Source organism: Salvelinus namaycush, chromosome 37, assembly GCF_016432855.1.
Source record: "Salvelinus namaycush isolate Seneca chromosome 37, SaNama_1.0, whole genome shotgun sequence".
Taxonomy (NCBI): Eukaryota; Metazoa; Chordata; class Actinopteri; order Salmoniformes; family Salmonidae; genus Salvelinus; species Salvelinus namaycush.
In genome coordinates, this window is record NC_052343.1 from 20,096,220 (window position 1) to 20,384,577 (window position 288,358).

General features: G+C 44.0%; 6 protein-coding genes, 1 long non-coding RNA gene and 2 pseudogenes across 8 annotated transcripts; 4 read left to right on the forward strand and 5 right to left on the reverse strand.

Annotated features, from left to right (window-relative positions):
- Window positions 1-20,298: 20,298 nt before the first annotated feature.
- Window positions 20,299-46,663, reverse strand: LOC120031387 (sodium- and chloride-dependent transporter XTRP3-like). The gene is made up of 11 exons (XM_038977109.1): window positions 46,537-46,663; window positions 40,346-40,486; window positions 34,763-34,854; window positions 34,240-34,467; window positions 31,166-31,276; window positions 24,551-24,792; window positions 23,767-23,929; window positions 22,834-23,038; window positions 21,646-21,805; window positions 20,725-20,890; window positions 20,299-20,497 (listed from the first exon to the last, which is right to left on the reverse strand). The coding sequence occupies exons 1-11, from the start codon at window positions 46,661-46,663 to the stop codon at window positions 20,330-20,332; spliced, it is 1,803 nt and encodes a 600-aa protein (XP_038833037.1). The 3' UTR covers window positions 20,299-20,329.
- An 8,204-nt stretch (window positions 46,664-54,867) lies between these two features.
- On the forward strand, window positions 54,868-58,384 carry LOC120030898 (annotated as a pseudogene).
- Window positions 58,385-60,836: 2,452 nt separating this feature from the next.
- Window positions 60,837-63,930, reverse strand: LOC120031244 (toll-like receptor 13). The gene is made up of 4 exons (XM_038976908.1): window positions 63,585-63,930; window positions 63,007-63,361; window positions 62,711-62,900; window positions 60,837-60,953 (listed from the first exon to the last, which is right to left on the reverse strand). Exons 2-4 carry the CDS (start codon window positions 63,284-63,286, stop codon window positions 60,947-60,949), a joined length of 477 nt encoding a protein of 158 aa, XP_038832836.1. The 5' UTR covers window positions 63,287-63,361; window positions 63,585-63,930; the 3' UTR covers window positions 60,837-60,946.
- Window positions 63,581-64,510, reverse strand: LOC120030899 (annotated as a pseudogene).
- A 1,505-nt stretch (window positions 64,511-66,015) lies between these two features.
- Window positions 66,016-67,780, forward strand: LOC120031141 (gamma-glutamylcyclotransferase-like). Its single transcript, XM_038976737.1, has 4 exons — window positions 66,016-66,305; window positions 66,514-66,665; window positions 67,040-67,172; window positions 67,389-67,780. Exons 1-4 carry the CDS (start codon window positions 66,090-66,092, stop codon window positions 67,533-67,535), a joined length of 648 nt encoding a protein of 215 aa, XP_038832665.1. The 5' UTR covers window positions 66,016-66,089; the 3' UTR covers window positions 67,536-67,780.
- A 1,757-nt stretch (window positions 67,781-69,537) lies between these two features.
- Window positions 69,538-85,331, reverse strand: LOC120031326. 2 transcript variants are annotated; one of them, XR_005473731.1, is made up of 2 exons: window positions 84,745-85,331; window positions 69,538-69,770 (listed from the first exon to the last, which is right to left on the reverse strand). It is a non-coding gene; the product is annotated as an uncharacterized LOC120031326 (long non-coding RNA). The 2 variants fall into 2 exon arrangements; XR_005473732.1 differs by having other exon boundaries at window positions 69,538-69,888.
- On the forward strand, window positions 71,345-78,889 carry LOC120031325 (nucleotide-binding oligomerization domain-containing protein 1-like). Its single transcript, XM_038977032.1, has 12 exons — window positions 71,345-71,616; window positions 71,746-72,056; window positions 72,461-72,635; window positions 72,832-74,653; window positions 74,778-74,861; window positions 74,975-75,058; window positions 75,146-75,229; window positions 75,305-75,388; window positions 77,898-77,981; window positions 78,095-78,178; window positions 78,326-78,409; window positions 78,608-78,889. The coding sequence occupies exons 2-12, from the start codon at window positions 71,850-71,852 to the stop codon at window positions 78,678-78,680; spliced, it is 2,865 nt and encodes a 954-aa protein (XP_038832960.1). The 5' UTR covers window positions 71,345-71,616; window positions 71,746-71,849; the 3' UTR covers window positions 78,681-78,889.
- A 5,523-nt stretch (window positions 85,332-90,854) lies between the features above and the next one.
- Window positions 90,855-97,071, forward strand: LOC120031125 (nucleotide-binding oligomerization domain-containing protein 1-like). The gene is made up of 12 exons (XM_038976712.1): window positions 90,855-91,147; window positions 91,280-91,507; window positions 91,918-92,092; window positions 92,287-94,108; window positions 94,269-94,352; window positions 94,463-94,546; window positions 94,634-94,717; window positions 94,786-94,869; window positions 95,193-95,276; window positions 95,393-95,476; window positions 95,624-95,707; window positions 95,911-97,071. The coding sequence occupies exons 2-12, from the start codon at window positions 91,301-91,303 to the stop codon at window positions 95,981-95,983; spliced, it is 2,865 nt and encodes a 954-aa protein (XP_038832640.1). The 5' UTR covers window positions 90,855-91,147; window positions 91,280-91,300; the 3' UTR covers window positions 95,984-97,071.
- Window positions 97,072-102,821: 5,750 nt separating this feature from the next.
- LOC120031090 (E3 ubiquitin-protein ligase znrf2-like) lies at window positions 102,822-172,710 on the reverse strand. Its single transcript, XM_038976666.1, has 5 exons — window positions 171,715-172,710; window positions 128,049-128,144; window positions 109,551-109,656; window positions 106,693-106,775; window positions 102,822-106,396 (listed from the first exon to the last, which is right to left on the reverse strand). Exons 1-4 carry the CDS (start codon window positions 172,124-172,126, stop codon window positions 106,718-106,720), a joined length of 672 nt encoding a protein of 223 aa, XP_038832594.1. The 5' UTR covers window positions 172,127-172,710; the 3' UTR covers window positions 102,822-106,396; window positions 106,693-106,717.
- Between the last annotated feature and the right edge of the window lie 115,648 nt (window positions 172,711-288,358).

The window sequence follows — 288,358 nt, forward strand, 5'->3', positions numbered from 1 at the left end:
CTGCTCTTGGTGTTATTCCCTCCATCTATAATGCATTGAGGCAGTATGTTGATTTTACTTGATTTTATTAGGATCCACATTAGCTGACGCCATGACGACAGCTAGTCTACCTGGGGTCTGACACTTAACAAAAAAGACATTAGACATTAAGAAACATTGACAAGTAGACAGAGACATTTAAAATACCTGAAAGGTAACATTTAACAGTCAATTTTCATATTCAGTGATCAATCTCATTAGATCGTTTTCTTGAATATTAACGTACTTATCCCTTGAGAAATGTCAACCAACTATCACAAATAATTTTTTATAAAAATATTTTAAAAAATGGTGTCCGCCAAACAATTTAGTTTTCATTGCATTTCAAAGGCAGTAGGCTATACTTTTTCGTGTGACTGTTACAAATTTTGAATAAGTAATTTGTATATTTCATAATAATCTGTGATACAGAGTCAATTGTGTTTCGGCTTTGCCGTCATTGTAGTATAATTAAACGTAGACAGCGAAAATGACTTTGCCATTAGCAGCACCGCCGATATTGAGAAGAGTGAGATGCAAGACATCGCTCTCACACAGTATCTGCATGTGCACAGGTTCCCTTCGCAGCGTGAAAGTTGAGCTTTGCGTTTCAACACTCTTAGTTGTTGCGGAAATTGACCCACTATGCTGTTTATTTTTCTGCATCTATGTCACATTGCTGAGTCTAACTTTAATGTGTAATGTTTTATCTGCTGAGGAGTTGGATAGCAGATGTAACATATATACCAGCCACCTCACCCCTCTCTTTATCCAAGCTGTGATGAAAGCTGTGATAAACAGACACAGATGCTCTCGCCAGAACGCATGTGTAACGTTACTGGAATACTAGCTAGCTCACAGTGTCATTTGCTCCCGCCTGCCGAGTACCTGCCCTTGCCGTAACGTTAAACTGCTAGATAGCAGAGTGCGGCAGGCGGGGGCGAAGGACACTCCCGTTGTCTTAGCTAGCTAGCTACTGGTGTCGCTCCCGCTGTGTACCTGTGTTAAAACAGCCAACTGGAGCGTCTGAGCAGTTGGCTTCTGAGCCCTCACCCGCTGATTCTACTTTGGTCTGACCCACTACAAGATGTCCGGCAAGAACCAGGCAGATGTGTCCATGTCCAGAGTTTTACACTCTTAGTCAACACACACACACAAAGCGTTTTTTGTGCTTTCTATTGAAGAATAGAACTAAACATGCATATTGGGGCTCCTGAGGGGTGCAGCGGTCTAAGGCACTGCATCTCAGTGCTAGAGGCGTCACTACAGACCCTGGTTCGATTCCAGGCTGTATCACAACCGGCCATGATTGGGAGTTTCATAGGGTGGCGCACAATTGGCCCAGCGTCGTCCGGGTTAGGGTTTGGCCGGGTAGGCTGTCATTGTAAATAAGATTTTGTTCTTAACTGACTTGCCTAGCTAAATAATGGTTAAATAAATAAATAAAAAATTAACAATTTTTAGCAAACTACACAATTTGATATTTACATAGCCCAATAAATAGCATGGCATTACAACATAACATCAGAGATATTCACATATTCAATTATCTGTAAGGTCCCTCAGTCGTGCATTACATTTCAAACACAGATTGCCTCACAAAGAAGTATGAGTAAAAACCGACATTGAATACTCTTTTGAGCATGGTGAAGTCATTTGCACTTTGGATGGTGTCTCAGTACACACAGTCACTGCAAAGATACAGGTGTCCTTCCTTTTTTTTTACCCCTCCACCACCCCATTTGGAGGACAAATATTGTAGTTTTTCTTTTACCGCTTTTTTGCTAAATATACATACATTTTACCTATACATTTTGCATACACATTTTACATACATGGTACTTTTATATATAACAACCATACATTACCAAACAAACTCTTTAATCCCAACTCTCAGCCACTCACAGCCCATCCCACCTATCACCATAGACCGCCCTTGTTTGGTTTCCATGTGCCATATATTTATCAATTGTGATGTTTCACAAAACGCTTGAATTTTTCTAATCTAATATTATCCACAGATTGTGAGCTAAAGATGAAAACCTTTCCTACGAGTATTATTATATTATTTATTGATTGGCTATGGCTTTCCAGATCGCCCAACACGGTTATTTGTAAGGTTAATTTTAAGTGCATGTTGTGATTTTTTAACCATTCCTGAAGCTGTGACCAGAAATAAACTACATAGGGGCAATACCAGAATAAGTGATCTATTGATTCTGTCTTTTCGCAACAAAGTCTACAGAGCTGAGATTGTTGTATGGCCCATATATATAGCATTCTGTTGGTGGCAAGAATTTTATATAATAATTTAAATAGAAAAACTCTAAGTGTTGAGTCAAGTGTAGTTTTTTGTACCAGTTCATAAACCATGTGCCATGGAATTGGTACATCGAAAATCTCCTCCCATTTATTTTGCAATCTGTATGGCGCAGCTGTCAACATTTTTGTCCTCAGATGAAACTGGTATATTTTTCTATTTATGCCAGTTCCTTTCAGGCAATTTGTATCTTTAATATATAGCAAGCAAACAAGTTCCCTACCTTTTCCTTTTTCCACTTGCCTCCTCCATTTTTGTGGAAGTGCTGCAATCAGTTTTAGTTGTAAATTTGGATTGAGCAGTCATTCCCATATAGTTTCAATAATTGCATAACTCCTCCATTTCTATTCATAATATCAATAATAAATATAATACCATTTTTTTTTTTTTTTTTTACAATTTTCCATAAAGAATGTTTTTTTTATTAATCAATATATTTGAGTTTAACCATAACATTTGTTGTAATATTTGTCCTCTTTTCTGGAGGATAAAACTGAAATTGTAACCAGCTTTGTATGGCTTGTTTAAGAAAGAGCGATACTTTAAACAAAATTTTATTTTCAATTAATCGGAAATGAGAAGTTGTAATCCGTATGAAGGCAAAAAAGCAATTTTTGAACAAAGGATGAGCTTTTCTTAATAATCTACTGGAGAACCATTTTGGGTTTAAGTATAATTTATGTATGAGTGAAGCTTTAGTGAGAGGTTTAAAGCATTAATATTGAATCATTTTAGCCCCCCAAACCCATTCATTATATAAATAGGCACGTTTAATTTTGTCTGGCTTAGCATTCCAAATAAAATGAAATATTTTTTGCTCATATGATTTTAAAAATGAATCATCGAGAGTAGGCAATGCCATTAGTAAGTAAGTAAACTGTGATAGGACCAAAGAGTTAATCAATGTAATTTTTGGTATTTACCTCTCCATGGTTGCAAAATCTTATCTATTTGTGCTAACTTTCTATTGAAATTAATTGTGGTAAGTTCATTTATATTTTTTGAGATGTGAATACCAAGTATGTCTACTTCACCATCCGCCCATTTTATTGGTAAACTACAAGGTAGTGTAAACACTGTATTTTTTAACGATGCAATACGTAACATGGCAATCTTGTCATAATTAGGTTTTAATCCAGAGAGGCTAGAAAAGTGATCAAGATCTTCAATGAGACTATGCAGGGATCCAGATTGCGGACTTAAGAAAAAACTAGAGTCATCAGATGCATACAGTGACACTTTTGTTTTTATCCCCTGGATTTCTAACCCCTTGATGTTCTTTTTGGATCTAATTTTAATAGCTATTATTTCAATGACCATAATAAATAGATATGGAGATAACGGACAGCCTTGTTCTACTCCTCTTAAAAGCTCAATCCTTTCTGAGAAGTAACCATTGTTTACTATTTTACATCTGGGGTTGCTGTACATAACTTTAACCCATTGTATAAGAGATTCACCAAAATTAAAGTATTCCAGGCATTTATATATAATTTCTAATCGTACTTTATCAAACGCCATTTCAAAATCTGCTATGAAGACCAGACCTGGTATCTTCAACGTTTCATAATGTTCAATTGTTTCAAGTAATTGTCGTATATTATCTCCAATATATCGTTCATGTAAAAAACCTGTCTGATCAGGATGAACAATATCTGGTATAACCTTTTTTATTCTATATGCTATGCATTTCGCCAGCATTTTCGCATCACAACATTGAAGTGTTAGAGGGCTCCAGTTTTTTAAATGGACTGGATCTTTATACTTACCACCTGGGTCCTGTTTTAGTAGTAATGAAATTAGACCTTGTTGAGTACCTGAAAGTCTACCATTTGTATAAGAGTAATTAAAACATGCTAATAATGGATCTTTGAGTACATCAAAAAAGGTCTGATATACCTCTACTGGTATACCGTCAAGCCCTGGTGTTTTTCCAGATATTTTGCCTCACAAAGTTCCTATTCTGTAAGTTAGCCTTCACAGCGGTCTTTCTGTAAATTTGTTAATAATAATAATAATACATGTAAAATTATTATTATTATAATTATTATGGAAGAAGTCCTTACAGTTAACATCATTCAGTGGAAATGGAGGAGACTGAAAAGATGTTCAAAATATTTTGCTCCCTCTTTCAAAGTATAATTTGGTGAATCATGGATAACTCCATCATTTGTAACGAGTTTCTGTAAATTCTTTTTGGTAGAACTTCTGTGTTGAAGATTCAAGACAAATTGTGAATTTTTCCCAATTTTCCATCCAATTCGCCTTATTTTTGTAATACATTACACTTGATCGTTCTTTAATAAGTGCCTCCCTTTCTTTTTGTTTTTCCTCTAACCTATTTTGTGCCTCTATAGTAGTTTCCGTTACCATCTACCTGCGCTGTTACTTCCTCTATTTCCTTTAATAGTCTAGTCTCTTTTGACCTAAACTACTTTTGTTTTAATGATGAGTATTGTATTGAATGGCCTCTAAGTGTCCCATACAAAAAGTGTCCCATACAATAAGGGGATCTGCTGTACCTATTTTGTACAAAAAAAAGACAATTATTAATTATTTTGTCTTAGTTAAGAACAAATTGTCATCCAATAGGCTTTGATTACATTTCCAATATCCAAGTCCACGTGGAAATTCTGTAAGAGTTATATGGAGGCCAATTAGATGGTGGTCCGATCGCATTCGGTCTCCTATTAACACTTTTTTTTTAAACTTTTGATGCCAGCAAGAACGAGACTAGGATGTAATGAAGACGGCTAGCTTGATTAAGCCTCCTCCATGTATATCTCACTAGGTCAGGGTTTTTCAACCTCCATATATCCACTAGTTCTAATGTATCCATGATCTTTGTAATCTCCGGAAGTGCTTGAGGGTGATCGTTTGTAGAATAATTTCCTTTACAATCCATTGAGGTACTTAAAACCGTATTATAATCTCCCACCATAATAATTGATTATTTCGTTGCTTGTGAGCTCAATAGATTATTATATATATTTTCAAAAAAGTGTGGATCATCATTATTTGGCCCATAAAGATTAATTAGCCAGATCTGTTTTTGGTCCAATAGAACATTTAAAATAATCCATCTTCCTTGTATTAATTAGTATAATCACCCCTTTTGAGTTTCTTTGACCATTACAAAAATATTTTCTCCCTCCCAGTCCTTTTTCCACCCAACCTCATCTATATTTGTAAAATGAGTTTCCTGTAAACAATAGATATTATATTCTTTCTCTGTCATCCATATATATTTTTTTTATGATCTGCTAAGCCATTACAATTATAACTTGCTATACTTATTTCTCCACTTACCATAATGATACTCAAGTTTCAATTATACTTACCACAACCAATGTTTGTAAACTTACCATTAACAAGAATTTAAGCTTTCTGCTGTGACATAGGAGTTTGCTCTCTTCTTCACCACAGAAATCAGCATCACTGGTCATTTTCCGGTCACAACTTGCAGACTTGTTCACGTGTTGCTGTGCGTTTTGTTGCCAACTTTACTTTGCTACCTGACAACTTTACGTTTTTTACTTTTTAATTACCGTTTATATTTTTAGTTTTTCCCTCACTCAACTTTTTTTCATTCAACTTTTTCACTTCGGACACTTTATCTGGACATGGTTCGTCAGGACTTCCAACAGCCGAAGCTAAGTAGTAAGATTAACATGATGCCTTCTAATTGCAGTCGCTGTACTCATAATATTGTAATGACCTGACAAAATCATATAGGAACAATTGTCCAGACAGAGGGTTGAGTTTACGAATTGACGGTTTATTAACCCAACTTTACACAGGCTACTGTTTGGCCGTAGCCCACGCCAAATAAATGAAAGATACCCCACAAGCCAACCGTGACCTTCTCTTGTGAAGACCAGATGTAAGAGAGAGAACAATGGCTAAACCTGGTCTTAACTTCCAATGCTCCATCCCCCTGCCCAACCTCCCTCCACGCCACTCCGCCAAACACCAGGATGCCCGGCATCAGAACATTCCAGGTATCACTGTGATTGGCAGAAAGCAGGTTGATTGGCATGTCGGACCCTGCGAACACTGGTAAGTACAACACAACCCACTAATAGCCTACCACATAACACACCGCTGTCTGTGCGGGTCGCTACACAGCCCCCCCCACCACAAAGTCCCTCGTCCCCGAAGGAACAAACAAAGTCTCTGAAGCGACCCGGAGGTCCCCTTTGCCTGCGTGGCCGTGATGGTCGCGGAGTGTCCAGATGTGAAACAGGGGGCTCCATCCGTGGCAGGGGGCTGCCTCTCTGGGACCCAGGGGATGAAGGAAGGGATATGGGGGACAAGGAAGCGGGAACAGGGAATACAGTCCGTGGCTCCGGGGAGCCACGCAGTGACACAGGGAGGGAGACAGGGGGAGTGGGCTGTCTGGAGTCTTGTCTGCGGCACCTGGGGGTGGGTGCCTGGAGAATGTCATTGCCAGAGAGGGGAATTGTGGGGGTCCCTGGGGTTTGGGAAGCAGAAGCCCCTCTGTATGGTGCTAACCTGTCCCGGTGCAGTGCCACCTTTCTCCCCCTGGGAGGAAGCTGCACCCGGTAAACAACCTCCCCTACCCTCTCCAGGACGCTGCAGGATCCCACCCAGTGACTGTCCAACTTGGGGCATCTGCCTTTTTTCCTTAGGACGCTGTAGACCCAGACCAGCTCCCCAGCCACAAAGTGCCTTCCCCGGGTGTGCACGTCATAGTTCCTTTTCTGCCTCACACCTGCATTCACCAGCTGCTCTCTGGCGAAGGTGTGGGCTGTCTCCAGGCGGGCCTGGAGTCTCCGGGCATACTCCGGCCCCGGGAACATGAGGGCTATCCAGGGGCCGACCAAACGCCATCTCCGCAGGGGTGCGGATCTCTCTCCCCAGCATGAGGAGGGCAGGCGTGCAGGAGGTTTTGTCTTGGACGGCGGAGTGACATGCCATGAGGACCATAGGCAGGTGCTTGTCCTAGTCACGCTGGTGTTTGGAAGAGACGATGGCCAGCTGCTGTCCAAGCGTTTTGTTGAAGCGCTCCACAAGGCCATCACTTTGAGGATGGAGAGGAGCAGTGCGGGTCTTGTGCATACCCAGCTTCTCACACATGGTGGCGAACACACGGTACTCAAAGTTTCTGCCTTGGTCGCTGTGGATGGACTCCGCAGCTCCAAACCTGCTGAACATCCCCGCTGTCAGGGCGTCGACGATGGTCTCCTGGTCAGGCAGAGCATAGGCCTCAGGCCATTTTGTGAAATAGTCCATGGCCGTGAGCACTCAGCGGTTTCCACTGTCTGTGGTGGGGAACGGCCCAACTACATCCACTCCCACCCTCTCCATGGGAGCCCCCACTGGGAACTGTTGGAGCTGAGCATGAGAGCGGCCTGGAGGGCCCTTTCTCGCTGTGCAGTTGTCACAGCGGCGGAAAAAGTCCTCCACATCCCTCTTGTGCTGCCCCCAGTAAAAGCCCTGACGGAGGCGGCGCAGTGTTTCTGTGACCCCAAAGTGTCCAGTCACCACTCCCCCATGAGTACTCTGGAGCACAGCCTCTCGCAATGCTTTTGGGACCACCACCTGCCACCTCTCCTCTCCCGTAGCTGACTCCTTCCATGCCCACTGTAGCACGCCATCAGCCAGCCGCAGTCGCTCAAACTTTGACCACAACCCTTTGGTTGCGAGTGAGAGCACTGTCACCTCTTCCCATGGTGGCCTCACCTGCGCCTCTACCCACTGTAGCACTGGCTGTATGTCTGTGTCCCGTCCCTGCTGCTGCCCCCATTCAACCATGTCGACAGTCTGCAGTTCACAGCAGACAGGCCCGCTCGCCCGACACACTGTGGCACAGACCCCCTCCTCTGCACACAGCTCTCTCTCCCGTCCTTCTCTCCGCTCACAGTGGCGGCAGCCGTCAGCAGTACAGGGCCGACGGGACATGGCGTCGGCGTTGGAGTGGCGTGCCCCTGCCCTGTGCACCACTGTGCAGTCATACGGCTGAAGCTCCTCCAACCAGCGAGCCACCTGCCCCTCTGGCTCTCTGAAAAACATGAGCCACTGGAGAGCAGAGTGGTCAGTCCTTACAGTAAAGGGCAGGCCACCCAGGTAGTACTTGAAGTGTTTGACGGAAGCCACAACAGCCAAGAGCTCCCGCTGGGTGACACAGTAGCGGCGCTCATGTTTGTAAAATGTTTTGCTGAAGTACACCACCACTCTCTCCCACTCTGGCCCCACCTGGGCCAGCACCACACCCATTCTCACATTGCTCGCGTCTGTGTCCAGGATAAAGGGCAAGGTGAGGTCAGGGGGGGCGAGCACGGGGGCCTCGATCAGTGCACGTTTGAGGGTGTTGAAGGCCTCCTCACACTCCACTGTCCAAGTGAAAGCCTTGTCCTTCGGCAGCAGGCGGTTTAGGGGAGCACCGACGCTTGAGAAGCCCCGTACAAACCTCCTGTAGTACGAGGCCAGGCCCAGGAAGCTCTTCAGCTGACGCTGGTCGGTGGGGGTGGGCCAGTCTCGGACAGCCCCCACCTTGTCCTCCATGGTGCTGATCCCCTCCTTCCCCACTCGGTGGCCCAAGAAGGACACCTCTCTCCTCATGAAGTGGCACTTCTCGTGGTGGAGCTTCAGACCTGCGGCAGCCACCCGCTCCAGCACACGCCGTAGCGCCACCAGGGCTGACTGGAAGGAGCTGCCATGGGCCAGGATGTCATCGAGGTATACCAGACACTGCTGTCGGGGGATGCCATCCAGCACCCTGTCCATCAAACGCTCAAAAGTAGCTGGAGCGTTGCACAGGCCGAAGCACAGGACCTTGAACTGCCAGTGTCCTCTGTTAGTGGAGAACGCAGTTTTGGCTCTGGCCTCTGGGGAGAGGGGCACCTGCCAGTAGCCACTGCGGAGGTCTAGTGAGGAGAACCAGGAGGACCCCCTAACCAGGTCCAGCAACTCATCGATACGTGGTATGGGGTATGAGTCCTTCCTGGTTACCTCATTCAGCCGCCTGTAGTCCGCACAGAACCTCAGCTTGCCCCCCTTCTTCGGAACCATGACGACTAGCGCCGCCCAGGGGCTGTCTGAGGGCTCGATGAAGTCTGCCCACTGCATCTCCAACACAGCCTTGTCAGCGGGATACGGCGGGGACGCATCTTGATAGGTCGAGCATCACCTGTGTCGATCTCATGCTGCACCAGATGAGTCTGACCCACCCCTTCCTCACTCAGCGCAAAGCTGTCTCTGAATTCAAACTGCCACAACCGTTCTTGCTGCTCGGGGTCAAGACCAACACAGTTCCTCCCCCATATCTCCCTCACTGCAGACAGTGTCCTCTCCTCTCCCATCTGGGGTAGCTGGGCTGGGGGGGGTGCTGCCCGGGCTCACAGAGGGCTGTGTCGTGGAGGTAGCTGGGGGAATGTAACACACAGCCGTAGGTGACAGGGGGGCTGGGGAGAAGTCACACACAGATGTGGGGGAGGGGGGGGGGGGCAGCCATGAGTCTCTGCTGCTTTAACTGTGACTGTGCGGAGCTGCACAGTTGTGGGCTCAGTTGTGGGCTCAAAAATAACGAGTAGGTGTGTCCAAACTTTTGACTGGTACTGTATATATATATTTTTTTTTTGATACTTCAAGGGGTCTTAAAATTCAAAATCAAATAGCAAAATTATCCTTGGTATGACCTTCCTAAAACAATTCATATAGCTTAGTAGAACCCCCCGGCTTAGCCAGGGCTTAGACTGTTTAGTGGCAAAAATAAAGGGTGTAAAAAAATAAAATACAAATGTTTCCTGATTTTTCTTATATTGTATCTCTCAGATATAGGATAGATAATTCAGAACAAACTTCCTTTTGATTTTTCAGGGGACTATCTGTTGTTCCATGTAGTGAATCTGTTATTCAATGCGTTTGTAAGGGCTAATAGCGGTAAGGCCAAAAAAATCTTTAAAAAATATATATATATTTCAAGGGGTCTTAAAATTCCAATCAAATTGTAAAATGACCTATTGAAAACAATTCCATATACCTTAGTAGAACCACCCGTGTTTCCTTCCCTGTAGGTAGTGTACTTCACAGCTCCGTTCCCTTTCCTGTAGGTAGTTAGGTAGTAGACTTCACAGCTCTATTCCCTTAATTTGAATTTCTCAACAGTTGTCTTAATGAAGAATCGAAGGAATACTTCAGGATTTTGGCAATGATCATCTTCCCCAAAGTCAGATTAACTTGTGGATACCATTTTTATGTCTCCTTGTCCAATATGCAGGAAGTTGGAGGTAGTTTTGTGAGCCAATGCTAACTAGCTTTAGCGCAATGACTGTATGTCTATGGTATCGGCTAATATTAGTAGATACCATAGACTTCCGGTCATTATGCTAACGCTAGTTAGCAATTGCGCTAGCGCTAGTTAGCAACTTCCTTCAAAATGTACGCAAAATTAGATAAAGGGCCTCATTGCCAAAATCCCGAAGTATTCATGTAACACCTATCTCTCTCAAGTTAATGTTTTTAATAAAAAAAATTATATTATGATTGATTGGTGACTCGTTAAGTTTATATTTATACTCTTCCCCATTCCTCATGGACATTTTTGTTGGCTTTGGGTTCATTAAGCAAGTTTTCAGATTGTAAGCGAAAAAACAAACTTAAAATGCCACTCCACATTAGGCTGAGGAAGCAGCTGAACAGAGCGATGGGACTTGGGGTCTAAGAAGGTGACTGGGGGGCTGAGTGCAAGCAGCTGGAGGTTGTCTCATTAAGACTGTTCTATTGGTGTAATTTAATGATTATTAAGGAAGGACTGTGTGGTGGCTAAAGAGCCACAGAGAGATCCATTCAATCGTTTTGTGGAGTATTCAAAATTATTATTTATGATAGATGTGTTTTTTTACTCCAGAAATATGGCTGGAGAGCACATTTTGTAAAAATGGCATGAATTAGATTCCCTCTCAACTTTGTTATTTATCAAACTACTGGTCTACTGTAGTATTTGTCATAGTAGTTGTACTAGGGGTGTTGAATAAATCCAAAAAGAAAACTATTGACAGATGTGATTGGCCAATTTTGTATACAATTATGTTAAGAATCACATTTCTTCAGGTAAAATGTACTTTAATTAAGTTCAGCTCCATAGTGCTATTGAAATTCTTCAGCGCTACTGATTGAATTGAGCCCTAATAAATGTTGGGAACATTATCTTATTGGACCATATTCAGAAAATAAAAACATTTAGCATACTCAGCTATTCCTCTCTTGAATCTGCAGCCAATATGAAACTTGTACGATATATCTGGAGCATGTCCTCACTCACTTCACACTTTCCAGTGATGTGAAGAATCAATATTTGAGGAAGAAGAGAGACATGGAGCTACACAAAGGGAAAGTTAAGTGCATGTCAGTCAGCACTCCAGTACATTTCCATAGCATGTGTCAGTACATTTCCATAGCATGTGTCAGTACATTTCCATAGCATGTGTCAGTACATTTCCATAGCATGTGTCAGTACATTTCCATAGCTTGTGTCAGTACATTTCCATAGCATGTGTCAGTGCATTTCCATAGCATGTGTCAGTACATTTCCATAGCTGGTGTCAGTACAATTCCATAGCTGGTGTCAGTACATTTCCATAGCTTGTGTCAGTACATTTCCATAGCATGTGTCAGTACATTTCCATAGCTTGTGTCAGTACATTTGCATAGCATGTGTCAGTACATTTCCATAGCATGTGTCAGTACATTTCCATAGCTGGTGTCAGTACATTTCCATAGCATGTGTCAGGACATTTACATAGCTTGTGTCAGGACATTTCCATAGCATGTGTCAGTACATTTCCATAGCTGGTGCCAGTACATTTCCATAGCATGTGTCAGTACATTTCCATAGCTGGTGTCAGTACATTTCCATAGCTTGTGTCAGGACATTTCCATAGCTTGTGTCAGTACATTTCCATAGCTTGTGTCAGGACATTTCCATAGCATGTGTCAGTACATTTCCATAGCATGTGTCAGTACATTTCCATAGCGTGTGTCAGTACATTTCCATAGCATGTGTCAGTACATTTCCATAGCATGTGTCAGTACATTTCCATAGCTTGTGTCAGTACATTTCCATAGCTTGTGTCAGGACATTTCCATAGCTGGTGTCAGTACATTTCCATAGCTTGTGTCAGTACATTTCCATAGCTGGTGTCAGTACATTTCCATAGCTTGTGTCAGTACATTTCCATAGCTTGTGTCAGTACATTTCCATAGCATGTGTCAGTACATTTCCATAGCATGTGTCAGTACATTTCCATAGCATGTGTCAGTACATTTCCATAGCATGTGTCAGTACATTTCCATAGCATGTGTCAGTACATTTCCATAGCTTGTGTCAGTACATTTCCATAGCTTGTGTCAGTACATTTCCATAGCTGGTGTCAGTACATTTCCATAGCTGGTGCCAGTACATTTCCATAGCATGTGTCAGTACATTTCCATAGCATGTGTCAGTACATTTCCATAGCATGTGTCAGTACATTTCCATAGCATGTGTCAGTACATTTCCATAGCTTGTGTCAGTACATTTCCATAGCTTGTGTCAGTACATTTCCATAGCATGTGTCAGTACATTTCCATAGCTTGTGTCAGTACATTTCCATAGCATGTGTCAGTACATTTCCATAGCATGTGTCAGTACATTTCCATAGCATGTGTCAGTACATTTCCATAGCTTGTGTCAGTACATTTCCATAGCATGTGTCAGTACATTTCCATAGCATGTGTCAGTACATTTCCATAGCATGTGTCAGTACATTTCCATAGCTTGTGTCAGTACATTTCCATAGCATGTGTCAGTACATTTCCATAGCATGTGTCAGTACATTTCCATAGCGCTCATTAGTACATTTCCATAGCATGTGTCAGTACATTTCCATAGCTTGTGTCAGTACATTTCCATAGCTTGTGTCAGTACATTTCCATAGCATGTGTCAGTACATTTCCATAGCATGTGTCAGTACATTTCCATAGCGCTCATTAGTACATTTCCATAGCATGTGTCAGTACATTTCCATAGCTTGTGTCAGTACATTTCCATAGCTGGTGTCAGTACATTTCCATAGCATGTGTCAGTACATTTCCATAGCATGTGTCAGTACATTTCCATAGCATGTGTCAGTACATTTCCATAGCTGGTGTCAGTACATTTCCATAGCATGTGTCAGTACATTTCCATAGCATGTGTCAGTACATTTCCATAGCATGTGTCAGTACATTTCCATAGCTTGTGTCAGTACATTTCCATAGCATGTGTCAGTACATTTCCATAGCATGTGTCAGTACATTTCCATAGCGCTCATTAGTACATTTCCATAGCATGTGTCAGTACATTTCCATAGCATGTGTCAGTACATTTCCATAGCTGGTGTCAGTACATTTCCATAGCTGGTGTCAGTACATTTCCATAGCTTGTGTCAGTACATTTCCATAGCTTGTGTCAGTACATTTCCATAGCATGTGTCAGTACATTTCCATAGCATGTGTCAGTACATTTCCATAGCTGGTGTCAGTACATTTCCATAGCATGTGTCAGTACATTTCCATAGCATGTGTCAGTACATTTCCATAGCTTGTGTCAGTACATTTCCATAGCATGTGTCAGTACATTTCCATAGCATGTGTCAGTACATTTCCATAGCATGTGTCAGTACATTTCCATAGCTTGTGTCAGTACATTTCCATAGCTTGTGTCAGTACATTTCCATAGTATGTGTCAGTACATTTCCATAGCATGTGTCAGTACATTTCCATAGCATGTGTCAGTACATTTCCATAGCATGTGTCAGTACATTTCCATAGCTTGTGTCAGTACATTTCCATAGCTTGTGTCAGTACATTTCCATAGCATGTGTCAGTACATTCATAGCTTGTGTCAGTACATTTCCATAGTATGTGTCAGTACATTTCCATAGCTGGTGCCAGTACATTTCCATAGCTGGTGCCAGTACATTTCCATAGCATGTGTCAGTACATTTCCATAGCATGTGTCAGTACATTTCCATAGCATGTGTCAGTACATTTCCATAGCTTGTGTCAGTACATTTCCATAGCTTGTGTCAGTACATTTCCATAGCATGTGTCAGTACATTTCCATAGCTTGTGTCAGTACATTTCCATAGCATGTGTCAGTACATTTCCATAGCTGGTGTCAGTACATTTCCATAGCATGTGTCAGTACATTTCCATAGCATGTGTCAGTACATTTCCATAGTATGTGTCAGTACATTTCCATAGCTGGTGTCAGTACATTTCCATAGCTTGTGTCAGTACATTTCCATAGCTTGTGTCAGTACATTTCCATAGCTTGTGTCAGTACATTTCCATAGCATGTGTCAGTACATTTCCATAGCATGTGTCAGTACATTTCCATAGCATGTGTCAGTACATTTCCATAGCTTGTGTCAGTACATTTCCATAGCATGTGTCAGTACATTTCCATAGCATGTGTCAGTACATTTCCATAGCATGTGTCAGTACATTTCCATAGCTTGTGTCAGTACATTTCCATAGCATGTGTCAGTACATTTCCATAGCATGTGTCAGTACATTTCCATAGCATGTGTCAGTACATTTCCATAGCTTGTGTCAGTACATTTCCATAGCTTGTGTCAGTACATTTCCATAGTATGTGTCAGTACATTTCCATAGCATGTGTCAGTACATTTCCATAGCATGTGTCAGTACATTTCCATAGCATGTGTCAGTACATTTCCATAGCATGTGTCAGTACATTTCCATAGCGCTCATTAGTACATTTCCATAGCATGTGTCAGTACATTTCCATAGCTTGTGTCAGTACATTTCCATAGCTGGTGTCAGTACATTTCCATAGCATGTGTCAGTACATTTCCATAGCATGTGTCAGTACATTTCCATAGCATGTGTCAGTACATTTCCATAGCATGTGTCAGTACATTTCCATAGCATGTGTCAGTACATTTCCATAGCATGTGTCAGTACATTTCCATAGCTGGTGTCAGTACATTTCCATAGCATGTGTCAGTACATTTCCATAGCATGTGTCAGTACATTTCCATAGCTTGTGTCAGTACATTTCCATAGCATGTGTCAGTACATTTCCATAGCATGTGTCAGTACATTTCCATAGCATGTGTCAGTACATTTCCATAGCATGTGTCAGTACATTTCCATAGCATGTGTCAGTACATTTCCATAGCGCTCATTAGTACATTTCCATAGCATGTGTCAGTACATTTCCATAGCATGTGTCAGTACATTTCCATAGCATGTGTCAGTACATTTCCATAGCATGTGTCAGTACATTTCCATAGCATGTGTCAGTACATTTCCATAGCTTGTGTCAGTACATTTCCATAGCATGTGTCAGTACATTTCCATAGCATGTGTCAGTACATTTCCATAGCATGTGTCAGTACATTTCCATAGCATGTGTCAGTACATTTCCATAGCATGTGTCAGTACATTTCCATAGCGCTCATTAGTACATTTCCATAGCATGTGTCAGTACATTTCCATAGCATGTGTCAGTACATTTCCATAGCATGTGTCAGTACATTTCCATAGCATGTGTCAGTACATTTCCATAGCATGTGTCAGTACATTTCCATAGCATGTGTCAGTACATTTCCATAGCTTGTGTCAGTACATTTCCATAGCATGTGTCAGTACATTTCCATAGCTTGTGTCAGTACATTTCCATAGTATGTGTCAGTACATTTCCATAGCATGTGTCAGTACATTTCTGTTATTGCATAGTCACATTGTTGACACGTCATCACAAAATAGTACTAAATGCTTTTATTTCCAAACAGACTACAGATATTACAAATTTAACTACTCAATCTCATATACACAAAATTAATTTCTACTGAAAAGGTGGACCTTGGTGGTCATTCTATTGGAAGTATGGAACTATTACTGGCTATTGAGATTTGGGAGAGAACACTTTCCTGTTTATATTACCCTTTGGATTGTTCCACAAAAAGAGTGACTTTTGGGTAGTGTTATTTTGTCAAAAAAACATATTTCACCTAATATTATCATTCTGTCATAAGGAGCACACATTCCAATTCCCTATTCAAGAGGTCAAATTATGGCAATTAAAAATGGCAATTAAAGTAACAGGGTTGACAATTTTATCTTAAATCAGCCATAACCAAGCTTAACAAAAAAAAACTTGAAACATTTCTAGCCCATCTATGGGTAACATGCTCGAAGTGTTATGCTCAACGCCAACAGTTTTCTACCACAAAACAACAGAAAATGACCAAAAACCATAGAACCAGCTTATAATTATTTTTTATTTAACTAGACAAGTCAGTTAAGAACAAATTATTATTTACAATGACGGCCTACACCGGCCAAACCCGGAGGACACTGGTCCAACTGTGCACCGTCCTATGGGACTCCCAATCACAGCCAGTTGTGATACAGCCTGGATTCAAACCAGTGTGTCTGTAGTGACACCTCTAGCACTGAGATGCAGTGCCTTAGACCGCTGTGCCACTCGGGACCACTGTGCTACTAGAAATAGTTTCAGCATATTAACATTTGTCTAGTTTACATAACAGGGTTGACCTTAAAATGTGGGACAAACGTAAATTTATCACTAATGCAAGAAAAAATATATATAAGTCAGCAAAACATGACGTGGGCCATGTCAAAATGTAGAGTTTTGGCACCTTAGCGAGTCTTTATTCATATAAAAAATAGGATATATTACATTTTCCATGTGGTTTGTATTAAAGGGCACTTCATTTAATATAGCAGGCTTTAAAATGTCTACTTAAAATATCAAAGAGACGCAAAAGGCACTCTATTTGAAGAACGACACCGTTATATTCAGCCCTAAACCTCAGCTCACTAGGCTGAAGACAAGACTACATTCCAGTCTTTGACGGAGAAAAATAAGTGCTTAACTTCAGACAAACACGCCATTTAATGCAGGTGGTTCTCGGATGGCCCATGTCTATCCCATAGAAATATAATCTCATGCTATACTGGACAAAAATATAAATGCAACATGTAAAGTGTTGGTCCCATGTTTCATGAGCTGAAATAAACGATCCCAGATATTTTCCATACGCACAAAAAGCGTATTTCTCTCAAATGTTGTGCTCAAATTTGTTTACATCACTGTTAGTGAGAATTTCTCCTTTGCCAAGATAATCCACCCACCTGACAGGTGTGGCATATCAATAAGCTGATTAAACAGCATGATCATTACACAGGTGGACCTTGTGCTGGGGACAATAAAAGGCCACTCTAAATTGTGCAGTTTTGTCTTACAACACAATGTCACAGATGTCTCAAGTTTTGAGGGAGCATGCAATTGGTATGCTGCCTGCAGGAATGTCCACCAAAGCTGTTGCCAGATAATTTAATGTCCATTTCTCTACCATAAGCCGCATCCAATGTAATTTTATAGAATTTGGCACGTAGGTTCAATGGGCCTCACACCCACAGACCACGTGTAACCACGCCAGCCCAGGACCTCCACATCCGGCTTCTTCACTTGCGGGATCGTCTGAGGCGGTGCTGAGGAGTATTTCTGTCTGTAATAAAGCCCTATTGTGGGGAAAAACTCCTTCTGATTGTCTGGGCCTGGTTCTCCAGTGAGCTGTGTCCTTGCCCAGTCATATGAAATCCATAGATTAGGGCCTAATTTATTTATTTCAATTGACTGATTTCCCTATATGAACTGTAACTCAGTAAAATCTTTGAAATTGTTGCATGTTGCGTTTATATTTTTGTGGTCTAAACATTTAATGGTATTATAAAGTACATAGCTTGTCAAACCAAGCACTTAAAAAAATCCAGATTTCATAACATTGAAATGTGTCATCCTTGCAAGTAGGACTGAATGAAATGCCTGGTTTGCAACAGGCTGGCTGCTGTATGTGTATCTTGTTCACTAATGCCAATGGTTCAAATGTCTTCATGTTTTTAATAATTTCACCATAGAAAATACTACTTATAAAACATGAACACATCATTGTGGTACAGCAGTACCAAATAATTGTTCACACCAATACTTGGTTCACACTAACACCAACCTGTATTAAACATAGTACAAATATATTTACACACTGTTTCCATCACTGTACAGGGGCACAACTTTGATTTTAGAAGTGGGGGGACATGTTTTTGTTTTTTTAATCCAGTCGGATAAACAGTCCAAACAGCCTACCTGACCGCTCGGAGACCTCTGCATGGTCCTAAAGCACACCGTTGCCTCATTTTTTAAAATCACATTCCAATGATAAAACCAGCGGGGGACAAAAATGCAATTTCAGAATGTAGGGGGGACCTGTCCTCCCGTCCCCAGTGAAAGTTGCACCCCTGTTATTATAAATGGATGGTTTCAAATTGTTCACATGAAAAATGCTCACAGTATTACAACATGTTTGGCAATTGTTTCTGTGCAAACCCATACATTTGACTGTAAAAAGAGTAGGTCTACATTGTATTTTTTGTTTGTGAATATGCACAGCACATTGGTGCATAGCCATTGGGCTGTATCCTAAGTCCAGTTGATTTGGATTCTATGACAGCAGTGCAACACTACAATACTTTCTAATTAGAAGAGCACAAAATCTTTCACACGTTCAGGAGGTGAAACGCTCTGGAATGTTGCAGAAAGAAATGCTTCCTATAGAGCTGACATGATTTCCTATTCTATATGACAGAGAATAGTGTCTGTTCTACAGAATATATATCTATCTGAACATTATGTTACATTGCACCCCACTGAGTATGATCCTGGTTAGAAGTCACTGATGGTGGATTGACAGCAAAGCCCATAGGTATAGATATGGTCTTGGTCCTGTTCATAGAGATTTGTTCGTTATATGTGAAATTATCAGTATGTTTGCAAACACTATCACATACAGCTATTGCTACAAGTTGTTCTTGGTCATTTGACACCAGTCAGACTGTATTCAGTCATAACCGAGTCAGACGAAGGTCTGCCTTGTACATCCAGGCACTCAACATATCTCACAACTCATTAAGTAATCTCCAGAATATCTAAAGTAAAACAATGTGATACAAAATACTTCACCATACTGAAATTTAAGGGAAAAAATATCTTAAAGATTTTGTGGAGCTTTAAATAAAGAGGGTTGACACACTGTCTCAAAAATCTGCTACTGAAAGCTAAACATTAAAGGTCCAATGCAGCCATTTTTATCTCAATATCATATAATTTATGGGTTACAATTAAGTATCTTACTGTGATTGTTTTCATTTAAAATGGTCAAAAAGAAACCAAAATAGCTTCTTAGCAAAGAGCAATTTCTCAAGCAAGAATTTTGCTAGGACTGTCTTGTAGAGGTTTGAGTGGGGAAGGGAAAATGGAAAACTAGCTGTTATATGCAGAGGTTTGGATCTCTCTTTCTTATTGGTCTATTAACTAATTTACCACGGTCCATCCCACCAAACAGCTCTTACACTAAAAGGGGATTATAATAATGTTCCCAATTTTACAGTATTATTCCAACCTCATAGCCTGGAAATATGTACAAAACACAGGAAATCATGTTTTTTTTTACTGCACTGGGCCTTTAAACAATGCAATAAACCATTGACAAGATTATTTGATCGTTTTTCACTTCTGAAATATTTTGGATGTAGTTCTAAGCCCTGCTCAGAACCACAACTACAAAATACAAAAGTTCACTATTATCACCCAGTAAGTGTTAGATGCCAAAGAACGACTAGGGCTAATGCTAGGTACAGATCTGCCAGTCTGTCCACCAGCAGCACAGCGGCAGAGCCAGTCTGCCCCAGGGGGAGAAAGAGGGCCTTTGGTTTGTGGTGTGGCATGAACCACCGCACCAGGAGGGTGAGGTACCGTCCTGTTAAGACAACCATGATACGGACGGTAGGCTGTCGATCAGTCGATCCTATAACTAGCGGGTCCAGTCAGTCTCAGAGCCGTAATGTAGCAGCTCTGCCTTGTGTCACTCCGTCTGTCAACCAATACGTCGGTCTTTACGCTGACACAGTGCTGACCGTGCGCTCTCTCTTCCCACTGGCCAGGTTCCTCTTCTTACAGTAGGTGTAGAGGGCCGTCAAAGGGATACAGCAGACAGAGGAGGCTAGGAGGAGGCCGATGAAGGCTTGGGCGTAGGGAGGATACTCCGTCACCACAGACTTCCCCTGGAGGAGAGGGAAGACAACAGGACAGGCAGAGATCAACATTGTATCTGGGTGCAGCATATTCTGTTCCAGTGCTTTTCTTTCATTCATGTATGACTGGTACAATTAAATCTCCCTTTGGGGATTAATAAAGTACAATCTTATCTTACCCGTTTTTTGGGCCGAGTGCTTGTTAGTGTAATGACAGGGTTATTGATAAGATATTGGAGAAAACAGAGAGGGCTTACCAGTTCTTTGTTCCAGGCCTGGTATGTGGGTGTTCCTCCCTGGATGTAGTTGACGATGTAGAAGATGAATAGTGTAATGAGGAGGATGGGACTGACTCCTGCCAACATGATCTTCCAGTACCAGTTAAGACGATGACCTAACATGTCTTCTACATCCTTCTCAAACCTGGAGAGGGAAAGGTTGCAGGAGTATTGACATGATGACCTAACATGTCTTCTACATCCTTCTCAAACCTGGAGAGGGAAAGGTTGCAGGAGTATTGACATGATGACTATGTCGATTAAGGCAGCCTCCCGCACCTCTCTGATTCAGAGGGGTTGGGTTGAATGCGGAAGACACATTTTGGTTGAATAGATTCAGCTGTGCAACAGACTAGGTATCCCCTTTCCCTTCCTAAAATACTTTCATATATTTTGTATGGGCAAAAGATAACCACGGTATATTTGTTTAAACATTCATTCAACATTCAAAGGAAATTGCTTATATGCTTCATAAGCCATTTTGCTTTTAATAAACAGTACAAGCTCAACTTAAAAAACTACAGTACAGCCAAGTCAAAAGCCTGAGAAGAGTGAAAGGAATGTGAGGTATTTGTGGATGATTATGCTAAGTGTTGTTTGGCATTACTGGACACAATACAGCTTTTATGAGGTACTTTAAAGATTTAACTCTACTGGCTGCTAACACAACTGCAGTAGGGCTACACATTCTCAAGTAGAAACTGTTTCAAATAATGTCAGCTCAACTATTGTTTCTTGGAGAAAAGGTACTGTATGACAAGATGTGTTAGTTTTTCTGATTTCGAACAGCAAAGGTGATGATGCTTAGAAAGCTTCTGAAATGAGTCATTCTTCAATGTCAATATTGTACACACACACGCACGCACACACGAGCGCGCACACACACACACACACACACACCTTTTGATGCCATATATGTAGCAGACGGTGATAACTTCAATGAGGACGATGAAGAGCAGAGAGAAGGTGGCTCCATAGTCATTGAACATGGTGAACCAGTAGTTCCCAGAACGGGTGGTGAAGCCCAGGCCAAGCAGCAGGCAGAATAGACACACCAGACCTACAAGATATGACAACACACCTGTTAGTCACACACACACCAGACCTACAGGATATGACAACACATCTGTTAGTCACACACACATATAACAGAGGATTGGCCCACTCAGCCTAGTCCAAGCTTATCTGTCCTGGCAACCCAATGGTTGAACCAGCTTCCCCCGATGTTAGGACAGCAGAGTCCCTATCCATCTTCTGAAAACCTATCTCATCAAATAGTATCTTAAATAAGATAATAAATAAGACATTAAAAAAACGTACTTACTACGACGGTGTTATGTAGTTATCTCACCTAGCTATTTTAAGATGAATGCACTAACTGTAAGTCACTCTGGATAAGAGCATCTGCTAAATGACTAAAATTTAGGATGGGACAACACACCAGTCAGTCAGTCAGTCAGTCAGACACATCAACACACACACACACACACACACACACACACACACACACACACACACACACACACACACACACACACGCACACACACACACACACACACACACACACACACACACACACACACACACACACACACACACACACACACACCTAACTCAAGCAGCAGGCAGAACAGACACACACACACACACACACACACACACACACACACACACACACACACACACACACACACACACACACACACACACACACACACACACACACACACACACACACACACACACACCTAACTCAAGCAGCAGGCAGAACAGACACACCAACACACACACACACACACACACACACACACACACACACACACACACACACACACACACACACACACACACACACACACACACACACACACACACACACACACACACCTAACTCAAGCATCAGGCAGAACAGACACACCAACCTAAGGACAAGACACGCCTGGGTCCACCCTAATCCTAGCTTCATGTTCACACCTTAGCTCAATTCTTACCCTCAACCACAACCATAAATCTAGCTTCACGACCACACCTTAGCTCAACCCTAACCCCCTCTTCCACCCTTTCCCTCATCACCCCTTCTCTCTCACCATTAAGTGTTTTGGTGCTCATGTAGCGGCTGATGAACTTCAAGTCACTGAGGGGGGTGATGACGGCGATGACGTTACCCAGCATACTGCCCATACCCAGCAGCAGCAGCATGATGAAGTAGAGCACAGACCACAGCTGAGACACGGGCATGTTCTTAATGGCCTCACTGTACACTATGAAGGCCAGGCCTGTACCCTCAACAGCCTGAGAGAGGAGAGAGAGGAGAGAGAGGAGAGAGAGGAGAGAGAGGAGAGAGAGGAGAGAGGAGAGAGGAGAGAGAGAGAGAGAGAGAGAGAGAGAGAGAGAGAGAGAGAGAGAGAGAGAGAGAGAGAGCATAGTGCAAAAGTGTCTGAAGTCAGTATTACATTTTTTGCTTACCTCCATTGGAAACTTAAGTGGGCTGGTTTATTAAAGACAAAATGGAAAATTTTATATTAGCATTAATTGTAACTGCAACAGCCAATGATATTTGCCACATCTCACTACCACCACCACAGAGTCAAATAAAGTTGTATAGGTGACATTGAACTATGACTAAAATATTAAAGATTTATGGAATGGTGAGTGAAGTTTTTATTGCCTCACAGTAAAATCCATTTATTTTGTTGCTACATGATAACATATTGTCAGGAAACCAGAGGTATGTTGTTAGATTAAGGGCTCGATTCAATCCATATTGCGGAAGTTCTGAGCTATAGTGCAAAAATGTTAAGGTAAGATCAGATTGAGCCGATTTATGCAGCATTTACCCTGAATGCAGTCTCCGCAAATGCGGGAACATTGAAATTTAAAGGCAATCTCCCTATATCGCAGAACTTCCGCGATTCAGATTGAATCGAGCCCTAAGAGAAGTAGCAAATGAAATAGTCTTATCAGTATTTTGCACAAGTTTTCCTATTAGTTCATTTGAGTTGTGTGTCATCATGACCTACCGTGTCTAGTTCAGCCTCTAGGTCACAGGTCTCCAGCCTACCTCCCAGACTGGCAAACTGTTCTGGGTGTGTCCTGTTCAGCTCAGCGATCCAGTGGTTGACATTCTCCAGACTGATGGTGTCCTCTGCTAGATCAAAGGTGTTCAGGAGCAGCAGTCGCACCCTGTGAGAAGAAGATACATGTCAGTGTCATGAAAAGGACAAGTGGTATAGCGCAGTTTCTCTGAACTGTTTTTAGGTTGGGCGGGGGGGCCAGGTAACTTCCTACAATTCTACACATTTTGCCATGGGGCAGAGAGAAAAATGTGCAGTTTTAAAGCACATTTCCTGCTATTCTATGCATTTTGCCATGAAGTTGACTGAAAATGTAGCAGTTTTATAGCTAATTTCCTGTAATTCTAAACATTTTGCCATGGCTTATGACATTTATACATTTTGGGTTGGGACCCCCCAGCCCTATCCAAGTGGCTGCATGCTATGCCACTGGAAAGGGCATTTCTGATCTGAATCATACAATATATCTAGCCCCTTATACAATTCCTCTCATTGCTGATCTAGATTTCAATGCCTTCCCCAGTCTAAGCACCTGCCATTTCTTCCATTTGTATGTCTGCAGAAACTGCTACAGTCTACAGACGTTAAATTAACTGTATATGTTTGACCTAGAATTGTTTACGTTTGTACTGGTGAGTCTGACTGGTGTCACCTACTTCTTTGAGTTGAAAGTTCAATGCCAAAGTCATTGAGACAACCAACCAGACCGCGACCCCACCCAGGGCCTCACCTCTCCAGGCAGCTCTCGTAGTTGAAGGTGGCCTTAAAGCCATAGATGGAGAAGGTGACGATACTGGCGAAGATGGAGGTGCTGCTGTTGACCATGGACACGACGATGGCCTGCTTCTCAAAGTTGTTGTTGTACTGGTTGTAGCTGGCAAAGGCGATGAGGGATCCAAAGCCCAGGCCCAGAGAGAAGAAGATCTGAGTGGCCGCATTGATCCACGTAGTGGGGTTAGCCAGCTGTTCCATCTAAGACAGCAAACACACACATACACACACACATTAGTAATGGCACACACATTAGTAAAGCATATTAGTAGCACACACACATACAGTGGCAAGAAAAAGTATGTTAACCCTTTGGAATTACCTGGACTTCTGCATAAATTTGTCATAAAATTTGTCACAACAATAGACAAACACAGTCTGCTTAAACTAATAACACACAAACAATTATGCATTTTCATGTCTTTATTGAACACACTGTTTAAACATTCACAGTGCAGGGTGGAAAAAGTATGTGAACCCTTGGATTTAATAACTGGTTGACCCTCCTTTGGCAGCAATAATCTCAACCAAACGTGTTCTGTAGTTGCGGATCAGACCTGCACAACGGTCAGGAGGAATTTTGGACCATTCAAAAAGTGACGGACTCCATCCTAGCTGGAGTGGTGCTCTCATCTTATCTACCAACATAGACAGGGCACTAACTCCTCTAGCTCCACAATGAAATAGGGTGCAGGCCAGGCAGCAGGCTGTTAGCCAGCCTGCCAGCTTAGTGGAGTCTGCCACTAGCACAGTCAGTGTAGTCAGCTCAGCTATCCCCATTGAGACCGTGTCTGTGCCTCGACCTAGGTTGGGCAAAACTAAACATGGCGGTGTTCGCCTTAGCAATCTCACTAGGATAAAGACCAACTCCATTCCTGCCATTATTGAAAGAGATCGTGATACCTCACATCTCAAAATAGGGCTACTTAATGTTAGATCCCTCACTTCAAAGGCAGTTATAGTCAATGAACTAATCACTGATCATAATCTTGATGTGATTGGCCTGACTGAAACATGGCTTAAGCCTGAGGAATTTACTGTGTTAAATGAGGCTTCACCTCCTGGTTACACTAGTGACCATATCCCCCGTGCATCCCGCAAAGGCGGAGGTGTTGCTAACATTTACGATAGCAAATTTCAATTTACCCCCAAAAAATGAAGTTTTCGTCTTTTGAGCTTCTAGTCATGAAATCTATGCAGCCTACTCAATCACTTTTTATAGCTACTGTTTACAGGACTCCTGGGCCATATACAGCATTCCTCACTGAGTTCCCTGAATTCCTATCGAACCTTGTAGTCATAGCAGATAATATTCACATTTTTGGTGATTTTAATATTCACATGGAAAAGTCCACAGACCCACTCCAAAAGGCTTTCGGAGCCATCATCGACTCAGTGGGTTTTGTCCAACATGTCTCTGGACCTACTCACTGTCACAGTCATACTCTGGACCTAGTTTTGTCCCATGGAATAAATGTTGTAGATCTTAATGTTTTTCCTCATAATCCTGGACTATCAGACCACCATTTTATTACGTTTGCAATCGCAACAAATAATCTGCTCAGACCCCAACCAAGGAGCATCAAAAGTTGTGCTATAAATTCTCAGACAACACAAAGATTCCTTGATGCCCTTCCAGACTCCCTCTGCCTACCCAAGGACGTCAGAGGACAAAAATCAGTTAACCACCTAACTGAGGAACTCAATTTAACCTTGCGCAATACCCTAGATGCAGTTGCACCCCTAAAAACGAAAAACATTTGTCATAAGAAACTAGCTCCCTGGTATACAGAAAATACCCGAGCTCTGAAGCAAGCTTCCAGAAAATTGGAATGGAAATGGCGCCACACCAAACTGGAAATCTTCCGACTAGCTTGGAAAGACAGTACCGTGCAGTATCGAAGAGCCCTCACTGCTGCTCGATCATCCTATTTTTCCAACTTAATTGAGGGAAATAAGAACAATCCAAAATTTATTTTTGATACTGTCGCAAAGCTAACTAAAAAGCAGCATTCCCCAAGTGAGGATGGCTTTCACTTCAGCAGTAATACATTCATGAACTTCTTTGAGGAAAAGATCATGATCATTAGAAAGCAAATTACGGACTCCTCTTTAAATCTGCGTATTCCTCCAAAGCTCAGCTGTCCTGAGTCTGCACAACTCTGCCAGGACCTAGGATCAAGAGAGACACTTAAGTGTTTTAGTACTATATCTCTTGACACAATGATGAAAATAATCATGGCCTCTAAACCTTCAAGCTACATACTGGACCCTATTCCAACTAAACTACTGAAAGAGCTGCTTCCTGTGCTTGGCCCTCCTATGTTGAACATAATAAACGGCTCTCTATCCACCGGATGTGTACCAAACTCACTAAAAGTGTCAGTAGTAAAGCCTCTCTTGAAAAAGCCAAACCTTGACCCAGAAAATATAAAAAACTATCGGCCTATATCGAATCTTCCATTCCTCTCAATTTTTTTTGAAAAAGCTGTTGCGCAGCAACTCACTGCCTTCCTGAAGACAAACAATGTATACGAAATGCTTCAGTCTGGTTTTAGACCCCATCATAGCACTGAGACTGCACTTGTGAAGGTGGTAAATGACCTTTTAATGGTGTCAAACCGTGGCTCTGCATCTGTCCTCGTGCTCCTTGACCTTAGTGCTGCCTTTGATACCATCGATCACCACATTCTTCTGGAGAGATTGGAGATACCTCTTGGAGATATCATTCGAAAACATAATGTTAACTTTCACTGCTATGCGAATGACACACAGCTGTACATTTCAATGAAATATGGTGAAGCCCCAAAATTGCCCTCGCTAGAAGCCTGTGTTTCAGACATAAGGAAGTGGATGGCTGCAAACGTTCTACTTTTAAACTCGGACAAAACAGAGATGCTTGTTCTGGGTCCCAAAGAGATCTTCTGTTGAATCTGACAATTAATCTTGATGGTTGTAAAGTCATCTCAAATAAAACTGTGAAGGACCTCGGCATTACTCTGGACCCTGATCTCTCTTTTGACGAACATATCAAGACTGTTTCAAGGACAGCTTTATTCCATCTACGTAACATTGCAAAAATCAGAAACTTTCTGTCCAAAAATGATGCAGAAAAATGTACCCATGCTTTTGTCACTTCTAGGTTAGACTACTGCAATGCTCTACTTTCCGGCTACCCGGATAAAGCAGTAAATAAACTTCAGTTAGTGCTAAATACGGCTGCTAGAATGCTGACTAGAACCCAAAAATTTGATCATATTACTCCAGTGCTAGCCTCCCTACACTGGCTTCCTGTTAAGGCAAGGGCTGATTTCAAGGTTTTACTGCTAACCTACAAAGCATTACATGGGCTTGCTCCTACCTATCTTTCCGATTTGGTCCTGCCGTACATACCTACACGTACGCTACGGTCACAAGACGCAGGCCTCCTAATTGTCCCTAGAATTTCTAAGCAAACAGCTGGAAGCAGGGTTTCTCCTATAGAGCTCCATTTTTATGGAATGGTCTGCCTACCCATGTGAGAGACGCAGACTCGGTCTCAACTTTTAAGTCTTTACTGAAGACTCATCTCTTCAGTGGGTCATATGATTGAGTGTAGTCTGGCCCAGGAGTGTGAAGGTGAACGGAAAGGCTCTGGAGCAATGAACCGCCCTTGCTGTCTCTGCCTGGCCGGTTCCCCTCTCTCCACTGGGATTCTCTGCCTCTAACCCTATTACAGGGGCTGAGTCACTGGCTTACTGGTGCTCTTTCATGCCGTCCCTAGGAGGGGTGCGTCACTTGAGTGGGTTGAGTCACTGACGTGATCTTCCTGTCTGGGTTGGCGCCCCCCCTTGGGTTGTGCCGTGGCGGAGATCTTTGTGGGCTATACTCGGCCTTGTCTCAGGATGGTAAGTTGGTGGTTGAAGATATCCCTCTAGTGGTGTGGGGGCTGTGCTTTGGCAAAGTGGGTGGGGTTATATCCTTCCTGTTTGGCCCTGTCCGGGGGTATCATCGGATGGGGCCACAGTGTCTCCTGACCCCTCCTGTCTCAGCCTCCAGTATTTATGCTGCAGTAGTTTGTGTCGGGGGGCTAGGGTCAGTCTGTTATATCTGGAGTACTTCTCTTGTCTTATCCGGTGTCCTGTGTGAATTTATGTATGCTCTCTCTAATTCTCTCTTTCTCTCTTTCTTTCTCTCTCTCGTAGGACCTGAGCCCTTGGACCATGCCTCAAGACTACCTGGCATGATGACTCATTGCTGTCCCCAGTCCACCTGGCCGTGCTGCTGCTCCAGTTTCAACTGTTCTGCCTGCGGCTATGGAACCCTGACCTGTTCACCGGACGTGCTACCTGTCCCAGACCTGCTGTTTTCAACTCTCTAGACACAGCAGGAGCGGTAGAGATACTCTTAATGATCGGCTATCAAAAGCCAACTGACATTTACTCCTGAGGCGCTGACTTGCTGCACCCTCGACAACTACTTTGATTATTATTATTTGACCATGGTGGTAATTTATGAACATTTGAACATCTTGGCCATGTTCTGTTATAATCTCCACCCGGCACAGCCAGAAGAGGACTGGCCACCCCTCATAGCCTGGTTCCTTTCTAGGTTTCTTCCTAGGTTTTGGCCTTTCTAGGGAGTTTTTCCTAGCCACTGTGCTTCTACACCTGCATTGCTTGCTGTTTGGGGTTTTAGGCTGGGTTTCTGTACAGCACTTTGAGATGTCAGCTGATGTAAGAAGGGCTATATAAATCAATTTGATTTGATTTGAACCGCTTTCTTGAGGTCATGCCACGGCATCTCAATTGGGTTGAGGTCAGGTCTCTGACTGGGCCACTCCAGAAGGCGCATTTTCTTCTGTTGAAGCCATTCTGTTGTTGATTTACTTCTGTGTTTTTGGTCGTTGTCCTGTTGCATCACCCAACTTATGTTGAGCTTCAATTGGCGGACAGATAGCCTTACATTCTCCTGCAAAATGTGTTGATAAACTTGGGAATTCTTTTTTCCGTCGATGATAGCAAGCTCTCCAGGGCCTGAGGCAGCAAAGCAGCTCCAAACCATGATGCTCCCTTCACCATAATTTACATTTGGGATGAGGTTTTGATGTTGGTGTACTCTGCATTTTTGTTCTCCACACATATTGTTGTGTGTTCCTTCCAAACAACTCAACTGTAGTTTAATCTGTCCACAGAATATTTTGCCAGTAGCGCTGTGAAACATCCAGATGCTCTTTTGCGAACTTCAGAGTGGCTTCTTCCGTGGTTTCCTCCCATGAACACCATTCTTGTTTAGTGTGTTACGTATCGTAGACTCGTTAACAGAGATGCTACCATGTTCCATAGATTTCTGTAAGTCTTTAGCTGACACTCTAGGATTCTTCTTAACCTCACTTAGCATTCTGCGCTGTGCTCTTGCAGTCATCTTTGCAGGACGGCCACTCCTAGGGAGAGTAGCAAAAGTGCTGAACTTTCTCCATTTAAAGACAATTTGTCTTACCGTGGACTGATGAACATCAAGGCTTTTAGAGATAGTTTTGTAACCCTTTCCAGCTTTATGCAAGTCAACAATTCTTAATCTTGGGTCTTCTGAGATCTCTTTTGTTCGAGGCATGGTTCATTCAGGCAAATATGTTTGATGTCCTCTGTGCCCATATGAATAACCCCTATGATGTAACTGGAATGATGAGATGTTCTTCTTTTATGTTTTTGTTTTATTATTTCACTGCCATACTGTGTTCGATCTTGTATAGCCATCTTGTCTCAAGAGGACCACAATGGAAATAAGTCCCAGACTTTATTGTGTTATCCTCGATGATTTTATTCATGTGCATGTATGGCTTTTAAGTTTTATGTGTGCTTGTTTTTTTTAAATGGTCAAATTAATAAACTAAACTAAACTAAATGCTTCTTGTGAATAGCAAACTCAAATGTTGTGAGTGTTTTTTATAGGGCAGGGCAGGTCTAACTAACTCATCTCAATTATTGTACTCAAGGTTAACTGACTCCTGACTCCAATTAGCTTTTAGAGAAGTCGTAGGGGTTCACATACTTTTCCCAACCTACACTGTGAATGTCTAAATTATGTGTTCAATATAGACAAGAAAAATACAATACTTTGTGTGTTGTTAGTTTAAGCACACTGTGTTTGTCTGTTGTTGTGACTTAGATGAAGATCAGATCTAATTCTATGACCAATGTATGCAGAAATTCAGATAATTCCAAAGGGTTTACATACTTTTTCTTGCCACTGTATGTAAAGCAGGATTAAACATAACAGAACAATGTACATGAGCTACCATACCTTGGCTGTGAAAACATAGATCTATTGCATCTCATCTATGCCGCTCTGTCTTTGCTTATCCATATATTTATATGTACATATTCTTATTCCATCCTTTTACTTAGATTTGTGTGTATTAGGTAGTTGTTGTAGAATTGTTAAATTACTTGTTAGATATTGCTGCACTGTCAGAACTAGAAGCACAAGCATTTCACTACACTTGCAATAACATCTGCTAACCATGTGTATGTGAACAATCAAATTGTATTGTATTTGATCAGTAATGTTCTTTCATTCATCTAATCATTCATACCTTGGGCGTGAACATGTACTTCACACCGTTGATGGCTCCGTGAAGGGTGACCCCACGGATGAGGTAGATGATGAGGACCAGGTAGGGGAATGTGGCTGTGAAGTACACCACCTAGAGAGGGGCGAAACAGCAGGGGGATTCAGGGTCAAAGTTCAACTATGCTGCACTGATTGCCTGTTTTCTAACACAGATTTGGCCCACGGTTTTATAACATTGCTCGCTGAATTTACTGTTTAAAGGGACCTCCTGTGTGCACGCGCTTGCACATTATAATAAACAACATAGGCAGCTCGTGAGTTTCAAGTTTGGGGAAGCTTACAATTTATCCGACCATTTCTACCTATCTGCGTGCCAGTTATTCTTCGTGGAACAGTTTCATTTAAATCTCCTTCCAGACTCACATTAAGCATCTCCAATCCAAAATGAAATCTAGAATCGGCTTCCTATTTCGCAACAAAGCATTCTTCACTCATGCTGCCAAACATACCCTCGTAAAACTGACTATCCTACCGATCCTTGACTTTGGCGATGTCATTTACAAAATAGCCTCCAACACTCTACTCAGCAAATTGGATGCATTCTATCACAGTGCCATCCATTTTGTCACCAAAGTCCCATATACTACCCATCACTGCGACCTGTATGCTCTCGTTGGCTGGCCCTCGCTTTATATTTGTCGCCAAATTCACTGGCTCCAGGTCATCTATAAGTCTATGCTAGGTAAAGCCCCACCTTATCTCAGCTCACTGGTCACCATAGCAGCACCCACCCGTAGCACGCGCTCCAGCAGGTATATTTCACTGGTCACCCCCAAAGCCAATTCCTACTTTGGCCGCCTTTCCTTCCAGTTCTCTGCTGCCAATGACTGGAACGAATTGCAAAAATCACTGAAGCTGGAGACTCATATCTCCCTCACTAACTTTAAGCATCAGCTGTCAGATCAGCTCACAGATCATTGCACCTGTACATAGCCCATCTGTAAATAGCCCATCCAACTACCTCATCCTCATCCCCATATTGTTATTATTATTTTTTTCTCCTTTGCACCCCAGTAACTCTACTTGCACATTCATCTTCTGCACATCTATCACTCCAGTGTTTATTATTAAATTGTAATTACTTGGCCACTACGGCCTATTTATTGCCTTACCTCCCTAATCTTACCTCATTTGCACACACTGTATATAGATTTTTTTCTATTGTGTTATTGACTGTACGTTTGTTTATTCCATGTGTAACTCTGTGTTGTTGTTTGTGTCGCACTGCTTACTCATCAGATGTATCTGATGCTGTCTGGCCAGAAAAAGTGAGGCATGCCATACTTCTTTTGTCCAGAGAGCATCAGATACATCTGCTACATTTTTACATTTACATTTTAACATTTTTGTCATTTAGCAGACACTCTTATCCAGAGGGTTCACTCTCGCCAAAATCTGTACGGAGATAGAGGGGTGCTGTTTCGCTCGCTCGGATGCTTTATCTGAGATTGATGCGTCTTTGTGTCTGTGCGCATCTCGGTCAAATAAATTATTAATATTTCAATATTTTATTTGGACAGGCAAGGAGGTACGGCAGGGCCCCCTAGGGCCCGCCCATAACACCAGTTCTGCCATGAATCCACTGTGAACAGCAGACCAGAAAACAGTTCTCTGTCTGTGTTGACACAGCATCCTTTACTTTCACCCTGGCTTGTCTCCTCAGAGACTCCCACTCTAGATAGTTTTGTAATGAAGTAGGCCAAGGTTTTCAAAATGTTCCTATGATGCCCCCTCACTCTCTCAGCTGATGTTTTCCTCAGTTTAGTAAAGATCCATTGTAATCTGCTTCCCTTCCCCTGCACCATCATTCAGAGTTGGCAAACTCTGCAGCCACAAACTTTGATTGTTTTATTCGCAATGCCTTGATGGACAACTATCTGACTGTCACGCCCTGACCTGAGATATCTCTGTTTTCTATAGATTTTGGTTAGGTCAGGGTGTGACTAGGGTGGGTACGTTAGTTTTGTATTGTCTAGGGTTTTGTATGTCAATGGTTGTTGTAGGTCTAGGTGATTTATATGTCTATGGTGGCCTGATATGGTTCCCAATCAGAGGCAGCTGTTTATCGTTGTCTCTGATTGGGGATCATATTTAGGTAGCCATTTTCCCTTTGGTGTTTGTGGGTTCTTGTTCTATGTTTAGTTGCCTGTCTGCACTATCCATATAGCTTCACGGTTCGTTTTGTTATTTTGTTAGTTTGTTCAGTGTTCATTCGTTATAATAAATAAGAATGTACGCATACAACGCTGCGCCTTGGTCTCCTCCTTACAACGGCCGTGACACGGACCATATAGAATATTGAACTGTTTGTACCTTGTCTCGCCATTACGAATAACTTTCTTGACCTTTTCCTTTGTTATCGAGGTCACCTCTCAGCTGACTGTTTTCCTCTGCTCAGTAAAAATACAGGTAACTGCCAAAGTAAAGGAAACACTTGACTAAATGAGGGACACAAAGTATACTGAAAGCAGGTGAGTGAATTTAGCAATTTAACAACCCATCATGCTTAGGGTCATGTATAAAAATGCTGGGCAGGCCATTATTTTGGCCAACATGGCTATGCCCCCATAGGATGAAAATGCCCCCATCCACAGGGCATGAGGTGGCACCTAATAGTTTGATGAGCATGAAAATGATGTAAACCATATACCATGGCCATCTCATTCACCAGATCTCAACCCAATTGAACACTTATGGGAGATTCTGGAGCGAGGCCTGCAACAGCGTTTTCACCACCAGCAACAAAACACCAAATTATGGAATTTCTCGTGGAAGAATGGTGTTGCATCACTCCGATAGAGTTCCAGACACTTATAGAATCTATGCCAAGGTGCATTGACGCTGTTCTGGCTCGCGGTGGCCCAATAACCTATTAAGACACTTTATGTTGGTGTTTCATTTATTTTGGCAGTTGCCTGTGTGACATAGGAGACGATAGTGACCTATGTCCACTAGATCTTCAGCTAGCATGACATAAGGGTACCATAACTGTCTTGACCCTGTCCATCATTACCGAGCTGATCTCTGACCTCTCACCTTCCCGGTGGACTTGACCCCCTTGACGATGAACAGGTAGACAATCATCCAGGCCAGCAGGAGGCAGAGCGCCTGTCCCATGTGAATCCCTCCGTTCTCCTCAATGGACCCGGAGATGTCGAGGGTCTCTCTGTAGAAGAAGTACTGTGTGGGCGTGGCCCGCTCACACTCCTCCACATGGCCAGTCAGGTTGCTGTTAACCGGGCACTCTGCCCATGGCAGGACCGACTGGAGCAGAGTGGGAGGAAACAGCACAGGTCAGGTCAGGCACAGGACATTACAGATAGCACTAGAGCAATGAACTGCATCTTCTAAGATTCCAAACAAAACAGTCTGCACAGGACCAATAGTGTGACCTCTAAGCTGAGTGAGCCTGTTGATACATCTTGTAATAAGATTGTAACAAGATATTGAAGATTGTCTACATTTTATGATCGCATCATACATCTGAATGGAGGTCAAATACTTTGAATTGCTCTATTGAAAATAAAGATAAGTTTGCCATTGTGAGACTGGAACTAACCTGGAATGAATGAAAGAGGTACCAGAAACTCCATGCATTGATGACATTGTAATAGAGGCATAGGTACATGGAGGTCACAACACTGGCCAGACCTGGAACCAGCAGAGAGAGGAACAGATACATTTAAACTATAAGCAGATATTTTCTCATTTGCATCTTTGATAAGGATACTTATATTAGGTTGTTGAAATACATTTGCAGTGTTGGAAAGAAGTAAACTACATGTAGTTCAACTAGTAATTTAATTACATTTTACAGTAGCTTACATTTAGGGTTCTTTGGATGTCCCCATAGCAGAACTCTTTTTGGTTGCAGGTTGAACCCTTTTTAGTTCCAGGTAGAACCCATTTGGGTTCCATGTAGAACCCTCTAGTTAATTACTTTTGCCATGTAGCGGTGTAGTTAACCTGTTATGGCTGCAAGGGGCAGTATTGAGTAGCCAGTTAAATCGTGCCCATTTCAAACGGCCTCGTACTCAATTCTTGCTCGTACCATATGCATATTATTATTACTATTGGATAGAAAACACTCTCTAGTTTCTAAAACCGTTTGAATTATTTCTCTGAATGAAACAGAACTCATTCTGCAGCACATTTCCTGACCAGGAAGTGGAATGTCAGAAATCGATGCTCTGTTCAACTTCCTGCCTATACATGGGCATGATACGTAAGAGTCTACGTACACTTCATACACCTTCCCCTGGTTGTCAAGAGGCGGTGAGAGAAGAAATTTCATGTTTATCTTGGTCTGAGGTGGAATTAAAGGTCTTTGTATGACGTGACCGTCCATTTCCTGTTTCTGGAGCGCGCGAAAGGGGACATGGATTTGCCTTCTGTTTAGCTGTCGTTATGGACGACTAACATCTCCGGTTTAGATTTTATTTGATACATGTGACCATATCATCGTAAAGTATGTTTTTTCAATATAGTTTAATCAGATTATTGAAATTTTTTCGGGAGTTTTGCCGTGTTCCGTTCTCTGACTTTGTTGACGTTGGAGAGATCCGTGCCACTTGGCAAGTGCCCATGCTAAATCAAGAGGGAAATTTGCCGTTCCAGATCCAAACAACGACTGTTCTGGACAAAGGACACCTTGTCCAACATTCTGACGGAAGATCACCAAAAGTAAGAAACAATTTATGATGCTATTTCTAATATCTGTCGTGCATGTGAACTGGTCGTGGGCGCCCAAGTGTTTCTGGCTATTGTGGCTACGCTAATATAACGCTATATTGTGTTTTCGCTGTAAAACACTTGATAAATCGGAAATATTGTCTGGAATCACAAGATGCCTGTCTTTCAATTGCTGTACACTATGTATTTTTCAGAAATGTTTTATGATGAGTAATTAGTTATTTGACGTTGGTGTCTGTAAATATTATGGCTGCTTTCGGTGCAATTTCTGATTGTAGCTGAAATGTAAACTATGATTTATACCTGAAATATGCAAATTTTTCGAACAAAACATATGCTATACAATAAATATGTTATCAGACTGTCATCTGATGAAGTTGTTTCTTGGTTAGTGGCTATTTATATCTTTATTTGGTCGAATTTGTGATAGCTACTGATGGAGTAAAAAACTGATGGAGTAAGAAAAGTGGTGTCTTTTGCTAACGTGGTTAGCTAATAGATTTACATATTGTGTCTTCCCTGTAAAACATTTTAAAAATCGGACATGTTGGCTTGATTCACAAGATGTGTACCTTTCATATGCTGTATTGGACTTGTTAATGTGTGAAAGTTAAATATTTAAAAAAAAATATCTTTTGAATTTCGCGCCCTGCACTTGAGCTGGATGTTGTCATAAGTGTACCGGTGTCGGGCTGCACCCCAAACAGGTTAACTACACAAACTACATACTACATTTTTTACAAAAAGAATAGACAATATGTAGGCAATACTTTCCTTCCTTTTTCGGAGTCAGACCTGCCTAATTCTCACTTGAAGCATAGTTTTTGTGTTTAATAAGCTAAATTACACATTTTGTTAACATATGACCCCAAAGTGATCTGTTCTTGCAATTTGAAGTCGATGACATTTTAGATTTACGTATGATAATTTGTATGTAGTGAACTACTTTTTCAAAGTAACTTTAGTTAAGTAAACTATATTTTTATTCCAGTGTGAAGAAATTGGTAGCTTAAACTATAAACTATATTTTTAAAGTAGCTTCCCCAATACTGTACATTTGACACAAAAGTACTGGCCTAAATGTAACAAAACCATTTTTAAAATGTGTGTAATGTGATAAATTAAAGGCAAATTGATGTACTTTATTCAATGGCAGTGTGCACCCATACATGTGTAGCACTCCACGTGCAGTGTCCACTGTCCCAAAAAATATTATTAAAAGTAATAAAGAAAGAATGATATATACAGTACCAGTCAAAAGTTTAGACACACCTTGTCACGTTCTGACCATAGTTCTTTTGTGTTTTCTTTGTTTTAGTGTTGGTCAGGACGTGAGCTGAGTGGGCATTCTATGTTGTGTGTCTAGTTTTCACGTTTCTATGTTTGGCCTGATATGGTTCTCAATCAGAGGCAGGTGTTAGTCATTGTCTCTGATTGGGAACCATATTTAGGTAGCCTGTTTTGTGTTGGGTTTTGTGGGTGGTTGTCTTCTGTCTTTGTGTCTATGCACCAGATAGGACTGTTTCGGTTTTTCACATTTATTGTTTTGTAGTTTGTAGTGTTCACGTTTTTGTCATTATTAAAACATGATAAACACTAACCACGCTGCGCTTTGGTCCGATCCCTGCTACACCTCCTCTTCAGACGAAGAGGAGGAAATCTGCCGTTACACACCTACTCATTCAAGGGTTATTGTTTACTATTTTCTACATTGTAGAATAATAGTGCAGACATCAAAACTATGAAATAACACACATGGAATCATGTAGTAACCAAAAAAGTGATAAACAAATCAAAATATATTTATTTTTGAGATTCTGTGGCCACCCTTTGCCTTGATGACAGCTTTGTAGACTCTTGGCATTCTCTCAACCAGATTCATGAGGTAGTCACCTGGAATGCATTTCAATTTAACAGGTGTGTCTTGTTAAAAGTTCATTTATGGAATTTTTTGTGGAACGGATGATCTCCGCATGTGTGGTTCCCACCGTGAAGCAAGGAGGAGGAGGTGTGGTGGTGCTTTGCTTGTGACACTGTCTGTGATTTATTTAGAATTCATGGCACACTTAACCAGCATCGCCTTCCCATCTGGTTTGCGCTTAGTGGGACTATCATTTGTTTTCAACAGGACAGTGACCCAAAACACACCTCCAGGCTGTGTAAGGGTTATTTGACCAAGAAGGAGAGTGATGGAGTGCTGCATCAGATGACCTGGCCTCCACAATCACCTGACCTCAACCCAATTGAGATGGTTTGGGATGAGTTGGACTGCAGGGTGATGGAAAAGCAACCAACAAGTGCTCAGCATATGTGGGAACTCCTTCAAGACTGTTGGAAAAGCATTCCAGGTGAAGATGTGGTGTGCAAAGTTGTCATCAAGACAAAGGTTGGCTACTTTGAATAATTTATTTAACACTTTTTTGGTTACTACATGATTCCATATGTGTTATTTCATAGTTTTGATGTCTTCACTATTATAGTGTTCACTAGTGTGTTCCCTCTCCGGCCTCTAGGTCACCAGGCTGCTCGTTATGGCGCACACCTGTCACCATCGTTAGACTCACCTGGACTCCATCACCTCCCTTATTACCTTCCATACAGTGGGGCAAAAAGTATTTAGTCAGCCACCAATTGTGCAAGTTCTCCCACTTAAAAAGATGAGAGAGGCCTGTAATTTTCATCATAGGTACACTTCAACTATGACAGACAAAATTATATTTTTTTTCTCCAGAAAATCACATTGTAGGATTTTTTATGAATTTATTTGCAAATTATGGTGGAAAATAAGTATTTGGTCAATAACAAAAGTTTATCTCAATACTTTGTTATATACCCTTTGTTGGCAATGACAGAGGTCAAACGTTTTCTGTAAGTCTTCACAAGGTTTTCACACACTGTTGCTGGTATTTTGGCCCATTCCTCCATGCAGATCTCCTCTAGAGCAGTGATGTTTTGGGGCTGTTGCTGGGCAACACGGACTTTCAACTCCCTCCAAAGATTTTCTATGGGGTTGAGATCTGGAGACTGGCTAGGCCACTCCAGGACCTTGAAATGCTTCTTACGAAGCCACTCCTTCGTTGCCCGGGCGGTGTGTTTGGGATCATTGTCATGCTGAAAGACCCAGCCACGTTTCATCTTCAATGCCCTTGCTGATGGAAGGAGGTTTTCACTCAAAATCTCACGATACATGGCCCCATTCATTCTTTCCTTTACACGGATCAGTCGTCCTGGTCCCTTTGCAGAAAAACAGCCCCAAAGCATGATGTTTCCACCCCCATGCTTCACAGTAGGTATGGTGTTCTTTGGATGCAACTCAGCATTCGTTGTCCTCCAAACACGACGAGTTGAGTTTTTACCAAAAAGTTCTATTTTGGTTTCATCTGACCATATGACATTCTCCCAATCTTCTTCTGGATCATCCAAATGCTCTCTAGCAAACTTCAGACGGGCCTGGACATGTACTGGCTTAAGCAGGGGGACACGTCTTGCACTGCAGGATTTGAGTCCCTGGCGGCGTAGTATGTTACTGATGGTAGGCTTTGTTACTTTGGTCCCAGCTCTCTGCAGGTCTATCAATAGGTCCCCCCGTGTGGTTCTGGGATTTTTGCTCACCATTCTTGTGATCATCTTGACCCAACGGGGTGAGATCTTGCGTGGAGCCCCAGATCGAGGGAGATTATCAGTGGTCTTGTATGTCTTCCATTTCCTAATAATTGCTCCCACAGTTGATTTCTTCAAACCAAGCTGCTTACCTATTGCAGATTCAGTCTTCCCAGCCTGGTGCAGGTCTACAATTTTGTTTCTGGTGTCCTTTGACAGCTCTTTGGTCTTGGCCATAGTGGAGTTTGGAGTGTGACTGTTTGAGGTTGTGGACAGGTGTCTTTTATACTGATAACAAGTTCAAACAGGTGCCATTAATACAGGTAGCGTGTGGAGGACTGAGGAGCCTCTTAAAGAAGAAGTTACAGGTCTGTGAGAGCCAGAAATCGCTTGTTTGTAGGTGACCAAATACTTATTTTCCACCATAATTTGCAAATAAATTCATTAAAAATCCTACAATGTGATTTTCTGGATTTTTTTCCCTCATTTTGTCTGTCATAGTTGAAGTGTACCTATGATGAAAATTAAAGGCCTCTCTCATCTTCTTAAGTGGGAGAACTTGCACAATTGGTGGCTGACTAAATACTTTTTTGCCCCACTGTATATATGTCACCCCCTTTGGTTCCTTCCCCAGGAGTTATTGTTTCTGTTTCTGTTCCAGTGTCATGTCTGTGTGTTGTTCGTGTTACTTGTTTTACGTTGCGTTTATTTATTAAAACACTCACTCCCTGAACTTGCTTCCCAACTCTCAGCGCACATCGTTACAGCAGAAAATAGTAAAAATAAAGAAAAACCCTTGAATGAGTAGGTGTGTCCAAACTTTGACTGGTACTGTATATTCAGTACTCACCCACTCCCCCCAGATAGGGGCTAATAGCTCTCCATGCTCCAATGCTGCCCAGACGCATCTTCTGGCCAATGGCTAACTCCATGTAGAACAGGGGTACCCCTAACAGGACCAGCATAAGCAGGTATGGGATCAGGAACCCACCTGAGGACAGAAAAAGGACACACATACAGTATATTTGACCATTCAAAAGAACTGCAGTAGCAGAAACAAAAACACACACTGAGCTTCAGATTCATATGACACCCAGAAAATGTGTTCTCATTCTTAACAGTTCTATTTCATTTACATAATGAATGTGGCCTTGGTCCTTGTACTCTGTTGCATATTTCTTCTCCCTATATATTAATGGAAAGAAAGGGTGCAGTGCAGTGCTTCCTTCATTATTCTTTGATCAAGTCTAACATCTAAACAAAGCTTTATTCATGTTTCTACTGGGTTCTGTTCTCTCTGACTTTCTCAGTATTCATGGCAATCACAAAAAAACAGTCTGGCCTGGGTTACCCCGTGAACTGAAAGCAAAGTGACCTGTCTACTGTGATTTCCAGTCTGCTAGTCTGAGTCGTCGACAGTAATTACAGTAAGCAGGCAGTGGGGCAGAGAGTGCAGGGGGTGAGGAGGGATAGGGGAGCAGGATACATGCTCAGTGACACAAACACAAAGTCAAAGCGAGTTTAGAGAAGGGTCAGGCACTGGAACCGTTTTGGGATTCATTAATTCACTCGTTCATTAATTTACTCATCCATCCGTCCATTCATTTTTTAATTAATTAATTAATTAATTCAGTGGGTGAACATAATGGTGTTAAAAAGCATGTGATTGTCCCTAATTTAGCAGTTAGATGGAAGATTCCATGCTTCTAGCTCTCAGATTCTTCATGCTACCTTCCTTGGACTGTAATGAACCCTTGCGAATGAGTGTTCACACAGAAACAGCTTGTATAATGGGATAAGGATTAGACGGAAGTTGAAATAGCTGGATATATTGGGATAAATAGCTTTTCCTGTACTGTAATCTCACATTCCTCAAGTTGTTGCACAAGAAAAACACGATTGTAAAATCACGTTATTGTGATGTGTATCAGGTGATTATTTACACTATGACAAATAATTTTTTGAACACTGTAAAATAAATAATGCACAACGCAATGATGACATAATATAGAACTTAAGGGGGGCCTCAATATGTATTATGTAAGACCCCTAACCTCTAATGTCCCATTTTTCTGTTTTACGTTGTGATCTGTTAACAATGAGAGGGACATGACATTTTACAGGCTTTTTGGGACCTCCTGTCATTTGTCCACGCTCATGATGTACTGTTTGTCCTACATGTCATTTTGATTACTGTATGCTTGAAGTCCTGTCATTAGGTGTAAGCCTGCTGTAGATTATTAGTATTGAATAGGTTCTCCTAAACCAGAGCCGCATAGGGGTATGCAAGGGTAGAGCAATTTACAAGGTAGAATAACAAAGGTATACCATTTCATGAGGTAATTCAAGTGTATTTTTCTTCCGTCATCTTATCTCTGTCAGTGTCAAGTTGGTGGGGCATTGCCTTAACGTTACTGTCCAGTGTTTCCAGAATTCAATTAAATATGACCCATAATTGAACTTTAGTTCCAAAACGCTATATCCCCACATTTTTCATATTTGTGGTTTTCACCAAATAATTATTGCTTATGGGTAACTTCATCCGTGTGTAAAATATTACTGTTGTCAGATTTTCTATTCATATATTTTTGATGTATATTCAAATGTTTTTATTTTTTTCCAAAACACTGTATATCCATTGTTTAGCTGGAATGGAATGTTCGTATCCTGTATATATGACAGTGATATATGGCTGTCTCACTTATCTTAATGCACTAACTGCCACTCTGGATAAGATAAGAGCATCTGCTAAATGACTAAAATGTCAAATGTAAATATTTTACATACAGATGTCACATTACTATAGCGATTCATTTTTTATAAAAAAATATATAATATTGATTTTACGAATGTATAATTTGTACAGTTCTTTAATAAACATTTCGTTATTTGTCACATTTAACTGTGTAAAACCCAGCAGTAGTACTTATTTCTCAAGTTTTGCAAAAAAACATGATTATTTGTTTCTCTGAAATGGAAACCATTAAGTGATTTTAAACAAATACATGTCTGTCAATGAACAAGCCCATGCCCTGATTAGATGGTGAAATAGCACACTAATCTCTTTCATAAGTTCTTTAAACAATAAGACCTAATTTACCAACATTTCTGAAAATATATACAGTATATAGCATTTTGGAAGGAAACTCTCCAATTACTTACAATATGAGTGAAACAGTTTTCCTTCCAGAAACTGTAATTAGGTATGTTAAAAAGCAGCTTTTCTGTGTTGGAATGGTGTGGGCCAGTGGAGGCTGCTGAGGGGAGGACGGCTCATAATAATGGCTGGAACGGCGCAAATGGAATGGCATTTGATACCAGTCCACTTATTCCACTCCAGCCATTACCACGAGCCTGTCCTCCCCAATTAACGTGCCACCAACCTCCTTTGGTGTGGGCATACCCCAACAACAGAATGTTGTGGGTGTATACCGGTCATTAAAAATATTAATGCGAGTAGACCACTGATTGGCCAGCTCATGCTCCTCTAGACCGCTGATTGGCCAGCTCATCCTCCTCCGTAGTATGAAATCATACACCACAAACTGATGCTGGCACTAAGATCGCACTCAAACGCACTCAACAGGCTGTATAGGGCCATAAGCAAACAAGAAAATCCACATCCAGAAAGGGCGCTTCTCGTGGCCGGGGATTTGAATGCAGGGAATCCTAGAGTTTTGACTCATTCTTACCATCATGTCACCTGTGCAACTACAGTCAACAAAACTCTAGAACACCTTTACTCCACACACAGAAACGCATTCAAGACTCTCCCTTGCCCTCCCTATGGAATCTGACCACATCTCTATCCTCCGGATTCCTGTTTACAAGCGAAAACTCAAACAGGAAGTACCAGTGATTCACTCAATACAGAAGTGGTCCGATGAAGCGGATGCTAAGCTACAGGGTCTGCTTCGCAAGCACAGACTGGAATATGTTCCTGGATTCATCCGATAACATTGAGGAGTTTACCACATCCGTCACCGGCTTCATTAATAAGTTCATCAACAACGTCGTCCCCACAGTGACCGCAGGTACATATCCCAACAAAAAGCCATGGCTAACAGGCAACATCCGCACTGAGCTAAAGGCTAGAGCTGTCGCTTTCAAGAAGCGGGACACTAATCCAGACGCTTATAAGAAATCCCGCTACAACATCTGATGAGCCATCAAATAGGCCAAGTGTCAATACAGGACTAAGATCAAATCCTACTACGTTGGCTCTGACGCTCGTCAGATGTGGCAGGGTTTGCAAACTATCAAGGATTACAAAGGGAAACCCAGCCGTGGGCTGCCCAGTGACGCGAGCCTACCAGCAAGCTAAATGCCTTCTATGCTCACTTCGAAGCAAGCAACACTGAACCAGTCATGACAGCATCACTGTGTTCTCGCTCTCCATAGGCGATGTGAGTAGGACCTTTAAACAGACTAACATTCAAAAAGCCACAGGGCCAGAAAGGATTACCAGGACGTGTACTCAGAGCATGCACTGACCAGCTGGCGGGTAACTTCACGGACATTTTCAACCTCTCTCTGACCCAGTCTGTAATACCTACATGTTTCAAGCAGAGCACCATAGTCCCTATGCCCAAGAACACCAAGGTAACGTGTCTAAATGACTATTGCCCTGTAGCACTCACATCTGTAGCCATGAAATGCTTTGAAAGGCTGGTTATGGCTCACATCAACACCATCATCCCAGACACCCTAGACCCACTCTAATTCGCATACCGCCCCTACTGATCCACAGATGACACAATCGCACTCCACACTGCCCTCTCCCACCTGGACAAGAGGAACACCTATGTGAGAAAGTTGTTCATTGACCACAGCTCAGCGTTCAACATCATAGAGCCTTAACAAGCTCATCAATAAGCTCAGGACCCTGGGACTGAACACCTCCCTCTGAAACTGGACTCTGAAATTCCTGACGGGCCAGCCCCAGGTGGTGAGGGTAGGCAACAACACATCTGCCACACTGACCCTCAACACGGGGGCCCCTCATGAGTGAGTGCTTAGTCCCCTCCTGTACTCCCACGACTGCGTGGCCGCGCATGACTCCAACACCTTCATTAAGTTTGCTGACGACACGACGGTGATAGGCCTAATCACCAAAAATGATGAGACTGCCTACAGGTCAGTGACCTGGCAGTATGGTGCCAAGACAACAACCTCGAAAATGAGCTGATCGTGGACTACAGGAAACGTAGGGCTGAGCATGCTCCCATCCACATCGAAGTGGCTGTAGTGGAGCGGGTCAAAAGTTTCAAGTTCCTCTGTGTCCACATCACTAAGGAATTAACATGGTTCAACACAGCAGACAATGCCTCTTCCCCCTCAGGAGTCTGAAAAGATCTGGCATGGGCCCTCAGATCCTCAAAAGGTTCTATAGCTGCACAATTGAGAGCATCTTGACTGGCTGCATCACTGTTTGGTATGGCAACTGCTTAGCATCTGACCGCAAGGCCCTGCAGAGGGTAGTGCTTACGGCCCAGTATATCACTGGGGACGAGCTTCCTGCCATCTATACCAGGTGGTGTCAGAAGAACGCCCTCAAAATTGTCAAAGACACCAGCCACCCAAGTCTCTCTGCTGTTCTCTCTGCTACCGCACGGCAAGCAGTACCGATGCATCAAGTCTGGAACCAACAGGATCCTGCTTCTACCCCCAAGCCATAGGACTACTAAATAGTTAACCAAATAGCTACCCAGACTATCGGCACTGACCCTCTTTTAACTAACTATTTTGACTCATCACATACACTGCTGCTACTGTTTATTATCTATCCTGTTGCTTAGTCACTTTATCCCTACCTATATGTACATATCTATCTCAATTACCTCGTAACCTTGCACATCGACTCGGTACTGGTACCTAGTGTATATAGCCAAGTTATCTTTATTCATTGTGTATTTATTCCTTGTTTATTACTCTGCATTGTTGGGAACGGCCCGTAAGCATTTCACTTTTAGACTACACCTGTTGTTAACGAAGCATGTGACATTTTCTGTTGTTGATTTGATTGATTTGAAATAGCAAACATTTTTTAAACTGTCTGTTTGAGATACACGTTTGGGTTTTTGAAATGTATTTTATTCAATTTATGCTTTGGACACAAATATGAGTATAGGATGAGACAACAATATTATTTGGGTATGAGTTAACAGAATATTATTATTATTATTTTTTGTTACTGGACAGTTACATTAAGGGAATAACTCTACAATAATAAATACAGAACAACTATACTGGCATACCACACCTGTATTTATGGATTGGACATATTGGTCTTAAAGCAACCGAGGCATCAAAGAGTCTTGTATGTGAACATTTTCTAGGAATCTATGAATGGAACAACACAACATAAACACCTGTTGACTGTTAGGCTACTAATTGTAAAACTTTGCAATCAGTTGAGACCATGAAAAGCGAAATGCAAAAGCAAATGTTGATCCATTGTTATTCTGTGACAAACAACTGGGCGAGTTAGGGGTTAAAATGGGCTCTTGAGTGGACTAACGGTTCTCGGTGACTTATGGGGAGGAATATGAAAAATATGAATTGAACTAACAACTAAGTGAGATCATTTAAAAAACCATTGCACATTTCCTGCACCATTAACTTTTAGAGGAAGAAAACAAAAGTCTGCACAGTAACACCTTCACTCACTAGAAATGTTTAACAATGTGACTGACTCTAACCAATATAGTAATCGTTCCGATTCCCTGTAAATTAATAATAAACTGATAACGTTTCACCCAGGGTAAAATAATAACTAACCAATTCTACAACCGCACAACATCAGTGCGCCATTGCGCATAGATAAAGGTGAATAAATTGGACACTGACTGGATATTCATATAGCCTACATTACCACTTTTAATCAGTAAACACTAATTGTATTCATTCATTTTACACAGTGTAAAATATTGCAGTTCGATATTTAATCAAAAATAACTGTAGGCCTAAATGTACAATATATTATGGATGAAACCCTAAATTAGGCTAAGCGCTGCACCTAAACAAATAAATATTGCTTACCCCCGCCATGCATTTGACACAAGTATGGAAAACGCCACACATTTCCCAGTCCAACCGCGTATGATACACACGCCAGGACAAATTGCATGGGATTGTCCCACTCTGCTCTTGCGGCGTCCTTCCCCATCGTTGAGTCCTGAGCACACAATCAAGCCAATGTTCAGGTCCGGTCGAGTTGGTGGCAGTGCGGTGCCGGTGGACAACCTTGACAGTCAGCAAGCCTAAGTCTGAAGTACCGGGAGTAGGGATGGCACTCCTGTCTTGATAATAGAACAAATCCAATGACAGCGTCCTATGGGAAACAGGGAAAGTGTGTCAACAGGAGGCTGTTCGAGTCAGACACATTTGCAATGGTTGAAGAAATAGCATGGAGTTTATAGAACGCTTGCCCATTCTACTGAGGTCCCCTTACTTGAGAGGGAGGGCCTAACGTTTTAATAGGTAGGCATAGGCTAGAGAGTTTACATAACCCAGGTGAATGTTTGATTTTCCCAGCTCTTCTTAAAAACCTGAGTTTATAAGCCTGTCATAGAGACAGTGGACCATCGCCAATACCTTTTATATTCCTTAGGGTAAGCTTCAGATATCATGTGTTTGCTTTTGTACAATGGACTTCACAGTACAAGATTCAGTGCTGGAAATAATGTATTTATTTTCCTTGTTACTGTTCATACAACTTGAAATATAGTACTGGAGTCAGATGTGTGTCAATGAGGTGTCAATGATTCAAATAGTTGTTTTCTGTAACAAGTCAACCAGTAAGGCACATTCTTCTACCTAAAAAGGGACATTTCCATTACAGTTTTATTGCATTTGGGTGGGTTCAGAGTCCAGACAGGCAAGGGTCACAACCAGGAGGACTAGCAAAAACAGAGCGAAGGAAAAAGCTGGCGAACAGAATAACACGCAGGTTGACTTGACAAACAAGACAAACTGGCAACAGACAAGCAGGGAACACAGGAATAAGTACCCAGGGACTAATGAGGAAAACAGCTGACACCCGGAGGTGGGTGGAGACAATCACAAAGACAGGTGAAACAGATCAGGGTGTGACAATAGGCCCCTAAAACACTTCTATCCCCAAGCCATAAGACTGGTAAATAGCTAACAAAATGGCTACTAAGACTATCTGAGTTGACCCTTGTATTTATACATTTTTTTGTACTGTGTCTATGCACACTCACAGGACTCTACACACTCACGCACATTGACACTCCAATACACACAACATGTACACACATTTATACTGACTCTACACACACGGACACACACCCACATATAATCTTTATTTAAGCTGCTGCTACTCTGTTTATCGTACATCCTGATGCCTAGTCACTTTAACCCTATACATATGGTGCCTTCGGAAAATATTCAGACCCCTTGACTTTTTCCACATTTTGTTAAATTACAGCCTTATTCTAAAATGGATATACAATTTTTTAAAATCCCTCAGCAATCTACACACAATACCCCATAATGACAAACATTTTTTGACATTTTTACAAATGTATACAAAATAAAAAACAGAAATACCTTATTTACATAAGTATTCAGACTCTTTGTTATGAGACTTGAAATTAAACTCAGGTGCATCCTGTTCCCATTGATCATCCTTGAGATGTTTCTACAACTTGATTGTAGTCCACCTGTGGTAAATTCAGTTGATTGGACACCTGTCTATATAAGGTCCCACAGTTGACAATGCATGTCAGAGCAAAAAGCAAGCCATGGGGTTGAAGGAATTGTCCGTAGAGCTCCGAGACAGAATTATGTCGAGGCACAGATCTGTTATCAATTTTTGAAGCATTGAAGGTCCCCAAGAACACAGTGGTCTCCATCATTCTTAAATGGAAGAAGTTTGGAAACACCAAGTACTTCCTAGAACTGGCCGCCCGGCCAAACTGCGCAGTTCTCTCAATGGGGGAGAAGGGCCTTGGTCAGGTAGGTGACCAAGAACTTGATGGTTGCTCTAGAGCTCCTCTGTGGAGATGGGAGAACCTTCCAGAATGACAACTATCTGTGTTTTTGTTCTACGTTATGTTATTCTTTAGTACTAGATTGATAATGATGGGTTTATATTAAATACTAAAAATTAAATATTAAATACATTTCACTGTACTTCTGCATGTGACAAACTTGAAATTAAAACAAACAGCTTATGAACAAGTCTAACACAATTATCACCATATGTTTCACAATTCCTACTGTGACAATCCTTCCACTCATCCACTTCAAACCAGGGTCTCAGATGGGGGTTAGACTGGTTGTGCAATGGTCGCCTGAAGGGTGCACGTGCGGTTTGCTGCTTGCTGCACATCCCACAAACTGTTGTTGAATCCGTCCCAGATCAGGCTGAGGCTGGTGGAACGGTTTGTCAGGGAAGATAGGGAGGCAGTGGCCGTCATTTTGGTGGGAGACGGTGCTCAAACAGCCCTAAATGGGATACAACAGGAGTTAATGGTCGACGCTGTCCAGTTGGGACTAGAGCCTCGTGGAGGGAGGCCATGGGACCATGTTGGAGGAGCTGTATGAGGCAACAGCAGGATTGGTTACGGGAGGGTTGGGGGTCAGGGGAGGGCGGGGGTCAGAGTGGGGTTCACAGTGAGGGGTGCAGCTGTACAATTGAGCTGAATTCTGTTTTCCATTGCTCCCCACTGACATAACACAAATGCATTGCTATTTGTCCCAGATGACATCCCCCTCTCTGATGCATTAGCTGTGTTTATTTGGGATTTCATAATGGTCCTAGTTGGACAGTTAAGGAACCACACCACACCACACCACGGGACTGGTGTGGTGTGATCATTGGGGTGGAGGGAGGAGGGAGAATGTCTGAAGGACAGAGAACGCAGTAGAGGAAAGCAACCCAGCCTGCATATTTACAATCGGAGAGGGGTTAGGGGAGAGGGGACATGTTTTGTCGACAGATGTGGAATTTAGCAAGAGCTGCTCGCGGGAGGTCAACATCATATCCTCTTGTCTGTAACCCAGAACTGGTCTGTATGCACCATGGTGAGCTTTCAACTGGTCACATCCTTCCAAATAAAAAGCAGAAAGGCCAGAGGCTGGAGGCTGCCTGGGATTGGGTCAGATCTGACCGGAAAGATCTGGACAAAACGTCCACCACAGTGAGGCACAGTCCGTCTGGGTTAGGGTTCTGATGGTAAATGCTTTAACAGGTCCTGACATCACGTCAATGTGGCTGCTGTGAGGAACAGAGACCCCATGCCTGCTCAGTACAGGAACACTACAGGAACGAGAGCCAACTCCTCCCTGGCCCATAGCCCTGGCAACAATGGACAATTAGTGACTGTTGCGGTACAGACTGTCTGAAAAGTTAAGACCCCGTTACATAACAGTTCTCTCAATGGGTCTTTGTCTCTCAATGGGTCTTTGACACACGGCCGTTCTGTCTCCTCAAGCAATGTGCCCAGTCTGCTCTTAAATCTTGTACACTGGTCACAAGATGGGTTGATCAGGTGAGACCATTTGCATACACTTAATGAGTGTATTGTTTGTTTTCCCTCATCCACAATTTGACACTTGTTTATTTACAATGAAATAGAATTGCTTACATTTTTCTTTTGCGAGAGTCACACCACAACACACCACTGCATCAACCTTTTAGCTAAGATCAAGTATAGTACCTGAGTTGCTGCCTGCTAATGATATTGGTCTGGAACACCATCAGGGCAGCATGACTCTTGGCTCGCCCTTCGTGGGAAAGTCTGGCCAGAGGGTGTACTACTGCTCGGTGACAAAACACCCGGAACTGATGTTTGCCATGGTAACCATGTCAGCTCCCCTCTTTGTAGAGATATTATTGTTCAGTTGTTTGTGTTCGTTATTTGTTTGGGATGGGTTTCTGACACATTCACCAATGTTTCACGGCAAAGACTGGACTACGGAAATACCAGAGCCATATATCTGAACATTGCGACAGCGCCACTTTCTCCTCCATAGCTGTTAAGTGATAATTTGACACTTCCGCATTGTCCTGTTTATTTCTGATAGTTTTCAAAACCTATGAAGATTTCCAGTGACAGCAGATATGCAATTTGTTGACAGCACAACACAGTACAGACTTCTATACACATTGAAAGCTAATCAATAAAAACATCTGTCAAATTCGCTGCTCTGTTTTTCATTTCATAGAGAATTGTCAGAGGCGCTCTCGCATTGTTACATCATAAAAATTTCAAGAACTAAGTTCTATATGGGCTCTAACATGGCAGCCGTTCTAAAACCTGGCCTCTCTCTCTCTCTCTCTCTCTCTCTCTCTCTCTCTCTCTCTCTCTCTCTCTCTCTCTCTCTCTCTCTCTCTCTCTCTCTCTCTCTCTCTCTCTCCTCTCTCTCTCTCTCTCTCTCTCTCTCTCTCTCTCTCTCTCTCTCTCTCTCTCTCTCTCTATATATATATATATATATATATATATATATATATATATATATATATATAAATGCAAAGTTTATGACTAAACCAGAAAACACAGTGCTTTTCAATGAGGAGGCTGCCACCACTAAGGCTTAGCATGTCCAAAGCTCTATACCAGGGATTTAAGTTAGTAAGAGTTTCGGTCAGCTAGTTTGACTGATTGTGGTGAAGGTTTTATCTCCATAATAATAATACAATTCTATAGTCATAACAGCATCTTTTTTCAAGGAGTTATTTTTCCCTTGTTCATTTGATTGGGGATTTGATATAATCCAACGGGAGATGTGATACTGTATCCACTGTATGTGACCATTTCAAACGCAGCACGGCCACCTACAGGAAGAAACAGATTGTCTGCCCTACTCAAGAGTAAGACTAAGCGTGACTTTCTGTAGAAGTCTGAAACATTTGACAACAACTGATAGAAAAAGAACAGGCTTGATCAATTATAAACCTACACTTGTTTATTGATGGACTTGACATTTGGAAACAAAACCTGCTGTAATGTTTCCAAGGATCATGTAAGATCTTTGGATATCCTACCAGCTACAACTTTAGCAGGATCCTTCCCTAAGAATCTAGCTATTCCATCCAGACCCTAGTCAAATCTTACAAACATGTCTAGCAGAACGATTGAGTCACTTTGCAGACCCACACTATCCCACAGTTCCATTGGTGAAAAGTTGTACCCCACTGTGAGCTGGAGGACGTGAATGGAGGAAGGGGCTCCAGCCCCCGACCCTGGACCACTCCCTGGCTCCATCCTGGGGCTCTCTCTCACCCCTCTTCACACCGACTCAGGACAAACATGATAGGGCCTGAGTATGAGACCGAGAATGTTCTCCAGTAAAACCGGCAACATCATCCATGGCTGTCCATGCTTATGGCTCTAGCTTTATCCATGCAGGATATAATATATATATATCAATAGGTTGTTGGAAGGAACAAGGGTGAGATGAATTAATTAATGCAGACCGACAGTGACAGACAGTAAAATAAAAATGATCCTGTGTACAAACCGTGATGAATAAAACAAGGAGAGAAATGTAGAAATAAGTGAATACCCTACATGCATTCAAATGGCCAAATCAAGCAGCTATATCTGATAGTTGCCACTTTAAAACACCCACCATCAGAATGTAACCAAAATTACGTTCTTTTACTGTACCCCCTCACTTGTCAATATGTCCCTCACATGCACTTGCACATGCTACAATAAATCAAACAACACCAGCGACACACAAGTGGAAGATATTCTAGCCTCGAGATATTCTAGCCTCGGGGCTCAGTTCTGTAAACTATCATTTTTATTGATCAACAATGCTCTTGATCAATATGTGAATATTACAGAAGCATTCTTCAAGTTTAATAAGGATAAATCACAATAAAAACCTGATTGATATTACCTTTGTATACGCAGCCAGGAGTGTTCTCTTCCTATCTGCTTGAATGATAAACAAGCAAAGTATAGGTTTTATTAATAATTCTACCTTTTTCTTATCGCACAAAGAAATCAGGCGTTCTGCGCACACAACATTATTTGAATTAAACAAAAAAATCTACTTTAATCAACTGCAGTATGTAATCAAATGATATCCTTCAACACATTTAGTTTATGTATGAAATATGCTCCGTTTCTGACTTCGCAGACGGACAATTGCAGGTTGTGGTCCTCCTCCTGTTTGGGATGGATTTTTCCACTCCACGGATGAATGCGAGAGTACGATGTGGGCTGGACGCTTGCTTCCTATTGGTTAGTTCTTTCTCCCGCTCCATCAGTGAGCGAAACGCTGCGAAACGCTGTTTTGAGTGGGCGCGGTAAACATATTCCAGTAGGCTAGCTCAGAGAAATTCCTCCATAATCTCTGGCTAGTCTATGCAATCCTTATGGGCTCAAGCAATGAGTACAACGGGGTCATTACCATCATCCATTTAGACCAATTTTCTGTCCACGTCATTCAACGTTGCGCATGCAGTTCATCAGAAACGTCTTTGTTTATGATCACATGCATCTTCAAATGCAGTTTGTGCAAATTAAAGTGATGCTCCAAAAGTTTTTTATCCTTTCAACCAGTAGTTTGTAAAGTAGTGCTCACCAGCCATAAACAGTCACAGAATTTTTTTTGCTTGATTGTGTACTACATCATTAGTTAAATAAAGGTTAAATAAATAAAAAATACAATAAAATCATCCATTTCATATATGTAACCAATTGCAAAAATGTGTTTTATGATATTATAAATTCCAATTATTCAGACAATATGTTACAAATTTGTAAGTGCTTATAACCCCAGACTGCATCTTTAACACATAACAGATGTCATGTAACGGTCCAGTGTGTAGCTGGTGTAGAGTAAGGCGTAGGACAGCAGATATGAGTAATCAACGTACTTTACTCAAAATTACAAAGCAACATAGCGAGCCCACAAACACGGACCGATGTACAAAGAACAATCACTCACAAACGAAACATGGGGAACAGAGGGTTAAATAATAAACAAGTAATTGGTTGAGTGAAGCCAGGTGTGAAAGACAAAGACAGAACAAATGGAAAATGAAAAGTGGATCGGCGGTGGCTAGAAGGCCGGTGACGTCGACCGCCGAACGCCGCCCGAACAAGGAGAGGGACCGACTTCGGCGGAAGTCGTGACATGTCATCTGAGATGGATTACCTATCAAGCTAGCAAGGCAAGGTAAAATATCACAAATAGAGCTAGATAAAGCAGGAAGAATAATATACTTGTTGAACATAGCTATCAGTCTTGTGTGTTTTCATGGTCATCACTGTTAAAGGACGAATATATATTTTTACAACCAAATCTCTATTTTTGATGTAAATGGAATGTAATAGAATGGTCCAGCCACCTTTTTTGTGATTTCATGTTTTTGAGAAACTTACCCCAAATAGCAAATCACTTCATCATCCTCATTGAGTAGTATGGGGGCCTAGAAAAACACATGAACAAAGGCACCAAAAATGTCCACTTATGTCCTTTTAGAAACGGCAAACATCTCAGTATAGTGTTTTTTTAAATTTAACTAGGCAAGTTAAGAACACATTTGTATTTACAATGACAGCCTGCCCTGGGCCAATTATTCACCACCCTCTGGGACTCCCAATCACTGCAGGATACAATACAGCCTGGATTCGAACCACGGACTGTAGTGATGCCTCTTACACTGAGATGCAGTGCCTTAGACCACTGTACCACTCGTGAGCCCAAATGCAGGTCTTTAGATGTTTGACACAATTTCATGTGTACATCTGCAATGTTGTATTCCCGTTTGCGCAACTCAAGCCGTTTCCCCTATCCAGCTGTTCCATTGTCATTATAACATATTGCTACAGGTAACTGTCAAAATAAAGGAAATGCCAACATAAAGTGTCTTCATACAGTGTTGGGCCACCAGGAGCTGTCAGAACAGCTTCAATGCACCTTGATTCTGTAAGCGTCTGAAACTTCCTGTGTGGAAGCACTCCATGCTTTTAATATACTTTGTATCCCTCATTTACTCAAGTGTTTGGCAGTTACCTGTAGAATGGATGGAGAGGTATTGCTAGAGTGGCAATAAAATGGAATAGAACGTTGCAGATACATTTCGGAATGACACATGTGTACAACATCTAGACCTGCATCACTATACGAACTTTGCTGTTTCTAAAAGGACTTAATTTTTTGTGTTTTTGGTGCCTTTGTTAAAAAAAAAAATTGGGGGCCCCATTTTACACAAGGATGAGGAAGTGGTTTGCTGTTTGGGATAAGTTTCTTAAAAACATGTGAAATCCCAAAAAAGGTGTCTGGACCCTTCCATAACAAAAATAGAGATTTGGTTGTGATGTGGTTAGCTGATATGTAAAATACCTATCCAGGCATTGTAAGATCTGGCATGCATTAGCAATGTCGGAGCAAGGGAACATGACCAATAACACAAGGTACAATAGATAGAAATCGCTCAGCCATTTCCTGGTTGCTAAAATGTTGTTATGTTCGCCTAATTTAAGTTTATGTGACAAAACAAGAAATGTATAGTGTAGAGAATCATTGTAAAATATAAACTGCTGTGAAATATATTTTAAATAACCCAAAATAGTGTATGTTAAGCTGTTTGAAGCTGGTGTACAAAACCGAAAGTAAAAAGACGCAAAAGCTAAACTTAAAGATGGGAAGCATAGAAATAGCACACACAGAACAGATATGCCGCGCATCAGACTTGCTTTCAATAGGAATTACCAATCTATAACTCACTTTTCTATGTGAATTTGATCAGATCGCACACAAAGTTACCTACTGGACCTTGATGAACCAGCCATGTTTATGTTTAGCCTTCCATTCCCGTGACCAGTAATGCTTCCTATACTTTCAATGCATTTTTCTGCAAAATATTGGTAAAGCTTGGCACAAAATAAAAAAGGTGTGTAAACTGCATTTACCCTCCACTGCACCAGTCAGTGCCAATGACATAATTTCAAAGCAAAGTTCAAATGATATTTCATTGTACATAATTGAGGTTTGCCTGATTACCATCGGCGGTGTAAACATAAATCCATGTGCACGCAAGCAAACATGAGTGATGGATTGGCCTATTTGTCAAAGCATCAGCTGCAACACATCACTAACTTCTCTGTCCACAAGACAGTGCTATGCAGGCTTGTTGCAGCACACTGTGAATGACATGCTGGTGTGACTGTGAGCTCAGCCAGCTCAGGCCATAAGGCTCAGCAACCAGCAGGCTGTGTGTGTATTGTGTGGCAGTGGTGGGCACAGCACAGTACAGCACAGGGCAGGCCCGATGGATTAGCATGAGAATGGGGAGTCAGTGAGTGGAGAGAGGGCTGGTATAAAAGAGGGGGGAGCAGAGTTTAATCTCTGTCACAGTAGCGCTCATGACCTCTCCTTGCGTCTCTGCTCCGCCTCCAAGCACTCTTGCTGACTGTGGTTTCTCTCTATTCTCTCCTCCTCCTTGTCTTCCCTTGACTTCTCCTCCACCTCACCCTGCCCTTCCCCCTCCTGCTCCTACTCCTTCTCCTCCTCTCTGTCAGCATGGATGACAACATAGAAACCCACACCTTCTTGTACTTTGCCTACGGCAGCAACCTACTGAAGGAAAGGCTCCAGCTCAAGAACCCCTCCGCTTCCATCCACTGTGTGGCCAGGCTCAAGGTACGACCCGACCCGACCTGGCTATAAGGAGGACCTGGGAAGACACCTGACCTTAACCTGACCCTCTCTATCTCTCCTTCTCTCCAGGACTACAAGCTGATATTTGGGAACTACAAGGGTCTGGCCAGTGACCGCTGACATGGGGGTGTGGCGACCATCGAGAACAGCCCAGCGGACGAGGTGTGGGGAGTGGTATGGAGGATGAACGTGGCCGAACTCGAGTCTCTAGACAGGTAAGATACCTTTATCTAGTTCACCTAATCCTAGTTGGCACATACTGTGTCTACTGTATCCAGGCTGTATCACAACCGGCCGTGATTGGGAGTCCCATAGGGCGGCACGCAATTGGCCCAGCGTCGTCCAGGGTTTGGTCGGTGTAGGCCATCATAGTAAATAAGAATTTGTTCTTAAATGTGGTCCCGTGTGGCTCAGTTGGTAGAGCATGGCGCTTGCAACGCCAGGGTTGTGGGTTCATTCCCCACGGGGGGACCAGGATGAATATGTGTGAACTTTCCAATTTGTAAGTCGCTCTGGATAAGAGCGTCTGCTAAATGACTTAAATGTAAATGTAACTGACTTGTCTAGTTAAAAAATAAATACTTGGTCTGTTGTGTCATTCTGAGTGCTTCTTCATTGTGGTTGATGTGGTCTAGTTCTAACCAGTTCTAAAGTTGTGTGGTTGGGTATATTCATATTTGTGTGTGTGTGTGCAGCCAGGAGAATGTGAGACTATGGGCCTACAGCCCTGTAGAGGTTAACGTGAAGACTCGGGACCAAGAGCTCAACTGTCGCACCTACATCATGAACAGCTGTATTTACGCTCCACCATCGCCACAGTACCTCAAGGAGACACAACTCCTTTTACACGCCCCCCCCCCTCTCTCTCATTCTCTCTCTCACACACTGTCTTACTTTCTCAATCTAGTTATTTCTCTTTTATTCCAAATACATTTAAGAACATGGACTTGACACTGAATCCTGTAAGAAGTTAGGGACCTTACAAAGTGTAGAGAGGAACGTTGTTATTGAAACTGGTGCTCTCCATTGATATACAGTGGGACAATGAAGAGAAATGCAGAAAGTTGTCTCTTAAAAGGTATTTACCAACAAATGTTTTTTCAAATGAATTGTAATAAAACAATATACTCTATATGGTCAAATTCATAACCAAAACAACAGCAAATCAAACACCCACATGTAACGCATTGGAAAAAGGAATTCACACATCACTCATCACTTGTGGATGACAGTGTGGGTGACATCATCCTCTTGAATGAGTCTCTGTCACTCACTCACTGTGGTGGCAAAAATAGCAGTGTTTTGGTGTTTTTTCTGGCGTTTGCCACTGACAGCTCCCAGATGGCTTTGTGTTGAAAAGACAATAGGGAAAGAGCAGCAACCTAGGTCAATAAATTTTTTTGACAATTCACTCACAGCCCCTCTCCAAAATAAAACCTCCCTCTCTGAAGCATCTGGAACGCTACATTTAGGTTCATATTCTGGCTGTCGCAAGAACACAGGATTTGTTTTATTTTTTATTTAGTATATATCCATCAATTCATTCAGGATGTACCCAATCTCATGCACTGTATTGGACAATGTGAACAGTTACTAAACTGTGTTTCCAGATGGTTCATTGCACATCTAAAAGCTCTAGCTAAATAATCAAAGTGGTCTGAGAAAAACAGCCAGCGAATGTAACAGGTGTGGAGCGTGGCTTTGTGACCACGGAAGCTTTGTGCAGTGCTCTGTCGTGTGTGTACCAGACTCATACCTTTGAGCTGAGTGCATTGTTCCTCTGTTATGTTGCGTGTTCTATGTGTGGTCCGATGGGTACAGTATTTGAGATACACACATTCTTGGGGCAGTTACTATAGGATAAGGGTAGTTGCTATTCATGTTCTGGATTGTAATGGTCATTTATTTGTCGTTAGATAACAGAAAATAGTGATTGTCTGATTAATATGGTTTAACTTCTGTTTAAATTATAAATGTTTTATGTTGATTGTTCTCTGGTTGCGCCAGGTGATTTTAATGGGGGCGGAGCAGAATGGCTTGCCGAAGAACTACCAGGAGAAGCTGAGGTCCATCGAGACCAACAAGTATGAGGGCCCACTGCCTGTCATGGCTGAGCTGGAGCGGATTATGAAAAGAGCCAAGGAGAGAGCCAACCACTGATCTGACGCTTAACAACACCTTGCACAAACTGCCATGTTTAGGAACTCAACTCCTGGTAGGACAATAGAAGTTTGCTTCAACATCTTCCATTGTCCTACCAAGAGTTGCGGAATATCTTCTCATCTCCAGTTTGCTCCACTGTTTATGCACCTTGGTTCGAAAGCAAGGTAGCGACAGCATTTATTTTTCTCTAGGAACTCAAACCTGCCTAGAGAGAACTGTGTTCACTAACCCACTGGTTAGAGAAACCCTCAACATTACATCTATAAGTGCTCTTCAGGAATAGTTGTTTACTGACAAATAACAATGATGATGATGACAATGAGCATCCCTCAGACTGTATAGGGATTGAATGTAGAATAAGATCATGTGTATTTGTACTACTTCGGCGGACAATAAAACCTCCCCGGATGTTCTGTGTTGATCTGTATAGAGGGTACAATGGCATTAAATCAGCCTCATTCAAGATAGTCTTTCCAAATCCTATGGGTCAGTGACATGACCACGTTGTCAAGACAGCACAGAAAGATATAAGATCAGGCTACATTCAAGATCACTTCAGCTGTTAATCCTTAAGAGTCTACTGATGCACCCGTGCGTCAATCTAAGTAACATAATAAATAAATCCCCATAAAAATCCACCAATTAAAGCTAGCGATATCTGCTTATGCTGGCCTTCCGCATCTGCAGTAGAAGGTGGCCGAGCTACAGCGGTGTTTGTCAGACCATGAGACATACCAAAAATCGGTCTACTCGCAAAAATGTCTGTAGCATCCAAACGGTTTGGCCAACTAATATGACCACTCTATGGAAAGATGAGACTCTCACGAACACGATGGTGTTCTCCATTTTGTTCTGTTATACACCTCAAAATCAAATAGCTAAATGATCCATGGTATCAACATCTTAAGACAATTCCATATGTTAGCATAGTAGAACCCCCCAAGTGAGTTTCCAGTATGTGGCTCTGCTGAGATGGTGACCAGAGAAAATCAGCTGTATCATATATCTGTGTCATACAGTAAATGCAACGCTAGAAGAAGGCAGGAGAGACAGAACATTTTATTGAATCAAATAATAAAAATGTATGCAAAGCCATAAACCTCATTGTTAGATGAGAATGTTTCCTTGAAAACATATTTTGAACAATGGAAGTCTGTGTACTGTATATGATTGAAGGTCTTTGTCTCCCTCTGCTGTTGATAACGGTTGGTCATTGTATCCACACAGTCCATACAAAGTTCATTGGAAGCAGAATACCACTGTCTAGACATGTACACAAACAAGGTGCTCTCTTAAACCTTAAAGAGTTATTTGGCTCATCTCTGTAGGAGAACCCTTTATGGTTCCAGGTAGAACATTTTCACCCAACAAAGACCCCTTTTAGAACCGTTTTTAAAAGAGTGTAGTACTGTATCTGGTCACTGGCCAGGGTGTAGTTCAGGATGCTGCCACCACCATGCTTCACCGTAGGAATGGTGCCAGTTTTCCTCTAGAAATTACATTTGCCATTCAGGCCAAAGAGTTCAATATTGGTTTCATCAGACCAGAGAATCTTGTTTGTCATGGTCTGAAAGTCCTTTAGGTAACCCTTTGGCAAAGTCCAAGTGGGCTATCGTGCCTTTTATAGAGGAGTGGCTTCCGTCTGGCCACTCTACCATAAAGGCTTGATTGGTGGAGTGCTGCAGAGATGGTTGTCCTTCTGGAAGGTTCTCCCATCTCCACAGAGGAACTCTGGAGCTCTGTCAGAGGGACCATTGGGTTCTTGGTCTCCTCCCTGACCAAGGCCCTTCTCACTCGATTGCTCAGTTTGGCTGGGCGGCCAGCTCTAGGAAGAGTCTTGGTGGTTCCAAACTTCTTCCATTTTAGAATGATGGAGGCCACTGTGTTATTGGGGACCTTCAATGCTGCAGAATTTGTTGGTACCCTTCCGCAGATCTGTGCTCAATTTCGAGTCTCATAGCAAAGGGTCTGAATACTTATGTAAATAAGGTATTTCTGTTTTTTATGTTTAATACATTTGCAAAAATGTCTAAAAACTTGTTTTCGCGTCGTCATTATGGGTTATTGTGTGTAGATTGACATTTTTTTTTAAATTGTATTTTCCTTCTTACATTAGCTGATATCTCAAAGTGCTGTACAGAAACCCAGCCTAAAACCCCAAACAGCAAGCAATGCAGGTGTAGAAGCACAGTGGCTAGGAAAAACTCCCTAGAAAGGCCAGAACCTATGAAGAAACCTAGAGAGGAACCAGGCTATGAGGGGTGGCCAGTCCTCTTCTGGCTGTGCTGGGTAGAGATTCTAACAGAACATGGCCAAGATGCTCAAATGTTCATAGATGACCAGCAGGGTCAAATAATAATAATCACAGTGGTTGTCAAGGGTGCAACAGGTCAGCACCTCAGGAGTAAATGTCAGTTGGCTTTTCATAGCCGATCATTCAGAGTATCTCTACCGCTCCTGTTGTCTCTAGAGAGTTGAAAACAGCAGGTCTGGGACAGGTAGCACGTCCGGTGAACAGGTCAGGGTTCCATAGCCGCAGGCAGAACAGTTGAAACTGGAGCAGCAGCATGGCCAGGTGGACTGGGGTCAGCAAGGAGTCATCAGGCTAGGTAGTCCTGAGTCATGGTCCTAGAGCTCAGGTCCTCCGAGAGAGAGAGAGAAAGAAAGAGAGAAAGAGAGAGAGAATTAGAGAGAGCATACTTAAATTCACACAGGACACCGGATAAGAAGGGAGAAATACTCCAGATATAACAGAATGACCCTAGCCCCCCGACACATAAACTACTGCAGCATAAATACTGGAGGCTGAGACAGGAGGGGTCGGGAGAGGTCGGGAGACACTGTGGCCCCATCCGACGATACCCCCGGACAGGGCCAAACAGGCAGGATATAACCCCACTCACTTTGCCAAAGCACAGCCCCCACACCACTAGAGGGATATCTTCAACCACCAACTTACCATCCTGAGACAAGGATGCTCACAAAGATCTCCGCCACGGCACAACCCAAGGGGGGGGGCGCCAACCCAGACAGGAAGATCACGTTAGTGGCTCAACCCACTCATGTGACGCACCCCTCCTAGGGACGGCATGGAAGAGCACCAGTAAGCCAGTGACTCAGCCCCTGTAATAGGGTTAGAGGCAGAGAATCCCAGTGGAGAGAGGGGAACCGGCCAGGCAGAGACAGAAAGGGCGGCTCGTTGCACCAGTGCCTTTCTGTTCACCTTCAGACTCCTGGGCCAGACTGGACTCAATCATATGACCTACTGAAGAGATGACTCTTCAATAAAGACTTAAAAGGTTGAGACCGAGTCTGCATCTCTCACATGGGTAGGCAGACCATTCCATAAAAATGGAGCTCTATAGGAGAAAGCCCTGCCTCCAGCTGTTTGCATAGAAATTCTAGGGACAGTTATGAGGCCTGCGTCTTGTGACCGTAGAGTATGTGTAGGTATGTACGGCAGGACCAAATCAGAAAGATAGGTAGGAGCAAGCCCATGTAATGCTTTGTAGGTTAGCAGTAAAACCTTGAAATCAGCCCTTGCCTTAACAGGAAGCCAGTGTAGAGAGGCTAGCACTAGAGTAATATGATCACATTTTTGGGTTCTAGCCAAGATTCTAGCAGCCGTGTTTAGCACTAACAGAAGTTTATTTAGTGCTTTATCCGGGAAGCCGGAAAGTAGAGCATTGCAGTAGTCTAACCTAGAAGTGACAAAAGCATGGATACATTTTTCTGCATCATTTTTGGACAGAAAGTTTCTGATTTTTGCAATGTTACGTAGATGGAAAAAAGCTGTCCTTGAAACAGTCTTGATATGTTCGTCAAAAGAGAGATCAGGGTCCAGAGTAACACTGAGGTCCTTCACAGTTTTATTTGAGACGACTGTACAACCATTAAGATTAATTGTCAGATTCAACAGAAAATCTCTTTGTTTCTTGGGACCTAGAACAAGCATCTCTGTTTTGTCCGAGTTTAAATGTAGAACATTTGCAGCCATCCACTTCCTTATGTCTGAAACACAGGCTTCCAGCGAGGGCAATTTTGGGGCTTCACCATGTTTCATTGAAATGTACAGCTGTGTGTCATCCGCATAGCAGTGAATGTTAACATTATGTTTCCGAATAACATCACCAAGAGGTAAAATATATAGTGAAAACAATAGTGGTCCTAAAACGGAACCTTGAGGAACACCGAAATTTACAGTTAATTTGTCAGAGGACAAACCATCCACAGAGACAAACGTTGAATCCATTTTAGAATAAGGCTGTAACAAAATGTGGGAAAATTCAAATGGTCTGACTGCTTTCCGAACGCACTGTATGTTTCGCAAGGATGTTTCCTAGTTAAATAAATGATTGAGTGTAGTTCACAGAACCCCCTCTCCACATACTGTACGTACCTGGTCTTGACCAGCCTAGACAGGCGGTGGTGGGCAGACAGCTGGCGAGGGGGGATTTCCTCCAGGAAGACCAAGATAATGATGACCCTTTGCTCCACCAGCAAACAGAGTGTGGCCAGCCGCAGCTCCAGGGAGCACCAGTTACTGCGCAGGTAGTTACGACTCACCACACACACGGTGTAGTGGCTGCCTGGAACCAGACCAGTAAGAAGGATCATTAGATGGTGATGCCATAGGCTTGGCATTTTTAATCAGTGTGTCTGTATATAGTATTTCTAGTGGTCCAGGATACATACCGTAGAGGCTGTCTGTGATGTTGTCCACAATGTCCTTCCCCAATTGGAAATCCCTGCTGTGCAGACATAGACGCAGGAAAGGAGGCTCCTTCTGCTCTAGGCCCGGAAGCAGCTGCTCCACCACCCAGCGCTCGTCTCTCCCACTGTACAATACAAAGGCATCATAGCAATAGCGCCCCCTGGGGTTGGGCCTCCGTACAGCCTCCAGCCAGGCGAGGATGATGTGGCAGAAGGCCAGCAGGTATTCCCGAGCCAGCTGACGGAGCAGCACCACCAGCATGAAGAGGAGCAGGCCCCCGAGGTGCTGAGGAACAGGACAAAGCCCACATCCAGGGAACAGTTGGCTGCTGAGTACCTGAGATGGATGGCGCAATGATGGAAACAAAGACATGCCTTGATACTCATATTATGGACACCATCAATAGAGAAAGCTTTCAAAACAGGTCGTGGCTGCACATCCAGGCCTAGATGGCAAGTCCAAATGCTAAACGGCCATGCTGGTGTTCTATGCGTGTGTTGCCTATATGGTTGTACAATAAATGGTATGCTCCTCATTATCAGTACATCTTTCTTCTTACCTGGCAAAGTTCTGGATTCCATTCTCGTTTTTACATGTCACGCCTGCTGAAACTATACAGCTGTTTGTCCTCAGCTCCACAAGTGTGTTCAGGTCAGTCATGTCCACAAATTCAGCTGACAGCACAGAATTGAAGCCAAGGTACTGTAGGGTGGTGAAGTATCTTGCGGCAAAATGAGACCCACACAGGAGGTGTTCTGTTATGGCTATGAGGCTGACGACAGACTGGAAAAACGGTCTCCAGCAGTCCTGGAAGAATACAGTTGTGGCACTGAGCTGAAGAGAAATCCCTGGTTTTGGGGTGCTGTTGCTGCCGATGATGATGTTGAGGGTGTACCACATGGAAGAAATGTTAATGTGCATTAACCCTTGAGGGAAGACACCAAATATGTGTCAGATTCACATTCACGCTACTCTCCAACTCACTAGGCAAGGGTGAAAGTCCCCTAAACATACATGCTTCAGCAAAGTGAGGTGGATGAAGGCAAATGCTTCAATCGTTTCAAATGTGTTTAGTTACAGAATTAGGCTCTCCAAGCCATGCAGGCCAAAGAAACTGTTCTTTGTTATTTGAGAGATCTTGTTATTCCGTAGGTCTAGGAACCTCAATTTACCTAGTTCCTTAAATGTAAAATCTACAACAGTGGTAATCTGATTTCCTAACAAAATCCACTGTTCCAGATTCTTCAAGCAACCAAACTGCTCTGAGGTGATGTTTGTGATGTGAAAGCTAAACAGGCACAGTTTTTTCAGCCACAGAACGGGACCCTTTTGAGTGTCACTGAGATTCTTCAAATAATGGATCAAACTCAAGTTAATTGCATCATGTTCATGTTCATAATAATAGAAATTAATCCACTTTATCCCCTGGCAGTTTCTCACAGCAGATGTGGTGATGTTCCAGAATTGATCATTTCTTACATTCATTTCTGTGTTTGAGAGTTTGAATACTGTTTCACAAACTGACTCAAAGGAAATGCATTTGTTGTAAAAATCAAACGCCTGTAGTCTTTTGATGCCAGACTGCAGAAGCTGTGTCTGTGGCTCATCAACTATAGGCACAAAGAGATCTGTGATGTTTTCAAAGCATTTGAATGCACATTTTTCTAAGTGATGCGCATTAGGGAATGAAAATCTCACCTCTTGATATGATAGAAATGAGGAAGCTCAAGAACAGCTCCTTTGGTGTCAGAGCAGTTTGGTGGTCTCAAAGTGACTATCTCCTCTGACTTAAATGTCAGGCTTGTTATTGACTGTGACATATTAACTATCCTGCATAGCAAATCAGATAGCTCCTGTGTACAACATCTGTTGACTGTGAGTTTCTTCAAAAGGGGGATCCCTCCAAATACGTTCAGTGCCATCACAGAAAGCATGCGATCTCCTAATCTCCTAATCTTACTTCTTAACTTTAATCTTAAAGCTACAATTCACTCAATGCTTCTATTGAGAAAGGATTTAAAGGGGGATGTTGCTACGGATGTGAATATTAGCCCAACAACACTGCAAAAAAGTCTGGTTTCAGCATTGGTAGAAAAGTACCCAATTGTCATACTTGAGTAAAAGTAAAGATACCTTAATAGAAAATTACTAAAATAAAAGTGAAAGTCACCTAGTAAAATACTACTTGAGTAAAAGTCTAAAAGTATTCAGTTTTAAATACACTTAAGTATCGAAAGTAAATGTACAGTTGAAGTCGGAAGATTACATACACTTAGGTTGGAGACATTAAAACTAGTTTTTCAACCACTAAAAAATGTCTTGTTAATAAACTATAGTTTTGGCAAGTCGGTTAGGACATCTACTTTGTGAATGACACAAGTAATTTTTCCAACAATTGTAATACTCAGTTGGGCACACTCCAACATAATTTACAAACAAAGCATTTGTGTTTAGTGAGTCCGCCACATAAGATGCAGTAGGGATGACCAGGGATTTTCTCTTTAAGTTTGTTGGACCATTTTCCTGTCCTGCTAAATATTCCAAATGTAACAAATCATTTTGGGTGTCAGGGAATGGAGTCGAAAGTACATTATTTTCATTAGGGATGTAGTGGAGTAAAACTAAAAGTTGTCAAAAATATAATTAGTAAAGGAAAGTACAGATACCCCCAAAAACGACTTAAGTAGTTCTTTAAAGTATTTTTTACTTAAGTACTTTCCACCACTGGGCTTCAAGTGGCACTATTAACACACTAGTTTAAATTGCATTCATTTATTATAAAAACCCCTCTCTCATTTCACCCAGAATGGATACTATGTTTTGTTGTAACTGAATCATGTTAGAAATGTAATGAAAAAGAAGGATAATCTTATCAACTAAAGGGGACAGGGTGTTCTGTCTGTTTTGTCTGTTCATGCATGCCCCTCCTCGTTTAGCGCTCAGCCAATCAGCGCGCCGTCACGCTGAGATACAGTAGGCGAGCCCATTCTCTAGAGACAGCAAGTAATAAAATGACAACATTACCAACTGGTTAACATACTCACCGTCACAAAACGGATAGACCATGTCATACCTTACTTACACGATTTTACTTGCACTGTTCCATCAACAAATTGCGTCAAAAGCGGTTCCTGCCACCGCTGAAAATAATAGAACAAGTGTTTCAAACACATTCGTGTCCGACTACTTTATGTATTTCGCTTATGGCAGTAATCTGTTGAAGGAAAGACTGCAGCTGAAGAATCCATCCGCGGTTTTTGTTACAACGGGCAGTTTGAAGGTAGGCTTCAGTGCGTATGTTTTGTTGTGAAGATGCTGAGAAGTTGGCACCAAGCATTGTAGGTTGGCATCGGAGTTTTCGTTTGCCATGATACGTGTGCAAGCTGTTAATTAAGCGGTTAGTAATGCTTTAACAAATAATTGTGATTAGGCTACGCACATGTGATTATGAAGTTACTGTGTATGCTTTTGAATATTCTGCTTGACAGGATCATGTGATTCAATTTGGATACTGGAAGAAAGAGTTCAACAACACCAACTCTTGGCATGGTGGTGTTGCTACTATAGAAGAGTCTAAGGGAGATGTGGTCTGGGGAGTGGTCTGGAAGATGGACAAGGACAACCTCATCAGTTTAGACAAGTGGGTGGCTCATTTACAGTGTTATAGGCCTATCACTATGGGGTGCGGTTTGTGAAGTTGAACAGCCCTGAATAGGAATTGTTGCTGAGATGTCCTAGGACCTATAGTGGGATATTCCAAATGTACATATTTGCCCAGAAGGCTGAATCAATGGAAATAAGCCCCTGGTTATCCTAGTTCTCTTCCCTCAAGCAGGTCCTAATAAAATTCTGGTTCCAGTGGAAAAAGTGGTACAACTGATGTCTATGGCATTTATATATAACATTCTGGATTGTTTTACAGACTGTAGAGAATGGCATGAATTTGTAACTTCAATCAACAGTATCTCCAAATGATTAACAACTTCTAACTACCCTTAACTGTGTGTCCTCCAGGCAGGAAGGAGTGGGAATAGGATTCTACAGTCCACTAGATGTTACCATTAACACAGACGAGGGAGAGGTCCTCTGTCGAACCTACCAGATGAACAACTTCACACTTCACCAGACCTCGCCTCCATACAAACAGGTACGCTATATGTCTGTCTTTTGCTATAAAGCAGCCTGATCATACACAAATAATGATCGTTTTGATAGCCAGTTTGAAGGATGCCTCCATTGGCCATATCATGCATTTGTGTTATATTTAATAGCAAAATGTCGAAACCCAATACAGAAGTAGAATGATTTATGCAAATACCCATGGGTCGTGTTATTAACAAAAGCAACTAACTTTGTCCTACAGGTTGTTTGTCTTGGAGCAAAACAAAACGGCTTACCTCTGGATTACATTAAGAAGCTGGAGGCAGTGGAAACCAACGGCTACAGCGGTCCGTCCATTTTAGATGACATCACCGCATTGAAACCTGCTGATAAAGGAAAAAGCTTGTAGATGGTACCAGAGGAACGAAGATGAAAGAGAAATCACTTAATGTAACAACCTTAGAGGGAAATTGACATAAGACTCAGTTGTCTAAGTTCAAATGTCCCTGTTGTACTCTTGTGCAACAATCAGCTTAAGTAAAAATGCATTAGAGTAAATAAAAAAAACAACTAAAAGTGGCACACTGGTATATATTCCCAAATGTTCTGTGTAAAATGTGAGCCAGTCATTTTAGATGTGATACCAAATAAATTGAAAAATGAATGACAATGTCTGGCGTAGCATTTTGTTTCACCAAAGTTTCTCTATTTTGCTTGGGAAGTGTGACACAGACTCTCTCTCACACACACACACACACACACACATACATACATACTTGATTGGGTTCAATGTCAGGGCTGGTTCCGGACATACGGTGCATTCAGAAAGTATTCAGACCCCTTGACATTTTCCTAATTTTGTTGCCTTACAGCCTTATTCTAAAATTGATGATATAGTTCCCCCCCCCCCCCCCCCCTCAGCAATCTACACACAATACCCCATAATGACAAAGCAAAAAAAAGGTTTAGAATTTTTGCCAAATGTAAAAAATGAAATATCACATTTACATAAGTATTCAGACCCTTCACTCAGTACTTAAGTTTTTATTTTTTTATACATTTGAAAAGACATAAAAAATCTGTTTTTGCTTTGTCCTTATGGGGTATTGTGTGTAGATTGATTAGGAATTGTATTTATTTAATCAATTTTAGAATAAGGCTGTAATGTAACAAAATGTGGAAAAAGTCAAGCCCTTTGTTATGGCAAGCCTAAATAAGTTCAGGAGTAAAAATTTGCTCAACAAGTCACATAAATTGCATGGACTGACTGACTCTGTACCACACATACAGATAATTGTAAGGTCCCTCAGTCGAGCAGAGATTTTCAAACCGATTCAACCACAAAGACCAGGTAGGTTTTCTAATGCCTGGCAAACAAGGGCACCTAGACATTGAGTATCTCTTTGAGCATGGTTACATTATTAATTACAATTTCAATGGTGTATCAATACACCCAGTCTCTACAAAGAAACAGTCGTCCTTCCTAACTCAGTTGCCGGAGAGGAAGGAAACTGCTCAGTGACTTCACCATGAGGCCAATGGTGACTTTAAAACAGTTACAGAGTTTAATGGCTATGATAGGAGAAAACTTAGGATGGATCAACAACATTGCAGTTCCTCCACAATACTAACCTAAATGATAGCAAAAAGAAGTTAGCCTGTACAGAATAAAAAAATATTCCAAAACTTCATGTTTTGCAACAAGGCACTAAAGTAATACTGCAAAAAATGTGGCAAAGCATTAAACTTTTTTTTCCTGAATACAAGGTATTTGGTTTGGGGCAAATACAATACAACACATTACTGAGTACCACTTTCCATATTTTCAAGAATAGTGGTGGCTGCATCATGTTTTGGGTATGCTTGTAATCGTTAAGGACTGGGGATTTGTTCAGGACACAAAAAGTAATGGAATGGAGCTAAGCACAGGCAAAATTCTAGAGGAAAACTGGGTTCAGTCAGCTTTCCACCAGACACTGTGTGATGAATTCACCTATCAGCAGGACAATAACCTAAAACACAAGGCCAAATATACACTGGAGTTACTTACCAAGAAGACAGTGAATGTTCCTGAGTGTCCGAGTTACCGTTTTGACTTAAATCTACTTTAAAATGTAGCTTGAAGAATTTTGAAAAGAGTAAATGGGTAAATGTTGGACAATTCAGGTGTGGAAAGTTCTTAGAGACTTACCCAGAAAGACAGCAGCTTAATCGCTGCCAAAGGTTCTTCTACAAAAATTGACTAGGGAGTGTGAATACTTATGTAAATTAAATATTTCTGTATTTCATTCTCAAAAATTTGCTAACATTTCTCAAAACATGTCTTCACTTTGTCATTATGGGGTATTGTGTGTAGATGGGTGTATCACGACTCAGGATATGACCCAGATGCAGACACTGGAGGCGGATAGTACAGTTCTCAGATTATTTATTAGAAACACGGGGCAGGCAAAGGGCAGGTCGAGGGCAGGCAGAAGTTCGTGATCAGGTCAAGGTCAGGCAGGTACAGGATGGCAGGCAGGCTCGGGGTCAGGGCAGGCAGTGGTTCGTAATCAGGTCAGAGTCAGGCAGGCACAGGACAGCAGGCAGGCTCGGGGTCGGGGCAGGCAGACTGGTCAGAACCGGGAATAACTAGGAAACAGAACTAGAGCAACAGGAAGGTGGGAAAGAATGCTGGTAAGAAATGACAAGACGAACTGGCAACAGACAAAAAAAGAACACAGGTATAAATACACAGGGGATAATGGGAAGATGGGCGACACCTGGAGGGGGGGTGGAAACAAGCACAAAGACGGGTGAAACAGATCAGGGTGAGAAAAGAAAATATTTAATCCATTTTGAATTCAGGCTGTAACACAACAAAATGTGAAATAAGTCAAGGGGTATGAAGGCACCATACATCACACATTAATGCCACAGGTCGGAAGTCTACAACAGCTCAATACAATGGAGGTGCCGAAGAGGATTTCCTTTTCGGTTGCTTGTAAATGTTTATTTAGATATTTTTAGGAAATACATACCGGCCGTAATGGGAGAAAATGGATATAGTTGCTCAGGAAAACTCAAAATTTAGTGAGTAACAAAAGTATGGCGAATGTGAGTTTGAATCAGAGCTTTCTGTGAGTTAGGGAGGTCTCTAATGCACAGATACTGGGGCAGGCCGAATACCGACCGGAACACAGGGCATGTGCCAAGAGGCCCTGACCTCCAGGGGGCCCACATTGATTTTGTTAGTCATTCTCACTCAGATATCATTAACATGGCATAAGTCATTATAACATGTGTAGAATTGCAGGAAATTAGCTTTAAAACTGCAAACATTTCTTTCCACCCCATGGGAAAATGGGTAGAATTTGAGGAAATTAGCTTTAAAAATGAACTTTAAAGGGGTCCACACAGAATATGCAAACTGAGCCGACAGAGTAGCGCAGTGTAGCAATGTCGTTTTTCGTCACAAGTGCACTCCGACATTCGACATACTCCCGTGCCACATAAAAAAATTGTAATCATCCCTTCCGTAGCCATGGAGGTAGTGTTGTGTAGGCAATGAAGCTTGCCTGGTTCGTTGATCTTTATATATAGACTATTAATAGGCTATGCATCAAAGTAGCCTATTTTGCATTGATAAGCAAATATATTCTCAGTGACTGTTCAAACAATAAACCAAACATTGCAGCCTTATTTGAATTTCCCCCAATATATATTTTGTTTAGAAGTAATAACTACTGATTCCAGGATACTGGTAAACAGCTGCGAGATACAGTATTTGCTTTTTTCTCCCTAACCAAAACATGTGGTTCTATTTTTAGCTGATATGGGAAAGAATACACAAGCAGCATTTCAAACTGGGATAATGTTTTAGGTTACACTGGCAAATATAAGAACATTTCCCTGGTATATTTTGTTATTATAAATCTGATTATTTCACATAGTGATATGGGAAGCTAGTATTAACCTTAAAACGTACATTTCTCTCCATAGTGAAGAGCGGTCCCCTAAAAATGTTTACCGCCAGCTCGGGTTCCCCCAACCAATCTCGCTTAGGGCCCCCAAAAGGCTAGAGCCGGTCTTGTATAATGTGTTTGCTATTATGCTTTGCTCCTGTTGTGGAGAGAGGCAGATAACACATCATGCCAAAAGCGTGGTTACACAATCTGAGGCGAAATTACAAGCATCCAAGGCTGTTTTGGGTTTCACTTCCTCATGGAAAGACCCGATAACGAGCCAGTACAGTGTTCAGCGTTCAGTGTTTTTCCTCTCTTCAGAAAATGGTTTGAGACAAGACTAGATCACTCTTCTAACAGTCCGAGAAACGTTTGGTTAATATCCTGGTCTTAGAGAAAAGTTTAATTAATATCCTGTTGTACGCTATTTTCAACAGTTTCATAAGCAATATGAGTTTGTTTTAATGGAGAGCTGTGGTTCCCAAGTTTTCAACAGCGGTTTAGGAGAGCGCCCAAAAGAACAATGTAATCAACGCGTTTTTCAAGGTAGGCTAAATGTCCCAGCCCATATTATACTGTATGTGATACGGTACATTACACATTCACATGGCTTTTATCCATTTTCTTGGATCCATATTTCTCTCCTAATTGATGATTCTCTGTTATTTGCTACAGGAGATAAATATGCACACAGGAGACATTTGTGAAATCTCTGTTTTATCCTCTTGAAATGAAACTACTCCGCTACACTCTTCCAGTAAAAGCTGAATTCCAGCTGCATGCATATTATGGGCTCCAGTGCCGAAGAAGTCCGTGCTGGACTAACGGGCCATGTGTCCACTGTCCAACTGTTCACCTTGCACCGTGAGCTACTGTTCTCCCAGGTGAAGAGCACGCAGTGCATTCTGGATAACCTCCTACAAAGTGGCTTTCTGTGTATTGAGGATGCAGAAATCATCCAGCGCTCAGCCACCAAGACAGACCAGGTAATTTACCATAGGAGGGTTTCTGAGAGGAGACATGTCCACACGTCATATTAAATTACAAAGTACATATCACAAAGACATGCTCTTGCATTCACAAATAGCCTACTAGGCCCTAACTAAAATGGACTAATTGATTTTAAGATGAGAAAATATAAAGACAAGACTTAATTTTGCAATACAATGGCATTTGGTATATTGCCAGTATCTTACCTGTGAAAAATCCTGTTTGGCCACATTAATCAAAATGTGGGAAGTAATATTAATTAAATATGAATCACTGGTAAGTAAATATGATTGCCATCGTCCAGGTGTGTAAAAGGGGGAAACTGTTAGCTGTCAAATTATTGTTAAATATTGAATCACTGTAAAGTAAATATGATTTACTTATGATTGACATTGCGCAGGTGCGTAAAATCCTGGAATTGGTCCAAAGCAAAGGGGAGCAGGCATGTGAATACTTCCTATATATTCTCTACAAAGTTTATGACGCATACATAGACCTCCAACCATGGCTTAAAGAGATCAACTACCAGCCACCAGACTTCATACGGGACATACCAGTGAAGAACACGGACCCTAGTAAGTATGTCACTAGACTGTATGGTGCAGAACTTCATGTGTGTTATTGGAATTTTACTTAACAATGAAAAAAAATACAGTGCATTGAAAATGTAAGCTATTAGAGAATCATGAGGGAAACGACTGTATATTTTGGCTGAATATCAGTGGTTGAGAATGAGACTGCGGTGTATTCTCACTACCCCCCTCCTCTCAGTTAGTAGGTACTGTGAGAAGCTGAGGCACGAGCTGGGCCGAGACACACGCTTCATTGCATCCTACACCAAGCGAGAGGAAACCCTGCTGGAGGAGCTCTATACAGACACCCTAATGGAGCTCCTGAATGACCGCAATGAGAGCCTGGGCCACCTGGAGGGTCTGGAGCAGCTCCTGGGAGAGCAGGGTGTCTTTAACCCACAGGCAGAGACTGTGCTCATCACAGGGGACGCTGGGGTGGGCAAGTCCATCCTCCTCCAGAAGCTCCAGAGGCTGTGGTCCAAGAGGGAGCTGGAACAGACAGACGCCATGTTCTTCTTCAAGTTCCGCTGTAGGATGTTCAGCACATTCAAGGAGACAGACGAGATCTCACTCAGGGACCTGCTTTTCAAATACAACTGCTACCCCGACCAAGATGCGGACAATGAGGTGTTCAGCTACATCCTCCGCTTCCCCGAAAAGGTTCTCTTTACGTTTGACGGCTATGATGAGATCCAGGCTGATCTGGACCTGTGGAACTTGCCTGAGGTGGTTTCTCCAGAGGAGAAGATTCACCCTCTTCTTGTGCTCATTAACCTGCTCTGTGGGAAGCTGCTCAATGGTTCCCGGAAAGTCCTTACTGCTCGGACAGGCACCGAAGTCCAGAGCAGGGTGATCCGGAAGAGGGTGGCACTGCGTGGGTTCTCTCCGGCCAACCTTCAAACCTACACCAACCTACACTTCAAAGAGCAGGAGCACAGGGACCTGGTCTCAGTCCAGCTGGATGCCAGCCCCCACCTCTGCGGCCTCTGCTCCATCCCCCTCTTCTGCTGGATCGTCTTCAAGAGCTTTAAACACCTGCATTCAGTCTACGACGACTTTGAGCTGCCAGAGGCTTGCATGACCCTCACTAACATATTCCTTCTGCTGTCTGAAATCTTCTTCAGCCGGGGGGCCGCTCCCCCACCGGGCCTCCTGAAGAGAAACACCAGGTGCCCCGCTGATACCTTCAGGGCAGGGCTGAGGCCACTGACAGCCTTCTCCAAGCTGGCTCTGCTGGGCACGGAGAGAGGAGGCTTTGTGTTCGACCAGGAGGAGGTGGCCTCCTGTGGCCTGACTGAGGAGGACCTTCTGGTGGGTTTCCTCCGACCAGTCAGCCGCTACGATGCCTGTGGAAACCCTTCTACCTTTGAGTTCTTTCACCTCACCCTGCAGTCCTTCTTGGCTGCATTCTCCCTGGTTCTGGACGAACATGCCAGCGTAGGCAACATCCTCAAGTTCTTCACCGAGTGCAGCAGGAGGGACAACACATCTTGTTTATCATTTGTCTTTCCCTGCATCGGTGGCTCCTCCAAACCCAGGGGAAAGGATCCGTTCAAGACCAACGAGCATCTCCAGTACGCCAACCTCTTCCTGTGTGGACTGCTGTCTAAGACCAACGCCGGCCTGCTGGAGCACATGGTTCCTCCAGCGCTACTGAAGAGGAAGCGGGCGGTCCTCAAGTCCTACCTGTCCACCAGCGTGAGGTCCCACCTCCGCGGCCTGCCACTCCACAGCACAGAGCAGGAGGGCAGCAAGGTGCATGTCCTTCCCAACTTCCTGTGGATGCTGCGCTGCATCTTCGAGACAGGAAGTAAAGAGGTGGCCCAGCTGACTGCGAAGGGCATCACAGCTGACTACATCAAGCTGGGCTACTGTAATGTGTTCTCTGGCGACTGCAGTGCCCTCAACTTTGTGCTGCAGCACCGGCGGAAGAGGCTAGGGGTGGACATGGACAACAACAACATCAGTGACTATGGGGTCAAGCAGCTCAGGCCTTCATTCAGTAAGATGACCGTGGTGAGGTGAGGAATTAGGAATATATGCAGATGGAAACACTATGTACTTTATTTCACTGTTTAAAAAACAGGCTACCAGCACTCACAAATAAAGTATAGCTTTTCAGCTAAATTCGTTTTTCCATTTCAGATTGTGTGTCAATCAGATCTCAGACAGCAGCATTGAAGTACTGGCTGAGGAGCTTATCAAACACAGAGTGGTGGAGGTTCTGGGGTGAGTCAGTGTCTATCAGGGTCAACTTGCCTGTCAAACTTTAGTACTCTATTATGCTGTATGACAAATTCATATGTGACTGTGACTGTATTTCTGTTTTCTTGATTTGACAGACTTTACAATAATCACATCACGGACATTGGAGCCAAGCTAATTGCTCATATCATTGAGGAATGTCCTAAGTTAAGAGTCGTCAAGTATGTAAATTAATATGTTCAATCAATTATATAATTACTTGTGTATGAATTAAAATGTTTATTTTTGGCACTTTGATTTGTTCAAAGGGTTGGCAGCAACAAGTTCACCAGTGTGGGTGGCAGGTACCTGGCCAGTGCCATTCAGAAGAGCACATCTATCTTTGACGTGGGGTAAATGCACAAATACAATATTTTTTATTCAATTTTGGATCAGAGTGCTTGGGATGGATTGTTCCTGTTTTTCAGAATGTGGGAGAACAGCATTGGTGATGAAGGAGCAAGAGCATTCGCACAGGCCCTGAGGAATCACCCAAGTCTTACCAACCTCTGGTGAGATAGATGGCAAGATATGTCATTATTGTTTTTGTTTAACTGAGGAAGTATTTGGCACAGTAACCACATTTCCATCCACAGTTTTTATGCGAGTAAAGTCATACTGAATAAAAACAATCATGACAGCTGTGATGGAAACAGGACGTTTTGGTACAACTTTAGAAATGCAGAGACACCATTTGTTTGTTGGACATGGTGGGATCTTTTTGTGTCGGTAAAATGAATGCAAAAAAATGGCGGTGGAAACGCCACAAATATTGATATAATAACCATCAAATCGAAGTAACTTGGAGTCGTGTTTTGATATGTGGTCCTCCCACTACAACTTGGGAGACCATGCAGTGTATTAGGCTACAGATGAAATACTGTAAGTATGATGAACTTCACAGGGTGCTGAAAGTGAACAGTGAGGAGCTAGATGCTCCTTTCCAATAAATATTGAATGTCTTATTCTGGTAACATGTTGATCGATGGTTGACTGCCGTTTGACAAATAACAATATCCCTAATAATGTCATCATGTAGACTAGTCTACCCTCACTGTATCTGAGAACTGATGCTAGAGTGCACTTGCCAAGACTAGAGTGGGCACGTTTGCTATTTAACGCAACAGCTTTTGTGATCGGTAGATTTAAATTTTATTTGGTACATGAAAACTTAAGCGAAAAATAACATTTTGTGTGCGCTATGTCAACATGCACTGATTTTTATCCACAACAAGTCCATTTGGTGGAAACCTACCACTTTTGGGAAAATGTGCATATTTTCTTTTTAGGATATTCACATGAAAATTTGGTGCCAATTGAATGGAAACCTAGCTAGTGGCACTATTTGTGCCATGCCATTCTCAGTTATCCCACAGCTGTGGTTCATGACAGTTGATGTCAGTAATGAGGTTGTATAACCCATTGGTGTATCATTTTACTAAGTGATGACGCCCGAGAAGCCGGTGTTTGGAGGATATATTGGCACTGGTGTTAGGCCGGAGACGAATTCAAGGGCAGGCAAACCGTGCGAATATATCCTCCAAACACCGGCTTCAAGGGCATTATCACTTTTATACAACTGGTTACCAACATATTCAAATAATGGTTGACATTTTCATTAAACACGTTATTTTGATGAATTTATTCATACTATTTCATCCTTCCACAAGATATAGTCCCGACACAAATCTAGGGTTGCTACTCAAGCCGGCTGGTCATTTGTTCTATCGGTTTAGGTGCCAGACACGCGACCCAGTCATTCAGTCTTTGTTCTGTATCTATGAACGCGACCCAGTCGTTCGTCCTAAATGTTCAATTTATGTTCCAATGTTCCGTTCTTATCCCTTGCTTGCTAGCTAGCCAACTACGACTAACTTGCAGTCAAGTCAAACAGTGTAGCCAGAATAACAACAAAGTAGCTGCATTTGCTTAAGCTGTTTTCTAATGACATTTATTTGGATACATCCATAATAATGAGTGTGAGCGGACCAAGTAATTTAGTGTGACTCTAAAGCGGAAAGGTGGAATAAACGAGTCAGGAGTAGGTTTTCTTGATTGAACACAGTTCTCTATTGAGGGATTTCTGTCAATACAAACACTCCAACACAATCAATGAGAATCTCCCAAAGAAAAACACATCTTCTCCAGATGAAACAGGAACACAAGACGATTGTCTTTAAACTATAACAAAAACCACAGGTTTGTCACCGTCTTAATGGTTCTTCATGGATAGCTCCCCTCTCTTGGTGGCCATCCCCCAGAGATAGTTTATCTTCTTCCTCTCCCCTGGTTCCCTCCTCCCTCTTGTAGGGAAAAGAGAATAAGTCATTAGTACCGTCAGCTGTGCTTAATTGCCTCTGGTCACATTGACTCACATGCCTGGTTGGGCTACTATCCGTGAGCCCAGCCTGCCCTCTGGTGGTCCTTCCACATGAGCTAATGAGGCACGATTTCACCTGGCATAGAAAATGTGCTCACTTGTCAGGACACTGTGGTTCAGAGGAGCTAGCCAACAACACAGCTAACACAATCACATCAAACTGAAGCTGGAAAGACTGCAAACTAGCTGCACTTTGTTTTGTTTGAACTTTTTTCTAGTGATAGTTCTTTGTATATATCAATAACAATTATGCTGATTCATGATTTCGACTCCCGACACATTCATTACTATGGGACATGAAAGACTAACATTTAGTTAACAGAAATGTGAGATAATGTCTAGATGCTTTTTATGGTGGAGATCAAGTTTATATATTGTCTGGCTGGGCTGATGAGACAGTGGATTGCGCAGTCAGATGTAACAGAGTAAATAGGCATTTTAACGTGATAGATTTAGCCTGTGGTAACTTGTGGAATAGACACTGGCTGGAATGCGGGTTTTAACCAATCAGCATTCAGGATTAGACTCACCTGTTGTATAATCAGCTATACAGTATGGGTTATTGAACTCTTACTTCTAGATACAAAGAGAAACTACAGTATCTGTTTTACACTATGTCACTCTGCTCTTCTCTCCCTCAGTCTCTCAGCCAATGGCATCACTTCAGAAGGTGGGCGGAGCTTGGCCAAAGCACTGAAAGACAATAGAAGGCTCCGAATTTTCTGGTAGGACTTGAATTAACCTTCATTGTATGCCTGTCTCATGTTCACAAGACTTGAAAATGTGTATCTGTGTCTTGGAGTACAGTACAGTTTAAATGTGTGTTGTGGTGTTCTAGGTTGGTGCAAAACGAGTTGTCAGATGATGTAGCACCAGACATGGCAGAACTGATCAGATCCAACACGGGTCTATCTCACCTCTGGTAAGGCAGGCCCCAGTCTCAACACACTCCCAACAACCAATAATGAAGTTTAACCACAGAATTAACCAGAAAGTGAACAAGTTATTTCTGAATGTGAAGAAAAGTTAGCCAGTTAACCTAGTGATCCCTCTGTTCCACTCTGCACAGGTTAATCAATAATCAGCTGACAGTGGATGGAATCAGACAGCTGTCAGAGGCTCTCTCCCACAACACATCACTCAAAGAGATCTGGTGAGTGTACGCAATGTCACACGCATGCTCGCTTAAAGGCACATTACTCTATTTTTAACCAGGTTAATAATAGTATTTGATATATTCCTTAGATAAATTGTTATTTCAAAACATCTTTCATCATGTCCACTTTGTAATGGTTGTGGGTCTTTTATTGTATTGCTGATTATCATGTGCTCTGTCATCACTCACCCACAGTTTGAAAGGAAACTGTCTTTCTGAAGAGGAAGAGAAGCTGTTTGAGGCTGAGGGAAGGCTACGCTTCCACTGAGGAGACAGAACTGAGCTGGAGCGTGTGCGTGTGTGCGCGCATGTACATTGGTCACATCTGTTACCGAAACTTAGAGGGTCTTTATTTGTTTTGTACATACTACATTGGAAATATTTTTACATACTGTTAATGTACAGTGCATTCGGAAAGTATTCAGACCCCTTGACTTTTTCCACATTTTGTTACTTTACAGCCTTATTCTAAAACTGATTAAAGAGCCCCCCCCCCCCCCCTCCCCTACAAACAATACAATACTATAATGATAAAGCAAAAACAGGTTTTTACAAAATATACGCAGTACTTTGTTGAAACACCTTTGGCAGCGATTACAGCCTCAAGTCTTCTTGGGTAGGACGTTACAAGCTTGGCACACCTGTATTTGGAGAGATGCTCCCATTCTTCTCTGCAGATTCTTTCAAGCTCTGTCAGGTTGGATGGGGAGCGTCGCTGCACAGCTATTTTCAGGTCTCTCCAGAGACGTTCGATCGGTTTCAAGTCCAGGCTCAGGCTCAGCCACTCAAGAACAGTCAGAGACTTGCCCCGAAGCCCCTCCTGCGTTGTCTTGGCTGTGTGCTTAGGGTCGTTGTCCTGTTGAAAGGTGAACATTTGCCCCAGTCTGAGGTTCTGAGCGCTCTGGAGCAGGTTTTCATCAAGAATCTCTCTGTACTTTGCTCCATTTGTCTTTCCCTCGATCCTGAATAGTCTCAGATTCCCTGCTGCTGAAAAACATCCCCACAGCATGATACTGCCACCACCATGCTTCACTGTAGGGATGGTGCCAGCCTTCCTCCAGACATGACGCTTGGCATTCAGACCAAAGAGTTCAATCTTGCTTTCATCAGACCAGAGAATCTGGTTTCTCATGGTCTGAGAGTCCTTAAGGTGCCTTTTGGCAAACTCCAAGCGGGCTGTCATGTGCCTTTTTTCTGGGGAGTGGCTTCTGTCTGGCCACTCTAACATAAAGGCCTGATTGGTGGAGTGCTGCAGAAATGGTTGTCCTTCTGGAAGGTTCTCCCATCTCGACAGAGGAACTCTGGAGCTCTGTCAGAGTGACCATCGGGTTCTTGGTCACATCCCTGACCAAGGCCCTTCTCACCCGATTGCTCAGTTTGCCCAGGCAGCCAGCTCTAAGAAGAGTCTTGATGGTTCCAAACTTCTTCCATTTTAGAATGATGGAGGCCACTGTGTTCTTGGGGACCTTCAATGCTGCATAAATGTTTTGGTACCCTTCCCCAGATCTTTGCCTTGACACAATCCTGTCTCGGAGCTCTATGGACAATTCCTTCAACATCATGGCTTGGTTTTTGCTCTGATATACACTGTCAACTGTGGGACCTTATATAGACAGGTGTGTGTCTTTCCAAATAATGCCCATTCGATTGAATTTACCCCAGGTGGACTCCAATCAAGTTATAGAAACATCAAGGATTATCAATGGAAACAGGATGCACTTGAGCTCAATTTCGAGTCTAATAGCAAAGGGTCTGGGTCTGAATAGCAAAGGGTCTGAATACAAATGTAAATCACTTTGTTATTAGCTTGACGAGGTGTAAAAATATTTGCCACACTTTCCTAACTGTAGGCATGCCTTGTGATTTGGATGCACACAATCCACAGCTAGGATATTTTTTTATAATCTATTGATCCTCTGTGGCTAAATTATAGGCCTACTCCTGGTGTAGTCTTCTGAATTATTTCATTTCTCTCTAAACAGAGAGCAGTCATTCTATAACTTTGGCAAATGTATTTAAATTCATCAGGGGTTCATATTCATCCAGCACCCTTCCCATGGCTATGATTCTGTAAGGAAATGAATGACTGTCACGACTCTCACCGAAGTCGGCTCCTCTCCTTGTTCGGGCGGCGTTCCGCGATCGACGTCACCGGCTTTCTAGCCATCGCCGCTCCATTTTTCATATATCCATTTGTCTTGTCTTGTTTTCATACACACCTGGTTTTCATTTCCCCAATCAATCTATTTGTATTTAACCCATCATGTTTTGTGTGTAATTGTCTTCATGTCAAGTGATGTTTGTTAAGCACTTTACTTTATTGTTCCGTTTTTTGAGCGCGTTTGTTTTGTTGTGCTCCCGGTTTGGAACTATAATAAAGTGCGCTTTATTTAATATTACTCTGCTCTCCTGCACCTGACTTCGCCTTCATACACATCTTGACAATGACGTGCAATGCTGGAGAGATGAGAGTTGCAAGCTCATGTCTATCAGAGCAGAGAGAGCGAGAGAAAGTGAATGTCATTCTAGTTATGTGAGAGATACAGGCACGCTTCTCTCTCTCACCACAGCAATTGCCACACGTTGGTCTACAGGTATTTCAATTTATTATGGATCCCCATTAGTTCCTGCCAAGGCAGCAGCTACTCTTCCTGAGGTCAAGCTAAAAGGCAGTTTATACAATTTTAAAAACATTACAATACATTCACAGATTTCACAACACACTGTGTGCCCTCAGGCCCCTACTCCACCACTTCCACATATCTACAGTACAATCCATGTGTGTGTATAGTGCGTATGTTATCGTGTGTGTGTGTATGCATGTGTCTGTGCCTATGTTTGTGTTGCTTCACAGTCCGCGCGGTTCCATGAGGTGTATTTTTATCTGTTTTTTAAATCTAATTTTACTGCTTGCGTCAGTTACTTGATGTGGAATAGAGTTCCATGTAGTCATGGCTCTATGTAGTACTGTGTGCCTTCCATAGTCTGTTCTGGACTTGGGGACTGTGAAGAGGCCTCTTGTGGCATGTCTTGTGGGGTATGCATGGGTGTCCGAGCTGTGTGCCAGTAGTTCAAACAGACAGCTCGGTGCATTCAACAAGTCAATACCTCTCATAAATACAAGTAGTGATGAGTTCAATCTCTCCTCCACTTTGAGCCAGGAGAGATTGACATGCATATTATTAATATTAGCTCTCTGTGTACATCCAAGGGTCAGCCGTTGGATGACCACACGACTGAACATTCGTCCAGGTGCGACAAAACTAGGGCCTGTAGGACCTGCCTTGTTAAGAAGGTAGAGCAGAGCTTTATTATGGACATACTACTCCCCATCTTAGCTATTGTTGTATCAATATGTTTTGACCATGACACTTTACAATCCAGCGTTACTCCAAGCAGTTTAGTCACCTCAACTTGCTCAATTTCCACATTATTTATTACAAGATTTAGTTGAGGTTTAGGGTATAGTGAATGATTTGTCCTAACTACAATGCATTTAATTTTAGAATTAGGTAGGACTAACTTATTCCTTGCCACCCACTCTGATAATAACTGCAACTCTTTGTTAAGTGTTGCAGTCATTTCAGTCACTATAGTAGCTGACATGTATAATGTGGAGTCATCTGGATACATAGACACACTGGCTTTACTCAAAGCCAGTGGAATGTCATTAGTAAAGATTTAAGAAAGTAATGGGCCTAGACAGCTGCCCTGGGGAATTCCTGATTCTACCTGGATTATGTTGGAGAGGCTTCCATTAAAGAACACCCTTTGTGTTCTGTTAGACAGGTAACTCTTTATCCACAATATAGCAGGGGGTGTAAAGCCATAACACATACGTTTTTCCAGCAGCAGACTATGATCGATAATGTCAAAAGTCACACTGAAGTCTAACAAAACAGCCCTCGCAATGACTTTTGAATGACTTTTGCTTCCCTTCAAGCCTGGGGTTACACACTTTCTAGTAGGCTTAAATTGAAAATATGGCAAATAGGCATGGCAATATCGTCCGCTATTATCCTCAGTAATTTTCCATCCAAGTTGTCAGACCCCGGTGGCTTGTCATTGTTGATAGACAACAATAATGTTTTCTCCACTTCCACACCCTTTACAGAATTCAAAATTACAATGCTTGTCCTTCATAATATGGTCAGATATACTTGGAGGTGTAGTGTCAGCGTTTGTTGCTGGCATGTAATGCCTAAATATGCTAATCTTGACATTCTTGCTATTGAAAAAATCATTAAAGTAGTTGGCAATATCATTTGGCTTTGTGATGAATGAGCCATCTGATTCAATGAATGATGGAGCTTTCATTTAAGGTGCTCCAAAGCTTTTTACTGTCATTCTTTATGTCATTTATATTTGTTTCACAGTGTAGTTTCTTCTTCTTTTTATTCAGTTTAGTCACATGATTTCTCAATTTGCAATATGTTTGCCAATCGGTTGTGCAGCCAGACTTATTTGCCATTCCTTTTGCCTCATCCCTCTCAACCATACCATTTTTCAATTCCTCATCAATCCACAGGGATTTAACAGTTTTTACAGTCATTTTCTTAAGAGTTGTATGCTTATTAGTAACTGGAATAAGCAATTTCATAAATGTGTAAAGTGCAGTCAACAACATAGGAATCACTACAAAACTTATTGTATGACCTCTTATACACTATATTAGGCCCAGCCTTTGGAACTTTGGTTTTCCTAGATATGGCTACTATATTGTGATCACAACATCCGATGGATTTGGATACAGCTTTCAAGCACATTTCTACAGCATTAGTAAAGATGTGATCAAAACATGTTGATGATTTGATTCCTGTGCTGTTTGTAACTACCCTGGTAGGTTGACTGATAACCTGAACCAGGTTACAGGCACTGGTTACAGTTTGAAGCTTTTTCTTGAGTGGGCAGCTTGATGAAAGCCAGTCAATATTTAAATCCCCCAGAAAATATACCTCTGTTGATATCACATACATTATCAAGCATTTCACAAATGTTATCCAGATACTGACTGTTAGCAGCTTCCCACCAGAATGGGCTTTAGGTGAGGCAGATGAACCTGTAGCCATATTACTTCAACAGTATTTAACATGAGAACCTCTCTAATCTTTACAGGAATGTGGTTCTGAATATAAACAGCAACACCTTCACCATTGGCATTTATATATTTTCTGTAAATGTTATAACCTTGTATTGCTCCCATTGTATCATGAAAGGTATTATCTAATTGAGTTGCAGAGATAGTCAGAGTATGAATGCCATCTGTTACTAGCAAATTATTGATTTCATGGACCTTGTTTCTTAAGCTATTAACGTGGGATATTTTGAGCAATTGTCTTCTGGGGTGCTTACTTATCTTTATTGCTTTACTGGGAAGCTCAGCAGAAGTAGATATGCTCATATTATTTATGTTAGTGCAGGGTAAGCTGCACACAGTGAACTTCCTCCTAGGGCACACTGGCTCAGTGCTAAGAGTATAAATCTGGTTTATAGGCACATGATTACTGCATACAATAGCTGTAGGATCAGCAGAGGCATTCAGGGCAGTTAGAAGAACATACATTAGGTTATTTACATTGTGTCTACCAACGCCCCTGGTGTAATGTACATTTGTTGAAGCATTATGACAACTCTGCATCACAATGGTAGGGATTTTAACTGAGCTGGTCATGTCACGCCCTGGACATAGTAAGCTGTTTTTTCTCTGTGTTGGTTGGAGCGTGATGGTGACTTGGGTGGGTTATCTAGGTGAATTTGTATGTCTATGGTGGCCTGATATGGTTCCCAATCAGAGGCAGCTGTTTATTGTTGTCTCTGATTGGGGATCATATTTAGGCAGCCATTTCCCTTTTGTGTTTGTGGGATCTTGTCTACAGTAAGTTGCCAGTAAGTTGCCTCACATTTCGTTTGTGCTTTTGTTGTTTTGTTTAGTGAGTTTCTCTTTATTAAAATTATCTGGAACTCTGCGCCTTGGTCTCATCATTACAACGAACGTGACAGATCATTGATAAGTCATTGTCTCAACGCAGCCTTATGCTGTAAAAGGATCCAGGAACCCAAATGAATCCTCTTTATAATCACGTAGCTAGTTAAAGAGAAAGAATCCTAAGGAGAAAGAATCAATGCCATGATTCAGAGAGAGTACAGGGCCAGATATTATGGGTATTTTGTTAGTGTCTAGCAGTGAGTCAATCAGCTCTTTAAAATCCAGTTTCAACTGTTCAGAGCTGTCCTTCCTAATGTCATTAAATCCCACATGGACTACGGTAGAATCGATGTCCATGTCCTGATGTAATACATTCGGGAGCAGCTTAGTAATGTCATTTACTCACGCTCTGGGGTAGGACATTGTTTCTGCACCAGGAATGGTTACCATGAAGCTGCCCAAAATCACGGCTGGCGAGAATGACCTGGAAATCCGCCCACTCCCACGCGTCACAGGATTCGGAGAACTCTTTATGAACAGGTGAGCGGCAGGATAACTTGAGCCCGTTGCTCCCGGCACCTGGTGCAGGCATTCCGACAGATGGAGAAGCCCCGAGTGATTGTGAGAAGCCCCGGAACTCCGAGTGATCCGGTTTGTCAAGAAAAAAAGCGCAGTAGATACAGCTCCTACAGTGTTGGAACCGTTAATTTATTTCTCCAGACAAAGAGGGCTCCATTGCAAAACTCCTCTGGTACCAACTTCGTTAGCTCGATGGCTAGCAGCACAGCGTCTCTGTCAAGCAGGCTTCAACCTGTCTGCTAAGCGGGATTCCGAGACAAGAAATAGCGGTCCTAGCTGTTAAAAGCTAACCGCGTCATGGAATCCATGCAAAAACAAGTTTGGTATTCGTATTTGAATGAATAACGGTTTTGTTTTCATCAAAAATAGCAAACCAAGTGTTTTCCAGCATAAAATATTCAGCTGCACACTCTGATGACGTATGAATGACTGCCATAAAGAGATCCACCGGAGATCACTTTACGTTGCGCAAACCATAAACCCGGGCTGGCCCAACTCTAATCAATTCTTAGAATATCAGGCACATTTTCACATTACGTTTTTTAGGGGGCTGGAGAACTACAGAGGCAACTTGAATTAACTCTGATTGCTTTTATTATAATTTTTACATTGCAAACTGAAAATAATTTTTCATGCCACGAAGGGTATTGGATCCTGGTAAATGGGTACTGGAATGAAACGGGTTGCAGGATCCAGCTTAGATTAAGCACTGTAGCTATCAAACGTTAGCTGACTACCTTTGCTTGTACGGGAGTGCTAAGTCTAGGACCAAAAGGCTCCTTAACAGCTTCTACCCCCAAGCCGTAAGACTGCTGAACAATTAATCAAATGGCCCCAGGACTATTACATTGACCCCTCCCCTCCATTTGTTTTGTACACTGCTGCTACTCGCTGTTTATTATCTATGCATAGTCACGTCACCCCCACCTACATGTACCTCAACTAACCTGTACCCCCGCACAACTGACTCAGTACTGGTACCCCCTGTAGTATATAGCCTTACTTTAGTTTACTTGGTAAAGATTTTCTTAACTCTTCTTGAACTGCACTGTTGGTTAAGGGCTTGTAAGTAAGCATTTCATGGTAAGGTCTACACTTGTTGTATTCGGCGCATGTGACAAATAAAGTTAGATTCGATTTGATTTTAATTTGCTAAATTGTCCAGCAGAATTAATGTATCCAAAAAAGAAAAAGAAATTGCATGGAAAAACTACTTTCCCTCTCCCATGTTGACTTTTTTGACCTACAACACTTTGTTTCTTTCGCAGCAATCTTTCATGTCTGTATTTTGCACACTGACCTTCCTCTCAACCCTGTTCTTTGCACACTGATGTCGTCTTCTTCTTTGGTATTTTGGTGGTCTGAAAACACATATTATAGGTGCATGCCGCCACCTACTGTATTGGTTGTGTAGCTGCCTAATATTCTGTAGTATGAATTCATTACACTTTGTGAAAAATTGCCCTACTAACCCTGCATCCATTAAAACCTCACCTACTACTGCACTACTTTAGCCCTATCTGATCCTACTCCAGGCCAGCAGCGTGGGAGTGCGGGACACTATTGTTCAAAACATCTTTTGAATCATCTGCAAGGTGACTGCGATTGTAGTCGAAAACAAACAGTGTAGTTATTCCCTCCGTAAGGCAATCAAACAGGCAAAACGTCAGTACAGAGACAAAGTGGCTCAGATAAGAGACGTATGTGGCAGGGTCTACAGACATACGGATTACAAGGAGAAAACCAGCCATGTCGCGGACTCCGGCGTCTTGCTCCCGGACAAGCTAAACACCTTCTTCGCCCGCTTTGAGGATAACACAGTGCCACCGACGGGGTACGCTCCCAAAGACTGTGGGCTCACGTTCTCCGTGACCGACGTGAGTAAGACATTTAAGTGTGTTAACCCTCTCAAGGCTGCCGGGCCCAGACAGCATCCCTAGCCACGTCCTCAGAGCATGTGCAGACCAGCTCGCTGGAGTGTATTCAGATATATATATATCAATCTCTCCATATCCCAGTCTGCTCTCTCCACATGCTTCAAGATGTCCACCATTGTTCCTGTACCCAAGAAAACAAAGGTAACTGAACTAAATTACTATCGCAGAGTAGCACTCACTTCTGTCATCATGAAGTGCTTTGAGAAGCTAGTTAAGGATCATATCATCTCCACCTTACCTGACACCCAAGACCCACTCCAATTTGCATACCACCCCAATAGATCCACAGATGTTGCAATCGCACTGCACACTGACCTATACCATCTGGACAAGAGGAATACCTATGTAAGAATGTTGTTTACGCCTATAGCTCAGCCTTCAACATCATAAACAACACATCATTAAGCTAGGGGCCCTGGGTCAGAACCCCGCCCTCTTCAACTGGGTCCTGGACTGCCTGACGGGCCGCCCAAGGTGGTGAAGGTAGGAAACAAAACCTCCACTACGCTGATCCTCAACACAGGGGCCCCACAAGGGTGAGTGCTCAGCCCCCTCCTGTATTCCCTGTTCACCCATAACTGCGTGGCAACGGACGCCTCCAACTCAATCATCAAGTTTGCAGACGACACAACAGTAGTAGGCCTGATTACCAACAATGACGAGACAGCCTACAGGGAGGAGGTGAGAGCCCTGACGGAGTGGTGCCAGGAAAATAAACTTTCCCCCAATGTCAACAAAACAAAGGAGCTAATCGTGGATTTCAGGAGACAGCAGAGGGAGCATGCCCGCATCCACATCGACTGTACCGCAGGGAGAAGGTGAAAAGCTTCAAGTTCCTCGGCTTACACATCACTGACAATCTGAAATGGTTCACCCACACAGACAGTGTGGTGAAGAAGGTGCAACAGCGCCTCTTCAACCTCAGAAGGCTGAAGAAATTTGGCTTGGCCCCTAAGGCCCTCAGAAACTTTTACAGATGCACAATTGAGAGCATCCTGTCGGGCTGTATCACCACCTGGTATGGCAATTGCACTGCACGCAACCGCAGGGCTCTCCAGAGGGTGGTGCGGTCTGTCCGACGCATCAACGGGGGCACACTGCCTGCCCTCCAGGACACCTACAGCACCTGATGTCACAGGATGGCCAAAAAGATAATCATGGACATCAACCACCTGAGCCACGGCCTGTTCACCCCACTATCATCTAGAAGGTGAGGTCAGTACAGGTGCATCAAAGCTGGGACCGAGAGACTGAAAAACAGCTTCAATCTTAAGGCCATCAGGGTATCGGTATTTAAGGGTATCGCCGTCCTAAGGAGGAGTTAGAGGCAGCGAAAGCGGAACGGCGATACTACGAGGAAAAATACCGGAGAATAGAGGAACGGCAACGATATGAAGGTACACGGCTAGAACGGAAGCCCGAGAGGCAGCCCCAAGATTTTTTGGGGGGGGTTCAGGTAGGAGACCTGAGCCAACTCCTCGTGCTTACCGTGGGGAGCGTGTAACTGGTCAGGCACCGTGTTATGCAGAGATGCGCACGGTGTCTCCAGTTCGCATTCTTAGCCCGGTGCGCTCTATTCCAGCTCCTCGCATTTCCCGGGCTAGAATGGGCATCCAGCCAGGACATATTGAGCCAGCTCTATGTTCTGGATCTCCAATGCGTCTCCACGGTCCAGTACGTCCTGTTCCTCCTCCCCGCACTCACCCTGAGGTGCGTGTCCCCAGCCCGGTACCACCAGTTCCGGCACAACGCACCAGGCCTCCAGTGCGCCTCCAGGGTCCAGTACGCCCTGTTCCTGTTCCTCGCACTCGCCCTGAGGCCTACTGACAACATTTCTCCCAAATTCCAAATAAAAATATTGTCATTTAGAGCATTTATTTGCAGAAAACTGGTCAAAATAACAAGAAAGATGCAGTGTTGTCAGACCTCAAATAATGCAAAGAAAATAAGTTCATATTCATTTTTAAACAACCCAATACTAACGTTATAACTTAGGAAGAGTTCAGAAATCAATATTTGGTGGAATAACCCTGATTTTCAATCACAGCTTTCATGTGTCTTGAAATGCCCTCCACCAGTCTTTCACATTGATGTTGGGTGACTTTATGCCACTCCTGGCACAAAAATTCAAGCAGCTCGGCTTTGTTTGATAGCTTGTGACCATCCATCTTCCTCTTGATCACATTCCAGAGGTTTTCAATGGGGTTCAGGTCTGGAGATTGGGCTGGCCATGACAGAGTCTTGATCTGGTGGTCCTCCATCCACACCTTGATTGACCTGGCTGTGTGGCATGGAGCATTGTCCTGCTGGGGGAAAAAAACAATCCTCAGAGTTGGGGAACATTGTCAGAGCAGAAAGAAGCACGTTTTCTTCCAGGACAACCTTGTACATGGCTTGATTCATGTGTACTTCACAAAGACAAATCTGCCCGATTCCAGCCTTGCTGAAGCACCCCCAGATCATCACCGATTCTCCACCAAATTTCACAGTGGGTGCGAGACCTGGAGAGGCCTACAAGCCACAGTGTCTCGCACCCACTGTGAAATTTGGTGGGGGATCGGTGATGATCTGGGGTTGCTTCATCAAGGCTGAAATCGGGCAGATTTGTCTTTGTGAAGGACTGGTGGAGGGCATGCCAAGACGCATGAAAGCTGTGATTGAAAATCTGGGTTATTCCACCAAATATTGATTTCTGATGTTAAAACTAATGTTAAAACATTAGTATTGTGTTGTTTAAAAATGAATATGAACTTATTTTCTTTGCATTATTCGAGGTCTGACAACACTGCATATTTTTTTGTTATTTTGACCAGTTGTCATTTTCTGCAAATAAATGCTCCAAATGACCATATCTATTTAAATATTTTTATTTGGAATTTGGGAGGAAATGTTGTCAGTAGTTTATAGAATCATTTTTTAAATTGTAATTTTACTCAAATAAATACATATAAACAGTGAAACCAGAGAAACTGATAATTTTGTAGTTGTGTGTCTTCGAGTGAAACAGAATGGCTTACCTCTGGATTACATTAACGAACTGGAGGCAGTGGAAACCAATGGCTACAGTAGTCCGTCCATTTTAAATGACATCACCGCGTTGAAACCTGCTGGGAAAGGAAAGGCCTGTAGATGCTACCAGAGGAAGCATTTAGTGTAAATTAAATTCACGAGGTTATTTAGGGGTGATAAAGGGAATTTGACATAAGACTCAATTATCCTGTTGTACCCCTTTGCAACATAATCAGCTGCACAAAAATGCACTCGAGTTTTAAAAAATCTGCACACTGGTAAACACTCCCATGTGTTCAGTGTATTAGTAAAAAATGTGAGCCATTTATTTTAGATGCGATACCAAATAAAGGACAAATGGACTCTTCTTAATTCTTATTTTACAATGACGGATCTAAATTAGAGTAAAGTTTAAACTGAGAATTTCTGAAGCTATACTTATTTCTACCAAGTACATTGAACTATAAAATGAATACACCAACACTGACAAACATTTGTATTGGTTCTATTTCATTAAATCAGTGGACAAGACAATCATCTGTAGGCTATGGGCTATTCATGTTAAATTGGCAACAGTAATGCAACACGATAGAGTTCGGATGCTTGAGGAAAAAACGGATTATAAATAAAACACATTTAGTCTCAGTAGCAAGTTGACATACATTTGCTACGATGGGTTTGTGTAACATCACACTGGTAGCTAAATCGTATTTTTTCTTTGGTTACGAGTGAGTGAGTTTACATGCACAGTAATATTTTGATATGAAACTGATTGTAACAATATTATGCAATAGTCATGGAAACACCTTACTCTGCTTATTTTAATCGGCGAAAGGTGACATCGAAGTAAGCATATGCTGATTAAAACACCTGGTTTTCTAATCAATATTTCGAATTATTACGACATGTTTGGGAAATCCTGATTTACCGTGGAGCAATTACAAGTGGCGAAAACCCTGTATAAAAAGAAACAAACAGCATGCCAAAAGCGCGGTCGCAATTCGAGGCCAAATTACGCGCATCCGAGGCTGTTTTTGGTTTCACTTCCTCAAAGAACCAGTACTGTGTTCAGTGTTTTTACCCCTCCTGACATTGTTTGAGACAAGACTAGATTCCAATTCTAACGGTCATAGAGAAACGTTTTGTTATTATCCTGTCGTACGCTATTTAATGGTTTAATAACCAAGACTGGAGTTGGTTTTTGAAGAGAGCCGTAGTTCCCGAGTTTTTCCGCCGCGGACTAAGACAGCGCGGATAAGAACAATGTTATCAAAGGTTCTGACGGTATGTATAGGCAGCCCATATACGTATATCGTACGTGATAGCCATAGATTACTATAATGTCTTTTATCCGTACTGTTGGATCATTTTCTCCTAACTGATTATCTGACTAGAATTCCTAATTACATTTTCCAGTAAATACAGGCAGCTGAAGCCATGCATATTATGGGCTCCAGTGCCGAGGAAGTCCGTGCTGGACTAACGGGCCATGTGTCCACTGTCCAAATTCTCACCTTGCACCGTGAGCTACTGGTTTCCCAAGTGAAGAGCACGCAGTGCATTCTGGATAACCTCCTAGAAAGTGGTTTTCTGTGTATCGAGGATGCAGAAATCATCCAGCGCGCAGCCACCAAGACAGACCAGGTAATTTACCATGGGAGGGTTTCAGAGAGGATACATGTCCATTTGGACCACACACATTAAATGTCAAAGTACCCATCACAAAGACATGCTCTTGCATTCACAAATAGCCTACTAGGCCCTAACTAAAATGGACTAATTGATTTTAAGATGCGAAAATATAAAGACAAGACTTCATTTTGCAATACAATGCTATTTGGTATGTTGCCAGTATCTTACCTGTGAAAAATCCTGTTTGGCCACATTAATCAAAATGTGGGAAGTAATATTAATTAAATATGAATCACTGGTAAGTAAATATGATTGCCATTGTGCAGGTGTGTAAAAGGGGGAAACTGTTAGCTGTCAAATTATTGTTAAATATTGAATCACTGTAAAGTAAATATGATTTACTTATGATTGACATTGCGCAGGTGCGTAAAATCCTGGAATTGGTCCAAAGCAAAGGGGAGCAGGCATGTGAATACTTCCTATATATTCTCTACAAAGTTTATGACGCATACATAGACCTCCAACCATGGCTTAAAGAGATCAACTACCAGCCACCAGACTTCATACGGGACATACCAGTGAAGAACACGGACCCTAGTAAGTATGTCACTAGACTGTATGGTGCAGCACTTCATGTGTGTTATTGGAATTTTACTTAACAATAAAAAAATACAGTGCATTGAAAATGTAAGCTATTAGAGAATCATGAGGGCAACTACTGTATATTTTGGCTGAATATCAGTGGTTGAGAATGAGACTCCAGTATATTCTCCCTACCCCCCTCCTCTCAGTTAGTAGGTACTGTGAGAAGCTGAGGCACGAGCTGGGCCGAGACACACGCTTCATTGCATCCTACACCAAGCGAGAGGAAACCCTGCTGGAGGAGCTCTATACAGACACCCTGATGGAGCTCCTGAATGACCGCAATGAGAGCCTGGGCCACCTGGAGGGTCTGGAGCAGCTCCTGGGAGAGCAGGGTGTCTTTAACCCACAGGCAGAGACGGTGCTCATCACGGGGGACGCTGGGGTGGGCAAGTCCACCCTCCTCCAGAAGCTCCAGAGGCTGTGGTCCAATAGGGAGCTGGAACAGACAGACGCCATGTTCTTCTTCAAGTTCCGCTGTAGGATGTTCAGCACATTCAAGGAGACAGACGAGATCTCACTCAGGGACCTGCTTTTCAAATACAACTGCTACCCCGACCAAGATGCGGACAATGAGGTGTTCAGCTACATCCTCCGCTTCCCCGAAAAGGTTCTCTTTACGTTTGACGGCTATGATGAGATCCAGGCTGATCTGGACCTGGAGAACATGCCTGAGGTGGTTTCTCCAGAGGAGAGGACTCACCCCCTTCTGGTGCTCATTAACCTGCTCTGTGGGAAGCTGCTTAATGGTTCCCAGAAGGTCCTGACGGCTCGGACAGGCACCGAGGTCCAGAGCAGGGTGATCCGGAAGAGGGTGGCGCTGCGTGGGTTCTCTCCGGCCCACCTTCAAACCTACACCAACCTGCACTTCCAAGACCAAGAGCACCGGGACTTGGTCTCAGTCCAGCTGGATGCCAGCCCCCACCTCTGTGGCCTCTGCTCCATCCCACTCTTCTGCTGGATCGTCTTCAAGAGCTTTAAACACCTGCGCTCAGTCTACGACGACTTTGAGCTGCCAGAGGATTGCATGACCCTCACTAACATATTCCTTCTGCTGTCTGAAATCTTCTTCAGCCGGGGGGCCGCTCCCCCACCGGGCCTCCTGAAGAGAAACACCAGGTGCCCCGCTGATACCTTCAGGGCAGGGCTGAGGCCGCTGACAGCCTTCTCCAAGCTGGCTCTGCTGGGCATGGAGAGAGGAGGCTTTGTGTTCGACCAGGAGGAGGTGGCCTCCTGTGGCCTGACTGAGGCCGACCTTCAGGTGGGTTTCCTCCGACCGGTCAGCCGCTACGATGCCTGTGGAAACCCTTCTACGTTTGAGTTCTTTCACCTCACCCTGCAGTCCTTCTTGGCTGCATTCTCCCTGGTTCTGGACGAACATGCCAGCGTAGGCAACATCCTCAAGTTCTTCACCGAGTGCAGCAGGAGGGACAACACATCTTGTTTATCATTTGTCTTTCCCTGCATCGGTGGCTCCTCCAAACCCAGGGGAAAGGACCCGTTCAAGACCAACGAGCATCTCCAGTACGCCAACCTCTTCCTGTGTGGACTGCTGTCTAAGACCAACGCCGGCCTGCTGGAGCACATGGTTCCTCCAGCGCTACTGAAGAGGAAGCGGGCAGTCCTCAAGTCCTACCTGTCCACCAGCGTGAGGTCCCACCTCCGTGGCCTGCCACTCCACAGCACAGAGCAGGAGGGCAGCAAGGTGCATGTCCTTCCCAACTTCCTGTGGATGCTGCGTTGCATCTTCGAGACAGGAAGTAAAGAGGTGGCCCAGCTGACTGCGAAGGGCATCACAGCTGACTACATCAAGCTGGGCTACTGTAATGTGTTCTCTGGCGACTGCAGTGCCCTCAACTTTGTGCTGCAGCACCGGCGGAAGAGGCTAGGGGTGGACATGGACAACAACAACATCAGTGACTATGGGGTCAAGCAGCTCAGGCCTTCATTCAGTAAGATGACCGTGGTGAGGTGAGGAATTCGGAATACATGCAGATGGAAACAGTATGTATTTTATGCAACTGTTTACATGAAAGGTACACTTGTTTACAAATAACATAGACAAATAATTTCTTAGTGCTATAAAAAATACTAGTATAACTTTTCATCTAAATTTGATTTTCCATTTCAGATTGTGTGTCAATCAGATCTCAGACAGCAGCGTCGAGGTACTGGCTGAGGAGCTTATCAAACACAGAGTGGTGGAGGTTCTGGGGTGAGTCAGTGTCTATCAGGGTCAACTTGCCTGTCAAACTTTAGTACTGTATTATGCTGTATGACAAATTCATATGACTTGACTGTATTTCTGTTGCCTTGATTTTGCAGACTTTACAATAATCTCATCACGGACATCGGAGCCAAGCTAATCGCTCAAATCATTGAGGAATGTCCTAAGTTAAGAGTTGTCAAGTATGTAAATTAATGTGTCCAATCAATTATATAATTACTTGTTTATAAATGTAAATGTTTATTTTTGGCACTTTGATTTGTTCAAAGGGTTGGCAGCAACAAGTTCACCAGTGTGGGTGGCAGGTACCTGGCCAGTGCCATTCAGAAGAGCACATCTATCTTTGACGTGGGGTAAGTGCACTATTACAATATTTTTTTATTTATCAGAGTGCATGGGATGGATTGTTCCTGTTTTTCAGAATGTGGGGGAACAGCATTGGTGATGAAGGAGCAAGAGCATTCGCAGAGGCCCTGAGGAATCACCCAAGTCTTACCAACCTCAGGTGAGATGGATGGCAAGATATGTCATCGTTATCACTTCTCTTAATAAGTATTTGGCACTGATTGTGCCATGTCTTTTTCAGTTCACCCACAACTGCGGTTGAGGTCAGAAATAAGGAAGTATAAGCCATTGGTGTATCATTTTACAAACGCACATTCAGCTACAGTATGGGTTATTGAACTCCCTTACTCACAAACACTGAAACTACAGTATCTATTTTACAGTATATCACTCTACCTCATAGTAATATCATTACCTAAAGTAATACAGTATACTTATGTACTACTAAAAGTAATTCTATTTCTATGCTCTTCTCTCCCTTAGCCTCTCAGCCAATGGCATCACTTCAGAAGGTGGGAGGAGCTTGGCTGAAGCACTGAAATGTAACACAATGCTCAGAATATTCTGGTAGGACAATCTTATTCATACATCAAATTTCTGTGACAGTATTTGTCTCTGTATATTTAATGTGTATCTGTGTCTTGGAGTACAGTACAGTTTAAATGTGTGTTGTGGTGTTCTAGGTTGGTGCAAAATGAGTTGTCAGATGATGTAGCACCAGACATGGCAGAACTGATCAGATCCAACACGGGTCTATCTCACCTCTGGTAAGGCAGGCCCCAGTCTCAACACACTCCCAACAACCAATAATGAAGTTTAACCACAGAATTAACCAGAAAGTGAACAAGTTTTTTCTGAATGTGAAGAAAAGTTAGCCGGTTAACCTAGTGATCCCTCTGTTTCACTCTGCGCAGGTTAATCAATAATCAGCTGACAGTGGATGGAATCAGACAGCTGTCAGAGGCTCTCTCCCACAACACATCACTCAAAGAGATCTGGTGAGTGTACACAATGTGACGCAATGTCGCTCACTTAAAGGCACATTACTCATTTTTTTTGTATCAGGTTAATAATAGTATTTGATATATTCCTTAGACACATTTTTATTTCAAAACATCTTTCACCATGTCCACTTTGTAATGATTGTGGGTCTTTTATTGTATTGCTGATTATCATGTGCTCTGTCATCACTCACCCACAGTTTGAAAGGAAACTGTCTTTCTGAAGAGGAAGAGAAGCTGTTTGAGGCTGAGGGAAGGCTACGCTTCCACTGAGGAGACAGAACTGCGCTGGAGCGTGTGTAGATTGGTCACCTCTGTTACCGAAACTTAGAAGTTCTTTGTGTATTTTCTTGCATACAACATTTTGTAAATATTTGAACATACTGTATTAGCTAGGTGATTCTGGCATATGGGTAAAAGCCTTGACTACTGGCTGTAAGCGAAGGAGTGATGCGCGTTTGGAGCAATACTGGCTGTATCCAAGGGTCAGCCAATCGTTCACATACCAACAGAATGTAGCACGTGACTGAAGAAAAAAAAGTCGGACAGCTAACGTTAACGTTAGTAACGTTAACCTAACCAATTCGCTATAATACTAACTCGTTTACGAATCCTTGCCGTTCAAGTTATAACGCGTTAGTTGCTTACTGGACTCTGGCAATCTGTGTGAAATGTTGACTAGCTATGAACTAATGTTTTCCCTCTACAGTATGTGGTTCATTTTCAGAATGAGAGAATTAGGTGAAAATTAGGTGTTGCTTGTTAAACAAGTGCAATCAGCGATCAAGTGTAGCTGGGCCTGTCTTAAGCAGGATGCCACTATAGAGGTGAAAGGAACACCACACACTTTCCCTATTTCTCACTTTTTCAGTCAGTGGATAAAAAGGGTTAATCCGGGTGTACTCTCTGCCTGAAAGAGATCAATTATGCCAACAAAGGGTATCATGCTCTGCTGGCACATTGTAGAACAGATGTCCACAGGCAGAACGTGTACAATTGTAATAGTGTGCAGTGTAGCCTAAAGATTTTGCTTATGTTGTGTTGAATTTGACAGTAACACTTGTGTGAGTGAGGGGGGATTATTAACATTTTTACTCAGTGAACATTATTTTTGCAAGTGTGTAACAATGTGCATTTGATCAATGTCTACTATAGTGGCCACTATAATAGTGACAATAGAATGCCTGTTTGTTTCATTCTATTTCTACTTGAAGATGTTTTTTTTTTTAAGTGCAATATTTAGCTGTGTGTGTGTGATGTCACAAGTGTTCTATTATAAAGGCTGTCATGGCTAACTGCAATATTGTATTGTTTTGTCCCAAGACTTGTTGTTTGCAGTAAAGTCTAGGCAACAAATAACATTGAATTGCTTTCTTTACATTTTTTTGCTGTGAGTTAGGTTCACATTAACCACTTTATATTTTACACACAGAGACTGATCATGTAAATCATATTCTTTGTTGTTTAATTAGTTAAAACCTGCATTTCCCCCTAGCAGGGATTTTTTTTGCATGTTTCAATGCAAAAAATAGTGTCACCTTTTTGGGCCCTCACCAGTTTGCATCCCTGATCTATGCATAGTTACTTCACCCCTACCTACATGTACAAATGACCTCTAACCTGTACCCCCGCACACTGACTTGGTACAGGTACCCCTTGTATATAGCCTCGTTATTGTGTTACTTTTTATTATTTTTAACTTAAGTTTATTTGGCAAATATTTTCTTAACTCGTCTTGAACTGCACTGTTGGTTAAGGGCTTGTAAGTAAGCATTTCACGGTAAGGTCTACACTTGTTGTAGTCGGGTCATGTGACAAATACAGTTTGATTTGATTTGAAACTGCTTTTGTTGACCAAAGGAAATACTTTACTGGTGCTGAATTGCAGTATTGAATTTCTCCTGCACTACAACAGAGCCCAGTGTAAATAAACTGAATTTTATGTGGTGCCTGCAATTAACTGGAGACTATGCCACTGCTCTCAAACCTAGCTTGTCATTTGCCCTAACTCTCTGCCTCATTCCCTTATTCTTGTATACTGGCTAGAACTGTATCTGTATGACACATAAGAGACAGTCATGTTATGGTCAGTTTGTGGTTATGGTGACTAATGAATGTAGGTTAGCAGGCGATGAGAGGAACAAACAAATAGAGGAAGACAGGAAATTACACAACTTTCATATACACTACCGGTCAAAAGTTTTAGAACACTTACTCATTCAAAGGTTTTGTCAATTGTACCGCAGAACTGGGACCTAAATCACAGAGGATAGATGTTGTGGTAGCAGCTGCAGAGAAGTAACTGGGTGTATGAGATTTTACTGCAACCCCCCACCCCAAAGATATATATATATATATATATACACACACAGTACCAGTCAAAAGTTTGGACACCTACTCATTCAAGTTTTTTTTTTTATATCATTCCCCCCCCCCCCCCCCCCCACATTGTATAATAATAGTGAAGACATCAAAACTATGGAATAACACATCTGGAATCATGTAGTAACCAAAAAAGTGTTAAACAAATCAAAATATATTTTTTATTTGAGATTCTTCAAAGTAGCCACCCTTTTCCTTCGATGACAGCTTTGCACACGCTTGACATTCTCTCAACCAGCTTCATAAGGTAGTCACCTAGAATACATTTCAATTAACACAATCACTTTTTATAGCTACTGTTTACTGGCCTCCTGGGCCATATACAGCGTTCCTCTCTGAGTTCCCTGAATTCCTATCGGACCTTGTAGTCATAGCAGATCATATTCTAATTTGTGGTGATTTTAATATTCATATGGAGAAGTCCACAGACCCACTCCAAAAGTCTTTCGGAGCCATCATCGACTCAGTGGGTTTTGTCCAACATGTCTCTGGACCTACTCACTGCCACAGTCATACTCTGGACCTAGTTTTGTCCCATGGAATAAATGTTGTAGATCTTAATGTTTTTCCTCATAATCCTGGACTATCGGACCACCATTTTATTACGTTTGCAATCGCAACAAATAATCTGCTCAGACCCCAACCAAGGAGCATCAAAAGTCGTGCTATAAATTCTCAGACAACACAAAAATTCCTTGATGCCCTTCCAGACTCCTTCTGCCTACCCAAGGATGTCAGAGGACAAAAATCAGTTAACCACCTAACTGAGGAACTCAATTTAACCTTGCGCAATACCCTAGATGCAGTTGCACCCCTAAAAACGAAAAACATTTGTCATAAGAACCTATCTCCCTGGTATACAGAAAATACCCGAGGTCTGAAGCAAGCTTCCAGAAAATTGGAACGGAAATGGCGCCACACCAAACTGGAAGTCTTCCGACTAGCTTGGAAAGACAGTACCGTGCAGTATCGAAGAGCCCTCACTGCTGCTCGATCATCCTACTTTTCCAACTTAATTGAGAAAAATAAGAACAATCCAAAATTTATTTTTGATACTGTTGCAAAGCTAACTAAAAAGCAGCATTCCCCAAGAGAGGATGGCTTTCACTTCAGCAGTAATAAATTCATGAACTTCTTTGAGGAAAAGATCATGATCATTAGAAAGCAAATTACGGACTCCTCTTTAAATCTGCGTATTCCTCCAGGGCTTAGCTGTCCTGGATCTGCACAGCTCTGCCAGGGCCTGGGATCGGGAGAGACACTTAAGTGTTTTAGTACTATATCTCTTGACACAATGATGAAAATAATCATGGCCTCTAAACCTTCAAGCTGCATACTGGATCCTATTCCAACTAAACTACTGAAAGAGCTGCTTCATATGCTTGGCCCTCCTATGTTGAACATAATAAACGGCTCTCTATCCACCAAACTCACTAAAAGTGGCAGTAATAAAGCCTCTCTTGAAAAAGCCAAACCTTGACCCGGAAAATATAAAAAACTATCGGCCTATATCGAATCTTCCATTCCTCTCAAAAATTTTAGAAAAAGCTGTTGCGCAGCAACTCACTGCCTTCCTGAAGACAAACAATGTATACGAAATGCTTCAGTCTGGTTTTAGACCCCATCATAGCACTGAGACTGCACTTGTGAAGGTGGTAAATGACCTTTTAATGGCGTCAGACCGAGGCTCTGCATCTGTCCTCGTGCTACTAGACCTTAGTGCTGCCTTTGACACCATCGATCACCACATTCTTTTGGAGAGACTGGAAACCCAAATTGGTCTACACGGACAAGTTCTGGCCTGGTTTAGATCTTATCTGTCGGAAAGATATCAGTTTGTCTCTGTGAATGGTTTGTCCTCTGACAAATCAACTGTACATTTCGGTGTTCCTCAAGGTTCCGTTTTAGGACCACTATCGTTTTCACTATATATTTTACCTCTTGGGGATGTTATTCGAAAACATAATGTTAACTTTCACTGCTATGCGGATGACACACAGCTGTACATTTCAATGAAACATGGTGAAGCCCCAAAATTGCCCTCGCTAGAAGCCTGTGTTTCAGACATAAGGAAGTGGATGGCTGAAAACTTTCTACTTTTAAACTCGGACAAAACAGAGATGCTTGTTCTAGGTCCCAAGAAACAAAGAGATCTTCTGTTAAATCTGACAATTAATCTTGATGGTTGTAAAGTCGTCTCAAATAAAACTGTGAAGGACCTCGGCGTTACTCTTGACCCTGATCTCTCTTTTGACGAACATATCAAGACTGTTTCAAGGACAGCTTTTTTCCATCTACGTAACTGTCCAAAAATGTCCAAAAATGATGCAGAAAAATTAATCCATGCATTTGTTACTTCTAGGTTAGACTACTGCAATGCTCTACTTTCCGGCTACCCGGATAAAGCACTAAATAAACTTCAGTTAGTGCTAAATACGGCTGCTAGAATCCTGACTAGAACCAAGAAATTTGATCATATTACTCCAGTGCTAGCTTCCCTACACTGGCTTCCTGTTAAGGCAAGGGCTGATTTCAAGGTTTTACTGTTAACCTATAAAGCGTTACATGGGCTTGCTCCTACCTATCTTTCCGAGTTGGTCCTGCCGTACATACCTACACGTACGCTACGGTCACAAGACGCAGGCCTCCTAATTGTCCCTAGAATTTCTAAGCAAACAGCTGGAGGCAGGGCTTTCTCCTATAGATCTCCATTTTTATGGAACGGTCTGCCTACCCATGTGAGAGACGCAGACTCGGTTTCAACCTTTAAGTCTTTACTGAAGACTTATCTCTTCAGTAGGTCATATGATTGAGTGTAGTCTGGCCCAGGAGTGTGAAGGTGAACGGAAAGGCTCTGGAGCAACGAACCGCCCTTGCTGTCTCTGCCTGGCCGGTTCCCCTCTCTCCACTGGGATTCTCTGCCTCTAACCCTATTACAGGGGCTGAATCACTGGCTTACTGGTGCTCTTTCATGCTGTCCCTAGGAGGGGTGCGTCACTTGAGTGGGTTGAGTTACTGACGTGATCTTCCTGTCTGGGTTGGCGCCCCCCCCTTGGTTTGTGCTGTGGTGGAGATCTTTGTGGGCTATACTCGGCCTTGTCTCAGGATTGTAAGTTGGTGGTTGAAGATATCCCTCTAGTGGTGCGGTGGCTGTGCTTTGGCAAAGTGGGTGGGGTTATATCCTTCCTGTTTGGCCCTGTCCGGGGGTATCATCGGATGTGGCCACAGTGTCTCCTGACCCCTCCTGTCTCAGCCTCCAGTATTTATGCTGCAGTAGTTTATGTGTCGGGGGGCCTAGGGTCAGTTGGTTATATCTGGAGTACTTCTCCTGTCTTATCCAGTGTCCTGTGTGAATTTAAGTATGCTCTCTCTAATTCTCTCCTTCTCTCTTTCTTTCTCTCTCTCGGAGAACCTGAGCCCTAGGACCATACGTCAGGACTACCGGGCATGATGACTCCTTGCTGTCCCCAGTCCACCTTGCCTTGCTGCTGTTCCAGTTTCAACTGTTCTGCCTGCGGTTATGGAACCCCTACCTGTCCCAGACCTGCTGCTTTCAACTCTTAATGATCGGCTATGAAAAGCCAACTGACATTTATTCCTGATTTATTATTTGACCATGCTTGTCACTTATGAACATTTTGAACATCTTGGCCATGTTCTGTTATAATCTCCACCCGGCACAGCCAGAAGAGGACTGGCCACCCCTCATAGCCTGGTTCCTCTCTAGGTTTCTTCCTAGGTTTTGGCCTTTCTAGGGAGTTTCTCCTAGCCACCGTGCTTCTACACCTGCATTGCTTGCTGTTTGGGGTTTTAGGCTGGGTTTCTGTACAGCACTTCGAGATATTAGCTGATGTACGAAGGGCTATATAAAATAAACTTGATTTGAACAGGTGTGCCTTCTTAAAAGTTAATTTGTGGAATTTCTATCCTTCTTAATGCGTTTGAGCCAATCAGTTGTGTTGTGACAAGTTAGGGGGCTATACAGAACATAGCCCTATTTGGTAAAAGACCAAGTCTATATTATGGCAAGAACAGCTCAAATAAGCAAAGAGAAACGACAGTCCATCATTACTTTAAGACATGAAGGTCAGTCAATACGTAAAATTTTATGAACTTTAAAGTTTCATCAAGTGCAGTCGCAAAAACCATCAAGTGCTATGATGAAACTGGCTCTCATGAGGACCGCCACAGGATTGTCCTTTCATCAGGACAATGACCCAACAGGCTGTGTAAGGGCTATTTTACCAAGGAGGAGAGTGATGGGGTGCTGCATCAGATGACCTGGCCTCCACAATCCCCCGACCTCAACCCAAATTGAGATGGTTTGGGATGAGTCGGACCGCAGAGGGAAGGAAAAGCAGCCAACAAGTGCTCAGCATATGTGGGATCTCCTTCAAGACTGTTGGAAAAGCATTCCAGGTGAAGCTGGTTGAGAGAATGCCAAGAGTGTGCAAAGCTGTCATCAAGGCAAAAGGTGGCTATTTGAATCTCAAATATAAAATGTATTTTGATTTGTTTAACACTTTTTTGGTTACTACATGATATGTGTTATTTCATATTTTTGATGTCTTCACTATTATTCTACAATGTAGAAAATAGTACAAATAAAGAAAAAGCCTTGAATGAGTAGGTGTTCTAAAACTTTGGACCGGTAATGTAACTTTTCAATGACTGTTGAGAAAGCTTCTGCCATAATGCATTGAAAGTGAAACACTCATCCACCAAGTGCTCCAAAAATGTTGCTCTTTTAATTTCAAATTCTGTACATATTTTTACATAAATGGAATGTTATAACATACTGTATGTCTAAAAAGTTTCTAAATTAACATTTCTAGGCATGTACTGTCAGCCTGTCTCTGAAGTACCTTGGAAAGTATAACCCAAATAAAAATAGTTTCCTTCACCTCTCAACTATTACATGAATGCCCTAATACACCTTCATTCAAGCAAGCTCATCCCCAACTAATAATCATCTACAGTATGTTCGCTGTCATGGTATATTATAGTATCATGAATGGAACATCAAGTATAGCTACCTGATGACATATGTGTGTTCTCTAACACATCTCACATTCATATATGTTGACTGTTTTAAACACTGCATCCTCACAGGTCCATCCATATGGCGCTTTTCAACACGGTAGATTTGGATAGACATCGATCCGATTGGATTGATATGGGCTCAAATTGGCAACTGTAGCATAAGCAGCAAAACCAAAACATTTCCACAAAATGACCATATAACCCCCCTCCTTTACCACTGGCCTGACATCCAAACGGAATTCTCTACAGTGAAACATAACGAAATCAGTTTAGGTGCTAGGCTGCCTCCCCACTCGCCCCCCAAAGAAACCCAAACATCCAAAATAAAAGACTAACAAAACTGAAATGGGGGGAAAATGTGATTTAAAACTGATTCTAGCTACAGTAGATCATATAAGGCTGTTCTGGTAGGCTAGCTAGGGAGGATCCTCGTGCTACACACATACCCATGACAATAAGGGCATATTGTACACATACATATGCTTCACAATCGTGAGCCATTCGACAACATTTCAATACATTTACAGTACAGTAGCCATGGGACAAACCATGCGGTTAGACTAGACATTCTAGTTTCAGACCAGATATTCTAGTTTCTCCCTCACTGATGTGCAATGAGGAGAAACTCTGATCTGGATTTAGATGGAACTTTATTAGCTATAGTACATGATGACAAATGGGGAAACAGTCCATTTGGGTGGGGGATTTTTATTGTCCCAATTCCAAAGTGCTTTATGCCTCGCTGTACTTCTTGAAAAATAAATTGTTAGCATCATGTTTTAGAGGCATGATGATGGCACTTTTGGAGAAACCACAGTTAATATGGTGTAACTGACCCAGTAGCCATGGTAACACTATCTTTAGTATATCCATACCATAATACCCAGATCCCCTATTAATGCTCTTTGTTAACTTGTCTGACTGGTCGTTACAAGTTTGAATTGGGCAACCAATATAAATACGATTGATCTTATTCCTAGATCTGTCATAATAAGATACTATAATCTAAAATCTCTAAACTGTGGAGATTGAAAAACCTCCACAATGATTGTGAAAAGCATAGCCAATAAAGCCTTTTGTCTTATTCATTGAACTTGTCTATCAGTTTCTTACTCTGCCCTTATTCGCAACCCAATGGTGAAGATGGAGGTCTAGTATACTAGTTAGCAGCGCATCCTGGGAAAGCTCTCAAAACATTAAAGAGAACAACATCAAGGCCTTGTTTAAATATTACAACACAGGGTTGCTGGAAGCTGAAATGTATTAGATAAGAAATGTGTAAAACCTTCAAATACGCTGACAAAGTTTCTGGGGATCCAACATTCTAATGCTAACTTTTTTGAAGACACCAGTCTTCCCCTTATTCTGATTGGCTTTGGCCACCAATCGCCTACTTCCTGCCCCGCCCTCTCACCTCTACTGTGATAGATTGATTAGTAGATGATTATGATTGGGTAAAAAGTGTGCCAGCTCAGGCAGCTATTTGAAACTGCACTGAAATGGACAAACATGAATAGAATACATAGTTATTCATGTTATTCTTTTTGCATTAAGGCCCCACTTAGTTTCACTATAACTCACACATACATACACAGATATGCAATTACACCATTATGTCAAAACCTGCACACTTAAAATAAAATAATTTGCATAATAATAACTGCTAAGTCTCATGATGATAAATAAAGATTAAAAGTCAAAGTGAGTGAGTGAGAGAAGAGGATGGGTGTGTGAACCCTGTAGAAGGCTAGAGTATATACACCACATAATGTCACCGGGGCCCTGGGGGAGGGGGATATCTGATCTGGGGTCAGCACATTGTAGCCTGGATCCTAACTGAATTGCTCCTCTTTACAATTGCCAAACTGAAGATGTACAGTAAAATAATTGTGAAACACAGTAATTCAGTTGGGATCCAGGCTAAGCACAGAGGGCCTCATGTCCCAGTCAGACAGCTATTGGTGCTACAAAAACTAAGATTAACGTTCTCACTCCAGAGAAGTGCCTGCTGGGAGTTGTAGTTGCCACTAGCCGAGCCACACGCTTCTGGTAGCACAGTCCAGTTCACGTCTTGTTGCTACCACAGAGGCATTGAAGGGTTGTGAGTTAGATAGCTAGTCAGGGCAAAGGAGAGCGTGAGAAACAGAGAGCGGGACAGCATATAGCAGGGCACTTCTAATTTCAGTGTGGCTAGCAGCCAGGGCCAGTTCCAGTTCCAGTCATGTCCCAGTGGAGTAAAGGTTAGAGTTAAGCAGAGTTTCACATTCAGCCTAGTCTGGCTCTCTGCTGGGTCTCTCTCCGTCTGCCGTCATCCAGTCAACAACACACAGGGGGAAGTGCTAGGGAGGGAGGATTTAGTATAGACTGATACCTGACCTCCCGCCCTCTGTCCCCCACCCACCAATCACACTGTTCTGTTGTCCTGACTCTGCCCTGGTAGGCCATTAGGATCCAAAGGTGAAGGCACTGGTAGACACAGTTGGTGAGGATGGGGAAAGAGTGGGAGAGGGGGATGAGGACTGACTTCCCCTTGCCCCTTCTCCCCTCAGCTTGCTCCCTGAAATGTCCAGGTGTACAATCACTCAGACCAAACAAATGGGAGGAGACCTGAATCTGCTGTCCAATAACACAGGAGGAGGGAATTCCAAGTCACAGTAGCCCTGGAGCTCAGCCAATCACAGCAGCTCAATCACTGAGGCACGGCCAATGGGATGGAATGCAAAACGTCTGTGAGTGGCATATACAGCCGTTCCATTGATGCAGCAGAGAGTGAGAGGGCGTGGTGAGAGCAACAGCTTTTCCTGATTGGATAGTTGTGCAAAAGAGGTGTTGGCGGATAAGCATGTCTGTCTGTCTGTCTGTCTGTCTGTCTTTGAGGACAAAGCAGAGGTTGGTTGTGTTTGTGAGTGTGTATTTGTGAGTTTGTGTGTCTGTGTCTGTCTGGTCTTGTCTTGGAGCAGATTGTTCTTGTGTGTGAAGATAAATAGATAGATCAGCATTAAATGTAGTTTCCCTGAAAATTGCTTTTAATGAGTTTTGGCACACTGCGGTACTTGACTGGTTTGAGTTGAGGTGTGTTGAGGGCTGTTGAGACGTACTGGAGGTGGTGGGGGTAGGGTCAGGGGTCAGTTCTGTACTGGCCACAGAGTCACAGTGTGCCTGTCCAGCAGTCTCCTTGGTCGACGGGGAAGGGGAGGGGATTCACATTGAGGACTGTTGTTATTGGAGCAGATCACTCTTCTTATTGAGGGAGTAAGAAACCTGCAGCGAGGAAAAACAACAGAAATCTGACTATACTGAGGGCTAACATGTGATGCTGAAACAGAACAATAGAAAGAAAGAACTCGACTGAAATAAAAGGTATAATACTGTATCATATTTTTCCTGTTTTGTGTCAATACAGTACTGCATTTCCGTTTGGGGAATTCTACGGCGGAAACTTTTAAGTTTCCCATATAATATTAAAGTGACTTATCACAGTAATGCATCAACATCAACAACACTCAGGAAATGTGGAATTTACCTGTGGAGAAAATACATATGAATATAGAATTTACCTGTGGAGAAAAGTAGCGAGGCCCTTTAGTCTGAGGGATGTTCTGGACACGATCTGTTCACCTCAAACCACTCATCAATACAGCTGACAGAGAGAGAACAGGAGACACATTCAGGCAGAACATAGCACATACTACATACAGTGCATTCGAAAAGTATTCAGACCCCTTTTCCCCCCCAAAATGATTCCACGCTACAGCCTTATTCTAAAATGGATGAAATTATTTTTTTCTTCATCAATCTACACACAATAACCCATAATGACAAAGTGGAAACAGGTTTTTAGGGATAGGCGTCCCGCTAGCGGGACACCAGTCGACAACATCCGGTGAAATTGGAGGGCGCGCAATTCAAATAAATAATGGTAATATTAAACATTCATGAACATACAAGTATCTTATATAATTTAAAAGCTTAAATTCTTGTTAATCTAACTGCGTTGTCCGATTTACAATAGGCTTTACAGTGAAAGCATACCATGCAATTGTCTGAGGACGGCGCCCCACTCGAACATATTTTTCAACCAGCACAGGCTTCATAAAATCACAAATAGCGATTAAATAAATCACTTACTTTTGAAGATCTTCCTCTGTTTGCAATCCCAAGGGTCCCAGCTACAACATGAATGGTCATTGTGTTAGATAAAATCCTTGTTTATATCCCAAAAAGTCTGTTTAGTTGGCGCCATCGATTTCAGTAATCCACTCGTTCAACATGCAGACAAAGGAGTCCAAAAAGTTACCTCTAAACGTTGTCCAAACAAGTTAAACAATGTTTCTATTTAAATCCTCAGGTACCCTAAAATGTAAATAAACTATAATTTTTCATACAGAAAGTAGTATGTTCAATAGGAAAGTAAAATTAGTAAGCGTGCGCCTTCTTCCGCGCGCGCCGAAAGACTGATATTGTTCTGGTGCCCTCTTCACCAAAACTCCAAATTCCTGCTCGTTTTTCAAGAAACAAGCCTGAAACCTTGAATAAAGACTGTTGACATCTAGTGGAAGCCATAGGAATTGCAATCTGGGAGCCGGAATTACATAGGACCCATAGCTTTCCATTGTAAGAGCCTGGGACCTAAAAAAAAATATTTAAAAAATCTGGGTTTTTCTTCTGATTTTTTCCTGCTATATCAATTCTGTTATAGTCTCAGACATTATTTTAATAGTTTTAGAAACTTCAACGTTTTTTCTATCCAATGCAACAAATTATATGCATATCCTGGCTTCAGGGCCTGAGTAACAGGCAGTGCTTTGGGCACGTCAGATTCAGGAAACTAGACCCTATCACAGAGAGGTTAACAGAAATACCATTTACATAAGTATACAGACCCTTTGCTATGAGACTCAAAATTGTGCTCAGGTGCATCCTGTTTCCATTGATCATCCTTGAGATGTTTCTACAACTTGATTGGAGTCCACCTGTGGTAAATTCAATTGATTGGACATGATTTGGATAGGCACACACCTGTCTAAATAAGGGCCCACAGTTGACAGTTCATGTCAGAGCAAAAACCAAGCCATGAGGTCGAAAGAATTGTCCGTAGAACTCCGAGACAGGATTGTGTCGAGGCACAGATCTGGGGAAGGGTACCAAAACATTTCTTCAGCATTGAAGGTCCCCAAGAACACAGTGGCCTCTATCATTCTTAAATGGAAGAAGTTTGGAAACACCAAGACTCTTCCTTCCTAGAGCTGACCGCCCGGCCAAACTGAGCAAAAGGCCTTGGTCAGGGAGGTGACCAAGATCCCGATGGTCACTCTGACAGAGCTCCAGAGTTCCTCTGTGGAGATGGAAGAAACATCCAGAAGGACAAGCATCTGTGCTGCACTCCACCAATCAGGTCATTATGGTAGAATGTCCAGACGGAAGCCACTCCTCAGTAAAAGGCACATGACAGCCTATGAGAAACAAGACTCTCTGGTCTGATGAAACCAAGATTGAACTCTTTGGCCTGAATGCCAAGCGTTACATCTAGAGGAAACCTGGCACCATCCCTACGGTGAAGGATGGTGGTGGCAGCATCATGCTGTGGGGATGTTTTTCAGCTGCAGGGACTGGGAGACTAGTCAGGACCGAGGGAAAGATGAGCGAAGCAAAGTACAGAGAAGTCCTGGATGAAAACCTGCTCCAGAGCGCTCAGGACCTCAGACTGGGGCGAAGGTTCACCTTCTAACAGGACAACAAGCCTAAGAACACAGCTAAAACAACGCAGGAGTGGCTTCGGGACAAGTCTTTGAATGTCCTTGAGTGGCCCAGCCAGAGCCAGGACTTGAACCCGATCAAACATTTCTGGAGAGACCTGAAAATAGCTGTGCAGCTACGCTCCCCATCCAACCTGACAGCGCTTGAGAGGATCTGTAGAGAGGAATAGGAGAAACTCCCCAGGTGTGCCAAGCTTCTAGCATCATACCCAAGAAGTCTCAAGGCTGTAATCGCTGCCAAAGGTGCTTCAACAAAGAACTGAGTAAAGGGTCTGAATACTTATGTAAATGTGATATTTAAGCAACAATTTCCTAAAACCTGTTTATGCTTTGTCATTAACGAGTATTGTTTGTAGATTGATGAGGGTGAAAAAAACAATTTAATCCATTTTAGAATAAGGCTGTAACGTAACAAAATGTGGAAAAGTCAAGGGTCTGAATACTTTGTAAATTCACTGTATACAGAACAAAAGAAGGGAGGGGGAGGGAGACACAGAGAGAGAGAGCAGGAAAGATGATGCATACACGTACCGGTTGAGGAAAACAGGAGAGATCCCTCTTGTCGTAGATTGTACAGAAACATTTTGTGATAGAGAGAGGGGGAGAGAATGAGAGAGGTATATAGAAAGAAGGGGAGAGAGAGGGATAGAGAGACTTACCCTTTGTGGTATATGCAGAGACAGGGCAGGCGAGCAATGGTGTCCCCCTGTACCAGCTCCTCTAGGCAGATTGCACATTCCCCTGCATCCTTACTCAGGACATCCTCTGGAGGGAGAGAGAGCAAGAGAGAGAGTGTGTGAGTGAGTGAGTGATAGAAAATAGAGCTAGACTGCCCATTTAATCAACCAGGCCAAAGCCAGCTGCACTCTCCACCACCACAGCCTTGTCAAAGCCTGCAAACAGCCCTAGTCACAGCCTGCAAAGAACCACAGGGCTTAAGCGTGGAGGCTGGAGAGAGAGAGAAAGATAGAGAGAACACCTATGAGGATCAAAACACACACCAACATGACACCGCCACAATTGGCTAAGAATGATTGCATTTACACTACATTTCCTGAAGGGGGAGCTCTATATCCATGGTTAAACCCTAGTAGTCTATATGGACCAAACTAGTATTGGGAGCAGGCTCTAATGCAGTGGGACATGTGATCTGATGCTGAGAGGAGATGGAGAGGTGCATTTGGTCTTTCTTTCTTACAAACAACAACACACATAGTTTAAAGCAAGTGCTGTTCTGCATCAAGCTCTGTATAGTGTGGAATTGACAGGAGGAATCCCAATACTACAGTGTCTATTATGGCTCCAGACTGACAACACAGCACTTCTCTGTCATAGGATCCCTTCTGAGGTCACAGAACGGCATTACAACCATCTATTCTCTATATTAATCTATTTAATCTACTCAGGGAATAATTCACCCAGTCAGACTACACTGTCTAGCACAACCAAATCAATGGATTGTCAGTCAAGGTTAATGTTTAGTGGTTGATGACTGTTTCAGAAAGAGCAAAGGGGATATTGCCATTAACTCCCAATAACTGTCGCCTAAAATAATTCATTTACTTCTGCCTTCACACAACACAAGGGTGAGTCCAAAATGGCACCATATTCCCTATTAGACAGGAGACCTGGTCAAAAGTAGTGTACTATATAGGGAATAGGGTGCCATGTCAGACTCACACAAGTGCTTGCATACTTGTACCATTGTGTCTGCCTGGGTTAATAATTTGCATAATTCAACAAATCTCCCCATAAACAGAGCCACTATCTTTATTTCAACAGTTGGTTCTGTATGTCATGTTATCTACCGCCCTCAGACCAAATCCTGCTTCAATAATTGATTATTTACTCATGCTGGAAGCAAGTGAGAAGGAAAACTGCTCACATGCAGAGTTAATTGTGTGCAGTGTGTGTACACGCACGCACCTACTTAAATACACACAAACGCATACACAACAACACACGCAAACTTGCTTCCACTGTGAAGGTTAACCCAGGACTGGGCAGGACAGGGTGTGGGTCCAGTCTAAGGAGAACTCTCTCTCTCAATTGTTGGTTATTTTTATCTGATGTGTTATAGAAACACATGTTACTGGCTCAGCTGACAGCTACAGAAAACACAGATGGGGGGCAAGGGACTCAGAAAAAGGACACGCACACATGTACATACACACCGGAGGGTTATGGCCTCATTAAATCACCAGGCTACTACTGTTCCTGTAAAAACTGACCTAAACACTGTGTGTGTGTTAAACAGAGAGCAGGAATAGAGAGAGGAATAGAGAGAGAGAGAGAGAGAGAGAGAGAGAGAGAGAGAGAGAGAGAGAGAGAGAGAGAGAGAGAGAGAGAGAGAGAGAGAGAGAGAGAGAGAGAGAGAGAGAGAGAGAGAGAGAGAGAGAGAGAGAGAGAGAGAGAGAGAGAGAGAGAGAGAGAGAGAGAGAGAGAGAGAGAGAGAGAGAGAGAGAGAGAGAGAGAGAGAGAGAGGTAGCTATGTATATTGTTGTAACACTGTACATAGCCATAATATGACATTTGAATTGTCTCTATTCCTCTTTTGTGAGTGTAATGTTTACTGTACATTTTGATTGTTTATGTTACCTGTTTATTATCTATTTAACTTGTTTGGCAATGTAAACATATGTTTCCTATGCCAATAAAGCCATTTGAATTGAAATGAGAGAGAAAGAGAGTGAGAGAGAGAGGGAGCGAGCGAGATGGAGAGAGAGCGGGAGAGAGAGAGAGAGCATTCCTCTCTAAATAATCTACCACGTGGGTTTTGATGTTGGTGACCTTGCACATACACGCACACACGTACACAACTACACACGTACACACACGTACACACACCCAAACCCACACACTGCAGGAGGTGTCTTGGGCTGGAATATGATGCATTTGAGAAAATTGTTAATTTAGTATTTAATTAGAGTCCAATCCAAAATCTTTAAGAATGATGTATTGGAGATATCTAACCCCTTCTATCCCACAGTGTTAGTTTCCTTGTTAAATTGTCAATTCTTCCTTAACTCCAGACAATTAGAGAAGAAGAAGAGAGTCTTCACACACAGAGACGAGTATAAAGCTCTCCCTCGCCCTCCATTTGGCAAATCTGACCATAATTCTATCCTCCTGATTCCTGTTTACAAGCAAAAATTAAAGCAGGAAGCACCAGTGTCTCGGGATATAAAGAAGTGGTCAGATGAAGCAGATGCTAAGCTACAGGACTGTTTTGCTAGCACAGATGTGTTCCGAGACTCTTCCGATGGCATTGAGGAGTACACCACATCAGTCACTGGCTTCATCAATATGTGCATCGATGACGTTGTCCCCACAGTGACTGTACGTACCCCAAACAGAGGCCATGGATTACAGGGTAAAGGGTAGAGCTGCCGCTTTCAAGGAGCAGGACTCTAACCTGGAAGCTTATAAAAAATCCCGCTATGCTTTCCGACGAACCATCAAACAGGCAAACCATCAATACAGGACTAAGATCGAATCGTACTACACCGGCTTCAACGTTCGTCGGATGTGGCAGGGCTTGAGTAAGACCTTTAAGCAGGTCAACATTCACAAGGCCGCAGGGCCAGACGGATTACCAGGACGTGTACTCCGAGCATGCGCTGACCAACTGGCAAGTGTCTTCACTGACATGTTCAACCTCTCCCTGTCTGAGTCTGTAATACCAACATGTTTCAAGCAGACCACCATAGTCTCTGTGCCCAAGAACACGAAGGTAACCTGCCTAAATGACTACTGACCTGTGCACTCACGTCTGTAGCCATGAAGTGCTTTGAAAGGCTGGTCATGGCTCACAACACCATTATCCCAGAAACCCTAGACCCACTCCAATGTGCATACCGCCCAAAGAGATCCACCGATGATGCAATCTCTATTGCACTCTACACTGCCCTTTCACACCTGGACAAAAGGAACACCAATGTGAGAATGCTATTCATTGTCTACAGCTCAGCGTTCAAAGCCCATCTCTAAGCTAAGGACCCTGGGACTAAACACCTCCCTCTGCAACTGGATCCTTGACTTCCTGACGGGCTGCTCCCAAGTGGTAAGGGTAGGTAACAACACATCCGCCACTCTTATCCTTAACACGGGGGCCCCTCAGGGGTGTGTGCTCTGTCCCCTCCTGTACTCCCTGTTCACTAATGACTGCACGGCCAGGCACGACTCCAACACCATCATTAAGTTTGTCGATGACACCACAGTGGTAGGCCTGATCACCGACAACGATGAGACAGCCTATAGGGAGGAGGTCCCAGACCTGAACGTGTGGTGCCAGGACAACAACCTCTCCCTCAATGTGATCAAGACAAAGGAGATGATTGTGGACTACAGGAAAAGGAGGACCGAGCACGCCCCCATTCTCATCGAGGGAGCTGTAGTGGAGCAGGCTGAGAAATTCAAGTACCTTGGTGTCCACATCACCAACAAACTAACATGGTCCAAGCACACTAAGACAGTCGTGAATAGGGCACGACAAAACCTATTCCCCCCCAGGAGACTGAAAATATTTGGCATGGGTCCTCAGATCTTAAAAAGGATCTACAGCTGCACTATCGAGAGCATCCTGACGGGTTGCATCACTGCCTGGTATGGAAATTGCTCGGCCTCAGACCGCAAGGCACTACAGAGTGTAGTGCGTACGGCCCAGTACATCACCGGGCCAAGCTTCCTGCCATCCAGGACCTCTATACCAGGCCCTAAAAACTGTCATAGACTGTTCTCTCTGCCACCGAACGGCAAGCAGTACCGGAGCGCCAAGTCTAGGTCCAAGAGACTTCTAAACAGCTTCTACCCCCAGGCCATAAGACTCCTGAACATCTAATCAAATGGCCACCCAGACTATTTGCATTGCCCCCTCCCTCTTTTATGCTGCTGCCACTCTCTGTTATTAACCATGCATAGTCACTTTAATAATTCTACCTACATGTACATATTACCTCAATTACCTTGACTAACCGGTATACATATTACCTCTACCAACATGTACATTTTACCTCAACTACCTCGTCTTCCTCGACTAACACATTGACTCTGTACCGGCACACCTTGTATATAGCCTCACTATTGCTATTTTCCTGCTGCTCTTGAATTATTTGTTACTTTTATTTCTTTTTGGGGGGTATTTTTCTTAAAACTCCATTGTTGCTTAAGGGTTTATAAGTAAGCATTTCACTGTAAGGTCTACATCTGTTGTATTCGGTGCATGTGACAAATACAATTTGATTTGATTTGAGTGGAGTACCATCAAAACTGAGATAATATGAGGAAGAGAAAGGGAGAGGGAGAAGGGGAGAGAGAGAGAGGGGGGGGGGAGAAGGGAAGTGAGAGAGAGCGAAAGAGAGAGGGAGGGAGAAGGGGAGTGAGTGAGAGAAGAGCAGGAGATTTAGAAAGACAGAGAGTACAGGACATAGGAGACACGACAAACATCACATATATTAGGAGGGTAGAAAAATGATGATGACAAACAGCATGGCGGAGCGAGGGAGCAAGAGAGAGTGATAGAACGAGGCATGATGACATCAGCATTTTATATTTATTATCTCCTGGAGACAATTAATGTATAAGCATTACCAGGGGAACGGCAGGTACCTGATAGACAGTGTGTGGTTGTGTGTGTGTATGAGAGAAACACACAGAGAGAGAGAGAAAGAAAGAGAGCGAAAGAGAGAGTAAGTGAGCGAAAGAGAGTATATGTGCAAGCAAGAGTATGTGCAGTGCAGTGCAGTATGTACAGTATATTCCCTATATAGTGCTCACTCTACAGTATATGGGCCCTCGTCAAAAGTAGTGCACTATAGAGGAAATAGGGTGTGATGTAACCAGAAGCTACAATTCTTCATGATCTGAATAGCGTGTGATGTAACCAGAAGCTACAGTACTTTATGATCTGAATAGCGTGTGATGCAACCAGAAGCTACAGTACCTTATGATCTGAATAGCGTGTGATGCAACCAGAAGCTACAGTAATTCATGATCTGAATAGCGTGAGATGTAACCAGAAGCTACAGTAATTCATGATCTGAATAGCGTGTGATGTAACCAGAAGCTACAGTAATTCATGATCTGAATAGCGTGAGATGTAACCAGAAGCTACAGTTCTTTATGATCTGAATAGGGTGTAATGCAACCAGAAGCTACAGTTCTTCATGATCTGAATAGGGTGTGATGTAACCAAAAGCTACAGTTCTTCATGATCTGAATAGGGTGTGATGTAACCAAAAGCTACAGTTCTTCATGATCTGAATAGGGTGCGATGCAACCAGAAGCTACAGTACTTTATGATCTGAATAGGGTGTGATGCAACCAGAAGCTACAGTACTTTATGATCTGAATAGGGTGCGATGCAACCAGAAGCTACAGTACTTTATGATCTGAATAGGGTGTGATGCAACCAGAAGCTACAGTTCTTTATGATCTGAATAGGGTGCGATGCAACCAGAAGCTACAGTACTTTATGATCTGAATAGGGTGTGATGCAACCAGAAGCTACAGTTCTTTATGATCTGAATAGGGTGTGATGCAACCAGAAGCTACAGTACTTTATGATCTGAATAGGGTGCGATGCAACCAGAAGCTACAGTACTTTATGATCTGAATAGGGTGTGATGCAACCAGAAGCTACAGTTCTTTATGATCTGAATAGGGTGCGATGCAACCAGAAGCTACAGTTCTTTATGATCTGAATAGGGTGTGATGCAACCAGAAGCTACAGTTCTTTATGATCTGAATAGGGTGCGATGCAACCAGAAGCTACAGTTCTTTATGATCTGAATAGGGTGTGATGCAACCAGAAGCTACAGTTCTTTATGATCTGAATAGGGTGCGATGCAACCAGAAGCTACAGTACCTTATGATCTGAATAGGGTGCGATGCAACCAGAAGCTACAGTACCTTATGATCTGAATAGCGTGTGATGCAACCAGAAGCTAGTTCTTCATTATCTTAGTCTATGCCGCTCTGACATTGCTCGTCCATATATTTACAGATTCTTAATTCCATTCCTTTACTTAGATTTGTATGTATTGGGTATATGTTGTGAAACTGTTAGATATTACTTGCTAGATATTACTGCACTGTCGGAGCTAGAAACACAAGCATTTCACTACACCCGCAATAACATCTGGTAAACACGTGTACGTGACCAATAAAATTAAAATTATTTTACAATACGATGTTCTCTCTGATCAAATTGTTTTCATTTCACTTTAGTTAGAGTTACAGGGACATTGATATGAGAGCATGAGGTAGCATTGGTTCTTAAATGGAGTTGATTTCCATGGCTGACCATTAGTGACTGTCAGTGTGTGTGTGTGCTTTATCGGTGCCATCATGCATGACAAGAGCTGAGTGTGATATAACCTTTAAGCCTGCCGAACCTGCTAACAGTTGGGTTCTAGACTCCATCCAATAGGAGATCAGTGACAGTGCAGCTGCTGTGGTGTGTATGTGTTCAGCTTAGCCTGGACTCTGTTTCCACTGCTACAGGAATAGACCGGGGCTACATAGCTCCGGAGACCAGCTGTGTGTGTGTCTCTACCTTGTGTTGAACATGTCTGACATAGTTTAGGACGTTGGGTGTATTGACTGTGTGTGTGCATGTGAGAGAGGCGTGTGTGTGTGTGTGTGTGAGAAAGATTTGGCACTGTGTGTTTATATTTGTGTGTGTGTGTGTGTGTGTGTGTGTGTGTGTGTGTGTGTGTGTACGTGCATGGTAAACAGAGCTAAACAGCAGTGTTTCTGGTGTACATGACATTGGAGCGGTGGGTATGTGTTGGACTGCAGGCAGCTCAGAGCTGAGACTGGGATGGTCAGTGCTTTAGACTGGATTTATGACATCCTCTCAGTGACCTTGACAGATAGAGGGAGGGACAACACACACTATGCACAGCACCACACACACACACACATAACTGCACATACACATTGTGTGTACAGTTAACTGCCAAAATAATGGAAACATGTGAGTAAATGAGGGACACAAAGTATATTGAAAGCAGGTGTTTCCACACAGGTGTGGTTCCTGATTTAATTAACATCCCATCATGCTTAGGGTCATGTATGAAATGCTGGGCAGGCCATTATTTTGGCAGTTACTTGAATATCATATATGCAGCAACAGCATACAGCATTGTTGTGTCCCAATCCAAAGGCAGCTGCCTGCATCCTATTGGCTTAAAAAGGCACCTACCTTTGTTGGTAGCATTTTTGTCAGAAGGTAACTGAAAAGGAATCTAATTTGAGAGGGGATTCGAAGGCAGCAGCACGTGATAACGCATAACGTTTGTTTATACTGTATCCACTGTAGTAGCGTGAACAGTACAAAGCCCTATGAGATACTCAAAAAGTTCTACAGCTGCTACATTGAGAGCATCTTGACTGGCTGCATCACCACTTGGTATGGTAACTGCTTGGCATCTGACCGCAAGGCAGAGTTCCCTGCGAGTTCCCTCCCAGAGCTCCCTGCCTTCCAGGACCACTATACCAGGCGGTGTAAGAGAAAGGCCCTAAAAACGATCAAAGACTCCAGCCACCCAAGTCATAGACTGTTCTCTCTGCTACCGCACGGCAAGCAGTACCGATGCACCAAGTCTGGAACCAGCAGGACCCTGAACAGCTTATATCCCCAAGCCATAAGACTGCTAAATAGTTAACCAATAGCTACCCGGACTATCTGATTGACCCTTTTTGCAATAAGTCTTTTGACTCATCACATACGCGGTGCTGCTACTGTTTATTATCTATCCTGTTGCCTAGTCACTTTATCCCTACCTATATGTACACATCTACCTCATTTACCTCTTACCCCTGCACATCCACTCTGTACTGGTCAGGCAGGTCACCCGTGATTCAAGTCAGTATTTGACGTACATCCATGTCTGAGGACGTTGAGAGATGACATGGAAACCAGCTACTAGGGGCAACAATGATCGCTGTTACCTTCAAGTAGGTTTCAGTTTTGCTAGGGCATTGTGGACGGGTATGTCGGATAGGTGTAAGCATCTGCTTATGGTTCCAAAAGTTAACCATTCAGAGTTAATGCCTAACCTTAAGAATTCAGAGTTAATGCCTAAACTTAACCTTGGAACGATACAGAGAAGTAACCAAACACTTAGAAATTTGACATTTGAGAAACATGGATGAATGTCTAACTCTGACGTGAGACTGTGAGAGCCTGTTGGTACTGGTACCCTGTGTATACAGCCAAGTTATCGTTACTCACTGTGTATTTATTCCTTGTGTTATTATTTTTCTATCATTTTCTTTTCTCTCTGCATTGAAGGGAAGGGCCCGTAACTAAGCATTTCACTGTTAGTCTACACCTGTTGTTTACGAAGCATGTGACAAATAACATTTGATTTGAAACGGACTAGCCAATGCAGGACCTTGGAGTGATCAGACCAAAGCACCAGCAGGGTATCAGACAATATCTCAACATGACCTCTGACACTTTCCGACCCAACCCAGGTCAAGACTTCCTCTGCTCCCTTCCAGCTCTGGTTCCCTCAGTAGGGGACCTCAGCAGCAGAGTGGGAGGGGGGAGTGTGCAGGGTAAGCCTTCTTTCCTCCACCTGTTTCCTCCTCCATCTGTCCTCCTCCCTTTTATGATAACATAGAGTGCTTTTCTCTCTCTCTCCTTTGCCCAGACTACAGCCCACAGCCCAGCCCCCCATTTATACTGAACAAAAATATAAACGCAACATGCAACAATTTCAATGATTTTACTAGAGTTCAAATGAGGAAATCAGTCAATTTAAATTAATTCATTATGCCCTAATATAAAGATTTCACACTGGGCAGGGGCGCAGCCAAGGGGGAGCCAGCCCCAGCCAATCAGAATGAGTTTTTCCCCACAAAAGGGCTTTATTACAGACAGAAATACTCCTCAGTTTCATCAGCTGTCCGGGTGGCTGGTCTCAGACGATCCCGCAGGTGAAGAAGCCGAATGTGAATGTCCTGGGCTGGCGTGGTCATACGTGGTCTGTGGTTGTGAGGTCGTTGGACGTACTGCCAAATTCTCTAACATTCAATGCTCTGGCAACAGCTCTGGTGGACATTCCTGCAGTCAGCATGCCAATTGCACATTCCGTCAAAACTTGAGACATCTGTGGCATTGTGTTGTGTGACAAAACTGTACATTTTAGAGTGGCCTTTTATTATCCCCAGCACAAGGTACGCCTGTGTAATGATCATGCTGTTTAATCAGCTTCTTGTTATGTCACAACTGTCAGGAGGGTGGATTATCTTGGCAAATGAGAAATGCTCACTAACAGGGATGTAAACAAATTTGTGCACCAACATTTTTTGAGAAATAAGCTTTTTGTGCATATGGAACATTTCTGTGATACTTTTTTTCAGCTCATGAAACATGGGACCCACACTTTACATGTTGCGTTTATATTTTTGTTCAGTATACAAACGACACACACCATGCAAATGAACGGAGATTGATTTTAGGTGCCAATAATATAAACCAGAAATATATTCCTAACAACTTCTATCCCTGGTTCTGAAGATGGAAGGTCTGTATGGGGAGGGAGGGGTCTGTATGGGGAGGGTGGGGTCTGTATGGGGAAGGTGGGGTCTGTATGGGGAGGGAGGGGTCTGTATGGGGAGGGTGGGGTCTGTATGGGGAGGGTGGGGTCTGTATGGGGAGGGTGGGGTCTGTATGGGGAGGGTGGGGTCTGTATGGGGAAGGTGGGGTCTGTATGGGGAGGGTGAAAGCTTTTCATGTAGAGCTAATCATTGAGACACATTGAGACACTCCTCTCATATTCCCTTTAAATGACACACCAGGGTTTCTTCACAGGATGATGTATCTGTATGAGATGGCTGTCTGTGCCCTAGAAAAGCCTTGTGTGGGGCATGCTTGTTTTACTTAACACTCCATCTGTATTATGCCTGTTGATGGCAGTAGGATACCTGGACAAGACAAGACAAGACAAGACAAGCAGGCAGTCTATACTTGTTTTCTTAAACAAAGAGGAGACATTGTGGCAATGTCATGTGTTTCAATTCCAATAGTACTGATGGCTATGGGGATGGTATGGGAGGATGGGGAGGAGGAGGGATGAGGTAGAGGTTGGAGGAGGGAGGGGGGGATGATGGGGGAAGGAGGAGGAGGATGATGGGGGAAGGAGGAGGTGGGGAGGAGGATGATGGGGGAGGGAGGAGGAGGATGATGGGGAAGGAGGAGGTGGGGAGGAGGATGATGGGGGAGGGAGGAGGGGCGAGGAGGCGCGGGGGCTAGTAGAGACTGTCCTTGAGGTGCACAAAGCAAACAGCTCAGAAGCACATGAAGCTGATTAAACACCTTCAGGATGTAGTGTGTGTGTATTTGTGAGTTAGTGTGTTTGGTGTAAGGGGTGTGCGTGTGTGTGTGTATTTGTGAGTGTGTGTGTGTGTGTGTGTGTGTGTGTGTGTGTGTGTGTGTGTGTGTGTGTGTGTGTGTGAGAGAGAGATAGAAAGCGTGTGTACACACGTCTGTGTTTGCATGTGTGAGTGTGTGCTAGAAGTCAAAGATTACAGCTTCTAACTCTGTTAGTGTGTGTTGTCTGGACTGAGCTCAGCTGGTCATAGTCTCAGGACACACAGACAGGGACAGTTAGGGACCCAGGGAAAAGTCTCGATCAACATTAGACTACACAGGCCTCATAAAGACATTGTTAGCATCTCCCTCTACACAGACCACTGGCCACTCATTTCAATCACTTCACGACACATGCAAGCAGTTGCACGCACACACACACACACACACACACACACACACACACACACACACACACACACACACACACACACACACACACACACACACACACACACACACACACACACACACACACACACACACACACACACTAACCCTCGTTAACATGCGCAGCTGATTCACCATCTTTGAGTCTAACGACAGGTCAGAGGCCTGTGTCGTGATGGAGGACCATATTACTGTGGTAATGGGGTCGGTGACGTTAGCGCGTGTCATGGGTCATCTGTATACCAGACAGACACAGAACGGATGATTAGCAAAACAATCACTGGAAAAACTGTCTCTCTAGCTAGAAACTGGAGGAAGGAAACGTGACACTAAGTGTCCACCCCAAATGGCAGCCTATTCCCTTACTTTTGACCAGGGCCCATTTGGGACTAGGCCTAATTTAAATCATGAGCGCTGACCAAGAGAAGGAATATTAAAACAGTGTATTATTAACCTGAATGCACTCTAATGCAGTCGACAGATGAACACCACCAAGATAAATACCATCATCAATAGTGTCCAGAATGTATTCTACTTCTCTCAAAAACACATGATTTACACCAACGTGACTGTATTAGGATAGATAACGAATCCTATCTAGTATTAGTATATTAGGGAATAGTGTGTAAGTGTACTGTAGTAGTGTACTGTAGATGGAGACAGTGCTAGGACAGGGAAACTAGTGAGCACAGAACTGTTAGACGCCTTCTCAGCAGGTGATTTCTATAGTCATGGAAATGCACACACACAAGTAAAGGTGCGTTTTCCATCAGCAAAGAAGATCAAAACACAGGTTCTCACGTCCTTTTGTAACTTTGTATTTCCACCATGTCCCAGCCAAGAATAACAGAGAGAAACAGGAGTGGTGGGAGGTGTCAATCATGGTACAATATTACCATAAATCAAACAGTGAAACCCTATTCTAACATGGAACAAACCGTAGAAAATGTGGCCTATCTATCTCTATCTGTCAGACCAACAGACTCTCTGATCACCGCCAAGAGAGGGCTGTCTCCAGCCTCCACACTCCAGCCCTGTGGTTCTTTGCAGGCATTGACAAGGCTGTGGAGGGGGAGAGTGCAGCTGGCTTTGGCCTGGTTGATTAAATGGGCAGTCTGGCTCTCTCTCTGCCCCCCCCCCCCCCCCTCTCTTTCTCTCTCTCCGCTCTCTCCTCTCTTTTCCCTCTCCGGGTATGCCTGCCTGCCTGCTGCCCTGCATGTTAAAGCTGGTCCTCTTGGCTCAGTGTCAGAGCAGGGTTCTCTGCTGGGACTCTCTCCACATTCCAACTTACTGCCAACTTCCTTTTCAGCAAAAACACCACAGAAGAGCCTGAAAAGCAGGGACTAATCGATACCTGTCCACACTGACTCATCATCATGGCTTTATCTCCCTGCCCTTACTTTAATTAGCCTATAGGGGCTTCCTGCCCAGCCCGTGCCACACAGAGAGGACTTCGGTGTGTGTGTATGCATGGTCTAGGTCTAAAAGGTCTAAAAGGAGTCCTTGTGGCTTTAGAGTTGCCCAGGATCTGTGCTGTTGGATCAGACTCAGGACTCAGTGGTGTGTTGTGTTCACTGTTTAGAATGAGAGGAGGCTCAACATTGATCCTGTGGTATTGTCTAAATTCATCTTTAGCCATGGTTTAGTGCTCTCTGTGTATGAGCTGGAGAGAGAAAGGATGCAGGGGATGTATTATACTAGCTAGGCTACCCCTGCCTTTCCCTCTTAGGTAGACACACACGTGTCCCCCTGCCCCCTCATAAAAGCCCAGACATTTTCCCCAGACAGACAGACAGTCACAACACTAGTCTCCAGCACTAACAGCAGTACTGCAGTGTTCTCAGAGTTCAACACCAACAGCCCTCTGTAGCAGTACATCTGACAGGCTACTGTACTGTGTGTCTATATGTGAGTGTGTTTTGTGCTGTCTTCTCCCTGAGTCGTTGGTACAGTGTCACACAACACAGGACTATGATACAGTAACACAGACAGTGAGGGGGCTGGACAGTAAATGCAGTATCTGGAGTGTCCAGTTTGAGTGCCTGGACTGTGGAGGGAGAGTCCCCTCTCTCACTATCATTGGTTGCTCAGGCCTACTGCTACTTCCTGTTTCCTGGTCCAATCAGAGTGTCTCAGGAACAAGACAGTGTAGCATCATGACGTGTCCCTCTTTGGGTATAGCGAGTGCCTTCCCCCTCTCTCTCCTCTCCTACACCCAGGTTCTGTTATCTCAGGTCGTACATTCCTGGAGGAGACTCTCTCCTCCTGGCCATGCAGAAAGAGACACATAGAGAGAACAAAGGAACTTCTTCTACATCACAGAACTTGAGAACTGAACAATATCCATGTTTTGAAGAATGTGTAAACGGTCGGTGGAGTAGCCAGCTACGACCCGGTCCGTTTTGTTTCATGTTTGTGACCTCGTGAAAGACAATACAGCCACATTACCATAACTCTGTTTATACAGGAGCCTCCGTTATGAGGTTTGCGTCTAATTATTGTATAAAATGAATGAGTAAAGATGAAACTATTTGTGAAATGATGTAATGATGTTAATGTGAGAGAATTGCATTCCTTTTAAAGTTGCGAATCCCACTAAGTCTTTGGCCCACCCCCATGAACACAGACATGATCTGGCTCATGGGACAGCCCTTTTCTACTGTTCTGAATTAAACTCCCACCTTGAAAAATCCTCTTCAGACCATGCATACCTCGATCAGCTGAGGGGGCGAAGGTTGAGTTTAGACCACAAAAACCTCTGTTTAAGCTATGGTTGTAATGGTTGTTGAATTCCTAACCATACCACGTGGAGCATTGGCTACATGGTGGGAAATGGTTAGGGAACCTCCCCTATCATTTCCTTGTAACCATATCTACTGTTTTTTTGTTTATGCATTTCTTTGATAATTTAGTTAGTTAGTAAATAAATTATTAAGACAATTGGTGAATGTATGATTCATAGTAAAGGCTGGGTTCATGCAGATAACCAACAATTTATGACATTTGGAATGAGACTAACGTGAGGTAAATAATAATTCATTAATTAGAAGACTAATTGATCAGATATTAAAATATCTGAAGAGTTAATTACATTTACATGATTAGTTTAAACACGTAATAATAATAACAGAGTCTTCACTTTAATGATGCCAAAGACACGACAGTAGGTAGATATTTCCTAGGACGTGGTGTCACGTCATGTGATAGGGCTGTAGAGTGTTCCATAGGATGTCCTGCTGCAGCCCTGCAGCTCTGAGCATACCCTTCCCCTAGCATGTCTCTCCCACTAAGTGTGTGTGTGTGTGTGTGTGTGTGTGTGTGTGTGTGTGTGTGTGTGTGTGTGTGTGTGTGTGTGTGTGTGTGTGTGTGTGTGTGTGTGTGTGTGTGCAAACAGAATGCAGCTAGGTCCTCTGTCTGCAGTACAGTGGGGGGCATACAGTATGGACAGCATCACATTGTGTATGTATGGACGGGAGGGCAAGAGAGAGAGAGAGAGAGAGAGAGAGTACAGAGAGGGAGAGAGAGAAAGAGAGAGAGAGAAGGAGAGAGAGAAAGAGGGAGAGAGAAAGAGGGAGAGAGCGAGAGAGAGAGGGAGAGAGAGAGACAGAGAGAGAGAGCGCGCGAGAGGGTAAGTGAGAGAGAGAGCGCGCGAGAGGGTAAGTGAGAGAGGTAATGGGATTCGCTTGGGGAGTAGAGCCAGTTGTGTGAAAAAGAAGCTTCCTCTCTTTCTCTCTCCTGTCCCGTACTGCAGAGGAATAGAACAGGTAGAAACACAGAGCTGGCTGTCAGAGTGGTGCTGAGAGAGGAGAGAAGAGAGGAGGAGAGGTAGAAACACAGAGCTAGCTGTCAGAGTGGTGCTGAGAGAGGAGAGAAGAGAGGAGGAGAGGAGAGAGGGGAGGGCTCAGTGATAATCTCTCCTGTCCACCTCCATTACACTCCTACCCACATGACTGATGAGCCACACCAGACCTGCACAAAGGGAACACTAACAATCATCTCTCTCTCCATATTCAGACACATAAACATACACACTCTTTACTAAAACTGTAGAGTAAAGTGTATCTCTCTCTCACCCTCCTTCTGTCTCTCCCTCTCTATTTTCCTTTTCTCCCCCCCCCACTATCCCTGTCTCTCTCATACTCTCCCTCCGGACACAGAGATTAGCTAGAGAGGAGTGGAGAGTGCAGAAAGCCTGGAGGACAGCATAGGACACAGTGCTCAGGAAGAGAATGACTGGCTGAAAAGAGGCTGTCTACAGGGGTACCAGGGCAGGCCAGGACAGGGGGAGCAACCTATTCAGAGAAGGATGGGAGGGGGGAGTAAAGAGAGTGAAAGTCATGACTCACCATTCATACCCCAGCCAGTCTTCTCTAAGGTCTATTAACCCAGTAAAATGGCTTCCATTACTGGAGAATGTGACACATCTCTGATGACCAGCAGGTTTTTTTTTAAAGCTGTTGGGCTGTTTAAAACCTGGGGATTATCTTTAAACAGCAGCACTTGTCCTCTCTGTCAACTGGGTGCGTTTAAAAAGCCCTTCTTCAGGCTGAGGGAGACAAAACAAGCGGTTTAAAGTCCACATGACTGATACATCCGTCTGGGGCTTGACCATATACTTGGTCTCATGTGATGCAGGCAGGCAGGGGAGAGGATTGTGTCACAGAGAGGCAGGGGAGAGGATTGTGTCACAGATAGCACATAAACACAGGCAACCACAATATCAGGAGTGAAGCACACACACACACACACACACACACACACACACACACACACACACACACACACACACACACACACACACACACACACACACACACACACACACACACACACACACACACACACACACACACACAAAACGGGCTACCACCCCTTAATTCATCTCCCCACTGTGTTTGATGATGGATGACTTTCTCTCAGTCTTGTTGATGTATAAGAAACCAGGTCTACTGACCTTCAGCCATCATCAGCCCAATGCTGTTACATCACAGTCACACTAAAAACAAGCAGACACAGAGAAACTGCTGCTGCCACCCTTACCCACTCCTGAGCCAAGATGAATGCCTGTTTGACTAGGCTTTAACAGCAAGTCACTGTGGACTGAAGCTCCATGATCCAATAATATAACAGTTATAGAAGTTTCCAGAATTTGAATTTGCTGAAAAAACTAATATTGGCTACATGAGCTGCCAGAGGCATGTGAGAGGACTGCTCAGAGAAGAGAAACAGACACATATTATTGCATCAGAAGTCGCTATGTCTCAGTGTCGAATGCACACTGGGCTATGTTGTTGATGTTGAGGAAGTCATGGAATATACAAGAGCTAACAATACATTTGTGTGATTATTATTAATCTTATCAGTAAAACTTCACCCAAATGGCCCTCTATTCCCTACATAGTGCATTACTTTTGCCCAGGTCACATAGGGCTCTAGTCAAAAGTAGTGAATGAGGTGCCATTTGGGATGCAGACAACATGCAGTCATTTGTTTTCTGACTAACTGAATCCTACATGCTGACTTAGTGCTTAGAAGGGGCCACTACAAACTCCTCATTAGGGCGTTAGGCAATGACTTCCAGAGCCTGGGACCATCGTAGGAAGTATTTCCACGTAGAGTTGGAGTGGAAAAGAGAGGCAGGGAGATACAAGTGTGTGAGGCAGAAATGACTGAGTGTGTGTGAGTGTGTGTGTGTATGTTTGTGTGTGTGTGTGTGTGTGGTATGTGCTACTCTGTGCTCCAGAAACACACAGTGAGCTTGAGGTCATATCCCCTTGAGGAAGCAAGAGGAAATTAGTCAGCCCTTTAAGACTGTTAAGATAGCTCTTAATAAAACAAATGCCACTGGGCCTTTCTTAATATAAGTTGTTGAACTCTGCTTCTTCTCAACCAGGAATGTAAACAGGGCTAAAAGTAAGCTAGGGCGCTCCAACTTTCCCCTCTCACTGCTGTATCCTAGTTTATATCTCCCCTGCAGAGATTACAGTATCAAATACATTACATGTTTTCACTGTCATTCACATAAACACTGTCCACTTAAGACTTGCGACCTGCTCAGTTTGTTTATGAAGATATGGCCCATAAATCAATTGGACCAGTCGTCAAAAAGAGAATAAGAAACCAGGGGGAGATGCAATTGATTATGAACCTTAGATTACAATTATTTATGGAGTAGATCACTCATAACCATAGTAATATGACTTGTTCTTCCACTGAGCCTCTACCCAGCCTGTTATGATGTAATTGGCTGTGTGTTGGCACCATAGTAATATGACTTGTTCTTCCACTGAGCCTCTTCCCAGCCTGTTATGATGTACTTGGCTGTGTGTTGGCACCATAGTAATATGACTTGTTCTTCCACTGAGCCTCTACCCAGCCTGTTATGATGTAATTGGCTGTGTGTTGGCACCATAGTAATATGACTTGTTCTTCCACTGAGCCTCTACCCAGCCTGTTATGATGTAATTGGCTGTGTGTTGGCACCATAGTAATATGACTTGTTCTTCCACTGAGCCTCTACCCAGCCTGTTATGATGTACTTGGCTGTGTGTTGGCACCATAGTAATATGACTTGTTCTTCCACTGAGCCTCTACCCAGCCTGTTATGATGTAATTGGCTGTGTGTTGGCACCATAGTAATATGACTTGTTCTTCCACTGAGCCTCTACCCAGCCTGTTATGATGTACTTGGCTGTGTGTTGGCACCATAGTAATATGACTTGTTCTTCCATTGAGCCTCTACCCAGCCTGTTATGATGTAATTGGCTGTGTGTTGGCACCATAGTAATATGACTTGTTCTTCCATTGAGCCTCTACCCAGCCTGTTATGATGTAATTGGCTGTGTGTTGGCACCATAGTAATTCCACTGTGTGTTTATATAGACTGACAATGACTGAAAACGTGCAAAGACTGATTAAGGCATTAAAGCGGCAACACAATGGGAGACAAATGAAAGATATATAGAGAGAGTTTGTGTTTGAATTGAACTGCAGAGAGAGGAGAGAGTTATTTTGATCAATTTAGGCAGACAGTATTGGACAGATCAGGGAGTCCAGTAGTGACAGTGACCGTCCCGCTGTAACAGATCTGCCATAAAACACTTTGTCTTGCCATTATGATTACACAGACACAGAGCTAACACCTGCCGTGACGCCAGTCACATTAGTCATTGAAGGGGAGGAGGAGTGGTATTTTAACTGCCAAACTCAAGCAGCTCATTCAGACACTGTCTGACAGCAACCATGTTGCAATAAATTAGCTTGTCAATTAACTCACAGACAGCCACGGCAACATCTTGTCTGGCCACACACACTAAGCCCTTCCCCTTCACAAGCACCAGTTCAGCAAAGGAGAACAGTCTGGGGGTAGGGTAAGCAGTCTTACCGTTATACGTCACTCTGGGTTTGGTCAAGCACATGACGATGTGTAGATCGATCTCATCCGTGGAGACAAACTTGGAGCAGACAGGGCACATGAAGCCTGCATGGAGGGAGAAGGGAGGAGGAAAGGAAGACAAAGTGGTGAATATCAGAAATCTACTTCTGTAAAGGGAAATCATTAAGTACCTATACTGTTACCATAACACAGCATCACACACCCAAACCCCTCCGCCCAGCCACCACAACATTCTCTCTCTGACATTACAAACTGAATTCTCCCGATTACATTCTCCTGCAATTACATTCTATGAGTCACACTCAATAATCTCCCTATGATATTAACAGCAAAGATGAATTAAAATGAGGTGATATTTAACACTGATTACAAAGCTTGTCTTAACATTATCACTATGATGCAGCAGACTGCAGAGACGCTCTTTAAACTGAGATGATTAATGATGGTGTTTGGTAGCTCTGCACTAAACAGTTAACACAACTAGACAGCCAAACAGACTGACAGACAGGGTTAATGTTGGTATCGATGATGTGCTATGATAACGTGAGGACTGATAGGGATAGTATAGGAAGTATCTATCATTGACTGGAATAGCAGCTGGGCTTATGGCAACCACCTCGGGTGGGAGGGAGGGAGGGAGGGAATGAGTGAGTGAGTGAGTGAGTGAGTGAGTGAGTGAGTGAGTGAGTGAGTGAGTGAGTGAGTGAGTGAGTGAGTGAGTGCGTATGTGAGTGAGTGAGTGAGTGTGTGTGTGAGTGTGTGTGTGTGAGTGTGTGAGTGTGTGTGTGTGTATGTATGTATGTATGTATGTATGTATGTATGTATGTATGTATGTATGTGTGAATGTATGTATGTATGTGAGTGTGTGTATGTGTGAATGTATGTATGTGAGTGAGTGTGTGTGTGAGTGTGTATGTATGTGAGTGAGTGTGTGTGTGAGTGTGTATGTATGTGAGTGAGTGTGTGTGTGAGTGTGTATGTATGTGAGTGAGTGAGTGTGTGTATGTGTGAGTGTGTGTGTATGTATGTATGTATGTGAGTGAGTGTGTGTATGTGTGAGTGTGTATGTATGTATGTATGTGAGTGTGTGTGTGACATTATTGCATCAATATTAACACCTGCTCACCATCCATCCCTTGAGTGCAGCCAGTCCAAACTGATAACAGCTCTTTCCTGCTGTCAATAACCAAAAGCTCGTTTGCCTCATGGGTGGACAGTTTTCATCATTTCATCATTAATAAAGATCATTTCTAAACACCAGACGGAAATCCGCTGTTTCTATGTCAAAGATGTTCTATTTCAGTCTTCTGTGATGTATATAAAGTGTAATATTGGGATGCAAACTCACAAGTACATGGTACAGGTGTCTTATTTTTTAAGCCCATAACCATGTGTGTGAGGTGTTACTTTTGTTTCAAAGTAGAATTGTTTAAGACTACCAAGAAACACTCTGTGTGTCCCTGATTTAGCACCCTGAAGTAAACAAACAAACAAACACAAACATTGTGTGTTTGTACAGTATGTGTGTGTTTGTGTGTGTGTGTGTGTGTGTGTAGTATGTGTGTGTGTAGTATGTGTGTGTGTAGTATGTGTGTGTGTGTAGTATGCGTGTGTGTGTAGTATGTGTGTCTGTGTGTGTGTGTGTAGTATGTGTGTGTGTGTGTGTGTGTGTAGTATGTGTGTGTGTGTGTGTGTGTTTGTGTGTGTGTGTAGTATGTGTGTGTGTTTGTGTGTGTGTGTGTGTGTGTAGTATGTGTGTGTGTGTGTGTGTGTACAGTATGTGTGTCCGGACTGATCGAGTCTGTCACCCTGGTCTACAAGGCTCCTGGGATAAAGAGATTATTCAGCCAGTGGCCAACAGGTTCTCACCTCAAGGCCCTGTCCCCCCTCTGCTTATCATACCCATTATATCCTGCAGCTCACTATAGTATACACAGTGTGTGTGTGTGTGTGTGTGTGTGTGTGTGTGTGTGTGTGTGTGTGTGTGTGTGTGTGTGTGTGTGTGTGTGTGTGTGTGTGTGTGTGTGTGTATTTCCAGATTATTTCCTGTAAAATACATCCTGATGTGTGCATGCAAATAGACCCACATGCACATTAACCAGGTTTCCATCTAACCATTTCATGGAGAAGAATTACCTGACGCATAAAAATGACAGTCATGTCGGTACAATTTGATACATTCGGACAGACCATTTGTTTGTTCCACAAGGTGGGATCTTGTGTCGGTAAAATTAATTATGCGAGAAATGGTGTTTATGCCTTTATGTGCAAACATTGATATAATAATCAACATATCAAAATAAACTCGGAATCGCGGCATGATATGCGCCCACCGTCACAACGTTAAAAAGCATTTCAAGTTCATAAGCAGATGAAATCAGTTATGATGAACTTCACATGGTGGTTAAGTGCATGGTGGTCATGCACATTTCCAATAGGCTAAATATGGAGGGTAGGCTATTATTTGAATGCTGTTGACATAATGATCAGTGCTTGGCTGACAATTATTAAATAAAATGATCTCGCTCTTATCCATATCTAACCCCCTGTCCACTTTATCAGTCAAGTCTTGTCTAGAGAGAGAGCCTGAAGCAAAACTAGATTGTGCATGTTTGTGTGACAAAACCATCTGTAGTTGAAATTGTGATTGAAACCTATGTAACTTATGTCTTTTAATTGGTACATGGGAACTTAACTGCAGAAGTCATTTTTGAGTGCACTTCGTCATCACGCAGCCTTTTGTCCACAAAAAGTGGTGGGAACCTACACATTGTTTTTATGCAGATTTTAGAATAGTCTCCAATTGGATGGAACCCCAGCTATGGACACACACCAGACTGATGTATTATGAGGATGCACTTTCCAGGAAATGAATCTGGAAATACTCAGTCACAACACACACCCCTGTAGACCCTGCACTCCTACAGGCAACAATCAATCTCTAGCCCAACTCAACTCTGCAGATCTGATGACAATACTGTAGAACATTTCGGGGGGTAGCCCTGTCTGGGACACGGACCCGGGTTTAGCGAATGTAAAGCCAACACCTTAACCATTAGACCAAGAGGTCGGAACCCCTTGACGAGGTTGCTAGGTGTTGGGTTAAACTTGCTACATTACCCCCTTTCCTTCGGGAAAGCGTGTCCCCACACTTCTCTTTATCAAGTCTCTCACATCACATGTACACGCCTCTTCAATGGCTTCACATCCCACTTCCGATACCAATGCGTGTGTGTGTCTGTGTGTGTGTGTGTGTGTGTCCAGGTATTTTCAGAATAATTTCCTGGAAAATGCCTCCTCAGAATATATGACTCATCCTGGTGTGTGTGCGTATAAACAGACACCAGTGTGTGTGTGTGTGTGTGTGTGTATGTGTGTGTGTGTGTGTGTGTGCGTGTGTAGATATTGGCTGTACTAAATGCTAATCCCTTTCTGTGGGGAGGGTATTGGAGAGGAGGAGTGTCCCACTTCCAGCAGGGACTAGAAGAGATAAGAGGAGATAAGAGGTGAGAAATTCAAAGCTGAACTACTACACAACTCCCTCAGCATAAGCTTCAACAGACCCATTCAAATTGGGAATGCAATCCTCCTCTGACTAACTGGGGGGGTTAACCATCTCTCCTTCGCTCACCTCCTCTTCCCTCCCTCCATTTAGACACCAAGCTGACACCCTGCTGCTCTGGCTCTGGCACAGCAGACGAGGCAGACTATGATGGGGAGAAGGGCAGCTGTGACCGTCTCTGTGTCTGCCCAGTGCTCACTATAGGGCACACAGAGTAGGGAGGTGTTGCTAGCATGGTATGTCTGCCAACTAGGCCTATTGGGCAGAATGTGGCACAGTGGGACTGTAGCACGGCCTGTCTGGCCAGCTGTAGGGACTAGGGGTCAGGTCCAGCCTGTCTAGCCAGCTGTAGGGATTAGGGTTCCAGCCAGTCTGGACTCTGGATGTACTGAGTCCATACAGATCATCTAAAGGGGACGCAGACCATCTCCTACTACGTGTTTAGTCTGTCTGTATGACTGTTCACCTGACATCTCCAGCCTTCACGTGAGAAGCTATCTATCTGTCTGACCACATGCAGCGTAATACCAACCCAACACAGCTGCTTGCTTGGTGTTAAAGGTAACACACTCCTATCTAATGACTGTCCTTTGTGTGTGTGTGTGTGTGTGTGTGTGTGTGTGTGTGTGTGTGTGTGTGCGTGCCTGCGTGGGTGTGCCTGTGTGGGTGTCTGTGTGTATTTGTGACTGTGACTGTGACTGTGACTGTGTGTGTGTGTGTGTGTGTGTGTGTGTGTGTGTGTGCCAGGATGAGTGTCTGTGTTGTGTGTGTGTGTGTAAGTGTGTGTGTGTGCCAGCGTGGGTGTCTGTGTTGTGTGTGTGTGTGTGTGTGTGTGTGTGCCAGCGTGGGTGTCTGTGTGTGTGTCCTCTCTGTGTTTCTGGGTTATTTACTGTAAACCATGGCCACAGGAGGGGAGCAGCTGCATATTAACCAATGACCACATCAACACAGAGCAGGCCAGGGCTAGATGCAGGACCAAGATGCCAGAGAACAGCAACTCAAACGTCTTACACCAACACACACAGACCCCAGTACTCCTACAGGCAACAACCTACGTCAAGCCTAACTCAACTCTGCAGGGGGTACAGCTAGATGTACAGATCTGAAGATAATCCACTGGCATGAACTGTATAGGCCTACAAGCCAGCTACCACGCAGTAGACTGTAACTGTCAGAAAGCCTGCTGTCTGTGAAGGGGAATAATGAGCTCAATTGTACTGGTAATCATGTTCATCTTGTCTCAACATCTGTGTCTATGTGTGAGTGTGAGAGAGAGAGAAGTGAGAGAGAGAGAGAGTGTGAGTGAGAGAGAGAGAAGTGAGAGAGAGAGCGAGAGAGCGAGAGAGAGAGAGAGTGTGAGTGAGAGAGAGAGAAGTGAGAGAGAGAGAAGTGAGAGAGAGAGAGAGAGAGAGAGAGAGAGTGTGAGTGAGAGAGAGAGAAAGAGAGAGAGAGAGTGAGAGAGAGAGAAGTGAGAGAGAGAGAGAGTGTGAGTGAGAGAGAGAGAAGTGAGAGAGAGAGCGAGAGAGAGAGCGAGAGAGAGAGAAGTGAGAGAGAGAGAGAGAAAGAGAGAGAGAAAGAGAGAGAGAGAAGTGAGAGCAGACTGTTGGAAGAATTCTCTCCTCTCCTGCAGAGAAAGGTTGCACAACATAACATAGCTTTGGCAGCTAGTCTACATCTTTTCTCTGGGTATTTCGATTTGCGTCATGCTGCATATAAAAAACCATTCATTCTCTGATCACGGTGTTGTTTAATTGACTGGAATTAAATGAAATTATAAGTGAATGTTGAGAGAGAGGGACATTTAATTGAAGGAATGACTATGGAGGAATGGTGGAGAGCTGAAGTGGAAACTTTATCTTGATAAACACACTAGAGTTAGTGACATCATCAGAGCAATAACATGAGGTGACAGTTTGACAATCAGTGGGTTTTCAAGACACCCAAAGTCACTTTACATAGTCAAGATAATCAGCATGATCATAAAGTAATAAAATAAAAGACAGAGTTGTTATGCATGGCCTTAAGGCCGATGACGTTCACACGTCAGCCTGATCGAGCCCATACAGACTGGTAATAAGGAAGACCCCCCTGTCCCTTCTTTTATACACATTCTTAGTCGAGGTTACTAAAACATTGATCTCAATATCATATTTGGTAAAATACAAGTAAAGGAACAGAACAGAAAACAAAAAGTGGAAAGTAAAAAACATCCCCAAGCCAATGTTCTCCCAGTCAGTCAGTCCCATGGGAAGAGGAGAGAGGCCAGCACCATTAGCAACAGCCAGATAAGGAGAGGAGATGATGAGGAGATGGGAAGTAGAGGAGGAGATGAGAGGAGGAGATGGGGAGTAGAGGAGGAGATGAGAGGAGGAGATGGGGAGTAGAGGAGGAGATGAGAGGAGGAGATGGGAAGTAGAGGAGGAGATGAGAGGAGGAGATGGGGAGTAGAGGAGGAGATGGGGAGTAGAGGAGTAGATGAGAGGAGGAGATGGGAGGGAGATGGGAAGTAGAGGAGGAGATGAGAGGAGGAGATGGGGAGTAGAGGAGGAGATGAAAGGAGGAGATGAGGAGTAGAGGAGGAGATGAAAGGAGGAGATGAGGAGATGGGGAGTAGAGGAGTAGAGGAGATGGGGAGTAGAGGAGATGGGAAGTAGAGGAGGAGAGGAGATGGGAAGTAGAGGAGGAGATGAGAGGAGGAGATGGGAAGTAGAGGAGGAGATGAGAGGAGGAGATGGGAAGTAGAGGAGGAGATGAGGAGGAGATGGGGAGCAGAGGAGGAGATGAGAGGAGGAGATGGGGAGTAGAGGAGGAGATGAGAGGAGGAGATGGGGAGTAGAGGAGGAGATGGGGAGTAGATGGGGAGTAGAGGAGGAGATGGGGAGTAGATGAGAGGAGGAGATAGGGAGTAGAGGAGATGGGAAGTAGAGGAGGAGATGAGAAGTAGAGGAGGAGATGAGAGGAGGAGATGGGGAGTAGAGGAGTAGATGAGAGGAGGAGATGGGAAGTAGAGGAGTAGATGAAAGGAGGAGATGAGGAGTAGAGGAGGAGATGAGGAGATGGGGAGTAGAGGAGTAGAGGAGATGGGGAGTAGAGGAGATGGGAAGTAGAGGAGTAGAGGAGATGGGAAGTAGAGGAGATGGGAAGTAGAGGAGTAGAGGAGATGGGAAGTAGAGGAGGAGATGAGAGGAGGAGATGGGAAGTAGAGGAGGAGATGAGAGGAGGAGATGGGAAGTAGAGGAGGAGATGAGAGGAGGAGATGGGGAGCAGAGGAGGAGATTAGAGGAGGAGATGGGGAGTAGAGGAGGAGATGAAAGGAGGAGATGAGGAGTAGAGGAGGAGATGGGGAGTAGAGGAGGAGATGAGAGGAGGAGATGAGGAGTAGAGGAGGAGATGAGAGGAGGAGATGGGGAGTAGAGGAGTAGATGAGAGGAGGAGATGGGGAGTAGAGGAGTAGATGAGAGGAGGAGATGGGAAGTAGAGGAGGAGATGAGGAGGAGATGGGGAGTAGAGGAGGAGATGAAAGGAGGAGATGAGGAGTAGAGGAGGAAATGGGGAGTAGAGGAGTAGAGGAGATGGGGAGTAGAGGAGTAGAGGAGGAGATGGGGAGTAGAGGAGGAGATGAAAGGAGGAGATGAGGAGTAGAGGAGGAGATGAGAGGAGGAGATGGGGAGTAGAGGAGTAGATGAGAGGAGGAGATGGGAAGTAGAGGAGTAGATGAGAGGAGGAGATGGGAAGTAGAGGAGGAGATGGGGAGTAGAGGAGGAGATGAGGAGATGGGGAGTAGAGGAGATGGGGAGTAGAGGAGGAGAGGAGATGGGAAGTAGAGGAGGAGATGAGAGGAGGAGATGGGAAGTAGAGGAGGAGATGAGAGGAGGAGATGGGGAGCAGAGGAGGAGATGAGAGGAGGAGATGGGGAGTAGAGGAGGAGATGAGAGGAGGAGATGGGGAGTAGAGGAGGAGATGGGGAGTAGATGAGAGGAGATGGGGAGTAGATGAGAGGAGGAGATGGGAAGTAGAGGAGGATATGAGAGGAGGAGATGGGGAGTAGAGGAGTAGATGAAAGGAGGAGATGGGGAGTAGAGGAGGAGATGAGAGGAGGAGATGGGGAGTAGAGGAGGAGATGAGAGGAGGAGATGGGGAGTAGAGGAGTAGATGAGAGGAGGAGATGGGGAGTAGAGGAGGAGATGGGGAGTAGAGGAGTAGAGGAGATGGGGAGTAGAGGAGTAGAGGAGATAGGGAGTAGAGGAGATGGGAAGTAGAGGAGGAGATGAGAAGTAGAGGAGGAGATGAGAGGAGGAGATGGGGAGTAGAGGAGTAGATGGGAGGAGGAGATGGGAAGTAGAGGAGTAGATGAAAGGAGGAGATGAGGAGTAGAGGAGGAGATGAGGAGATGGGGAGTAGAGGAGTAGAGGAGATGGGGAGTAGAGGAGATGGGAAGTAGAGGAGATGGGAAGTAGAGGAGTAGAGGAGATGGGAAGTAGAGGAGGAGATGAGAGGAGGAGATGGGAAGTAGAGGAGGAGATGAGAGGAGGAGATGGGAAGTAGAGGAGGAGATGAGAGGAGGAGATGGGGAGCAGAGGAGGAGATTAGAGGAGGAGATGGGGAGTAGAGGAGGAGATGATGAGGAGGAGATGAGGAGTAGAGGAGGAGATGATGAGGAGGAGATGGGGAGTAGAGGAGGATATGAAAGGAGGAGATGAGGAGTAGAGGAGGAGATGGGGAGTAGAGGAGGAGATGAGGAGATGAGGAGTAGAGGAGGAGATGAGAGGAGGAGATGGGGAGTAGAGGAGTAGATGAGAGGAGGAGATGGGGAGTAGAGGAGTAGATGAGAGGAGGAGATGGGAAGTAGAGGAGGAGATGAGGAGGAGATGGGGAGTAGAGGAGGAGATGAAAGGAGGAGATGAGGAGTAGAGGAGGAAATGGGGAGTAGAGGAGTAGAGGAGATGGGGAGTAGAGGAGTAGAGGAGGAGATGGGGAGTAGAGGAGGAGATGAAAGGAGGAGATGAGGAGTAGAGGAGGAGATGAGAGGAGGAGATGGGGAGTAGAGGAGTAGATGAGAGGAGGAGATGGGAAGTAGAGGAGTAGATGAGAGGAGGAGATGGGAAGTAGAGGAGGAGATGGGGAGTAGAGGAGGAGATGAGGAGATGGGGAGTAGAGGAGATGGGGAGTAGAGGAGGAGAGGAGATGGGAAGTAGAGGAGGAGATGAGAGGAGGAGATGGGAAGTAGAGGAGGAGATGAGAGGAGGAGATGGGGAGCAGAGGAGGAGATGAGAGGAGGAGATGGGGAGTAGAGGAGGAGATGAGAGGAGGAGATGGGGAGTAGAGGAGGAGATGGGGAGTAGATGAGAGGAGATGGGGAGTAGATGAGAGGAGGAGATGGGAAGTAGAGGAGGATATGAGAGGAGGAGATGGGGAGTAGAGGAGTAGATGAAAGGAGGAGATGGGGAGTAGAGGAGGAGATGAGAGGAGGAGATGGGGAGTAGAGGAGGAGATGAGAGGAGGAGATGGGGAGTAGAGGAGTAGATGAGAGGAGGAGATGGGGAGTAGAGGAGGAGATGAAAGGAGGAGATGAGGAGTAGAGGAGGAGATGGGGAGTAGAGGAGTAGAGGAGATGGGGAGTAGAGGAGTAGAGGAGATAGGGAGTAGAGGAGATGGGAAGTAGAGGAGGAGATGAGAAGTAGAGGAGGAGATGAGAGGAGGAGATGGGGAGTAGAGGAGTAGATGAGAGGAGGAGATGGGGAGTAGAGGAGTAGATGAGAGGAGGAGATGGGAAGTAGAGGAGTAGATGAGAGGAGGAGATGGGAGGAGGAGATGGGGAGTAGAGGAGGAGATGAAAGGAGGAGATGAGGAGTAGAGGAGGAGATGGGGAGTAGAGGAGTAGAGGAGATGGGGAGTAGAGGAGTAGAGGAGATGGGGAGTAGAGGAGTAGAGGAGATGGGGAGTAGAGGAGATGGGAAGTAGAGGAGTAGAGGAGATGGGAAGTAGAGGAGGAGATGAGAGGAGGAGATGGGAAGTAGAGGAGGAGATGAGAGGAGGAGATGGGAAGTAGAGGAGGAGATGAGAGGAGGAGATGGGGAGCAGAGGAGGAGATTAGAGGAGGAGATGGGGAGTAGAGGAGGAGATGAAAGGAGGAGATGAGGAGTAGAGGAGGAGATGATGAGGAGGAGGAGATGGGGAGTAGAGGAGGATATGAAAGGAGGAGATGAGGAGTAGAGGAGGAGATGGGGAGTAGAGGAGGAGATGAAAGGAGGAGATGAGGAGTAGAGGAGGAGATGAGAGGAGGAGATGGGGAGTAGAGGAGTAGATGAGAGGAGGAGATGAGGAGTAGAGGAGGAGATGATGAGGAGGAGATGGGGAGTAGAGGAGGATATGAAAGGAGGAGATGAGGAGTAGAGGAGGAGATGGGGAGTAGAGGAGGAGATGAAAGGAGGAGATGAGGAGTAGAGGAGGAGATGAGAGGAGGAGATGGGGAGTAGAGGAGTAGATGAGAGGAGGAGATGAGAGGAGGAGATGGGGAGTAGAGGAGGAGATGAGAGGAGGAGATGGGAAGTAGAGGAGGAGTAGAGGAGGAGATGAGAGGAGGAGATGGGGAGTAGAGGAGGAGATGAGAGGAGGAGATGGGGAGTAGAGGAGTAGATGAGAGGAGGAGATGGGAAGTAGAGGAGGAGATGAGGAGGAGATGGGGAGTAGAGGAGGAGATGAAAGGAGGAGATGAGGAGTAGAGGAGGAAATGGGGAGTAGAGGAGGAGATGAGAGGAGGAGATGGGGAGTAGAGGAGTAGATGAGAGGAGGAGATGGGGAGTAGAGGAGGAGATGAAAGGAGGAGATGAGGAGTAGAGGAGGAGATGGGGAGTAGAGGAGTAGAGGAGATGGGGAGTAGAGGAGTAGAGGAGATAGGGAGTAGAGGAGATGGGAAGTAGAGGAGGAGATGAGAGGAGGAGATGGGGAGTAGAGGAGTAGATGAGAGGAGGAGATGGGGAGTAGAGGAGTAGATGAGAGGAGGAGATGGGAAGTAGAGGAGTAGATGAGAGGAGGAGATGGGAGGAGGAGATGGGGAGTAGAGGAGGAGATGAAAGGAGGAGATGAGGAGTAGAGGAGGAGATGAAAGGAGGAGATGAGGAGTAGAGGAGGAGATGGGGAGTAGAGGAGTAGAGGAGATGGGGAGTAGAGGAGTAGAGGAGATGGGGAGTAGAGGAGTAGAGGAGATGGGGAGTAGAGGAGATGGGAAGTAGAGGAGTAGAGGAGATGGGAAGTAGAGGAGGAGATGAGAGGAGGAGATGGGAAGTAGAGGAGGAGATGAGAGGAGGAGATGGGAAGTAGAGGAGGAGATGAGAGGAGGAGATGGGGAGCAGAGGAGGAGATTAGAGGAGGAGATGGGGAGTAGAGGAGGAGATGAAAGGAGGAGATGAGGAGTAGAGGAGGAGATGATGAGGAGGAGGAGATGGGGAGTAGAGGAGGATATGAAAGGAGGAGATGAGGAGTAGAGGAGGAGATGGGGAGTAGAGGAGGAGATGAAAGGAGGAGATGAGGAGTAGAGGAGGAGATGAGAGGAGGAGATGGGGAGTAGAGGAGTAGATGAGAGGAGGAGATGAGGAGTAGAGGAGGAGATGATGAGGAGGAGATGAGGAGTAGAGGAGGAGATGATGAGGAGGAGATGGGGAGTAGAGGAGGATATGAAAGGAGGAGATGAGGAGTAGAGGAGGAGATGGGGAGTAGAGGAGGAGATGAAAGGAGGAGATGAGGAGTAGAGGAGGAGATGAGAGGAGGAGATGGGGAGTAGAGGAGTAGATGAGAGGAGGAGATGAGAGGAGGAGATGGGGAGTAGAGGAGGAGATGAGAGGAGGAGATGGGAAGTAGAGGAGGAGTAGAGGAGGAGATGGGGAGTAGAGGAGTAGATGAGAGGAGGAGATGGGGAGTAGAGGAGTAGATGAGAGGAGGAGATGGGAAGTAGAGGAGGAGATGAGGAGGAGATGGGGAGTAGAGGAGGAGATGAAAGGAGGAGATGAGGAGTAGAGGAGGAAATGGGGAGTAGAGGAGTAGAGGAGATGGGGAGTAGAGGAGTAGAGGAGGAGATGGGGAGTAGAGGAGGAGATGAAAGGAGGAGATGAGGAGTAGAGGAGGAGATGAGAGGAGGAGATGGGGAGTAGAGGAGTAGATGAGAGGAGGAGATGGGAAGTAGAGGAGTAGATGAGAGGAGGAGATGGGAAGTAGAGGAGGAGATGGGGAGTAGAGGAGGAGATGAGGAGATGGGGAGTAGAGGAGTAGAGGAGATGGGGAGTAGAGGAGGAGAGGAGATGGGAAGTAGAGGAGGAGATGAGAGGAGGAGATGGGAAGTAGAGGAGGAGATGGGGAGTAGAGGAGGAGATGAAAGGAGGAGATGAGGAGTAGAGGAGTAGATGAGGAGGAGATGGGGAGTAGAGGAGTAGATGAGAGGAGGAGATGGGAAGTAGAGGAGTAGATGAGAAGTAGAGGAGGAGATGAGAGGAGGAGATGGGGAGTAGAGGAGGAGATGAAAGGAGGAGATGAGGAGTAGAGGAGGAAATGGGGAGAAGAGGAGTAGAGGAGATGGGGAGTAGAGGAGTAGAGGAGGAGATGGGGAGTAGAGGAGGAGATGAAAGGAGGAGATGAGGAGTAGAGGAGGAGATGAGGAGTAGAGGAGGAGATGAGAGGAGGAGATGGGAAGTAGAGGAGTAGATGAGAGGAGGAGATGGGGAGTAGAGGAGTAGATGAGAGGAGGAGATGGGAAGTAGAGGAGTAGATGAGAGGAGGAGATGGGAAGTAGAGGAGGAGATGAGAGGAGGAGATGGGGAGTAGAGGAGGAGATGAAAGGAGGAGATGAGGAGTAGAGGAGGAGATGGGGAGTAGAGGAGTAGAGGAGATGGGGAGTAGAGGAGTAGAGGAGATGGGGAGTAGAGGAGATGGGAAGTAGAGATGGGAAGTAGAAGAGTAGAGGAGATGGGAAGTAGAGGAGTAGATGAGAGGAGGAGATGGGAAGTAGAGGAGGAGATGAAAGGAGGAGATGAGGAGTAGAGGAGGAGATGAAAGGAGGAGATGAGGAGTAGAGGAGGAGATGATGAGGAGGAGGAGATGGGGAGTAGAGGAGGAGATGAAAGGAGGAGATGAGGAGTAGAGGAGGAGATGGGGAGTAGAGGAGGAGATGAAAGGAGGAGATGAGGAGTAGAGGAGGAAATGGGGAGTAGAGGAGTAGAGGAGATGGGGAGTAGAGGAGTAGAGGAGGAGATGGGGAGTAGAGGAGGAGATGAGGAGTAGAGGAGGAGATGAGAGGAGGAGATGGGGAGTAGATGAGTAGATGAGAGGAGGAGATGGGAAGTAGAGGAGGAGATGAGAGGAGGAGATGGGGAGTAGAGGAGGAGATGAAAGGAGGAGATGAGGAGTAGAGGAGGAAATGGGGAGTAGAGGAGTAGAGGAGATGGGGAGTAGAGGAGTAGAGGAGATAGGGAGTAGAGGAGTAGAGGAGATGGGAAGTAGAGGAGGAGATGAGGGAGTAGAGGAGTAGAGGAGATGGGAAGTAGAGGAGATGGGAAGTAGAGGAGGAGATGAGGGAGTAGAGGAGTAGAGGAGATGGGAAGTAGAGGAGGAGATGAGAGGAGGAGATGGGAAGTAGAGGAGGAGATGAGTGGAGGAGATGGGAAGTAGAGGAGGAGATGAGAGGAGGAGATGGGAAGTAGAGGAGGAGATGAGAGGAGGAGATGGGAAGTAGAGGAGGAGATGAGAGGAGGAGATGGGAAGCAGAGGAGGAGATGAGAGGAGGAGATGGGAAGCAGAGGAGGAGATGAGAGGAGGAGATGGGGAGTAGAGGAGGAGATGGGGAGTAGAGGAGTAGATGAGGAGATGGGAAGTAGAGGAGGAGATGAGAGGAGGAGATGGGGAGTAGAGGAGGAGGAGAGGAGTAGAGGAGATGGGGAGGAGATGGGAAGTAGAGGAGGAGATGAGGAGTAGAGGAGGAGATGAAAGGAGGAGATGAGGAGTAGAGGAGGAGATGAGAGGAGGAGATGGGGAGTAGAGGAGGAGATGAGAGGAGGAGATGGGGAGTAGAGGAGGAGATGAGAGGAGATGGGGAGTAGAGGAGGAGATGAGAGGAGATGGGGAGTAGAGGAGGAGATGAGAGGAGATGGGGAGTAGAGGAGGAGATGGGGAGTAGAGGAGGAGATGAGAGGAGGAGATGGGGAGTAGAGGAGGAGATGGGGAGTAGAGGAGGAGATGGGGAGTAGAGGAGGAGATGGGAAGTAGAGGAGGAGATGAGAGGAGGAGATGGGGAGTAGAGGAGGAGGAGAGGAGTAGAGGAGATGGGGAGGAGATGGGAAGTAGAGGAGGAGATGAGGAGTAGAGGAGGAGATGAAAGGAGGAGATGAGGAGTAGAGGAGGAGATGAGAGGAGGAGATGGGGAGTAGAGGAGGAGATGAAAGGAGGAGATGAGGAGTAGAGGAGGAGATGAGAGGAGGAGATGGGGAGTAGAGGAGGAGATGAGAGGAGGAGATGGGGAGTAGAGGAGGAGATGAGAGGAGATGGGGAGTAGAGGAGGAGATGAGAGGAGATGGGGAGTAGAGGAGGAGATGGGGAGTAGAGGAGGAGATGAGAGGAGGAGATGGGGAGTAGAGGAGATGGGGAGTAGAGGGGGAGTAGAGGAGGAAAGAAGGGGAGTAGAGGAGGAAAGAAGGGGAGTAGAGGAGGAAAGAAGGGGAGTAGAGGAGGAAAGAAGGGGAGTAGAGGAGGAAAGAAGGGGAGTAGAGGAGGAGATGGTCTATGCTTGTAGGCTATGCAGCAATGTCACATAGATCATTGTATTTAATTTTCGACAAAGCCGTTAAGTGAATACTCTCCCAAGTAAACAAATACTAATGTCCATTCCGATATTCAAATATTCAAATATTTGGTACAGCAGCAACAAATAGCATTAGGTACATCATGCTCTGTTCAAATTAGGAACCCCTTCCTTATCTCAGGATCTCCTGTAAGCCAAACCAAAGGCCTGCGTCAGCATCTATCCCATCTAGCCCCCAGCCTCAATCTTATTAAATCCCATGTATGTATTACATTATTATTACAACCTACCTTATCATTTTATGGATCGGCAGGCTAGCTCTAAATGGGATGGTGCGTGGGGCCTGGCCTGAGAACTTCCTTCCCCTCTCACAGCCGTACAGAGCTATTGTCACTATTTCAATTATTTATTTGATCTTTTTTTCTCTTTAACTCTGCATTGTTGGAAAAGGAACCATAAGTAAGCATTTCATTGTTAGTCTACACCTGTTGTTTACGAAGTGTGACAAATAAACTTTGATTCGATTTGACTTGTATGTCACCAGGACCCTAACACGCTGGACAGGACAGCCAAGCAGAGACAACCAACCTGACTATGACAACAAAGATGACGCAACATACAGTCAGCCATTTAACCATCAGATTATAGCAAATACATAGTGACAGCAGCCTAAAATGTGGACTTTTCCATATTTATCATCGGCAGCCTAAAAAGCCTTCTACAAACCAGTGCTGCCATGCAGCCTGGAGTCTGCCATCAAGCAAGGGTCTGGGCAAGGAGCTGTTCTCCACTCCCCAGTCCCCTGTCCTGCACTCTCTCTGCCACATCAATGATTGATTCTGAGGGCTGGAGCCCCAGGAGAGAGCAGGGGGCAGAAGCATCTCTGCCTGGCGATGGAGCGGGGGATCTGGGCTGAGCAGAGCTAGCGTCCCTGGTCCCTCCATGGTGCTGCTGGTGATGATAACGTCACCGTAGCTTTAGCCTGATAAGCTCTGTGGTACATAAAGTTCCTCTGGCTGGGTAGACCGGCTGACTGGTTGGGACATTATTACACAGACAGACATGAATGTTGTATGATTACTGCTAAAAGTATGAGTATAGACTGAGACAGAGAGAGAGAGAGAGAGAGAGTGAAATAGAAAGAGAATGAGTAGAGAGAGAGAGAGACAAAAAGAGATTATACACTGAGTATACTAAACATTAGGAACACCTTCCTAATGTTGAGTTGATGAAAATGCTGAAAATGATTATCAGTTGAAGTTGAATTGAACAGTGTTAAACAATCAGAATGGAGAAAGACTCATTAAATTCACTTAGAATGAATGTGTTGCTACTCTAGGGCCACACTACTCATACAGCAAGTTTAGAGATTTTATTATTCAAAAACATCAAATACCATCAAATTACTGTACTTTTTTTTATACCCGTGATTTGATATTTTGGCCATATCGTCCAGCGTTTGTTGACTCCATTGCATCCCACAGTTGTTTCAAATTGGCTGGATGTCCTTTGCATGGTGGATCATTCTTGATACACACGGGAAACTGTTGAGTGTGAAAAACCCATCAGCGTTGCAGTTCTTCACACAAACCAGTGTGCCTGGCACCTACTATCATATCCCTTTCAAAGGCACTTCAATCTTTTTTCTTACCCATCCACCCTCTGAATGGCACACATACACAATCCATGTCACAATTGTCTCATGGCTTTAAAATCCTTCTTAGCCTGTCTCCTCCCCTTCATCTACACTGACTGAAGTGGATTTAAGTGACATCAATAAGGGGATCATAACTTTCACCTGGATTCACCTGGTCAGTCTGTGACACGGAAAGAGCAGGTGTTGTTAATGTTTTGTATAGTCAGTGTAGAGCGTAAATAGAGGGGCCAGGTTAACCCTGCCAGCGGGCCTGACTGCTACATCACAGTCAGGAAGTTAGGCATGGCACTGGGCTGTCACCGCACACAAAGTTTTAACTACTCTAGTTACAGAGAAAGACGTGATATCGATAAAGAGTCCAGCGAACCATTGTCTAATTAAGCAATAAGGCCCGAGGGGGTGTGGTATATGGCCAATATACCATAGCTAAGGGCTGTTCTTACGCACTACACAACGCAGAGTGCCTGGATACAGCCCTTAGCCGTGGTATATTGGCCATATACCACAAACCCCTGAGGTGCCTTATTGCTATTATAAACTGGTTATCAACGTAATTAGAGCAGTAAAAATAAATGTTTTGTCATACCCATGGTATACGGTCTGATATACCACGGCTGTCAGCCAATCAGCATTCAGGGCTCGAACCACCCAGTTTATAATCTTCTGTTTGTGACACAACCCTATTTTAGGGCATTTTTATTAGAAAGGTGAAGTGATGACACTCTTTGGGCGAGCTCTTTGAGGAGGAGAGAGGAGAGAGGAGGGGTGAGGAGACGAGGAGAGAGGAGGAGACGAGGAGAGAGGAGGAGAGCAGAGCAGAGAGATGATAAGAGAGGAGAGATGAGGAAAGAGGGGAGGGTAATATTAGAGAGACACTATCACCAGCCACCCATCTGCCAGACAGCCTCACTCTCCCCATGTGTCACAGTCTGAAGTGTCAGGGACTATAATTAAAATCAGAGAACAAGGACAACACTGACGGCACATGAGACGGGCTCTCTATTTACAGAAATATAGTATGGGAGGGAGAGATGGTATTAGGGAAGGAGGGAAGGAGGGAGGGAGGGAGGAGAAAGAGAAAAAAAGCCTGTAATTTCCTCTGTTTTTGCTAAAAGGAGGGAGGAAATTGATTGTGTCTGGGGGGCCTGGCTGCGTTTGGATCTGGAAAGACAGAAACAATCAGCTCTAGGGAGCAGACATACAGAACAGACAGAGTATCATGACAAGAAGAGAAAATAGAAAGAGAGATGATAGAAGCTAAACTGCCCACTGTTCTCTCTCATCAGCTCACATGCCCTGTTGACTGTCATTGACAGTAGAGCAGTGTAGGCCACAGAGGGCCTGCATGAGGGAGTGAGGGACTGGGAGGATACAAACATGACCATATTATCCCTATTACCCTTATTAATACATGGGGGGTGGGGTTAAGGATCTGAAACTACAGCCTCAAACATTCTCATTTTGTACAGCACTTAGGATAAAGTTTCTATGACTCTGGACCTGACCTGGTCTTGACCCCCAGCATTCTGTTGTTGGACCGGGCTAAGCTTATGTCTGGGTCTCCACTGTGGCTGTCACACACAGACCCACACAGGGAGGAGGGGGGAGACGGGGAGGGAGATCAATGGGACGATTAAGGGTCATCCTATTGAGTGAAACCCTGAGCCAGAGAGAAAGAGAGGCAGATTGAGGGAGAGAGAGGAAGAAAGAGGGGTCCTGGCACCATCACACAAGGGGAACAGGAGGAGGGTCAAAAAAGAGAAGGAGAAAGAAGAAAAGAAAGGGAGGGGAGAGTGGGGAAGAGTTGAGTATAAATAAACCAGCTTTCAGTCACTGGAGGAAAGTAGAAGTAGGCTACTCCTGACGAGTTGACAAGTGAAGGTGATGATGATACTGGAAGGTTGAGGAGATGGGGAGTCCTTCCTCTCTGTCTGTTCACATCTCAATAACTCACGGACGGACAGACAGAGACAGACAGAGACAGACAGACACAGACGAGCAAGCCCCTCGGAGCAGATAGCAGAGGGCTATGAAGAGGAATGTTGTGTTCAGGACAGGCAGGCTCAGGCCTAGGCCCTGGAGTGTTTGTATAGGCACCTAGCCTATCTATCATCAGCAGGCTTTTTTCTCTCTGTTAATCATCATCTGTCTGTCTGCCATCCCACCTCAACCAGCAGATGGTCAACACAGAAAAAACAAAGGAGATGAAAAATTGTAGAAGCAACGAAAGAAAGCGAAGGTAGAAAACAAAGCCACATGTCCTGGCAGGCCGGCACCGCAACTAAAGAACTGTGTTTGGAGTGCCCACTCCGACAAGCAGAGGGCTGCGTGGTGAATGGCACGTGGGCAAACTGTGCGGTCTCTGTGTGTTGTCACAATAAGGAGTGTGTTTTTAGCGCTCTGCTCCCGGCTGCTAATGACCCACATTCACAGTAAACCGTCCCGGTGAGTTCCACCCTGCACGGCAACCGTATCCATGGTGTCCATACCGCTGCTCATTAGTCCTGCAAGCCTGAGCTTATCAGTAACACTCAGTAACACAGGGCTCACAGAGACACTGCTAGGCTATACTGCACTGTACTGCACAGGGCTCACAGAGACACTGCTAGGCTATACTGCACTGTACTGCACAGGGCTCACAGAGACACTGCTAGGCTATACTGCACTGTACTGCACAGGGCTCACAGAGACACTGCTAGGCTATACTGCACTGTACTGCACAGGGCTCACAGAGACACTGCTAGGTTATACTGCACTGTACTGCACAGGGCTCACAGAGACACTGCTAGGCTATACTGCACTGTACTGCACAGGGCTCACAGAGACACTGCTAGGCTATACTGCACTGTACTGCACAGGGCTCACAGAGACACTGCTAGGCTATACTGCACTGTACTGTACAGGGCTCACAGAGACACTGCTAGTAGTATACACACCCTGTTAACTCAAAAAGGCAAGGTGACAGTGGATTTCATTACACATTAGATTCAGAGGTCTGCATGAGGCCAAGTTGCCAACTTTACAACTATTAATATGAACTGTTTAGTGAAACCCACGACACACATCCACTGTACTATCTATATCTGTGCTGCTATGAGGTTATCTGAAGGCTGTCTACTCTGCTGGACAGACCAGGGCAGACATTACATTGATTTTGTGATCTGCTATGCTGTGTATTGAACAGGGGTTTCCCCCAGTAGACATTAGTCTTGTTTTCTCCCAGTCAGCTTACATATAACTGGCGTCAACTACTGACCTAGTGGGGCAGTCTTACACAATGACCCTGACACTATGAGACAGCAAGGTGACCTCTCTCTCCCTCTGTCTGTCTCTCCCTCCCTTTCTCTCCCCCTCTCACGCTCCCTCTCCATCTCAAGCCAAAAAACGTGAAGATATGCTGAGGATTTGTGTGTCACTGAACCAATAAAGCCTCTGGCCTCCAAGACCCTTGCTCTGTGTGGAGGGGTCAGTGGAGAGAGATACAGAGAGAGAGAAGAGAAGAGAGAGAGGAGAGACTTGTGCCACACAAACACACACCACACCTGCTCCATCCAGATGGGAGGACTGAGCAGGCAGCAGAGAGAGAGAGATTAGGCAGGCAGGAAAGCAGGTCAGCCGGCAGGAGCACACAGGAGAACCAAGATGCACGTATCTATCCATCCCTCGCTCCCTAACCCATCCCTCCATCCACACAGGATCCCTCCACACAGGATTAACTTATCAAGGCGGCTTTCTACTAAACTGGAGGGAAGGGACTGAGACATAGCAACAGCCACAGTTCTACAGCCACAGCCCAGTTAGCCTAGCTCCCCATATCTACAGCCACAGCCCAGTTAGCCTAGCTCCCCATATCTACAGCCACAGCCCAGTTAGCCTAGCTCCCCATATCTACAGCCACAGCCCAGTTAGCCTAGCTCCCCATATCTACAGCCACAGCCCAGTTAGCCTCGCTCCCCATATCTACAGCCACAGCCCAGTTAGCCTAGCTCCACATACTGTAGGTGTTGTGTAGTCTTAACCTCTCAGTGACTAGGCTAAACGTCTTATTTTGAGCAGGATTTTTTGCTCAGCTCATTTCCGCCACTATGCTTATCTTTGTCTCCGGAGGACACACTGTGTGGTTTGAGTGTGTGCAGTACAGTCCTTCCTCATGCAGCTTAATGACAGTCACAGTGGAAACATGTGTGACTGTGTTGTTCCACACAATAGAAAAATGTGTGACCGTGTTGGCCCACATTGGAGCTCTCCTGGTTGATCTCTTTGACTCCCACACGAAAGCTGGCTTTAGGTAGTCTGAACAAACCCACAGCAACCCCCCTCTAAGACAACACCAAGGCTCCGTCTCATATGGCAACCTTTTCCCTTTACAGTGCACTACTATTGACCAGGGCCTATAGGGCTCGAATCAAAAGTAGTGCACTATGAAGAGAATAGGGTGCCATTTGGAATCCCCAAGCCTTAATACAGAGGACACAGCAGCAGCAGTAAAACGACACAACATTATTACCAGCCTGACCGGAGTCAACTCACGTTTTTTTCTATAGGCCAAACTAATCTCTCTACGCAAGATTTTGGCTCTAGGTTAACCGAGATGAAGTCCAAACAGACTTGGGTCAAACACCTCAAACACTTTTGCAAAATCTGAGGTATATAATTGAAAGTATTTGTGACTTGTATTTGACCCGGTACTGTATGCCACAACCACCGCAAACAGACTCCTATGTTTCAGATGTTTTAGTACAATGACTCACAGGGTCACTGCTACTACATAAACAGTTAAATGCTGCTAGGATCCTGTAATACAATGCAAGGTCTGTCTTTACCTTTAACTCTCTCAACGTCATAGCAACGTTAATCACAGTGTGTGTATGACATGTGTCTATTGAATGCTGTGTGATGGTAACTGGGAACACACACATAATCACTTGCATGTTACTATGGTCACCCTACAGGGCCCTCCACCAGCACAAAGGGTTAGTGGTAACTAACAACCATGTACAAAGCAGCAGTAAGGAATGTAACACAGGAGAGCATGCACAGACATTTTAATCTTCCAGCTAAAAGTGATGTTGAACAGCCATTTCACACCATTTAAAGCCGCAGCTAGATTTGAGTCAGAGTTGATACCATCAGACCTGTTCTGTGAACAGTGAGGCTGATTAAAACCTAGATTTTTCTGCAGCACAGCCTCGTCAAAGTCCAATTTAATTACCCAGAAAGCTATTGTGTGAAACTCAATGGAGTGTTAACTCTGAAAGGTGGGATTTCAGACACTATCACATGTGAGAATATCCTACATGAGAGCGAGGACTGAGCTCATTGTATGGGAGTGACACAGCAATATCATTACAGTAACAGACAGAATAAATCTGCATATGAGAGTGTGAGACGCCAGTGCAAGCCTACACTGCCCTACTTCTGACCAAAGCCATATGTACCCTGGTCAAAAGGAGTCCACTATAAAGGGTGGCATTTGGACGCAGACAAAGACTAAAGAACTCAAGGTACAACTGGAGTTCATGAATCAGTATCAATTGACCCCTAGAGCCATGAGGGAAGAGATTCAAATGGCCATCTGTAACATGGAATGGTAATAATGACATTGGTACGACCTGACTACAGTACCTAAATAGAAGCTTTGGCTTAAGTCTTCACTGATAAGGAATCTTCTTAAGGGGAAAGAGGATACCTAGTCACCTGCACAACTGAATGCGTTCAACTGAAATGTGTCTTCCGCATTTAACCCAACCCCTCTGAATCAGAGAGGTGCAGAGGGCTGTCCTAATCCACATCTTCAGCACCCGGGGAGCAGTTGTTGTTTGGGGGTTAACTACCTTGCTCAAGGGAAGAACGGCAGATTTTGCCACCTTGCCGGCTTGGGGATTCGAACCAGCAACCTTCCGGTTACTGGCCCAATGCTCTTAATAATGTTCAGTCTGCTTTTTTAAAAATCTCCTCTGTACTATCATTAGCATGTGATCGATTCTGATCAGTGAAGTAATTAAAAGTATCCAGCACATTTAATAAAGCATGAGACATGTGGCGGTGTGTGTGAGAGAGAGAAAGAGAGAGTGTGTTTTGTGCATGCTAGCGTGCAAGCAAATGAAGGGAGCTGAAACAGTGTGATCTGTGTGTGCCCTGACATGTCTTCTGTAAACGTAGAGACAAACTGTCATCAGCATCATGCAGGGCTGAGCATAAAGTCTGTCTGGTCTGTCTCTGCCTCAACTATCTTTCACTGCTACCACACACAGTAAGTCAAAGACAACTAATTTAAGCGATCAAATGACTGTTTTATAAGTAGTTCCTAAGTAACTATAGGAACAAGTATGTAGACATTATTTCAGATGACTTATTATTATGATATTATTATTCAAAGCATCTGAGAGTATTTTAAACAGGCTGGTTAAACAGATCCAAACCTATTACGTTAGGCTGATGTTGGCCTATGGCCTTGGTCGAATTGCTAGACACAGTTCAGGGCTATAGCCTACACGCCAATGGTTTTCAAACCTCTCTCCAGGGACCCCCAGACGTTTCAGAATTTTGTTGTAGCCCTGAACTAACTCACCTGATTCACAAATCAAGGGCTTGATGATTAGTTGACAAACTGAATCAGGCGCGCTGCGCACTAGTTTAGGATAGGGCTGAACGATATGGCCAAAAGATCACATCGCGGTATTTAAAAAAAATTGGAAGGTATTTGGCTGTATTGTGTTTTTTTATAATAAAAGTTCTATGTTTGCTTTATGAGTAGTGCGTGACCCTAGAATGGCAACACGCACAGTACATTATAAGTGATTTCAATGGGTCTTTCTCCATTCTGATTGTTTAATACTGTTCAATTAATCTTCAACCCCCCAACCAAATTCAGCATTTTCATCCATTTCTACATTTCCTGCACTCATTTGCGATCATTTCCACACTGCTACTTGGGGCTGCATGATATGGGCATACAATCTAGGCTTTATTTTTAACCAAATGTTGCAATTGCGATTTGACTTGCAATTTAAAGCAACACATGGGTGAACTGTTGGAATCATGGAAATATAATGATTATTCTAAGTATATAGTTAGAATTTAATAGGGGGCACTTTGAATACAGTGTTGTTTGACATGACAATGAATGGAAATTCCAGGGAGGAGTTGTGACAGGGTAGGAACCAGAGTGTTGCTCAGTGTTTCCTAGGGGACCCTCTAAACTTTAGCTACATTGAAAGTTCAACATATTCATGCTTCTAGTATTCCTCTTTGATTTATAAGATACTGTTGCACAAACAACATGCTGATTTAGGTCTACACCATCACTGGTATTATCAGACTGTATAGCTAATTATGTTTGCTCTGACTCAGTACATGTATTAGCTAGCTAGCCAGCTAACTAGCGATTAGCATTCGCGGCTAATACGATTTAGGCACAACTTGCAAAGAAAATACAAACTAGCTGTTTGCCGATGTAAGAAACACAACATTTTTTTGAAATTATAGAACGCTGGTGGATTTAAAATGAAGAAGCAAAGTGAAAACAGCATCGTTGTCAATGTCATCAACATTGTTGCTTATGCTGCATTGACCATGCAGACTGAACGTATGCTGCATTGACCATGCAGACTGAACGTATGCTGCATTGACCATGCAGACTGAACGTATGCTGCATTGACCATGCAGACTGAACGCATGCTGCATTGACCATGCAGACTGAACGCATGCTGCATTGACCATGCAGACTGAACGCATGCTGCATTGACCATGCAGACTGAACGCATGCTGCATTGACCATGCAGACTGAACGTATGCTGCATTGACCATGCAGACTGAACGTATGCTGCATTGACCATGCAGACTGAACGTATGCTGCATTGACCATGCAGACTGAACGTATGCTGCATTGACCATGCAGACTGAACGTATGCTGCATTGACCATGCAGACTGAACGTATGCTGCATTGACCATGCAGACTGAACGTATGCTGCATTGACCATGCAGACTGAACGTATGCTGCATTGACCATGCAGACTGAACGTATGCTGCATTGACCATTCAGACTGAACGTATGCTGCATTGACCATGCAGACTGAACGCATGCTGCATTGACCATGCAGACTGAACGTATGCTGCATTGACCATGCAGACTGAACGTATGCTGCATTGACCATGCAGACTGAACGTATGCTGCATTGACCATGCAGACTGAACGTATGCTGCATTGACCATGCAGACTGAACGTATGCTGCATTGACCATGCAGACTGAACGTATGCTGCATTGACCATTCAGACTGAACGTATGCTGCATTGACCATTCAGACTGAACGTATGCTGCATTGACCATGCAGACTGAACGTATGCTGCATTGACCATGCAGACTGAACGTATGCTGCATTGACCATGCAGACTGAACGTATGCTGCATTGACCATGCAGACTGAACGTATGCTGCATTGACCATGCAGACTGAACGTATGCTGCATTGACCATGCAGACTGAACGCAAGTGTCTCGTAGTCGAGGAAGAACAAATGCACTCCTTGAGTGACAGGGGGCGTGGATGTGTCTGTGTGGTAAGCGGCATGGAGAGAGACAGATGACTCAAGTAGCGAACTAAACTATAAAATGGACGTTACACACAGCGTACCACATTTAACAAACCAAACATTCAAATACCGTTATAGAAGGTCAAGTAAAAAACAAAACCGGTCCATGCATCAACACCAGTATATTGTAAAATATTCCCTAGCTCAGGAATAGTTAAAATACATGGAACGGCTGGGGGTCCCTGAGGAAAGATTTGACAACTCTTGGTCTACACCACCTACCTCTTGACAGATTCATCATCACCCTCCTGTAGGCGTTTAAAAAAAATATTTACTTCGAAATTCTGTTAAACATAATGACACAGAGAATGAATAGTGTCTGATTAAAAGAGATATAGACTAATTAGCAGCCAATGATTTTGTATACTTAATTCAGTGTAGAGAGAGATGGGGGTAGAGAGAGCGAGAGAAAGAGAATCCCTGAAAACACAAGACCTGACTACCCTGGGAGTGCGTCACAATCTATGGATTGTTTCAAACAGGGAATCTAGACTCAGGCTTATAGACAAAAGGAGAAAACTGTCAAACCACACCTAGTGTAATAACCCAGTGTAATAAGAGCCTCATTCCTAACATAACACAGATAATCATGTCTTTGTAACTTTTTAATAGGATCATAAATTGCCAGCCCAGGCAGCAGTTAAGGACATGTTCTGCTACAGTGGCTTGTAAAAAATTACCACAGTTTTCCCAGGCATTCCAGTGGTACTATGCTGCAGACCACCATTCACCTTCAGTACAAGGGCAAAGCATTTTTTACATGAAGTTCGGTACCCTGGTTCGGTTTCCTGGAGCGTTTGTGAGAATTCTACAAATACGTTTTGCTTTCACAAGACCTGAAAATAACCGTTTCATGGTAGGATTAGCAGACACACATTTTACATGACGTTAGCGAGCTTACAATGAGCCAACAAGTTCCATGCGACTTCTGCTGCCTTGTCACAATACCTGGTACCGATATTCACACAGGTCCAGGATTCATTTCAGCCAGGGTTTGTTTGCGTTTCACACATGCTTTATAGCGTGGATCAGGGTACCAGACGCTCCAGGATCCGGATCATAAGGGGATATATGACAGCGTACTCAGTGTAGAGTAGCACACGTAAAGCAGGTGTGTTTTAACTACTAGGACATAACGTACTCAGCATACAGTAGAGAACACATGTAGCCTAAACCAGGACATGGCATCTTAGCATTACTAGGATAAAGGGAACAGCTGGAACACATGTAAACCAAACCATATTGTAGCATCATGTGTGTCATTCAGCAACTGTTTCTTTGACCCAGATGGAAAACTTACTGGATGTATCGTCTAACTCAGATCCAGTCAACTCAAACAGTGCAGTACATGAGTAAGGAACAAAAGAAAACCCAGCACACTTGTAGTATTTTCTGTTAAGGCCTAGAGTAGCTTAGGTGTTAGGCAGCAGTACAGCATTACGCAATGGTAATATGGCAGAACAGTCATTTCTAGTCAAATTCAGTGTCCTTGGTTAACATGCAGCCCTACAGGAGATATGAAAACAGAACAGTCAAAAGAGGCAAAACAACTTAACTGAGAACAGCTACGGTGTTAGTATTGTACAAGCAACACATGACGTGAATGACAAAAACAGCAATACTGTACATGTCGTGGAGAAATGTACAGATTTACAGCCCTGCGTCTTGTGCTGGAGATGGGCTTCTCAAACCACTGACCCTGTGGGGAATTACTTTTTCCAGGAGGGATGAAGGGAAGAAGGAGCGAGGTAAAGAGGAAGTACACTAGAGGGAGAGAGATTGAAAGAGAGAGAGAGAGAGAGAGAGAGAGAGAGAGAGAGAGAGAGAAAGTACGCTTTGGCAATGTGTACATTGTTACATCATGCCAATATAGCAGGGGGGCAGAGAGAGAGAGACAGAAAAACAGGGAGGGACAGAGAGAGAATGATAGAGAAACAGAGAAACAGGGAGGGACAGAGAGAGAATGATAGAGAAACAGAGAAACAGGGAGGGACAGAGAGAGAATGATAGAGACACAGAGAAACAGGGAGGGACAGAGAGAGAGAGAACGAGAGAGAGACAAGGGCCAAGGTCTAGCACTTCTGTCTGGGTAAATGATTTCCCCTGCCACACACAATATTTTGATATTGTTTCAAAGCTCGTGCAGCATGTTGGCTTTCAAATGGTTAGAGAAGCAGAGTTAGTGGAGTGCAGCATGTTGGCTTTCAAATGGTTAGAGAAGCAGAGTTAGTGGAGTGCAGTATGTTGAGGCACTGGAAGTGGGATGTGGTGGTGCTATGGCAGGGTGGTCTGCTCGTGATTGCCCACCATTTCTTCTCCAACTCTTCATCCCAAATGGCACTCTATTCCCTATATACTGTAGTTCACTACTTTTAACAAAAGTAAAGACCAATTAACACCAGCGAGCGCCGACGAAGACCAGTGAGGAAAATGGGATTTACAGTCGTGGCAGAGCAGAGCTGTGCCCATCCTGCTGCCGTAAATAGGCTAAGTGGCAGGAAGTGTCATTTTGTGTAATTCTCTCTCTCTCTCGCTCTCTCTCTCTCCCTCCCTCTAACTTCTCATACGAACTGTATGTATGAAAATGTGGCTTATTAAGGACCACCGCTACTGCATTTGACAGTATCTGGTGTTTGGGACCTTGTAAGAGCCCAGATTGAGTACTGTCTCTAACCATAAACAGGAAGAGAACTGGTATAGTTTCCACAGACAGTCAGCAGCAGTATATCTCTACAGTTGTCCCCGGTAGGAGAGAGAGAGAGGATTACACAAAATGACACTTCCTGCCACTTAGCCTATTTACGGCAGCAGGATGGACAAAGCTCTGCTCTGTCACGACTGTAAATCCCATTTCCCTCACTGGGCTTCGTCTGCGCTCGCTGGTGTGGGAACATTGTCTGGGCTTTAGGCCCAGCAAGACAGTAAAGTTACTTTCAACATGCTGCAGAATGTTATTACTACATAGAGCCACATAAGCAACTTCCTCAGAAGCATACAAACACACATGTTGTGCCTTTCTCTAATATGAGTTTTGAGTGTACATTGAGTTGACCCCAGTCTCTCTCATGGGGCATATGTAGTCCGGAGTTAGCCGTATTCCCGCCAGTCTACTACTACTAGACTACTTTGAGTTGACATTTGTGAAGGCAACATGCATAAACATGTGAGTGACATCAGCCATCCTATGGTGCTAGACTGGAGGATCTTCCCTATCATGTGACTTCAGCTTCATAACTAACTCCATTTGTTGTGGAATCATGAATACCTTACACTCTGTCGTGCTCTGACTGGGCTCGGTATCACAGCCTACCTTACCTGCCTGCACATCCAGACATGCCTGTTTATGTGTGTGCGTGTGTATCTCTGTGTGTGTGTGTGTGTGTGTGTGTGTGTGTGTGTGTGTGTGTGTGTGTGTGTGTGTGTGTGTGTGTGTGTGTGTGTGTGTGTCAAGCGGACGAGGCAGTGGTGTAGTTCATCACACGATGAGGAGGAAGACTGACTATTGATTCCTGGATGGATGGTCTGGTGTGTCTAGGTGGACTTCATACAGCAGCAGGCACACAGACAGTGCCAGAACGTGAGAGGGACATACTAAACGACTGCATGGACATATTATAGGCCTTCATCTGGGCAAGTTGAAATGGTCGCTCCAATGGCTCAGTGTTACAACATGGTGATAAATGGACAGATTTATCAACAACACAGCAGCCATCTAAACAGCCCCAGTCCCTGTACTTTTCCAGAGTGGAAAAACACTGACCCCAACAAACAGACACATCATCATTACACAAGACAAGTATCCAGCCCTGAATATAACACACTACACACAAACACCAGAACACACTATACACAAACACTAGAACACACTACCCTTTCCCACCTGGACAAAAGGAACACCTACGTGAGAATGCTATTCATTGACTACAGCTCAGCGTTCAACACCATAGTACCCTCAAAGCTCATCACTAAGCTAAGGTTCCTGGGACTAAACACCTCCCTCTGCAACTGGATCCTGGACCTCCTGACGGGCCGCCCCCAGGTGGTGAGTGCAGGTAGCAACACATCCGCCACGCTGATCCTCAACACTGGAGCCCCTCAGGGGTGCGTTCTCAGACCCCTCCTGTACTCCCTGTTCACCCACGACTGCGTGGCCAGGCACAACTCCAACACCATCATTTAGTTTGCAGACGACACAACAGTGGTAGGCCTGATCACTGACAACGATGAGACAGCCTATAGGGAGGAGGTCAGAGACCTGGCCGGGTGGTGCCAGAATAACAACCTATCCCTCAACATAATCAAGACAAAGGAGATGATTGTGGATTACAGGAAAAGGAGGACTGAGCACACCCCCATTGTCATTGACGGGGCTGTATTGGAGCAGTTTGAGAGCTTCAAGTTCCTTGGTGTCCACATCACCAACAAACTAGAATGGTCCAAACACACCAAGACAGTCGTGAAGAGGGCACGGCAAATCCTATTCTTCCAAAATATTTGGCATGGGTCCTCAGATGCTCAAAAGGTTCTACAGCTGCAACATCGAGAGCATCCTGACTGGTTGCATCACTGCCTGGTACGGCAACTGCTCGGCCTCCGACCGCAAGGCACTACAGAGGGTAGTGCGTACGGCCCAGTACATCACTGGGGCTAAGCTGCCTGCCATCCAGGACCTCTACACCAGGCGGTGTCAGAGGAAGGCCCTAAAAATTGTCCTAGACCCCAGCCACCCCAGTCATAGACTGTTCTCTCTACTACCGCATGGCAAGCGATACCAGAGCGCTAAGTCTAGGACCAAAAGGCTTCTCAACAGCTTTTACCCCCAAGCCATAAGACTCCTGAACAAGTAATCAAATGGCTACCCGGACTATTTGCATTGTCCCGCCCCCCCAACCTCTCTTTTATGCTGCTGCTACTCTCTGTTTATCATATATGCATAGTCACTTTAACCATACCTACATGTACATATAAGTGTTCACTGTTCATTCAGTATTGTTGTAATTGTCATTATTACAAATATATACATAAAAATTGGCAGATGAATCGGTATCGGCTTTTTTTGGTTCTCCAATAATCGGTATCGGCGTTGAAAAATCATAATCGGTCGACCTCTACTTATTTTTCACTTTCTTTTTACTGTTGTTTTATTTCTTTACTTATCTATTGTTCACCTAATACCAATTTTTTACTTAAAAATTGCACTGTTGGTTAGGGCCTGTAAGTAAGCATTTCACTGTAAGGTCTACACCTGTTGTATTCGGCGCACGTGACAAAAGACTTTGATTTGATGAACTGTCTTACTCTCACAGGGGAAGAGGAGGAGGAACTGTCTTACTCTCACAGGGGAAGAGGAGGAGGAACTGTCTTACTCTCACAGGGGAAGAGGAGGAGGAACTGTCTTACTCTCACAGGGGAAGAAGAACAAGAGAGAAGAGAAACAACAGGGAAAATACAGATGTAATTCTCCTGTAACAGCGGAGCGGAGGAGAACTATGTTTTCTGCTTTTTGGTCAACCACCACTATTTCCCAAAATAAATGTCAAAGGTCCCACTTCCTCTTCAGTGTAACTGTGTCTGTTATTGGGCAGGAGGACAGATCATATCCTAAATGTTACAAACAAACCCAGTCTACCCCATGACAGACAAAAGTCAGGAAACAGATGGGTCTGAACAGCATACTGTAGGTACTAGGCCTTTAACACTAGTACCCTCAGGAGAGTGCAGTGCAGTCTAGTAATCAGGTCAAGAACTGGAGACCCAGATTACGATCCACCCCCTTTCATAGTGAAAGACAAAGGGATCATCAGCTAAATGCTGGGTCTTATATATCAGGGAATTTTGTGTGATGAAGAAATAAAATCCTGCTTGGGCTATTAGATAGTCACTCAGTAAATATTGACTAACCGAATAGAGCACAGACAGGCCATTTGAATGCAAATGTGTGGAACCATTAGAATATGGTTCACTTTGCTGCAAGTTGTGGCTGTTTCGCCACGGTGACTTGTCGAAAGCACTTAATTTAATCCTTGATGCTAATTTTTGACAAAATTAAGACTGTTTGTGAACAGTTTGTGCGGCTTAAGAATGGGAGGAAACTGCTTAGCCGTCGATATAAGAAGCGGAACTGCTTAGTATGAGAATAATACTCCTACAATAGATATCTAACCGAGAGAGCGTGTGGCTTTCTCTACTGGAATGTGGCTAAGATGGGTATAAGACACTTCAGCATGGTTCGTCATAATCATCTTCAGGTCAAATCCTTTTTTACTGCTGCCGATTACTGGAAAGGAGCAGGAAGTTAAGTGAGGTGATAACTAAGTGCAGCGAGAGCAGTGAACACATGACACACACATTCACACGCCTACACACACAAACACACACACAAACATTTCCTCACTATCAGAGAGTACCATCAGACCATTTTACGTCTCGTCTCATCCACTGTTGTTTGATTCTGTCCATGTTTGCAGTGGGTGTCTGCGACTCTATGTGTGTGTATGTAGACTATGTACACATGCATGAATGTGTGCATCGGAAAGTATCGGAGCAGAAGCAATGGAAGCTGGTCAGCTCTGACTATGCTGTATAACAGTGTAGTGTAGAGTGTCTGTCCATTAAAGATGCGTTATAAAGGTTTTTTGATAATTTCAGCGAGTAGTTTTGAAAGTAGAGCTCACAAGCCAAAACGGGTCCCCGAAAATTGAGCACAATTGTTTACAACGTCATCCATTTCGTATGATATGTAACATCCTGCAAAAAGGGACGTACATTTTTGTCTGCAATTTGCATGATACATTACAAATGTGTAACTGCTTCAGACATAAGCCTTACAATCAGACTGCCAAACAGCCATCCATCCAAGCCACTAACCCGTCCCTGCCCCCATCCTAATCTGTTCTCATGTGTTCCCTGTCTGCCTCATAACCTAAGCTTGACAGTGGCACCTCCCTTCCCTCCTGCCCTGATCTCTCCTCCCTGATCCCTTGCTCTGGCCTCACTGTCCTCTATCCTCCATCCTTTACCCTGGCCCCCTGGCCACCTGACCCCTTAAAGTGGAACTGAAAGCGTTTTACAATATGACATCTTATTCAAATCTGTTCATATACACTCCCAGCAAGCACTTTTCACATTTTCATAAATTCATAGAATGTTTGGGAATTACGTATAGTAAGGCATTTGTGAAAATTCTATAGCAATATAGAGTGGGACAATTAATAGACATGGAGTAAATAAAACCTAATAAAAAAGTGTCAGTCTTGTCCAGGACCGGACACTACACAGACCCATGCACCATAGCCAATCAGAGCTACAGTAGGCCTATATGCAAATAATGATGCTGCCAACACCATGCTTCACAGAAGTCAGATTAGCACCAGCATACAAACCACAGACACCACAGTACCTCCCTCTCCCCACCCTTTATCCTTTCCTCTCCTTTCTTCAAATACACCACAGTACCCTTTGTCTGCTCCCCTCCCTCCCACTTCAGACTGCTCCTCCTGCAAAACAAATCCACTAGCTGGTGGACTACCCTAATACTGTATGTTTAGTGGTGAGTGTACACACAATCGTTCACCCGGCGGAGGGTGGGAGTGTTCTGGTTGGTGCACCAGCACAATACCTGCTGACAGCAAACTGCAGACAACACACACACACTTCCTCCTGCCTGACACTCTTGTCCTGCTCCCTCTGTTCACAAGTGTGTGTGTGTTTGTGTGTGTGTGGGCATGTGTGAGTGCATTTCCATGTGTGTTGACTCACAGCCAGTTGAGTGAGCAGCAGGTGCTGCAGTTGACAGTTAACTGACTCTCTGTGTGCACTACTCTGCTCCACTCTACAAAGACACACTGACACACTGGATCCCTACCTCCTCTGGTCCTCTGCCATTGGAGCAAGATGAGCCTCCACATCTAGTTCTCCAGAGACCACCAGACGCTCCTGTCATTAAGTGTGTCACTCGTAAAGACAAAACGGCATCTTTAAAGGTGTAATGCCAGATCTTAAAAGGTGGAATGCCAGATCTTAAAAGGTGGAATGACAGTTTTACATGTGCAGCCAGGACCATGTGAGTTAATGACGGGACAAATGAGACATATTGCCACATTAACACACAGCCCTATCAATAGATGACACGGCTCAGATGGATGACTGTCAGGCCTGGGACGGAGAGGGGAGACCAGCTGTTGGCTAACAGACAAACAGACAGACAGATGCATGGATGGACAGGCAGACAGGCACAGACAAGACAAATGCAGGCAGACACAAACAACCAGAGTCTAAACAGAACAACAGCCTGCGTTCATCACAGAGAGGAAACATAGAGGCAGGTTAATAATTAGGCAGAGCCTTATGCATAGTCACATCCACACACCAACAACCTGTTGTTGGGACACACTAACCAGCGATATGGCATAATGGAGTGTCAGTGTGTGTGTGTGTGTGTGTGTGTGGTGGGGAATTTCCATTTTAATGACAGAGTGGGTTGTCTACAGGTGACTAAGGTGAGGCAGGGCTCGGTATAGATTAGCTGTCACTGTGGTCAATGGTTGAGCGAGACCCACCTTGCTCTAACTGAGAAAAGAAGGGCAAGGTAGCTCGCTATGTCCCATCATCATGTCATCTTTCACTCCCCCAAATCACCCATTCTGTACTCCATACTCAACAGCCCATAGTGAATTCTGGGACATCCTGTTAGTCTTTTACTCTATCCTCTCCTGACCACTTCTTTCATCATTCTATCTATCAAGTTGGAATCGCCTTTTTACCATCTCCCCCCCTCTCCCTCTTTCCCCCCCCCCTCTCTCTCCCTCTTTCCCTCCCTCTCTCTCCCTCTTTCTCTCCCTCTTTCCCTCCCTCTCCCCTCTCTCTCTCCCCCTCTTTCTCTCCCCCTCCCTCTCTCTCCCCCTCTCCCCGACTTTCACTTTGAGCTCTTGCCTCTACAAGTTGAGAGCAGAAGAATGTGCCAGTCTGAAGAGAATGAAGGAGAGCCATCACAAATGAATTCATGTATGCAGCCAAATGCACTGGGCGTCAGTCAGGCAGGCACAGAGACAGGCATGAAATATCAAGTGCACACTGTGGTGGAGAGGAGAGACGAGGGGTGAGAGGAGGAGTTAACCGAGAGAGAGAGAGAGAGAGAAAGAGGCCTCTCAAGCATTTGTTTTATGCTAGTATTGCTAGATTATGAGGACGGTAGTCCAACATGGGAATAACACAGGACAGTCATCAGGCAAAACAAGACAGTGACACTATCTCTGTCAGTGAGTGTGTGTGTGTGTGTATGTGTGTGTGTATGTGTATGTGTATGTGTGTGTGTATGTGTGTGTTTCACATGACTGCAGTAAGTGAGTGGTGAGAAAGGCATTACCCATGCTGCTGTACTTTGATCACTGTCACATGAGAAATTACATGACAAAAATAATTCCAGAAGACGTGATTTGTTGTTCAGGGTCAGCTTGAGTCAATCTGTGAAGCAGTATTTTCACTGCTGATTTGACATAAAAGCCATTATTATACCACTGTAGTTTCACACACACACATACATAAGCACACATACTCTCTCTTGACCAAGCCTTCCTCTGTAATCCAACCATGTCGGTTATAGGAGACAAATGCTGATATATTCAGTCCATAATTAATATGTTCACTCCCATCGGCAGCTCAACCGCAATTGATTTTTCAATCTGTTTACTGTTAGCTCTGCACTGCTGCCATATCGTCAGATGTACTCCTCTCCTCTCTCTCTTGCACACACACACACACACACACACACACACACACACACACACACACACACACACACACACACACACACACACACACACACACACACACACACACACACACACACACACACACACATCTTTCTTTCACCTTTGATCATCCTTATTCTTCTCATTTTGACCGCCGTTTTTTAAGTCATGCCCCCCTCCGTCCTTGACTTTTCCTAAATAGGCCTATATAAAACACACTGCCTCCTGACAGTAGGGCCTGCTCCACTCCGTCCTTGACTTTTCCTAAATAAGCCTATATAACACACTGCCTCCTGACAGTAGGGCCTGCTCCACTCCGTCCTTGACTTTTCCTAAATAAGCCTATATAACACACTGCCTCCTGACAGTAGGGCCTGCTCCACTCCGTCCTTGACTTTTCCTAAATAAGCCTATATAACACACTGCCTCCTGACAGTAGGGCCTGCTCCACTCCGTCCTTGACTTTTCCTAAATAAGCCTATATAACACACTGCCTCCTGACAGTAAGGCCTGCTCCGCTCCGTCCTTGACTTTTCCTAAATAAGCCTATATAACACACTGCCTCCTGACAGTAGGGCCTGCTCCGCTCCGTCCTTGACTTTTCCTAAATAAGCCTATATAACACACTGCCTCCTGACAGTAGGGCCTGCTCCACTCCGTCCTTGACTTTTCCTAAATAAGCCTATATAACACACTGCCTCCTGACAGTAGGGCCTGCTCCGCTCCGTCCTTGACTTTTTCTAAATAAGCCTATATAACACACTGCCTCCTGACAGTAAGGCCTGCTCCGCTCCGTCCTTGACTTTTCCTAAATAAGCCTATATAACACACTGCCTCCTGACAGTAAGGCCTGCTCCGCTCCGTCCTTGACTTTTCCTAAATAAGCCTATATAACACACTGCCTCCTGACAGTAGGGCCTGCTCCACTCCGTCCTTGACTTTTCCTAAATAAGCCTATATAACACACTGCCTCCTGACAGTAGGGCCTGCTCCGCTCCGTCCTTGACTTTTCCTAAATAAGCCTATATAACACACTGCCTCCTGACAGTAGGGCCTGCTCCACTCCGTCCTTGACTTTTCCTAAATAAGCCTATATAACACACTGCCTCCTGATAGTAGGGCCTGCTCCACTCCGTCCTTGACTTTTCCTAAATAAGCCTATATAAAACACACTGCCTCCTGACAGTAGGGCCTGCTCCACTCCGTCCTTGACTTTTCCTAAATAAGCCTATATAACACACTGCCTCCTGACAGTAGGGCCTGCTCCGCTCCGTCCTTGACTTTTCCTAAATAAGCCTATATAACACACTGCCTCCTGACAGTAGGGCCTGCTCCGCTCCGTCCTTGACTTTTCCTAAATAAGCCTATATAACACACTGCCTCCTGACCGACAGTTTGAAAGCACATTGTCCAGCTGATAATCACGCGGATAATTGCCTTGAACCTAAACTATACCGAAACGAATTTCACACATATAACAACAGATTAAATGATTTAATTAAAGAATGATAGGGAGAAAGAGGGAGAATGGGTGAGTTGATGAGCGAGGGGAAGCGAACGATCCTAATTATGTAATCACCAATTGTGAACGAAGAACAGGGCAGGTCATTCTACCGTATTGATCCATTCTAAATATAATCTTCAGATGGTATGTACCTTCTATCAGTCCACCGAATCAAATAAGTCTTATCAGTCTACTCTGACCTACTTGGAGCAGGCTACACAGTGAGTGTGCGTAATTGTACGTTCTGAACGGCTTTCAATATCTGGGAAAATATCGACAGCAGGAGAGCCAGTGTCGAAGAATGTGGTGATGAGGCTTGTGGAACCTTGCGTTGGCAAGGAGGGAAATGTCACCATGGACATTTTCTTCACTTCACTGTCATTGGCGAACAAATTGCTTGCAAAGAAAAAAAATTGTCCGGCACCATGAACAAAGTGAGACGGGAGCTCCCTCCCTCTGTGCAAAATAAGGCACCTGCACAGCCATTGTACTCCACAACGACAAGACACAACAAGAGGAAACCGGAGACTATTACGCACTACAACCAAACAAAGCATGTCAAAGTGTGTCAAGCAAGTGAAAGGTATGAATATTGAGTCAAATGTTAGGACAAGTGGATAACAGCTAAATGAAATCCAACTGATGCCATGGCGTGAAGACGCACACAAGCCCGAGCTGACTATGTTTGACTGCTGTCATACCGACACGATTCATTATAATGGCATTATTGCGTTTGTGCTGCGTTTCACTATTTAGGCTACTGATGTTTTCATCATTTGACCGCTCGTCTTGGTGTTTGGGGTATTGGTATTTATTTTGTAGTATTACAAATAAACTGTTACCGTGATCCAACACAGATGCATTCTGTTTCATACTTGTAACAATCTCAATCCACAAAAAAAATGTATTGAACACTTGAAATGTTTTATTTATTTATGTAGCCTGTAGTAACATAAACTAATGAACATGCCATTGTGTTATTTGAAATCAAATACAAATAGTATTCTAAAGTTACCCAAGGCCTTCATAAACACAACTAAATTATTATTTTTGCGATAGCATATATGAAATGTATTAATTGCACTGCTAGAATGTTGCAGTCAGAATGAATGAATAAAAAACAGAAATACCTTATTTACATATGTATTCAGACCTTTTGATATGAGACTTGAAATTGAGCTCAGGTGCATCCTGTTTCCATTGATCATCCTTGAGATGTTGCTACAACTTGATTGGAGTTCACCTGAGGTAAATTCAATTGATTTGACGTGATTTGGAAAGGCAACCACCTGTCTATATAAGGTCTCACAGTTGACTGTGCATGTCAGAGCAAAAACCAAGCCAAGAGGTCAAAGGAATTACCTGTAAAGCTCCGACACATGATTGTGTCGAGGCACAGATCTGGGGAAGGGTACCAACAAATTACTGCAGCATTGAAGGTCCCCAAGAACACAGTGGCCTCCATCAGTCTTAAATAGAAGAAGTTTGGAACCACCAAGACTCTTCCTAGAGCTGGCCGCCAGGCCAAACTGAGCAATCGGGGGAGAAGGGGCCTTGGTCAGCCAAGAACCCGATGGTCACGCTGACTGAGCACCAGAGTTCCTCTGTGGAGAGGACAACCATCTCTGCAGCACTTTACCAATCAGGCCTCTATGGTAGAGTGGCCAGACGGAAGCCACTGCTCAGTAAAAGGCACATGACAGCCCGCTTGGAGTTTTCCAAAAGGCACCTAAATGACTCTCAGACCATGAGAAACAAGATTCTCTGGTCTGATAAAACCAAGATTGAAGTCTTTGGCCTGAATGCCAAGTGTCACGTCTTGAGGAAACCTGGCTCCATCCCTACGGTGAAGGATGGTGGTGGCAGCATCATGCTGTGGGGATGTTTTTCAGCGGCAGGGACTGGGACACTAGTCAGGATCGAGGGAAAGATGAACGGAGCAAAGTACAGAGAGATCCTTGATGAAAAGCTGCTCCAGAGCGCTCAGGACCTCAGACTAGCGCGAAGGTTTACCTTCTAACAGGACAACGACACTAAGCACACAGCCAAGACAATGCTGGAGTGGCTTAAGGACAAGTCTCTGAATGTCCTTGAGTGGCCCAGACAAAGCCCGGACTTGAACCGATCGAACATCTCTAGAGAGACTTGAAAATAGCTGCGCAGCGACGCTCCACATCCATCCAGACAGTGCTTGAGAGGATCTGCAGAGAAGAATGGGAGAAACTCCCCAAATACAGGTGTGCCAAGTTTGTAGCGTCATACCCAAGAAGACTCGAGGCTGTTCTCGCTGCCAAATGTGCTTCAACAAAGCACTGAGTAAATGGTCTGAATACATATGTAAATGTGATATTTCTAAAAACCTGTTCATGCTTTGTCATTATGGGGTATTGTGTGTAGATTGATGAGGGAATTACTTTTTAAATCAAATTTAGAATAAGGCTGTAACATAAGAAAATTTGGAAAAAGTCAAGGGGTCTGAATAATTTTCGAATGCACTGTATGTCACGCCACCAGGGCCAGAGTAGAGGACAGCAGCTGAACTTTAGTAGGCCTTTAACTACTGATTATTACCGGGAGCTCCAAACTGAGAGGAGAGGGATCATGGATTGAGATGCTCCAGTTGTTCACTGAGTCAACAAATATGTAGCCTATCTTCTAATATAAGCTAACTTCTACAGCCTGTAGTTGTGTGCTCCATCAAATGAGCTAAACTTCAAAATGAGAAGCTGTCAAAACTAGTTTTCTGGACCACCACTACAGACCAAAGCACAGGCTAAGACACCGTCTAAATCACAGACCAAAACACAGACCCAGAAACATGCAACCAAAAGCACATGCTCAATACAGACCACAAAAGCTACTAGCACTTTAGACCAAGACAGCCCTAAACCCTTGCTGACCTCCCCTCAATGCTCATCTCCCCACCTTTCCTCTGGTTCATTATCCCGTCCAGCGTTCAAGGCAGTTCAGGGATTTACATAACACAACCAGCCTAGACTTTACACCGGCAGAAAGCAGTTATGAGACCAAATGACAAATCAACGTCCCAAATGGCTCCCTGTTACCACAGGGCTCTCGTCAAAAGTAGTGCACTACATAGTGAAAAGGGTGCCATTTTGGACGCATCCAAATAAATCTTATTGTAGATGGAAAATATTTTATAATTCTTTCTACTTCTATCACCAATAAAATATGGATTTCCAGACTCTTTTGTCTTGCCTTGTTGACACCTTAGGGATCTTCCATCACTGAGGAAGGAACAGGAACCTACAGTTTAATATTTCACCCAGGAGACAACTCTCTCTAATGCTCTCCTGTCCTTCCATCTGACTGGGCTTATAGCTGGGGGCCATTGGCAGCAGCCAGCCAATAGCGCTGCAGGACGGTAGTATAGCACTATTCCTTCAGTAGTGCAATCTTAGTGAATACTCACAGGGAGACAATCGTCCTTCGTTTCAGCCTGTAAATCAAGCCAGCTCAGCTCCAGCTTTCAAACAAAACTTCTCCATGAAACTGCTACTCCATGAAACATCTATTTCAAGTTATTTACTATTAGCTGTCTATAACCACTGTCTGTCTCCCAGCAGTCTGTCATTCACCACACAAAGAAAGACTGTAGGTAGCGCCATGAGGATTCCCCTGAGACGAGTTTCATTGGCAGGACACTAAAATTACAGCCTACTGAGTCTTCTGAAGCTTGTGTTCCCTCCCACCATTAATGTTATTTACTCAGACATCACTGTGTTTTAAGGGGTAGAGAACAAATATATACATTGGGAATTCAATCTGATGAAATGGGAAGGAGATATTTCAAAGCAGACGTTTTCTTTCTGGGTGTCTGGGCTAGACGTTGGATCAGGTCGGACGGTTGACCCCTTTATTACAGCAGGTGTGTGGACCTGTTCATCTGTTCCAGGCCCCTCAACGTCTTAGTGGGGGCAGGAAAGGTGTGACTCTGATAAAATTATGTGATACATGACACCACCTGACACACTTTGTACTACAGGTTGTCCCTGACGACATAAACACAATACTACAACTAGCTAGTATTTTTTTTAAAGAAACAAAAAAGACAAAATTGTATATTTCCTGTATGTTCTTTCTCTGTTCTAGAATTAGGACCCTCCTGCTTTCAGACAAACACATTTATAGTAATTGAGCAATTGTTTCAGACACAAACAGGTGACTGAAAGGGAGAGTGTCGTGCACACACTTGTGTACTGGTACTGGTCTTATTTCCGCCAAATGTGCCTTTTTAAGCTTCCCTCTTACTCAGTGGTCAAAACTGCCTCCTCGCATAGTCTCACAAGGCAAGTTGTGCTTTCACCTCTTTTCAGAAATCAAATAAACACATCTATTATTGCTCTAGGCAGCCATGTCATAGGTAACCCGTGTGGCCCCGTGTGGCTCAGTTGGTAGAGCATGGCGCTTGCAACGCCAGGGTTGTGGGTTCGTTTCCCACGGGGGGCCAGTACAAAAAAAGTATGAATGTATGTACTTGTAAGTTGCTCTGGATAAGAGCGTCTGCTAAATGACTTAAATGTAAATGTAATGTAAATGTAACGTAGGTGTATCTGTGGTGTAGAAGAGCACATTCAAAGAAACGACCAGCAGCACTGCTCCCCTGGGTAAGTTCAAATGTGTGGTAAGGTTAAACAGAAGAGTCGCCAAGCCGCTTTCAGTGGGAAAACCTCCTACTAACTGTATAAATAACAAAACAAGTTACAGAACACCTGTACCCAAGAAACACCTGGCTGCAAGGTGCTTGCGGGGAATGAACAGGGTCAAATTTTTCTTTCATGATAATACTGTATTAACATGACCCTGACTCAGCCACTAAACTATTATTTCATTATCATTAGAGAGAGAGAGATGAAGGGAGAGAGGGGGGGTGAGAGAGATGAAGGGAGAGAGAGGGGGGTGAGAGAGAGCAAGCAAGAGAGAGAAAGCAAGAGAATGAGTGAGTGAGAGAGAGAGAGATGAAGGGAGAGAGAGGGGGGGTGAGAGAGAGATGAAGGGAGAGAGAGGGGGGGTGAGAGAGATGAAGGGGGAGAGGGGGGGTGAGAGAGAGATGAAGGGAGAGAGAGGGGGGGGTAAGTGACAGATGAAGGGAGAGAGAGGGGGGGTGAGAGAGAGATGAAGGGAGAGAGAGGGGGGGTGAGAGAGAGATGAAGGGAGAGAGAGGGGGGTGAGAGAGAGATGAAGGGAGAGAGAGGGGGGAGAGAGCGAGCGAGAGAGAGACGTGCTCAAACAGCCATAGAGAAAGAGTCCAATACAGTAAACAGAAAGATTGGTACACTGTGCCTATTTATCCCTCTCCTTCTAAGGACAACAACATTCTCTCACTCACTACCACCAGTGAAAAGAGCAATAGAACCAAATATAAACACTCATAGCATTCATGGAACTATGCCTAAAATAAACATTGTTTACGAAACTGTGTCTTCAACTCATAAAACATGAAATTCACATTGACACGAATAAAGAAAAGAAAATGCACTGTTGTTGAATCTCAAAAAGCAGAAGTAGATCCCAGCCAGTCAAAATAATGTGTATGTATGTATGTATGTATGTATGTATGTATGTATGTGTGTGTGTGTGTGTGTGTGTGTGTGTGTGTGTGTGTGTGTGTGTGTGTGTGTGTGTGTGTGTATGTGTATGTGTATATGTGTATGTATGTATATGTGTGTGTAAAACAATATCCCCCCTCTGCTCTCAGACACACAGGAGTCTAAATTCTAACTGTGTTTACATCTGAGTGGAGTTGATGTGGTTGAGGCTCACCCTGACAGAACACGCCACGACCCGGGTGCAGGAAGAAGGTCGAGAGCAGAGAACAGGCTGGCCTCTCAACACAGAACCCAAGAGCTGCCGGGAAATTCCATCTGAGCAACCAACGACTCAACCACTCAACAACATGGCTGCTCTGTTTTCACCACAGGTGCTCCAGCTGTGTGAAGTATTAACTTACACCAGACATAATACCCAAGGCATATACTGTCTGTAGGCTATATTGTGTGAGAGTGAATAGCTGGCCTGTGGTGCATTAAGATTATTAAGTGACATCAGGGATTCTGGAGGCTGGGTAGTCTATTCTATTGTGAGAGTGAACAGTGCAGCTGAGGTGGATACATCTGTGAAGTCTAAACCTGGTTGTTTCCTATGAAACGATAGCAGGGCTTCTGCAGGCTGGGTAAATTATGTGACAGTGAACAGTGCAGCTGAGGTGAGTGGAGGACAAATCCAATTAGAGTTTTAATTTAATTGCAGCTTGAGATCAGGGTGAATGTATCAAAGAAGGCACAAGGGAGAGAGAAGCAACGTCTGAATGAGCAGGGCTGCAGAATGTGGAGAGAAATTCAATGGGTTGAGTTGATGATTGAATGGTTCAATCAGTTGGTGCTCGATTGTTTAGGTCTACATTCTAATGGGAGAATACATGCCTCCTTGACCTGCATGGTCCATCACTGGTCAATCACACGTTCCAAAGACGGGCATGTAACCTTACAAACATCATGGTACGTCCCAACTGGCAACCTATTCCTATAGTAAAAAGTAGTGCACTATATAGGGAATAGGGTGCCTATTGAGATACATCCCGTGTTGGACTTGATTAATTACTTGAGGCATGTTAGATGAGGCATGTCGAAGCTTCCCTTTCTGAAAGTTAAAGGAGAATCCAGCTAATGGATTTAGAGTGTCAGTGGCATGTGAACATTCAGAGCCATGAGAATTGCTGAGCAAATATTCCCCAGACCCAGATAATCCATGTCATTTCTCCCTCCCTTTCTCTCTGTTTTATGATAATTCCCCTCAGAGATATGGAGAAAGCAGAGTGAAATGACTTTCTCTAAAGTAATCTCTCTTTCTCTCTCTATTCAGCATGTCTGCATATTTAGCAGCTCACTGCAAAGTAACTCCCATCTTTTGGGTGGTTTTCTGGACCTAATCTGTTAAATTCCTGGACCAAACTAATCCTCAAACAGCATGTCGGAAGAGAAAGGCAAACAAGCCCTGCTGATACTGAGTTGACAGTCTGATCTGGACTAGGCAATCTCTCCTTAGACTGGACACAGACAGTAGCCTCATTTAGGCGGAGTGATTCTCATATCACTGATTAGCTTGCTCAATAACTACAGTAGTAGGCTATAACCAACTTTTAACCAACTATTATACCTTTGCTTCTTCAAGCAGATATCAATGTCACTCTGTTAGTTACATCAGGGTCTGCTGAAACTGCTGGTGAGAGTTAGTCTAGTCTGTCTCCCCGACAACTATATGTCATGTGGGATGATCATTGACGGAGATGTATCATACTGAAGTGGACATGATGTGGGTTGTGGTTGCAGAGATCAGATGAATGACCCCTTTGCCCCATTGCTCCAAAAAAGGCTGTTTGGTATCACATTCACTGCTGATAATGAACACTCCTTACTATGGTGTGCACTGTAAAAGTAAATTATGGTGATGAGGAGGAGGAGGATGAAGATGGGGAAGATAAGGAGGAGGAAGAGGATGAGGCGGGAGTTATTGAATCATAGCCTATGCATTATGACTGTAAACTATGATCATCTAACATGTTGTTACAACACTATTATTTCACAGTCATTCCTACAAACATGTCATCAAGTTGCAAGTAGCTGTAAAACTGAGGTTAGGACACATTTGATCCACACTGGTGAGTAACAGGTGTAAAACACATTTAGACAGAGAAGGTGACATTTCCGTGAATAAAACTGAGAATCAACACTACACAGACACAAATTGCTAGCTGCATGTTGCTACCTTATTGTCAGCCAGTCTCTTACCTCCAAAAAGGTGAGGTGAAAGGTGTGCTGGTAATGATCCAATCAACAACCGGGGACCCCCTTGCCCCCCGCTGGACCTGTCCCTCTCTGCCTCCTCCGGGGTGCTGCTGCCAGACTCCTGTGAGCTGTAGGCTCCACTGCTGTTGGGGATGTTGATGCCTGACTGGGGTCTTGGCCCTGACCCTCCAGAACTGCCTCCCACGGACCTCGTCCTGGGGCCAATGTGTTGACTGGAGGTCGCTGTGGTTCCCGAGGCCCCGTGAGCCGACTGGCCGTACGAGTGATAGCTCATTGCCATGGCTGCAGTCCTACCGTTCCCATTGCTGGTAGTAGAGGTGCTAGAAGGTAGATCCGAGCCCGAGTAAGCCCTGGTCCGTCCGTTCGCCGCTGGGCTGCTCTGCTTAGCCCCCATGTCGGTCGCTGGTGCCAACACACGTCCACAGATTTACCCTGAATTATTAAAGGGCTCGTGCAGCACGGCGGCGGTCAGTGAGTGTGCCACATTTAAAACGCAAAGGGACAAGTACACGACCACCCAGTCCAGGACAGTGATTCAAATTTAAATTCATAAAAGTAACTGACAGCGATACAAAACAGCGGTTTGGAAAGCTGTCCTTATGGTGCGCTAAAAGCAAAGTAAATACGCATGACATTAAAACTTTGCGAAGAGTTCATAACATGTCACGACCATAATCCAGAATAAGTAGTTGTTGCCATTTTGCAGTTAGAATCTTTCCTCGTCCCGGTTGCTTGTTTTGGATTAGTATGCTTTGGCTGTTGTTTTCTGAATAATGACTGTCCGCCATACGCCCTCTCTACGAAAGTGAAGAGCCACGCTCCCCACGCTTCCTTCTTAGCCGACCTCAGGCAGTCACAGTGAAACTATTATAATGTAGAAGGAAGTGATGGAGGGAAGGGCATGACAGAGAAACAGCAGAGCAGAAACGATAATAATAGCCGGGACGGAGCTCCGTGCGCACAGCACTGAGCACTGACTTGGTTGCGGAGTGAGTCGAGTTTGGAGGCGGATCCTCTGTCTTTGTGCGTCAGGTTACGTCAGCACCAGCAGTGCACACGCCATCAATAACAAGAGCAAGCCACATTCAGGAGTGGCAAGTCTGGGCAATAGGATCAAGGACAGTGGGAAAGGACTGAGGCCACTTTTAGTACATGTTAAATTATATGCATTTGTTGCTGGAAACGAGCGACAAATACATCGAGGCAAACCTGCAAACCTCAGTTATGGTTCATGCCCCTCTTACAGAGCATAATAAACCATAGCCTCTAGGAATACAATGATAAAATACAGTTTCAAGAATCCATTCACATGCAGGACATTCAATTATTTTTGGTGACATTTATTGCATAGGCCTACAGCCATACTCACCTAGAATAGTAGGTCAGATGTAACCCAGTTAAGACATGACTATCGTTTAACCTACAAAGGGTTAATCCAGGATCAAAATAACCTATTCCACAACATTTTGCATATCATTCATTGTCTGGAACATGTAAAACATTATACAATGTTTCAATTTGTTGATGATGTCACAATGACGATGATGATGTCACATATTTCTTGTTCAATTAAGTACACACACAGTCATTTAAAAAAAATACATTACACATAATCAACATTATTGCATGCACATATTTTGAAAACTAAAATCCCAGTGTCTACATGCATAGAGAATGGTGCAATATGCCAATTGTCTCTGCTTTATTCAAACGTATCACTGACTGTATTGCTATCTGAACGCTGCTATTGCTGATAATATGGAGAGAATACTGACAGAGAGAGAGAGAGAAAGAGCACACTGATACGTTTTGCTGGTTCGAATCCCCAAGCCGACTATGTGAAAAATGTGTCGATGTGCTTAACCCTATTTGCTGGATAAGAGCATCTGCTAAAACGTAAATAATTGTTTTGGCCCATGTACAGTACCAATCAAGGGTTTTTCTTTAATTTGACAATTTTATACATTGTAGAATAATAGTGAAGATATCAAAACTATGAAATTACCTTTTGACTTTATAAAATAAACATTATGAGACATAATTTGAGACATTCTCGACATAGAAACATTGTACTTTTCTTTCTCAAATTGTTTGAAGTTGGACTACATGATCTTATGCTAGAGACAGGATATTGAACATACTCTTGTGTTCAACATTCAATCAATCACATTTGAATGGAGAGCTTAACCTATGGAACATGCCATGAATGCTGCAACTAGCTCTCACAGGCAGAATTAGACGTTCATCTATGTTTCTCAAACGTCAAATTTCGAAGTTGTTGCAAATGTCAAATTTCAAAGTGTTTAAGGTTAAGTTCAGACATTGACTCCGAAATCTTAATTTTAGGCATTAACATCAAAGGGTTAAGGTTAAGGATAGGCTTAAAACAAATCTCAAAAACAACTTTCTATGGCTTTCTTACGCCCATTGACCATCCCTGTCCACAACGCCCTAGCAAAACCGAATCTACCTGAAGGTAACATCGCTCACTGTTGCCTCTAGTGGCCAGTTTCCACATCATCTCCCGACGTCTTCAGACATCGATGGCTGGGGATTAAGACAGCCTCAGCCAATCTCTCGCTCACAGACTGAGCATGTATATGTTTGTGAGTGTCACATCTGCACCCACTACGCCCTCTGGTGTTCATCCGGTGTCGTCCTAACCTGCAGTTCTCCCCCTGTATACACTCTCTCTCTCTTGGTGTGATTTTGTGGTTGGAGACAGGTGTGCTGGAGTCAGAGCAGATCCCTACCAGCTGCAAATCGTCCCATAAATAAAGACCTCTACATATACTCATTCCTGCCACTTCCACTCTGCCAGATCGTAATCTCTGCTCAGTCAGTTATCATTCTAGCCTTTTGTCTATTCTCAAGATCCTGTTGCTCTGCTTTGCTCGTTTTCCTGCCTTACACCATTTTTGTCCTCTCCTTGCAGTTACCGCTCTCTCTGTCTCCTGTTCCACATCTCACCACCATCACCTTGCTCTGGATATCACTCACCACCATCACCTTGCTCTGGATATCACTCACCACCATCACCTTGCTCTGGATATCACTCACCACCATCACCTTGCTCTGGATATCACTCACCACCATCACCTTGCTCTGGATATCACTCACCACCATTACCTTGCTCTGGATATCACTCACCATCATCACCTTGCTCTGGATATCACTCACCACCATCACCTTGCTCTGGATATCACTCACCACCACTACCTTGGATTCCCCTCAGGACCTGTTCTACTCAGCCAACTCCAACCTCACTCAACACTCCTGGTTTTTGCAACTCATCTGAGCTACCCCGGTTCTGCACTCCCCATTTCTCTGTGATCAATAAACCTTTTTGTGCTGCTTCCTCTTCTGAGTCCGCTCTTGGGTCCCCCCCTTCGCTCATCGTAACAGTGAGTCCGCTCTTGGGTTCCCCCCCTTCGCTCATCGTAACAGTGAGTCCGCTCTTGGGTTCCCCCTCCTTCGCTCATCGTAACAGTGAGTCCGCTCTTGGGTTCCCCCCCTTCGCTCATCGTAACAGTGAGTCCGCTCTTGGGTTCCCCCCCTTCGCTCATCGTAACAGTGAGTCCGCTCTTGGGTTCCCCCCCTTCGCTCATCGTAACAGTGAGTCCGCTCTTGGGTTCCCCCCCTTCGCTCATCGTAACAGTGAGTCCGCTCTTGGGTTCCCCCCCTTCGCTCATCGTAACAGTGAGTCCGCTCTTGGGTTCCCCCCCTTCGCTCATCGTAACAGTGAGTCCGCTCTTGGGTTCCCCCCCTTCGCTCATCGTAACAGTGAGTCCGCTCTTGGGTTCCCCCCCTTCGCTCATCGTAACAGTGAGTCCGCTCTTGGGTTCCCCCCCTTCGCTCATCGTAACAGTGAGTCCGCTCTTGGGTTCCCCCCCTTCGCTCATCGTAACAGTGAGTCCGCTCTTGGGTTCCCCCCCTTCGCTCATCGTAACAGTGAGTCCGCTCTTGGGTTCCCCCCCTTCGCTCATCGTAACAGTGAGTCCGCTCTTGGGTTCACCCCCTTCGCTCATCGTAACAGTGAGTCCGCTCTTGGGTTCCCCCCCTTCGCTCATCGTAACAGTGAGTCCGCTCTTGGGTTCCCCCCCTTCGCTCATCGTAACAGTGAGTCCGCTCTTGGGTTCCCCCCCTTCGCTCATCGTAACAGTGAGTGTGCTTTTGTTTGTGCCTGTGCTTGAATGCATGTGTGCCTTTTTTGTTTGTGTGTGCAAGCATGTTTGTGCATTGAAGTGCGTAACAGTGTGGTTAGTCTTCGACCACATTTTCTCCCTCTGCTTAACACAGCTGAGTGCTGTATGACCTGCTGGCTTGCTGGTCTGTTGGCCTCTGACTCTGGGCCTGGTTGGGTTGGAAGCCTGCTTAACCCTGATCCCCAGTCTGATGCCATTATGGTGACCAACAACACTGATGTATGATGGTAATAAGACATTTACATTTTAGTTATTTAGCAGACACTTTTATCAAGAGCGACTTACAGTCATAGTAAGAACATTTTTCCTCAAAGTAGCTATCAGCAAAGTTGGAGCTAGTAAGGGTATTGTGCATGTAGGTTACAGTGGCTGTATGCCTTGGTTGAGCCGACTGACTACATGTACAGCTAGACACGTACAGTGCATTTGGAAATTATTCAGACCCCTTGACTTTTTGCACATTTTGTTATGTTAGTTTTATTATAAAATTGATTAAATAAATACAAATCTTCATCAATCTACACACAATACACCATAATGACAAAGTGAAAACAGATTTGAGACATTTTTGCAAATATATTAAAGAGAAACAGAAATAATTTATTTACATAAGTATTCAGACCCTTTGCTATGAGACTCAAAATTAAGCTCAGGTGCATTCTGACATTTTCCATTACATTTTTCTTCAACTTGATTGGAGTCCACCTGTGGTAAACTCAATTGATTGGACATGATTTGGAAAGGCACACACCTGTCTATATAAGGTCCCACAGTTGACAGTGGATGTCAGAGAAAAACAAAGCCATTAGGTCGAAATAATTGTCCGTAGAGCTCCGAGACAGGATTGTGTCGAGGTACAAATCTGAGGAAAGGTACAAAAAGAATTCTGCAGCATTGAAGGTCCCCAAGAACACAGTGGCCTCCATCATTCTTAAATGGAAGAAGTTTGGAACCACCAAGACTCTTCCTAAAGCTGGCCGTCCAGCCAAATTGGGCAATCGGGGGAGAAGGGCCTTGGTCAGGGAGGTAACCAAGAACCCGATGGTCACTCTGACTGAGCACCAGAGTTCCTCTGTGGAGATCGGAGAACTTTCCAGAAGGACAACCGCCTCTGCAGCACTCCACCAATCAGGCCTTTATGGTAGAGTGGCCAGACGGAAGCCACTCCTCAGTAAAAGGCACATGACAGCCCGCTTGGAGTTTGCCAAAAGGCACCTAAAGGACTCTCAGACCATGAGAAGCAAGATTCTCATTGAACTCTTTGGCCTGAATGCCAAGCGTCACATCTTGAGGAAGCCTGGCACCATCCCTACGATGAAGCCTGGTATTGGCAGCATCATGCTGTGGGGATGTTTTTCAGCAGCAGGGACTGGGAGACTAGTCAGGATCGAGGGACAGATGAACAGAGCAAAGTACAGAGAGATCCTTGATGAAAACCTGCTCCAGAGCGCTCAGGAACTCAGACCTGGGCGAAAGTTCACCTTCCAACAGGACAATGAGCCTAAGCACACAGCCAAGTGGCTTCGGGACAGGTTTCTGAATGTCCATGAGTGGCCCAGCCAGAGTCCGGACTTGAACCCGATCTAACATCTCTGGAGATGTCACGCCCTGACCATAGTTTGCTTTGTATGTTTCTTTGTTTTGTTTGGTCAGGGTGTGATCTGAGTGGGCATTCTATGTTGTATGTCTAGTTTGTCTGTTTCTGTGTTTGGCCTGATATGGTTCTCAATCAGAGGCAGGTGTTAGTCGTTGTCTCTGATTGGGAACCATATTTAGGTAGCCTGTTTTGTCATTGTGGGTTGTGGGTGATTTTCTGTGTTGATGTTGCATGTCTGCACTCGTTTTCATTAGCGTCACGTTCGTTTGTTATTTTGTATAGTTGGTAATAGTTTGTTTAAGTGTTCTTCGTTTATTAAAAGGAAGATGTATTCACATCACGCTGCGCTTTGGTCTCCTCACTTAGATGATCGTGACAGGAGAGACCTGAAAATAGCTGTGCAGCGATGCTCTCCATCCAACCTGACAGAGCTTGAGAGAATCTGCGGAGAAGAATGGGAGAAACTCCCCAAATACAGGTGTGCCAAGCTTTTGTAGCATCATACCCAAGAAGACTCAATGCTGTAATCGCTACCAAAGGTGCTTCAACAAAGTACTGAGTAAAGGGTCTGAATTCTTCTGTAAATGTAATATTTCAGCTTTTTTTTAATGTTTCATAAATTTGCAAAAATGTCACAAAACCTGTTTTAGCTTTGTCATTATATGGTATTGTGTGTAGATTTATGATAGAAAATAACAATTTAATCAATTTTACAATAAGGCTGTAACGTAACAAAATGTGGAAAAAGTCAAGGGGTCTGAATACTTTCCCAATGCACTGTACCTCTGCAGTCATGGTAACATTACTGATGAGTTTGCTGTATAGTTAGATATTGACTGACACAGATTTAATGTAGATTATAAGTGGACATTTTTGCAAAGGAATATCTGCATCCCGAATGGCACCCTATACTCTATAGTACACGACTTTTGACCAGGGCCCTAGTGCACTATGTAGGGAATAGAATGCCATTTGGGACAAATCCATTAAATACAGTGAAAGAGAATCTCTCCTCAGCATTGACACTCAACCATGAACTAACTGTACAGTAAGTCCTCACATTTCCTTATCTAAGACAGGCTGATTGTCTCCTTCTCCCTCTCTCCGAGCTGAAGGCGCATTCCTCTTAGCTATTGTGGAGGAAATTCCTTGAATTGCAGCAGTTGCATTCCACCATTCAGCAATCAAACGTCTTCCCAGGAGAATATTCTGCCTGCCTCAGAGAGAGAGAGAGAGACATAGAGAGAGAGAGACAGAGAGAGACAGAGACCAGTGAAGAACAAACACCATTGTAAATACAACCCATATTTATGCTTATTTATTTTTCCCTTATGTACTTTAACCATTTGTACATCATTACAACACTGTATATATACATAATATGACATTTGTAATGTCTTTATTCTTTTGGAACTTCTGTGGGTGTAATGTTTACTGTTCATCTTTATTGTTTATTTCACTTTTGCATATCTACTTCACTTGCTTTGGCAATGTTAACATATGTTTCCCATGCCAATGAAGCCCCTTGAATTGCATTGAATTAGAGAGAGAGAGAGAGAAGGAGCAAAGCTCTCATTCCGCAGAGTCTGACTTTATAAAGACCAATAGAAATTATGTTCTGACCTAAGTACAGCATGGTGAGATAGAAGTTAACACACAGAGGGGAAGGTGAGCAGTTAGCTAGCTAATGGAAATGCTCATTCTTATCCCGCCTCTTCCCCTCTCAGAATAGCCCTGTTTACCTGTCAATCAATCGATGGTCATGCTGCAGGATTTCCACGGCAACCCTCTGTAATTATGTTCAATGTGATGTCGTGATCAGAGCGAGAGGGAGGGAGGTCACTCAGAGCTCAGTTACCCAGACAATCAGCTCATTGATATTCAGAATCTCAAAGTAGCAAAGTCAACAACTCTTACTGGGTTTTGAATAGTGAGATCCAAATCAGTATCACTTTAAACATTGTTACTTTATAAATATAGTGTGTACTCATGTACGTCTATGCATGGATTGTCACACAGCCAGGAGTGGTGGGTTCGGAGTCAAGCGCAGAGAGCAGAGGATAATGGGGGAAAGCGAACTTTATTGCGGTATCCACAATTAACGCCAAAAACAACAGGCGAAAACAAAACTCAAACAAGAAACAGGTGCAACCAATAAGACATAACAAACAGAAAAGGAAAGGGGATCGGTGGCAGCTAGTAGACCGGTAACAACGACCGCCGAGCGCCTCCCGAACAGGCAGGGGAGCCACCTTCGGTGGAAGTCGTGACAGTACCCCACCCCCTGATGCGCGGCTCCTGCAGCGTGCCGCCGCCGGCCTCGAGGGCAACCCGGAGGGCGAGGCGCAGGGCGATCCGGATGGAGGCGGTACCCTAGGCCCCTCACCCGGCGTCTAGAGTCCAGAATGGAACGTACAGTGTACGCCGGGGACCCCTCGATGTCCAGAGGGGGCGGAGGGACCTCCGGCACCTCACCTTCCTGCAGTGGACCAGCCACCACCGGCCTGAGGAGAGACACATGAAATGAGGGGTTAATACGATAGTAAGAAGGAAGCTGTAACCTATAACACACCTCGTTTATCCTCCTCAGGACTTTAAATGGCCCCACACACTGCGGCCCCAGCTTCCGGCAGGGCAGGCGGAGGGGCAGGTTTCGGATCGAGAGCCAGACCCGGTCCCCTGGTGCGAACACGGGGGCCTCACTGCGGTGAGCGCTCCTCTTCTGCCGTCCACCAGCTTGTTTAAGTGATTCCTGGACGGCTCTCCAGGTCTCCTTCGAGTGCTGCACCCACTCCTCCACCGCAGGAGCTTCGGTCTGGCTCTGATGCCATGGGGCCAGGACCGGCTGGTAGCCCAATACGCACTGGTAAGGTGACATGTTAGTGGAGGAGTGGCGGAGTGAATTCTGAGCCACCTCCGCCCATGGGACGTACCTCGCCCATTCACCTGGCCGGTCCTGGCAATACGATTGCAGAAACCTACCCACATCCTGGTTCACTCTCTCCACCTGCCCATTACTCTCGGGGTGAAAACCCGAGGTCAGGCTGATCGAGACCCCTAAACGCTCCATAAATGCCCTTCAAACTCTGGACGTGAACTGAGGACACCGATCAGAAACGATGTCCTCAGGCACCTCGCAGTGCCGGAAGACGTGGGTAAACAGGGCCTCCGCAGTCTGTAGGGCAGTAGGGAGACCGGGCAACGGGATGAGACGGCAGAACTTAGAAAACCAATCCACAACGACCAGGATCGTGGTGTTCCCCTGAGACGGGGGAAGGTCGGTGAGAAAATCCACCAACAAATGCGACTGCGGCCGTTGTGGAACGGGGAGGGGCTGTGACTTCCCTCTAGGCAGGTGTCTAGGAGCCTTGATCTGTGCGCACACTGAGCAGGAGGAGTCATAAAACCTCACGTCTTTGGCCAAAGTGGGCCACCAGTACCTCCCCCTAAGACCCCGCGCTGTCCTCTCAATACCAGGATGACCCGAAGAGGGTAGCGTATGGGCCCATCGAATCAAACGATCACGAACACCAAGCGGCACGTACTGAACACCTGCTGGACACTGGGGGGGTGCAGGTTCCAACCGTAACGCCCGCTCGATCTCCGCGTCCACCTCCCATACCACCGGTGCTACCAGACATGAAGCTGGAAGGATGGGAGTAGGATCAATGGGCCGCTCCTCGGTGTCATAGAGACGGGACAGCGCGTCGGCCTTAGTATTAACCTCTACCGCTTCTCTCTCCCGGATCCGGGATCCTCCTCATCAAAAAAGCTGACTAGCATAGCCTAGCCTAACGGGACAGGGATATCATATAATATAATTTCATGAAATCACAAGTCCAATACAGCAAATGAAAGATAAACATCTTGTGAATCCAGCCATCATTTCCGATTTTTTAAATGTTTTACAGCGAAAACACTATGTATTTATATTAGCTAACCACAATAGCCAAACACACAACGGCATGTTTTCACCATGTTTCCACCGCATAGGTAGCTTTCACAAAACCCAGAAATAGAGATAAAATGAATCACTAACCTTGAACAACTTCATCAGATGACAGTCTTATAACATCATGTTATACAATACATTTGTGTTTTGTTCGGAAATGTGCATATTTGAGGTATAAATCATAGTTTTACATTGCAGCCACCATCACAAATAGCACCAAAGCAGCCAGAATAATTACAGAGAGCAACGTGAAATACATAAATACTCATCATAAAACATTTATGAAAAATACAAGGTGTACAGCAAATGAAAGATAAACATCTTGTGAATCGAGCCAATATTTCCGATTTTTTAAGTGTTTTACAGCGAAAACACAATATATATTTCTATTAGCTCACTACAATAGCCAAACACACAACGCCATTTACTCCCCGCCAAAATAGCTTTCACAAAACCGACAAAATAGAGATACAATTAATCACTAACCTTGAACAACTTCATCAGATGACAGTCTTATAACATCATGTTATACAATACATTTATGTTTTGTTCGAAAATGTGCATATTTAGAGCTGCAAATCGTGGTTATACATTGTGAATACGTAGCAACAATTCACCAGAATGTCCGGAGATATTTTGGACACTCACCTAATCTGACCAAAGAACTCATCATAAACTTTACATAAAAATACTTGTTGTATGGCAAATGAAAGATACACTGGTTCTTAATGCAACCGCTGTGTTAGATTTTTAAAAATAACTTTAGTAGAACATACAGCATGCAGTATTGTGAGACAGCGCTCACATATTCTCCGCCTTGTTGGAGCCAACATTTACCACAAAAATACGAAATAACATCATAAATATTCTCTTGCCTTTCTTGATCTTCCATCAGAATGTAGTGCAAGAAGTCCTATTTCCAGAATAAATCGTTGTTTGGTTTTAGAATGTCCATTTCTTCTGTCGAATTAGCAACTTTGGCTAGCATTGTGGAGCTCACGTGTCCAAGAAATGTTTGCGCATGGAACGAAAAATTCCAAAATTCTCAATAAACGTTAAATTGAATAAATAAACGTTAAAATAAATTGATCAAACTCGGTTGAAAAATCCTACTTTATGATGTTTTTCTCATATGTATCAAATAAAATCAGAGCCGGAGCAATTCGCCGTGTATACCGAACGCTTTTCAGAAGACAATGTGGAGCTCCCTCGCGCGTCGAAAACTGACAAAAGAGCTGACCTGCCACTCCAAAAGCTCTTATTCGGCCTCGCATCAAGCAAGACATCCCATTCAACCTTCTACTGCCTGTTGACATCTAGTGGAAGGCGTATGAAGTGCATACAGATCGATAAATAAAAGCCAGTTGAATAGGCAGGCCCTGACACAGAGCCTCGTTTTCAGATTTTTCACTTCCTGTATGGAAGTTTGCTGCCAAATGAGTTCTGTTTTATTCACAGATATAATTCAAACAGTTTTAGAAACTTCAGAGTGTTTTCTATCCAATAGTAATAATAATATGCATATTGTATGATCTAGAACAGAGTACGAGGCCATTTAATTTAGGCACGATTTTTTCCAAAGTGAAAACAGTGCCCCCCTATTCACAATAAGTTTTAAGGGAGCCTGGCCTATAGGAGATCGTGAACCGAAATCTGGTAAAAAACATGGCCCACCTTGCCTGACGCGGATTCAGTCTCCTCGCTGCCCGGATATACTCCAGATTACGATGGTCAGTCCAGATGAGGAAAGGGTGCTTGGCCCCCTCAAGCCAATGTCTCCACACCTTCAGAGCTTTTACCACAGCTAACAACTCCCAGTCCCCCACGTCATAGTTCTGCTCCGCCGGACCGAGCTTCCTCGAAAAGAAAGCGCAGGGGCGGAGCTTCGGTGGCGTGCCCGAGCGCTGTGACAGCACGGCTCCAACCCCAGCCTCGGACGTGTCCACCTCCACTATGAACGCCAAAGAGGGGTCCGGATGAGCCAGCACGGGAGCGTCGGTGAACAGCTCCTTCAGACAACTGAAGGCTCTGTCCGCCTCCGCTGACCACCGCAAACGCCCCCCCCCCCCCCCCCTTCAGCAGTGAGGTAATGGGAGCAGCCACCTGACCAAAACCCCGGATAAACCTCCGGTAGTAATTGGCAAACTCTAAAAACCGCTGCACCTCCTTTACCGTGGTCGGAGTCGGCCAATTACGCACGGCTGTAAACGCGGTCACACTCCATCACCACCCCAGAGGTGGAAATGCGATAACCCAGGAAGGAAACGGCTTGTTTGGAGAACACACATTTCTCAGCCTTGACGTACAGGTCATGCTCCAGCAGTCGCCCAAGTACCTTACGCACCAGAGACACATGCGCGGCGTGTGTGGCAGAATAGATCAGTATATCATCGTGCAGGTCTCTGAGAATCTCGTCTACGAAAGATTGAAAGACGCCTGGAGCATTTTTCAACCCATACGGCATGACGAGGTACTCATAATGGCCAGATGTGGTACGAAACCCGGTCTTCCACTCATCTCCCTCCCAGATACGCACCAAATTATATGCACTCCTAAGGTCCAGTTTTGTGAAAAAACGCGCTCTGTGAAATGATTCTACCGCCGTGGCGATGAGAGGTAGTGTGTAACTAAACCCCACTGTGATGGAATTCAGACCTCTATAATCAATGCACGGACGCAGACCTCCCTCCCTTTTCTTCACAAAAAAGAAACTCGAGGAGACGGGTGACGTGGAGGGCCGAATGTACCCCTGTCCCAGAGATTCAGTGACCTATGTCTCCATAGCCACTGTCTCCTCCTGGGACAACGGGTACACGTGACTCCTGGGAAGTGCAGCGTTTACCAGGAGGTTTATTGCGCAATCCCCTCCTCGATGAGGTGGTAATTGTGTCGCCTTCTTTTTACAGAAAGCGATAGCCAAATCGGCATATTCAGAGGGAATGCGCACAGTGGAAACCTGGTCTGGACTCTCCACCGTCGTCGCACCGATGGAAACTCCTCTGAACCTACCTGAACACTCCTCTGACCACCCTTGGAGAGCCCCCTGTTTCCATGAAATCTCAGGATTGTGATTAGCCAGCCAGGGAATCCCCAGCACCACTGGAAACGCAGGTGAATCAATAAGGAAGAGACTAATCCGCTCCTTATGATCCCCCTGCGTTACCATGTCCAGTGGAACCGTGGCCTCCCTGACCAGCCCTGACCCTAATGGTCGGCTATCTAAGGAGTGCACGGGAAAGGGTTGGTCTAGCGGCACCAGCGGAATCCCTAGCCTTAACGCGAATCCACGATCCATAAAGTCCCCAGCTTCTCCACCATTTGATCCATTGCTGACCCTATTCGGTGGAGAATGGCCGTATGATGGAGGACACGTTCCTCCATGGATGGGAGAGGGAGTGTAGCTGCTCCTGCTGACTCCATGGATAATGGTGTGGGCTTCTGTCACACAGCCAGGAGTGGTGGGTGCGGAGTCAAGCGTAGAGAGCAGAGGATAATGGGGGAAACCAAACTTTATTGCGGTATCCACAAAAACAACAGGCGAAAACAAAAGTGTCCAACCCAAAACTGGGCACAAATAGACAGGGAACACAACACGCAACCAACCTAGACTAACAGAAAACAAGCCCACACAAAATCAAGCGTGCCTAACCGGCTTAAATAGTCCTGAACCAAGAAACAGGTGCAACCAATAAGACATAACAAACAGAAAAGGAAAGGGGATCGGTGGCAGCTAGTAGACCGGCGACGATGACCACCGAACGCCGCCCGAACAGGCAGGGGAGCCACCTTCGGTGGAAGTCGTGACATGGATAAAGTTCATGGGCATACAGAATGCATGACAGACAATATAGTTTCACCAGAAAACCTCTATAGGTTTTGTCTGAGAGACATGCAGCAGAAGTTGCATCAGAGCCATATAGATCCATTCTGAGACATACATCAGAGCCATATAGATCCATTCTGAGACATACATCAGAGCCATATAGATCCATTCTGAGACATACATCAGAGCCATATAGATCCATTCTGAGACATAAATCACAGCCATATAGATCCAGTCTGAGACATACATCAGAGCATATAGATCCATTCTGAGACACAAAATAACCCTAAAGATTCATTCTGAGACACATCAGAACCCTAAAGATCCATTCTGAGACATACCGTATACGGAAGTTTGATCAGAACTATATATTTTAATTTTATTTAACCTTTATTTAACTAAGAAAGTCAGTTAAGAACAAATTCCTATTTACAATGACAGCCTACACCATAGATCCATTCGGAGACACATCAGAAGCCTATTCAGAGACATACCAGAACCCTATAGATCTATTCTGAGACACATCAGAACCCTATAGATCCATTTAGAGACACATCAGAACCCTATAGATCCATTTAGAGAAACATCAGAAGCCTATAGATCTATTCAGAGACACATCAGAACCCTATATATCCATTCTGAGACACATCAGAACCCTATAGATCTATTCAGAGACATACCGTATACGGAAGTTTGATCAGAACAGTATAGATCCACCCCCACCCTCCCTCTGTCAGAACGGCCCTGGCTGTTCTTCCCTCCTCGGCCTTCCCTCGCACTCCTCGCTCCTGCCTTCGTTAGAACAGTCCTGGCTGTTCTGCCCTCCTCACCCCACCCTCCACCCTCTATCCGAATGGCCCTGGCTGTCTTCAAAGATAAAGACGTAAATCAGAAATAGACCTGAATCTGTTCATCAACTGTTTATTATGGTTTTAATGAGAGGTAATCTCTGTTAACCCATAGGTCAAATCTTGCATAATTGAGAGGGTATTGTGGACTGAGGGCTGGATCTGTTTGGCATGTCAAGCATGGGTCAAATTTCTCCTGGCTGCTGCGTTTATTTCTGAAATTGTTTAAAGCTCATATATGACTTCATGAAAAAGCCTCTGTTGTACTGTAGTTGTATCTAGCAGATCCAGTTATGCACCAGATTGTCTAAGTCAGTCTTGACATATTTCCACTGTGCTGTGAGTCTATTACAATAAAGTAATTGGTGGGAGTAATGAGGACAATCAGGGGAATATATGGAGATCATGTGCTGCATGGGAAGCAGAGCAATCCAATGACAACTTGTAACAGTTCTTAGATAAATCTAGCACGCTACCTTTCCCTGCTGGCCAGTGTAAGAACTACAACTAGACAACACCATGACCTGATCTATCTGAATGTAATTAGTGAGTACATGGAGCCAGTGGCGATTTTAGCATGTAAATCTTGGTGAGGCAAAAAATAAACAAGTGGGATGCATGCCAGCAAAGCAACTACACAACACAACACTAAACAATACAGTAATTGCACTATAAAGGTGACTAACGGTGCCCACAAACTGTTAGGGCCTACATAAAGCTGTCCCAACAGCAGTCCCAACATCTTACCACTGTTACACCTGGCTATCAGCGGAGCCTTGTCTGGCAGCGAAACAGTTCATTCAGCCTCATTTACTGCCTTTAATAAAACATAGCTAATATGGCTGACTTGCTTAAACAAATGTGGTTTCTAATGACAATTGAGATGTACAAACTATAGCACAAGGGGACGACATGCAGATAAGAGGCAATCCGTAATTTAAATTAAGACATTAATGAGTGAGCTAGGACAGATTTAAAAAAAAAAACTTTATTTAACTAGGGAAGTCAGTTAGTCAATATAACTATTTGTTATGCACTTTGAAATGTACAGTACCAGTCAATAGTTTGGACACACCTACTCATTCAAAGGTTTTTCTTTATTTTTACTATTTTCAATATTGTATAATAATAGTGAATATAACCAAAAAAGTGTAAAACAAATCTAAATATATTTTATATTTCATATTCTTCAAAGTAGCCACCCTTTGCCTTGATGACAGCTTTGCACACTCTTGGCATTCTCTCAACAAGCTTCATGAGGTAGTCACCTGGAATGCATTTCAATTAACAGGTGTGCTTTCTTAAAAGTTAATTTGTGGAATTTCTTTCCTTCTTAATGCGTTTGAGCCAATCAGTTGTGTTGTGACAAGGTAGGGGTGGTATACAAAGGATAGCCCTATTTGGTTAAAGATCAAGCCCATATTATGGCATGAACAGCTCAAATAAGCAAAGAGAAACGACAGTCCAAGTTCAGTTCAAGTTCAGTCGCAAAAACCATCAAGCGCTATGAAGAAACTGGCTCTCATGAGAACCGCCACAGGAATGGAAGACCCAGAGTTACCCAGAGTTGCTGCAGAGGATAAGTTCATTAGAGGTAACTGCATCTCAGCTTGCAGCCCAAATAAATGCTTCACTGAGTTCAAGTAACAGACACATCTCAACATCAACTGTTCAAGGGAGACTGCGTGAATCAGGCCTTCATGGTCGTATTGCTGATAAGAAACCACTACTAAAGGACACCAATAATAAGAAGAGACCTGCTTGGGCCAAGAAACACGAGCAATGGACATTAGACCGGTGAAAATCTGTCCTTTGGTCTGATGAGTCCAACCGCCATGTCTTTGTGAGATGCAGAGTAGGTGAACGGATGGTCTCTGCATGTGTGGTCCCACCGTGAAGCATGGAGGAGGAGGTGTAATGGTTTAGGGGTGCTTTGCTGGTGACACTGTCTGTGATTTATTTAGAATACAAGGCACACTTAACCAGTGTGGCCACCAAAGCATTCTGCAGCGATACGCCATCCCATCTGGTTTGCGCTTAGTGGGACTATCATTTGTTTTTCAACAGGACAAAGACCCAACACACCTCCAGGCTGTGTAAGGGCTATTTGACCAAGAAGGAGAGTGATGGCATTCCTCCACAATCACCTGACCTCAACCAAATTGAGATGGTTTGGGATGAATTGGACCGCACAGTGAAGGAAAAGCAGCCAACGAGTGCTCAGCATATGTGGGAACTCCTTCAAGAGTTTTGGAAAGCATTCCTCATTAAGCTGGTTAAGAGAATGCCAAAAGTGTGCAAAGCTGTCATCAAGGCAAAGGGTGTTTTTGAAGAATCTACAATCTAAATTGTATTTAACACTTTTTTGGTTACTACATGATTCCATATGTGTTATTCCATAGTTTTGATGTCTTTGCTAATTTTCTACAATGTAGAAAATAGTACAAATAAAGAAAAACCCTTGAATAAGTAGGTGTGTCCAAACTTTTGACAGGTACTGTACAGTTATAGAATTCAGAACATGTGCCATTCTTACAGTGTTCTCCCTGTACACAATGATCAGTCCAATCAAAGCTTCTCTACATATAATGTTATTTGACGTCATTTTATCTGTGACCAATGACCTTGAGCCTTCTTGGATGGCCACTTCTAATGTAACTCTACGGCAGCACCCAAAAGGCTTGAATTTCCGAGGTCTCCTCTTAGACTTTGCGGTGACGTAGTATCCCCATGAGTGACAGAACACTGAGCCAATCACGGCGCAACGTTCTGTATTTTCTGCTGGCTTGCCCCACCACCACAGAAATCACTGAACAAGGCTGAAACACCTGCATTTTGGAGCTGCCTTACTCAAGAAAACAAAAAGAGACCATGCTTGTATGTGGCTTTATTAACTCAATGATATATTATTTTTTACATTGTTTGCCAACTGATATGTGACACGTATTAATGCCAAAATAACATGCAAAACAGGCAAGCCCCCCCCAAAAAGCCCTGAATGACGGGTCGCCACTGCATGGGGCATCTGCAATAACGCAGCACACAGAGTATAATCATATCTAACCAGACAGAGGAAACAGTATTGATTTGATAGAGGTCAAAGTAGAGGATGTGATATCATTGTCCCTTTAGTACTGAGAAAGAAGTGTCTGGTACTCTTAAGGATGTGGGGAAAGTTTTTTTGGATGCCGTCACCCAAATCCGTCCCTCCTGCACAGCCAGAGGGCAATGTGTAAACATTTAAAAAGGAGAGTATGTCAGAAGAGGAGGGGGAGGAGGGGGACATTGGGGAGGTGGGAGGAGGAGATGGGGGATGAATCTAGGGAAAGGAAAATGTTCACTTCTTCAAAACATGTATGTAAAACAGATCATAGGCTGAATGTGTGTGGGAAAAAATGAAAACATCTAATAAATAGCTATCATCACCTTGTTTATATTGAGCCTTCATGTTTACAAAGGGAGCAGGAATATATTGTACATTTTCAGCAGAACTATCAGCCACTATCACCATCAGTGTGTGCGTGTGTGTGTCTGTGTGAGTGTATGTGCATGTGTGCATGGATGCATATGTGTGTGTGTGAATCTAACAGTCAGATCAAACAGTGTGTAGAGGTTGGAGGCCCAGACTCTCTGAGGTGAGCCTACCTGGAGACACAGAAGCACTGTAACAAAATTCAGTTGTTTCAACTAATAATTGGAAGTGGTTCCACAGCCTTTTTTAGTTTACTGAACTTTTCGATCAGTGTTACCTAAACTTAACATATTTAGTTGGCCCAAACTTGAGAAAACGTAGGCAAAAATTCAGTCAACTTAAAATTATATGTTTGATCAACTTGTCTCATATGTTCATTCAACTAAAAATGTGTATTTGGGCATCTTCACAAAAATAAACTGTTGTGGAACTAGTTACATAATGCTTTTGACATACAATGTTTTCAACTTAAATTTTTGACACACGTTGACATACGTGATCACATGTGCATGTTCATTTATACAGTAATTATTATTGAACATGTCCTCACCTGGGATTTGAACTAACCTCACCTGGGATTTAAACTCACAATCTCTTGGTTCACAGCATAATGATTTTCCTGCTATGCCCCCATGTCTGTGTCAACTGAGTCCTGTAAGGTTCAGTTGGTAGAGCATGGCACATGCAATGCCAGGGTTATGGGTTTCAATCCCACAGGGGACCAGTACAGAAATGTATGTACTCACTACTGTAAATCGCTCTAGATAAGAGTGCCCACTAAAATGTAATGATTGATTTCACCTACAGTATATTGCTACACTTTGCACTTCAAAGTAAATACCAGCTCTGTTGAAAGTACACTCAAGTAAATATATCATATTTATCATAGTGATTAAGGAGTTACATTAAAACAGATTAATATTCCCCTCCAACATCAGACAACTACACAGAAAACCCTAAAATTACAAAACAAATAAGTCAATCAAATCAATGATGAGAGAACAGTCAGATGAACTGATACTTGACACAGTAATGGGGGTGTAGCAGGAAGATCGGAATGCCATGAACCAAGAGGTTGTGAGTTCAAATCCCAGGTGAGGACATGTTGAATAACAATTTCTGTATAAATTAACATGCACAATGTAATCATGTATGTCAACCTGTGTAAAAAGTTCAGGTTAAAAGCATTATGTATGTAACCAGTTGCACAGCCTTTTTTAGTTAAGATGCCCAAATAATAGTTGAATGAACATATGAAACAAGTTGAGCAAATGCATGATTTTATGTTGACAGAAGTTTGGGCCAACTTGAACCAAAAAGTTGAGTAAACTAAAAAGGCTGTGGAACAAGTTACTTAATAATATGTAGTTGAAACAACTAGAATGTTATTACAGTGAGCAGCAGGATTGGGGTGGGGACCGGGGAGATCTGTTTCAGGGTGTCAGTTACCTTCCCATTCTACTAGACTCAGCCGATGCCTGAGGGGTTAAATAAAGACACAAAGCAAGAAGTGTTCAGATCAGACAAACATCCTTCCAGCAAAGGCAGTTAAGCAATAAACAAATCCCCCTCAGGAGCAGAGTATAACACATTAATAACTCATAAAGGCCCATATGAGGTTAAGGTATAGCTTACACCCAGGAGCATTGTTCCTATGACCTATTAAGACATACAGTATACAGCAGGGTTGGGATCAATTCCATTTTCATTCCAGTCAATTCAGAAAGTAAGCCAAATTCCAAATCTAATTCCAGATATTCCTCATTGAAAAGCATAGAAGATAATTAGAATTGGTATGTCAGTTACACTTTCTAAATTGACTGGAATTGACCTCAACCCTGGTATACCGTGCCTAGGGGTCTTTCCAAAATCAACCTCTGTTAGTGTCATTTCTTTACTGTGTTTCCACACACAAAGAGGTTTGGAATCAAAAGTGTCCAATGGCTGGTAAAGCGATTGCATGCCATGCTCAAGTTAGTCCACTAGATGGCTGTGCTGGATAAATGAAAGTAACCCAGTCACATCCATACAACACAGTGGATCATCATTCTCCACGGGTACCCATAGCAACAGATGGAGAAAACTTCCTCTACACGCTAGTCACGTAAGTCCAAGATATACTGGCACCCTATAGTGCACTAATTTTGACCAGAGCCCCATGTGGGCCCTATGGTGATAGAGAATAGGGTGCCAGTCTTTAACATTATGCACTAAATGATACACTAAGCCTAAAGCCATTGTTTTGTTATCTACTGCTGAAGGAAGATAAAGAGATATGACTGGAGCAATTACCACAAATGAGATTAACATTAGACCGTCAGAGAAGGTTATGAGTACACAGTAGTGTGATTCAGGCAGTGGCGGTACGTGTCGTTTAAAAACCAGGCTTCCACCTGGAATTGTTTATTTATGTCTGAGAAAAAAACACTTTTCAACCCATTGATCTAGTACACATTGATCTAGTGTCACGCCCTGACCTTAGAGATCCTTTTTATGTCTCTATTTTGGTTGGTCAGGGCGTGAGTTGGGGTGGGAATTCTATGTTTTTGTTCTATGTTTTCTATTTCTATGTGTTTGGCCGGGTGTGGTTCTCAATCAGATGCAGCTGTCTATCGTTGTCTCTGATTGAGAACCATACTTAGGTAGCCTTTTCCCACCTGTGTTTTGTGGGTAGATGTTTTCTGTCTTTGTGTCTGTACCAGACAGGACTGTTTCGTTTCATTGTATTTGTTATTTTGTTTAGTGTTCTATTTTAACGCTGTGCTTTGGTCCGATGATTCCTCATCTTCAGATGACGATCGTTACATACACAATAACAATTTAATAAAACATATGCAAATATGATGATATGATAAATTAAATGTGACTGAATAAGCCTTTTCATACTTTATAATATGTACATATATACAGTTGAAGTCGGAAGTTTACAAACACTTAGGTTGGAGTCATTAACTCGTTTTTCAAGCACTCCACAAAATTGTTGTTAACAAACTATAGTTCGGCAAGTCGGTTAGGACATCTACTTTGTGCATGACACAAGCAATTTTTCCAACAATTGTTTACAGACAGATTATTTCACTTATAATTCAGTGTATCACAATTCCAGTGGGTCAGAAGTTGACTGTGCCTTTAAACAGCTTGGAAAATTCCAGAAAATTATGTCATGGCTTTAGAAGCTTCTGATAGGCTAATTGACATCATTTGAGTCAATTGGAGGTGTACCTGTGGATGTATTTCAAGGCCTACCTTCAAACTCAGTGCCTCTTTGCTTGACATCATGGGCAAATCAAAATAAATCAGCCAAGACTTCAGAAAAACAGAGAGTAGCAGTAGTGTAAAAGAGGGGTTGGCGGGTGGTGGGTGGCAGGTGGCGGGACACAATGCAGATAGCTCGGTTAGCCAATGTGCGGGAGCACTGGTTGGTCGGCCCAATTGAGGTAGTATGTACATGAATGTATAGTTAAAATGACTATGCATATATCATAAACAGAGAGTAGCAGCAGCGTAAAAGGAGGGGTTGGGGGGGGGGGGGGGGGGGGGGGGGGGGGGGGGGAACACACTGCAAATAGTCCAGGTAGCCATTTGATTACCTGTTCAGGAGTCTTTTGGCTTGGTGGTAAAAACTCTTGAGAAGCCTTTTGGTCCTAGACTTAGCGCTCTGGTATCGCTTGCCATGCGGTAGTAGAGAGAACAGTCTATGACTGGGGTAGCTGGGGTCTTTGACAATTTTTAGGGCCTTCCTCTGACACCACCTGGTGTAGAGGTCCTGGATGGCAGGCAGCTTAGCCCCAGTGATGTACTGGGCCGTACGCACTACCCTCTGTAGTGCCTTGCGGTCAGAGGCCGAGCAATTGCCGTACCAGGCAGTGATGCAACCAGTCAGGACCCATGCAAAATATTTTGGGGTTTCCTGGGGGGGGAATAGGCTTTGTCGTGCCCTCTTCACGACTGTCTTGGTGTGTTTGGACCATTCTAGTTTGTTGTTGATGTGGACACCAAGGAACTTGAAGCTCTCAACCTGCTCCACTACAGCCCCGTCGATGAGAATGGGGGCTTGCTCGGTCCTCCTTTTCCTGTAGTCCACAATCATCTCCTTAGTCTTGGCTACGTTGAGGGATAGGTTGTTATTCTGGCACCACCCAGCCAGGTCTCTGACCTCCTCCCTATAGGCTGTCTAGTCGTTGTCTGTGATCAGGCCTACCACTGTTGTGTCATCTGCAAACTTAATGATGGTGTTGGTGTCGTGCCTGGCCATGCAGTTGTGGGTGAACAGGGAGTACAGGAGGGGACTGAGCACGCACCCCTGTGGAGCTCCAGTGTTGATTATCAGCGTGGCACATGTGTTGCTACCTACCCTCACCACCAGGGGGTGGCCTGTCAGGAAGTCCAGGATCCAGTTGCAGAGGGAGGTGTTTAGTCCCAGGATCCTTAGCTTAGTGATGAGCTTTGAGGGTACTATGGTGTTGAACGCTGAGCTGTAGTCAATGAATAGCATTGGAGTGCAATAGAGATTGTATCATCTGTGGATCTGTTTGGGCGGTATGCAAATTGGAGTGGGTCTAGGGTTTCTGGGATAATAGTGTTGAAGTGAGCCATTACAAACCTTTCAAGGCACTTCATGGCTACGGACGTGAGTGCTGCAGGTCTGTAGTCATTTAGGCAGGTTGCCTTTGTGTTCTTGGGCACAGGGACTATGGTGGTCTGCTTCAAACATGTTGGTATTACAGACTCCATCAGGGACATGTTGAAAATGTCAGTGAAAACACCTGCTAGCCTGGTTCATCCTTGGGAGCAATTTCCAAACACCTGAAGGTACCACGTTCATCTGTACAAACAATAGTACGCAAGTATAAACACCATGGGACCACGCAGTTTACCGCTCAGGAAGGAGACGCTTTCTGTCTCCTAGAGATGAACGTACTTTGGTGTGAAAAGTGCAAATCAATCCCAGAACAACAGCAAAGGACCTTGTGAAGATGCTGGAGGAAACAGGCACAAAAGTACTCTGGTCTGATGAAACAAAAATAGAACTGTTTGGCCATAATGACCATCGTTATGTTTGGGGGAAAAAGGGGGAGGCCTGCAAGCCAAAGAAAACCATCCCAACCGTGAAGCACGGGGTGGCAGCATCATGTTGTGGGGTGCTTTGCTGCAGAAGGGACTGGTGCACTTCACAAAATAGATGGCATCATGAGGCAGGAAAATGATGTGGATATATTGAAGCAACATCTCAAGACATCAGTCAGGAAGTTAAAGCTTGGTCGCAAATGGGTCTTCCAAATGGACAATGACCGCAAGCATACTTCCAAAGTTGTGGCAAAATGGCTTAAGGACAACAACGTCAAGGTATTGGAGTGGCCATCACAAAGCCCTGACCTCAATCCTATAGAAAATTTGTGGGCAGAACTGAAAAAGCGTGCGCGAGCAAGCAGGCCTACAAACCTGACTCAGTTACACCAGCTCTGCCAGGAGGAATGGGCCAAAATTCACCCTTATTGTGAGAAGCTTGTGGAAGGCTACCTGAAAGGTTTGACCCAAGTTAAACATTAAACAATTTAAAGGCAATGCTACCAAATACTAATTTAGTGTATGTAAACTTCTGACCCACTGGGAATGTGATGACAGAAATAAAAGCTGAAATTCTCTCTACTATTATTCTGACATATCACATTCTTAAAATAAAGTGGTGATCCTAACTGACCTAAGACAAGGAATTTTTACTAGGATTAAATGTCATGAATTGTGAAAAACTGAGTTTAAATGTATTTGGCTAAGGTGTATGTAAACTTCCGACTTCAACTGTAGTTATAATCTGTTTTAGGAACATCTATACAAAATATTTCACCTTCTTTATTACTCTACCAAACATATCATGACATTAGTGATAGTCAAAATCTGTTACATTTGTGAATGTCTAAATTAACATTTGGGCTATTTAAACAGCGTACGTCCCACCTATAGACAGGGGACAAGGGCGATGTAAAGGGATCGATTTTGTCATTCTGAGAATATGCAATGTGTCTGCCTCCGACGTAAAAAATGCATTCTTTATCGTAGAGCTATGGAAGTTATGTATTTAGATCCGCCTGCTCGAGACAAATTTAGCGATTGCTTTGTCATGTCTGTGCCGTGAAGCAGTTGAGCTGGATAAATGTTTTCTAAGGACCGCCCTTTTGAGGTAACTTTGCAGTGAAGTGATATAAATGTATGTAATGATGCAGCCTACCACTAGAGGGAAGCAAATGCAAGTTTATTTGACAGAGGACATTAACATGGTCCTATTGCTTGTTGTATATTTAGTTCCTTTCTGCATCTACACTCTCTCCTCCTCTCACCTTTCCCCTTCACTTGTGGACTTCAGAGCACAATACAACAGCTGCCTCTGGCCAGGTGAATAAACCTTTCCAAGCCAAACCGTCATATCATAACAGCTAACCACTACACACAGCCTACATCGTTTTCACCATATTAACGTCATAGTCATCATAGCTACTAGAATTATCGCGTTTGTAAACACACTACAATCATACAGTACAGTGTACAGCAAGCAGTTTAGAAGTTACACCGGCGGGCCCTGGTGGCAATAAATTAATAAAACCAAAAGCTTACCTTGACTTGGAAGAGTTCATTTTTGGGATAGCCATAGCCAGCTAATTGTTTGAGCCGGGTGTTTGAGTAAGCTAAACTAGCTAGCTTCATTCATTAGCTGAGTAAGTGAAAGTGAAAGTTTAAAAAAATAGATATACACTACGAAATATAGCTCTCTCTCTCTCTCTCTCTCTCTCTCTCTCGCTCTTGCTTCTCCTTAATTTTGGAAGAAATGAATTTGTTCAAAACTGTTCAACTATTGTCTTTCTATCTATTTGAGTCAACTACTCACCAAATGTTATGCTCTGCAGTGCTAGCTAGCTGTAGCCTATGCTTTCAGTACTAGATTAATTCTCTGATCCTTTGATTGGGTGGACAACATGTCAGTTCATGCTGCAAGAACTCTGATAGGTTGGAGGACGTCCTCCAAAAGTTGTCATAATTACTGTTTAAGTCTATGGAAGGGGGTGAAAACCATGATCCTCCTAGTGCTTGTATTGAAGTCAATGTACCCAGAGGAGGACGGAAGCTAGCTGTCCTCCGGCTACACATGGTGCTACCCTACAGAGTGCTGCTGAGGCTACTGTAGACCTTCATAGCGAAACAGTTTTATTCAATTATTTAGTGATGTGAATATATTTTGTATAGTTTTATCTAAAAAGGATTTTAATGTTTCACTATTTTTATTTTTATGAAATTCACTGAGGAGGATGGTCCTCCCCTTCCTCCTCTGAGGAGCCTCCACTGGATTCAGGCGAGTGTTCACAGAATCTCTGTCTTTGTTTACATTGTCTCCACTGTGTCTATTCTCTCTTTGTTGGTTCTTCCTACATATCCATTCTATACTCTCATTCGATGCTTCTGGTTAGTTTGGTCTGTGCCAAAAGCCAACGTACAGTATAAACGATGTAGAGCTGTTGACGTTCTAAATACATCTGCAAGACGTCTTGCCAATTAGCAAACACTGTCTAAACTGCATCTTCCCGGGATCCATCGTGCCTATGTTTGGCAGAGGTTTGTGTGCTATGTGGGGTAGAGCTGAAAAGTAAGATAGGAGAGAAGAGAAGATGAACAGAGAGCAGTCAAACTCTGGAAGCCCTACTACACTCTCAGTGTGCTGCAGCCTGCAGGCTCTGAAGACAACTCTCTATCTGTCTCTGACCTGCGTCTGCTGTCTGCACCAAACGCTCCAAAACACCTGCAGCAACTCATCCAAAACTTCATAAACAAAACCCAACAACATAACTTTCTATTTACTGAGCTGCCAGCTGAACACTCCAGAAGTTGTTCTCATCATCATCATAAATGATGTTTGGAGTGCTTTATTTGAATCCTCTCTCCTATTTCCCACACACACCTGCCCCTGTTACTGTGACCTTTACATTAGGGTGTAGATGGATGCGTCTTTAGGGGTCAGCTGATAACTAAGCCCTTTCCCCTTTAAGGAACCAGCTGTGATGATGGACTGACAGCATTACACTCTGCTCAGGTATGTGAGGTTGGATGTGTGTGTGTGCGCGTGTGCGTGTGCGTGTGTGTGTGTGTGAAACGTAAGAGGGGACTAAAGTTCAAATAAAACACTGATGACCCCTGACAACCTTATTAATGCGGAAACATGAGCCTGGTTCAAGTCTAATGACATCCTGTCTCATGAGCAAGCTAGCATAATGACTCTCTGTGTGTGTGTGTGCAGTGTCCTATGTTTCCCTGCTACATGCTGAGGCAGAAAGTGATGCCTGTAGTGCTCTATATACAGTACTGTATCAGAAGTATCATAATGATCCAGAACTGATACGTACAGTGTGTATACTGTAGTTAAGCTATAGCCTACAGAGGTAAGCTGTGAGTACAGATCACAGGTGACCATTCTGCGACCTCACTAATACACTAACAATGCCTCAGTCAGTCAATCTCTCACCTTTATAACTACATCACCAAAGAACATTCCAGACAGGCTTTCAAAAGAAAGAGAAGAATGCACTTATTAATTGCCTGAAATATTTTGAAGTCTTTTCCCAGCCAATTTAGTTTGGAGATGTCAATCAGAGGGATTAGGCTTGTTTTTTGTCAACGTTCTGCTGACAGTGGAGACTTATTAAATGGGGAGATTATGTGACGGGAAATTTGTGCTGATATCATTAAACTTTCATCATGGCCCGGGTTTAAAGCTTTAAATTGCTTATTAACTTGGCTTTTTATGGCTGTTCGCCTATCAACACTTCAAATAAACCAGATATCAGAGCCACTTTGCGCCCTCGTTTCTGTTTTGTTATTTTGTTGGTGAAACATGGTTGGCATACCTTAGCTATATGTACACATACTATTCACAGTTTTCATGGGTAACATTTAAGTAAATACTAATAATAGTACTATTAAGTGCCTTACTAGTAACAGATTTCCATTCAAATGGGCAGAAAAAGCTTTTTAGCAAAAAACTATTTCTCAAGCAAGAATTTTGCTAGGATTGTCTGGGAGTGTTATGAGGGGGGATAGGAAAACTAAAAACGAACTGCTATTGGCAGAGGGGTTTCGAACTCTCTTTCTTATTGGTCTATTAACCAATTTACAGCATGGTGATGTCACTATGGAAAGCCGAAACTCTTTCCCATGCAAACCTGCTGATTAGAAGGTCCTGTGTAGATTGTACTCTGAGTGTACAAAACATTAGGAACAACTTCCTAAAATCGCGTTGCACCCCCTTTTGTCTTCAGAAAAGCCTCAATTTGTCGGGGCATGCACTCTACAAGGTGTTGAAAGCATTCCAAAGGGCTGCTGGCCCATGTTGACTTCAATGCTTTCCACAGTTGTGTCAAGTTGGCTGGATGTCCTTTGGGTAGTGGACCATTCTTGATACACACGGGGAACTGTTGATCGTGAAAAACCCAGCAGCGTTGGAGTTCTACTAAACTAACATATGGAATTGCTTTAAGATGGTCATACCAAGGATCATTTAGCTCTTTGATTATGAATTTTAGGACCCCTTTTGATGAAACACTGAATTTGGCCTTACTGCTATTAGCCCATAGAAACACGTGAATAACAGATTCATACATGGAAAACAGATAGTCAAAACATGTTTTAAAAGGAAGATTGTTTTAAAGTGTCTGTCCTCTATCGGAGAGATAGAAGAAATATCAGGATTTTTGTAACAAAAACAAAATGACCCATATTTAACCTCTTTTTATTTATTGCTCTAAACTACTTCCATATATACTTCCGTTAGTTTGTTTTTACCGGTACCGGACTACCTTCAGACGAGTCTTGTGAGGCTTGTGGGCGTTCTAGAGCAAAACAACTGACATGTATGTGTTCGTAGGCTAAACCGTTCGGACGCTACGACAGATGTTAGCAGATCAGCGGTAGCGAATTCAGAAGAAACCTGTGATGCGGAAGGTCTCCAATGGCAGATGTGGCGGATTGAGACGCAGCCCATGCAAAAATCAGATATCTATAGCTTAAACCGATGGATTTTGATGGGTATTTTTATATCATGCTAATTAGATTTCCACGGGGGCGCAGACATTGACTCTAGGGGGTTAACCTCATTCCCCATTACTCTTCACTGTCTCCTGTGTTGATGGACAGCTCACCCACACACGCACACACAAACACACACCACCATCGCTGCAGGTCACAACATAAATAATCATAAATAATCTTGCAGCAGTTAGAAGCACATTGCTAGTAATAGCCAGAAGTGCAGGGGGAAAATCAACAAACTAGGGGAGAGCAGATGGATGGAAGTGGGGATATGGAGGGAATATGTCTGTCTATGAAGACCAGAGGAGGCACTGAGGAAAAGCAAACAAACCCTGAGCAACAAACATGCACATTTTACATCCCGATATGCTGCACAAACATGGAGTGAATGGGGGTGCATGTTTCATGTCTTAGTATGGGTTCCGAGACGTCTACCAACATCACATCAACTCCATCTGCAAAGAACAGAAAACCCCTGGATCTCATTAGTAATGATACAGTTTACCAGCTAGACTACACCATGCTCCATGATGTTCAAAGACTGAATTGAGAGCCTCTATGGTTGTCGTTACACTTTATTGAGCAGGCTGTTGGGTCAGGACCCCATCGTAATACCCACATCCATGTTGGCATAGTGCAAGAGTGTTGGGTTGGGGCCATTGTCATACGTGTGATTCCCCATCTCTCTGTCTATGTATCTCTCCTCTCTCTCTTCTCTCTCTTCTCTCTCCTCTCTCTTCTCTCTTTTCTCTCCTCTCTCTCCTCTCTCTCCCCTCTCTCCTCTCTTTTCTCTCTTCTCTCTCCTCTCTCTCTTCTCTCTCTTCTCTCTCCTCTCTCTCCTCTCTCTCCTCTCTCTTCTTTCTTTTCTCTCCTCTCTCTCTTCTCTCTCCCCTCTCCTATCTTTTCTCTCTTCTCTCTCCTCTCTCTTCTCTCTCCTTTCTCTCCTCTCTCTCCTCTCTCTTCTTTCTTTTCTCTCTTTTCTCTCTTCTCTCTCCTCTCTCTTCTCTCTCTTCTCTCTCTCCCCTCTCTCCTCTCTTTTCTCTCTTTTCTCTCTTTTCTCTCATCTCTCTCCTCTCTCTCCTCTCTTTTCTCTCCTCTCCTCTCCTTCCCCTCTCTCTCTCCCCCCAAGCAAAGAGAAGGTGTAATAAAAACAAGCCATTTATTATTATTACATTTCAATTTGCCAGACATGCTGTCTGTCCGTCAATGCCAAGCAAGGCTAATGTTTATTTTCTGTCTGTGGAAAAAGATCACACCTCCACTTGGGAGAGTGAATGGAGCCAGTGTATATAGGAGGGATGGGAGATTCACTGGACACTGTGCTAGAAAGTGCCAAGAGAGAGATGCTATTTTACTGTGATAAATATTCCTCACCAAGCGATTCATTATTCACAGAAATTACTACATTTATTCCAAATTTTTACTTATTAAACCCAGAGGAAAACAAAAAATACACATGGGCGAAGGAGCAATGGCTCCTCTTGCAGCCAAATACTGTATGTATTTGCCTGACATAGCCTGAGGGACACTGAACAATGTTAGTTATTATTATCATTATTGTTATTACTATTATTATTATTATTATTACTGATGGTAGTTGTAGTTCTGTTAAGAGAATTATGTTCTCAATGTTCATAAACTGAACTTCAATTAACTACTCAGTCTGCAACCCAGAATTTGTAAGATACTGGTTGAAATGAAAACAGACAGAGGCCCAGCTTACAATAGTCAAATGTTTATTCACGAGAGCACTCTGAAGTCCACAATACAAAGACATTCATTTTATATGGACATACTTCCACACAAACAGTAGATATCATACGCACAAACATTTGCACACAAACAGTAGGTATCCTACGCACATACTGTATCAATACCCAGCCGACAAAGATTAGGGACCGTGAGAAGCACTCCCTGTCCTCTCCCAAATCTCTGTGGCCCCTAGCCAAGGTCGGCACCGAATCTTGCTCAGACAGTCTGTGTTTAAGATACTATAGAGACATATTGTACAGATATATTGTTTTACCTTAATTCTGACTAAAACTACACACATCATTTATTATTATTTTACCGACTAAGACTAAACACATCATTAATAATAGTTTGATGATTCTAATGTATTTCATTGATGATTCTAATCAATTACATACAATTATATAGTTTCAGGGTGGAATATTCTAATCATTCATTTAAACATATACATTCCATTCACAAGTACTGATGTAATGGTGAGGATCACAGTTAGTTAGTTATAGTTAGTTATAAGTTAGATATAGTTTCATTGTCCATGTTTAGCCTTTTATATTTATTTTATTTCTACTACTGACTGTTACCATTTTATTGTTGCTATTTATTTATTATTTACCACCATTTTATATTATTTTTTGTTACTCTTTATTATTTTATTTCAATGTATATTGTATACATTATTGCTTTGGCAATATTGACGCAATGTTTTTCATGCCAATAAAGCAGCTTGAATTTGAATTTGAATTTGAGAGAGAGTGTCTTCTAGTAGCCTTTAGAAGACGTACGTCCTGTCTGTCTGTCTGTCTGTCTGTCTGTCTGTCTGTCTGTCTGTCTGTCTGTCTGTCTGTCTGTCTGTCTGTCTGTCTGTCTGTCTGTCTGTCTGTCTGTCTGTCTGTCTGTCTGTCTGTCTGTCTGTCTGTCTGTCTGTCTGTCTGTCTGTCTGTGTTTGTCTGTCTGTCTTCCCCCTTTCTTCATCTCCCCTCTCCCCCTCTCTTTCCCTCGTTGGTAACTTTCCTCCTGTAAACTGGTAACCTACAGTGAAATGTCCTGTACTACAGTATGTAAACCTGACAGGAAGCAGTAAAGATGTCCACATATACAGGTGGTGTTACTGTACTTGAAATAGGTCAATGTGATATACATCACGATCAGTCACACAACCACATGTCTAGTAAATCTGGTCTTATTGAACGTGTCAGTAGCAGACAGCGGTGGTTGCTCAGAGAGTGTGTGAGCCGTTCCTCCTCTCACAAACTTTCCTCATGGTAACACACACACACACACACACACACACACACACACACACACACACACACACACACACACACACACACACACACACACACACACACACACACACACACACACACACACACACACACACACACACCTAGTGAGGGAAGCACAGGAACACGATCCAAGCTGTTTTCATTGGCCCAGAAAATCATCTACCCCTACCTACAGTGTAATGGACGCCACAGCCCTCTCTTAAAACAGCATCCTGCCTGTGTGTCGCCCCATTAAATGATAACATCACAGAACAACATACTGAATTCCACTGTTCTACTGACAGATGTGACCCCTGCTACTCACCTTTATAAGGGGGCAGAAAGCACAGCAGAGGTGTGATCTCATTCCTTCAGCTCTACTAAATGGGAAAGAAGGGATACATCCCTAATCCTCTATAGAGTGCACTACTTTTGACCAGGTCAAAAGTAATAGGATGTAGGGTGCCATTTGGGATGCAGGCTAGTGGCATGCTGGCCTCAGTAGACTTCCTATCCTGCTATGTGTGCACATGTAGAAACACAGGGAGGAGGGGGGGGGGGGGGGGGGGGGGCACTGGCTATAATAACAACAATGAGAGAGAAATGTGTTCTGTGTGATCTTAACATTTCCTTTCATGACCCAGGGTTTAACCACCGTGAAAAGCAGCAATGTTGAGTGACAGACAGAGAGGCCAGAGGCACACTTTCTGCAGTTCATTTAAAGTCAGTAGGACACAGACATTATGGAAAGTCAGTGACTCACCATTCCCGTGTCAGTGTCCTCAGTGTCCTCAGTGTCCTCAGGCATCAGACAGAGTGGAGCATGTGGAACCCAGTCAGGGAAAAGGATATCATTAAACTCAATGTGGTTCATTCTAACATCTGGAACTTCCCATCACTACATACAACAACACAAACATCATTTGGCGCTGAACTCTCTGTGTGTGTATGTGTGTGTGTGTTTCACTTCTCAGTGTGGATAAGATTCAGCATTGCTTGTTTATAATTCATAATTGCCTTGGCCTGGGGAGATGCCAGCTGGTAGGATACTAATTTAGTCTGGTTTAATCACGCATTGTAGGTGGAGATATGCACAGGCAGACTGGGAAGACACAGTAACAAACACTCTCTCTCTCTCTCTCTCTCTCTCTCTCTCTCTCTCTCTCTCTCTCTCTCTCTCTCTCTCTCTCTCTCTCTCTCTCTCTCTCTCTCTCTCTCTCTCTCTCTCTCTCTCTCTCTCTCTCTCTCACTCTCTCACTCTCTCACTCTCTCACTCACTCACTCACTCACTCACTCACTCACTCACTCACTCACTCACTCACTCACTCACTCACTCACTCACTCACTCACTCACTCACTCACTCTCACACACGCACACAGCACGCAAACAAAATGTTCCCTAACCCTTACTGTAACCTTAAACCTAACCTTAAGCCCTAAACCTAACCACTAACCCTAACCTAAACTCTAAGCCTAAAATAGCCTTTTTACAAGTGAAGACTGGCAAAATGTCCTCACTTCTCTGAAGTTGAGTTGGTTTACTATTCTTGTGAGGACTTCTGGTACTCACAAGTATAGTAAAACGCGTACACACACACGCACATGCACACACACACACACCTGGAGGGCATGTGGAGAAGTTCACGTCTTCTGCTACATAGACAGACTCAGTGAGGAGCATCAAAGACTACTCTCTGTGGAATAAAGTATTAAATCCATGCAAAGTGATGAGCTGTATGGCTGCATGGGCCAAGTACATCAATCATCCATGTGCTGTTGGCCAACCAACCAGGGGCAATTCTAGGATTTCTTTGATGGGGTGGCCAATGGGGGATCAAGAACCAGTCATGGGTGGCCATGCGAAATCATAAAATTGTATGACAAATAGCATTGAAAATTAGCTACGATTTGTTGTATTGAACAACTGATCCATATTGATCCATATTTATCCATAGTGATCCATAGTGATCCATATTGATCCATATTGATCCATAGTGATCCATAGTGATCCATATCGATCCATATTGATCCACAGTGATCCATAGTGATCCATATTGATCCATAGTGATCCATAGTGATCCATAGTGATCCATATTGATCCATAGTGATCCATATTGATCCATATTGATCTACAGTGATCCCTAGTGATCCATATTGATCCATATTGATCCACAGTGATCCATAGTGATCCATATTGATCCATAGTGATCCATATTGATCCATAGTGATCCATATTTAAGTTGAAGACAATTTACTGCATTTCTAATATGCTATTTTGAGAACAGCAAAAACAAGCAAAAATGACTCCAGCCATTATCACCGTAGCTGCTACAGCTTCATTCACCACAGTCGATAAGGGACATATGGGCACTAAAAGGACCCATAAGCACCAACATGTGAAGTCCATAGGAGCATTTCAAATTGTGTGTCAAATGAAAGCTAAGAATCTATATTTAAAATTAGGAATAAGCAAAGGCTTTGATTACTGGTCAAACAGGTGTCTAAGACAACATAATTATACCAGAAAAAGCATTATAATTTATTAGAAATACATTTAAACCCAATAATGTGGAAGTAAAGACCCCTGCCAACTAATATCAACACTTGTATTTCGTTTTGGAGACATTTTTCTGCCTTCTGTAAGGTTAAGAAACATTGCCTTGTGTCTTGAAATTCTGTTACCAACAACCCCCCTTATCTTTAAGATATTTTCTCATTTCTCTTCCTCATGAGGAGGGACGATAATGAGAGTTCACAGAAGTAACAAGGTTGACCTACCAGAAGTAAAGGTTGACCTACCAATTAGTTTAAGTGTTTATACTGATATCAAGTATATTAATTAATTAATATGTAATTAAAACGGGTAATTCTCTTACCAAATCTATAAATTGCTGCAGTTGAATTGACTATAATGGGAAATCATAGTAGTCACCAACCACAGTCGGGTCACCTGCTACTATCCTCCCTTCCACTGGCATACTTTCATGTCTAAATCATAACTGTTTTTTATCTTTCTGACGTTTTGTGGTCAAAGCAAGACTATGAAAACAGTCTGAACAACCTCCCTCCCTCCCTCCCTCCCTCCCTCCCTCCCTCCCTCCCTCCCTCCCTCCCTCCCTCCCTCCCTCCCTCCAGTTAATGTCACCTCTCTTGGCTCTTACTGACAGCTACCATAACACCTACCACCAACCCTCTTTCCATTTACTGTAGCAAGTATCCTCACCCACTGAGCACCGACTGACACTGGACATCCATTTGGTCAGTTCGCCCTGGTCGGACCACATCTGAACCTGTCATAGGTGTCTATGTTTCACAAGTTTGGACATCACAGTCCAATACAGTTCAATACCCTAGAACATAGTAAAGAACAGTACAGTAAAGAAAAGTAGAGTACAGTACTGTACTCTAGAGTTCAGTACAGTAGAGCCCATATGTAACATTTTAGAATAAACATATGCCATAGCCTACAGCAATTAGCAATTAGATATCTCAGCAACGAGATACCAATTAGTTTAGTTTCCTGTCAAGTCAAACAGCAGTTACCTAGCCATCTTCCCCTTCCGCACTGTTTTTGTCAACTGAGACGGAAGTCACACTGTTCGATCACTGCAGCTGCACTCTCCAAAGTCCTAAAGCCAGCCAATCAAACAGCCTTCTGGCCTGCTCTGAGCCATCCACATGGTCCTAAAGCCAGCCAATCAAACAGCCTTCTGGCCTGCTCTGAGCCATCCACATGGTCCTAAAGCCAGCCAATCAAACAGCCTTCTGGCCTGCTCTGAGCCATCCACATGGTCCTAAAGCCAGCCATTAATACTGCTAAACTGCAGAACAAACGCACATTTTTTTTCTCTCCAGTCTGAGCCAGATTGATAGCGCTCTGGCCCAATGAGAACAGGGGGGTACTAATGGTGGCCAATCATATTTCAGGGGTCGGGGGCGGTGCGTTGCCACCCCTTCAACCACTCTAACACCGCCCCTGCAACCAACCAATGTCCATTTCTGTGTTATGCTTTTGTAAATTCACAGAATCACAGCACAACATTCAACATTATCTAAAACTAAAACAGCATACAGCGTCAGCGCAATATAACCTTTCCACATTTACCAATTTTGACCAGGAGTCAAAATTCAACCTTTCATCTTTTATCTAGTAACCCAAAACGTCCTACAAGCAATGAAAGAGCAGCAGTTGATACATGAGAAGTCAAGGGTCTGGTATGAATATCGACAGTACCTTGCGGCTCTATCAAAGTTTTGACTTTTGAGCATACAGCTATTGTCGCCATCTACTGTGGGGATGACCACATATTACAACCAGGATAAGAAAGCTATAAATATGTTTCCAATAACCAAATAATTGAAAACATGTAGAAGTTGTTATCTTATGTCTCAAATGGTCTATTGAAGCTGGTAATTTTTCAGCAAACAATTTACCAATTTTACGACGGAAAGTGTACAATGTGGCATATATTTCACAGAATCACCGACCCAATAGCTTACCGACCCAATAGGTCCACAGACGACGCAATCGCAACCACACTGCACACTGCCCTAACCCATCTGGACAAGAGGAATACCTATGTGAGAATGCTGTTCATCGACTACAGCTCAGCATTTAACACCATAGTGCCCTCCAAACTCGTCATCAAGCTCGAGACCCTGGGTCTCGACCCCGCCCTGTGCAACTGGGTCCTGGACTTCCTGACGGGCCGCCCCCAGGTGGTGAGGGTAGGTAACAACATCTCCACCCCGCTGATCCTCAACACTGGGGCCCCACAAGGGTGCGTTCTGAGCCCTCTCCTGTACTCCCTGTTCACCCACGACTGCGTGGCCATGCACGCCTCCAACTCAATCATCAAGTTTGCGGATGACACTACAGTGGTAGGCTTGATTACCAACAACGACGAGACAGCCTACAGGGAGGAGGTGAGGGCCCTCGGAGTGTGGTGTCAGGAAAATAACCTCACACTCAACGTCAACAAAACAAAGGAGATGATTGTGGACTTCAGGAAACAGCAGAGGGAGCACCCCCCTATCCACATCGACGGGTCAGTAGTGGAGAAGGTGGAAAGTTTTAAGTTCCTCGGTGTACACATCACGGACAAACTGAATTGGTCCACCCACACAGACAGCGTTGTGAAGAAGGCGCACAGCGCCTCTTCAACCTCAGGAGGCTGAAGAAATTCGGCTTGTCACCAAAAGCACTCACAAACTTCTACAGATGCACAATCGAGAGCATCCTGTCGGGCTGTATTACCGCCTGGTACGGCAACTGCTCCGCCCACAACCGTAAGGCTCTCCAGAGGGTAGTGAGGTCTGCACAACGCCTCACCGGGGGCAAACTACCTGCCCTCCAGGACACCTACACCACCCGATGTCACAGGAAGGCCATAAAGATCATCAAGGACAACAACCACCCAAGCCACTGCCTGTTCACCCCGCTATCATCCAGAAGGCGAGGTCAGTACAGGTGCATCAAAGCAGGGACCGAGAGACTGAAAAACAGCTTCTATCTCAAGGCCATCAGACTGTTAAACAGCCACCACTAACATTTAGCGGCCGCTGCCAACATACTGACTCAACTCCAGCCACTTTAATAATGGGAATTGATGGAAATTATGTAAAAATGTACCACTAGCCACTTTAAACAATGCCACTTAATATAATGTTTACATACCCTACATTACTCATCTCATATGTATATGTATATACTGTACTCTATATCATCTACTGCATCTTGCCATCTCTATGTAATACATGTATCACTAGCCACTTTAAACTATGCCACTTTATGTTTACATACCCTACATTACTCATCTCATATGTATATACTGTACTCTATACCATCTACTGCATCTTGCCTATGCCGTTCTGTACCATCACTCATTCATATATCTTTATGTACATATTCTTTATCCCTTTACACTTGCGTGTATAAGGTAGTAGTTGTGGAATTGTTAGGTTAGATTACTTGTTGGTTATTACTGCATTGTCGGAACTAGAAGCACAAGCATTTCGCTACACTCGCATTAACATCTGCTAACCATGTGTATGTGACAAATAAAATTTGATTTGATTTTGATTTGATTTGATATTTCTTAAAGTGTCATTTAACAAGATGTATGGTGAAGAAATGTGATATGTTATGTTGCTCCTTTATCTAGCAATGGAGGCCTTTTTGCAAAGTCGTGTAAAATATGGTTCATATTAAAGCTGATTTTACAATTTTCAGAGAGGAAAGTTCCAGGCAAACGATTCAGGAAATGATATAATTATGGAAGAATAAAATTGCCTGCAACAAAAAGAGCAGAGGGGGGAGAAATTCCTAAAAAAAGTATTTCTTAATGCAGCAACAGTTACACATCAGAGGAACAAGTTGGGCTGTACAGTACATTGGGCTGTACAGTACATTGGGCTGTACAGTACCGTACATCTGACTAAACTGACTGATTTGTTTGTCCCTGCTGTGTTGCCCTTTGATGTTGACGATAGTATGTGAAATTGCACATGAGCTCAATTTATTTGAAAAGTTTGGTTATAATGTACTGACTGGAGATACTCATCATCATCCATCATAATCACCATCCATTGGATCATTATCATGTCCACATATCACCATGACGTTTGTTTCACACAGCTTGTCTTGTTGATCCTTCACATTAAACCAGGTCAGCCATGAGAATCAGTTGGACAGTGGCTGCAGTGAGAGGAGAATGGAGTCCGTTCCCAGCACTCACCAGGTAGGCTAAATGGACTGGGCCAGAGCCAGGGTGTTATCTCACCATCTCAGGCCATGAGACCAGCTAAGGACAGGAGAGGCCCACTCCTTGTCTCAACACCCTTGTTGCTACAGAGTTACATCCCCCAGTCAGCGTCCGCCCAACACCAGACACTCTGTGAGCATAACCTCTTCTCACCTAACCTCCATGACTGTGCTGGTTCAAAAACAATATCATCCATGCCCCATCAGGAGAGAAGAGATGGTAGATAAGAAGAGAGGAGGAGAGGAATGAATGAGAGGGAGAGAAGAGAAGAAAAGGCAGAGAAGACTTGGCGGAGACAAGGAAGAGGTGAGAAGAGGAGGAGAGGGGTGTAAGGTAGAGAGGAGGTGAGAACAGGACAGGAAAGGAGGAGAAGGTGCCCGGCTTGCAGTCCAACACCTCCTCATTAGCCCTACTCCCTCCGTCAATCAGTCAGTCCACTGCTTGCCTATGGAGCCCTGGTCCTCCACATGTAACACTAGAGTATTTTCCTACCCTGGCCTGGCTGAGTGGGAGCCCTCCACATGTAATAGTAGTGTTTTCCTACCCTGGGATGGCTGAGTGGGAGCCCTCCACATGTAATAGTAGAGTGTTTTCCTACCCTGGGATGGCTGAGTGGGAGCCCTCCACATGTAATAGTAGTGTTTTCCTACCCTGGGATGGCTGAGTGGGAGCCCTCCACATGTAATATTAGTGTTTTCCTACCCTGGGCTGGCTGAGTGGGAGCCCTCCACATGTAATAGTAGAGTGTTTTCCTACCCTGGGATGGCTGAGTGGGAGCCCTCCACATGTAATAGTAGAGTGTTTTCCTACCCTGGGCTGGCTGAGTGGGAGCCCTCCACATGTAATAGTAGAGTGTTTTCCTACCCTGGGATGGCTGAGTGGGAGCCCTCCACATGTAATAGTAGAGTGTTTTCCTACCCTGGGCTGGCTGAGTGGGAGCCCTCCACATGTAACACTAGAGTGTTTTCCTACCCTGGGCTGGCTGAGTGGGAGCCCTCCACATGTAATAGTAGAGTGTTTTCCTACCCTGGGCTGGCTGAGTGGGAGCCCTCCACATGTAACACTAGAGTGTTTTCCTACCCTGGGTGGCTGAGTGGGAGCCCTCCACATGTAATAGTAGAGTGTTTTCCTACCCTGGGCTGGCTGAGTGGGAGCCCTCCACATGTAATAGTAGAGTGTTTTCCTACCCTGGGATGGCTGGCTGGGTGGGTGGGTGGGAGCCCTCCACATGTAACACTAGAGTGTTTTCCTACCCTGGGCTGGCTGGCTGGGTGAGGGCCCTGGTCCTCCACATGTAACACTAGAGTGTTGTCCTACCCTGGGCTGGCTGAGTGGGAGCCCTCCACATGTAACATTAGAGTGTTTTCCTACCCTGGGTTGGCTGAGTGGGAGCCCTGGCCCTCCACATGTAACACTAGAGTGTTTTCCTACCCTGGGTTGGCTGAGTGGGAGCCCTGGCCCTCCACATGTAACACTAGAGTGTTTTCCTACCCTGGGCTGGCTGAGTGGGAGCCCTCCACATGTAATAGTAGTGTTTTCCTACCCTGGGCTGGCTGGCTGGGTGGGTGGGAGCCCTCCACATGTAATAGTAGAGTGTTTTCCTACCCTGGGCTGGCTGAGTGGGAGCCCTCCAAATGTAATAGTATAGTGTTTTCCTACCCTGGGCTGGCTGGCTGGGTGGGTGGGAGCCCTCCACATGTAATACTAGAGTGTTTTCCTACCCTGGGCTGGCTGGCTGGGTGGTATCCCTGGCCCTCCACATGTAGTACTAGAGTGTTGTCCTACCCTGGGCTGGCTGGCTGGGCGGGAGCCCTGGCCCTCCACATGTAACACTATAGTGTTGTTCTACCCTGGGCTGGCTGGGTGGGAGCCCTGGCTCTCCACATGTAACACTATAGTGTTGTTCTACCCTGGGCTGGCTGGCTGGGTGGGAGCCCTGGCTCTCCACATCGCCCCATCACCCTGGTGTTAACCCTCGCAAGGCTGCCGGCCCAGACGGCATCCCTAGCTGTGTCCTCAGAGCATGTGCAGACCAGCTGGCTGGTGTGTTTACGGACATATTCAATCAATCCCTATCCCAGTCTGCTGTTCCCACGTGCTTCAAGAGGGCCACCATTTTCCTGTTCCCAAGAAAGCTAAGGTAACTGAGCTAAACGACTACCGCCCCGTAGCACACTTCCGTCATCATGAAGTGCTTTGAAAGACTAGTCAAGGATCATATCACCTCCACCCTACCTGACACCCTAGACCAACTCCAATTTGCTTACCGCCCCAATAGGTCCACAGACGACGCAATCGCAATCACACTGCACACTGCCCTAACCCATCTGGACAAGAGGAATACCTATGTAAGAATGCTGTTCATCGATTACAGCTCAGCATTTAACACCATAGTACCCTCCAAGCTCGTCATTAAGCTCCAGACCCTGGGTCTCGACCCCGCCCTGTGCAACTGGGTCCTGGACTTTCTGACAGGCCACCCCCAGGTGGTGAGGGTAGGAAACAACATCTCCACCCCGCTGATCCTCAACACTGGGGCCCCACAAGGGTGTGTTCTCAGCCCTCTCCTGTACTCCCTGTTCACTCATGACTGCGTGGCCATGCACGCCTCCAACTCAATCATCAAGTTTGCAGACGATAGTACAGTAGTAGGCTTGATTACCAACAACGATGAGACGGCCTACAGGAAGGAGGTGAGGGTCCTCGGAGTGTGGTGTCAGGAAAATAACCTCACACTCAACGTCAACAAAACAAAGGAGATGATCGTGGACTTCAGGAAACAGCAGAGGGAGCACCCCCTTATCCACATCGACGGGACAGTAGTGGAGAAGGTGGAAAGTTTTAAGTTCCTCGGCTTACACACCACGGACAAACTGAAATGGTCCACCCACACAGACAGCATGGTGAAGAAGGTGCAACCGCGACCTCTTCAACCTCAGGAGGCTGAAGAAATTTGGCTTGTCACCAAAAACACTCACGAACTTTTACAGATGCACAATCGAGAGCATCCTGTCGGGCTGTATCACCACCTGGTACGGCAACTGCTCCATCCACAACCGTAAGGCTCTCCAGAGGGTAGTGAGGTCTGCTCAACGCATCACCGGGGGCAAACTACCTGCCCTCCAGGACACCTACACCACCCGATGTCACAGGAAGGCCAACAAGATCATCAAGGACAACAACCACCCGAGCCACTGCCTGTTCACCCCGCTATCATCCAGAAGGCGAGGTATTTACAGGTGCATAAAAGTGGGGACCGAGAGACTGAAAAACAGCTTCTATCTCAAGGCCATCAGACTGTTAACCTCCCTGGTACCAGTGGGACGGTAGCGTCCCACCTCGACAACAGCCAGTGAAATTGCAGGGAACCAAATTCAAAACAACAGAAATCCCATAATTAAAATTCCTTAAACATACAAGTATTATACACCATTTTAAAGATAAACTTCTTGTAAATCCAACCACAGTGTCCGATTTCAAAAAGGCTTTACGGCGAAAGCACACCATGCGATTATGTTAGGTCAGCGCCTAGTCACAGAAAATTTTCCAGCCAAGGAGAGGGCTCACAAAAGTCAGAAATAGCAAATAAATTAATCACTAACCTTTGATGATCTTCATCAGATGGCACTCACAGGACTTCATGTTACACAATAAATGTGTGTTTTGTTCGATAAAGTTAATCTTTATGTCCAAAAACCTCAGTTAAAATTGGCGCGAAATGTACAGTAATTATTGTCTCAAACAACCATCCGGGGAAATTTCAGAGAGTCATATCAAATTATAGAAATACTCATCATAAATATTGATGAAAAATACAAGTTTTATACATAGGATTAAAGATAAATGTTTTGTTAATCCAGCCGCTGTGTCAGATTTCAAAAAGGCTTTACTGCGAAAGCACACCATGCTTAGGTCAGGTTAGGTCAGCGCCTAGCCACAGAAAACCATACAGCCATTTTCCCCCAAAAAGTCAGAAATAGTGTTAAAATGAATCTCTTACCTTTGATGATCTTCATCTGTTGGTACTCCCAGGTCTCCATGTTAGACAATAAATGTTCGTTTTGTTCGATAATGTCCCTCTTTATGTCCAAAAACCTCCGTTTTGTTGGTGCGTTTAGTTCAGTAATCCAAAGGCACAAAGAGCGCTCTCAACATCCAGACGAAAAGGCAAAAAAGTACAATAAAAGTTCGTAGAAACATGTCAAACGATGTTTAAAATCAATCCTCAGGTTGTTTTTGTTATAAATAATCAATAATATTTCAACCGGACAAAAGTTTCGTCAATAGAAAGGAGAAACAAGAAATGCACAATCCCGATCACACGCTGGACTCATGTCTGGACATTTCCACTGTCCACTCATTGAAAGTGCTGTATCTCCCTCATTTTTCAGAGTAAAAGCCTGGAACAATGCCTAAAGACTAGCCACAGGTAGAAGAAGCCATAGAGTTCGTGAACTGGGTCCTAAGTCTTTGTATGGTGGATAGGCTTTCAATGGAAAAACAGCCTTTCAAAATAATAGTACTTCCTGGATGGATTTCCCTCAGGTTTTCGCCTGCCATATCAGTTCTGTTATACTCACAGACATTATTTTAACAGTTTTGGAAACTTTAGAGTGTTTTCTATCCAAATTATATGCATATCCTAGCTTCTGGGCCTGAGTAGCAGGCAGTTTAATTTGGGCACACTTTTCATCCAAAATTCAGAGTGCTGCCCCCTACCCTAGTGAAGTTAAACAGCCATCACTAACATTGAGTGGCTGCTGCCAACATACTGACTCAAATCTCTAGCCACTTTAATAGTTAAAAATTGGATGTAATACATGTATCACTAGTCACTTTAAACAATGCCACTTTATATAATGTTTACATACCCTACATTACTCATCTCATATGTATATCCTGTACTCTATACCATCTACTGCATCTTGCCTATTCCGTTCGGCCATCACTCATCCATATATTTATATGTACATATTCTCATTCATTCCTTTACACTTGTGTGTATAAGGTAGTTGTTGTGAAATTGTTAGATTACTTGTTAGATTATACTACTGCACGGTCGGAACTAGAAGCACAAGGCTTTTTTCTACACTCGCATTAACATCTGCTAACCATGTGTATGTGACCAATAAAATTTGATTTGATTTGATTTGATAGTGTTTTTCCTACCCTGGGCTGGCTGGCTGGCTGGGAGCCCTGGCCCCTATCCCTTGGCTCCGGGCTTGGTTTGGCACACACTGATGTGCGGTGCACAATTGGGCGCCGCGCAATTGGCCCAGCGTCCTCCGGGTTTGGCCGGGGTAGGCCGTCATTGTAAATAAGAATTTGTTCTTAACTGACTTGCCCAGTTAAATAAAGGTTGAATAAAAAATAAAAAATAAAATGTGAAGACTAAATCTTTTTCTTTGTAAATACTGTAAGACACACCAGAGTCATATTTTCCTTATTGGTTGTCTTCCAGAGGTTTCTACAGAGGCTGCCAGACTTAGTAGGTTACCACTCTTTCCAGAGAGAAGAGATGCGCTTTACATGCCACCCACTGTTACACAATTACCAATGCTTTGCCCTACTCAGTGTAGTTTCACCCATACACATTTCAAGACTGCCACTTCAGTCCAATACATCCATGTTCTACAGTAGGCCCATTTACTCATCCTAATTCATCCCCTTTGTATCTCCATCAATCACATTACAATCCTTTAAAACATGTTTCTAAACATTATTCACCCTCTCTCTGTAGTGTTACTGAGGTATATTCCCTAACCCTGTTCTATCCACACCTAGAAGTGAAAACCACTACAATCTGTAATGGGCTCTATGCATCATACCCATCAGGGCCTTAGTCTCTGGAGGGTATTTCAATCAGATGAACCCTGTCAAGAATAAAACACTTAGACCCTAGAGGAAAGTCAACCTGGTTTGATTTATCCTCTTCTCTATCTAACTCTGCCCTCACTTGTCCAGCGCTATAGGCTACCTGCATTTCATCCTCTCCACATACATACACATATTATGTGAGATAGCCCTCAGGGCGAAGGCATCCTACACCATGGGAATGGCTCAAAGCCTTTGTCTTTGCGGGAAACAGATCCTGTCATAACTTATTGAAGACAAAATGGTGTAGACAGCACCATGTCCTCCCCCTGGAGATATATGGCATTATTTACAATAACACCTGTGTTACATCAGCTCCTAATGCACTCTGGGTAGACCTGCACACAACAATGGGTGGCTTTTAGGCCCATCTCTACTTTAATCCTTACAATAGAAAGACACACCCACATGAAAAACTACTGGTATGGTATGGTATACTTTTGTGGACCTTACTGTAGTATTAACTGTAGTGTTTTTCCAGACTAAAGTCTGAAGTTGCAAATCATTTAAAAAGTTCTCCTTTTTAGATAAAACTATACTAAATATAATCACATGCCACCAAATAATTGATTAAAACACTCTATTTTGTAAAGAAGGTCGAGGGTAGCATGGTGTAGCCGGAGGACAGCTAGCTTCCGTCCTCCTCTGGGTACATTGACTTCAATACAAAACCTAGAAGGATCATGGTTCTCACCCCCTTCCATAGACTTACACAGTAATTATGACAACTTTTGGAGGACGTCCTCCAGCCTATCAGAGCTCTTTCAGCATGAACTGACATGTTGTCCACCCAATCAAAGGTGGGTTTTGATCCAAGATGGCGTAGCAGTGTAGGCGTGTTTTGTTTCGTCCTCTCGTGTACTTTTGTATTTTTTGTATTTTTTGTATATATTTAAAAAAAAAAAATCTATCTCTTTTCGATTTTTAATTCGGTTATACCTTCCGGTAACCTGCCTCACCCAATGTGATACGGAATCGCTATTATTTTTTAAGTTTGGAACACATTCTGGTACGAATTCCCCATTCAAGAACCTCCAGTAGCTAACCAGCTAATCAGCTACAAGCTATTTAGTCATTTTTAGCCACTGCTAGCAGCTTTTACCTTCTGCACAGACACCAGCCCTGTTATTAGCCTGGATATTACTCACCAATTTACCAGCATCGGACTGTCTCTCCACAACAACGCAGGATTCCTGCCGTAATCCATGAGCCACTACTTCTGATCCTCACAGCTAGCTTGCAGCTAGCGCCACTGCCACGAAGCTAGCACCAGTTAGCAAACAAAATTCTACAATACCTCTTTCGCCATCTGGCTTGGATTCTCTGTCGACACGGCGCCCCGCCGCACCACCACGTCTGGTCTGCCGACGAATACCCCATCCGCTGTGCCCTCAACCGGCCTCCGTCTGAGCAGACCTCCTCCGTCTGAGCAGACCACCCCCGGGCTACTAACTTTAAACGCCACATGCTAGCGTAGTGGCGGCTTCCCTGCTCCATCTACGGCTGCCCCCTGGACACTATGATCACTTGGCTATATAGCCGATGCCTGCTGGACTGTCCTTTAATTCACGGTACTCCATTCTGTTTATTTGTGTTTTATCTGTCGGCTCTGTGTTTTAACTCAGGCTCTGTGTGTAGTTAATCCGACCCTCTCTGCCTAGTCATCGCCATTTTACCTGCTGTTGCTGTGTTAGCTGACTAGCTGCTGTTATCTCACCTGTTGTTTTAGCTAGCTCTCCCAATCAAGACCTGCAATTACTTTATGCCTTACTGTATGTCTCTCTCAAATATCAATATGCCTTGTATACTGTTGTCCAGGCTAGTTATCATTGTTTTGGTTTGCAATGGAGCCCGTAGTTCCACTCCCCGTACCTCTGATACCTCCTTTGTCCCACCTCCCACACATGCGGTGACCTCACCCATTGTGACCAGCATGCCCAGAGATACAACCTCTCTTATCATCACCCAGTGCCTGGGCTTGCCTCCGCTGTACCCGTGCCCCACCATACCCCTGTCTGCACATTATGCCCAGAATCTATTCTACCACGCCCATAAATCTGCTCCTTTTATTTCTTGTCCCCAACGCTCTAGGCGACCAGTTTTGATAGCCTTTAGCCGCACCCTCATCCTACTACTCCTCTGTTCCTCGGGTGATGTGGAGGTAAACCCAGGCCCTGCATGTCCCCAGGCACCCTCATTTGTTGACTTCTGTGATCAAAAAAGCCTTCGTCTCATGCATGTCAACATCAGAAGCCTCCTCCCTAAGTTTGTCTTACTCACCGCTTTAGCACACTCTGCCAACCCTGATGTCCTTGCCGTGTCTGAATCCTGGCTTAGGAAGGCCACCAAAAATTCTGAGATTTCCATACCCAACTATAACACTTTCCGTCAAGATAGAACTGCCAAAGGGGGAAGAGTTGCAATCTACTGCAGAGATAGCCTGCAAAGTTCTGTCATACTTTCCAGGTCTATGCCCAAACAGTTCGAACTTCTAATTTTAAAAATTAATCTCTCCAGAAATAAGTCTCTCACTGTTGCCGCCTGCTACCGACCCCCCTCAGCTCCCAGCTATGCCCTGGACACCATCTGTGAATTGATCGCCTCCCATCTAGCTTCAGAGTTTGTTCTGTTAGGTGACCTAAACTGGGATATGCTTAACACCCCGGCAGTCCTACAATCTAAGCTAGATGCCCTCAATCTCACACAAATAATCAAGGAACCCACCAGGTACAACCCTAAATCCGTAAACATGGGCACCCTAATAGACATTATCCTGACCAACTTGCCCTCCAAATACACCTCTGCTGTCTTCAATCAAGATCTCAGCGATCACTGCCTCATTGCCTGTATCCGCTACGGGTCCGCAGTCAAACGACCACCCCTCATCACTGTCAAACGCTCCCTAAAACACTTCTGCGAGCAGGCCTTTCTAATCGACCTGGCCTGGGTACCCTGGAAGGATATTGACCTCATCCCGTCAGTTGAGGATGCCTGGTCATTCTTTAAAAGTTACTTCCTCACCATCTTAGACAAGCATGCTCCGTTCAAAAAATGCAGAACTAAGAACAGATATAGCCCTTGGTTCACTCCAGACCTGACTGCCCTCGACCAGCACAAAAACATCCTGTGGCGAACTGCAATAGCATCGAAGAGTCCCCGCGATATGCAACTGTTCAGGGAAGTCAGGAACCAATACACGCAGTCAGTCAGGAAAGCAAAGGCCAGCTTTTTCAAGCAGAAATTTGCATCCTGTAGCTCTAACTCCAAAAAGTTCTGGGATACTGTAAAGTCCATGGAGAACAAGAGCACCTCCTCCCAGCTGCCCACTGCACTGAGGCTAGGTAACACGGTCACCACCGATAAATCCGTGATAATCGAAAACTTTCTCAACGGCTGGCCATGCCTTCCTCCTGGCGACTCCAACCTTGGCCAACAGCTCCGCCCCCCCCCGCTGCTACTCGCCCAAGCCTCCCCAGCTTCTCCTTTACCCAAATCCAGATAGCAGATGTTCTGAAAGAGCTGCAAAACCTGGACCCATACAAATCAGCTGGGCTTGACAATCTGGACCCCCTATTTCTGAAACTGTCCGCCGCCATTGTCGCACCCCCTATTACCAGCCTGTTCAACCTCTCCTTCGTATCATCTGAGATCCCCAAGGATTGGAAAGCTGCCGCGGTCATCCCCCTCTTCAAAGGGGGAGACACCCTGGACCCAAACTGTTACAGACCTATATCCATCCTGCCCTGCCTATCTAAGGTCCTCGAAAGCCAAGTCAACAAACAGATCACTGACCATCTCGAATCCCACCGTACCTTCTCCGCTGTGCAATCCGGTTTCCGAGCCGGTCACGGGTGCACCTCAGCCACGCTCAAGGTACTAAACGATATCATAACCGCCATCGATAAAAGACAGTACTGTGCAGCCGTCTTCATCGACCTGGCCAAGGCTTTCGACTCTGTCAATCACCATATTCTTATCGGCAGACTCAGTAGCCTCGGTTTTTCTAATGACTGCCTTGCCTGGTTCACCAACTACTTTGCAGACAGAGTTCAGTGTGTCAAATCGGAGGGCATGTTGTCCGGACCTCTGGCAGTCTCTATGGGGGTACCACAGGGTTCAATTCTCGGGCCGACTCTTTTCTCTGTATATATCAATGATGTTGCTCTTGCTGCGGGCGATTCCCTGATCCACCTCTACGCAGACGACACCATTCTGTATACTTCTGGCCCTTCCTTGGACACTGTGCTATCTAACCTCCAAACGAGCTTCAATGCCATACAACACTCCTTCCGTGGCCTCCAACTGCTCTTAAACGCTAGTAAAACCAAATACATGCTTTTCAACCGTTCGCTGCCTGCACCCGCACGCCCGACTAGCATCACCACCCTGGACGGTTCCGACCTAGAATATGTGGACATCTATAAGTACCTAGGTGTCTGGCTAGACTGCAAACTCTCCTTCCAGACTCATATCAAACATCTCCAATCCAAAATCAAATCTAGAGTCGGCTTTCTATTTCGCAACAAAGCCTCCTTCACTCACGCCGCCAAACTTACCCTAGTAAAACTGACTATCCTACCGATCCTCGACTTCGGCGATGTCATTTACAAAATAGCTTCCAATACTCTACTCAGCAAACTGGATGCAGTTTATCACAGTGCCATCCGTTTTGTTACTAAAGCACCTTATACGACCCACCACTGCGACCTGTATGCCCTAGTCGGCTGGCCCTCGCTACATGTTCGTCGTCAGACCCACTGGCTCCAGGTCATCTACAAGGCTATGCTAGGTAAAGTGCCGCCTTATCTCAGTTCACTGGTCACGATGGCTACACCCACCCGTAGCACGCGCTCCAGCAAGTGTATCTCACTGATCATCCCTAAAGCCAAAACCTCATTTGGCCGCCTTTCCTTACAGTTCTCTGCTGCCTGCGACTGGAACGAATTGCAAAAATCTCTGAAGTTGGAGACTTTTATCTCCCTCAACAACTTTAAACATCTGCTATCTGAGCAGCTAACCGATCGCTGCAGCTGTACATAGTCCATCGGTGTATAGCCCACCCAATTTACCTACCTCACCCCCATACTGTTTTTATTTTTTTACTTTTCTGCTCTTTTGCACACCAGTATCTCTACTTGCACATGATCATCTGATGATTTATCACTCCAGTGTTAATCTGCTAAATTGTAATTATTCGATTTATTGCCTACCTCCTCATGCCTTTTGCACACATTGTATATAGATTCTCTTTTTTTCTACCATGTTATTGACTTGTTTATTGTTTACTCCATGTGTAACTCTGTGTTGTTGTCTGTTCACACTGCTATGCTTTATCTTGGCCAGGTCGCAGTTGCAAATGAGAACTTGTTCTCAACTAGCCTACCTGGTTAAATAAAGGTGTTTTTTTTTTTTTTTTTTTTTAAATCAGAGAATTAATCTAGTACTGAAAGCATAGGCTACAGCTAGCTAGCACTGCAGTGAATAAAATGTGGTGAGTAGTTGACTCAAAGAGAAAGACAATAGTTGAACAGTTTTCAAAATATAAATTTCTTCCAAAATGAAGGAGAAGGAAGAGCGAAATAGAGAGGTTTCGTATTTATTTTTCACTTTCAGTTTCACTTACTTAGCTAGTAAATGCAGCTAGCTAGTTTAGCCTACTGAAATATTCTGCTCAAACAGAGAGATGCTATGTTAACTAGCCGGCTATGACTTTCCAACACAACACTGGGACGCTTCCAAGTCAAGGTAAGCTTTTGGTATTACAAATGTATTGCCACCGGGGCCCACAGGTGTAAATGCTTACTGACTGTACACTGTAACGTTACTGCATGATTGTAGCAGGTTTACTAACGCGTTAGTTCCATTAGCTGTGCTGAGTATGACAATACTTTAGCTAATATGGTGACAACGATGTAGGCTGTGTGTAGCAGTTTTGGCTTTGAAAGGTTTTTTCACCTGGTCACATACAGCTGATGTGTTGTGCACTGAAGTCCACAAGCGAAGGGTTTGAGGTGAGAGGAGGAGAGCGCAGAGATGTGACAAGGAATACAAAGTGACTGCTATGAAAGTTAACTGTGTTTACGTGTGATTAGAGGTGTATTCATTCCGCCGATTCTGTTGAAAAAAGTTTCTTAAACGGAAGCAAATAGAACAAAACGGGGATAAACATACCTAAATTTGTCCAATAGAAACTCATGTTTGCAACTGTTGGACTAATGATTACATCCTATGTCAGCTAGATGCAGGCAAGAGCGTTGAAGGGGGTATTGAATGTCACTGTCTGTCCATGTGTCACTGTCTGTGACCTCACATTTGTCTCTCAACCTGTGTGCATCTATATTGTAAACTTTCATTCGTAGGCTAGGTTGTAGCAACCTAATGATAGGTATAGGAAAAATGTTAGTATCATGTAGTAGCCTAAACCTATTGCTGTTACATTGAACAGGGTGAATGGAATATGAATGAGAGTCATCCAATATGCTGTAATACAAATAAGGCCATGCTCATGAAAGAAAATCGTCCTCCCTCACCTTAAATGTACTGACCGCCACTGATTTACAGTCAACTATAATATAAATACTGAAGGAAAATAAAAACTATATTATATACTACAGTAATTAATATTGTGTTTTTGTGGATTGTAGTATTCTATACTGTAGTATTTACTGTAGTGTTATTGCAGACGGTAGTATATATACTGTAGTATTTACTATATTGTTATGGCAGACTGTAGTATACTGTAGTATTTACTATAGTGTTTTTGTTTTATTATCTTTGACATAGAAGTGGAGTCTTTCTCCTACTGGAGAAATACTAATACTTTTCCATAACCTGTAGGTAGGAAGGACTTGGGTCTGAACGGATATTTCAGAACTTCTGCTCTTTCTATAACCTCTACGGAACACAATATGGTCTATACTTGGCATGTATGGTTCTCACTTGTGGGTGGCACAAATTAGGATATGGGGAGAGGAATGGGCAGGGTACATAAAAATTAAATACTGCAGTATTTACTATAGTTAAAAAAGTGTAGTGTTTTTGTGGAATGTAGTGTTTTTGCGGACATTACAGTAGTATTTACTATAGTATTCTACCATATACTACAACATTCTATAGTAAGTACTACACGTCAGAGGGATACTGCAGTGTTTAGTATAGTATTGTACAGTATACTACAATTTTGACGCCCCCCTTGGGTTGTGCCGTGGTGGAGATCTTTGTGGGCTATACTCGGCCTTGTCTCAGGATGGTAAGTTGGTGGTTGAAGATATCCCTCTAGTGGTGTGGGGGCTGTGCTTTGGCAAAGTGGGTGGGGTTATATCCTGCCTGTTTGGCCCTGTCCGGGGGTATCATCGGATGGGGCCACAGTGTCTCCTGACCCCTCCTGTCTCAGCCTCCAGTATTTATGCTGCAGTAGTTTATGTGTCGGGGGGGCCTGTCTTATCCGGTGTTCTGTGTGAATTTAAGTATGCTCTCTCTAATTCTCTTTTTCTCTCTTTCTCTCTCTCGGGGGACCTGAGGCCTAGGACCATGCCTCAGGACTACCCGGCATGATGACTCCTTGCTGTCCCCAGTCCACCTGGCCGTGCTGCTGCTCCAGTTTCAACTGTTCTGCCTGCGGCTATGGAACCCTGACCTGTTCACCGGACGTGCTACCTGTCCCAGACCTGCTGTTTTCAACTCTCTAGAGACAGCAGGAGCGGTAGAGATACTCTCAATGATCGGCTATGAAAAGCCAACTGACATTTACTCCTGAGGTGCTGACTTGTTGCACCCTCGACAACTACTGTGATTATTATTATTTGACCATGCTGGTCATTTATGAACATTTGAACATCTTGGCCATGTTCTGTTATAATCTCCACCCGGCACAGCCAGAAGAGGCCTGGCCACCCCTCATAGCCTGGTTCCTCTCTAGGTTTCTTCCTAGGTTTTGGCCTTTCTAGGAAGTTTTTCCTAGCCACTGTGCTTCTACACCTGCATTGCTTGCTGTTTGGGGTTTTAGGCTGGGTTTCTGTACAGCACTTTGAGATATCAGCTGATGTAAGAAGGGCTTTATAAATACATTTGATTTGATTTGATGACTACATAATTCCATAGTAAGCACTGTAGTATTCTATATTAAACTGTTGTATTTTTCCATGTGGGTAGACACACCATTGAAAGGCAAGTATATTGTTTGGTAATATTCACAGAGACACCGTTGAAAAGCAAAGATATTATTTGGTGAAACTCTCCTTGAATTGTTCAAAGTTTCACTATGTTCCGTTAGTTCTGTGGTACAAACCTTTCAATGAGGTGAATGCATTTGGCACTGGCAGTGTAACTTACTATAACGTATAGTGATCATGAAATAACATTCAACAATATAATTTTCACTATTGACACTAACAATACACCCTGTTGACAACTTTCAACCAAACACTGTATGGAATAAAAATATATTAGAGGAATAATAATGTGTCAGAGGCTCACTGATCTCTCTGTTATTAGAAAACAGCTGTGTGTGTATGTGTGTATGTGTTTGTTTATGTGTGTTTCCTTGGTTGTGACAGAGACAAACTAAGGGCAGGAACTGAGCTCTGAACGTACAGCATCTCATCTCATCAGCATGCAGAGATGCCTTAACATTACCATAGCAATGGTGGAGAACATTAGAGGTGAAAACTGTGAGGTATTTGGCAGCAGATTGATACTCAGTGCCCAATTACAACCATTCAGCTGCATTCTCCTTTACTCAGGGGATTTCACATCTCACAGGCCTCTGCTCCTATCAATATCTTCAAACTGTCAGCAGTCAGACTCAGAGAGTGTTTGTGTGTGTAAAAGTGTGTGAGTGTTTGTGTGTTTGCATGCGTGTGTGTGTCAGGAGGTGCAGCTCAGCTCAGTACTAATGTGGACAGAGACAGATCCAGCCAGAATCCTTTACTCCTCAGCCTCAACTACACGAAGAAAATACTATAGTATACTATGGTATAAATACTATATAATTCACTGTAGTGTTTTTCCTGAGTTTACTGTAGTATTCAATGTAGTGTTTTTGTGGACTTTAGTCAGACCTTTTGATATGAGACTCAAAATTGAGCTCAGGTGCATCCTGTTTCCATTGATCATCCTTGAGAAGTTTCTACAACAATCTATGCCTGCTCACCGGGGACACCGTGCGCCTCACGGCATAACATGGTGCCTGCCTGGTCCCTCTCTCTCCACGGTAAGCATGGGGAGCTGGCTCAGGTCTGCTACTTGACTTAACCACACTCCCCGAGAAATTTTTGGGGCTGCCTCTCTGGCTTCCAGCCGCGCTTTCGTGCTGCTTCCTCATACCGCCGCCTCTCCGCTTTCGCTGCCTCCAGCTCAGCCTTGGGGCGGCGATATTCTCCAGCCTGTGCCCAGGGTCCCTTGCCGTCCAGAATCTCCTCCCAGGTCCAGGAGTCCTGCGATCACTGCTGCTGCTGCTGCTGCCCATTACCACGCTGCTTGGTCCTTTTGTGGGTGATTCTGTAACGATCTTTGTCAGGCGAAAGAGAGGAGGACCAAGATGCAGCGTAGTGAGTATTCATTTTAATACGAATCCTTAAACAACGAACAAAAACAATAAACCGACAAACGAGCGAAAACGTAACAGTCCCGTATAGTGAACACAAAACACAGGAACACAGGAACAGGAACAATCACCCACAACCCACAATACAAAACAGGCTACCTAAATATGGTTCCCAATCAGAGACAACGACTAACACCTGCCTCTGATTGAGAACCATATTAGGCCAAACACATAGAAATAGACAAACTAGACATACAACATAGAATGCCCACTCAGATCACACCCTGACCAAACAAAACATAGAAACATACAAACCAAACTATGGTCAGGGCGTGACAACTACACTGTAGTATTTACTGTATTGTTTTTGCAGACTCTACTACACTGTAGTATTTGCTGTATTGTTTTTGCAGACTGTACTACACTAGTATTTACTGTATTGTTTTTGCAGACTCTACTATACTGTAGTATTTACTGTATTGTTTTTGCAGACTCTACTACACTGTAGTATTTACTGTATTGTTTTTGCAGACTGTACTACACTGTAGTATTTACTGTATTGTTTTTGCAGACTACTACACTGTAGTATTTACTGTATTGTTTTTGCAGACTCTACTACACTGTAGTATTTACTGTATTGTTTTTGCAGACTGTACTAAATGGTAGTGTTTTTGCAGACTACTAAATGGTAGTGTTTTTGCAGACTCTACTACACTGTAGTATTTACTGTATTGTACTAAATGGTAGTGTTTTTGCAGACTGTACTAAATGGTAGTGTTTTTGCAGACTGTACTAAATGGTAGTGTTTTTGCAGACTGTACTAAATGGTAGTGTTTTTGCAGACTGTACTAAATGGTAGTGTTTTTGCAGACTGTACTAAATGGTAGTGTTTTTGCAGACTGTACTAAATGGTAGTGTTTTTGCAGACTGTACTAAATGGTAGTGGTTTTGCAGACTGTACTAAATGGCAGTGTTTTTGCAGACTGTACTAAATGGTTGTGTTTTTGCAGACTGTACTAAATGGTAGTGTTTTTGCAGACTGTACTAAATGGTAGTGTTTTTGCAGACTGTACTAAATGGTAGTGTTATTGCAGACTGTACTAAATGGTAGTGGTTTTGCGGACAGAACTGTAGTATTTACTATAGTGTTTTTGTTTTATTATCTTTGACATGGAAGTGGTGGCTTTCTCTTTCAGGAAACCTAACCTAGAATTCCATAGTAAGTAAGGGAGAGAGATTGATAGAGAGTGAGAGGGAGGGGTTGTCCAGTCTGTTTTCACAGTCTTGCTATGATCAGCAACCATCAGAAAGAGGGAAAAAAAGTTGACACTATTCTAGTGGAAGGGAGGACAGTAGCAGGTGACCCGACTGTGGTTGGTGACTACTATGATTTCCCATTGTAGTCAATTCAACTGCAGCAATTTATAGATTTGGCGAGAGAGAAAGAGTGTGTGTGATTCTACCCATAGGACAGAGCAGATGGATGGAAATAGGTTTTACATATGGAGAGAACTGGGGAGGTTTCAGTCTTCTGACTGTGTCCGTTCCAACCATAGAGATACATTTAATTACTGCACCCAATAAAAGGCTGGAGTGACACCAGCACCGGAGTGGAAAAGCCCTATGTGCATGTCTTCTATTTTATGTTGTGGCCCCAACCCTGCCCTGAGGGAGTACATACTGAATTACTATAACAGGAATATAATTGTATTTCCAGGGGGAAAACCTCTTCTTCATTTCATTTCAGTTCTAATCTACCCTACCAATCAGCCCACTAGTAAAATATGATAAGACTTGATTTGCCTTTTCCCTCTGTAGTTCACCATACTATACGCTCCTGTCCTGTCCAGGCCAGTGTCATTATTTCCACACCGGTCCTGTTCCCAAGTGCATGCTGACCGTTCCCTCTGTAAAGTACTGCTTTGATTATACTGCTGTGTTTTGAACATGCTCTCATCTCATCGTGTGTGTGTGTGTGTGTGTGTGTGTGTGTGTGTGTGTGTGTGTGTGTGTGTGTGTGTGTGTGTGTGTGTGTTTGTGTGAATGTGTCTACGTGATGTACGTATATGTGCATGTGTGCGTGTGAGTGTGTGTGTTTGTGTGTGTGTGTGTGCTGTAAGCATGCTCTCATCTTCTCCCTCGTTAGTTAATCCACCATGCTATAATGTTGTAATGGACCATCTATCCACCACTATCCGCCTCACCAGCCCCTTTTCTCCCCGCAGACATTTTGAATTCTGAAGATGTTTACCCAAACCAGCGGGGTGGTATCTTTCAAGTTACGATCATGCTGTAAGGTATCTATTAAAATCCAAGTCTTTAGGGCCTAACTCCCCCCTCTCTGTTAAACCACCAAATAACAATGAAAAGAAGAACAATCATTCTGGCTTGGCTGAGAAGAAAAGATAAATGATTGGTTCACCAGGGACCTGCATAACCTGTTGCTGTTCCCCTCAACATCTCAGTAAAGAACTGATAAGTGTGTCCCACTAGACAACAGGTCAATATCAGAAACAGACAACCAGCCCAACCACCACCCCTGGGCAATTTGACCAAATTGACCTAGAAACAGAGTTAGCGAGCGGTAAGTAAAAATAAACTTTTGCCTGCATGACTGCATGAAGCTTGTGACCATGGCTACATCAGTTGTACTCTTTGTATACTGTAAGATAATGATGGAATGTCTTAAACGTGTTACTCCCAAATAATTAGAGGACGTGATCCCACAAGAAGCATATTCTAAATAGCACAAAACCCCACCGGATAATGCCACTAGCCAATTTGGTGCGAGCTTAAGATATGGTAATTTTGGCATTTAGACCAATCTTTCTGTGGGCCCATATCCTCAATCATTTGAGCTAGCTTGGCTATCCAAAGCCACAGAGGACTCTAGCTCTGAAAACTGACACCAGGACTATTCTTCTGCCTCAAATAAACACTACATTTAATTTGTTAAGGAATTTTACATTCTGAATGGGCCATTCCCTGAGAGAGCGAGACTTAGAAAATATTTTCCACATTCTTTTAAAGCCAACTGCAATATCCCAAATACAAACATGTGTAAATTACACAAACAACAGGATATTCGGGCTTATTGGCAGATATGTGAGTCTGTATTTTATATAGCGTTGGTTGAGACTTAGTGCAGCACATGTGTTGGCCATTAGGGGAGAGACAAGGTCCGGTTGAGGTTGTTCTCTGGGGAGTAAAATCATGACTTCACTATCTTTATACGGGATTAGAGAGTTGGAGAGCTGGAGCTGGGGAGGGAGGAGGGTTTGAGTACTGTTGGGTCCAGTTCTAGCCAGCCACAACTGCTGGGTTCAAATAGTGTTTGTTTTCTTTTGAATACTTTAAGCACTACACGCTTGGTCTCAAATGGACAGTGTGGTTTGCACTTTTGGGACTATTCCATTGGTTCCATTGCACCAGATGAGCTCGGTCAAGCACAGCTGAAGTATTTAAAAGAAACAAATACTATTTGCACCCAGGTTGGATTGGTTGGCGTGCTGCATGTTCTATAGTTCCACTTCCAGCCCTGGAGGAGTCCGGCTGTGTGTCAGGACATTATGAGAATCCCTCTGGTTCTCTTTCTGGGGTCTGAGAGGTTATGTTTCAGCCCCAAACAACAGGGAGGGAGAGACACAGAGGATCAGATTCACAGTGAAGCTTATGATTGAGGAAGTTGCCGCTGATTCCCAATGGCAAAACAGCCTACAGGATTAGGGGATGTAACAAACCCAAGCATCTCATACATTTGGCTCCTTTACTGTGGGCCCCATTTTCTAAACACAACCAAGTCAATGTCACTTTAGTTTTTGGGGTATTTTGGCTGTTTACGTAAAGGCGGATGGCTTGTACAACTGACTAGGTATCCCCCTTTCCCCTTCCTTGGCTGAAAGGTATATGTATACAATTCCCAATGAGCATTCACAGTGATACCTCAAAGGACCAGGATCTCAGACACACTAGAAAATGTGAGTATTTTGTAATCCAATCCATACAGTTTAATGCTGCTAGTCTTATTGACTAGTCTTCAGTATCCCTATCCATAACTAATTCATAACTAATGCAGTTCTTTGGATCGTGTGACAGCTAACGCATACTGGAAACATTAAATCCCCAGTGTTTCCCCTACATTCATTTTGCAGCGGCGAGCCACCGCTACTAAATCGTTGCTGCCACTCCAAAAAATATAATACATATTGTAACGTTCGTCTTGTGGTGCATGAACGGACCAAGGCGCAGCGGGTGATGAATACATAACGATTTATTTAAATGACAGACGAAACACGAAAACACTAGAACAAACTACAAAACAATAAACGAAGGCAACAGACCTGAAACAAACAAACTTACATATAGACGAAGAACGCACGAACAGGAACAGACTACCTAAAACGAACGAACAAACGAAACAGTCCCATGTGGTATACACTGACACAGGAACAATCACCCACAAACAAACAGTGAGAACAACCTACCTTAATATGGCTCTCAATCAGAGGAAACGTCAAACACCTGACCTCTAATTGAGAACCATACCAGGCAAACCATTAACCCAACATAGAAAACACATAACATAGACTACCCACCCCAACTCACGCCCTGACCAACTAAACACATACCAAACAACAGAAAACAGGTCAGGAACGTGACACATATGTTTTTAATTATAAAAATAATACAAAATAATTAGGGATGTAAAAACGTTTCAGTGTAAACATAAAAGACTAAAACCAGATATAAAGTATGAAGACAAAATAATGGGCCTATATATATATATATATATATATATATATATATATATTACATATTACCAGTCTGTTAAACCTCTCTTTCGTATTGTCCGAGATCCCTAAAGATTGGAAACCTGCAGCGGTCATCCCCATCTTCAAAGGGGGAGACACTCTAGACCCAAACTGTTATAGACCTATATCCATCCTGCCCTGCCTTTCTAAAGTTTTTTAGAAAGCCAAGTTAATAATCAGATCACTCGCCATTTCGAATCCCACCATACCATCTCCGCTGTGCAATCCCGTTTCCAAGCTGGTCACCTCAGCCACGCTCAAGGTACTAAACGATAGCATAACCACCATCGATAAAAGACAGTACTGTGCAGCCGTCTTCATCGACCTGGCCAAGGCTTTCGACTCTGTCAATCACCGTATTCTTATCGGCAGACTCAACAGCCTTGGTTTCTCAAATGACTGCCTCGCCTGGTTCACCAACTAATTCTCAGACAGAGTTCAGTGTGTCAAATCGGAGGGCCTGTTGTCCGGACCTCTGGCAGTCTCTATGGGGGTACCACAGGGTTAAATTCTCGGGCCGACTCTTTTCTCTGTATATATCAACGATGTCGCTCTTGCTGCTGGTGATTCCCTGATCTACCTCTATGCAGACGACACCATTCTGTAAACATCTGGCCCTTCTTTGGACACTGTGTTAACAAACCTCCAGACGATCTTCAATGCCATACAACTCTCCTTCCGTGGCCTCCAACTGCTCTTAAATGCAAGTAAAACTAAATGCATGCTCTTCAACCGATCGCTGCCCGCACCCGCCCGCCTGTCCAGCATCACTACTCTGGACGGTTCTGACTTAGAATATGTGGACAACTACAAATACCTAGGTGTCTGGCTAGACTGTAAACTCTCCTTCCAGACTCATATTAAACATCTCCAATCCAAAAATAAATCTAGAATCGCCGTTCCTATTTCGCAACCACGCATCCTTCACTCACGCCGCCAAACATACCCTCGTAAAACTGACTATCCTACCAATCCTCGACTTCGGCGATGTCATTTACAAAATAGTTTCCAATACTCTACTCAGCAAACTGGATGCAGTGTATCACAGTGCCATCCGTTTTGTCACCAAAGCCCCTTATACCACCCACTACTGCGACCTGTATGCTCTAGTCGGCTGGCCCTCGCTACATATTCGTCGCCAGACCCACTGGCTCCAGGTCATCTATAAGTCTATGCCAGGTAAAGCTCCGCCTTATCTCAGCTCACTGGTCACGATAACAACACCCACCCGTAGCACGCGCTCCAGCAGGTTTATCTCACTGGTCATCCCCAAAGCCAACACCTCCTTTGGCCGCCTTTCCTTTCAGTTCTCTGCTGCCAATGACTGGAACAAATTTCAAAAATCGCTGAAGCTGGAGACTTATATTTCCCTCACTAACTTTAAACATCAGCTATCTGAGCAGCTAACTGGTCGCTGCAGCTGGACATAGCTCATCTGTAAATAGCCCACCCAATATACCTACCTCATCCCCATATTGTTTTTATTTACTTTTCTGCTCTTTTGCAAACCAGTATTTCTACTTGCACATCATAATCTGCTCATCTATAACTCCAGTGTTAATTTGCTAAATTGTAATTACTCCGCTACTATGGCCTATTTATTGCCTTACCTCCTCACGCCATTTGCACACACTGTATATAGACTTTCATTTTTTCTATTGTGTTATTGACTGTACACTTGTTTATTCCATGTGTAACTCTGTGTTGTTGTTTGTGTCGCACTGCTTTGCTTCATCTTGGCCAGATCGCAGTTGTAAATGAGAACTTGTTCTCAACTAGCCTACCTGGTTAAATAAAGGTGAAATAAAAAAATATATATAAAAATCTATATATATTTTTTTTGCATGTTTTGAAACCCATTTTGCATGTTTTGCCATGCAAAATGTATAGAATTGCAGGAAATATGCTTAAAAATTCACATTTTCTCTCAGCCCCGTGACAAAATGTGTAGAATTGCAGGAAACTAGCTTTAAAACTATAAAATGATTTCTCTGCCCAGGGGCAAAATGTGTAGAATTGCAGGAAACTAGCTTTAAAACTATAAAATGACTTCTCTGCCCGAGGGCAAAATGTGTAGAAATGCAGGAAATTAGCTTTTAAAAAAGCAAAATATTTTCTCTGTGATCAATAGGAGGGCTTCTACCATATCCCCCACACTAACTGGATCCCTTTACCATAATTGAGAACACTTTACAGGAGTTGATCAGGTTCCAGGCTAGTTTTCCTTTTACATTATAACATAAGATGTTTGTTTGTATAGGAGAAGGGAAAAGGAATATAGGATTATCGATATCTTTGAAAAATTGAAATGACTAAAAACCTCTCCTTGACTTATATATTTTATTATCTTTAGGCATCCTGCTTCCTGCATCCTTTATCCAATAAACTCTACAGTGTACGGAGGGTCATTAGGTTAAAAAAAATGACATGTGAGCTCATTCAGGGACTAACTAGCTCTTCTGGGGTTACAGGGTTATAGAGTGTATCATATCATATTCTCCTCTCCTTGCCATCTTTATGCCTTGACAAGCTGTCCTATATCTGCTCTAGTATGAGGTTGGATTTTCACATTAAAGAGGTTGAACGGGATCTTAAGCACTTACACATTTGTAACATATTGTAGAAATTGGAATTTGTAAGATATCATACGAATGAATTGCAGAAGAAAAACGAAAATGGATTACGTTGTACACAATCTTCAGGGACCCGCTTTGCATTATGAGCACTACTTTCAAAACTACAGGCTGTGATTATACAAAACCTTAATAACACAGCTTTAAATAATGTAGTGGTCCCTATTTTCAGGTTATTTAGACTCAGAATCCAGACAGCATCAATCCATCCAGAGTCAGCATCCCACATTGATTCAAAACAAGACTTAACCATGCACTGTATAGTACTATCCTCTCGCTATACAGTCTGAGGTTGAAAGCTGGCATGTCAGTTAGATAAGAAACCCAGAGCATACTCTGTTCTTCTATTTGACAAGGTCAGACAAGGATCTCTTTAAGTCATATTTCCATACTCCATTGAGAGGCAAACACATACAATTGGCATTAGTAGGTTCTGTTGACAGGAACCTAACAGCACAGTGCAGTGCTTCTCCCCACTCTGCAGTGCTCTGCCTGTAATTATACAGAACTTGAAAATCCTCCAACTTGGATATTAGCGTGTGTGTGAGAGAGAACCAGGCTTGTAAGACCTCTCAGCCTGCTAATGAGAAGACATGGGGATACAGTATGATAGTTTTTTAAATTTTTAAATTAAACTCAGCAACACAGAGCTAGCAACATCCTAATCCACCCATCTATCCATCGTCAGCTAACAGCAGCGAGCAGCAGGGATGTTGATCTAACTCTGCTATCTACAGTATGTATCTCTCCTGTGGCGAGCCTGTCACAGACCTGGGCCGGGCTCATCTCTCACTGTCTGGTTTACCTAACCAAAGCCATGTAAACACAGTCCCTATCACGTTGAGCAAAGATGGCTGAGACAACAGCAGATGAAGGGAGGCTTATTCTGTCAGAGGGTTGTGTTTCTGCAAAGTTACAGGTTTAGAGAATACTGTATTAGATCATTCTAAGATTGTCAGAATCAGCTAATATGGTTGTTCCAAAGATCGAAGTGTGTTTGTATTTCAGCTTAACATACAGACAAACACTCCCAGAGAGAACAGAGGGAGACAGATATTACCATTTAAATTTTTTATTTAACCTTTATTTAATTATTAACTAGGCAAGTCAGTTAAGAACAAATTCTCAGTTACGATGACGGCCTAGGAACAGTGGGTTAACTGCCTTGTTCAGGGGCAGAACGACAGATGTTTACCTTGTCAGCTCGAGGATTCGATCCAGCATCCTTTCGGTTACTGGCCCAACGCTCTAACCACTAGGCTACCTGCCGCCCCAAAACAATGAGAGATATAGAATCACTGTGCATCAATCTATTCATCCAGCCCCGGTGTAGATGGCTTGTGCCCAGAGACAGTGCTTGCTGGGCAGGGGGTGAGAGATAGGACCAAAGTCAACATGGTCCCTGTGCTGTGCCCTGATACCAGATCTTTGTTGCCATCTGCTGCCGTGCTTCAGTGCTCCAGAGCACCAGAACAGAGCAGCATTACATTCCTCCAGGATGTTTGCGTTCCTCTCCTCTCTCTCTTCCGTTTGTTTCTGGTTTTCTTTGTTTCAGTCAGTCTGGCCCTCAGGCATGGCAGAAGTGGCCCAGCTCCGCCAAACACTGTTTTGATTGATCCAGCCCAGCAGCCATCGGCCCCTGAAGACACAGAAGAGTGAATTAATCACAATGGTAAAAAATAAACACTAACAAGCCATGTTCCATTGTTCCACTGTTGTGGGGGATGAATGTACAACGTTCGCTGCCTCCCGGGTCAGACCCAGTGAGGGGACATGGCCCCCTTGTGGGGTTGGGGAGGGTAGGGGGGAGTGCTCTGCGTCTCTCTCTGATCGTCCTCTATTCAGTCTTCTGGTCAACGCTCATCAGAACATGAAGTTGCAGCCTGGCATATCCGGCATCCAACTCTCCTCCAAGCCCTCCTGTGTAGGATCATCCAATAAACTCTACAGTGTATGGAGGGTCATTAGGTTAAATAAAAGATATGTGAGCTCATTCAGGGACTAACTAGCTCTTCTGGGGTTATAGAGTGTAGCATATCATATTCTCCTCTCCTTGCCATCTTTATGCCTTGACAAGCTGTCCTATATCTGCTCTAGTATGCGGTTGGATTTTCACATTAAAGAGGTTGAATGGGATCTTAAGTAACATATTGTACAAATTGGAATTTGTAAGATATAGAGAGGGAGTGAAAGAAAGGGAGAGAGAAAAAGAGAGACAAAAGATAGTCAGGGAGAAAAGGAGAGAGAGAGAAAAGGAGGAAGAGGGAGGGAGGTTGACAGATGCACGTTGCTTGTTCGTGTTGCAACCTTCACCTCATACACGGCTGTAGTCTAATCCTAATGTAACTGGGAGGTGGAGGGATTCAGTGTTACAATGTTACACATGGTTGGAAGGTGTGATGTCATGTCAACAGGAAGCAAGACAGATGTTCTGGAGGTTCCATGCCAGCTGTTCCCATCTCAACTTCACGTATTCAGGCTTTAAACACACAATTTAAATATATACTTCAGCAATAGTCAACACAATCAATTATTCATTATTGTATTTATAAACTTTACATTTATAAATAAATGTTTTGTAAATGTTTTTTTCACCAATGTGCTGGAACAAAACTCAGGGTCCAGACTTGTAGGATTAAGGGTGATTGTTCCTTCAATTTCTATATATGTTCTATTCTTCTGTCTTGAGTACAAACACGTGATGTTGAATATTGTTGTGAAGTATTGGGCTGCTGTTTCAAGTGTTAAGCATGTGAAAGACAAAGCTGAGCCATTAACCATTAGGCTACCTGCCGCCCCAACCTTCCTCTCTCTCCGATGGATGTCCATAATGGCAGACTGCAAGGAGAAAGTTTTTGAAATAATATGAAAATGGATTCAATATGTATTTAATATGAAAGTAATGTCTATAATATGTTCAACATGATATCAGTTTTCAGTGAAACGTTCACAATAAAACAACATGGCAAGTATACGGACTTATATATACGGTTCCAAACTACACATGAACCAAACTCTCTGCCCCAATGGCGCCAACCATGCAGTCTGCTGTCTACTAATACTGTACACCTACACATTAACCACACCCTGTACCACATCTAAAGTGCCAAACGGTCATAGATCCCTAACTGTTCAATGTGTGGTCATGAGTAAATGGTGTTCATTCTGGTCATTACCATGATTAATGGTAATAGATGCCTAACTGCTTAATGTGTGGCCATGAACACACAGGTTTCTGTAGTGGTCAGACACACACCATTGATCCCTCAGCAGCGTTTCACACCACACACAAAGAGTTAGCAAATACACAGAGGCCAAAGAAAAATATTGTGGTCCAAAGACAACATCTTGTGCTGAGAGCCGTCTCACAGCATCGGTTCCCCAAAAAATAATCTGGAAAAATTATTATTCTGTACCTGGAATGTTTCAATACGGAATTCTCCTAGAACAACAGTTTGCCGTGATCCCCAGTCAGTGTGTGTGTGTGTGTGTGTGTGTGTGTGTGTGTGTGTGTGTGTGTGTGAGAGAGAGAGAGAGAGAGAGAGAGAGAGAGAGAGAGAGAGAGAGAGAGAGAGAGAGAGAGAGAGAGAGAGAGAGAGAGAGAGAGAGAGAGAGAGAGAGAGAGAGAGAGAGAAATAATGGGAGGGGAGAGAGAGTGAGAGAGAGTGGAGAGTGAGAGTGGAGAGTGAGAGAGTGGAGACAAGTCATGCTCTCTGACAGCACAACCTCTGAGACTGAGGAGTGCTTCCCAGGGTTAAGACATGATGGGGGAAGGAGAGAGACAGAGTGGAGGAGGAGTGGAGGAGGGAAATAAGGGCAGAGGGAGAGGTGAAAGACAAATAGTAGGGGTGTCAGGGGGTAAACAAGCAAGGGAGCAGGTGGAGGAAAGACAGCGATGCAGTGCTGGCACGCAGTTGGCAGCTGGCAACCTGGTGATATGTGTCACACCATCAGAAAGACTTTCGAGGGGAGGGAGGGAGGAGGTGTGTGAATGTGTATGTATGTGTTTATGTGAGAGAGAGAGAGAGAGAGGGAGGGGAGAGGGAGAGAGACAGATACAGAGAGACAGATAGGGAGAGAATGGGGAATGAGAGAAAGCGCGAGAGTGTGAGAGAGAGGTCATGAAATGTACATTCCACAGTGCTCTGCTCTGGTGTCTAGGCAGACGGGCTGAGCTGAACGCTGCATCCCCTGACACACCTTTGAAGTCGGAGTTCAGCCTCTGCCTGCTCCTTAACACTGGAAAATCTCCCAGTCTTTCTCTGACACGTACACGCATGCACGCAAGCTTGCTGTCATGCACCTGCACCTGCACATTCACACACACACACACACACACACACACACACACACACACACACACACACACACACACACACACACACACACACACACACACACACACACACACACACACACACACACTAGACAGCACAACAACATTCACACTCTCTCATTATAGAGGCTTCAGTCTGACAGAGAGCTCTCTGAGCATACAGCAGAGATGAATACAGAGTTGAATATAGCTCAACACACTAGAAGATATAACTGACAGAGAGCTCTCTGAGCATACAGCAGAGATGAATACAGAGTTGAATATAGCTCAACACACTAGAAGATATAACTGACAGAGAGCTCTCTGAGCATACAGCAGAGATGAATACAGAGTTGAATATAGCTCAACACACTAGAAGATATAACTGACAGAGCCTGATAACACAAATACTACCCTATTCCTCTATGTTTCCACAAGACAGACAGACCATCTTGGTAAATGGCATCTTATTGAATTAGAACAAAATAAAGTCAGCTTTATACCCGGGAAAAGGATAACGTAAGATTCCAGTCCCAATTTCAAATTGAGATTTCCAAATCGTAATTTTGTCTGAGTGGGCTGTGTAGGCTTTAGGATCCAAGACTGCCTCTAAGATGTTCTAGAATGCTCTTAGTCATGGAGTGTTTCTACTTCCATCAGTCGACCATCAGTGTCTGTGAAACAACAATGCAGTCAGATTTGAAGGCAGGCAGGCTGAGCTCTGAACTCTGTCCATGATGTAAGGAGTTAGTCCCAGCCGCCAACTGTCTGTGTTGGCTCCCAGGCTTAGTGCACAGCGGGAGGTGTGTGTTTTGGTTCAAAGCGAGAGGGCACGTTGTTTTGATATGGGAGTGTGTTTGTTTTTGCCTGATAGGGAGTGGAATCTGCACGTCTGCAGGCGTGTTTCAGGGCACCCAGAGCTCCTTGGAAGCCAAGCCAAGAAAGCATAGAGTGAGAGGGAGACTCCGGTGGAGGGGAGGAGATGGGAGGGGAGAGGAGGGGAGGGGAGAGAAGGGGGGATGCAGAGCGGGCCAAGTCTTGTTATTGACATCCAAAGAGCAAATTGTCAGTTTCTGGCAGTTCCACCATCTGAACTGGACAGACAGACTGACAGAGAGAAAGAGAGACGTGATGTTTCCTAGACTGACTGCTGTTGTGCTCTTTGTTTTAATACTCTCAGTCAGATCTTCTTTTTGAAACTCGACATTAATGCACCTACACACTGAGAACGCAGAGGCTATCCTCCTTCCAAGCCAGACTGTAGACTGTGGCCAATCTCCTAATGAACACAAGAAGATTTTCAGATATAAGCAATTCTTGGTAGGACAATAGATAGTAACATTTAACAAACATTTTATTGCTGAAAATCAACTATGTTTTCGTAGAATGCCTTCATCAGGGTATATCAATCTCGTTGGATTGGATTTGGATTTGTGATGAAGGCACCAAAACCCAAAGAATACCAAACACAAATAATATATTTATTTCTCATTATTTTTTATTCATTCAGTTCTTTCAATTAACTTGCATTTTATTGAAAGGCACATTGTTACCACACTGGTATTCTACGCATTCCATAATGAAACATTTTGGGAACTAGATGATGGTTTTATTTCACATTGTGCCAGTGTTTGTGGTGAGACTGTTCTAAGTGCTGGATGTTGATGTTGGATTGGCTGTTCTACTGTCGGCTACTTCACTGAATCACTCTCTTGGTGTGTGGCTTGAAACCGTATAGCTTGAGATGGATGACATTTTGGGGAAAATGTATCCTCAGTAGATGGTCAGAATTGGCATGCATGTCATTTAACTGCTGAGTATACGGTATGTTTAGCAAGGTGTTCTGTGTATAGCTGTATAGCACCAGAATCCCAGTCAGCGTATCTAACAGTGTTGGAATTAAATGCGAATCACTCTCTGTGGTATTCCAATGCATTTGATGTTAGAACCGCTTCTAATTATAATTCTGTTTAAGCAGGGAAAATCTTTGTCCCTGACACATCTTTCACATACTCTTTAGCTGCTTGTATAATTCACAGCATGCAAAGATGCACCACCACCATTCCTGCATCTCTCCCTCTACCTTAGAAAAACATACCTTCATTCATCTGCTTTCACTATTAATATATTCCCACCTTTAAGAGCCAAGCACCGCCTGTGGGATTCATCAACCAGGAATCAGCCTCCACACACACACACTCTCTCTCTCCTCTCCCTCCACGCTATGCTCAACGCTGGGCCCTGGGGCAGGATATCTATAATTCATCTTTTATCTGGCCCTCGCAGTCCCGCTCGCTGTTCCACACAGCCATCGCCCACTTCACAGGGCAACGCCGCCCGCCATACAGCAGCACCGCCCCTCTAATAGAAACCTCACAGGGCACCCTGATATTGATTGTACTCCAAGGTAAACAGCCTGGCTTGGATAATCAGCCGTTTGAGAAGTGAAACTCCATAGCTAGGCCCAGTGTTGGTCTCCCTGCCTACTGATGGCTGAGGAATAGACCGTGCCAATCTGGCACCAACTGCTTTACAGGGTCTCCAGCGCAGCAGGGAGCTTGACTCTAAACCATATCAAAGAAGAACATGTTAGTGGAAAGGGATCTGTGTACAGATAAACAGAAACCACACAGCAATGTTTGTGTGTGTGTGTGTGTGTGTGTGTGTGTGTGTGTGTGTGTGTGTGTGTGTGTGTGTGTGTGTGTGTGTGTGTGTGTGTGTGTGTGTGTGTGTGTGTGTGTGTGTGTGTGTGTGAGAGAGAGAAGAGAGTATGGAAAGTACTTTGTCCTATGTGTACGCCTATACATGTATTGTTTAGTTATACAGATATATTGATACACTATATATATATACAAAAGTATGTGGACACCCCTTAAAATGAGTGGATTCGGCTATTTCTGCCACACCCGTTGCTGACAGGTGTATACAATCGAGCACACAGCCATGCAATCTCCATAGACAAACATTAGCAGTAGAATGGCCTTACTGAAGAGCTCAGTGACTTTCGACGTAGCACCATCATAAGATGCCACCTTTCCTACAAGTCAGTTCGTAACATTTCTGCCCTGCAAGAGCTTCCCCGGTCAACTGTAAGTGCTGTTATTGTGAAGTGGAAACATCTAGGAGCAACAGCTCAGCCACACAAGCTCACAGAACAGGACCGCCGAGTGCTAAAGCGAGTAAAAATTGTCTGTCCTCGGTTGCAACACTCACTACTGAGTTACAAACTGTCTCTGAAAGCAACGTCAGCACAAGAACTGTTCGTCAGGAGCTTCATGAAATGGGTTTCCATGGCCAAGCAGCTGCACACGTGCCTAAGATCACCATGCGCAATGCCAAGCGTCGGCTGGAGTGGTGTAAATCTCGACGCCATTGGACTTTGGAACAGTCGAAACGTGTTCTCTGGAGGGATGAATTACGCTTCACCATTTGGCAGTCCGACGGGAGGATCTGGGTTTGGGCAGATGCCAGGAGAATGCTACCTGCCCGAATGCATAGTGCATAGTGGAGGAGGAATAATGGTCTGGGGCTGTTTTTCATGGTTCAGGCTAAGCCCCTTAGTTCCAGTGAAGGGAAATCTTAACGCTACAGCATACAATGACATTCTAGACAATTATGTGCTTCCATCTATGTGGCAACAGTTTGGGCAAGGCCCTTTCCTGTTTCAGTATGACAATGCCCCTGTGCACAAAGCAAAGTCCATACAGAAATGGTTTGTCGAGATTGGTGTGGAAGAACTTCACTGGCCTGCACAGAGCCCTGACCTCAACCCATCGAACACCTTTGGGATGAATTGGAACGCCAACTGCGAGCCAGGCCTAATCGCCCAACATCAGTGCTCGACCTCACAAATGCTCTTGTGGCTGAATGGAAGCAAGTCCTCGCAGAAATGTTTCAACATCTAGTGGAAAGCCTTCCCAGAAGAGTGGACGCTGTTATAGCAGCAAAGGGGGGACCAACTCCATATTAACACCCATGATTTTGGAATGAGATGTTTGACGAGCAGGTGTCCACATACTTTTGATAATGTAGTGTATCTGGATTCAAACACAATCATTAAAGGGGCAGTGCAGTCAAAATGTGATTTTCCTGTGATTTATATATATTTCCACAATATGAGGTTGGAACAATAGTGTGAAAATGTGAACATTATGATAATACCCTTTTAGTGTACGAGCTGCTTGAAAAGACTGCATGACACTTCAGCTTGATTTGCATGGGTGGAGTTTTGGCCTGCCTGGTAACATCACCAGGCAGTATAAGTTAGTAGACCAATAAAAAAAGAGAGTTCCAATTCCTCTCTGCCAATAATAGCTAGTTTTCAGGTTACATATCCCTCCCTTTAGACTTCTCCAATAAGGTCCCTCACTCAGACCACTCCCAGACAGTCATAGTAAAACAAATTTGCATGAGAAATATCTTTTCGCTAAGAAGCTTTTTTTTTAACCATTTTAATTGAAAATAACCACAGTAAGGTACTATTTACCCAGAAATGATTTCATATTGGAAAAAAAATGTCTGCTTGCATTGGACCTTTAAAAGAGTGAGAAAAACAAACTGATTGAATTGTAACACCATGCGAGTTTGGTTTTGGAGTGCCCTGTTAATGTCAACAGTCATCCATTGTGTCTCACTCTGGCTCCTGCTTATCACTATTTGGCTGTGGTCGATGTGTCTCTGACAAACTGCTACTTCTCCCTCTGGTTCTCATCAACACGCTGGAACCACAGGGACGATCAAAGAGGAGTTAAACTGACCAAGAGCAGTGCTCTCTCTCTATGTTCTCTCCACATCACCAGAGTCACGCTAAATATGAATGTGTCCCTGTGAGGATGAATGAGGAGTGAGGAAGAAGGATACAAGAATACATTTAGAATGTTAAAAAACAGGGAATACTGTAGTTGTAACGATCGTCGTCCTCGTCTGATGAGGAATAGGAAAGATCAGACCAAACTGCAGCGTGGTACGTGTCCATGTTAAAATTATTACAACTGAACACTGAATACAAAATAACAAAAAGTGAAACAACGAAAATCGAAACAGTCCTATCAGGTGACACAACACAAAACAGGAAACAACTACCCACAAACACAGGTGGGAACAGGCTACCTAAGTATGGTTCTCAATCAAAGACAACGATAGACAGCTGCCTCTGATTGGGAACCATACCAGGCCAAACACAGAAATACAAAACATAGAACAAAACATAGAATGCCCACCCCAACTCACGCCCTGACCAAACCAAAATAGAGACAATAAAAAGGAACTACGGTCAGGGCGTGACAGTAGTGGCCTCTCTCTATGTCCTCTAAAGACATATTCTCTATGGCCCTGATCACTGTCACAGGGATGGAGTATTTAGAAAGGCGTACGAAAATTAACAGATTTTATCTGCCAGAGTACAGTACACACTAACGTACCTCTTCCTGTACTTGTGAAGTAGTAGGACATTTTCATAAACAATGTCAAAGAACAATAGAACAATAGCAAAGTAGAGTATTTTCCTTATAAAAATAATACTATATTCAATGATTGTATGGATGACTCTTAGCTGAACTTTCTTTGTTGTATGACTGTAGAGAACAGAGGTTATACCTTTGACTGCACCTTTACAGTGAACCTGACTGTGGGGCTGATTGTGAGGTACTGTAGTTCAGAAGCCATGACCTTATGTAGGCTAAATCAGTTTCCGCTGCCCCGTTTGGGGGGGGCGGGGGCGTTTTAACCTCTGCCAGATCAGTTTGGCACCCAGAAAAGACACTCACCACGCTATTTCTCTCTCGCCCCTCTCTTTCTGTCTCCCTCCGCCCTCTCTCCCCTTCTCTCTCCTCAGTGCAGTGAAGGTCAGTAGGATTAGCAGCACATACCTTTCAGCTCTCTGAGGGGGTGGAAGTCATGGCCCTGCTGCTATTTCCAGTGCTATGCATCCCAGCCCAGCATAGCAGCCATTGTGACCTCGACAACTACTGTGATTATTATTATTTGACCACGCTGGTCATTTATGAACATTTGAACATCTTGGCCATGTTCTGTTATAATCTCCACCCGGCACAGCCAGAAGAGGACTGGCCACCCCTCATAGCCTGGTTCCTCTCTAGGTTTCTTCCTAGGTTTTGGCCTTTCTAGGAAGTTTTTCCTAGCCACCGTGCTTCTACACCTGCATTGCTTGCTGTTTGGGGTTTTAGGCTGGGTTTCTGTACAGCACTTTGAGATATCAGCTGATGTAAGAAGGGCTTTATAAATACATTTGATTTGATTTGATTTAATGACTACACAATTCCATAGTAAGCACTGTAGTATTCTATATTAAACTGTTGTATTTTTCCATGTGGGTAGACACACCATTGAAAGGCAAGTATATTGTTTGGTAATATTCACAGAGACACCGTTGAAAAGCAAAGATATTATTTGGTGAAACTCTCCTTGAATTGTTCAAAGTTTCACTATGTTCCGTTAGTTCTGTGGTACAAACCTTTCAATGAGGTGAATGCATTTGATTTGATTTGATTTGTTACACGGACAAGGAAGACAACACAACGTCATTCCATCCACAGTGGAACATGGACACGCAGATCTAGAACTGATCTACACATGTTCAACTCACATGACCTCAATGTGATTGACCTGATTAGAAACAGATAGTTACTGTAGGCCTGTCTGAGCACTATTAACACAAAATGTCTCTTTTTTCCCATTCCCTAGGTTGACTTCTCTGTCTCTTGTTTGACCATTTCTCAGCTCTAATGGAGATCTGCTCAATTCTCCAGACTGACACCCTTCTATTTAATGTCATGAATCTTGCCCTGGAGGCAGCTCTGCAGAGTGGGCACTAGCTGGCACAGCCACAAAGTAATACAATCTAACCTTAAATTAAGACCAAAAAGCACACATTTTTGTTTCCACACATTTTTACAATATAGCCAATTTTGACTTTGCAGAAATCGTTAAGTTCTGCCTCCAGGGCAAGATTCATAACAATAAAGGTCAACCTGCATAGAAGTCAGCTGTTAGACGTTAGACAGAACTGAACTGGGAAAAAAAGAGGGAAGATAAAGGAGGGGGTGGCTGGATGGATTTCACAACAATATCCTGAAAAATTACTTTGGCCTTTTTTATGAAATTGTATCTCCATATTGGTTTGTCCCTGGGAAAAACGCCAAAGACAAAAGGTCTTATTCAGCCATGTACAGTAAAGGGCTTTGTATAACGAGCTAGATCTGATTCTGTGGCTCTGAAGGGTCTAACTTTGTGTTTCTCTTGCCTGCAGCACGGACACTAGGAACAGTCAGATTGTGTCAGCAGTGGGTTACTAACTGTATAATATCAAGCCTCTAGAATGTCAGATATAGCAGTTGTGTTTGTATCAAACCCCAGATCTCCTCCTGCCCAGTGGGCTGTCACCACGGTGACCTCCACAATCACACTGACAACCAACACAACACACATGGCTCTGATAGACATGTAGCATAATGTATGTAGGCAAACACAAATCACTATTCACGTGGTGCTGGTCTGATAGAAAAATATTGTAGCAGTGAATTAGAGGGGCCTGCATAGTAAGTTTCTACAAAACATAGCTTTGAGTTCACTTCTGATTGACATGTATCACTGTATGCCATATCCTGTCTGTCCCAGGAATGACCTAGAACAACTCATGTCCTCAGTACAGGTCAGTCAGTCCCATAGATCAAGAACATTATGAAACACCTATAGTTCCCTTATTACAGCCCAGACAGGACATCTTCTCCTGTACATTACCAAGCCTGGAAACAGGAGAAGATCCAAACAAATCCAGAAGAACCAACCAGAATCAGTTTCATAAGAAAGGGATCCCCTGAGAGAGGTAACATTATGCTGCCATGTTGTATTAGATTTACTGCCATATAGAATATCACTACAGTCATGGAAGGTTCACAAGGAGGGTAAAGAGTTGAGTATTGCCCAAGGCATACTGGCTGTCTACCAAAGACATTGTGTTCACGTCTTTGGCGTCCTCTTGGGGATGAAAACCGCACACAGATACAGTAACTTACAAAATCAGAGGAATCTACAACTTTACATGGACGGTCACAGAAAAGACTGTTTATACTCAATCACAGTGGGCAGAGAATCAATAAATGTTACCTTTAAAGTCTCCAATCAACAGCAGCATACCGTTATTCTATAGCCACAACTTTTCAAATATAATATACCTCACTGAGATTTCATAAAGTTCTACCCTAGGACAGAGTGACCTATCCATGTGAAGTTGTCAGCCTACAGTGCTGGGGGTGGACAGACCATGGGTATTAGTCCTGATTAGGCCTGTAAGTGCCCACTAGCCTGGTTAAACTAGACTGAATGCCATGCTCGCTATTATTGTCTTTCATAATGACTGAGAGATCACATGTTGCATTGGAGCTTCTCTTATTTGACATTTTCTTCCTAGGAGGCCCCAGGTCAGGTTTCTGTGTTTACGTTAGCACGGCCCAGGCGTTAGGGTCGATCCTGGACTTGCTGATAAATACATATATACTTAACTAACTCAGTGGGAAAGGGATAAAGGTGGAGTTGGTGTGTGTGTATGTGTATGTGTATGTGTATGTGTATGTGTATGTGTTTGTGTGTGTGTGTGTGTGTGTGTGTGTGTGTGTGTGTGTGTGTGTGTGTGTGTGTGTGTGTGTGTGTGTGTGCGTGTGTGTGTGTGTAAGGGGATGAAGGTGGAGTTAAACATGCAGCTAAACACCTGGTTTCAAATCTTTCAAATACTTTGAGCGTTTGCTTGAGTCTGTTTGGAGTGCTAGGTAGGCGGGGTTTGCACATATGGGCCTTTTCTAATGGTTTCATCAAGCCAGGCAAGATCAATCAAGCACAGTGAAAGTATTTAAAATCATTTCAAAATCATATTTTTTTCATTGAAATGAAACCTGTGAGAAGCAAATGAATATTGTGCTATTTAAAATAAACACATTCTTTGTAGTTAGTGAGAATCAATGAGACGAATCTATTCTCACTAATTGTCCAAACCAAAGACAATCTCCCACGTAGATGGAAGATGGAAACGGTTAAGGCCAATCATGCCGTGTTGTTTTACTGCTGTCAAATGAGAATAAGTGTTTGTTTGAGAAAAGCTCCAGCATTATAAGAGGTCATAATAGGGTCATCAGAAAGAATATCATATGACTTCTTCTCATGAGGTACAGTGTGAAGAGACAGACAGTAGAGGTGGTGGACCAACCACATGCTTTTAAATTCCAAGGACAGAGCTACAACAAGGTCTCTCTCCATCTCTCCCTCCCTCCCTCCTCTCCATTTGGCCCATAATTCAGTGGTTCAGAGTCCAGCAGTAATTTTTGCCACCTGGGTTATCGTCATTAGTATTATTACCACTGGGGAGGGTTTGCTGCCACAGCAGAATCTACACACCTCCAAAATCCACATGCATATGAAACCGTTTGGGAGTGAATTATAGATTAGAAGCCAGTCTCCTACTGTGCGATGATTGCTAATTTAGCCTTCGTTGGCTGGGAACCCAATGCCATGAGTGCAGTTTGATACCACACATACTTGCACACAAATGCACGCTGTCACACAGGCACACATTTACATTACATTTTAGTCATTTAGCAGACGCTCTTATCCAGAGCAACTTACAGTAGAGTGCATACATTTTATTACATTTTTACATACTGAGACAAGGATATCCCTACCGGCCAAACCCTCCCTAACCCAGACGACGCTATGCCAATTGTACGTCGCTCCCCACGGACCTCCCGGTTGCGGCCGGCTGCGACAGAGCCTGGGCGCGAACCCAGCCCAGCCTGGGCGCGAACCCAGAGACTCTGGTGGCGCAGCTAGCACTGCGATGCAGTGCCCTAGACCACTGCTCCACCCGGGAGGCCACACACACACACACGTCAATAACAATCAATAGTGATTAAAAAAAGAGGGTCTGGTACTGGTACAGTCTGGTACAGCTCTGACCCACTTCCTGTTTAGGAGAATACAGTGAAAAACACTGCATCTCATGGTCACTGACCATCCAATTACAGTTTTTTTTGGCCAATACTGCATTGGCCAATACTGCTAAGCCACTTTTTCAAAACTCTTCACACAGTCTGCATTACCAACATGCATCTTGTCCAAACAATTAATCTCACCTCCAAAACTCACCCAAACCACCAAAACACTTCATACATGTCTCAAAATAAGCTTGTTTGACCATAACACTGACAACAGTTCTCACTCAGAAAGCATACATTGTCACTCATAACAAACCGACCTCAAAACACTAACAGGGAGCACTACATAAATTTACTTTTTTCTTTTAAATTTGAATGATTTTTCACATAAATCAGTATTTCATTATAGAATAAGAATAACACCTTTTCACTTTATTGACTGTACTATAGTATATGTAACAAGAATGAATCAGAAATGCAGCAATTTGCTTCAATAGCCCTTATTTTTTCTATATCTTTGCAAATAGTAATTTACTCGTGAAAAATAAAAAGTTTAAACAACAAATTCCTGAGATTCCAGGGCTGCAATAATAATTACAAAAAAAAACAACATGTATAGTATAATCACTCATACTGTACAGTACTGTGAGGGTTCTAGTTCTCATCAACATGTATAGTATAATCACTCATACTGTACAGTACTGTGAGGGTTCTAGTTCTCATCAACATGTATAGTATAATCACTCATACTGTACAGTACTGTGAGGGTTCTAGTTCTCATCAACATGTATAGTATAATCACTCATACTGTACAGTACTGTGAGGGTTCTAGTTCTCATCAACATGTATAGTATAATCACTCATACTGTACAGTACTGTGAGGGTTCTAGTTCTCATCAACATGTATAGTATAATCACTCATACTGTACAGTACTGTGAGGGTTCTAGTTCTCATCAACATGTATAGTATAATCACTCATACTGTACAGTACTGTGAGGGTTCTAGTTCTCATCAACATGTATAGTATAATCACTCATACTGTACAGTACTGTGAGGGTTCTAGTTCTCATCAACATGTATAGTATAATCACTCATACTGTACAGTACTGTGAGGGTTCTAGTTCTCATCAACATGTATAGTATAATCACTCATACTGTACAGTACTGTGAGGGTTCTAGTTCTCATCAACATGTATAGTATAATCACTCATACTGTACAGTACTGTGAGGGTTCTAGTTCTCATCAACATGTATAGTATAATCACTCATACTGTACAGTACTGTGAGGGTTCTAGTTCTCATCAACATGTATAGTATAATCACTCATACTGTACAGTACTGTGAGGGTTCTAGTTCTCATCAACATGTAGTATAATCACTCATACTGTACAGTACTGTGAGGGTTCTAGTTCTCATCAACATGTATAGTATAATCACTCATACTGTACAGTACTGTGAGGGTTCTAGTTCTCATCAACATGTATAGTATAACACTCATACTGTACAGTACTGTGAGGGTTCTAGTTCTCATCAACATGTATAGTATAATCACTCATACTGTACAGTACTGTGAGGGTTCTAGTTCTCATCAACATGTATAGTATAATCACTCATACTGTACAGTACTGTGAGGATTCTAGTTCTCATCAACATGTATAGTATAATCACTCATACTGTACAGTACTGTGAGGGTTCTAGTTCTCATCAACATGTATAGTATAATCACTCATACTGTACAGTACTGTGAGGGTTCTAGTTCTCATCAACATGTATAGTATAACACTCATACTGTACAGTACTGTGAGGGTTCTAGTTCTCATCAACATGTATAGTATAACACTCATACTGTACAGTACTGTGAGGGTTCTAGTTCTCATCAACATGTATAGTATAACACTCATACTGTACAGTACTGTGAGGGTTCTAGTTCTCATCAACATGTATAGTATAACACTCATACTGTACAGTACTGTGAGGGTTCTAGGTCTCATCAACATGTATAATATAATGACTCATACTGTACAGTACTGTGAGGGTTCTAGTTCTCATCAACATGTATAGTATAATCACTCATACTGTACAGTACTGTGAGGGTTCTAGTTCTCATCAACATGTATAGTATAATCACTCATACTGTACAGTACTGTGAGGGTTCTAGTTCTCATCAACATGTATAGTATAATCACTTATACTGTACAGTACTGTGAGGGTTCTAGTTCTCATCAACATGTATAGTATAACACTCATACTGTACAGTACTGTGAGGGTTCTAGGTCTCATCAACATGTATAATATAATGACTCATACTGTACAGTACTGTGAGGGTTCTAGTTCTCATCAACATGTATAGTATAATCACTCATACTGTACAGTACTGTGAGGGTTCTAGTTCTCATCAACATGTATAGTATAATCACTCATACTGTACAGTACTGTGAGGGTTCTAGTTCTCATCAACATGTATAGTATAATCACTCATACTGTACAGTACTGTGAGGGTTCTAGTTCTCATCAACATGTATAGTATAATCACTCATACTGTACAGTACTGTGAGGGTTCTAGTTCTCATCAACATGTATAGTATAATCACTCATACTGTACAGTACTGTGAGGGTTCTAGTTCTCATCAACATGTATAGTATAATCACTCATACTGTACAGTACTGTGAGGGTTCTAGTTCTCATCAACATGTATAGTATAATCACTCATACTGTACAGTACTGTGAGGGTTCTAGTTCTCATCAACATGTATAGTATAATCACTCATACTGTACAGTACTGTGAGGGTTCTAGTTCTCATCAACATGTATAGTATAATCACTCATACTGTACAGTACTGTGAGGGTTCTAGTTCTCATCAACATGTATAGTATAATCACTCATACTGTACAGTACTGTGAGGGTTCTAGTTCTCATCAACATGTATAGTATAATCACTCATACTGTACAGTACTGTGAGGGTTCTAGTTCTCATCAACATGTATAGTATAATCACTCATACTGTACAGTACTGTGAGGGTTCTAGTTCTCATCAACATGTATAGTATAATCACTCATACTGTACAGTACTGTGAGGGTTCTAGTTCTCATCAACATGTATAGTATAATCACTCATACTGTACAGTACTGTGAGGGTTCTAGTTCTCATCAACATGTATAGTATAATCACTCATACTGTACAGTACTGTGAGGGTTCTAGTTCTCATCAACATGTATAGTATAATCACTCATACTGTACAGTACTGTGAGGGTTCTAGTTCTCATCAACATGTATAGTATAATCACTCATACTGTACAGTACTGTGAGGGTTCTAGTTCTCATCAACATGTATAGTATAATCACTCATACTGTACAGTACTGTGAGGGTTCTAGTTCTCATCAACATGTATAGTATAATCACTCATACTGTACAGTACTGTGAGGGTTCTAGTTCTCATCAACATGTATAGTATAATCACTCATACTGTACAGTACTGTGAGGGTTCTAGTTCTCATCAACATGTATAGTATAATCACTCATACTGTACAGTACTGTGAGGGTTCTAGTTCTCATCAACATGTAGTATAATCACTCATACTGTACAGTACTGTGAGGGTTCTAGTTCTCATCAACATGTATAGTATAATCACTCATACTGTACAGTACTGTGAGGGTTCTAGTTCTCATCAACATGTATAGTATAACACTCATACTGTACAGTACTGTGAGGGTTCTAGTTCTCATCAACATGTATAGTATAATCACTCATACTGTACAGTACTGTGAGGGTTCTAGTTCTCATCAACATGTATAGTATAATCACTCATACTGTACAGTACTGTGAGGATTCTAGTTCTCATCAACATGTATAGTATAATCACTCATACTGTACAGTACTGTGAGGGTTCTAGTTCTCATCAACATGTATAGTATAATCACTCATACTGTACAGTACTGTGAGGGTTCTAGTTCTCATCAACATGTATAGTATAACACTCATACTGTACAGTACTGTGAGGGTTCTAGTTCTCATCAACATGTATAGTATAACACTCATACTGTACAGTACTGTGAGGGTTCTAGTTCTCATCAACATGCATAGTATAACACTCATACTGTACAGTACTGTGAGGGTTCTAGGTCTCATCAACATGTATAATATAATGACTCATACTGTACAGTACTGTGAGGGTTCTAGTTCTCATCAACATGTATAGTATAATCACTCATACTGTACAGTACTGTGAGGGTTCTAGTTCTCATCAACATGTATAGTATAATCACTCATACTGTACAGTACTGTGAGGGTTCTAGTTCTCATCAACATGTATAGTATAATCACTTATACTGTACAGTACTGTGAGGGTTCTAGTTCTCATCAACATGTATAGTATAACACTCATACTGTACAGTACTGTGAGGGTTCTAGGTCTCATCAACATGTATAATATAATGACTCATACTGTACAGTACTGTGAGGGTTCTAGTTCTCATCAACATGTATAGTATAATCACTCATACTGTACAGTACTGTGAGGGTTCTAGTTCTCATCAACATGTATAGTATAATCACTCATACTGTACAGTACTGTGAGGGTTCTAGTTCTCATCAACATGTATAGTATAATCACTCATACTGTACAGTACTGTGAGGGTTCTAGTTCTCATCAACATGTATAGTATAATCACTCATACTGTACAGTACTGTGAGGGTTCTAGTTCTCATCAACATGTATAGTATAATCACTCATACTGTACAGTACTGTGAGGGTTCTAGTTCTCATCAACATGTATAGTATAATCACTCATACTGTACAGTACTGTGAGGGTTCTAGTTCTCATCAACATGTATAGTATAATCACTCATACTGTACAGTACTGTGAGGGTTCTAGTTCTCATCAACATGTATAGTATAATCACTCATACTGTACAGTACTGTGAGGGTTCTAGTTCTCATCAACATGTATAGTATAATCACTCATACTGTACAGTACTGTGAGGGTTCTAGTTCTCATCAACATGTATAGTATAATCACTCATACTGTACAGTACTGTGAGGGTTCTAGTTCTCATCAACATGTATAGTATAATCACTCATACTGTACAGTACTGTGAGGGTTCTAGTTCTCATCAACATGTATAGTATAATCACTCATACTGTACAGTACTGTGAGGGTTCTAGTTCTCATCAACATGTATTGTATAATCACTCATACTGTACAGTACTGTGAGGGTTCTAGTTCTCCCTCTCCTGCATTTGGCCACAAGTTCTCATCAACATCAGATCTTATGTCTTCTCTGGCGATGCATCTTGGAAAGTATCTTCTGGAATGTCTAATCCAACCCTGGCAGTCTTCAGGAGAAGTGTCTCCACACCCAGCATTCATAGCATTCAGTAAGGACATCTGGTCATGTGGATGGTGGTCATAAACCTTCCACCTCTACACAGAGAAAATCTCCTCTATGGGGTTTAGGAAGGGGGAGTATGGAGGCAGGAGCAGTTCTGACATCCTGGGATGTGCAGCAAACCAGTCTGACTGCAGCCGAGTGGTGGAATACCACATTATCCCACAAAACAACGAAGGTACGGGAGTTTCTTGCCTCTCTCTCCTCCGCTGGCACGAGTCGATTATGCAGGTCATCCAGAAAAGAAATGAGTCTCTCTGTAATGTAGGGGCCAATGAGTGGTTTGTGTAACAGCAAACCATCATTGGACAGTGCTGCACACATTGTGATGTTAGCTCCTCTCTGGCCTGGGACATCCACGGTTGCTCTCTGTCCAATCACATTTCTTCCCCTGCAGAGTGTTTTTGCCAGGTTAAATCCAGCTTCATCAACAAAGATGAATGTATGAGCAGTTTGCCTGGCTTCCATCTCCATTACTCTCTAAAATACAGTAAAGCCACAGTTTTACACTACTTTACATTATGCATAGCTGTGTATGTACCCTGTTTGGTTATTGAACAGACATCTTACCTGGAGTTCTTTCACACGTTCACCGTTTCTCTCAAGGGGTACAGAGTACAGCTGCTTCATCCTTATTTAATGTTTCTCTAGGACTCTGGCAATTGTCATTGTGCTGACCGTATTCACATTCCCAAAAGTGATATTGTCTGCTAGCACTCTGTCCCGAATTTGTTGCCAATTACCATGTCAACAACGACAATTATCTGCGCATCTGATAATATTCTACCTCTCCCTCCTGTGGGAGGCAACCTTTGGCTCCTACTGAAAAACACAAAACAATCAATAAATTTCAAAATGTCAGTACATGTAAAAATGTGAACATACTGTATTGTACTGTAATATGCAGTTCAATTATCATTGAAGGATGCACATCTCACCTGTTGTTTTGCTGGAAAATTCGTACTATTGATGCAACTGTTGAACGCTGCAGATTTGGTTCCACCCTTAAACTGGCCTCTCTCAAAGAGAGACCATGATTTACAACATGGTCAATAATTGTGGCCCGTATCGCATCAGAGACCACTGCTCTTGGTCTTCCTCTCCGTTGTCCTCCATGCATTCTCCCTCCCTGCCACTCTTCTTTCCCCACCAACCTGTCTTCCTCTCCGTTGTCCTCCATGCATTCTCCCTCCCTGCCACTCTTCTTTCCCCAACAACCTGTCTTCCTCTCCGTTGTCCTCCATGCATTCTCCCTCTCTGCCACTCTTCTTTCCCCAACAACCTGTTTTCCTCTCCGTTGTCCTCCATGCATTCTCCCTCCCTGCCACTCTTCTTTCCCCAACCTGTCTTCCTCTCCGTTGTCCTCCATGCATTCTCCCTCCCTGCCACTCTTCTTTCCCCAACAACCTGTCTTCCTCTCCGTTGTCCTCCATGCATTCTCCCTCTCCCTGCCACTCTTCTTTCCCCAACAACCTGTCTTCCTCTCCGTTGTCCTCCATGCATTCTCCCTCCCTGCCACTCTTCTTTCCCCCAACCTGTCTTCCTCTCCGTTGTCCTCCACACATTCTCCCTCTCCCTGCCACTCTTCTTTCCCCACCAACCTGTCTTCCTCTCCATTGTCCTCCATGCATTCTCCCTCCCTGCCACTCTTCTTTCCCCCAACCTGTCTTCCTCTCCGTTGTCCTCCACACATTCTCCCTCTCCCTGCCACTCTTCTTTCCCCAACAACCTGTCTTCCTCTCCGTTGTCCTCCATGCATTCTCCCTCCCTGCCACTCTTCTTTCCCCAACAACCTGTCTTCCTCTCCGTTGTCCTCCACACATTCTCCCTCTCCCTGCCACTCTTCTTTCCCACCAACCTGTCTTCCTTGATCCATGTTTCCAAACTAAATCATTCCGAAGCCGTCCTCTTTTGTCTGTTTGGTAACGAGACTAAAAACAGGACACTTGGGTAGGCTTTCAGCTGAAATTGCAATCAGCTGTGTTTGGAATGATTAAATATTCTGCTGAGATTTTCTATATGTTTCAATCTGGTTACTACAGAAATGCACGACATTTGCCATCATTCTGTTTTGAATGTGTTTTTAACAGTTTTGGAAACAGTGTTTTAGTATTTGAAAACGTGCTGCAAATATATAGTTTTGCAGGTGGTGGAGTAGGAATGAGGAAAGAGTTGATGGATTTCAGAGAATGTGGTCATTGGATGCATTTTGTGTGAAAACAATGAAAAATGATTCACAGTTTGGTCCACATACACTTCTGTTTTGCTGACTGTGTGAAGAGTTTTGACGATGTGACTTCAGTTTTGACCAATGCATGTTAGCAATTGAAAAAAACTGTAAAACAAGAGTGGATGGCTTCATTAATGAATTCACATCAAATGCTAAAATTGTGTTGCCTTTATGAAGTCTGAAAAAAACAAAATGTCTCTCTACTCCCTTTATTGCCTGCTATTTTTTTTAACCAAAAGTAGTACACTTTATAATTACTAGGGAGCCATAAGCCTGGTCAAAAGTAGTGCACTATATTGGGAACAGGGTGCCATTTGGGACTCACACATAGTGACTATTAAATGACTGACTGTGACTTTACATAACGTTACTATATGGTTAGTGGTTCCTGTATACTGACTAGGAGGATAGGGGGCAGGGTCCACTTCTTTATGAGTCAATAGAGGAATCCAAACCAAAGAAAGCTGGATGCATTTATGGGGGGGGGGGGGGGGTATTCCAAAACATACAGGTAGGAACAATGCCGTATTGATGATGTTGGCTTAGCATAAAACCAAATAGAATTGCAGAACCACTACCATATGAGAAACATTCAAAGTAAATGCTGTGTGAAGGATTCCAATTTACTCCTAGGACTTTTTCAATTGTCCATTGTGTAATGTTTTATATACAGACCTTGATATATCAGTTTCAATTTCAGTTGATCCTTTATGAATGTACAATCAGGAGCTCTATTCAATCTGCATCGCTGTAAGTGTTACAGATTGAGTGATAGAAATGTTTTTAAAAAATCCCAATTGAGCTGACATATGCAGTGTTTACTGTGAATGTAGCCAACGTGGGAACATTGACGTTAAATTTCAATTGGGTTTATCTTCCGCGATATATAATGACAATACATGAACTAAACTTCCGTTGTAGGCTTACATTCCAGGGCAAGGATATACATGTTACATACGTTTAAGTTCAGATTTAAGACTTTAAGACTTTTTCCTTTGAGAACAGGTGCTGCAGCAACACACATGGCTGTGGCATTTGTTAAGTTGGTTTGGTTTGTCTCTCTGCTATATAGTCTCTGATGTTGAACTTAATGAATCACAGCACACTTGAAAGATCCTTTATCTTCAGATGTTTCCTCTCCCTCACGTCACACCACATAGGATTTGACAACTGTAATCCATTAGTTCAACAGCACTACTCTTTACCTCTGCCGTCCCTTAGACAGAGAGGTGACAGAACCTTTTGATGTAAAACAAATAACGCCGAAAACGCTGCTCTGATGGCATCCTATTCTACCCTGGGTATGCACGGCTCGGCTTGACATTGTCACGACGTTGCTGTCACGTTTGGGAAGCATTCCCTGATCTCTCTCAGGTCACACACACGCACATGTACACACAGAGGAAGAGATGTGTCAGCGGATTGGCTCATCGCAAGGCCCTGTCGGTGCAGCTCGAGGTGAAATGAGAATTGGCCAAACCGGCAGGGTGTCTCCAGATCCGATAACAATCTAAGCTGTCTGGAATTCCCAGGAATTCCCAAGCAGGAGACAGCGAGGAGCCAGTCTCTCTCACAGAGCAGAGCAGGTTTCTCTCTGTCTCTGTCAGAGCCTGGGACTGCTGACAGCTCGTATCAACAGCACTACACAACTGCTCTATGGTGCACAGTCTACCGATGGAGTTATGTACATAAGGTTGGGTGCCTGCCTTGTATCACGCTCATTCTCCACATGTACATACACATACGCTCAGCCATTCATCATCACTGACAGCAGATTGATCTTGATCTTACGTCACACCAACAACAGACGTTGAGTGTGTTCGTCCCCACAAATATCCATAATACATCCACACATATCTGAGCTCAGACTAAAGTGGATTAGCACCAGTATTGTATCATGTCCAGAGCCATCACAACATTTAACACTATGTGGGGAGCATACTAGAGGGAGTTTCCCGAAAGATCCCTAGCACTAAAATTAAGTCATGTGTATCTTAATGCTGTAATGTATTCTGGAAAACTAAACCTGGGTTGAAATATGTGTGTGTTGTCTTGTTCTCTCTCTTTGCTGCTTCTGACACAATATTCAGTTTTCTCACACCCTCATCTTCCCACTCAGAGTGTGTGTGCGTGTGTGTGTGTGCGCGTGTGTCTGTGTCTGTGTGTGTGGGTGTCATCCCTTCTCTCTTATCAGTGGATTCTATGAGCTGAGGAGAACACGTCAGACTACACTGTTCTAAGACGCTCTACTGCTCCTCAGCATGGCTGGCTGGCTGGCTGGCTGGCTGGCTGGCTGGCTGGCTGGCTGGCTGGCTGGCTGGCTGGCTGGCTGGCTGGCTGCGGAATGTTGCCTTGCCATGCCGTGTCATTGTCTCATTACAGGCTATTGTATGTAGGGTAGGCGTGTGTGTGTATGTGTGTGTGTGTGTGTGCGTGCGCTCAATGCGTAAGTGTGTGCATCTGTAAAAACAATAGATCTTAATCTGAGTACAAGTCAGAACAGATCATAGAAGGAGATACAAAATGTACAATAGAACCACGGCAACATGACCGTCCTAATATGGAGAAGATGTGAAAGTAGCCTCTCCTGTATGAGTCATCATATTCTGTTTTAGGCTTCAGTCCTTAGCCTCATTTAGTTAAACTAATTAGTAGCTTTGTGTTTTGGAGCTCAGTAAGATTGAGTAATCTAATTTGGTCGGGGTTTTGGTTCGTTTGTCTCACACATGCTCTGTGGTCTGTTGTTGTACTGTATATATCCCTGGGTAAGTCACCACAGAGAGAGTTGTGTCTGGTTTCCGTTTACACACACACACATACACACACACACACACACACACACACACACACACACACACACACACACACACACACACACACACACACACACACACCACACACACACACACACACACACACACACACACACACACACACACACACACACACACACACACAGACACACACACACACACACACACACACACACACACACACACACACACACACACACACAAAACACACACACAAAAGCACGCACACAAACACACACACACACACACAGTGTATCTTCCATTGAGAAGCTGTCGTCATTGTGGTGTCAAGGCACTCTGAGTCACGTTATATGGGGATAACACCCACACACACAAACAAACCTCAGAGACTCAGCATCTTTCTAACTGAGAAATCGCCACACTTGTTAACCTATATTAGACACCCGTTAGATCCCTGTTAGCTGTTACAGCTGCAACATCCTTAGATAATCAAGCTGCATAACGCTCTCGGAGAAAACATCACACAGTGAAACTATGATACAAGGACACAGAACAAGCTGAATAATCAAGGAGCTACAACAAGGGCTTTAGAACCATGAACACTACAGCAGCTCTTCACTATTGGGAGGACTGGCCTGTGAATCCAATACCAGTACAGAGGATATCTCAGCTCATGGAAAATGGGGAGGTAACCCTTCTCTGAATTCCTACTAGCATATTGAGCTGGACTCCAAAACTTGCTCTGGTCTGGATCACAGAGAAGCTTAGGCATGGGATAGATGTTGGAGCAGCACAGACTGGTCCTGGTTGGCACTGCAGACCAGAGCAAAAAGAAAGAAAGTAGAAAAAGAAAGGAAGGACAATACACTGAGTTTAATGAACTAGTGCTGAACTTGTGAAAAGGTTGTTTTTCTATTTAAAGATGAAAAGATAGGCCTGTGGTCGCAAAACAAGGTGTCTCATCATAGTACCTGCAGTTGAGGCCTAAACAACAGAGCATAATGTTTTATCAGTACTGGACCATTACCCAACTGTTATGGAAGAGAGGGGCATCGAATGTGGCCTATGCTTCCCGTGAATTCGGGCCCATTCATTGTTTCACTGTGTGACTCATTTTCCCTTTGTTTTTATCCATTCCCAGCTAATTACTGTATATTACCAGCAATGACTTACCATAAGCCTAATCCCCATCATTAAAAAAAAAAATCATTTCATTTAAGCGTTTTCGGTCAATTTCCTCAATGTCCTTTGTTTGCGTGTGTCTGGTTTCTCCATCCCGCAATGAGCATGCATAGTAATACGTGGCCTGCGCGGTTTTGGGAGACAGTACTGTGAGTTGAAAGAAAATGATGAACTGTAGTGCAGTACTATTACTACCAGTAAGTCTGATTTAGACACATTGACCAGTCTAACAATAGAAATGGAAATAGCCTTTTACATTGTAGAACCCGTTTATTGGTTGGGTGGGGCGAAGTGATTTCTCAACGGGAGGCTGTGTATTTCTGAGCTGTGTCCTATCAGATAGTACAGGTTAAGCCTGATACAGAGGCCTTTGTTTTGTCTGTTGCCAGGATATATTCGGAGTATACCTAACATTAGGAACACCTTCCTACACTAATATTGAGTTGCGCCCCCATTTGCCCTCAGAACAGCCTCAATTCGTTGGGGCATGGACTATACTAGGTGTCTAAAGCACTGCACAGGGATGCTGGCCCATGTTGACTCTAAGTCCTTTGGGTGGTGGACCATTCTTTAAGTGTTAAGAACTCAGCAGCGTTGCAGTTTCTTGACACAGAACATTGCTCCTGGCACCTACTACCATACCCTGATCAAAGGCACTTACATCTTTTGTCTTGCCCATTCACCCTTTGAATGACACACATACACAATCCGTATGTCAATTGTCTCAAGGCTTGAAAATCCTTCTTTAACCTGTCTCCTCTCCTTCCTCTAAACTGATTGAAGTGGATTCAACAAGTGACATCAATAAGGTATCATAGCTTTCACCTGGATTCACCTGGTCAGTCTGTTAATGTTTTGTATACTCAGTGTATACTTGTACATGTACAATGACTATTCACTGATATTTTGTAGCCGATATGGCACCTTCACCATTGGATCACCAAGAGCTGTAAATCAATCCACACTTTAAGCACTTCAACCTGCCTTGCCTCCTGCTTACTTCTGGTGTTTTACACTCTATAGTATAGTAAAGATATGGTTGCAAATCAAGGTGGCAGCTACATCCCAGACCATGCAGTAGAGGCCTGAACAGCATGTTACTTTGTCACTGCTGAAGCATTATGGAAGTGTTAATACTTCCCCTGAAGTTTCAATGTTCACATCCTGTGTTCTTAGGAATTCAACTGAAATATTCAGATCATGTATTTGTGATGTGCTCCAAAATCAAAGATTAATGTGTTTTAGTTTTCCCCCTGAAAACAATCGATGATCCACGTTATGCGTCAGGTGCAAAGATCAAGAGTTGTTGAGGAGGAAAATGGGACTTACAGCCCATAAAGCACATTAGCAATTCAACGTGCAATTCAACAAAACACCTTTTGTACTTTTTCTGGATAGAACATAAAACATCAAAGACGTCACATACAAGAATCCTTCACATCTTCAAGGTGAATGTACTTGTTCTCCACTTTATTATGGCCAACCAGAGACTAGCTCAGAGCTGAAGGAGGAAAATAAATTGGTCTCATTGAGGCCTAATTCTACAACCCATGAATGTTTAATGTGGAGAGAGAACTATCCTCATCCACCTAAATCCAAAGCCCTTATTTCTGATCACTACCAACGCTCAGTGCTCGTTGTTCTGTGCTCTGCTTGGTTTTCTTTCCACCTGGATCCAATAGGCATTAACAGGGCAGCCTCAGAGACAGGATCTGTTTTACTCTGGTCTACCCTCAATAGGAGAGAAGGATGTCTTTGGAACGTCTACTTTTAAAAGTCTAATAAATCCATACACCATCACAATAACAAATAAAACATGTATGCAGGTCTAAAGAAACATTCTGATATGAAGAAAATGTATTTCAGAGGAACAGAATATGAGTTGGCCTACTGTATGTATCTGGCTATGCGCCCTGCCATAGGCTGTAGGCTTGTTCATTTAGCAGACAAGATATGCTTATAAGTCCTGTGCCATTATATTATACGATTTTATAGTAAGAAGAATATAATTGAACTTAGCTGAATAAAATATATTTGCAAAATTTCAGGGGAAGTGTGCATATGAAGTGTTTACGTTGAGCATAAAAGTGATCATTTGAAATAGGTCTTATTGTTAGATTTGAAGTTATTTGGCAACTTTAGCTGTGAATGAAACAAACCATAAAATGTTGTAAAAATGAAAGCATATATGGGCTGCATTATGCAACTATAGGTTGTTGATGATTTGAGAAAATCGCAAAAAAGCTTGCGCTCGGTTCCTTGCCTCAGACGACACACACTGTTCTCTCATCAAGTGATCACATTTGAACCCATCAGACTATTCTCAATTCTCAAGTCTTTTCTATTGAGAAAGGCCCATTATCAAATGGGCATGAACAGGGGCAGGGGAAAAGATGTCATCCGTATGCTTTGATAAAATGGCGGCGGAAGAAATGGCAGCAGTTTTACGGGTTATTTGTAACTTATTTTGTACATAATGTTTCTGCAACCGTATCTTACGGCAAAAAAGAGCTTCTGGATATCAGGACAGCGATCACTCACCTCGGATTAGACTGAGCTTCTGGATATCAGGACAGCGATCACTCACCTCGGATTAGACTGAGCTTCTGGATATCAGGACAGCGATCACTCACCTCGGATTAGACTGAGCTTCTGGATATCAGGACAGCGATCACTCACCTCGGATTAGACTGAGCTTCTGGATATCAGGACAGCGATCACTCACCTCGGATTAGACTGAGCTTCTGGATATCAGGACAGCGATCACTCACCTCGGATTAGACAAAGATGTTTTCTACAACAAGGACGACACACAAGACATTCTCCAAACACCCCACAGGGCCGACATCCCCGTTATTTGCAAGAGGAAGCAACGCAGGTACAGAGGACAAAGAGCCGGATGCCTCGTCAGGACCCGGAGAAGGCGAGTGGGAAAGCTGCCGTTACTGTCAATATTACTCGTCAATACTACTGGACAATAAATTAGACGAGGTACGATCACAAATATCCTACCAATGGGACATCAAAAACTGTAATATCCTATGTTTCATAAAATCGTGGATGAATGATGACATGGATATTCAGCTAGCAGGATATACGTGCACCGGCAAGATAGAACACCACACTCCGGTAAGACGAGGGGGGGGCGGTCTGTGCATATTTGTAAACAACAGCTGGTGCATGAAATCTAATGAATTCTCTAGATTTTGCTCGCCTGAAGTAGAGTATATTGTGATAAATTGCAGGCCACACTACTTGCCTAGAGAGTTTTCAACTATACTTTTTGTGGCTGTTTATTTACCACCACAGACAGATGCTGGCACTAAGACCGCACTCAGTCAGGTGTATAAGGAAATAAGCAAACAGGAAACCACTCACCCAGAGGCGCCGCTCCTAGTGGCCGGAGCGGCCACCAAATTTCTACCAAATTTCTATCAACATGTTAAATGTGCAACCAGAGGGAAAAAAATTCTAGATCACCTGTACTACACACAGAGACGCGTACAAAGCTCTCCCTCGCCCCCTATTTGGTAAATCCGACCACAACTCTATCCTCCTGATTCCTGCTTACAAACAAAAATTAAAGCAGGAAGCACCAGTGACTCGGTCTAAAAAAGTGGTCAGATGAAGCAGATGCTAAGCTACAGGACTGTTTTGTTAGCACAGACTGGAATATGTTCCAGGATTCTTCCGATGGCATTGAGGAGTACACCACATCGGTAACTGGCTTTATCAATAAGTGCATCGAGGACGTCGTCCCCACAGTGACTGTGCGTACATACCCCAACAAGAAGCCATGGATTACAGGCAACATTCGCACTGAGCTAAAGGGTAGAGCTGCCGCTTTCAAGGTGCGGGATTCTAACCCGGAAGCTTACAAGAAATCCTGCTATGCCCTGCGACGAACCATCAAACAGGCAAAGCGTCAATACAGGGCTAAGATTGAATCATACTACACCGGCTCCGACCCTCGTCTTATGTGGCAGGGCTTGCAAACTATTACAGACTACAAAGGGAAGCACAGCCGCGAGCTGCCAAGTGACACGAGCCTACCAGACGAGCTAAATCACTGCTATGCTCGCTTCAAGGCAAGCAACACTGAGGCATGCATGAGAGCATCAGCTGTTCCGGACGACTGTGTGATCACGCTCTCCGTAGCTGACGTGAGTAAGACCTTTAAACAGACGGATTACCAGGACGTGTGCTCCGGGCATGTGCTGACCAACTGGCAGGTGTCTTCACTGACATTTTCAACATGTCCCTGATTGAGTCTATAATACCAACATGTTTCAAGCAGACCACCATAGTTCCTGTGCCCAAGTACACAAAGGCAACCTGCCTAAATGACTACAGACCCGTAGCACTCACGTCCGTAGCCATGAAGTGCTTTGAAAGGTTGGTAATGGCTCACATCAACACCATTATCCCAGAAACCCTAGACCCACTCCAATTTGCATACCGCCCAAACAGATCCACAGATGATGCAATCTCTATTGCACTCCACACTGCCCTTTCCCACCTGCACAAAAGGAACACTTATGTGAGAATGCTATTCATTGACTACAGCTCAGCATTCAACACCATAGTACCCTCAAAGCTCATCACTAAGCTAAGGATCCTGAGATTAAACACCTCCCTCTGCAACTGGATCCTGGACTTCCTGACGGGCCGCCCCCAGGTGGTGAGGGTAGGTAGCAACACATCTGCCACGCTGATCCTCAACCCTGGAGCTACCCAGGGGTGCGTGCTCAGTCCGCTTCTGTACTCCCCGTTCACCCACGACTGCATGGCCAGGCACGACTCCAACACCATCATTAAATTTGCAGACGACACAACAGTGGTAGGCCTGATCACAGACAACGACGAGACAGCCTATAGGGAGGAGGTCAGAGATCTGGCCGGGTGGTGCCAGAATAACATCCTATCCCTCAACGTAATCAAGACTAAGGAGATGATTGTGGACTACAGGAAAAGGATTCTCATCGACGGGGCTGTAGTGGAGCAGGTTGAGAGCTTCAAGTTCCTTGGTGTCCACATCAACAACAAACTAGAATGGTCCAAACACACCAAGACAGTCGTGAAGAGGGCACGACAAAGCCTATTCCCCCTCAGGAAACTAAAAAGATTTGGCATGGGTCCTGAGATCCTCAAAAGGTGCTACAGCTGCAACACCGAGAGCATCCTGACTTGTGGCATCACTGCCTGGTACGGCAATTGCTCGTCCTCTGACCGCAAGGCACTACAGAGGGTAGTGCGCACGGCCCAGTACATCACGGGGGCTAAGCTGCTTGCCATCCAGGACCTCTACACCAGGCGGAGGTCCTGAAGACGTCCAGGAGTACATCGCCATCTACAAGAAGACACGCATGTGAGACAGAGCTTCTCTGGATCCATCATGACCTGCTTTTGTCCACGAGCGTCGACCTTTGACCCTAAGCTAGTAATCTTTGCATCATATGGATGGAGCTGTGGATATACAGTACAAGAAAGGCCCTAAAAATTGTCAAAGACCCCAGCCACCCCAGTCATAGACTGTTCTCTCTACTACCGCATGGCAAGCGGTACCGGAGTGCCAAGTCTAGGACAAAAAGGCTTCTCAAGAGTTTTTACCCCCAAGCCATAAGACTCCTGAATAGGTAATCAAATGGCTACCCAGACTATATGCATTTTGTGCCCCCCCAACCCCTCCTTTTACGCTGCTGCTACTCTCTGTTTATCATATATGCATAGTCACTTTAACTATACATTCATGTACATACTACCTCAATTGGGCCGACCAACCAGTGCTCCCGCACATTGGCTAACCGGGCTATCTGCATTGTGTCCCGCCACCCACCACCCGCCAACCCCTCTTTTACGCTACTGCTACTCTCTGTTCATCATATATGCATAGTCACTTTAACCATATCTACATGTACATACTACCTCAATCAGCCTGACTAACCGGTGTCTGTATGTAGCCTCGCTACTTTTATAGCCTCGCTACTGTATATAGTCTGTCTTTTAACTGTTGTTTTATTTCTTTACTTACCTATTGTTCACCTAATACCTTTTTTGCACTATTGGTTAGAGCCTGTAAGTAAGCATTTCACTGTAAGGTCTACACCTGTTGTATTCGGCGCACGTGACAAATACACTTTGATTTGATTTGACATAGCGAATGGAGGCCGCTTTCCTGACAGTTTGTTTTTCAATAATGCCGGGTAAGCTACTCTGGTGATATTCGCCCAAACTCTGAATGCCATGGGCTCTCCAACCCTGTTCCTGCAGCTACCCAGCGCTTAGTTTGGAATACCAAGTGAAATCTGTTCAGGAACATCGATAGTAACATGTTTTCACAACAAAATATATTTAATTAAACTGTTGACAGCTCCTCTCTCTGTGCGCTGGAGAAAGGAATGGAAGAGATAGAGGAGATGGAAACACACGGTGGTGAGATATTCTGTAGCTGAAGGTAATGTCAGCCTATACATTATGAAAATGCCTTATTAATAGGCTATTCAAAATCAAATACAAATTGACTATAATTGTTGGCTAACTCTGTAAGCCGCCCTGCACAATTAATGAACCAACAGCATCGCCTAGGCTTATAAGTTCTCTCCCAGACTCGTGGATAGAAAGGTTGGAGCGTAGCGTAAGGTAACCAGTCCATCCAGTATGCATAATAATACAGTCCCCATTCAAATGTGATTACTATAATTAGTTTAGGCTAGACCGATAACTTAAACAACTTAAACTTAACTTAAACATTAACTCTGTAACACGTTAAAGTTACAACAAATAGAGCCCTGAGTACCAGACCATAAGGACCTGATGGAGGAACAATAGAGCCCTGAGTACCAGACCATTAGGACCTGATGAAGGGACAATAGAGCCCTGAGTACCAGACCATTAGGACCTGATGGAGGGACAATAGAGCCCTGAGTACCAGACCATTAGGACCTGATGAAGGAACAATAGAGCCCTGAGTACCAGACGACTAGGACCTGATGGAGGGACAATAGAGCCCTGAGTACCAGACCATTAGGACCTGATGGAGGAACAATAGCGAGCTGAGTATCAGACCATTAGGACCTGATGAAGGAACAATAGAGCCCTGAGTACCAGACCACTAGGACCTGATGGAGGGACAATAGAGCCCTGAGTACCAGACCATTAGGACCTGATGGAGGGACAATAGAGCCCTGAGTACCAGACCATTAGGACCTGATGGAGGGACAATAGAGCCCTGAGTACCAGACCACTAGGACCTGATGGAGGGACAATAGAGCCCTGAGTACCAGACCATTAGGACCTGATGGAGGAACAATAGAGCCACAAGTACCAGGCAGTTAGGACCTGATGGAGGGACAATAGAGCCCTGACTATCAGACCACTAGGACCTGATGGAGGGACAATAGAGCCCTGAGTACCAGACCATTAGGACCTGATGGAGGGACAATAGAGCCCTGAGTACCAGACCATTAGGACCTGATGGAGGGACAATAGAACCCTGAGTACCAGACCACAAGGACCTGATGGAGGGACAATAGAGCCCTGAGTACCAGACCATTAGGACCTGATGGAGGAACAATAGAGCCACAAGTACCAGGCAGTTAGGACCTGTTGGAGGGACAATAGAGCCCTGAGTACCAGACCATTAGGACCTGATGGAGGGACAATAGAGCCCTGAGAACCAGACCATTAGGACCTGATGAAGGAACAATAGAGCCCTGAGTACCAGACCACTAGGACCTGATGGAGGGACAATAGAGCCCTGAGTACCAGACCATTAGGACCTGATGGAGGAACAATAGCGAGCTGAGTATCAGACCATTAGGACCTGATGAAGGAACAATAGAGCCCTGAGTACCAGACCACTAGGACCTGATGGAGGGACAATAGAGCCCTGAGTACCAGACCATTAGGACCTGATGGAGGGACAATAGAGCCCTGAGTACCAGACCATTAGGACCTGATGGAGGAACAATAGAGCCACAAGTACCAGGCAGTTAGGACCTGTTGGAGGGACAATAGAGGCCTGAGTACCAGACCATTAGGACCTGATGGAGGAACAATAGAGCCCTGAGTACCAGACCATTAGGACCTGATGGAGGGACAATAGAGCCCTGAGTACCAGACCATTAGGACCTGATGGAGGAACAATAGAGAGCTGAGTACCAGGCCATTAGGACCTGATGAAGGAACAATAGAGCCCTGAGTACCAGACCATTAGGACCTGATGGAGGAACAATAGAGAGCTGAGTACCAGGCCATTAGGACCTGATGGAGGAACAATAGCGAGCTGAGTATCAGACCATTAGCACCTGATGAAGGAACAATAGAGCCCTGAGTACCAGACCACTAGGACCTGATGGAGGGACAATAGAGCCCTGAGTACCAGACCATTAGGACCTGATGGAGGGACAATAGAGCCCTGAGTACCAGACCATTAGGACCTGATGGAGGGACAATAGAGCCCTGAGTACCAGACCACTAGGACCTGATGGAGGGACAATAGAGCCCTGAGTACCAGACCATTAGGACCTGATGGAGGAACAATAGAGCCACAAGTACCAGGCAGTTAGGACCTGATGGAGGGACAATAGAGCCCTGACTATCAGACCACTAGGACCTGATGGAGGGACAATAGAGCCCTGAGTACCAGACCATTAGGACCTGATGGAGGGACAATAGAGCCCTGAGTACCAGACCATTAGGACCTGATGGAGGGACAATAGAACCCTGAGTACCAGACCACAAGGACCTGATGGAGGGACAATAGAGCCCTGAGTACCAGACCATTAGGACCTGATGGAGGAACAATAGAGCCACAAGTACCAGGCAGTTAGGACCTGTTGGAGGGACAATAGAGCCCTGAGTACCAGACCATTAGGACCTGATGGAGGGACAATAGAGCCCTGAGAACCAGACCATTAGGACCTGATGAAGGAACAATAGAGCCCTGAGTACCAGACCACTAGGACCTGATGGAGGGACAATAGAGCCCTGAGTACCAGACCATTAGGACCTGATGGAGGAACAATAGCGAGCTGAGTATCAGACCATTAGGACCTGATGAAGGAACAATAGAGCCCTGAGTACCAGACCACTAGGACCTGATGGAGGGACAATAGAGCCCTGAGTACCAGACCATTAGGACCTGATGGAGGGACAATAGAGCCCTGAGTACCAGACCATTAGGACCTGATGGAGGAACAATAGAGCCACAAGTACCAGGCAGTTAGGACCTGTTGGAGGGACAATAGAGGCCTGAGTACCAGACCATTAGGACCTGATGGAGGAACAATAGAGCCCTGAGTACCAGACCATTAGGACCTGATGGAGGGACAATAGAGCCCTGAGTACCAGACCATTAGGACCTGATGGAGGAACAATAGAGAGCTGAGTACCAGGCCATTAGGACCTGATGAAGGAACAATAGAGCCCTGAGTACCAGACCATTAGGACCTGATGGAGGAACAATAGAGAGCTGAGTACCAGGCCATTAGGACCTGATGGAGGAACAATAGCGAGCTGAGTATCAGACCATTAGCACCTGATGAAGGAACAATAGAGCCCTGAGTACCAGACCACTAGGACCTGATGGAGGGACAATAGAGCCCTGAGTACCATACCATTAGGACCTGATGGAGGGACAATAGAGCCCTGAGTACCAGACCATTAGGACCTGATGGAGGGACAATAGAGCCCTGAGTACCAGACCATTAGGACCTGATGGAGGGACAATAGAGCCCTGAGTACCAGACCATTAGGACCTGATGGAGGAACAATAGAGCCCTGAGTACCAGACCATTAGGACCTGATGGAGGGACAATAGAGCCACAAGTACCAGGCAGTTAGGACCTGATGGAGGGACAATAGAGCCCTGACTACCAGGCCATGAGCAACCTGCGGTCATGACTCGTGACTGCGGTCAATGCAACAGGCGGTTACTGCAACAGGCCTACACACACCCGCACACACACACACACGCAAAGACGACTCACAGAGAACTGGGCTTCGTGTTATTTTAAGAGTACCTGGGGTGACACACATGACCTGTGGTGATTAAAATGACTTGTAAAAAGTCAGACATGCTGAGTGTGTGTGCCCCCATACAGAGGCTAAACTAAATGTTTAGAGATGCACACAGAGAGCCCATGTATTGGGTTAGACTCCAGCTGGGCCCTGCTGGTGACCCCTGACCCCTGACCTTTGGACAGGAACCTTGAACCCTAACCCCAAGGTAAACATATATTAACACTGTAGGCAACTGAGCCATTTACCTGTAAAGTTACACACACACACACACACACACACACACACACACACACACACACACACACACACACACACACACACACACACACACACACACACACACACACACACACACACACACACACACACACACACACACACCATCTGGGGAACTCTGGAATAGACAGACAGTGAATTAAATAGAGAGAAAGAGCTGGTACTGTAAGTACAAAAAGGTGAGTAAAAACTAGGATAAGGCTTTCCCAAAGGAGCACTGTTGTGCATGCTATCTACTATTCCAGATAAGGCAACAACAAATAGAGTATACACTTTATTCTAAGAGGATGGTATGTTTGTATGTGTGACAACATTCAATATTTCAAATTCAGACTAATTAAGAAGTAAATAGAAAGGAGAGGAGAGGAGAGGAGAGGAGAAAAGAAGAGAAGAGAGAAGAGGAGAGGAGAGGAGAGGAGAGGAGAGGAGAGGAGAGGAGAGGAGAGGAGAGGAGAGGAGAGGAGAGGAGAGGAGAGGAGAGGAGAGGAGAGGAGAGGAGAGGAGAGGAGAGGAGTAGAGAGCAGAGGAGAATAGAAGAGAAGAGAAGAGAGGAGAAGAGAAGAGAAGAGAAGAGAAGAGAAGAGAAGAGAAGAGAAGAGAAGAGAAGAGAAGAGAAGAGAAGAGGAGAGGAGAGGAGAGGAGAGGAGGAGAGGAGAGGAGAGGAGAGGAGAGGAGAGGAGAGGAGAGGAGTAGAGAGGAGTAGAGAGCAGAGGAGAGGAGAAGAGAAGAGAAGAGAGGAGAAGAGAAGAGAAGAGAAGAGAAGAGAAGAGAAGAGAAGAGAAGAGAAGAGAAGAGAAGAGAAGAGAAGAGAAGAGAAGAGAAGAGAAGAGGAGAGGAGAGGAGAGGAGAGGAGAGGAGAGGAGAGGAGAGGAGAGGAGAGGAGAGGAGAGGAGAGGAGAGGAGAGGAGAGGAGAGGAGAGGAGAGGAGAGGAGAGGAGAGAAAGAAATCCACCAGACAGGCTCAGGGAGTCTGTTCTGTCTCTCTCTCTCCTCTGGAACTCTGGAAAGCTAAACACTCCTTTGTATCGGGTGACTCCCTCAGGGAAAGCCACCTCTCCTCACAGGATTGTGGGAAATTAAATGTGAGAGGCTTGTTGCTGTGCCGACACAGCGCTGAGATACTGAGAGACCAAGAGCGTCCCTTTATCACGTTAGAAAACGCCTTGCCTCAAAATGCCTGATTCATTCCCAGCTGAACATGCGACATTCCAGAAAGTTACAAGTGCTTTCTGCTATAATACACTTTAAGGAAGAGTATAGGGATGTTTAGGGATGATTATGTTGTGACTATGAAAATCTAAGCAACAGAAATCTATGTTTGTGGTTAACTGGTTTGGTTGGTCTGTGTGTGTGCGTGCGTTCATCTGTACATGTGTATGTGGGACTTTCACCTCTAAGTTTCAGTCCCATGTACACACGCACACATATACACACCATACACACACACACACATGCACCTATAATGTCCCATGGGGCTGTAGCCACTCAGACTTGGCATTACCTCAAATCTAGTATTAATACAGCCCTTCAGAGTTAGAATTTGTGAGAAGTCTCCTTATAAATCAAAGACCCTCACACACACACACACACACACACACACACACACACACACACACACACACACACACACACACACACACACACACACACACACACACACACACACACACACACACACACACACACACACACACACACACTGCAGCTCAACGTCTAATTAGAGTGGTGGAAGTCGGTGAACATGGGCCTACAGCTAAACACACATCGTGCCTGGGGTCTCGTCTCCGGAGCTGTCAGGGTGGAGTGGGCAGCCAGGTCACCTGTGATACAAGTCAGTATTCCACGTCCATCCATGTCTGAGGACGTCGGGAGATTACGTGGAAACCAGCCACTAGGGGCAGCAGTGAGCGCTGTTACCTTCAAGTAGGTTTGGGTTTTGCTGGGCGTTGTGGACTGCGATGGCAGATGGGTGTAAGCATGTGCCAAAGGTTGCAAGTTCAAATCCAGCAATAGAAAGTTTTTTTGAGACGTTTGTTTTAAGCCTATCCCAAACCTTAACACTCACCTTAACCACACCTCTCCGCCACTCTCACACACCTCTCCACCACTCTCACACTCCTCTCCACCACTCTCACACCAACACACACCTCTCCGCCACTCACACATCTCTCCGCCACTCTCACACACCTCTCCACCACTCTCACACACCTCTTCACCAGTCTCACACCAACACACACTTCTCCGCCACTCTCACACACCTCTTCACCAGTCTCACACCAACACACACTTCTCCGCCACTCTCACACATCTCTCCGCCACTCTCACACCAACACACACCTCTCCGCCACTCTCACACACCTCTCCACCACTCTCACACACCTCTCCACCACTCTCACACCAACACACACCTCTCCACCACTCTCACACACCTCTCCACCACTCTCACACACCTCTCCACCACTCTCACACCAACACACACCTCTCCACCACTCTCACACACCTCTCCGCCACTCTCACACCAACACACACCTCTCCACCACTCTCACACCAACACACACCTCTCCGCCACTCTCACACCAACACACACCTCTCCACCACTCTCACACCAACACACACCTCTCCACCACTCCCACACACCTCTCCGCCACTCTCACACCAACACACACCTCTCCACCACTCTCACACACTTCTCCGCCACTCTCACACCAACACACACTTCTCTGCCACTCTCACGCACCTCTCCACCACTCTCACACCAACACACACCTCTCCGCCACTCTCACACACCTCTCCATCACTCTCAGACCAACACACACCTCTCCACCACTCCCACACACCTCTCCGCCACTCTCACACCAACACACACCTCTCCACCACTCTCACACACTTCTCCGCCACTCTCACACTAACACACACTTCTTTGCCACTCTCACACACCTCTCCACCACTCTCACACCAACACACACCTCTCCACCACTCCCACACAGCTCTCCACCACTCTCACACCAACACACACCTCTCCACCACTCTCACACACTTCTCCGCCACTCTCACACTAACACACACTTCTCTGCCACTCTCACACACCTCTCCACCACTCTCACACCAACACACACCTCTCCACCACTCCCACACACCTCTCCACCACTCTCACACCAACACACACCTCTCCACCACTCTCACACACTTCTCCGCCACTCTCACACCAACACACACCTCTCCGCCACGCTAACACAGAGATAGGGTTAGAGAGAGAGGGTTAGAGAGAGAGAGAGAGAGAGAGAGAGGGTTAGAGAGAGAGAGGGTTAGAGAGTGTAAGAGAGAGAGAGTTAGAGAGGGTTAGAGAGAGAGGGGGGTTAGAGAGAGAGGGTTAGAGAGAGAGGGTTAGAGAGAGAGGGTTAGAAAGGGTTAGAGAGAGGGGGGGTTAGAGAGAGAGAGGGTTAGAGAGAGGGTTAGAGAGAGAGAGGGTTGGATAGGGTTGGAGAGAGAGAGGGGGGGTTAGAGAGAGAGACATGGTTAGAGAGAGAGAGGGTTAGTGAGAGAGAGACATGGTTAGAGAGAGAGAGGGTTAGTGAGGGTTAGAGAGAGAGTTAGAGAGGGTTAGAGATAGAGAGAGGGGGTTAGAGAGAAGGTTAGAGAGAGAGAGGGTTAGAGAGAGAGTGAGGGGGTTAGAAAGAGAGAGAGAGAGGGTTAGAGAGAGAGGGGGTTAGAGAGGGTTAGCGAGAGAGAGGGTTAGAGAGAGAGAGAGAGAGAGAGAGAGAGAGAAAGAGAGAGCGAGAGAGAGGGAGAGGGTTAGAGAGGGTTAGATAGAGAGAGAGTTAGAGAGGTTTAGAGAGAGAGAGGGTTGGAGAGGGTTGGAGAGGGTTGGAGAGAGAGGGGGGGGTTAGAGAGAGAGGGTTAGAGAGAGAGACATGGTTAGAGGGAGAGAGAGGGTTAGAGAGAGAGAGAGGGTTAGAGAGAGAGGGTGGGGAGGGTTGGAGAGAGAGAGGGGGTTAGAGAGAGAGGGTTAGAGAGGGTTAGAGAGAGAGAAGGTTAGAGAGAGAGGGTTAGAGAGAGAGAAAGGGTTAGAGAGAGAGGGTTAGAGGGAGAGAGAGGGTTAGAGAGAGAGAGAGGGTTAGAGAGAGAGGGTGGGGAGGGTTGGAGAGAGAGAGGGGGTTAGAGAGAGAGGGTTAGAGAGAGGGTTAGAGAGAGAGAGTGTTAGAGAGAGAGACAGGGTTAGAGAGAGAGAGGGTTAGACAGAGAGAGAGGGTTAGAGAGGGTTAGAGAGAGAGAGGGTTTGAGAGGGTTAGAAAGAGAGAGGGTTAGAGAGAGAGACAGGGTTAGAGAGAGAGAGAGAGAGAGAGAGAGAAGGGGTTAGAGAGAGAGAGAGAGGGAGAGACAGGGTTAGAGAGAGAGAGGGTTAGAGAGAGAGAGAGAATGTTAGAGAGAGAGAGAGAATGTTAGAGAGAGATGGTTAGAGGGAGAGAGAGATGGTTAGAGAGACAGGGTTAGAGACAGAGGGTTAGAGAGAAAGAGAGAGAGAGAGAGAGAGAGAGAGAGAGAGAGAGAGAGGGTTAGAGAGTGTTAGAGAGATAGAGGGGGTTGGAGAGAGGGTTAGAGAGAGGGTTTGAGAGAGAGAGAGGGTTAGAGAGAGAGAGAGCGTTAGAGAGAGAGGGTTAGAGAGAGAGATACAAAGAGAGAAAGAGAGAGAGAGAGAGAGAGAGAGAGAGAGAGAGAGAGAGAGAGAGAGAGAGAGAGAGAGAGAGAGAGAGAGAGGGTTAGAGAGTGTTAGAGAGATAGAGGGGGTTGGAGAGAGGGTTAGAGAGAGGGTTTGAGAGAGAGAGAGGGTTAGAGAGAGAGAGAGCGTTAGAGAGAGAGGGTTAGAGAGAGAGATACAAAGAGAGAAAGAGAGAGAGAGAGAGAGAGAGAGAGAGAGAGAGAGAGAGAGAGAGAGAGAGAGAGAGAGTGGCTGACAGGCTGTGCTCACTCTGCTCCAGGGGCGAAGCATTTCCTATTACAAATACTCAGACCTCAGATAATCTTTCTTTCCCAAAATTATCATTCAGTACAACGAATTTGAAACTATCAAAGATTAAGAAAAATCTAATATTTATTGGGTGAAAAGACAAAATTAGCCAAATATATGTTCTCCTGCCACAACCTGAGGGACAGCCAATGAAAAGTGCAATGTAATGTCAATAATATTTCCCATTTTGGTTTTGTTTTGGCTTTCATACCATGTCATGCATCTTCTCAGTCATGTTGACACTGGTCTACTACCATTGCTTTAATGTATTGTTATTCTCATTAATATTGTTGTGATAGTTGCTGTTAATGATATTCCCATTTCCACTACTATTATTAGTATTGATGCCTTATTGCTGTCGGTCCCACCATTTTTTGTTATATGTATACTTTGACAATGTAAGTAATTTAACTTGCCATGTCAATAAAGTGTACTGAATTGAGAGAGGGGAGAGAGAGCTAGAGAGAGAGAGAGAGAGAGAGAGAGAGAGAGCGCTAGAGAGAGAGAGAGAGAGAGAGAGAGAGAGAGAGAGAGAGAGAGAGAGAAAGGGAGAGGGGGAGAGAGAGAAAGAATGAAAGACAGAAAGCGTGTCTCCTCCAGCTTATGGACAGGAAGGAGAGAACACATAGAAGATGTGAAGCAGAGTTCAAGTTACTCCCCAGACAGCACAAAGGGACAGTGGGAATAGCAGTGCATTTCAAGTGCCATTACTCCTTCAGAATATTAGAAAGGGAAACTTTGGAGAGCTGTCACTTAGAGGTTGAATGCATGAATGGAGAAATGAGCACATACTGTATGTGTCAATCACGCCCTATTTTTTCTGTCTACCTGTCCCTTTCCATCCATCACTTTTCCTCTTTCAGCCGCTGCCATTGTTGTTTTCTTCCCAAGCTGCCTTCCCCTCCCATCTCTCCCTCTCTCTCTGTTTTGTCTCTCTCTCCTTTTCTGTGTCTCTCTCTGTCTCCTCTCTCTGCCTCTCTGTCCTCTACCTTTATCTCTCTCTGTCCTCTACCTGTATCTCTCTCTGCCTCTCTGTCCTCTACCTTTATCTCTCTCTGCCTCTCTGTCCTCTACCTTTATCTCTCTCTGCCTCTCTGTCCTCTACCTTTATCTCTCTCTGCCTCTCTGTCCTCTACCTTTATCTCTCTCTGCCTCTCTGTCCTCTACCTTTATCTCTCTCTGCCTCTCTGTCCTCTACCTTTATCTCTCTCTGCCTCTCTGACCTCTTCCTTTATCGCTCTCTGCCTCTCTGTCCTCTTCCTTTATCACTCTCTGTCTCTCTCTCACCCTTCTTACCTATGCACTTGTGTTCACCCCTCCTCCTCCCAGCCCTATAAAGCTGATGCAGCAGCTGTGTTTGTTGTTGTTAGGCCAATCACCTGATGACATCCCAACCCTGAAGAAATACAAGACTCGACCCCTCATGAGTCTGCACCACAGACAGCTTTTAACAGACTGCTACTGAAGCTAAGACATCAATGTACAGTAAGTTGTTGTGTATTCATCTGTCATATGTTTTCATCATAAAATGTATTTTCATCGTACAGTATCATACATATAACACACAAGCAGCATTCTGGACATGGTGCCACACAGTACACTCAGGTAAAAGGGTGTTCAACTAGTTACATCCTCCATTGCCCCTGGGTTTTGCCTTTCCATTTACAGTAACATAAATGTAAGTGACTGGCCAGACAGACAATTACCTCAACCACTGTCTGAGGAGGAAGTACAGTAAAATACACTATGACCACCTAAGGATGTAGGATATTCATTTGAGCCAATTTGCTACAGCAGGAAAATAATCCTGCAGCAACAGGAAATATGAATTATTATGCAGATTATAATTAATGGACATTTTTGTAGGGGTTTATACATTTTTTGTAAGGAAAATTAGGTCTGAAATAACAAACATCAGAAGTCTTTTAAACCTCAAATACACTCAAATGTGTTATTCCCTGCAGGAAAGTTCGCCTGCAACAGGGTGATCAAAGTAAGATCCTACATCAGTACTGGTTAAGCGGTGAGTACCCCTGCATTACCACCCCAACGGAAGCAGTGGAACACACTGATAGTTGATACTAGTTTTTGCCTGTCCTTTGTCTCATCTTCTGTCCTAAGACTTGAATGAGCAGGTGTTCACTTCCCGGTTGACAGAGTCTTTGTTTATTATCAGTACGGCTGGTGGGTGGGCAGTGAGGTGAAGGCTCTCCCTAATAAATATAAATTACTCGTCTCAGACAGGTCATCACCTGATGGCGGAACCCCTGTCATTTGATGCCTCCCCCTCCTCTACTACCTCCTTCTGTCTTCTCTCCACCTCCCTGTCTCCCATCCTGCCTCCGCCCCATCTGTCTCAGCGTCAGGTTGGCCCTGTCTTTCCTCCCCATCTCCCCCCTCTCCTCCTAGTGTCAGTGTAGCTCAGTCTGGCCCTGTCCCTCTCTAGATCACTACTCTGTCAACAGGGCCCCACTAGGGCCCTCTGAGCAGCTGCTAGAGTCAGGTTACAGGAAAGCATAGAGAAAGAGAGGGTGGAGGGCTGTGATCCCATTTCCTCCTCCTCCTCCTCCTCCTCCTCGTCCTCCTCCTCTTCATCCTCAGTCAAACCCACAATCTCTCATCTCTGTCCTTATTGGTCTAAAGGGACAAAAGTTACTAGTCTGGCTTTTTTGTGTGTATTTTGGCGGTTTCAGGTTTTCAAGTAAAGGGGGGCTTCATATGGACGATAACCCTCTGCTTGGTGTTCCTGTCTGATTTTCTAATGTTAACCAATAAAATATTCTCCAGTCTGCAGTACATCAATGTGCTTTAATTTGCTCAAATAGCTCAAAGTCAAAAAAATATTTATGATCTGTATTTTCAAATTGATTTCAGAAAAAAGATCCATTTGATAAAATATATAAGTACTTCAGTACAGCTTCCACAAAATGTGGTGATTTATTCAGCTGGCCTTTACTGTGACGACTTCCGCCGAAGTTGGTCCCTCTCCTTGTTCGGGCGGCGTTCGAAGTCACCGACCTTCTAGCCATCGCTGATCCTCTTTTCATTTTCCTTTGGTTTTGTCTTGTCTTCCATCACACCTGGTTCCAATCCCATCAATTACATGTTGTGTATTTAACCCTCTGTTTCCCCTCATGTCCTTGTCAGTGATTGTTTGTTGTATGTATTGGTGTGTGATGGGTTTTTCACCCACTTATTTTATTTTGTATATTTTGGTTTTCTGAGTTTTTTGTATATTCATTAAACTGCTCCGTTAATACCAAGTTCACTCTCCTGCGCCGGACTTCCCTGCCACCAGCACGCACCCATTACATTTACACAGCATGTCGTAGATTAGAATGTACCATAGAACAGAGGAGCTTTAGTGTGTGCAGTACTGTATGTGTGTATATTTGCTCATGTAATTATTAAGAGCAAATATACTGCTGGTAATCCAAATGTCACACACCAGCATTTCAGATGAGAAGTTCAGGTTTGGATTTACGTCAAACATACAGTCCATTCTCCAGAATTGCAGGCTTGTTTGTTAGTTTTTTGCTATGTTCTCATGGCAAGCCATTAATTAATGAACAGTCAGTAATGCCAGAGATTAACGGCAGGAATGTATATTGGGAAAGAGAGAGAGAGGGGGATAGAGGGACGAGAGAGAGAGAAAAAGAGAGAGATTCATCACTCTGTACACCTTTAGTTCCTGTCCCACCACCTCCTCCCCAGACAGACGCGCCCCTGCAGCCCAACAGGAAGTCTGAGAGGAGAAGGAGATGGTGTCTGCTGGCTGGACAGACAGTCTGTCATTACTGTCATGCTTCAGAGATACAAACACAGATAAGACTGTTAAGTCTTTAAGGCATCTCTCTCTCTCTCTCTCTCTCTCTCTCTCTCTCTCTCTCTCTCTCTCTCTCTCTCTCTCTCTCTCTCTATCTCTCTGTCTCTCTCTGTCTCTCTCTGTCTCTCTCTCTCTGTCTCTCTGTCTCTCTCTCTGTCTCTCTCTCTGTCTCTCTCTCTCTGTCTCTCTCTCTCTCTCTCTCTCTCTCTCTGCTAATGGCTCTCATGGTTAACAGCAATATCCACTTGGCAAAGAGGTAAACATATTTAGACACAACTATTAGACTATAAACTATGAATGTAGCTAACCCCTTGGCTGTCATACACACTTGCATAAAACATTAACAGTATACCGGGTCATCCTCCTTTTGTTTCGGAGTCTGAGCCAAGTCCAACACCGCAGTTCAACTTGCTGCGTCTCTCATGCCTCTTCTAAACCCCTCACCCCACTTCTTCCCCTCTCCCACTCATCCCTCTTCCTCCCACCTGCCATATCCTGTCTGGTTTTCCTATCTCCAGGGGACCATCCCTTCTGATTCTAGAGTTGGGAAAAGAAGCGTTCCTGACCGCCAAGCGAACCCATCGTTCATCCATTGTGGGGATTGCAAAGGGAGGACTTGGACCCTGACACCTAATGCGGATGTTGTTGCCCATTTGTCTTGAGTAGTGGTGGAAAAAGTACCCAATTGTCGTACTTGAATAAAAGTAAAGATACCTTAATAGATAATGACTCAAGTAAAAGTGGAGACTTCTTGCCATGGATCATCACTGGAGGCTTCGTGCCATGGATCATCACTGGAGGCTTCGTGCCATGGATCATCACTGGAGGCTTCGTGCCCTGGATCACCACTGGAGGCTTCTTGCCATGGTGAATCACTGGAGGCTTCGTGCCATGGATCATCACTGGAGGCTTCGTGCCATGGATCATCACTGGAGGCTTCGTGCCATGGATCACCACTGGAGGCTTCTTCCCATGGATCATCACTGGAGGCTTCGTGCCATGGATCATCACTGGAGGCTTCGTGCCATGGATCACCACTGGAGTGGAGAGACACACAGGAGGCCTGGCTCTGGGAGCAGACACAGAACTCACCAGGCTGGGGAGACATGCAGGAGGCCTCTTCCTTAGCCGAGGCACCGGATACACTGGGCCGTGGAGGCGCACTGGAGGTCTCGAGCGCAGAGCTAGCACAACTCCTCCTGGCTGGATACCCCCTGTAGCCCGGCAAGTACGGGGAGCTGGAACAGGCTGCACTGGGCTGTGCTGGTGAACCGGGGACACCGTGCGTAGGGTTGGCGCAGGATAACCCGAGCCGAGGAGACGTCCTGGAGGTCTGGAGAGCAGGGCTGGCACACTCCGTCCTGGCTCGATGCCCACTCTAACTCGGCCGATGCGAGGAGCTGCGATGTAGCGCACCGGGCTATGAGTGCGTGCTGGGGACACCGTACGCCTCACCGCATAACACGGTGCCTGCCCGGTCACTCTCTCCCCACGGCAAACACGAGGAGTTGGCTCAGGTCTCTGACCTGACTCCGCCAATCTCCCCGTGTCCCTCCCCCCAAAAAACATATGGGGCTGTCTCTCGTGCATGCCTCCTCGAGCCAACTCCTCGTAGCGTCGCCGCTCCGCCTTAGCTGCCTCCAGCTCTTCTTTAGAACGGCAATACTCTCCCGTCTGTGCCCAGGGTCCCTTGTCGTTCAGGATTTCCTCCCATGTCCAACTCTCCAACAAATGCTGCTCCCTCCTACCACGCTGCTTGGTCCTTTGATGGTGGGTAGTTCTGTAACGATCGTCATCTGAAGATGAGGAATCATCAGACCAAAGCGCAGCGTGGTAAGTGTTCATGTTAATTTATTAAAACAGAACACTGAACAAAATAACAAAGAGAATGAACGAAACAGTCCTGTCTGGTACAGACACAAAGACAGAAAACAACTACCCACAAAACACAGGTGGGAAAAGGCTACTTAAGTATGGTTCTCAATCAGAGACAACTATAGACAGCTGCCTCTGATTGAGAACCACACCCGGCCAAACACACAGAAATAGAAAACATAGAACACACAACATAGAATGCCCACCCCAACTCACGCCCTGACCAAACCAAAATAGAGACATAAAAAGGATCTCTAAGGTCAGGGCGTGACAGGTATTTGGTTTAAAATATACTTAAGTATCAAAAGTAAAATGTAAGCAAACAAGACGGTACCCTTTTCTTGTTTTTCAAATGTGCAGATAGCCAGGGGCACACTCCAACACTCCAACACTCCAACACTCCAACATCATTTACAAACAAAGCATTTGTTTTTAGTGAGTCTGCCAGATCAGAGACAGTAGAGATGACCAGGGTAGTTCTCATGATAAGTGCGTAGATTGGACCATTTTCCACCACTGGTCTTGAATCAGATCAGACATTATTACACTAGTCTGCAAAGATACAGGAAGTTCTCAACAGGACATCACTCATGCTAACCTTGTCTGTGCCTTATTGAAGCTGAGGTTACAACCATTGGAAAAAGCAATAGAAATGTCTTATTATGCAAAACATTTTAAGAGGTGCTTTTTTAGGAATATTATAAACCAGCCATTGTTTGACAGTAGTATTTGTCTGAGCATGATGTGAGTGATCTCATGTAAGCAAAGTAGCAACCTGGCTATTTACTTAACCACATACACTTTCATAGAAGACCCCACCTCCTCACTGTACCTCCACACACACACACACACACACACACACACACACACACACACACACACACACACACACACACACACACACACACACACACACACACACAGACACAGACACACACACACACACACACACACACACACACACACACACACACACACACACACACACACACACATAAAATATCAGTTGGCTTTGGGGAACTTGTGAGGGATTATCAACATCAAAGTCAATATAAATGTCAGCCTGGCTATCTTTGGAAATGCCAGCAACCCTTTGCATATCCCCACCACACAACCAATACAGCCCAGTTATGACTCACACACACACACACACACACACACACACACACACACACTCACTCACTCACTCACTCACTCACTCACTCACTCACTCACTCACTCACTCACTCACTCACTCACTCACTCACTCACTCACTCACTCACTCACTCACTCACTCACTCACTCACTCACTCACTCACTCACTCACTCACTCACTCACTCACTCACTCACTCACTCACGCACGCACGCCCGCGCACACACGCACACACACATACACACACACACACAGAGAGAGGGGTGATTATCGCTGCTCTGGTGAGAGCATGGCTTTTGATCTTCTAACATATTGGAAAGCACTTAGAGGCGTCCCGCTCGCCAGCTGAGAGGCATAAATAGATGACATCACACCCAGACGGGGTCTCCCACCCAGCCCACTGTATCCAGGGGCTTCTCCCCGTGCCAATATCAATTAGATTAACAGGATTATGTAAATCTCCCTCTCAGGTTGGTGGTTATTGTAATTTGGATTTATTTGTAGAATAAAGTGCAACTTAAAAACTTTGCCTTTTCATTTGAAATTCCAATGGAAACCTAGACAGTTCTTTATGAACAGCAGATTGAATGGCTCACATTTTTTATAATAAAAAAAACCCTATTTTTAGATATCCACATTTATAGTAAATACGTGTTTAGAAGCTTCTGATAACCTATCATATCATTATATCCCACAACATCCTATCCTATTCTATAAGAGATCATGAAACTGAATGACTTTGAAGTCCATATTAATTATATGCCCCCCCCCATTGTCTTTGTTAACTCCACACTGAGAACGACCTCTGACCTCTGATGGCCGTTGACCGCCTCATCTCCCTCCAGGAACCCTGAATAGGTAACAGGAAACCAGTGAGAGGTGAGAGGTCACCCCCGCCCCATCTACCTACTACCTGCCTCTGACCTGCAGCACCACGAGCTGTCAACCTGAACACACCGCATCTCCCCTGTCCATCCCTACCCCCTACCACCTCCCCCTGTGAAATAGGAAACAGTGGAAGCATAAAGAATGAGGTCTTTGTCTAAACCCCTGACCCCAAAGAACCTCTAGGTATCAGGACACAGAAATCCTCCTCCAAGAAACCTGAACTGTCTAACTTAATTAAAACAGCAAACTGAATGCAGCAGCATCCTCCATTCAATCCCCCCTCTTCAAATCCTATCATAGTAATATCCCATGCTGAACACCCTGACATCGGGTGCTGTAGGAGTCCTGGCGGGCAGGCAGTGTGCCCCCGGTGATTCGTTGGGCAGACCGTACCACCCTCTGGAGAGCCCTGCGGTTGCGGGCGGTGCAGTTGCTGTGCTAGATGGTGATACAGCCCGACAGGATGCTCTCAATTGTGTATCTGTAAAAGTTTCTGAGGGTCTTAGGGACCAAGCCAAATTTCTTCAGCCTTCTGAGGTTGAAGAGGCGCTGTTGCACCTTCTTCACCACACTGTCTGTGTGGGTGGACCATTTCAAATTGTCAGTGATGTGTACGCCGAGGAACTTGAAACTTTCCACCTTCTCCACTACTGTCCCGTCAATGTGGATGCGGGCGTGCTCTCTCTGCTGTTTCCTGAAGTCCACGATCAGCTCCTTCGTTTTGTTGACATTGAAGGAGAAGTTATTTTCCTGGCACCACTCCGCCAGGGCACTCACCTCCTCCCTGTAGGCTGTCTCGTCATTGTTGGTAATCAGGCCTACTGCTGTTGTGTTGTCTGCAAACTTGATTGAGAACTTGATTGAGTTGGAGGCGTGCGTGGCCACGCAGCCATGGGTGAACAGGGAGTACAGGACTGGGCTGAGTACGCACCATTATGAGGCCCCTGTGTTGAGGATCAGCAAAGTGGAGGTGTTGTTTCCTAACTTCACCACCTGGGGGTGACCCGTCAGGAAGTCCAGGCCCCAGTTGCACAGGGCGGGGTTCAGACCCAGGGCCACGAGCTTAATGATGAGCTTGGAGGGTACTATGGTGTTGAATGCTGAGCTGTAGTCAATGAACAGCATTCTGACGTAGGTATTCCTCTTAGGGCAGTGTGCAGTGCGATGGCGATTGCATCGTCTGAGGACTTATTGGGGAGGTAAGCAAATTGAAGTAGTTCTAGGGTGTCAGGTAAGGTGGAGGTGATATGATCCTTAACTAGCCCCTCAAAGCACTTCATGACGACAGAAGTGAGTGCTACTCTGCGATAGTCATTTAGTTCAGTTACCTTTGCTTTCTTGGGTACCCTTCTGCACGATGAACTGAGAACGTATGTGTGTGTGTGTGTGTTTGGAACACATAATTGACTCCAGGAAAGTAGGAAATCCAAGGCCTACCAGAACGACTTTAATATCCCACACAGAAGGCAACTGCAGTGGCCAAAGATCCTTGGTTTGGTATAAAACATAAAATGGAGGACGGTAGCATGGGAAAAGATGTTTAACTGGTGGTGGTGATGGTGGATTCTGACTGAAGCATTTCAAATCATTAAAAACTCCCAGCCTTAACATGTGTTTGCTGTAAACGCAGAACAGAGAGTGTTCGTGTCCAACCACCTAATTATTTCTACAGAGTTGTGATGCAGCACTGAAACCCATTGGCGTTAGAAGCATGTACTGTACAGCTGAAGAGCCTATTTTGATGCAAGGATGTATTTTTGGGACAGCTTTTGGTATGCCAATGAAACAAAATGTATTTCTTGAAGAAGAATGAGGATTTGGTGTAAGTTAATGCATGAAGGAAATATGTTGCATGAGTGTGTTACTGACTAGAGAGTGTTACTGGCCTTGGAGAGTGTTAGTGACTCTAGTGAGTGCTACTGACTCTAGAGAGTGTTACTGACTAGAGAGTATTACTGGCATTAGAGAGTGTTACTGTCTCTAGAGAGTGTTTCTTGCTCTAGAGAGTGTTACTGGCTCTAGAGAGTGTTACTGGCTCTAGAGAGTGTTACTGACTCTAGAGAGTGTTACTGACAAGAGAGTGTTACTGGGTCTAGAGAGTGTTACTGACTCTAGAGAGTGTTACTGACTGTAGAGAGTGTTACTGCCTCTAGAGAGCGTTACTGTCTCTAGAGAGGGTTACTGAATCTAAAGAGTATTACTGGCCTTAGAGAGTGTTACTGACTCTAGAGAGTGTTACTGACTGTAGAGAGTGTTACTGCCTCTAGAGAGCGTTACTGTCTCTAGAGAGGGTTACTGAATCTAAAGAGTATTACTGGCCTTAGAGAGTGTTACTGACTCTAGAGAGTGTTACTGACTCTAGAGAGTGTTACTGCCTCTAGAGAGCGTTACTGTCTCTAGAGAGTGTTACTGTCTCTAGAGAGTGTTACTGACTCTAGAGAGTGTTACTGTCTCTAGAGAGCGTTACTGGCTCTAGAGAGTGTTACTGGCTCTAGAGAGTGTTACTGGCTCTAGAGAGTGTTACTGGGTCTAGAGAGTGTTACTGGGTCTAGAGAGTGTTACTGGGTCTAGAGATTGTTACTGACTCTAGAGAGTGTTACTGACTCTAGAGAGTGTTACTGACTCTAGAGAGTGTTACTGACTGTAGAGAGTGTTACTGACTCTAGAGAGTGTTACTGACTCTAGAGAGTGTTACTGACCGTAGAGAGTGTTACTGGCTCTAGAGAGTGTTACTGGCTCTAGAGAGGGTTACTGAATCTAAAGAGTGTTACTGACCTAGAGAGTGTTACTGACTCTAGAGAATGTTACTTGTTTTAGAGAGCGTTACTGTCTCTTGAGAGTGTTACTGACTCTAGAGAGTGTTACTGACTCTAGAGATTGTTACTGACTCTAGAGATTGTTACTGACTCTAGAGAGTGTTACTAGTTCTAGAGAGTGTTACTAGTTCTAGAGAGTGTTACTGTCTCTAGAGAGTGTTACTGACTAGAGAGTGTTACTAACTAGAGAGTGTTACTAGTTCTAGAGAGTGTTACTGTCTCTAGAGAGTGTTACTAGTTCTAGAGAGTGTTACTAATTCTAGAGAGTGTTACTAGTTTTAGAGAGCGTTATTGTCTCTTGAGAGTGTTGCTGAATCTAGAGAGTGTTACTGACTCTAGAGATTGTTACTGACTCTAGAGAGTGTTACTAGTTCTAGAGAGTGTTACTAGTTCTAGAGAGTGTTACTGTCTCTAGAGAGTGTTACTGACTAGAGAGTGTTACTGACTCTAGAGAATGTTTCTCGTTTTAGAGAGCGTTACTGTCTCTAGAGAGTGTTGCTGAATCTAGAGAGTGTTACTGACTCTAGAGAGTGTTACTAGTTCTAGAGAGTGTTACTGAGTCTAGAGAGTGTTACTGGCTCTAGAGAGTGTTACTGACTCTAGCGATTGTTACTGACTCTAGAGAGTGTTACTGACTAGAGAGTGTTACTGTCTCTAGAGATTGTTACTAGTTCTAGAGAGTGTTACTGTCTCTAGAGAGTGTTACTAGTTCTAGAGAGTCTTTCTAGTTCTAGAGAGTGTTACTGACTCTAGAGATTGTTACTGACTAGAGAGTGTTACTGGGTCTAGAGAGTGTTGTGTTGTGTGACAAAACGGCACATTTTAGAGTGGCCTTTTATTGCCCCCAGCACAAGGTGCACCTGTGTAATGAGCATGCTTTCTAATCAGCTTCTTGATATGCCACAGCTGTCAGATGGATGGCGTTATTATGGCGTCGTGTGGACAAGCGGTTTGCTGATGTCAACGTTGTGAATAGAGTGCCCCATGGTGGCGGTGGGGTTATGGTATGGACAGACATAAGCTACGAACCACAAACACAATTACATTTTAGCAAAGGCAATTTGAATGCACAGAGATACTGTGACGAGATCCTTAGGCCCATTGTCGTGCCATTCATCAGCCACCATCACCTCATGTTGCATGATAATGGCACAAGGATCTGTGCACAATTCCTGGAAGCTGAAAATGTTCCAGTTCTACCATGGCCTGCATGCTCACCAGACATATCACCCATTGAGCGTGTTTGGGATGCTCTGGATCGACGTATACGACTGCGTGTTCCAGTTCCCGCCAATATGCAGCAACTTCACACAGCCGTTGAAGAGGAGTGGGACAACATTCCACAGGCCAAAATCAACAGTCTGATCAACCCTATTCAAAGGCAAATGGTGGTTACACCAGATACTGAGAGTTTTTTTTCTTCCCCAAAATACAATACGTTCCCTCCTCTTCATGTTATTGATAGCCCTAGCTGCACATTAGGGAACTGTCCCTCCAGCCCTCAGCTGTGACCGGTCGTCATTGGAAGCACACGGAACCTGAGGAAGTATAGGAGAGGGTTTTGACAGCTGCTCTGTCTGCCGGCTGCTGTGAGTGTGTAGTTTCCTCCTCTTTATGATTGTGATTGTTGCTTCACACATACACAGCCCCTCTCAGTGTTCAGAACCAGAGAGAGCTGGGACTTTAAACAGAAAAGATCATTGTTTGAGAGAGAGAGAGAGAGAGAGAGAGAGAGAGAGAGAGAGAGAGAGAGAGAGAGAGAGAGAGAGAGAGAGAGAGAGAGAGAGAGAATGGCATCCTGCCATCGGTCACTACTCCGCATTCCTCTGCTCCCAAAACACAGTCAACCAACCAGCTCCCTCCCTCAGGGGCCCTGTGAGAATGTGTGTGTGGAGAAACCACTGGTGGCTGATTACAGCTCTCTCTCATCACCAATAAAACCAGGCAAGAGCTCCAGAGTTCTCAACCATGGTCGTGTGTGTGGGGACAGGGATCATTACTGCGGCATGATGTGCTAATGTCTTTAATGGCCGTTGCTTAATCCACCACCTCGTTATTCACCATAGAGACTTGACATTTTGCTATTTGTTGAACATTAAAACAGTTGGCGAGAGAGAAAACATTCTCAGGAGGGGACAGGAGTAAACCTCTGGGCCAGACTCACAGTCCAAAAGTACCTGGTGTAAATCATGCATGTGCAAACTCAGCACTTCTGATTATTTGGCTAACCTTTTACCTGCCGAGTGTCATTCCAAAGTAATCAAAAGGCATTTTAGAAGCATTATTTACATGGCATACAAGTAACTTACTCATAAGTCATGTTTCTGCAAAGGGCATACACTACAGTAGGCTTGGGCTACAGCTGCCAACAGCACTATAACACATAGAGTCTTTCCTGGAAAGAGATCTTTAAACCTCAGGGCACATATATATCACATCACATCACATGAGCAGGCCAAGTGCAGGGCCAGGGTCATTTTACAAGTGCATAATGAGCGCTTGTAGACCTGGCAGAGAATAATCCAGATTTCCTCTCTCTTCTTTATAAATCTAAACTAATCAAGATATAGGGGAAATTATTGGCTTCCTGAGTGGAGTGACTGCAGAGCTTTGGTCTGACCTAGATCTGCCACTGTGTGTGTGTGTATGTATGTGTGTGACCTGAGTTTCAGGTTTCCCCTCGCTGGATGAATGAATGAGCTTCCTGTCATTCTGAAGGCTGCCCCAAAGGCCTATGGCCTACCATCCTAACCTGGCCTGGATGAAAACACACACACTCACACTCCTGGAGGACCCAGGGGTCCTTTTTAGTTTCCATTTTAGTTTCGTCAGACCACAAAACGTTTTGCCACATGGCTACAGAATCTCTGGAGGATTTTTTTTGCATGCTTCAAACGAGATTCAAGGTGGGCTTTCTTGAGTAATGGCTTCCTTTTTACCTCCTTGCCTGTCACGCCCTGACCTTAGAGATCCTTTTTATGTCTCTATTTTGGATTGGTCAGGGCGTGAGTTGGGGTGGGTATTCTATGTTCTATGTTGTGTATTTCTTTGTGTTTGGCCCGGGTGTGGTTCTCAATCAGAGGCAGCTGTCTATCGTTGTCTCTGATTGAGAACCATACTTAGGTATCCCTTTTTTCCACCTGTCTTGGTGGGAAGTTGTCTTTGTTTGTAGGGCACATAGCCTTTAGCTTCACGGTTTGTTTTTGTAGTGTTTGTTGTTTTGTTCGGCGTCTTTTTCCCAAATAAAGAGAAAATGTACGCTCACCACGCTGCACCTTGGTCCTCTCCTTTCAACAGCCGTGACACTACCATACATTCCAGATTTGTGGAGTGCTTTGGATATTGTTGTCACATGTACACAAAGCATGTAGCTCTATGAAAGTTGCCTCTCTGATCAGTCACCTACTTGCTCTGTCATCCAGTTTGGAGGGATGGCCTGATGTAGGCACGGTCTTGGTGGTGCCATACACGTTTCACTGCTTAACCCTTGTGTTGTCTTAAGGGTCAAAAATGAAACGCCTGTCACGACTTCCGCCGAAGTCGGCTCCTCTCCTTGTTCGGGCGGCATTCGGCGATCGACGTCACCGGCTTTCTAGCCATCGCCGCTCCATTTTTCATATGTCCATTTGTTTTGTCTTGTCCCATACACACCTGGTTTTCATTCCCCAATCAATCTACATGTATTTAGCCCTCTGTTTCCCATCATTTCTTTGTGTGTAATTGTTTATTGTTATGTGGTTTGTCAGGCGCATTACTTTTGTTATTTCTGTGGTTTTGGCACTTGCATGTTTTTATTGTGCTGTCATTTGGAACGGAATTAAAGTGCGCCTGTTTGCTACACTCTGCTCTCCTGCACCAGACTTCGCCTCCGCTACACACGCTTAACAACGCCACTATGTTTAACAGCAGAGAAAACCCCCTAAATGATATTTTTTCAACTTGAAATTTGATCACTTCCCTAGAGTGACCCCAACATTAGAAAAAGTGAAACATCACCTTTGTTCATATTACCATGAAAGCTGTACACCACCAGGGTACAAAGATTGTCTTAGGGTCATTTTGACCTGGCAGTTATAAAATAATTTACACACCACAAAAACCACAAAGACACAAAGACACACACACACACACACACACAATGAGAAATTTAGATGATGTGTGCTACTGATTGAACTCAGACAAAACTAAAACTGTATTGTACATGTGCAGCATCTCCCCTCCATGACCCCACACGTGACTCAAGTTCACAGACAAAATAAAAACTATTTCAGACAAAATAAAAACAATTTAAGACAAAATAAACATTTATTGAAAGCATTGTTTACTAATGGGGAATGCAGTC

Excerpts from the sequence above, each read along its gene's own strand:
- LOC120031125 (XM_038976712.1), top strand. The coding sequence starts at position 91,301 with ATGCATATTATGGGCTCCAGTGCCGAGGAAGTCCGTGCTGGACTAACG. Across the intron at positions 92,093-92,286 it reads AGTGAAGAACACGGACCCTA|TTAGTAGGTACTGTGAGAAG; the intron begins GTAAGTATGTCA and ends CCCTCCTCTCAG. Across the intron at positions 95,708-95,910 it reads ACATCACTCAAAGAGATCTG|TTTGAAAGGAAACTGTCTTT; the intron begins GTGAGTGTACAC and ends ACTCACCCACAG.
- LOC120031325 (XM_038977032.1), top strand. The coding sequence starts at position 71,850 with ATGCATATTATGGGCTCCAGTGCCGAAGAAGTCCGTGCTGGACTAACG. Across the intron at positions 74,862-74,974 it reads AGAGTGGTGGAGGTTCTGGG|ACTTTACAATAATCACATCA; the intron begins GTGAGTCAGTGT and ends TTGATTTGACAG. Across the intron at positions 77,982-78,094 it reads AGAAGGCTCCGAATTTTCTG|GTTGGTGCAAAACGAGTTGT; the intron begins GTAGGACTTGAA and ends GTGGTGTTCTAG.
- LOC120031387 (XM_038977109.1), bottom strand. The coding sequence starts at position 46,663 with ATGGGGAAGGACGCCGCAAGAGCAGAGTGGGACAATCCCATGCAATTT. Across the intron at positions 40,487-46,536 it reads GTGTCAAATGCATGGCGGGG|GTGGGTTCCTGATCCCATAC; the intron begins GTAAGCAATATT and ends TTCTGTCCTCAG. Across the intron at positions 20,498-20,724 it reads AGGCCTGGAACAAAGAACTG|GGGAAGTCTGTGGTGACGGA; the intron begins GTAAGCCCTCTC and ends CCTCTCCTCCAG.
- LOC120031244 (XM_038976908.1), bottom strand. The coding sequence starts at position 63,286 with ATGCTGGTGGTGCTGCTCCGTCAGCTGGCTCGGGAATACCTGCTGGCC. Across the intron at positions 62,901-63,006 it reads CATCACAGACAGCCTCTACG|GCAGCCACTACACCGTGTGT; the intron begins GTATGTATCCTG and ends GTCTGGTTCCAG.
- LOC120031141 (XM_038976737.1), top strand. The coding sequence starts at position 66,090 with ATGTCATACCTTACTTACACGATTTTACTTGCACTGTTCCATCAACAA. Across the intron at positions 66,306-66,513 it reads TTACAACGGGCAGTTTGAAG|GATCATGTGATTCAATTTGG; the intron begins GTAGGCTTCAGT and ends TCTGCTTGACAG. Across the intron at positions 66,666-67,039 it reads AACCTCATCAGTTTAGACAA|GCAGGAAGGAGTGGGAATAG; the intron begins GTGGGTGGCTCA and ends TGTGTCCTCCAG.
- LOC120031090 (XM_038976666.1), bottom strand. The coding sequence starts at position 172,126 with ATGGGGGCTAAGCAGAGCAGCCCAGCGGCGAACGGACGGACCAGGGCT. Across the intron at positions 109,657-128,048 it reads ACCCAGAGTGACGTATAACG|AGGATGTCCTGAGTAAGGAT; the intron begins GTAAGACTGCTT and ends CTCTCCCTCCAG. Across the intron at positions 106,776-109,550 it reads CTCTGCATATACCACAAAGG|CTGTATTGATGAGTGGTTTG; the intron begins GTAAGTCTCTCT and ends TCTCTCTGTCAG.